Source organism: Danio rerio, chromosome 16 (assembly GCF_049306965.1).
Source record: "Danio rerio strain Tuebingen ecotype United States chromosome 16, GRCz12tu, whole genome shotgun sequence".
Classification (NCBI taxonomy): Eukaryota; Metazoa; Chordata; class Actinopteri; order Cypriniformes; family Danionidae; genus Danio; species Danio rerio.
In genome coordinates this window covers 46,732,501-46,995,000 of record NC_133191.1, presented here as the reverse complement: position 1 = coordinate 46,995,000, position 262,500 = coordinate 46,732,501, and the positions used below count along the sequence as shown (strand labels likewise).

The window sequence follows — 262,500 nt, the reverse complement described above, 5'->3', positions numbered from 1 at the left end:
GCAGAAAGTGTGTTCATAAGTGTACCGAAGCGGATAACGACTACAGAAATGTGGATCCAAGTGCAGTTTATTGAAGACATGTTGTATAGGCAATGCTCAGTGCAGGAACAAAACAGGAGGGATAAACCGAAAACGTAGTCAAAATACAGGCGAGAGGTTTTTTGAACAAAGTTACTGAGAAATGAAGAAATGAGCAAACATGCAAACAAATCCTGCTTGTGGCAGCTTTTGGTTCAATAAATGCTTATAGCAAACACATTCATCAACCCAAACATAAATCTGCTTAATTACTAAATATTACATTGGCTGCTACTGTAATTTAATTCTCACTAGATTCTCCTGTTTGGTGGCATCTCAATGACAACAACGGCTTTTCAATAAAACCATACAGACTCCACATGATTGGAAAAGTGTGCATATTATTAAACGCACACTCAAAAAAATGATATGTTGGCGTTAATTAACTTTTTTTTGTCCACTGGTTCCACGTAACCGAGTTAAGTTACCTTTAAGAAAGAATATTAATTTTAGTGAACTTAAGTTAGTTACATAAAGGTAATGTAATGTTGTTTATTTCAATCAACGTAACATTTATAATTTAGCTTTAATCAATGTAGTTATTTAAGTTCAATTATTGTAAAATTGATATTGTTATGTTTAACCAAACAAAAAAAACAGTTTCCGTTTCATTGAGTTTATTCAATAGCATTTTTACAGTTTTACACATTTTCCAGCAATAAAATGATTATCAAAATCCAAATACTGTCTTTATCTGTATCTTCACTTATTACAATAAGTTAAAATATTAATACTATTAAAATAATAGTAATACAAGTATGAAGCAAATTGAAAACAATAAATGATTTTAAAAATATGCTTAGAAAAACATCATAAAATACACTTTTTAAAATAATACTTTTCATATATTACAAAAAACATTCAAAAACAATATTCTGCCTTCAAATGATTTATCAAAAATATACTTAGAAAAATTAAGTCTTCTTTTGTAAACTATACTGTACCTTCTTTACACTGAATAAGCAGATAACACTTCAGTTGTTCAAAGAAAGATTAACATTTTAAAGCAAAGTAACACGATCAGCACTAAACCATAAATTAGACCAACCATGACAGAACATGCAATAGCTACACACATTCATCTCTCTGACACTTGCACCATTTATGCACATTTGCACCAGACACTTTCTTACAACCACTCCCTATATCTAAAAAACAAAAAAACAAAACATTGTGCATGAAGTCTGCTTTACACAGGTGTGTGGGCTTGACAAACCACATGTAGAAGCATTCTTAATTCTTAAATTTTTTTGTATAATTAGCACATCTTGGGTGTATCGCCTCTTCTTGTTGATTTGCTGAATGTGTCCTCAATTGTAAGTCACTTTAGACAAAAGAGTCTGCTAAATGTTAATGTAACTACTGTAGATTCATAAGGTGGTGTTGCACATCAAGGTTTGCGCTTCATCATGCCCAGCATCCTAAAAAAGTCAGGTAAAAAAATAAAACATTTACTAACAGATCAAAGGTGAAAGGAGAAATTGGTTTAAGAGGAAAATACAAAATGTTTAAAAAAATAAAATAAAATAGCTTACTTTGTACTCCCTCACTTAGGGGCTTTGAGGATGCATTCACACCTTTTTTCCACTGGTGATGTTCTAAATGACATGAAGTGACAATTAGTAATTTACTTAATAATTAGTAGGTAAAATTACTAGTAATTTTTACTGTACATCATTTTAATGTGTGTATAGGCATCTAAAGGCATAGTACCTGGATGATCCACAGTCCTCAGCCAGATATGGGACTTTAGAGGTTGAGCTGTAAACCTGTGAGGGAGAAAATAGATGTGAGTGAGCAAAGATTTGTTATAATAAAATATAATAATATAAATAGCAAACTACTAAACTTAAAAATTTAAACGTGTTAGATGACCAAACAAATAAGCTTACATTAAATATGTCACCATGCTAGATGTCATGCTATTTAAGTGTCACATATGCTTTTTTGCTGATTTTTTTTAAGTTAACAGGCTTGAATAATACAATTAGATAATAAATAACAATGTGCCAACACCACATTTTAATAAACTTTATGTAAGTTATCAAAACTGGCATTCAAACTCGACAAACTGCTTGACACTCATTTAAAATAAAGACTATCAAATCAAATAAAAAATCAAATCACTTTTATTGTCACATTATCAGCAGAACGTGTGCTATGATGAGTGAAAAGCTTAGACTATTCTAACTGACTAATTATTCCTTACTACAAACGTTTGCAACTTTATTTTGGGGGAGTTAATATATACCAAGTATAAAATATTACAGGAATGCAAAACAAACTATACATTTATCTGTCTATAATATGGAAAAGACACAGGAAACATGGCAATTTCATAGCAATACTATACACAAACACAACAGAGTATTCCAAGAGAGTACATTTATGATTCAAATGTTGTCACAGCCTCAGTATAAATACATAAAAAGTAAAAAAAAATCTCACCTGTGTGTCCACATTGGGCAAAGCTTTGTGCACGTTCTCAATGTGTACTGTAATCTTCATCTTTTGATTCCCATAATATGGCGCCGAGCTGAGAGTGATCGTTGTGGTTTGAATCTTCTTACTTCCTGTGTTGTTTTGAAACTGCGCATGTGCAGATATTACTCCACCTATTGACCAAAATGCAGTACTGCAGAAGCAACACAACTCCCTTTCATTCATGTTAATTAAGCGAGCTGTTTAAATGTAAAAACTGACTTTTTCTAATTTTTTCCAACACAACACTTTTATTTTTAATACACAAACATAAGCAAATTGTTTAATTTAAACATAGTTACATTCTTTGGACCAACTAAAGCCATAATTCATTTTTTTGAGTGCACAGTCCATCTTGTTCCACAAATCCATCTGTATAAAAACAGAATACATATTACTGTAAAAATATCCATAAACTAGCAGTGTTTCCCGTTTCCCGTATTTTGTTATTCATGTTTTTTTCTTTTTTTATTTATTTTTACTTTTGAAATGCATTATGGGGTCTTGATTTTTTTCCATCAATATATGATTGTGAAAAGATTAAAAAAGTGACATTTATTAACATTTTGAATGGTTAAAGTGATATATTGGTTGGATTGGTGCTGTAAATAGGGTATATGCCGAGCTAGTGTTTCTTCCCATACTGATAAACTCCTTATAATAATAATAATAATAATAATAATAATTCTTTACATTTATATAGCGCTTTTCTGGGCACTCAAAGTGCTTAACACATAGGGGGGAATCTCCTTATTCACCACCAGTGTGCAAATCCACGTGGATGACGCGACGGCAACCATTTTGTGCCAGACCACACACCACACACCAGCTGATTGGTGGAGTTGAGGCAGAGTGATGAAGCTACTTATGATATGCCGAGTGTTCGGAAGCCATGATAGACAAAGGCCAGCGGGCAGATCTGGCCAGGATGCCGGTGTTAAACCTTTACTCTTTTCGAAGGACATCCTGGGATCTTTAATAACCACAGAGAGTCGGGACCTCGGTTTAACGTTTCATCCGAAAGACTGCGCTCACTGAGCAGTATAGAGTCCCCATCACTATACTGGGGCATTAGGACCCACACAGACCGCAGGTTGGGCGCCCCCTGCTGGCCTCACTAACACCACTTCCGGCAGCAACCTAGCTTTCCCATGTGGTCTCCCATCCAGGTATACCGGGCGCAGCCTTGCTTAGCTTCAGGAGGCGACCATGTAAGAGTTGCAGAGAGCTAGCTGCCGGCCGTGAACGGTTAATGAACGGACTTTTTGAACGGACTTAATGAACAGACTTTTTCCATTTTATACAGTTGCTTTAACAGCATCGATGTTGTGATGTAATTAAAATATAATCTGTTAAATAGACTTTGGCATTCATTTGGTTGTTGAAGCGTAAAACGAGACAAAAAGCAGTTTACATGCACACGCCCGTCAGAATCAGCAGAGTAGCGAAGAAGCTCCATTGAATTTACTGTGGTAAAATCAATGTTCATATTTTAAAGACATGATGGGGGAAATGTAATTTAATGCAGCGCTTTTTGTACAAACCTATTTTATATCAGATATCATTCAGCCAGTGGAGATCGCTGACATTTAAAGAAAACAGACCTTAAACACGCCAAATTTGTAATGGCATACAGTTCACTGGAAGTGCTTAACCCAGGTTACTGACAAATTAAAAGTCCTTTAGCTTACTTCTCCATATACCCTATTGTGGTGCAATAACTGGCAATACTGGAAATACTGGAAATACAGTGCATCTGGAAAGTATTCATAGCGTTTCACTTTTTCCACGTTTGTTACAGCCTTATTCCAAAATGGATTAAATTAATTTATTTCCTCAAAATTCTACATACAATACCCCATAATGACAATATGAAAAAAAAGAGTTTTTGAAATTGTTGCAAACTTATTAAAAATAAAAAACCTGAAAAATCACATGTACAGAAGTATTCACAGCTTTTGCTCAATACTTTGTTGATGCACCTTTGGCAACCTCAAGTCTTTTTGAATATGATGCCACAAGCTTGACACACCTGTCTTTGTGAATTTTTGCCTATTCCTCTTTGCAGTACCTCTCAAGCTCTATCAGGTTGGATGGAAAGTGACTGTGTACAGCCATTTTCAGATCTCTCCAGAGATGTTCCAACAGGATTTAAGTCTGGGCTCTGGCTGGGCCAGTCATTGTCCTGCTGGAAGATGAACCGTCGCCCCAGTCTGAGGTCAAGAGCACTCTGAAGCAGGTTTTTATTCAGGATGTCTCTGTACATTGCTGCATTCATCTTTCCCTCTATCCTGACTAGTATTTCAGTTCCTGCTGCTGAAAAACATCCCCACAGCATAATACTGCCATCACCATGCTTCAATGTAGGGATGGCATTAGCCTGGTGATGAGCGGTGCCTGGTTTTCTCCCTATATACTGTTGCGTGGATCTGTAGTCCAAGCCTTTGTCACTACCCGCCTGGATTATTGTAACTCACTTTATATATGGATAAGTGGGTCTTCTGTTGCCCGTCGAAGCGTTTGCAGCTGGTGCAAATTGCTGCAGCACGTCTTTTACAGGGAGTCGTAGGTCTGATCACATCACTCTAATTTGATCCACAATATAGAATTTATTTTTACATTATTTTGTTTGTCTTTAGAACCATAAATGGTTCTTCCCCACATTACATATCTGAACTGCTACACCCCTATATGCCGTTGCATGCTCTTAGATCAGCAGATCAGCTGCTTTTTAGTCCCAAAAAACCAGACGCAAGCTGAGAGGTGACCGTGCATTTGGGGTGGCTACCCCCAAGTTATGGAATGCCCTACCTATTTACATCAGACAGGCCTTATCGCAGTCTCTGTTCAAATCCAATCTCAAAATCTACCTTTTCTCCTTGGTCTTTGTTACCTGATCTGATATCTAATGGACATTATATATGGAGGCCTTATGAGTGCAGTAGTTTTACTACTTGAGATGTGTACTATGTGATATGTGGGGTTAGTGTTTTAATTTTTACTTTACTTTTCAGCACTTTGGTCTGCTGCTCAATGGTTGTAAAGTGCTTTATAAATAAAGTTGAATGAATAAATAAATTTTTAAAATGACAATTATGTTGTGTTATTTTACGAATGATTATTCAATTTCTGTACCTGGATATTTTTATTTAATTTGTGTCGTTGCTGTTATATTTGTCAATGCTTGCTCATTTGATTATTATGTGTCAGATATCTTGCCAACAAAATCAACCCAGTCATTATAAAATAACAAACAATTAGATTTACATCAGTTCTCTTCTTCTGAAAAACTCCTATCCTCCTTCCATAAATTATTGATTGTCATAAACTCCTGTGTAAAATCTATGGGGGCAAAGCTTTTTCAGTTCTCTGTCCTACGCTCATGACCTTGCTGCTTTTATCCATTAGAACATCTCCTATGTTATCGTCGTTTAAATCATGCCTTAAAGGGGACCTATTATGCCCCTTTTTACAGATGTAAAATAAGTCTCTGAAGTCCTTAGAGTGTGTTCAGCTAAAAATACCACACAAATAATAACTCTTTGAAACTGCCTTTGTTTAATTTTGCCGTTTTGGTGACTGTCACTTTAAATTTGAATCAGATTGTGCTGCCACCCATTTTTTTTTTTTTTGAAAGAAAATGAATCTATAAACGTTTATGCTTTATGGTGCATTCACAGCAGACCTGGATGAAGCGTCAAGTGTGAGTAATTTATATTTTAAGTCAATGCAAAGACGCGAATAGACATCCTGCAGTGCTATTCGCACAAATGACATGGCCAAATGACACGATTCACGCAACTGAAGAGGCCCTTATGGGATATTTGCACATGAACTTTTAATTTCAGCCAGCCAGCTTCAGTGCTTCCGGTGAACTGTAAAATTAAAATGTTTTTTTTTTTTTTTTTTTGGATGTCAGTAAAGTATTGTTTGTTTTAAGGATATCTATAACCTAGTGTGCTGCAAAAACATCCAAAGCTTGCATTTTGTCACTTCCACCTAAATAAATCAATGATTTTTTTTTCATACTTCAGTTTCTCATCAAATCTTCTGACCAATTAAATGCTCTCTAGTATGTGGCATGTTCCACCTCCTTTAAGATGCTTCACATTTGCTTTTGGGTTGATGCACTTGAGCTCAGCCGCTCTCACTGGCAGAACTGTTATAAAGCAATCAGGGCCGGAGTGGGACTCCTTTTCAGCCCTGGAGTTTCAAGCCTCAGACTGGCCCACCTCAGTTCACGACTGACTATATTAAAATAAGGTCTTTTCTAATTCAGTTTCTAATTACACTATCACGTCTTTTTTTGAGAAAACAGCTGCTTTAGAACTTCAAATGTTCAACAACACTAACAGTATTATATGTCTTAAAAAAAAAAAAAAAAAGTTTAGACGAGGATCAAACCCGGGTCGGAGGCGTCGTAATCTAATGTGCTAACCACTGGAACACAACAGCTGTACAATGAAATGTGACTCATCTGAGTTATATCATCATTAACTTGCAGGGTGCATCCTGCTCACGAGGCTGCGAGAAAATAGATAAAAAGAGCAGAGCTGCGGTAAAATAATGAATAAGAAGGCTGTGGTCAAGTAAATAAATAAATTAATTTAAAAAGTGTGACTGCTGAGAGCAACAGATTCTGGAGCTAGGGACACCGGCCCTCGCGGCCAAAAAAATGGACCGGCCCACCGGGAATTCTCCCGGTCCTCCTGATTAGCCAATCCGGGCCTGAAAGCAATTCACTATTGGCTATTGTTTAAAGGGGAAGGGGCTACAATATGTCCCACCCTCTTTTCATGTTTCAGATTACATCAAACATCCACTTGTCTGGTGAAATTGCATTCATATTGCAATATAAATCACTGAAAAACAAAACATTGCAATGTCAGTTCTTTTTTTTTTGAAATATCTGGCAACCCATCTCAAACTAGTTTTAACCAATTAATAGTTCTTCGAATCTATAGCATTGCAGTGAAAACCCTCTTTTTTTAAATGTGTTGGTAATTGAGGCGCACAAACGCTCACACACAAGTATACACACATCATATTTCTTATCTGTGGCTGCAGACTAATTTGGTGAATGGGAGCACTTAAAACCCTTTCACTATGAGATAAAGAGAAATTTGACTGATTTGACAGAAGACAGAGGATGATGAATGAGAGACACTGAGGCTGAACGACCTTCACACGGCCTCATCAAATCCAGCTCGCTCAAACTGACGTGACCATACAGTGTGCGTGCTGTGTACTATTCTGTGTGCTGTGTGCGCTACTTGAAAAAGCCTCATATTTTTTTTCACACCGAAATGCAGTAACTTTGGAAGTAATGAAGTGAGAAAATGTCGGTTTATCAAAGCATAGTGAAGCTAAATATGTTGATTATTTAACTGATCACAGATAAGACAGGTTTTAAAAACTCTTTATACAACAAATGCACAATTGTGATGGTAATATCATAAACCAAATACACTATACTGTTTGCTAAATATGTCAAGTATTAAACTGATCACAGATAAGACAGGTTTTAAAAACTTTGTTTACAAAAATTATGGTAATATCATGAAAAAATAAATAAATAAATAAATGTGATTATTCTTTTTTTTTGTCAAATAAATACATCAAAAATCCTTTATATAATGGTAAACTATTAATACTCTGAAATAATGAATTATACAATACATCAAAAATATATAAACAATTTTGCTAAATTACTTAAATAAATGAATTAAATTCATTATCAATTAAAATAAACATTATTTATTTTTTTAAATATTATAAAATGCAACAATAAAAACCTATAAATGCATAAAAACCCAGAGCTGAATTACTCCTGATGTCACATTAATTATTAATAACCCACCATTTATTATTAATAACAATTGTATTTCCACAACTGTGGAAATTGAGAATTTTTTAAGTACCATCAAAAAAGTCAAATGTTCTTGTGAAATAAAAAACAGATGACTATTTGTTTTAACAGGCAGTTATATTAAACACACAAATGCCTCTAGATTAGAAGATAATGCAAAAAATAATAATAATAACCTAGTGACAACAAACACCTTTAAATTAAATGAATGAAATATAATAATATTATTAATCTGTCACATGCACTCACACATAGATTTATTTGAACTTTCGGCTTGAAATTCCATGACCAGTTCAAAAAAGATGTGGGTTGAGTAAAATGTTAGAATTAATTGTAATCTATATATGTCTGATAACATTTCTTCTCCATTTTAAATACAAATATTGCCATTTAATAGTAACGATGTAATAAAACAAATCTGTAATTTTACCCAAACACATATTAATACACCACACTAAGTTATACAGTGCTCAGCATGTGTGAATACACCCCTCAAAACCTCTCTTTTAAACTCATATTTTTAATAGGAAGCTTTACAATATTATATTTGTGCATGTTCATTAGATTAGTCAGTACTGAAGCCCAATCTGGAGCTTATCTAACAAAATAACTTGCCATAACGGTCCAAAAACTAGTACATCTAAATTCATATGTAATAGAAAAATATTAAATACACATTTTAAAAAGTGAAAAATCACAAGAAACAAAAAAACAAAAAAAATTGGGTTGTTTTTTAGTTGCTTACAATTTAGTTATTTATAAGTTGTAATTTTTTTTGCAATATTTTGCTTGAATTTAATTATATTATCTTTCTATATCTGTTTTGTGACTAAAATATTATTTTATTAAAAAATATCTGTTTAATAAATCTGTTTTGCTTAAATGCACCAAAATGCATTGCCTATATTCACTGAGAAATAGATACAAATATATATATATATATATATATATATATATATATATATATATATATATATATATATATATATATATATATATATATATATATATATTTTTTTTTTTTTTTTTTTTTTTTTTTTTTAAATGGGATGTACTCAATTATGCTGAGCACTGTAAGTTCAAAGAAATTGAGAATTTTCAAGTGGTTTTATATTTTTCTAGTTTGATATTTACATGAAGTATATCAAAAAGCCAAAGATAACTAGAATTCTTTTTAAAGATCGAATTGCAACCGGTTCATTGAATCCTCCAAATTTAACAACCAATCAAGTCATTAAACGTGTTTATCCGCCAGCACCAATCTGATGCCAACCAACTCAAACATTCATACACTGTTAACAATTTCCTCTGAAATATAGTTACTTACTGGCAGCAGTTCCCCAGTTACTTATGTCCAAAAATACTGTATTTACATTTACAGCACCATTTATCTTGCTGTATATGTATTTACAGAATTTTATGTATATCTTTACTGTAAAATATACAGTAATTTTCGCAATGCAATGTTAAAACATACTGCATAACTGTACTACAGTAAGATACAGTTCATGTTAGATAAATATATGTCATTTACAAAAATCGTTAACAGTGATCCAAAGCTACAGCAGTTTGTCCCATTTTTCCTCCAATAAATCTCTTTCTGAATGAGAACTAGTGTGTGTGTGTGTGTGAGATGAAGGAAAGTTTTCTTCTCTGTCCAGTCAGCCTGTCTCCCTCTTATCAGAGCAGACTCTCCCCCTGCCGGCTCCTATCAGCCCCTGCTCAGCCACTCGCTGACCGTCTACACTGCACATTCCCTCTCTCTCTCTCTCTGTTTCTCTCAGACTCTCCTGGGATCAGCCTGGTGTTGTTGCTGTGCTATCAGAGTGTGAGGGAGAGCTGAGGTTCTGCACAGTGTCTCACATACACACACTTTTACACTAATGTGCTTAAAAAGTCAGATTTTTAAAATTATTATTACAATTCTTGGACATGGAGTTAAATTTATAAATATATGATCCGTTCTTTAAATGTATTAAACAATTTTTAGAATATTTTATAATACCACATATATAGATTTTAGAATGTTGCAGTTGAAGTCAGAATTATTAGCCCGCCTGCTTATTTTTTCCCTCAATTTCTATTTGAGGGAGCGAAGATTTTTTTTCAACACATTTCTAAACATAATAGTTTTAATAACTAATTTCTTATAACTGATTTTTGTCTTTGCCATGATGACAGTAAATAATATTTTACAAGATATTTTTTAAGACACTTCTAAACAGCTTAAAGTGACATTTGAAGGCTTAATTAGGTAATTAGGCAAGTTTTTGTTTAATGATGGTTTGTCTGTAGACCATCGAAAAAATGTATAGCTTAAAGGGGCTAATAACTTTGACCTTAAAATGGTTCTTACAAAATCAAAATCTGCTTTTAGTCTAGCAGAAATAAAACAAATAAGACTTTCTCCAGAAGAAAAAATATTATCAGACATACTGTGAACATTTCCTTGCTCTGTTAAACATCGTTTAAAATTAATAATAGCTTTAAAAATTAATACATTAACATCATATTTAAAATAAATAAATAAATAAATAAATCAAAAGGGGGCTAATAATTTTGACTTTAACGGTCTATAGCCCCCCCCCCCGTATATTTTTTCCCCAATTTCTGTTTTAACAGAAGTATTTTTTTTTTCAACACATTTCTAAACATTACAGTTTTAATAACTAGTTTTTAATAACTGATTTTTTAATCTTTGTTATGATGACAGTACATAATATATTACTAGATATATATACACAAATATAAACAGGTGATTAACTCAAAAAATTGTTTTACTGCTTGTTCAAAGTAGACAACTAAAATTAGTTGAAACAACATAAATCTTTGAGATTTTTGGGGGGCAACTTAATTGTTTTATGGTCAATCCACTTAAATCTGTAGCATTAACTTAATTGATTTGTGCTGTAACTACAATTGAAACGTGGAAACCCTGCTTTTTTTTACTGTGTAATAAAGGTATTTCAATAGCAAGTTATACAAAATGTATAGAAAAAAAATTTGCCCAATTACCACTAATTTTATATAACAATTTATACTCACCGGCCACTTTATTAGGTACACCTGTCCAACTGCTCGTTAATGCAAATTTCTAATCAGCCGATCAAATGGCAGCAACTCAATGCATATAGGCATTAAATCAAGGTCAAGACGATGTTTTGCAGTTCAAACCGAGCATCAGAATGGGCAAGAAAGGTGATTTAAGTGACTAAACGTGGTATGGTTGTTGGTGCCAGACGGGCTGGTCTAAGTATTTCACAAACTGCTGATCTACTGGGATTTTTTCACACAACCAACTCAAGAGTTTACAGAGAATGGTGCGAAAAAAAGAAAATATTCAGAAAGGCTGATAGAAAGGCAACCTATCCATTCGTGACAACGGAGGTCTGCAGGAGAGCATCATGTTAAACCTTGAGGTGGATGGGCTACAGCACCAGAAGACCATATCGGCTGCTACTCCTGTCAGCTAAGAACAGGAAACTGAGGCTACAATTCACACAGGCTCAACAAAATTGGACAATAGAAGATTGGACAAACGTTGCCTGGTCTGATGAGTCTCGTTTTCTGCTGCAACGTTCAGATGGTAGGATCAGAATTTGGCATCAACAATATGAAAGCATGGATCCATCCTGCCTTGTATCAGCTGTTCTTGGCACAATCTAGGCTCATTAGTATCAATTGAGCATTGTGTCAATGTCACAGCCTACCCGAGTATAGTTGCTGACCGTGTCCATCCCTTTATGACCACAGTGTACCCATCTTCTGATGGCTACTTCCAGCAGGATAATGCACCATTTCATTAAGCACGAATTATGTCAGACTGGTTTCTTGAACGTGAGTTCAGGGTTCTCAAATGGCCTCTACAGTCACAGCTCAGTATAATAGAGCACATTTGGGATGTGGTGAAATGCGAGATTCGCATCCTGGATGTGCATGGGTGTGGGCTCCAACTCATTACTAGTAAGGTGTACGTGATAAAGAGGCAGGGGAGTGTATATTTGGTCTTAGTTTAGTTAAATATAATAATGTTATTCAAGATAATAGAAGATAATTTCAAAATAGTAACAAAAACATAAACAATTTTATTAACAAAGTTATTATGAGTTACTGTAAATTAAACAAAAGTGCTAGCTTTCATAAAATAACAATAAACAATGATTTTGTAATTTACAACTATTTTGTAAATCCAAATAAATATAATATAATATAATATATATATATATGTATGTATGTATATTATTAATATTATTATTATTATTATTATTATTATTATTTCATTATTTCTTCAAAGTATACTGTTTTCAAATCATTTTATTATTGGTATTATGAATAAATGTTAAAATTACCATATAAATATATTATTTTTTTATATTAATTAACACTTATAAATGTAATGATCAGTATTAGTTCACCTTAAATAATCTTACTAACAAATGTTGAAACTGCAATTTTCCTGTTTATCACTACTTTGGTGATGTGTATTGTATAAAGTGCTATATATAAAATGTTGACAAGTGTTATCAGCTAACCTTACTCATAACATATATAAACCAAAAGAAACAGTTTTCCACATCCACAAATAAACGCAGTAGCAATATTTAACATCCAACATTAGCGGAGCCTTTATCTTTATCAGTCTTCCGTAACAAAACTCAAACAATCTCACTTCTCGTCACTGAGTAGACAAAACAGTTCTGCTGGCTCTGACAGAATTGTGTGGTCCTCCGTGAATACCTTCAGAGTGACGAGACCCTTCTGAATTTCACCCAGTCTGCTTACACACACACACACACACACACACACACACACACACACACACACACACACACACACACACACACACACACACATACACACATACACACACATACACACACACACACACACACACACAGAAGGACACACAAACGTCCCCCCTGACCACCCACAATCCCTCCAGAAACGTGTTCGTCCAGCAGACAGAGCTGCTATGCTTGGTCTCAGTCAGCGCTGAGCTGTCATCTCCAGCTCGGTTCTGCTCTGCACTTCAAATGTGTGAGAAACAAACTGATGTACATGTCCGAGACCACCCTGCTTCTGTCTAGATACTGCAGCCCACACTAATCTGCTGGACATTTGTAGCTCTGATAGAGATACCACTTTTAGATGCGTAATATACAGTTGAAGCCCCCTTAAGTGATTTTTTGTTGATTGTCTACAGAACAAACCATCATTACACAATGATTTGCCTTATTACCCAAACTTGGCTAATTAAACTAGCTAATGATTCAGGAGGGCTAATAATTATGACTTCAGCTGTATTCCAGTCGTAATAGATGTTTGGTTTATCAAAAATGTATCATTGCGTCCATAAAATGTTACACTCAAAAAAAATGACATGCTGTTTGTTTAAACTACTTATGTAGTGGTATTAGTAGTAGTAGTAGTAAACTTTTATTAATCCATGTGAGGGTAAACTCATTTGCCACCATTGTCATCACAATACACCCAAACAAAATGTTGTTTGCTGTTTGTTCAAACTACTTATTTTAGATGAGTTGAAACAGCACAATTCTTAAGGTTTATTTGGGACAACTTAAATGTTTCAAGTTCAATCCACTTAAATTTGTAAAGAATTTATAAGATAACTTAATTCCTTCAAGTTTTTCCTTCAGCATTTTTAAAGTGTACTATAAATCAGGGATTCTCCACCGGTGGGCCACTAGTGGGCCTCAGCAATCCTAGGTAAGCGAGCTTAAAATTAACTTAAATATTATATTAGAATTATTTGATTTCATTATTAAATATGTCATATTAAAATTAGTAATGGCATTAGCCGTTTTCTGTAACTGAACAGGCTAATTCGGACTCTGTGAAAATACAGCCTCACTGTTAATTACAGACATAACTGTGTCTTAAATTTCCAACCGCTGCACATCAACTGGTACTACATTCTCAATTGTATAACGAAACAGTCACGTAAATGTAAAGGTAACAATGATTAGAGTTATAATAACCAGCTTGTGCGCGCCTCATGTCTGCGACACATACTGTATAAAGAGTTGCAAAAGTCCGTTAATTCAAAAACTATGCGTCTCTTTATGTACACACTCAAAAAAAACGCATAGTTGTATAAATACATTTGAAGTAAGAATTATTAACCCCTATTGAATTTTTTTTCTTTTTTAAATAATATTTGACTAGGGTCGTTTGACTCTGAAGACTAGAGTGAAATTCAGCTTTGCAATTAAGAAAAACTTACATTTTACAAAAATAACAAAATAGGAAACAGCCGTTTTACCTTGTAAACATGGTTCACTGTTTTCACCATATTTTTGGTGTAATAAACCCAGACATTGTGAGAATCACAGACTCCTTTGTTCTATGTTCTGAAAACTGTATTTTAGTTTAAATCTTGATTTAGTTTAACAAAATTACAATTCTTGATATTAGATTGAAATTATATATTGTATGCGGTTGTCGTGTACGTTACAGTACAAAAAACAGGACTTGAATTGCCTATTTTTTTAATTATGTTTACATGTTTATTATTTATTCATTGTACCATTTCCATACCATTTTTTGATTGTTTACATTTTTAAATAGCATTATGTGATGCTGAAAACTTTACTTCAGAGATTAACAAAATGATATTATTGACATTATTAACATTTTTTAACAAATTTATATTAAGAATAAGAATATAGTAAAATATCTCTGTACAGTAACAGAAAAAGCAGTGACACAATTTACATAAACAACCCAGATAAAAATTATAATTTAACAAATCGAAAAAAAAATACTAAAACTGCCATTCCAAAGAAGACTATATTTGACATCTTTAGCACCAAAGATTTTTTGGAATATAGCTACAGTATATAATATCAATACAATGGGCCAATTTACAAAGTTTAAACACTACTTTAAATTGTGTTTTGGTTGCACAAGTTCTTTTAACGGAGTGTTTGGTTTGAACAAACTGCTGTAAACAAAAAAATGTACTGAGACCTCTGAAAACATGAGCCTCTGCATTTCCAAATGACCCCGATGTGATTTTACAGAAATACGAATGCAACATGGACCAAACACACAACACAATGGCCCAAAATACATCCATCTGAATACCCAAACATGCCTGTTTTTACTCCTAGATGTCCGAAGTACACTGTAAATATATCTGTTAATAACAAGTTTACATATTTTGTGATTCACAAGTGTTTTCCATTTATTTACTGTTGTGAATTGCATTATGGGATGTTGATATCTGCTTTGTCTACTTTTGAAAACTCTAGAGTTTAACAAAGTGACTTTTATTGACATTTTAGTAGTTTGAAATAGCATAATGTATAAGAAAGAGTATATAGAGATAGAAATAAGTCAGTAAAAAAACAGACAATGTACAGGCAGCTTATTACAAAGTTATTGTACCATAATATACAACCACAACCCAGACAAAATATCACTTTAAACTAATAAAAATGTTAACAAAAGTTGCTTTTTTGAAATTTTCAAGGTTAAAAGTTGTTGGAAAAAAGATCAAGGTCCCATAATGAAATTCAAAAGCATAAAAAAATACATATGATGTAAATACAAAATGAACTTTCTTCACATCCTTCAAAAGAACATCTGTTTTGTTGCAAAAATGGTAGAAAGTAATACAGGTTTGGATTGAAGTAAGGGTGGATACAAGATGACTCAATTTTGGCTGAATCTTCCCTTAAATCATCAATACATTTGCCATCCTACATGCCTAATCAAATCCAGAGGTTTTCAGAGTTTGGGAAAACTGCTGATTGCATCCTTATCCCATCCTTCCTCTTCCTCACTGTGCCGTATAGCTGTGCCCTGTCTATCAGTTCGGGCCATGGAAGAGCGTGTCACCCAGTCACTCAGGGGCTCAGATAGGCCTGGCTCCCTGCTAGTCCTGGGACGTGGCTTATCAGGCAGGCCTGGCTCCATTTGAGGGGGAGTGGGCCGACAGCGGCTCCACAGCAGGCCTGAGCGCCACCACCCACCATCCCAAAAAAATACTGATAACACAAATCAGCGAGTGTGTGAGACACAGGAGTTCCCATTTCGCTTATAGTTTCCACAACAATGTTAAGCAGCAAACCGAAAAGCTGACATATTGGGGTGATTTCTGAAGGATCATGTGGCACTGAAGACTAGAGTAATGGTGCTAAAAATGCAGATTTGCCTGAATAGCTTAAAAACTGGCAATAGTTTAAGGACAAATCCTCACTTTTACCAGCCTATTATTAAGATATTGGCTGATTATTGGTAGTTATGAAGCACATATTCTGCAAGATCTTACTCTACATCCATAATCCTCTTCAATACCGAAACTTAACCTACGTATTTAACATTTACATTCTCACTCTGAGCCAAATAATGAGAAAGAACTACATTTTCTACCACAGCTATGCTGATGACACTCTACTTAGCCTAATGATATCAGCCCCAATGACACCCTCTGCCAATGCATGGATGAAATTAACAGTTGGATGTGCCAAAACTTTCTTTAGTTAAACAAAGAGAAAACTGTAGTCATTGCATTTGGGAGCAGAGATGAGGTTCTCAAGGAGAATGTGTACCTTGGCTTTAGAGGTCAAACAAAAAAAAAAGGTCAAGACTGCATACTATCATCTTAAAAACATTGCAAGAATTAGATTCAAGACTCAAGAATTAGTTTTGTTTCAAGACTTAGAGAAACTTGTTCATGCTTTTATCAGCAGCAGGGTGGATTACTGTAATGTACTCCACATTGGCCTTCCCAAAAATACAGTCAGACAGTTGCAGCTCATCCAAAATGCTGCAGCCAGGATTCTGGTTCCCAGTTACATTCAGCATAGATTTTAAAGTGTATTACTTGTCTATAAATCACTAAATGGCTTAGGACATATACAATATGGATATTGGATATATACAATGAGTTCATTCAAAGGAGGGTGAATCCACCTTCAGCTACATGTATCATAATAGAAAGAGTGTGAATATAGGTGGCACGGTGGCTCAGTGGTTAGCACTGTCACCTCACAGAAGGTCGCTACTTCGAGTCCCAGCTGGGCTAGTTGGTATTTCTGTGTAGAGTTTGCATGTTCTCCCCGTGTTGGTGTGGGTTTCCTGCGGGTGCTTTGGTTTCCCGCACAGTCCAAAGATATGCACCATAGGTGAATTGGATAATCTAAATTGGCCGTAGTGCATGAAAGTATGTGTGAATGCGTGAGGGTATGGGTGTTTCCCAGTACTGGGTTGGGGTGGAAGGGCATGCGCTGCATAAAACATATGCCAGGACAGTTGTCGGTTGATTCCGCTGTGGTAACCTCTGAAACAGAGACTAAGACTAAGGAAAACAAATGAATCTAGTGCATCTATGCATTGAAATTTTAGCGTTGAGTCAAACAATTAATATCTTATTGAGTAACTAAGTTACTTTTCAAACATAGTCATTGAAAATATAATTAAATACAATTTTAATGGTGTAATTAGTAAGTTTTTACTTTTTTGACGTAACTTACCCAACACTGTATACCGCAGAATATTGCAATAGAATTGTATTGTGACAGAAGTGTCATGATATTATCATATTGTGGTGTTTCCCAAACCTAGTAAAGAACATCAGAAGAATGTTTCAGAAATCAGCGCACAGATTTGAGCAATATAGGGTCGATTCACGATAAGGGCCGTATCCTTCTCCCGTGACAGAGCTTTAGAAAAACGAAAAAGTTAAACGAAAATGGGTCACTGTGTGTAAATATGTTTACCAACCATCACAGAGTATTCCCGTACTCGGCTATTAATGTGCTTGCGAAGCCATTTCAGTGTTGTCATTTCCCTGTTATACCCTACGGGCAGTTCAGCCAACATTATAGCAGTGCTTTTCATAAAATTAGCATGGCGTAATGTATTTCCTGTCTGACTCATGACTAGAGAGAAAAGAGGGAGTTTATTAACCAATAATGCAGTGGCGCTGCAGAATATCACAGTGTGCTGTCAGGCCTGATTTCATTACCTTTCAGGATAAGAAATGCACCGTGATATTGAGGAGAAAGTCCATCATTGGCGGAGGGCATTGACAGGCAGGGAGGAGAGCTGGGGAGCCGTTTCCTCCTGCAATCTATAAAAACAGGCCGTTAGCGCATCCTTCCACTAGAGGACCGTCTGTGATCCTGTGCCGCTATCATCTGCTGGGGCGTCTGTGGGCTTCATGCGACCCCATGTATCTCGCACACATACAGAACTCATCTCTTATCGCCTTGGCCTGACGGCATCTCGAGACGCTAACTGTCTACAAATATAGTGATTGCAGGAATTGTCAGCACCAGCCCTGTGGCCTGATATCACACGGACACTGGCTTGGGAAGCACAGCTACAGCACTTTATCTGTCAAGTCAGTGTAATGGGACAAAATGCGACAGGTTAGGATATACAGGTTGGTCCAAATTTTATGTAAATTTTGATTAAAGTAGGCATTTATATCAGAATTTTATGATTTCTGTCAACAAAGGTTAAGATTTATCTCCTTCTTTCTTGTGTTTGTGCAGTGGGGAAAATAAGTATTAAACACGTCACCATTTTTCTCAGAAAACATATTTCTAAAGTTATTGTTGACTTTTTTTTATGTTAGCCGGGTGTTGGTAAGAACCAAAGAAATCCATATATGCAAAGACAACAAAACTAATTAGTTTATAAATTAAAGTTATGTGTGATGACATGAAATGAAACGGGAAAAAAGTTTTGAACACATGAAGAAGAGAGGGAGGTGTAGAAAGGCAGTGAAAGCCCAGACAGCAGCTGAAATCTCTTAGTAGCAACCCTCTACGCTTTGTCATGTAAATTATTATTCACTGCTTCAGTCCAACATCTACATTATCAGGATGACGAGGATGAATCCAGGGTGGACATTTCAGCAAGACAATAATACAAAACTCAGCCAAGGAAACTCTCAAATGATTTCAGAGAAAGAAAAATCAAGCTGTAGAATGGCCCAGCCAATCACCTGACTCTAATCCAATAGAAAATACAAAATAAAGGTCAGATTTGATAGACGAGACCCACAGAACCATCAAGATTTTTACACTCCATTGAAGTCTGTGAAAAACTCACACCTGAGCAATGCATGTGACTTCATTCTGTATTTTAATATTACATTCTGTACATCACCAAAAAAGCCTTTTATATATAGTATTAAATCAGTTCACTATTTTCTCCTTGCGTCATTCTTTTACACATAACTCATTTTTCAGGTGTTTTAGATTTGTTTTATTTTTAGGTTTGTATTGCTTAGATTTTTACCATAATCAGTTTCAATTCCAAGTAAACAGCTCCCTTAGAAATATTATTCCCGGGAAAAAAACATGCTCAATACTTATTTTACACTGTGTGACAGTGTATTTAGTGCTTTTCATGCTTTGTTTCTATTTTTAGATGTCCTTTTTTAACATTCTGTCAAGGGTCTGCAAGTAATAAATAGCGATTCTTGGCTAATTCAGGCACATTGTACAATATTGTAATGATATAGAAAAAAGTTGTTTATCACCTACAGTGCTTTTAATCAAATATACAGTAAAAAAATAACACTATGACATATTTAATTGAGATTTTTTTTTTCTGTTTGAAGCTATTCTAAATTACTTGATTGAAAACGTGAATATTCAGCACCCTTACATTAGTCCTGAGCATCACATATTTTAAATATCTTTATTTAAATATCGCACCTCATTTCTATACAAAATTATAAAAATGCTCAAAAATGCATTTAATTTAAAGACCATATAAATATATGAAGAGTTTAGATGCAAAATCCTCTAAATCCATCAGACCTCTTTTTTTTTGTAAATGAGCATTTTCTATCAGGCTCCTCTGATTAGGTTCAGAAGTTGATGAAAAGGTTATTAGCTAGTAAAATAAAATAGCTTTTTCCCCATAAATGTCATTTTAGGCAATTCTTTGTTTTTTTATCAAGGTAGATTTTCTTTTGCGTTAAAACCAGCTAAATCCACTTTTGCTTTTTATTTTATTTATTTTTATTATTATTATTTTATTTTATTTTATTTTTGCAAAAACCTCCAAATCCACCTATCAGGACAAGACAAATAATTGTCATTAATAATTGTCAACTAATAAACTGTAATTAGTTGAAAAACTACTAAAGATGCAATTAGAAATTATTTTACCAAACAGATAGCACCTAAAATTAAAAATATAAAAATCTGTCAAGTAAGTGGCGGTTCATTCCGCTGTGGTAACCCCTGATAAACCAGGGACTAAGCAGAAGGAAAATTAACGAATAAAATCTGTCAAGTAAGTGCATTAATCAATAACATTAAAATTGACATTAATTAAATCTTAACAATCTGTTGTCATTTCTGATATCTGGGATTTAGATTTAATGCAAGTAGAGCAATGTAAACACTGGAAACATTGTAAACTAAGCTTGTTAGATTCAAATAATGTAGTGTAAAAAGGAAACATCAATATTTGTGCATTGTCCATTACTATAAAAAGCTTATCAGACATATAGGTATTATGAAGTTTTATAAATAATGTATAGTTTTATACATTATATGCATCTTTATATTTATCATTATATTTATTAGCGCCTTTTGCATCTACTCTCTATATATATTTTTTTCTTTTTTTTATGGGCTTTTAAATTTAAATACTCTGTTTATTAAAAATAGATCTAAATTGCAATAGAGAATAGTATATATATATATATATATATATATATATATATATATATATATAAACAATCGTTATACAATAACTTGCCAATTACCCTAACCTGCCTAGTTCACCTTATTAACCTAGTTAAGTCTTTAAATGTCACTTTGAGCTGTATTGAAGCGTCTTGAAAAATATCAAGTAAAATATTATTTACTGTCATCATGTCAAAGATAAAATAAATCAGTTATTAGAAATAGATTTTTAAAACTATTATTCTAAGAAATGTGCTGAAACAATCTTCCGTCCATTAAACAGAAATTGGTTAAAAAAATAAACAGGGGCGGTAATAATTCAGGGGGGCTATATATATATATATATATATATATATATATATATATATATATATATATATATATATATATATATATATATATATATATATATGTATATATATATATATTCTGTGCTGATTACATAATAAAATTTGACCATATTTAAAGTAAACATGGTAAAATGTGTGAAGCTTCACAGATGGAAAGGATTAACCAAAACATTTACTAGCAAACTCGAGAGAGGTTTTGTATATAGAGTCTTGTGTAGGTGGATGTTTTAAAGTACGAAAGAATTTAAATGCTGTAATTTATTTTTCATGGCCAATGTGTTAAGAGCTGTGAAAAATCATGGAACAAAAAAATAACAGTTCAGGCAAGAAATCAGGAATATTTTTTTTATAGTTTTATGTTCAAACCACTAAAATTTTGCAAAACCAAATAACTTAAATGATTTGTTTTTGCGACAACATGAATTGTGTTGAACCCTGCATTTTTTCCAGTGTATCTGAAGTTCCCACAGTGGAATGAACTGCCAATTTTATGCGACGGATGCCTTTCCAGCCTCAACCCAGAAACTTGAGCAAACTGAGGAAACCAACACAAACATTGGGGAAATGCTTCCTGCTGCAGCTGGGGTTCAAATCACTGACCTTCTTGCTGTGACAGTTACTGAGCCACCATGTCACATTGCTAATAGCAACATTTTCGAATTCAACAATTTTGTGAGAGTGATTTCATTTCATTTTTTATGAGGTCATGGAAACCAGGATTAACCCTATGACCTACTGGGTTCAACTGCAAACGTCCAGTCCTCCTCCTGTCTGACCCCAACATATGAACACCGGGTCTAAAGTTCAATGTTCAGAGAAAAGAGTTCAAATGCACAGTCTGATAACACCACCAGTTCAGAGACTCCAATGCTGTGGTTAAGAAGAACCCAAAGGTCAAGTTTTCAGAGACATCTATCTGTACATACATCAGCAGACCTGCATGGCAGATAAGGAGATCCCTCACAAGATGACTATGTGGAGTTTACAGATAAAGGACAATATAACCATCAAGCAATATCCAAAAGAATACATATTAAAAAAGACAATTATTGATCATACTAATGACATTAATGACACTGTTTTTGAACTGCAGACAGCAACTTAAAGGGAAAGTTCACCCCAAAAAAAACAAAAAAACATTTACTAACCATTTATGAGTTTGTTTTTTGCTGTTGAACACAAATGAAGATATTTTGAAGAATGTTGAAACCCCATTAACATCCATAGTAGGAAAAAATCCTATAGAAATCTCTGGTAACTAGTTTTCAGTATTCTTCAAAATATGAAAGAATATTCCTTTTTTGGAGATTTATCCCTTTCACACAAGTACAACATACAAGAGACAGAACATGATCTATTTGCACAAACTCTGAAATTAAAATTTGGTGAACAAACACTAATATAGTTTGATTCAAAAGTACATACAGTGAGGGAAATAAGTATTCGACACGTCACCATTTTTGGTGATGGCAGCCTCTCATATGGAGAATGAAGTCACATGAATTGCTCTGGTGCGAGTTTTTCATAGACTTCAACAAATTGTAAAAACCTTGATGGTTCTGTGGGTCTCGTCTACCAAATCTGACCTTTATTTTGTAGTTTTCATTTGATTCGAGTCAGGTGATTGGCTGGGCCATTCTACAGCTTGATTTTCTTCTCTGAAAGCATTTGAGAGTTTCCTTGTCTGTGTTTTGGATCATTGTCTTGCTGGATTCATCTATATCATTCTGCTAATGTAGATGCTGGACTGAAGCAGCGAATATTAATTTACAATGACAAAGGGGCTGAGGGTTGCTGAAGAACCACTGAAAGATTTCAGCTGCTGTCTGAGCTTTCATTGCCTTTCTACACCCCCCTTTCTTCATGTATTCAATACTTTTTTCAAGTGCTATTTCATTATAATAAATATAACTTCATTCAAAAAGAATTTGATTTGTTTTCTTTTCATATATGGATTTCTTTCATTGTTATCAACACCTGGTGAAAATTTCAAGTCAAAAGCACCTTTAGAAATGTGTTCTCTGAAAAAAAAATGGTGACGTGTTGCATACTTAATTTCTCCTACTGTATGAGGCTAGATATTATAAAAACCAGTCTACGCAAGATTATAGTTTGAATTAATAATTTTCTTTGCAAAACACATTTACATTACAAAACACCTCTTTCAGCATTATGTTAGCCTTTATAGAGCCTTAAATAGGTGTTTGGTCTGTTAACACCCTAAACGTTTTTTAAAAAATGAGACTTTTCCCCAGCTTCTTATGATGTCTTTGAAATCTTGACTGATCTTTAACGTTAAAACATTAAAGATCAGTCAAGATTTCATAGACATCCTAAGCTGGGGAAAAGTTTCATCTTTTAAATTTTCATTACAAACTGCTCAAACATTGGTAATAAATCTGAGATTAATACATTGCATAAATTACACCATACAATAGTATGTATATAGTATATAATAGTATTTAAATTCTAAAATGAATTAGTAAAAAGTTTCTCTGTTCATACACACACACACACACTCATAAAAACACCAATTAAAAGCAAAAACATCTCAGTTGAACTAATATTTTCAATTGACATCTTAGTTGAACTAATATTGTCAAAAATGAATGCTTTAAAACGGTCTATGGTTACTATCAAATTCAGTCAACATTCAGAATGGCTTATGTGACTGGACTAAAAAACACAAATATTTTTATACTCACATCCTCTCTCAAATGATTTGAATTATTACTTTTAGTCGGCCCACAACTAACTTCCACCTTAAAACGATAATAATATTGGCTGTATTTGTTTTTTTATTTCAGTCAAAAGTTATCATTCTGAACATTCAGCATTCAAACTTAATATAAAAAGTCTCCTTAATGTTTGTGTGAACTGGAAGTTTACTTTTATTTCAGTATGTTGATGTATTTCTTATATTATCTAGTAGCAAACGAACGTTAAGCAGAGCGTGGTTAAAAATATCGGGGCAGAAGTCAAACTGACGCCAACAGAAGGACCACCAGTCCGAACACAGAAGCAAATGGTCTAAAGATTAAAGTCTTTATTCTTTACCCTTAACAATAAAGGTTAATATGCTAATGTGCGTTTATGTGCCCTAGCAAACAAACATTGTACATTTTGATTTCACACAGACTTTAACTTATGCCTGTCAACACTGTGAAGCAAAAATACGGGATGTAATACTAATTTTGATCCACTTTTTTGTTTGATAACAGAGGTGTGACTTTAAGAATCCACAGATCTTTAGTGAAAGCATTGGATTACTTTTGTGTTTATGCTTATTTAAGACAAAATTATTTGTGTTTAAAATAAAACATGCCAGGACAGACGTGTTTACATATTATTAAGTGTTTTTAGATTTAAGTTTAAAAACACACCCAAACCCAAAAGTCCACATTCGCTCCTTACAAATCGCGCATACAGAAGAATGGACTGATTCAGCAGTTGCATATAAGGGCGAAGTTCGATAAATAACTTTAATGGAAAAGAAGTGAATGCAGCAATTTCAATATTCATCTCAATGTGCTTTCAAGCCAGAATAAAGCCAAAGCAAAATTCTCTTGAACAGCTCTTGCACTTATATCACATTTGAGATCGCCTCTTTGATGCTACTTTTACTTCTTATAGAAAACAAACTAAAATACGAAAGTAATACGGGAACATATTTAAATGGGAAGATAGCGGGATGGAATGGTAAAATAAGGGAGAATCCCGAAAAAATGGGATGGTTGATAGGTATGCTTTAACTACCCCATGCAAGAATATTCAATCAGGATTTTTTTCTTTTACATATTAAGTACTGTTTTAGGGTGCACTCACACTAAACCATGCCCACACTGTAAAAAATGGCCGTGGTTTCAACGGTAAAAAACTGTAAAAATGCTACAGTACAAATCCGTAACCTGGAAACAGTATGTTTCCTTAATATATAAGGCAAATAACCGTGAATTGACTTTCCCAGAATTCCCTGCATGGCACATAACTTTTTATGCATTTTGTTTGACATTAATATGGATCTTTTTAGTTGTTTCCCCATCAGTTATGTACTTTAGAGATTTATGTTACATCTAATGTTGATTAACAATGTTTATTTCATGACTTTAATTTTATGCGTGTTACCATACTGGTGTTTAGTAGCTGAGTACTGGCAACCACAGCTGCCGTTTTTTTACTGTACATTTTACGGATTTATTTTTTACAGTGCGTGGGGCGTTTCCTTGTTCGTCTGACCAATGTGAGTGCTCTGAATTAGGCCCACACGTGGTTCAGTTGGGCGGCCTGGCCCTGTTGAACAAGGTGTGCCAGAGCGTGGCTCGGTTGGGCTTTGGTGCGGTATGCTTGTAGAGTGAGTGCAAAGCATGCCTGAGCCCGAAACTGTGCGACGTCACTTTTAAGGGACTGATACATAGGGATTTATTAACCCTTTAACATGTCTTACAGTAAATTTCAATGCAAATTACAGTTAAATACTGTGTAATTTACAAAACTTGTTAACAGTGGTGTATGGTTCATTATTTATCCTCACGTGAGATGCATCCAAACACTCAAAAAAAAAAAAACGTTTGCTGTTTGTTCAAACTACTTAAGAATTGTGTTATTTCAGCTAATATTAATTGAGTTTCTTTTGGGGAGAACTTAATTGTTTTATGTTTAATTCAATTGAATTTACAAAACCAAACAGGATTAATTCCTTCAGGTTGTCCCAACACAAATGTTCTTACTGTTTTTACAGTGAAAAGCTACAACTTAAATAAACTGTAACTACTTCTCTCATTCAAGAGTAAGAGAAGAAGCAAAGGAGACATCTAGCAGTTTGTAATGGTGTGAATGTCCCTGTCTGTGTTTACTTCACGCCTTTCATGGAGTGCTAATGCAACCCGAGGATTTGACAGCTAAATGAGCCTCACTCGGGACGTCCGGCCAGCAGCGACACTCCCAGCCCCATGTGCCTGACAAACAGCGGTGGTAATGGACGCTGTCCAGGGAGGCGGAGGGGCACGTAAAGGAGATTTCACCATGACCCCCTGCCACGACGGATGAAGGGAATAACCAATTTCAGAGAGATTTTCTGCTCCACTGGAGGCACGAGGAAGCCCTCCCGTACCCCGGCCTCACCCTCCCCTCCTTCCCTGTCTTCACGTCCCCCTTGGCACCACTTGTCTTATCCTCTACATTTTTGTTTCTGTCCTTCCTCCGAAAATCTCAATCATTGACTAATCAGCAAGATTTCCTCTCCTGAGAAAGAGCCCAGCAGGGGGGTATCAGGAGGGGGAAACGGGCTCCTCCAGTTCTCTCTGGCAGGATTTTAATTGAGCGAATATTTAAACTAGAGAGAACATTTCATGGTGGTAACACAGGCTTGACCTCAGATCAGTCATGGGGTGATGAAGACCAGGGCATTGTCTGTTTCACACCTTCACTCTCGCTCTCACTCAAACACTTGACAGACTACAATGAAACCAAAGTTATGCTGACTAAAATTGTACCAACGTGTAAAAATGCACACCAAAAATTCAATGTTTAAAAACTAATTTAAAACACTTTCTGTCATCTTAACATACTACAAAAACAATGGAATTTAGGCTAACTGACACTTTTTGCATAACTTTAAAAATAAAAATGGGCCTATATATAAATTATCGCATTCAGTTTCAAATTAAAATGCTTAACTTTAAAAACGTTATGACTTTTATCATCTTTTTTTTTATTAATTTTATCATTTTACAATCAGCACAATTAACACAATAGATATTCAGCCTTAATCAGCATCATACAAATATAAAAACATATACATCATCAAATCCAATTTATGTTACTAGATTAAAACAGAAATCAAATAACAGCATATGAATGGTCAGTGTGATAAATGGGTAATATTATGGGTATCACAGGTAAAAGGGTTCATAAAGGGTTCAATTAAAATTACAAGTCTCTAAAAAATGTTTTTTATTTTAAATTACATGTTTAATATTCCAAATGCAGTGTGTCATGATTTTTTATCATCTTGACAGATAAAAAAAATATGTCTATCTACATTCTCTACTTTAGAAAAATTACCACATGATGTCAAAAGAATTTTACAAGTATAAAACTATAAATAGCGCCACACTGAGATATCTGAGATTTTAGGTTGCACAGTAATATATCAATATGGAAATAACATATTCACAAACAATTTCTCTTTATATTCCAAGCAAAAAAAAAAAGAAGAATTAAACTAACAGTTTTAAAAAGATCATATGCAAGATCACAATGAGCGTCTTTTTTCTTACAAAAACTAAGAGATGAAAATAAAAGCAAACTTAAAGGGGTAGTTCACCCAAAAATGACAATTTACTCACTATTTACTCTCCCTCAAGAGGTTCGAAACCTTTAAAAGTTGCTTTCTTCTGTTGAACACTAAAGAAGATATTTTAAGGAAAGATGAAAACCTGCAACCATTGACTTCCAAAGAAGTTGAAAGCAAATGGAAGTCAATAGTTACAGGGTTTTATCTTACTTTAAAATATAACACTATATTTAAAATATTTCACTATAACAATACATGAATAATGATGTATTAATATGTAAACTAAACATTACTTTATCATGAACTAATGATAAGTTAAGACATCGCCTAATCATGAACAAACTTTAACTACAACATGAGCAACATGAGTTCAATAACGGCTACCTTAATAACTTGTTAGTTCATAGGCAAGGCAAGCATATTTATATAGCACAATTCATATGCAGTGGCAATTCAAAGTGCTTTACATAAACAAGAATAAAAGAGACAAGTATAAGAAAAATAAAAACAAATAATAAAAATTATTAAAAATTGATTAAATGTGTTAAAACAAGTTATAAAATAATGAAAAAGAAGAGAAAAACTTGTCCGATCTGTCGGACGTAGCTCAGTGCTCATTCAGTAAAAGCACCGCTAAACAGATGTGTTTTCAGTTAATTAATGTATTAATTAAAGAGAATACTTCATAGTGGTAACACAAACTTAAATGTTAATTATTATATAAAGCCTAAGATAAATGTAACCAGCATGAACCCATGAGCTGTTGATGTATAGCTATGTCATGACTTTACTTGGAGGGGCACATCATCATTAACTACACATGAACTTGACAGAACACTTTTCGGTAACGCTTTAGTTTAGGTCACAATTCACTCTGTTAAGAACTGACTTCTTACCTGCTTATTATTAAGTTATTAACTGTTCATTAGTAGTTATAAAGCATAATCTATATTCTTTTTCCTTAATCCTACCCAAAACCTAAACGTCCACCTTACTAACTATTAATAAGCAGCTAATTAGTCATTTATTAAGCTAGTAGTGTTAGTTAATCCTTTGTTAATACCCTTAATTGTGACCTAAACAAAAGTGTTACCCACTGTTCTATTGGTATTCAGTGTATGGGTGTGCATAAGGAGTTCATGAGTAGTTAAGTATGGATTAATTATGATGTGTCCCTTCAAGTAAAGTCATGATATAATAAAACACTGACATATAATGAGCTCATAATGGTTAAATTAAGCATAAACTAATGGGGTAACTAATCCATTAATTACCAAACAAGCATGTACTAACAAGTAATTAAGGTAGCTGTTATTCACATGAACTCATGTGACTTGTAGTTAAAGTTAGCTTATGATTAGCACATGCCTCATCACTCGTTCTAAAGTAATGATCATTATTCATGTACTGTTCATTGTAAAGTGTTACTAATATATCTTCCTTTGTGTTCAACAGAAGAAAGAACCTCATACCGGTTTGTAAATAATGTGTACATGATCGCAAAATTTTCAGTTTTTGGTGAACTATCCAGTTCTTGAGGTGTTAAACGTTACATAACTATTTATTTTAATGTTGTAATAGTTTACTGATGTATGAAACTGAAACATCAAGAGAACAATTATTATGAGCACAAGATCTGCCACTAAAACACTGCACAATAGCAGCAGTTCACAAGCTGTTCTAATACCTTCAAAAGCTTTAAAACGTTTTGTTCCATCAACACTCACAATGTGCTGTATTTGACCCTTTAAAGTGTATTAGAGCAACAGCAAATCTCGAAGAAAACCTAAGCTAAACATTTAAGAAAGGGCTTCTGAATGGGACTGACGTTGTTTAAATCCAAAAGGACGCAGGAAAACAATGGGCCTTTATTTTCATTCCCCTGAAATCCAGTTTCTTTAAATGTTATGTTAGTGTCATGGCTAATTCCATTCATGTTATCCGTATGCTGGCTACTCTGTGTAGCAACTCCGACAGCCTGAAAAGCCTACATAATTCCAGACTGAGCTCGATTAAACCTCACAGCTCTTAAATTAATACAGTTCATGTGTGAGAAAGCGTGTGAAATCAACAAACATAAACAGAGCATAAAAGATGTTTCACTTTTGTACACGTTGTTTACTCATGTTGAATAAAAGCTCATTAAAATCACTTGGGATTTAAAATTAAATTTAAAAAAGCCATTGCAAGATTTTATCTGACAGTTTTTAGTCGCTGTTCTTTTAAATATGGTGCTAAATTCAGAATTATGAGAAGTAAACTCAGAATTGCAGGATGTAAACTAAGAATAACAAGATAAATACTCAGAATTGTAAGATGTAACCCCAGATTTTCAGGCAGCACTTACACTAGTAAGTTGATTTTTAAGGATTTGTTGCAGTTCTGCCAAGTATCCACACTACTCCGTCATCTTCAACCCACAAAAATGATGCATTTTGAAAACACTGACGATGCGGATTTAGTTTGGAAACACCAGTGACTGGTCTTCTGGACTATTGTATGTGCATGCCTATTGAGAGTGAATGATCACATAACATGCATTTTGGGCTGTAGAGTGTGCACAAAGACTGTAAAAACGCTGTTATGGATGAGAAGTTTTCATACAAGATTTTAATTCAAAATGCACCCGTGTAAAAAAGTAGAGATTATGAGATGTAAACTTAAATTTTAGATTTAAACTTGGACCTATGAGATTTAAATTCAGAATTATGAGAGTTGTAAACTGAGATGTAAACTCAGATTTGAGATGCAAACATGTCATTTAGAATTGTGAGATATATACTCAGAACTATGAGATTTAAACCTAGAATTGTGAAATCTATACTCAAAATGTAGAATTCTGGGATGTAAACTCGAACATTGAGATGTGATCTCCGAATTCTGACATGTACATTTGAAAGTTGAAATGTGAGACGTAAACTGCAAGATGCATATTTGAAACTGTAAGATCTACACACAGAACTTACGACATAAATTTAAAAAAGCAAATCGCTGCAAAGATGTAAAAGCAGTACTGTGAGATGTGAATTTGGAATCACAAGATGTAAACTTCGAACTGCAAGATTCAAATGCAGAATTGTGAGATGTAAACCCACAATTGGTTGATTTTAGGGCAGCATTTAAGCTATACACTTACACATTACACTGGAATTGTGAAATCTGCATGCTGCAAGAAATATCTGTTAAATAATTCCGTATTTTGTGATTCACATGCGTTTTCTGGTCATTTGTGGTTGTGAATTGCATTATAGGAGTTTTCACTGCTCTGTCGACTTTTGATGTTGAAAATACAACTCTGCAGTACTAACAGTGTGACTTTTTTTGACATTAGTAGTCTGAGAGAAGATTTTGTGTAAGTTATAATATATAGACAACTAAGTTGGTAAAATGTACTGGCAGCTCATTAGTTTTGTACCATAATTTACAACACCAACCCAGACAGTATGTCAGTTTAAACTATTAAAAATGTCAATAAAAGTCACTTTTTTGAACTTTTCAACACCAAAACCTTTTGGAGGAAAGATAAGGTCCCATTGGAAGATCCCATAATACATTTTAAAAGCCTAAATAAAAGCCAATAAAACACGCAAACTTGCATGTTTAGATATAAACTTGGAACTATGAGATTTAAATTCATAATTGTGAGATTTAAACTTGGTACTCTTGTATTTCAGTTGTAAACTGAGATTTCAGATGCAAACTTACAACTCAGAATTGTGAGGTATAAACTCGGAATTGCAGAAATAAAAAGTTATCACAGAATTCTGAGATGTACTGTTAAGTCAACTACATGAACAAGATAGAACTTTGAGTTTACATCTTCCAATAATTACAACTTTATTTATTGCAAGTGCAAGTTTATAGGCTCTCACAAGTCTTACCTTTATTTTTAAGATACAAACTGAGAAATTATGAGATGTTAAGTGATAACTGTGAGTTTGTCCCTTAAAACCTTAAGATATAAACTCCCAGTGCTGAGAAAAAAATCCTAAACGAAATAAACTGATGATTCACCACAAAAAGAAAGTTTTTTTGTATATAATTCATGCTTATTTCTGTGAAACAAAAATGTGTTTTGGGGAGGTAAATACATTTTAGCCTGTGCGAAACAAAAGAATACAGTACGCATTATGTTTAATCCTTACTTAAGGTTTCACAGAACAAAAACAGATGGATTTGAAATGACCTTGCAATATGCTTGATTCCAAAATGAAACCATTCTTTCCCCCAGTTAAAAACTAAGAGATCCAACATTAGACTGCTGTAGAACACTGTAAAGAAAAATTCACAGACCTTTACATCCAAAGTGCACGTGAAGAATCTGCATCACTGAAGCAGTGCAGTCTAGGCAGCAGAAAGCCGTGAGGGTCAGAAGGGAAGAGGAAGGCCCAGGAGAGACACAGCAGGAGCACTTAAACAGAGCAAAGGTTAAAGTCAGGAATACTAACAGAAGCTCTTTGCACATGCAGCACCACGGCCTGATCTTGCATATTAGTCAGTGCCTTTTCACATGCACCTCACAAATACTTCTTGCTCTCCATCTTCAGAATAAGTTATCACCACTTTTATAGAGCAGGGCAGGTTTGAAAAAAAAAAAAAAATCAAGATTCATAGTAAATCTGCCTCTAATGTGTTCTGTATTTTAATGAATGTCCTTCTAGAAGTTGAACTAAGCATGTTCCTTCCATTTCAACACATCAAGACATCAGCCTTTATTGTTTTGAGCATTCAAATTGTGATTGTACTGAAAATGAAAATACTATGAATGTTTACTGAAGCGATGCGGTGGCGCAGTGGGTAGCAAATTCTCCACACAGCAAGAAGGTCGCTGGTTCAAGCCTCGGCTAGGTCAGTTAGAGTTTCTATGTGGAGTTTGCATGTTCTCCCCGTGTTCGTGTGGGTTTCCTCCGGGTTCTCCGGTTTCAAAACTGTCAATTCTGAAGTATAAAATTGGGTAAGCTAAATTGTCCATATTTTATGAGTGTGTATGGATATTTCCCAGTGATGGGTTGCGGCTGGAAGGGCATCCGCTGCGTACAAAAAAAGTGTGCTGGATAAGTTGGGGGTTCATTCCACTGTGGCAACACCAGATTAATATAGGGACTAAGCCAAAAAGAAAATGAATGTTTACTGAAGCTCATTTCACAACTGTATGACAGACTGATTTCTATGAACACAGCAAGCTATTTAACTGTTCTGAAGCCATACTATACAAACAAGGAAATCCTAATTAAAGCTATTACTCACTGAGGAATTTAAACCATGCGTGACTATACCTATAACTATAACTGTAAAATAGTTCTAACGATCATCTGCAAATTCAAACATAATATGAAGAAATTTGTCAGGGTTATTTTAATTTACTAAAGGTTGGTTGGTTGGTTGGTTGGTTGGTTGGTTGGTTGGTTGGGCGGGCGGGCGGCCGGGCGGTTGGGCGGCGGGTGGGTAGGTGGGTGGGATGGTTGGTCGGTTGATTAAATAGTTGGTTGGCTGGTTGGTTGGTCAGATCGTTGGTTGGCTGGCTGGCTGGTCGGGCGGCCGTGCAGTCGGCCAGTCGAATGGATGGTAGGTTGGTTCGTCGGTTGGTTGGGTGGGTTTTTGAATTGTTGGTTGGCTGGTTGGTTCGTTGGTTGGTCAGTCGGTCGGATCGTTGGTTGGCTGGTTGCCTGGTTGGTTGCCTGATTGGGCAGTTGGTTGGGCAGGCGGGACGGCGTTTGGTCCGTTGGACGGGCGGTTGGTTGGTTGGGCAGGTGGTTGGTTGGTTGGTTGGTTGGTCGGTCGGTCGGTTGGTTGGTTGGGCGGTTGGTTGGGTGGGTGGGCGTTTGGTTGGTTGGTAGGGCGGGTGGTTAGGTTAATAGCTGACTGATTGATTAAATTCATGTTAATAAAAAATAAACTAAAATTATGTTGAAATACATTTTTAAAAGAAAAGGATTACACAAACTTTCTATAAAAGCAAAAACTTATAATAAAATGGAAAAAAAACCACAATTAAATTATTAATATAATCTATATGAGAATATAAGTACTACAACAACAATTCAGTTGATATGCAAGAATGGACTAGTTTATAGCTTTATTACCAATATACAGTGTATTAAACATTTATATTAGATTATGCAAGAAAGATTTGCAAGTTGGGAAAGATTTCTATTTATTTAAATTATTAAATAAAAATATTAATTAAATTATTTATTTTTATTTAGGAACTAAGATTAAGTTGTTTATAAGTACTTTGAATGGATTTTTTAAAAACAAATTTAAGGCAATGTTATAATTTTTTTTTCTTGACATCTGACCCAAATGTAGGTTTAAACATTGTTTAGTAGTATAAACCACACCAACCCTCAAACACACACAGAGAAAGAACTGAAAACTGCACAATTATATTATTTTTAGGCAATGTTTGTATTATTTTCAACAGAATAAAAGAATTAAAATTAAATAAATTATTGCAAAATATGAATTATTTAGGTAAACGAACATATAGTTTGCACTACTTATCCAGCACATACTGGCTAAAGGCGCTTCAGTGTGTGCAATAGTGAAAATCTGTGGAAGTTTAGAGAGAAGATCAGCAGCAGAGGTCAAAGTAAAGGACAGACACTAAAGTCAACGCCCACAGTTTAGAGAGTCAAGTCCGATTACCACTTCAGCCCTGTTTGGAAATGTGATCACCGCAGGAGAGCCACAAGGGGGATGAGGGACAGGAGAAACACAATTAAAGTGCTCCTTAAAGACATGTTTGTGGCCTTGGGTCCCAATGCAGCTTGCAGCGTTGTATTACCTGCGACTCTGGTTAGCTTTTATCACCGCTAACAACATCGGTGTGATGCTGCAAAAAGGCTTTCAGCATCACAGACATCCTCCTTTTCCTATATCCTCCATCACACCTCTTTCTCCCACAGGATATTCATCCTTCGCAAGTGTGTTAAATCACATTAATACCATTTTTTAACCAGCGGGCTTCTCTATTATTCATGGCGGTGGCAAAGTCAAACATTCCCATTTAAAGATTTTACACTTGTTTGACCAGGAGAATGTCCGATAGTCATGTACAGCATCTCAGAGAAAATGAGCGGAGGGGAGGGGAAGGACAGATGCCGTCTGCTGCTTTTTTCCTGCAGCTTCCTATGCGAGAGAGGGAGGAAAAAAGATAAAGACAGCTGAAAGAAAAAGAGATCCAATCACTCCTCTGATGGGGACCTTTGAAGGTTGCCAGTCAGTGCGGGTCGCACTTGCTGACCGGTGTGACCATGGAGAGACTAAGCTGGCCATGCCAACGCTTTTATCACACACTCACCCCGTCTCACATCAAACAAACACTCTCTGGAAGGACACTGACGCGGACAGATAGAAGATAGACTGCTCAAACCAGATTAAAGGGATAGTTCGCTCAGAAAATTCTTATTTGTTGGTACATTTTGTAGGTATAATTTGTTGTTTGCGGCACTTTTAGAGTCAAAAATGCATACAGTTGAAGTCAGAATTATTAGCCCTCCTGAATTATTAGCCCCCTTCTATATTTTTTCCCCATTCCTGTTTAACGGAAAGAAGATTTTTTTCTAAGGCTTAACTGAGTTAATTACAGTAGGTAAATTAAGTGAGTTAGGGTAAATATGCAAGTCATTGTATAATGATAGTTTGTTCTGTAGACAATGCAAAAAAATATTGCTTAAGGGGGCTAAAAATATTGACCTTAAAATAATTTTAAAAAAATAAAAACTGCTTTCATACTGGCCAAAATAAAACAAATAAGACTTTCTCCAGAAGAAAAAATACTATCAGAAATACTGTGAAAAATTCCTTGCTCAGTTAAACATCATTTGGGAAATATTTAAAAAAGAAAAATATATTCTAAGAGGGGCTAATAATTTTGACTTTAACAGTAGTGAAATGAAACAAGAAATGAAACAAGAAACTGTGCAAGACACTGAAAATTATTTATGTAATTAATATATTTACACAGGTAATAAATTGGTTTTGTATATACAGTGCTCAGCGTAATTGAGTACATCCCATTATGAAAATGTATATTTTTATCCATTTCCCAGTGAAAATGGATAATATATATTGGTGCATTTAACCAAAACAGATTTATTCATTCATTAATTGATTTTCTTTTCGGCTTAGTCCCTTTATTAATCTGGGGTCGCCACAGCGGAATGAACTGCCAACTTATTTAGCACGTTTTTACGCAGCGGATGCCCTTTCAGCCACAACCCATCTCTGGGAAACATACAGACACACATACACTATAGACAATTTAGCCTACCCAATTCACATGTAAAGCATGACTTTAGACTGTGGGGGAAACCGGAGCCCCCGGAGAAAACCCACGCAAACACAGGGAGAGCATGCAAACTCCACACAGAAACGCCAACTGACCCAGCCGAGGCTCAAACCAGCAACCTTATTGCTGTGAGGTGACAGCACTACCTACTGCGCCACTGCGTCGCCAAAACAGATTTATTAAACAGATATATTTATTAAAATTATATTTTAGTCACAAAACATCTTTAGAAATGGAAAGATAATACAATTAAATTCATATGAAATTTTTTTTAAAATTCAATATTTTTGTTTCTCTTGATTTTTAGTCTTTTTATTTATTAAATTTATATTTTTATAATACTAGATTAGCTCTGTTTTTATTATTAGTTTTTCTTTTCTTATACTTCTCTCTTTTATTCCTGTTTATGTAAAGCACTTTGATTTTTCATGAAATGTGCTATATAAGTTCAGCTGAAATCATTTAGGCACAAGAAGTTATAAAGTTTGTAGCTTTAACGAAGATGAGCTCTAATCTTTTGACAATAAAAACTTACTCACACTGTAAAACATGCTGGTTTCCGCACAATTGATTTTTGTTATGACGACACGGAAGAAATGAAGCTAACTCGTTCATTTTTAAACAATTTTAAGTTGTTTGAACATAAACAATTAAGTTACCCTGCCAAACAGCTCAAGAGTTGTGTTGTTTTAGCTCATTTTAATTAGGTTATTTAAACAAACAGCAAACTTTATTTTTTTCACTCAATATTTTCAGCTTAGATACTGATCTATCAGGGGTTGCCATAGCAGAATGAACCACGAATTACTCTGGCATATGTTTTATGTGGTAGATGCCCTTCCAGCTGCAACAATAAAGACTATAGGGTGTTATTTTACTTTTTAATGGTTGAATTTCTGTACCTAAATCCTTTTAGACTTCCCAGAAAACTATAAAAAGTTTATTTTATTTTTATCTTAGCTTCATTGTTTTCATCTTAAATTATAATAAGTTTCATTTAATGTATGCATATGCACTGTAGTAAAAAATCACCGCAATCAATGTAAAATTACGCATCATTAACAAATATAAATGTCACCTGGTGAAGTTATTTATATTGCAATACATATCGTAGAACAATAAAGTATTGTAATGTCACTTTTTTCCAAATATCATGCAGCGCTCAACTGAAAACGAATGAGGTGTCTGTTTAAGCAGGGCTAAATCAAGCCAGGAAGTCTGAGCCTGACCTCTTGCCTTTCTCATCACCTCAAAACCCTCAGTTCCTCCAGCTTGTGTCATTAAATTTTTACAGGGGAAAGGGGGAAGGCGGCCCAGAGTACGAGTGAAAGTAGCTTAAAGTCATTAGTCTTGTGTGAGTGAGTGAGAACTTGTCGGAGTGATGCTCATAGTTTGGTTAACACTGGATGTGATGTCACAAGTAAACAAGGTGCCGATAATACTGATGGATGTGGTTGTGACCTTTAACACTGATTTGTCTTCACTGGTAGCTTCTGCTGTGGCCATTGTTGTAGTTTTAAGGTCAATTAGTTGAAGTCAATATTTAATGATTTATTAGGGGTTAATTCACTTTTTTAAATTAGAATATTTATTTTATTTATTTTTATGTGTTTAATTTTCTGAATGAAATTAGTGCTTGGTATTTTGATTTATCGTGCAAATGCATCTTAAGACTCAATCCAAAACAGATTACAAATATAAATATATATTACACACTACCTGACAAAAGTCTTTGTCGATCCCAGTTGAAAGAGCAAAACAAATAATAATTTGACCACAAATACTGCAGAAGACCTATTGGAACCTGCATGGACTCTCACAGGTTCTCATAGAAAACAGTCAAGTTTAATAAAGGAAAAATCATGGTTTGGGGTAAGATTCATTGTGGGGGGCATGCGAGAGACCTGCAGAGTGAATGGCAACATCAACAGCCTGAGGTATCAAGACAGTAGTGCTGCTCATTACATTACAAACCACAGGAGAGGGCAAATTCTCCAGCAGGATAGCGCTCCTTCTCATACTTCAGCCTCCACATCAAAGTTCCTGAAAGCAAAGAAGGTCAATGTGCTCCAGGATTGGCCAGCCCAGTCACCAGACATGAACATTATTGAGCATGTCTGGGGTAGGATGAAGGAGGAGGCATTAAAGATGAATTCAAAGAATCTTGAGCTCTGGGAGCCCTGCAAGAAGGCTTTATTTGCCATTCCAGATGACTTTATTAATAAGTTATGTGAGTCATTGCAGAGATGTATGGATGCAGATGGGAGTCGTACACAATATTAATTCTTTTTCCACTGCACCATGACTTTACATTCTATATTGTACATTATTTCTGTTAAGTGACAAGACTTTTGTCTTAGCAAAGTCAGACCTTACTCTCCTAATTAAATAATTAAAAATCAAGACATGATCATATTTTATTTTGATAAAATAAGTGTAATCAAGAGGCCTTTGCCTTTCATAAAAGCCACTTTTGATACCAAATGATCAGCTAGAAGTCAAAGTATCATTTGTGGATTCTAAAACTTGAATAGGCGACAAGACTTTTGCCAGGTAGAGTAAATGTAAATCTTTCACTCTGTCAAACTTTGCAATGTCTCCACAAACCACGTTTTCTAAAAAAGCAGTCTAAAAAAGATGAGTTTGTGACATCTTCTTAAAACTAGCTAGCATTTCTTACAGTATGAGCATTCCATAACCGGTGCAGCGAGAGAGAAGGCTCTCTCTCCCATTGATTTTTATCTACAGGGTGGCTGTTGAAGAGTAAGAGAATCGCCAGACCGCAGGGCACAAGAAGGTGTGTACTACTCAGAGACAATGTCACAGATATAGGAAGAAACGTTTAAATTGTTTAGTATATTTTACACAAGATTCACACCCAGAATAATTCAAATCAGTTTAAATGAATTAAATTCTTTCCAAATAGAGATATTCAAGCTATCTGGTGAAATTATATTCCTTTATTGCAGAAAAACTAAATATAGCAAAGTCATATTTTTCCAATATCATGCAGCCCTACTAGTTACAATATAATTATTATACTGTGCAGCACTAATGAGCCTAATCTGAAATATGCCTGACACCCTCTTCTCTGAACCCTTATCCTCTACAGTCTGTCCTCCCTGCGCACACACCGCCTGATCCCAAGCCTGTCCCCAGGTCAGGGCAAAAAAAGGGTAAAGGGAAGGGATGGTGGGATGGAGGAGTGCAGCGAGCCGGAGCTGCATTTGAACTTAGCCTTCATGTGCCCCAAGACGGACGTGGCAATTAGCACCAGGGCTCAGCATCAAAAAGAACAGCGCAGCGTGAAGCTTGTCTAATTAGTCATATGAACGGAGGCTCTGGCTTGGCCACTGCATGCCTGTCAGGCCGGGATTGCTTGCTTTCGGAGGGGGAGATATGGGGGCACTTCTCACGGGTGAAAACTGGAAAAAGCTTCTCTGCTTTTCTTTGAACCGGCCTGATGCAACAGGACTGATTTCACTGGCCTAGAATTTTAAGGTCATTACTAACCATGGCAACTTAGTGCAGCTGACTGGATGTTTTACTTCTCCCGTCGAGGCCTCTGAATGGAGGATGATTGTTGTATTTCACGCCTCTGGATTAATGCTGAATATTATTAATCCACTTAATGTAGGCCTGACTGGAATTTTTTAATTCTGACAATATGATTCATACTTGATATGGATTGATTTTTAATTGGGATAATGTGCATCTGAGTGGCTGCTGGAAACAAAATGTTTTGATGACGCCTGTTTCTTTTTGAATCTATTCACTTATTTTAGACATCTGATTTTTGGAAAATTGCAGGATTTTAACTCTTTAACTGCCAAATTCATTAATTATATCACTGATTTGGTGAACAAAAAAACCCCACAAAATTACATATTTGCAATAAAAAAAGCAATTGTGGGCTGGATTTTTTTTCACATTTTATCACAGTCTTGGACATGTGAACGATAAGTAACAACACTGGCTTTGATGCATTGTTAGATTTTCATATTTTTTTCTCACTAATATACTGTTGGTGGCTGTTTTTGCCCCATTGACTTCCATTATAACCACATTTGACGGCGCATAAATACAGTCTTTGTTTTTATTTACTCCATGTGGTTCTGAGAGCTGAGATGCATATTTTGATTTTCTCAGACACATCAAAGTAAGTGCGTAAAGGTCACTCTCACATTCTCACACACGCATACACACATTTTAATTTGCTGTTATACTCCATATAAAATCCAGAAACTGAGCTTTGTTTTGCATAGGCTTATCTAAAATGTTTTTGGTGCCAACTGATGATCAACAGTTAAAATAACAAATTTTGCCTCTTCCCAGCAGGGAAAACCACCAATAATCAAAAATGCATGATTATATGGTGTCGTGGTTTTGTAATAAAAAAATGTGGTCATAATGAAAGTTAATGGAGCAAAAACATCCACCAACAGTAAATTAGGGACAGAAATGAAAATAAACAAAAAACAATGTATTAAAGGCAATGTTGTTTCACATGTTGAAGACTTTGATAAAAGGTAAAAAAAAAAACATTCCACAATTACATTTTATATTGAAAATACGTCATTTTGTGTTTTTTTCACCAAATAAGTGACATTATTAACTAATTGAATTTGGCAATTAAAGAGTTAAAATTCTGTGGTTTTCTGATCAGGGCTGAGGTTGATTAATAGATTTATGCAAAAAAATGTGAAAAAAAAAATTTATCTGATTCATTTTTACAGCAGTTTAATTTGGTGGATGTTTTCATCTTGAACATAATAAAAGAGCAGTAAATTTACTCAGAGTGTATGGTTGAGTTTAAAAAAAAGTAGCATTTTCTCAAAATAAGTGTAAAAGTAAGATTTGTCATCAAAAATCATTTTGCTAGCTAAAACAGAAAAAAAAATCATGGCCAAATTAAGACTCAAAATTACCCCAGAGTGGACACAAACATCCCCAAAAATAATTAAAAGTAAATATTTTATTATTGGGTGCAGCTTTAACTTAACAGTATTATTTTTATTAATAATCCACATATTTTTATTTAATATTCTGATGTGAATCAAATATTTATGTTTTAACGCTACTCACATTCACACTGCCCATAAGAAAATTAGCATGGTTTTAATAGCAAAATCACAGTACTCAAGTTTTAGTGTAAACACCCTGTTACAATATATTTATTGCAAAAACATTTTTTGGTTCGTTTGTTAGTCGAAAGACCAACCACTCACAAACAAAGGTCCAGAATTATCGCCTACATAAGCTCATTTGTCATTTTTTGACTGATATGCCATCATAAATTGTGAAAATAATAAATGGAAGAAGGCTTTAACAACAAGGGAAAACTTAAATGTGCTGGCCAGTTTGCCATTTAAATGAATGACATTTAAATGTAAATAGTTTTTAATTTATAACTTAAACAGATTCCTATTTATTTTGTAATGGTAATTGGTGTATATGTGATGTAGCCTATATGCTGTAAATGATAATGGATATAAATCTTTAGGAAATGTTTTTGGTACATCAAAGAAATGTGGTGATAATGACATCCGACAAGCAAATCCAGCAAAACAATAGTGCTTAAAATGTTACTAAAATGCAATATTTAAACCGCATAATACAATAGAAAATGAGATGAATAATTGCAAAAAGGTCCACCAAAGTGCATTAAACCACCCTTTTTACCAAACTGGCTATACGGACCTGTAATAAAACCATAGTTCGTGTTTGTATGGGTTGCAGTTTTTAAGAATAATATAATTTGGCCAATAAGAGATGTAGCCAAAATGGGTTATAAATAATGTAGGGTAGCTCCAGAACTGCATAGATATTATAATAACATCATTTACACAAAGGCCTTGGTATAAATAATCACGAGCAATTGCTAGCTATTCCAAAGTGATTGTGTTTGTTGGCTTACCATCGTCCATGTTATTCGCTTCTCCGATGTAAACAATGATTAAACAGTCGTTTGTTGATTTCCTTTTGAAAGGTAATACAGGAATCGAAATGTCCGTCCGGTTAATTTCCTGTTTGTTAGGATGCCATTTTGCCTGTATAAAAACAGTGTTGCCAGATGTCGCAATAAATCAACTAAGGAAAATGTTATGCATCGTCCAAAAAAGCAACAAAGAAAAGAAAAAAAATTACATTGTTTACTTCTAATCACACACCAAAAATTATGATGGGCTACAGTAAGTGTGTAGCCAATCATGAATCAATTAATAAATAGTCTAGTATTCAATGCAACAAAGAAATATAAGCTAATTTATTTAAATGTGTGACACTTCCAAATCCAGGTCTCCTTATATGCTAATAAAACAAAATAAATTACAAAGTGCAGTAAATGTTAATCAAATTATAATAAATAATATTATATGAACAAACAGCACTATTTCTAAATATAAAATAGCATTAAAGAGGTAAGTCAAAATTCACTTTGCCTGATGTAAGCCTACATAAAAAAGGACGTGGAAATAACTGAAGGCTATCATATCATCATATTTTTGTTTAATTTTAAGGGGACACTTGTTATTAATAAGGGGACAATATTTCAGTTTAAACAGCAGGTGGACTGACTGCAGCAGGGAAAAGGTCGTTCAAGCACTAAATAACAAGCCGCAAAAGTAAAAGTCGTTTATAATATGAAGACATGGCAACACTTCACCTGACGGGCACGTTTCGGGGTATGCTGCATCTTTAAAAGTCGCCTTTGGCCGGCTGGCACATCGGCCCCGAAAGTGTGAATAATATTCAGTAAGGAGTTACGCTAAGTGGGAAAGCTTTTAGCACATTATCCGCTGGCAATTGCACACTAATCTAATTTTTTTTCCAGCCAAGGTCCCTTATAATATATCTGCAGCATTGGATTTGCATTTGAGTGTCGCCTTAATGGGTTTAAACGCTGTAGATCTGGGGCTCGTGCGTCTCTCCGGAGAGAGTGACATTGAGGATCAGCTGATTCTTCAAGCGGAAAAAACACAGGAGTCAGCGCTTTTGGGAGATACATTTATGTACACAGACGCGAGCGCGCGCAGAAAGTAATAGCTATCAAAAAAGCATGTACCAGTGATGGTGAAAACATTTTAACAGTGTAGGCTACATTCATATATGTAGATGTCAATCAAATGTTACATAAATGTGTTCTATGAAACATGCATTTAAAAGTTGTGCTAAGTCTCATCACGTTAACAGCTGACCACAGTTGAACCCATGGTTTATCCACAACCCGACAAGTGCTTTATTTGTGGGAAACGTGTTGGTTTAAATCTGCAGTAATGATTTCAGCAAGCTTGATCGCCATAAGCTTGCTAAAGTGTTTGACTCAACAAAGGGCCTGTGTCTCGGCTTAGGCATCAAGGGAGAACGGGGTGGCTTGAGGTGGCGTCTAGACAGGATTTGTTCTTATCGAAAGTTCAGAAGGATAACGCAGAATAAATAAAAAACATCAGTAGAGAGTTTCTAATTCTAGATAAGGAATATTGCTGAGTTGGTGAAAATTACAGCAAACATAGGACTAGCCTACTAATAAAGATAATAAAAATATATGAATAATAATATTTTTATTGTTGTTGTTGTTATTTGTTTGTATTATTTCATTATTTATTTGGATTATATAATATTTTATCCTTATTGTTTAGTTATTTTACTGGTCGATAATTATTAGTTACTAATTAGCCAAATTAGTAGGTTTATTCGTGTTTTTATAGAAATAAATGTTTTGAAAACAATTTTTTAGCATAGATGTTTTAGCATACAAAATATACTCACTAAAATATATAGCCTAACAAAAATAACAAATAATATATAAAAGAAATATAATTATTGAAATTGGTGCAGACATTTGTCTTTTTAAGGCCAGCAGTATTCCCTTTAGGTGTTGGCATTTAAATTGTCATGTATGATGGAAGCTAATGCAAAACCAGCTTTTTTCTGTCTATACAAATAGTGACGTGTGAAATGAAGTAGCCTAACTGTGATGTGATGTAACTGTTTTTTTTTTTTTTTGTTTGTTTTGCATTTTAATTCCATGCATATTAAAAAAGTAATTCTGACGTTGTACGTTGTATAGCAACCTTAAATCGCATAAATTATTAAATATTCATATATCACGCCTCCATCTTACAAGTATTCATACAAGTTTTCGCCAGCTCACCGACGCCCACTCACCGGCGGCCAATCAGGAAGACATGCATCACTCACATAAGTTAATATTAATAAACCAATCCTTCACCGTAGTAGGAATAAACTCAGCACAGACAGTGGAGGGTGTTGAAGAGCCAATGATCTAAAAGCAACACAACGATTGGTCGTATCTGCGCACGGCGGAGGAGCTTGCGAAATTAAGGGGACTGCAAGTGTCCAACACTTACAATGAAACCCTGCTTGCTCAAGAAGGAGACTGGCGCACGACACACAATGTCCCAATCCATTTGGAAGTAACTCACGCGACAGCCTATAGCCTGCTATCTTCATAATCTAAAATATCGTCTTGCTATTTAAAGTCGTTTCGGAGTTTTCATCTGGAGGTTCCTGCTGTTGAGAATAGTTTTGAACGCTCGCGTCATGGAGTACACCTCTTCCCCAAAACCTCAGCTCTCTTCCAGAGCGAACGCTTTCTCCATAGCCGCACTCATGTCAAGTGGGAAAACCAAGGACAAGGAGTCCGAGGAAAACACCATAAAGCCGCTGGGTAAGAGAAGATCCGACCCTTGTTCAGTGAAATTTTGATGCAGTGTGTTTTGTGCTTTGCAACAATGGCATGAGACAAATTTGTACTTCAGACTTACGGTGACATGACCATAAAATAGAGTTTTTATTTTTATAAAGGAACATAAAATACCTTATGAACGAATAATGTCGAACGAGTCTTTAAGTAACTAAGTTACACTGGATTTAAATTATCCACCAGTCTTAAATGTTATATTATGAGTAAATTGTCAACATGACAGGCACATTTTAATGCCTTTTTATAGACTTACATAAAATAACCTAACTGTTTATAAAAAAAAAAACTAAGCATGAGATATAAAAGTCCTATTTGTATTTGACCATTTTGTGATGTTTTGCAAAGATTTTGTGCGCTATAGCAAATTAAAATTAGCCTAATAGATTCAAACATAAAGCGACAAATAATCACGCATGCCTATCGGTTTAATCTATAATAAAAGATTACATTACATCTAAGAATGAACATTTAAATTCGCCAATCATTAACTAAAAGATTTAAAACCATAATAAGTGGTGGGTTTAGTAGAATATATGCTATTTATTTGGATGCGTTTGTACTCTTTGTAACATTATAATTCGGGCAAAATCATTAAAATGGAAATGCAAACTAAAAATACTAATAAACCACATTAGTAAATATATAGGCCTACTTTTTCCACATTTTAAAAAACAAAGTTTATTTTAGCCTTCATTTTTTGCTGTTGTTTGTGTTTTGTTTTATCTAAATAGAATAATAACGTTGATAGACTTTAAATTTCAGTTAATTTTACAATAAATTACTGAGAAACTGAAATAGACTGAGCGCTTTGAATTAAGCATGATATTTTAAGAAAAAGAATAAAGGTTTTAAGCTGATATTCGTTGTTTATTTGAGTTGTCGTTTTGGTAATGTTAATATAAATGCACTGAAATTACAAGTAAATATGTAAATCTATATTTAAAGGCTATATATGATAAAGAAACGGCAATTAAATATGACATTTTGATGTAAAGACTGATGTAGTATGTAGTTTGTTTTTTTGTTTTTTTGGTTAATCTTTTCAGTGTGATTTTGTTTTATGCAGTAGCCTAATATTTCAACGTTTCATTCGTTTTAATTTCATATATTTTAATTATGTAAATGTTTTTATGTTGTTTCTATGGCCTATGTTATTGTGATATTTTGGCAATAATGACATTTGCATGCTATGGCCCCACAGGTTTTTTTTTTCTAAAACAAACTGCATCACATTTATGCGCACATAATCATGGTTATTGCTTTTTAATTCAAGAACAATTCGTGGAAAAGTCGTCATGCCATCCAAACCTCGGCGACCTTCCTCCGCTGGAGACCCACAGCGACTTCAGCAGCGGCGGCGGCACCGGCAGCGGCGCTCCATTATGCACGGAGCCGCTCATCCCGACGACTCCCGGTGTGCCGAGCGAGGAGATGGCCAAGATTTCCTGCAGCCTCGAGACCAAAGAGCTGTGGGACAAGTTTCACGAACTCGGCACTGAAATGATTATTACAAAGTCTGGAAGGTAAACAAAAAAGTTAAATTAGCTTTAAAACAATGTATATTTATGAGATAAACTGTAGCCTAATGTATGAACATTTAAGTTAGGCCTAAAAATTAAATGCTGGGTTGTTGTCACCCAACGTTAATATGGACAAATATGGATAAACCCGAAAGTTGGGTTGAAAAGTGTAATTTAAATTTGATTGACAAAATTAACCCAATGTTATGTTTGTCCAACACAATCTCACAAGCTTACAACAACCCAGTATTTTAGAGTGTAACCTATTTCTGTCAACACATTTGTTCTAAATATACAACATTTCTTTAATTTCTGATTCTCCAACTGAAAAGTAGGCAAATTTAAATTTAATTGGAAAAATGATGGGTTTGTCCTTGACTCAACTTTGAGTTACAATCCAGCTTTTTTTTAAATAGTAACCTATTATTTTACAGGGCTATTTCTGTCAACGTTTATGCGACATTTCTTAAATTTCTAATTTTCAAACTGAAAAGTAAGCTAATTCAAACATAATTGGAAAAATGGTGGGGTTGTCCTTAACTTAGGTTTACAACAACCTAGCATTTTTAGAGTGTATCCTAATATTCTACAGGTCTATTTCTGTCAAAATTTAAATAGGCCTATATTTACTACTAAAATATGCGACATTTCTTAAATTTCTGATTTTCAAACTGAAAAGTGTAGTCTAATTTAAATTTAATTGGGAAAATAATGGCTTTGTCCTTGACTCAAGTACAACCCAGCATTTTAGAGTGTAACCTTATTTTTTAAAGACGAAACTATTACAAAAAATTGCGACTTTATAATTTCTGAATACATCGTTGAACTATAGTCTATAAACCATGCAGTCACCTTTTAATGCGTATTATTTTGTTTCAACAGACGAATGTTTCCGACAATTCGTGTGTCATTTTCCGGAGTGGACCCAGACGCCAAATACATTGTGCTAATGGACATAGTTCCGGTGGACAATAAGAGATATCGATACGCCTACCATAGATCTTCATGGCTGGTGGCGGGAAAGGCAGATCCACCTTTACCTGCTAGGTAGGAATTTGTTTCTTTTATAATGTTAATAATTGCTACATCTTTGTTAAAGAATAGTGCTAAAACTAAAAACGAAATTAATTAGCCTATTTTGAAACAACTGATGCTGTCTTTCAATTTGAATATATACAAATAATTGTATATAATTGTATTTAAATTTCACACTTTCCATTACTTTCTATTTTGGATAACGAAACATTTTTTTAAAGATTTAAATCCAAGTTAAAGTTTATGAAATGGAGGCTTAAATAGGTATAATGCTAAAAAGAAAAAAATAATTTAACAAATTATTTTACAGGTTATATGTTCATCCAGATTCGCCATTCACAGGAGAACAGCTGTTGAAACAAATGGTTTCTTTCGAAAAAGTGAAGCTTACAAATAACGAACTGGACCAGCACGGACATGTAAGTCAAAATTGTAGGCTTTTTAAAGCTCTTTATATTTGATTCTCTGTATGTCAATATATGCCTTGGACGCCAGTGATTTAAAAAAAAAGGGTCACTATATCTGAAAGAACAAGGCACATTACACAAAATATTGTCTGTGAAGTCTATTTTTTTCATTTGCGTTTGTAAATTTAAACTGAATGCACATATTTATTAACTAAACCTTATGAAACACAATATTAGATTTTCCATAAGCATATTTAGACAGCATGTTTGAAAGAATTAATTACAAAATTATGCAATATGTTTGAAGTAAATGTATCTAAATTAAAATGTTTATCTTATAAATGATGCAGTGTATCAAGAAAATTCAATTGCATATTTAACTATTCTTGGCCTTTAGTTGAAATAAATCCTGTTGTATAAATTAGCAAATAAGCCTATGCATACACATATACATAATAATATTCATCATATAATAAAAAATATATAATACAAAAGCAGAATAATACACTTGCTCATCATAATGGAGAACATCCCATTTTAAAAAATTAATATTTTTATCTATTTCTCAGTGAATATAGGCAATGTATTTTGGTGCCTTTGAACAAAACAGATTTATTAAACAGATATATTTATTAAAATAATATCTTAGTCACCAAACAGATTTAGAAAATGAAAGATAAAACAATTAAATTTAAGCTAAATATTGCCAAAAAATCACAAACTACAAAATTTCAACTAAATATTTAGATTTTTTTTGCTTCTCTTGATTTTTCTTCTTTTTAAAATTTGTATTAATAAAGTTATTTTGTTAGATAAGCTCCAGATTTGGCTTCAGTACTGACTAATCTAATGTATATGCACAAATATAATATTGTATAGCTTCCTATTAAAAGTATTAATTATGCTGATTAAAATATGCTGAGCTCTGTAAACTACAAAATTTTCATCACATTATCATCATCATGCAATATATCATCAATTTAAATTCATATCTTTGTCCAACAGATCATCCTCAACTCCATGCACAAGTACCAACCCCGAGTTCATATCATCAAGAAGAAAGATCACACCGCGTCTCTGCTAAATCTGAAGTCTGAAGAGTTTCGCACTTTTGTCTTCACCGAGACGGTTTTCACTGCAGTAACTGCTTACCAGAACCAGCTGGTGAGTACAAAATACACCCTATTAATAGAGCTTATATATAGCCTATATACAGTCGTTGAAGTCAGAATTATTAGCCCTTCTGAATTATTAGCCCTCCTCTATATTATTTTTCCCAATTTCTGTTTAACGGATTTTTTAAGTACATTTCATGATAGTTTTAATAACTCATTTCCAATAACTGATTTCATTCATCTTTGCCATGATGACAGTAAATAATATTTTACTAGATATTTTTCAAGATTAGTATTCAGCTTAAAGTGCGGTTTAAAGGTGTAAATAGGTTAATTAGGCAAGTTAGGATAATTAGGCAAGTCTTTGTATAACGATGTAAACCTGTAGGTTGTAGGTCTGTAAACCTTTGAAAAAAATATAGCTTGAAGAAGCTAATAATAGTGACCTTAAAATGGGTTTAAAAAAATTAAAAACTGCTCTTATTCTAGCCGAAATAAAACAAGTAAGACTTTATCCAGAAGAAAAAATATTATAGAAAATACTGTGAAAAATTCCCTGCTCTGTTAAACATCATTTGGCAAATATTTAAAAAAGAAAAATCACAGGAATTACGAATAATTTTGAATTCAACTGTATATATAGGCTATATTTCCCCCATTGTTTCTTATAATGCTGTTCTGTAAGCCATAATAGTATTTTGAATACAGAATCAACTGAGTGTATTTTGACAGCAGTTAAAAATGGATTCACTTTTAGCACAACGATTTACTGGAAGACATCAGTCATAGCATCCGGACTTATGCTTAATTTACTGCCCATGGCTTGATGTGGGAGAGGAAAGGATCTTGCTTTAATTTAGTTCTTTCCTCTTTGGGCTGCAGATAACCAGACTCAAGATTGACAGCAACCCGTTTGCCAAAGGCTTCAGAGACTCCTCCAGACTCACGGATATTGAGAGGTATGAGGAATTCTGCTGTTTGCGCTCGGATAATTTCTGACCGCCAGGAGTGTGTGTGTCGGTGTGTGTGGAAGCGCTCAGACGAACATTCAGCCAAAGTCATTAACAACTGCACAAGAGGCTTTTCATTATAGTCTCATTAGAGATGAGAGTGGCAGGGTTGGTTCAATGAAAAGAGGAGAAAACAAGCTGAAAACAAGCGGAAAAAAACTGTGCTGAAATTCAAAACAATGTATGCCAACAAATCTTAATTGATAGAAAATGCAAAATCTGGAATAAATATTTAGCATAAATTGATGTGTAAGTGTAACCGTGGATGAAAAACACGTGGATAGTGTAGTTGTTTGGGTATGTTTTGGGCAGTAGACAATTATTTATTTCATTCATTTTCCTTCGGCTTAGTCCCCTTATTCAATAGGGGTCGCCACAGCGGAATGAACCGCCAACTTATCGAGCATGTTTTACATAGCGGATTCCCTTCCAGCTGAAACCTAATACTGGGAAACATCAACTCATTCAAACACATACACTACGGACAATTTCATTCATTCATTCATTCATTTTCTTTTCGGCTTATTCCCTTTATTAATCTGGGGTACCCACAAGGGATTGAACCGCCAATTTAACAGTACTGGGAAACATCCATACACACTCATTCACGCTCATACACTATGGCCAATTTAGTTTATTCAACTCACCTATAGTGCATGTCTTTGGACTGTGGAGGAAAACGGAGCACCCAGAGGATATTTATTTATTAAAATATTTTTTATAATTAACATATTGTTTATTAATTCATTATTTTTTCATTTCCCAAAATCAAAAAATGGAATTTTAAGATAATTTTCCATGCAAATGTTTAGGAAATTTACTAAAGCATTGTACATACTGAAAATATATCCAAACTCAATCAAATTTTTTAAACAAATTTTGACAACTTTAAGGCAATTTTTCTCAATATTAAGATTTTTTTAGGCGAGGCAGTGCATGGCGCAGTAGGTAGTGCTGTCGCCTTACAGCAAGAAGGTCACAGGGTCGCTGGGTTCGAATCTCGGCTCAGTTGGCGTTTCTGTGTGGAGTTTGCATGTTCTCCCTGTCTTCGCGTGGGTTTCCTCCGGGTGCTCCGGTTTCCCCCACAGTCCAAAGACATGCGGTACAGGTGAATTGCAAACAGGGATGGGTTGCGGCTGGAAGGGCATCTGCTGCGGAAAAACTTGCTGGATAAGTTGGCGGTTCATTCCGCTGTGGCGACCCCGGAATAATAAAGGGACTAAGCCGACAAGAAAATGAATGAAAGATTTTTTAACCCTCAGATGCCAGATATATAGATTTATCTTGGTCAAAAATTATTCTATCATAACAAACCATCTATCAATTATAAGCTAATTTAACCACTGTTTTTAGTTTAAAAAAATAAATTTAGCTTTTAAATCTTGCAAAATGCAAAAGTTGCAAAAATCAAAACGTGGAAGAAGATTGTATAACCTGAAGTGTTTGTGCTCTCATTAACCTGGATGTATTTTTTGTAGTTCCCAAACTTTGTTCGCTGTAGGCTTTGATATGCTGACTCTGTAAAAGATAACGTCTCCAATTGCACTGAATTCTGAGCGTATTACATTCAGAGATGTTGTTTTTGTTCACACAACAACATTACACTACATTAGTCTCACACACACATTTAGCATCACTTTCAGTACATAAATACAGCATAAAAACAAAACAGAAATAAAGCTAGTAATGCTTTAAAAGACCAAATTATGCCTTCAAATTACACAATAAAAAACAATTCCCACTAATTTAGGTTGTGTTTAACACATTTTTAATTAGCCAATAAAACCATATTTAGTTATTAATTTATTCATGAATTTATTCATTTATTTTTTTTTTGTTTTATATGATCTCTAAATAGCACATACACTTAAATTTGTATATTTTAAAATTTGTATCCATTTCTCAGAGAATATAGCCAATAGTATTTGGTGCACTTAAAACTTTTATCAAACGATTATTTCCTTTAAAATAAGAGTTTGGTCACTGAACATCTTTTGGAATAAAACGAAAATACATTTAATTTCAAATTCATTAGGAAAAAATACAAACTACAAAAAATTATATTAAATTGTATATTTTTTGTTTCCCTTGATTTTTGCTGTTTATTAAAATTTTATTTAATATTTTTTCACAACAAATTAATTTAGGTGTTTTTGGATGAGATCTTAAGTTGTTTTGTTTCTGTAGATTCGTTCCAGATTTGGCTTTTAAATAATCTCATGCATATGCACAAATATATTACTGTAAAGCCTCCTATAGAAAACATTCATTTAAAAGACCAACCTGTGAGAATTGTACTCATTTATGTTTTATCATATTGACTCATTATGGCTCAATTTTGTGAACTAGAAATTCTGGCAATGATTTTGGTAATGTGCTCTCAATTAACACCACCAAAAACAAATATAGGGTTTAAATCCAACAAAAAATAGCTTTCAAAACTGATTGTTTATCATTATTCATACTTTTTCATAATTTTTTTTATATTCTTGAATAATTTGCTTCTTTTCCCTAGTAATAGTGCTATTTAATCTCTAAGCATTACATATTTCAAATCAATATTAATATACAGCTGAAGTCAGAACTAATAGCCCCCCTGCTTATTTTTTTCCTCAATTTCTGTTTAACGGAGAAAAGATTTCTTCAACACATTTCTAAACATAATAGTTTTAATAACTCATTTCTAATAACTGATTTATTTTATCTTTGCCATAATGACAGTATGTAATATTTTACTAGATATTTTTCAAGACACTTCTATACAGCTCAAAGTGACATTTAAAGGCTTAACTAGGTTAATTAGGTTAACTAGGCAGGTTAGGGTAATTAGGCAAGTTATTGTATAACGATTGTTTGTTTTGTAGACCAGCAAAAAATATATAGCTTAAAGGGGCTAATAATATTATATATTATTATTATAATATAATATTATTATAATTTTTTTAAAAAATAAGTTTTTATTTTTTTAAAAGCCATTTTAAGGTTAATATTATAATATAATATTATTATAATATTATATATTATTATTATTATATTATTATTATTATAATATTATAATAATAATATTAACCTTAAAATGGCTTTAAAAAACTTATTTTATTCTAGCCAAAATAAAGCAAATAAGACTTTCTCCACAAGAAAAAATATTATAAGACATACTGTGAAAAATTCCTTGCTCTTTTACACATCATTTGGGAAATATTTAAAAAAGAAATAAAAGATCAGAGGGGGGCTAATTATTCTGACTTCAACTGTGTGTGTATGTGTTTGTGTGTATTTGTGTGTGTGTGTGTGTGTGTGTGTGTGTGTGTGTGTGTGTGTGTGTGTGTGTATAACAAATAAATGTATAAACACAAGAAAATGTACAGATCACTGACTTTTCTAACCTAAGATTTACGAGCAAAACAATTGCATGACTCAAAAATAATTGGATAAAGCTAGAAATGCTGGAAATGGCAGATTTTTGCCAGTGTGCACTCAAATTAGCATTCCAGTTAAACATTTACAAGCAAGTTCCATTTCAGACCTCAACGAAGAGAACAACGACTGCCAAAAATACCACACAAAAATGCATCCTGCTCTCTCTCTTTCTCTGTCTCTCTTTTTCTTTTTCTCTTTGGAAGGGCTGTGAATTAGATCTGATCAATTGATCTTCAGGGAGCTGCAGAAATCGCATTAGTCTGGAGTCGGGCACTGCACTAAAACACAGCGTAATTCAATTGGGCCCCGTGACTGATTGAAAACAGCCACCCAAGTTGTAGGGCTCGGAGGCCCCTCTCCTCGGGAGCGCATCGCAGATAAAAACACACATATTTGTATTGCGCTGCTGACAGATATTGCACTTTCCTAACCTAATTGGGAGGCTAATGTGGACGCATGGCTCTTGTGATGCAGACCATCTCGGGCTGTCTGAAGAGTCTAATCTAACAGCAGCTAATGCACTTACTGCAAGCCCAGCAGACACACTTCTCTCTGCACAACCGCCGTGTGTTAACATATTTTTATGCGCAAGCCGATTCGGGGAACATCAAATCTATAGAGAGGAAAATTGGACGTGCGTTTTGGACAGTATCACTTCATAACGAGTGGTGTAAAACAAGTTTAGTTTATGAAAGATTAGAAGTTCTTTACTGTGTTTGTGGTCACCACTGTGAATTTGCTTTTATGGGTCAAGGACGAGATGTCACATTTTGGTGTCGGCATCAAATTAAAGTCATTTTATATATTTATATAAATATAGAAACCATATTTAATGCAATAAAGTGTCTACTTTAATTAGTCAAACTATTGGACTGTCAAAATATGAGTAACATAGATTTATACGTAATATACACTCACCGGCCACTTTATTAGGTACACCTTACTAGTACCAGGTTGGCCCCCCTTGCCTTCAGAACTGCTTTAATCCTTCGCCGCTTAGATGCAGCAAAGTTCTGTAAATATTCTTGAGATTTTGGTCCATATTGACATGATAGCATCACACAGTTGCTTCAGATTTGTCGGCTACCCATCCATGATGCGATCTCCCATTCCACCACATCCTAAAGGTGCTCTATTGGATTGAGATCTGGTGACTGTGGAGGCCATTTGAGTACATTAAATTCATTGTCGTGTCCAAGAAACCAGTCTGAGATGATTCACGCTTTATGACATGGCGTATTATCCTGCTGGAAGTAGCCATGAGAAAATGGGTTCACTGTGGTCATAAGGGGATGGACATGGTCAGTAACAATACTCAGGTCGGCTGTGGCCTCGACACGATGCTCATTTGGTACAAAGTGTGCCAAGAAAATATTCCCCACACCACTACACCACCACCACCACCACCCTGAACCGTTGACAAAAGGCATGATGGATCCATGCTTTCGTGTTGTTGAAGTCAAATTCTGACCCTACCATCCGAATGTTGCAGCAGAAATCGAAACTCATCAGACCAGGCAACATTTTTTCAATCTTCTATTGTCCAATTTTGGTGAGCCTGTGCGAATTGTAGCCTCAGTTTCCTGTTCTTAGCTGACAGGAGTGGTTACCCGGTGTGGTCTTCTATTGCTTTAGCCCATCTGCCTCAAGGTTGGACATGTTGTGCGTTCAGGGATGCTTTTCTGCAGACCTCGGTTGTAACGAGTGGATATTTGAGTTACTGTTGCCTTCCTATCAGCTCAAACCAGTCTGGCCATTCTCATTTGACCTCTGGCATCAACAAGGCATTTGCACCCACAGAACTGCAGCTCACTGGATATTTTCATTTTTGGACCATTCTCTGTTAACCCTAGAGATGGTTGTACATGAACATCCCAGTAGATCAGCAGTCTCTGAAATACTCCAGCCCATATGGGTCTGAATGCCACGTTCAAAGTCACTTAAATCATCTTTCTTGCCGATTTGATGCTCGATTTGAACTGCAGCAAATTGTCCTCACCATGTCTACATGCCTAAATGCATTAATTTGCTGCCATGTGATTGGCTGATTAGAAATTTGCGTTAACGAGCAGTTGGACAGTTGTACCTAATAAAGTGGCTGGTGAGTGTATATTATTATTTATATATTAAATATTTATATTTATCCTCCCTCTTCAGTTGTTTCAAACCTTTTTTGTGTGTTTTTGAGTATTTTTTTTTTGTTTGTTTTGTTGAACACAAAAAAATATATATGTTGTATGTATGTTGGAAACCTGTAAGCAGTGTACGAATTATAGGGGGGTTTGGGGGGATTGACCTCCCTATCTAACAGTTGATGCCCCTAAAGGACGTCAAAAACAATATGTATGAGAGGTCAGCTTTTTGATAGTGAGAAGTAATTTTCTCAGATCTGTATCCTATTATTGAATAAAATTTTAGATAATATAAATTTACATTTGACCACCCCTATCACAGTCCATACCATTTGTTAACGCATAATTCCACCAATCGTATGCGAAAAAATCTGATCTGAAGCACCAATAGACACTGGAAGTGTTCATAAGACACTTTTCTTGTAAAATAGGTTTTTGTGTTTATATAGACTAGAAGTAAAGTGACGTTAGATGCATAGTAAAACTCTGAAATAGCTAATCAGGGGTTACTTTAGGTTAAAATACACTAAACATCCCTTAAAATACTTTTATAGATAAATTAGATGTAATTTAAACAAATACATAAATTTGATTTACAAAAGAAAGTATTACACAAACTAACATTACCGAAAAACTTTACTTCCTTAAACGTCTTTGTATAATTCGTACCCTGCCTGTAACCATGTACTTCCTTAGCATTCGTTTTTCCTACTATGAATGTTAATGGGTACAGGTTTCCAATTTTCTTTAAAATATCTTTGTTTGCGTTCAACAAAACAAAATTAAAAACTCAAACTGGTATTGGAACAAATCTAGAGTGAATAAAAGATGGCAGCATTTGCATTTTTGGGTTAACTGTCCCTTTAAAATGTATGAAAGGATAAGTGATTGTGCTTGATCTTATTATATTATAAAGATTAAAAGCTTTTGGTGACAAATGGGTAAACCCAGCTGTTTAAAGGATATAGTGGAAAAATATAAAAATGAAAGATTTACATTTTGATGTTGTACTTTAAACTGAGTCTTTTAACATGTCGTCAAATGATTCTCAATTGTAACATGGGTGACAAGAGTTTTAAGTAAATAAGCTATAGTTACGCTGAAATTTTAGTGAGTGGGTCTGTTGTAAATCATAGTAAAAACGAAAAATAGTCGTTATGACACCTTATGGAAAATCATTTAATTTAATGCTTGAATATAGATCACCTCCCTAAAATAATTTGATATTTACTTAACATGTTATTTTTTTATCCCACTGGCCTTTATTGTACTAACAACAGTTTCTTTTTCAAATATCTTGAATCGTTATTCACAAGATATGCTTTAGTTTATTAAAATGCAACATATTTAGCCTGTTTAACCAGCTCAAGTGATGTTGTGTAAGGAATTATGGAGATATATTTTGGGCTCTTGTCTTTTGATTTTTGCTGTAGGGAAAGTGTTGAGAGTTTGATCCACAAGCACTCTTACGCCCGGTCACCCATCCGGACTTATGCTGGAGATGAAGAGACTCTGGGAGAAGAAGGACATTCAGCACACAGTAGAGGTATGAAAATCCTACAGTAACAGTAAACTGCACAATCTCTCTCTCTCTCTCTCTCTCTCTCTCTCTCTCTCTCTCTCTCTCTCTATATATATATATATATATATATATATATATATATATATATATATATATATATATATACATATTTATTTTTATTTTTTTAAGCTGTAGAAACCAGAAATTCAGTGTGGGTATTCAAGACGGCATACCAGTATCATTATAACTGTACACCAACTGTATACCGAATAACTGTATACTGTAACCAATTTATTTAATAACTAAAACCGAGATGTTTTGTAGCTCCAAATGCACCGATAAACAAAAAACGGTAAAACAGAAAGCCATGAGATGAATAATAGTTTATTTTTTAGAAGGTACATGGGATCATCACACACATTGGATGGTCAAGGTATAACACATGACAATATAATAATGCAAAAACATGAACTAAATATAATGTATTCAGGTTGTGTTTTGGAATATTTGTAAATTCATAGGTTTTGCTTTTATTTAACATGAAAATAAACTCACTTTGATTTTGATATTAAATTGTACAAATGATAATAAAAACTAGTATTTTAATAAACATGAAATTTCTAAAGTAGAAAAACAGACAACAAACTTTTTCATCGTTTTTTTTGTATCTTTAGTTCTTTAAAATAGTAAATGTTGAAGTTTTTATTTATAGTTTCAATCGTTTTAGTTTATTTTAGAGTTTTTTTTGTCATTTGATTGTCTTCAGTTTAATTTTTACATTTGTAAAATTTACAATTAAAATCTGAGTGAAAATCATTCATGGTAAATAAAAAAATAAAAAAACTATGAATTTACAAATATTTTAAGACACAACTTGAATACATTATATTTAGTTCATGTTTTTGCATTATTTTATTGTTGTGTTACCATGACCATCCTGTTTGTGTGACGATCCCATGTACCTTTTAAAAAAAATTATTTAATTGTTTTCATTTTATTATTATTATTTATTTAAATAATTTTATTACATTTTTATTTTAGTCAGTTAATTAAAATGAAAATAACAAATATTTCTAAGTCAAGCTGATATTTGTTTATTGCAGCAACAATTTTAGTTTTAGTAAAATAACCTATTCATTACTAAAATGAAATCATTTTTTACAGTGCATGTTATTAAACTTTTTTTTTTATGTACCTTCTTCTGTTTCTATACTAACATTGTTTATATTATGGTGCAACTATGCTAATTTTATAATACCAATAATTCATTATTTTCCTGTACAGGTTCAGCGTTCACTGCATCTGACAACCTCTCCCTCAGCTCTTGGGTGACCACCACATCTGGTTTCTCTGGCTTTCAGCACCCTCAGTCTCTGTCTGCCATCGGCACCAGCACGGCGTCCCTGGCCAGTCCTCTCCCGCACCCCATCCAGGGCTCCCTCCCCCCCTACAGTCGTCTGGGAATGCCCCTTACTCCATCCGCCCTCGCCAGCTCCATGCAGGCCACCGGACCCACCTTCCCCTCCTTCCACATGCCGCGCTACCACCACTACTTCCAGCAAGGGCCCTACGCCGCCATCCAGGGACTGCGGCACTCTTCAACAGTCATGACCCCGTTTGTATGATTCCTGACACTGCAGAGTGATACCATTTACCTTTCGCTGGCATGCGAATTCACACACGCAAAAAAAACACACGCTTACGAAATGTAAATAACAGTACCGGACGACCTGGACGTGCTGCGTCGCGCAGTTGTGCTGGAGAATAGAAAAAGGTGAAGGGACTTCGAGCATGAGTTTTAGCGATGATAAGAGAACTGCAGATGTTTTTGTGCTACCTTTAAAGATTCATCTCACAGCAAATGATGGAGATCGCTGAACGCAACACTGGACAACTGCAGATTTTTATTTTCCATGATGCATCACGTCTAAAGGGGACAGTTCACCTCAAAAATGAAAACCTATCCAATTAGGTCATTTCTTTCTTCTGTAGAACAAAAAAGAGGCCTTTTCGGTGGTTAACAAAATCAGTCCATGGCTACAGGCACTTTGAGAATTCAAAAAATACAGTGAGTAAAAACAAAATGAATACCTATAGTACCTGACAACACACTGAGGTCTTATCAAATGCACAGCCTACTTCTTTTTGTCATGTGCATGTACATGGGTGTTTGACATATACAGATTGTGACAACATAAAATACCACTATTGACTTGCAGGCATTTGTTCATGTGCATAATCTTGCCAACGAATAAGCGTCTTTATTCTTTTAAGCATAGGTCTCAAACTCAATTCCTGGAGTGCCGCAGCTCTGCACAGTTTTGCTCCAACCCTATTTAAACATAGCTGATTAGATTAGATGGATCAGCTGTATTTAGGGTTGGAGCAAAACTGTGCAGAGCTGCAGCCCTCCAGAAATTGAGCTTGAGACTTATGATTTAAAGCAAACGTTTTAAAGTGACGGTATTTTCCAAACTCTTCACACAATCTCTTGTCTATGTATGTGGCATCCATTGCTGAAGTTCCAATATAATAATCGTGAACCATTACAGGAAACATGCGGCAAATTTTGAATGTCAAAAAACATGATTTTCCAACTCCAGTTGTCACTTCACATTATATTCACATTTATTATTTGGCCATACATCTATCACCTTCTAGTAGCTACATAAAGAAAAACAGGAGTGTAAAACTGGGCCATAGATCTGCCTGGTTTTAGATTTGTAGGGATGGCCTACTTGAAACTGACGTGTCGACACATTGTCGCGATATTGAAGCGGAAGTGTTTCAAAACACTGCACCGAAGCATGGTCACATGACTGAGGTGATTCAAAACACCCAGATCACGTGACTAAAGTGTTTTGAAACACTAGGTCACATGACTAAAGTGTTTTGAAACACCAGGTTACGTGACAAAAGTGTATTGAAACACCAGGTCACGTGAATAAAGTGTTTTGAAACACCAGGTCATGTGACAAAGGTGATTCTAAACTCCTATGTCATGTGACTAGTGTTTCGAAACACCAGGTCACATGACTAAAGTGTTTTGAAACACCAGGTCATGTGACTAAGGTGATTCTAAACACCTATGTAACGTGACTAAAGTGTTTCGACACACCAGGCTATGTGACTAAAGCGATTCAAAGCATCAGTCATTTCAGAAGTGTTTTGAAACCTGGCAAATCTGCGTTTAATTGACAGGGTCGGACCAATCATTTCATGTAGCATAGTAAATAGTGCGTTTGCACATAGTACCTGTGCTTCAAAAGTCCTGAGTTCGAATATCGCAAATACTCTGAAATAATGACTTTGTGTGTTTTAATAATGTTAATTTTTTGACTATTTTCATTTGTATATCAGACCAATGTTAAAGCAAACGCATTACAAGAACAGAGCATTTAAAAACAAAAGTCTATATAGCTGCTGCACCCTGGATTCAAATTATCTCTGCATGCTAGTCTGGAACTCTCACCGCTCCACTAAATCCCTTGAAACATCAATGCTGAGGTACAATTCCTCAGTTTCTTTGCTGAAGCTGTTTTAGAGCAATACATAAATATGATTACTAGGTGTCACTGTAGAGATGGGTTTCGAAACGTTTTGAAGCTTCAACACATTTGCTTCGACTGTTTCAGTGTCTCATGAAGCCTCACTTCACTACAGGTCTATAGACGCTCCCTATAGCAGGGTCACCAATCTCGTTCCTGGAGGTCCGGTGCCCTGCAGGGTTTAGCTCCAACTTGGCTTGTTTGATTGGGGTTGGAGCTAAAATCTGCAGGACACTGGACCTCCAGGAACAGGTTTGGTGTTCCCTGCCCAATAGCAAAGGAAACAGTAGCTAGCCACCTAGTGGAACAATTTATTACTGCGAAAATCTAAATGCGGATTTGCATACACATTGTTACATTGTTTTAGCAGTGTGCGTACAACGCATGTACTATTCTAATACAAAAGTAGGTCACACACATTGACCTTCTCGTAAGCATAAAAAGTACTCTTAAAGTTTAACAATAAATATGTGGACACAAATTCACAAACAAATTTAGTTTGTTTATAATGAAATCAGAGGATGCGCATAAAAAATGTTCATAAAAATGCTTCTTGCCCTTATCCTGTATGCTGCAGCCTATATAAAAAGCTATAGCCCTTAGCTTACATGTAAGAGGCTGTTCACATAATGCATCCAAAACCATGTCGAAAATGTAAGGTGTGCTATTTCCGTCACCGATTTCAACGTGCTTTTAAACTCATGCTCCAGTCATTGCTAAGCAATCATCAGCTGCACACTCCAAGCGAGCACCACTGACAAACCTTGCAGCAGCTATGATACAAGTTTTATTTATGCAGAAAATTAAAAACCACTCCAGTGTTTGCATGTTCTTCGTTAAGTTAATTTGGCTAATTTAGTTAAATGTTCTACAGTTATTACTGAAATCTGTACAATCCATACAATGCTGGAAGCTGATTGGTTGGTTCTAGTCACACGACGAGCAGTGCGCTTAGAGAAATGTTTGAATATTTGAGATATTTTCACAATCACATCGCTCCCTATTTGTGCACACATGACATGTTTCACCAATAAAAAATAAAGCACCAATGTGTAAACGACACCTAGGTTTACGCATGTGTATATTTAACTTTAAATAGGGATTGTTTTTTGCACATGATGATCATTTCACTTCAGAAGACCTCAATGTATTGTCTAGAGCCTAGGGTATTAATTTTATTTTGTCTGTATGTGTGGGGTTTTATTTTGGCCTCTCAAAGTGCAAGTAGTCATTGAATTGCATTTTATGTCATAACCAAGGATCACTGTTTCAGCCAAAAAAAAAAAAAACTTTCTGATTTAAAAAAAAGAAAAATTATAATAATAAATAATTCACCTACATTTTGGACCTTGAAATCAAGAAACAGCAACATTTCTTTTGTGGGTGAACTGCCCCTTTAAGGATATCCTTTCATTCCCTATCTGTGGAGCTGCCAACCACTCGAACTGTCGACACTAGAGGGCGCTGTGCTTTCTGAAAACTGCAATACTGGATGGGAACACATTTGTGGACTGAAAAATGTTGACTTTTATCATTTGTGTTTGATATTTAAGTTAACTGTGTTCTTGATGAAAAACAATGAACATAAATTTATCAAAACAAGCGTAAATAGCAGCTGATATAAACCAGCGGACACTGAAGCATTTGTGTACATCACAACCAAGAAATCCACCGATTTGTGTTTGTCACGTTTTTCCATTTCTTTCTCAAGGCTCCCAGCAAGCATTTTTAGTTTCTAAAATAAGTCTAATAGATGTCTAATAGATGTCTAAACATAGGTGGCTTTGTTAAAACACGGCTAAATTTGAGCTGTCAGTGAACATCTAATACACATCAAAGAAAAGCCCAAAACTAGACTAATCATCAAACACAAAAAAAATGATCGACTAGAGATGTGAAGTCTGTCTAATCTGTATTTGATGACTAGTCTAGTTTTGGTCTATGCTTAGATGTCTATTAGATTTTCGCTGACAGCCCAAATTTAGTCTTGCTTTAGCCAAGCCAATCTACGTTTAAATGCCAGTTAGAGGTCTTAACAGAAAATTGCTCGGTGGGCTGTTTTGTAGAAGTCTACACCTGTAAATAATGGGTTACATTTAAAATAATCGGCTCATCTTCCCCAGAGGAATGAGGAAAGTTGTCTGATTTGTGGCTGAAAGTATTTCTATTTGTACAGTCACATCGGCAACAGTTCATCGACATCCTGCAACCAAATCACAGAGAAAGAGAGCTATAGCTGTAATAAATGGATGAAGAGGAAATCAGGACGAACAAACAGAAATACACAACTATTTAAACAGAGCCAGTCAATGCAAATAACCAGTCTTTGTGCATTTTGGGATGTTTTGTTCAGATTCAGTGTGATAATCCACCATTTCAAGCCAATGATTTGTTATGAAAAGACTGTACAAACGGTTTATGTAGTTGCAATATATTAGCAGATGTTATCTTTTATTTTTGTTTGTTTGTTTGTGTGTATTTCTGAGTCAGATGTGTCCTACTCATAAGGAGATATCTGATAGTTTTTGTTTCGATGCCTTTTTTTTAAGTGCAATATATTTATTTCAGCTATGAAAAAGATATGGCTAATGTAATATTTGAAGCAATGATAGATGTTATTTGTAAACAAAAAGAAATATATATCACTGCAAAATAATGCTGGCTTGAGTGTGACTTTTTTTTACGTTGTCAAATGTCGTGGAGCGACAAGGTGGTTCAGTGGTTAGCACTGTCGCCTCACAGCAAGAAGGTCGCTGGTTCAAGTCCCAGCTGGGTCAGTTGGCGTTTCTGTGTGGAGTTTGCATGTTCTTCCCGTGTTTGTGTGGGTTGCCTCCGGGTGCTCCGGTTTCCCCAACAGTCCAAAGACATGTGCTATAGGTGAATTGAACAAATGAAATTGGTCGTAGTGTATTAGTGTATGTGAATGCATGTATGGGTGTAATAATTGGTGGTCCGTTCCGCTGTGGCGACCCCTTATAAATAAGGGTCTAAACCGAAGGAAAATGAATGAATGTTGTATTAAATTGCACTCTATAGAATCCTGTAATTAAATTAATCTCAATTTTACATTTTGTTTTAATATAATTTACAAAGTTAAGCTGATATTAGCTCAAAACAAAACAGATAATAACTATTTGGCCTGAGCATAATCAATATCAGAATATACCGTTGAAGGCAAAATTATTAGCCCTCCTATGATGATTTAATTTTTATTATTTTATTTTTAGTATTTATTAATAAATTAAGCAAGACTGGTTAATTAGAACATTTAACATTAAACATTTAAATCTATGATTAATCATCTTTATCAAAAACAAAACAGGCTTTAAACTAGGGCTGCATGATATTGAAAAAAACTGACATTGCAATTTTTTCAACATTGGCTCATTCGGAAAACATACCCCTATATACACTTCTAGAGTTTGCGAATTATGTAGCTAGAGGTAGGTATGGCTATGGGGCGGTATGACGCCGTTCCTTTTCACAATTACCAGCTGACCGCTTACCTCTGCATGGACAGCTTTCCTGCTGTTCCCAGTTTGTCCAGTAGCTTGCCATGCACATCGGCGGACTTGACACGCAGAGATGAGTTGACAGTGAAGAACAGTTCCATAAAGCGGGTAAGACAAATACAAAAAAATAAAAAAATAAAATCAACATGGTGAAAATGGTGTAAAATCTGAAAACGTGGTAAAAAATCAGGCAAGTGATTTTCTTTTTCTAGATTTCTTTTTAAAACTGTCTGTTGCATTTAAAGGGTCACGAAACACCAAAACACATTTTTTGAGCTATTGACAGTCGTATATGTGTCCCACACTGCTAAAAACACTATTAGGACACTTATATTTCACTAAAAAGTGTAAATTGGTTGTTTTTGCGTTATTTCAAGCAAATTTGTACTTCCTGTTTGAAACGAATTTTTGAAGCTGCGTCACGGCCATGACATAATAGCGTGTATTCCAGCGTGCAGACTGGGCGTCTGTGCCTGAGTGAGTCTTATTACGTCTTACAGTGTGATACATTAATGCATGAGTAAGGCTTGGTTCAAACCAATCAGCGCGCTCTATTGTGGAACTTCATTAATATTCATTAGTGTCACCGTGTTTACGCCACAAAGACGCCACGTTGTGTTGGCAAAACAAGCGTGAAGTGTTGCTTTTATAGTTTGCTGCCGTTAAGTTTCGTTTTCATTTTCTCTCTGTGAGAGCTCAGTCTCACGTGTGGATTAACAGTGTACGCGACGCTCGACAACAATAACTTACGTGTCTGAGGATTATTGTTTACCTGAGAGCTGTTCTCATCTGCAAACGCTGAAATCTGAATTCGCTTGTAGTATTCTCTCCATAAAGACGCGGCTCTAGTTGCTGGTGATTGTCCTGTCTCTACAGATTTGGTAAGTGAGCGACCAGTGCTCTTTGTTTATTCAGTTTGTTCGTATCGAATTAAGTTACTATTGCACTGAGTGCAGAAATGTTAGCACCGCATTTAGTGACCGGAATAACACACGCGGCTTTCTGATGCTACCTGCCGTGTGCATCTAAGTTTCCGGGAAATGCAGAGTTTTTTTCTCTCTCATTCGCCGTGCGGTATCAAACATTGCATGAAAAATACACGCTTGCAGCAGTTCCTTGAATCAAATATCTCGTTTGTCGCGAGAGGCATGAATGAATTCCCTGTAGAAAGAGCCAAACTGCAGTTAAAGTCCAACTTTTAATAATTTGGCAAATAATTCGACTACAGATGTCCATGTAAACACAGTCACATTGTCCGCTGTGGGTGTGTATTTTGACTCTGAAACTCGCGCGTGCACAAATAGACACTCCCACACCATCCCACTTTAGTTCCTCCGACACTCCCCCCTAAACAGAGCTGGACACGCCCACTTTTCTGACTTTTTCCAAAGCAGAGGTGTGAAAACACCCTGCTGAAACGAGGGGGTTTCATGGCCCTTTAAGGAAGTGGGTGTTTGAGGAAGCTATTGTTTGAGTTTAGGGAAAGAGGAGGGTGCCGCCTCTGGTGGATTTACAAGAGAACAGCAGGCACGAAAGGCACTCATGAGAGAAATTTGAGATCTGAAAAAGCATAAACAGCGGCCTCTGGTGGTTTCGCAAAAACAAAAACTGCAAAAAAGCGTAGCTCCTGGGGCATATTTGGTGCTCTCCAGAAATGTGTATAGCTGTACGTTTTCAGAATGAGCCTGAATATTTTGCTTTTCAGCAATATTCATTGCGATATGAAATATATTTTACCAGATGGATTAAATAACTCTTTTTGTGAAGAATTCAGCATTTTAGAATGTTTGGGATGATTTTATAGTGGAGTGCACGTGCATACATTATTAATATTCACTTTAAACTGGATATTTAAGGGAGAAAGTATACAAATGAGAGATTTTTTATGTCTGTCTGGTAAGCTATAGACACAAATATAAAAAATCGAAAGTAAAACGACACGTGTCAGTCTTCACTTTGAAAATGTCATTCAATTAGTCTTTGTTAAAGCAAAATTGTTTCATTTGCCAGGATGCTTTAAACTCACTTGACATTAATTCATTTGTTTTCCCTCGGTTTACTCCATTTATTCATCAGAGGTTGCCACAGCAGGATGAACCGCCTACCTATCCAACATATGTTTCACACAGCGGATGCCCTTCCAGCTGCAACCCAGTACTGGGAAACACCCATACACACCCATTCACACACATACACTATGGACAATTTAGTTTATTCAATTCACCTATAGCGCAAGTCTTTAGATTGCATGGGGAAACAAGAGCACCCAGAGGACAACCACTCCAACACAAGGAAAACATGCAAATTCCACAGATTAATGCTCACTCACCCCAGCTGGGACTCGAACCAGCAACCTTCTTCCAGTAAGGCGACAGTGCTAACTACTAAGCCACTGTGTTACCTTAACTTGACATGTTTAACAGAGAAAAAAAAAATAATGCAATTAATAAACTTTAATTCTGCAATAGTTAAACTATGCCATTAATCTACAAGATCCTGACCAACAATAAGCATTCTTGGCATTGCAGATACAAGAATGTGACTGTTGTGGATGCGAACATTGCTATATTGATGCACAAACCATATATTATGCAGCCCTACTTTATACCAACCAAAAAACAACCGCCTGGTCAATGTTTAGTTTTTTCTAACAGCATATATTGATTCGTTCAGATAAATGGATTTGCTTGCTAAATCCCCAGCAATTATCTGCCTGTTTCTGACTAATCATACACAGAGGTGACACCAATTATCATTTATTATTCGGCCTGCATTATTCGCATGGGAGGAAACGTCTGAGGTATCAGTAGCATAACTCTAAAGGCACACAGCTACCGCTATCATGCACACAAACCAACAAATCGATAGCAGGTCGTTAGTCACCGTTTCACCAGGAAGGAAAGCCACTTCTACCATCTGATAAAAATCAGTCGCATCCTTTGAAAATAAATAAATAAGCAAATAAATAACATCCAGTGAGAGGGGGATTTGATTAAAGCGATATAGGAGGAGGCCGTGAGGTATGGACAAAGAAATTGAAAGGAACAGTTCACCAGGGAAGTCCATTTTAAGGAATAAGAGTGTCATTTACACAGCAGGGACTGCCAGCTCCATCTAATGTCATTTCATTCAATTCATGTTTTTTTCCCCTCCATCCCGTCGTTTTTTTAATTTGTAAGACAAAAGAAGCATGTTTTTATAGTGATGTAGAAGCGTCTGCTGTCTGTGCTGCTGAATTAAGGTGAAGCCACATCCCTGTCAATGAAGGCCATGTTGTTTTATCGCTTCTATTAGACATTGGTTGACCGTAAGAGTTTCATAGATGCTTCACTTGCTTTATTTGAAAAATGCATAAATAATTAGGCAGTTGATTCAATTTCTGAGCCAACTGAAACACTTTTTGGTTTCTTAAATACTTGGGATGGTTCCAATATATAGACGTATCTTTGAAATGCTTGGACCTCCTATTTCTTCTTTAATAGAATTTACATAGGCCTAAATTTAATAAGGTTAAGCTAGTTTAAAATAGTGCTGATATAGAGAAGAATGGGAAAATTTGTCACACTTTTTCAATACAGTAAATATTTCTCAGCATGAGTTTGATTATAAGACAATTTTTGTAAGTGATAACTAGGGTCAGACAGAATCTGCGGACATTTTTTGCTCTTTCTGAGCAGAATTTTGTTAAAAATCTGCGTATTTGTGTGGAAGGATTTTGGGAATATCATAACTAAAATCTCGATATGTGAACTAAAGAGAGGGGTCTGGCTGCAGACCTGGTGCAGTGCAATCTGGGCTGCATCCAATGCTTTTTAATGCGCTTACCTAACCCACTCCTAACCCTACCCGTCACAGTGACGTTACTAACTCCATTGCATTGTGCATTGTGACATTGCATCGCTGAGTGATGCAGTCTCAGCTTGCATCATAAAGGCTGCATCCAGATACTATTGGAACTAAAAAGTAATACCCTTTTAACTTGTATTTAATGTTGACAATGCAAATCTAATTAGATCCACTTTATTTGGTAAACAAAGCAAGTGTTATATATAATATATCTACTAAATAACAGAAAATATTACCTTAGCAAGTTTTTATAAATATAAATAAATTATATGAACATTTTATAATAGTCAATAATTATATTGAAATTCATTTAAAAACTGAATAAATATAAATGTACACACATTTACACAATTAAATAAATAGAATCAATGATGGGCTAAAAATGTAATAACTCATTTAATAATGCAAACATTTGAGAAATTCTGCGTGCGCAGATTCCGTGTGGGCCTAGCAATAACTAAATAATAATAAAGAATTATTATTAAATATAATTTAAAAAATCACATTTATTGCCAATTGTTTTTCTTTTTATAATTAAAGAATGAATATATATATATATATATATATATATATATATATATATATATATATATATATATATATATATATATATATATATATATATATATATATATATATATTAAGAGATAGATAGGAATGTCATGAGGTGTAAGAAGACTGCACTGTAATTCATATAGCTCTGCATGTACAATTTTCCCTAAGGAGTTTGTTCTATGTTCACATTTATTTTTATTTCAAACAGCCAAAAATACATATTTGTAATCAAACACGTAGCCATATTTAACATCAGAAGCACCCTCCAGAGTACACTTTCATCTTGACAACATGACTAAGCAATTTGACTGTCTCAGCCATACACAATGACACAATGACTTGTCATTCTGATGCCACTGACACATTCATTGACACAGAAATTTAGTTTTGAGTGATGAACTAAGGATTTTGAGCAAGAGACTGACTTTGACTGGTAATCCATGGTGTTTTGCAATTTATATGCAGTATTTTAAAAAATGCATTTACTGTTTTGCAAATTTCAATTCTGAACTGAGAAATGTACCAAATCGACTGAGAAAAACTGTAAAACAACATTTCCAGCTAAGTGGTTAAATGAACGTTAATTATTAACATTTATTAAATAATAAATTAAATTGTAATGTAAAATATTATAATGTGTAAACATGATCAATTATTTACTACTTACTACAATATTACAGTTTTTCTCAGTCGCTTTGGTGCGTTTCTCACAACACTAGTGCATTTTTGCACAACAGTTAATGCATTTCTCAAAACAATTAGTGCAAACTGCAAAACCTATTGTAACGGAGGCCAGCTAGTGAAGTGCTGTGCAGGTAAACCTCACTCCTCTGACCTCTAAAGGTGCTCTAGCGACGGACGCTAGAGGCCATGGTCTTTAGCCTCCTTGTTAGAGCAACCGACTCCCATGCGGAAGGTCGCCAGTTCGATACCAGCTCGGAGCAGGTTGGGTGGTTGTAGAACTGGTGGTGTTACACTAGCTAACAACCTGCAAAAGTGCGTCACTTGCTCAAAATGGATAATTCATTCCTCAAAAGCAACTATTCATGTCAATCAAAGTGTCAGTATCATCAAAATGAAAAGTCCTGTCACCATTGTTTATGAACAGGATGGTCAAATGGCTTAGTCATGTTTTCATTATGACACTTTACTCTCTACATTTTTTCAATGCAAAAAAGTCAGATTTTGGTGACACTTCCTGAAAATACTCAAGACAGCACTGTATACTATTTGCACAGCCATTTGAAAACTACAGTAAACTTAGACATCACTGCATTTAGTGAGTTATCTAAGTACAAGACACTAAATATGTATGTTTCACAGTTTAACTGCATTTACTCTTTGCAATACTCATTTATTCCCATTATTGTGCAAAAGAATAAACACACCCTTATTTACAACAAACATAAACTCCCTTTGGGTAGAGCTGTGCACAACTGAAGACGATATTGCAGTACATATCGGAACTGAGCCTACAACATACACAGGTCTGTAAATCATTCATCAAATTGTTCAATTTTAAAGACATTTTCATGAAAATAAACATTTAAATTTGTTTTATAAAATTTCCTTGACAGATTTTGACCTCAAGTTCAACATTTTTGTATGTAATGACTCAAGTAATGAAATGAAGACTATAGTTTTATATGGAATGACTATTCAGCATTTACAAGTTTAGTTCATTTTGACTGACAAGACATAAGCAAATGATAATGTTATAAACAGCAGAGAGTTGTATGAAAGCAATTGATGCATGTCCAAAAGCATTTGCAATTTGTTGAAAAGAATGAGAAACTGCTAGGATGTGCACAAATGACTAATTGTTTTGAGAAATGCATGACCTGTTGTGCAAATGTAAATAGTGTTGTGAGAAATGCATCAAAGCGACTGAGAAAAACTGTAATAAGTCATTTATATTTCCGATACGGCGAGGCAGTGGCGCAGGACGTAGTGCTGTCGCCTCACAGCAAGAAGGTCGCTGAGTCGAACCTCGGCTCAGTTGGTATTTCTGTGTGGAGTTTGCATGTTCTCCCTGTCTTCGCGTAGGTTTCCTCCGGGTGTTCTGGTTTCCCCCACAGTCCAAAGACATGCGGTACAGGTGAATTGGGTAGGCTAAATTGTCCGTAGTGTATGAGTGTGTGTATGAATGTTTGTGTGGATGTTTCCCAGAGATGGGTTGTGGCTGGAAGGGCATCCGCTGCGTAAAAACTTGCTGGATAAGTTGGCGGTTCATTCCGCTGTGGCGACCCCGGATTAATAAAGGGACTAAGCCGACAAGAAAATGAATGATATATACTTAACATAATTATTAATGTAAATACATCCATAAGTAGGCTATTAAATTTCAAATAAAGGAATTACCGAAATGTATCGCAATAGGCCTATTTTGCATACAAACTTGTTTCTGTTGCCGTTTAACTAGGCTATATCTTCATGGTGTGTGTGTGTGTGTGTGTGTGTGTGTGTGTGTGTGTGTGTGTGTGTGTGTTTGTGTGTGTGTGTGTGTGTGTGTGTGTGTGTGTGTGTGTGATTCTTGATTCTTGACTTGATTTCTTTAATTTTTATTTCTTTGATTTTATTAGCCTACACAAATGATGAAATTTAAATATTAGACATTATGTTTTTTATCATTTATTTGAAACCCACACAGCCTACAAATATCATGCTAGCTAAAACAAAATAGTCCCTCAAAAACAATCTTCAAGACGACAGACACATGTGACAACTAGACCCAGCCTCCCCTTATTGATATAGTATCAATCACATTTTATTATTATTATAATTCCTTACTTGTATTCCGGGAAAAATCCACTTAATTGAAGCCAAATAATTTTTTCAGCAGATGCATTTGTTTGGTCTGTCAGAGAGAAAAGGCGGGAGTCGTGAATGACAGACAGACTGAGGCCGCCCGGTGATCTGCCGTCCCGATAACAGCCGTCCGACCAGCACAACAGCGACCTTAACCCGATTTGCCCAGTTACTTAGTGGAGTCCGGGTGAAATGAGCCCAATAAATGTCTCTGTCATGCATAATTAATTGTGTTGTTACGATGAACCGCACAAAATCCATCTTCATTTGATTAGAGGTTTTCTGATGCCACCGAAGTGCATGACGGTCTACTTTGTCTCCATCTCACCCTCACCTCAGTGTCTATATTGACTGGACGGAGAAATGCTTTTATTTCAAATTGTGGAGAGAAAAAAACGAACAAATTTAGAATTTAGATACTAGGATATAGATATGTGCACCAGGTCGTCGCATTAAGCCTGAAATAAATAACATCAGAACACTTTATCTGAGGAGGATAACAAAACAATTTAGTCGCGGACGTACAGTTGAGACATTTCAAGTCGGACATTTTTTTCTTTTTTAAATATTTCCTAAAATATCTTCTATTAAACCATTTTTTAGCTTAAAGTTCGGTCTTAAAAAATGACAGTCTGAACCGACTCTAAATGAACATGTACTAAATAGTTAAAAGAGGTGTTAGCCCCCCTTTTAATTTTCCCCCTCTTTTTTAAATATTTCCCAAATGATGTTTAACAGAGCAAGGAAATTTTCACAGTATGTTTGATAATATTTTTTTCTTCTGGAGAAAGTCTTATTTGTTTTATTTCTGCTAGAATAAAAGCTGTTTTTTTATTTTTTAAACCCATTTTAAGGTCAATATTATTAGCCCCTTCGATCTACAGAACAAACCATCATTATACAGTAACTTGCCTAATTAACCCTGCCTTTAAATGTCACTTTAAGCTGTATAGAAGTGTCTTGAAAAATACCTAGTAAAATGTAATTTACTGTCATCAAAGCAACTTAATGTAAAATAATTTATTAGAAATGAGTTATTAAAACTATTATGTTCAGAAATGTAAAAAAAAAAATCTTCTCTCCATTTAACAGAAATTGGGGGGTGGGGGAAGGGGGGGAAGGGGGCTAATAATTCAGGGGGGCTATGGGCTAATAATTCTGACTTCAACTGTATATTTATTCAAAATCAAAATATAGATATTTAAAGTTTTACTGTATGAATATGTCATTTTTTTTAAATGTGATAAAAAGGTTGGAAATCTTTTGATTATACTACCAAGTTTCATATCACTCTTTGTAAATTTAGCAGTCATAAACCTCTATTCTCAGTGGTACTTAAAGAGATGTTTATAAATACCATGAAGGGGAGTACAAACAAAAAAGCTGGCAAAAAAAATCTGTTAAAACTGTATTTGTTTTACACGTTTAAGTTAGTTAGCAAGACCTAGCATTTTTATTTGTTATTTGGTTTAATTTTACAAATTGAGTTTTTTAAGTTTTATAAAGGCTGTTTTTGTTTTTTTATGTAGCTCTGGCATTATTTTGTATATATCGTTCATGCATTAATATTGAAAAAAAAAAATAATTAAAGAGCGAGCAGGCATGCGTTTTTTTTTTTCATTCTGAATAATCTCAATCATGCAGTACATCTAAATTAAATAGACATTCACCTCCAATTTCTTTTACATTTACTCACTGTTTACCAACTCTTCATCTTTAATGCGTTTCTTTTTCCATGATGAACATGAAGAAAGATAATTTTTATAAATGTTGCACTCTGGCATTGACAAGAATGTTTTTAAAATATCTTTAAAAACATTCTGCAGTAAAGCTCACCATGTGTGATTCGTCATATCAATAAAGAAAAATAGCAACAATATTTGTTTGTTTTTACAGCAATTAATTGATATAGAGCACAAACATGCTGCAGCTTCGATTATAAAATAGTTTCAAATATTTCGTCTGTAAAACAAATGGCTTAATTTCGTTTACTAGTGGCTAAACTATAGCCAATTTTTTTTATTTCTGTTCAATTATTGTCATTTTTTTTAAATGCATAGTTTACTGAAGATATTAGCAAAAAATATTTTAGAGCTTTTTTCACCACTTTTGAATGCTCAATGTAAATGTAAAATGTAAAAACAATAAAAAACGTTGAAAGGTGTTAATAACAGAATTATGCAAGGTTTGGATGTATAAATGGTTTAAAAACCAAAAGCCTAAAGTACTCAATTAGTTGGATCAGATATGTTTAAATAAGGTTGGAACTGAACTGTGCAGAGCTGCAGCCCTCCAGGATGTGACCTTAACACCTGTGCATTAAAATAAATTACAAAAGAGATTATATGGATGAACGTTTAAAGTGTCTACTTTTTCTGACCTGTATTTAATAAGATAGATATAAAGGGTGTTTTTATTATGTTAATAAAACGTATTGCTCTCAGGAAAAATAGGCTGTAGGTTTATTTTAGATCTACACTGTTAACCTTACATTTGCATCATTAAACGATTGCTGTTCCAAAAACGCTTGACAAAGATGTTACCATATAAACCACTGTTAGACTGAACATTTCTTATTACAAAATGCATTGATCATGATTGTAAATGTGCTGGTTTGTATTTAAGTGGCGCCCACTAGTGGTGTATCAGTTCAATTAAAACCACGTCATTACGACAAGAAACCAAAACCTGATTTTATTCAAAAACACACCTTATTTCAATGAGATGCATATATTCATATCTGTAAATATTTACTATTTATTTACACACAAAGAAAGAGAAAAATAGTTATGCACTAAAGTAACTGCATGATGCACTTATGAGTCTTATGGTCTTATGTTTATCAACCAGTCTTGAGAAGAAAAAAAAGGTCTTTCGTAACAACATGGACAGGACATCCATGAAACCTCACCCGTCTTGTTGACAAAGGCGGGAAAAAATGCATTAGGCAATGGCATGAGGAAAAATTGAACACCACTGAAGCAGCATTACAGACTTGCCAGAACATGGCAGATCCATGTTGTATTTGTTTGTGTTTTTATTATTATTATTATTATTATGATTATTCAGTCTATCGTCAATTTTTTCCTCTCCACTGTGCACAGACATGGTAGTGTTCAGTTGGCAGCCTGTGGAGGTCCCTCTGGAATGAGGGAGGTGAAGAAAGTGCTGATGAAGGACCAGGTGGCCGATAGGAAGCCTGGCTGGTGCGGGCCTGCGTTCATGGGATCATCGGGACCTTCCTCTCCGCTATCGCCCTCATCATCCTCAATCCCCTCATCCATCATACGCTCCTACAGGAGAACAAATAAAGGCATGGCTAAGTTCACTTTCATAATGAATAAGCCAAATATATACTATTCTGTTGAAGGAATGTCTCGCACATTGTGCACAATCCCTAAAAAAACAGTTTTTAACATCAGAAATAATTTTTAAGCAACAGATTAGCATAAAAGAAAGATTTCTGCAGGATCAGGTGACAATGAAAGCGATAATAATTCTGAAAATGTAGCTCTGTCATAAAATAGTATAATTACATGGCATTTAAAATTCTACATGTTATTTAATATTTTAATAAGGGATGCACCAATCCCAATACTTGGATCGCATATCGGTTTGATACCACACAGGTATCGGCCAGCTGGTACCAATCCAAATCTAAACTTGCGCATGTGCTATATTATATTATATTATATTATATTATATTATATTATATTATATTATATTATATTATATTATATTATATTATATTATACAATCAATTTTGTACCATTGTTCATATGTTAACCTATTTTGAGAGTCTGAGCTTGTAGTGGTGGCCTGCCTATTTATTTGATTACTTTTGACTATGTTTATGTTTAGGGAGAATGTTTGTTTCCTGTATTTTTGTTTAAATATTTATAGGTAGTTTAGTGTCTTTACTTTATAGATTCTTCTGTTTGTTATTTTGGCCTGTGGCCACCCTGAAGTGATGCTCATTTATATTTACTACTTTTTTCTATAATAAATTTATTCAATTACTCTCAACTGAGTGTCTGAGTTTGGTTGTCGACCGAAGGGGATCTTTTGCATTAAGTTTTTGTTTTGTTTGGGAAATCTACAACCCCACCACATTTGTTTTCTTCGTTTATTATGCCCATGTTGCTTTCCCCTAGACTTGGGGTGTAATAATAAATAATCAGTGGAGAAATGCGTTTAGTTTTGCATTAAATAAGTTCACTTTGACCTGCAACAAGGAGTTCATTGCTGTTTCTAAATCATGTTGCGCTGTGTCTGTTAGATCAGCAGATTGCATTCGCAACACTGGAGTAGCGCTCCATTATTTTATTATTTTTATCCTCCATTATTTTTATTATTGTGTGAAGAGCAGGTTATTACCTGCTCTTTACACACAAAGTACTCCTACCTGAATTTTTAAATTAGAAAAGGCTCAATATTACATTGGACAGAACCTAAACACACTGATTTCTTCCCTTTGTGCTGCTAAGTTTTGGAAATGTCCACAGACAGCTGAGGGATGTCCGCTGTGTCTTAGTGATGCATCAAGCACAGACATGATGTGTGTCGCTCCGTAAAATTATTCTCACTCAATTATTCTACTCAATTAAATGCTCAAATTGTGATATATAGTCCAAAACGTATCGACATAAAATCCATTATCTGCACTATTTTCCACATTTCAGAATAAACTCTTAGAAATCTTGGAATTAAATAGTGAAAAGCATGTATTTATATATACAGTTGAAGTCAGAATAATTAGCCCCCTTTGAATGCTCTTTTATTTTTTTAATATTTCCTAAATTATGTTTTACAGAGCAAGGAAATTTTCACAGTATGTCTAATAATATTTTTTTCTTCTGGAGAAAGTCTGATTAGTTTTATTTTGGCTAGAATGAAAGCAGTTTTAACATTTTTAAAAAACACCATTTTAAGGTCAACATTATTAGACTACTTTTTTCCGATAGTCTAAAGAACAAACCATCGTTGTACAATAACTTGCCTAATTACCCTAACTTGCCTAGTTAACCTAATTAACCTAGTTAAGCTTTTAAATGTCACTTTAAGCTGTATAGAAGTGTCTTAAAAAATATCTAGTCAAATATTATGTGCTGTCATCATATCAAAGATAAAATAAATCAGCTATTAGAAATGAGTGATTAAAACTTATGTTTAGAAATGTGTTGAAAAAAATCTTCTCCCCATTAAACAAAAACTGGGAAAAAATATATATTTATACACATACATATATATAAAATTGTTTCAAAAGAATGATAACTGCAAGGGGAGGAATATTAAATCAAATTAGGACAGATGTGTCCAAACTAGGGATGTAACGGTATTGTAAATACCGTCATACCGCAATATTAATTTTTTTCGATATTACCGAAGTCGTATGACTCGGTAAAACTATAGGTCTTCTGAGAAAATTTGCTCAGGCGAATGAAGCGAATGGGAGGTAGCGAAAACTACAATTCCCATCAGCCCATGCTTGACCATCATCCCTTGCGGTCTGTTGTCGCTACAGATCCAGTAATGCGGAAATGGAGTGTGCTGCTAGAAGCGGGGATGAAAAAGAGCTGGAAAACTCTAAAGCGGGTGTTGTCGCCGCGCGCGTACTGAATAGTGGTGTTGTCGCGCGAGTTCTTATCAGCTGTGTTGTCGCGCGCGTACTGAATAGCGGTGTTGTCGCGTGAGTTCTTATCAGCTGTGTTGTCGCGCGAGTTCTTATCAGCTGTGTTGTCGCGCGCGTACTGAATAGCGGTGTTGTCAGCACACTGTTCAGATTGATGCAGACATGAGACCTCTATCTTACTCATGGTTTGTCCTCTCAAGTGGGGGAAAGACAATGCACAACGTTATCCACTGCTGTCAACCTGGGCCAAGTCATATCTCTCTTGTCCCAGAAACCTCAGTCCCAAATGAGAGGGTTTTTTTTCTGTTGCAGGGGACATTGTAAATGCCCAGAGATACCAGCTTTTACCAGATTATATTTATATGATAATTTTCCTTTAAACCCATCTCTATCTAAGTGAGTGAGTGATTAAATGTTGAATGTGATGAGTTTTCAACAATACTAAATTGAAACTTTATTTTTTTTACATGGTTTAATAATTTTTTGTTATTAAAATTGAAGTTCCTGTTTCAAAGCTTACAGATAGATGGCTAATTTGTATGTCATTGACACTTTTGGCACTTTTTTGGAGTATTTTCATAAGTTTTGTTTTTTCCTGTAAATGATTTAATAAATACCGTACCGTGACATTCATACCGAGGTATTACCGTACCGTGAAATTCTGATACCGTTACATCCCTAGTCCAAACAGTAGCTTGTTTTAGCAATTTGCTCTAATTGCAATTGAAATATGCGGATAAGGTGGATCTCTAGAACAAACCATCTCTTGCATATCCTGATTCTGATCAGCCTCGTCTTGTGCACCTTCTTCAGCCCTTGGATTTTGCAATTCGGCTCTAAAGGGAAACCAGCCAGCCTGATGCCTGGAGTACATAAACATAGACAAACTTTAAGAAAACTCAGTGAAAATAACATGTTTAATATTCCTAAATGTCAGCTTCTGCTCATGTGTGTGTGTGACCTACAGATAAACTAGCAGCATGGCACCGATGACCATGACGAAGCGGCCAAAGGAGGAATAGAAATAGACAATGCTGAGCAAGATGGCGGCACGTGACACGGTGTACATCCAGTCCAGCCAGTCTCGGTTGAGCTCATCGTCATTTAGCATGGCTCCACCCTGAGCGTTCATCTGGATGTTGGGGTTGGCAGGTCGGTCCTCAGGGGCGGGATTGGGCCCCATAGGGGCTGCAGGTTCATTGGGTTGAACTGGCTGTGTGGCAGGGCCAGCACTAAGTGAGGGAGACGGGGCCACGCTGGAGGCCCGGGACGCTGCAATTGCAGCTTGACTAAATGACAGAAGATTGAAAATGAAAATTAAATCATGAACAATAAAATATATTAAGAATGTAAAAAGGGTCTTTTTGTTCTCTATAGAAAAAAACTTTGACTATGTTAATTTACTCAACTCTTGATATTTACACATAAGACTTTACTCTGCAATAAAAATGTTCAGTCTCTTAAACTCTGTCTATGGTATACTGACATTTAGACATGTTTAAATTGGTTTTCCAATTGATTACATTTGATCAATTTTGCCCAATGTGTTTCTAGGGGAAATTCTTCTCACTGCTACCATTGTAACGTTCGCTTGCAGAACGTATTTTGGATAAGTGTGTGCGTTCGTTTGTATGTGGGTGTGTCGTTTCATGCATGTGTTACAGGTACGAACGGCATTGGAGGATCCGCATTTTGTGCTGATGACGTTGGCCGCTGACGCTGGGTTTGCGCCACCAATCGCTGGTTGGCGTAGCGTTTAAAAGCCGAGCCCAAACTGCAATGGCGATCTCTCTCTCTCTCTCTCTTTCCTTCTCGCCACTTCTCGCTCTTATTCTTTCTGTGGGTCTCTGTGAGGACAGTCTCTCTTGCGAGGGCTAGTCTGAGAGAATGTGTTTTGCTTGTTTAATGCTCTTGTCTAAAGTTTGCGATTTAATAATGCTTGTGAAATTGTCCAGTTAACTGACATGTTTGAGTGATGCCTCGGAGAGGTGTAGGAGTGAGTAAGTCGCGCGATATACATATACAACACTCAGATTGATATTTTGTATTAGTTCACTAGGTTTAGGAGAATGTGCTGTTTTCTGTATGTTTTGTTTTTAGTTAGAGCAAACTATACCTTTTTTTTCCGAGTATATCATGTTGTTCAGTGTGTGATAAAACCTGCTAATGATAGCAGTGAGCATTTTCATCTGTTTCAGTCAGAGGTAATGGGCATTCAAATATGTTTTTCAGGGAGAGTAAAACTGAACAAGCAAATGTATTGCTTTTCATTAATACTGGACCTTTTTTGGCACAAAGAAGTGGTAATAACCTTCAGAAACAAAAATTTGAAACTTTTTTAAAAACTAATTACCACAAACTATACACTACCTGACAAAAGTCTTGTCTATGATCCTAGTTGAAAAAGCAACAAATAACTTGACTTGTAGTTGATCATTTGGAAAAGTGTCAGAATGAAAATTTTTCAAATGAATCATCTGTTGAACTGCATCCCATTTATCACAAATACAGCAGAAGACCTATTGGAACCCACATGGACCCAAGATTATAACAGAAATCAGTCAAGTTTGGCGAAGGAAAAATCCTAGTTTGGAGTTACGTTCAGTATGGGGGCGTGCAAGAGATCTGCAGAGTGGATGGCAACATCAACAGCCTGAGACATCAAGACATGTGTGCTGCTCATTACATTACAAAGCACAGGAGAGGGCAAATTCTCCAGCAGGATAGCGCTCCTTCTCATACTTCAGCCTCCACATCAAAGTTCTTGAAAGCAAAAAGGGTCAAGGTGCTCCAGGATTGGCCAGCCCAGTCACCAAACATGAACTTATTGATGATTATTGAGAATGTCTGGGGTAAGATGAAGAAGGAGGCATTGAAGATGAATCCAAAGAATCTTGATGAACTCTAGGAGTCCTTTAAGAACGCTTTCTTTGCCTCCAGAAGACTTTAATAAGTTATTTGAGTCATTGCAGAGATGTATGAATGCAGTCCTCCAAACTCATGGGAGTCTTACACAATATTAATTCTTTTTCCACTGCAGCATGAATTTATATTTTTACTGTACATTATTTCTGTTAAGTGATAAGACTTTTGTCTAAGCAAAGTCAGACCTTACTGTCCTAATTATATCATTAAAAGTCAAGACATGATCATATTTTATTATGGTAAAATAAGCGTAATCTAGACGCCTTTGCCTTTCATGTAAGCCACTTCTGATACCAAATGATCAACTAGAAGTCAAGTTAATATTTGTTGTTCCTAAAACTTGAAAAGGCGACAAGACTTTTGTCAGGTAGTGTAGTATATGTTTCTAAAGTTTCACCTTGAAACAGCTTAACACAGCTTTGCAGAAGTTACTTACTATTGGACATAATAATGGCGAGCATACATCTGCTGCCACCAAAACATTTGCATCGGCATGTACATAGGGTGGGTAGGGAAGCCAGCAGCAGGACCACCTTGCATGGGAAGAGGCATTCCTTCAGGTCTGAGTAAATCAAAGCAAAAAATAACTCTTGATGACAAAGATGGCTCAACATTGTTTTCTTTGAAGGGGTGAGTGGAATTAGTCTTTTTACCTCTGCATCACACCAGTAGGGGCAGGATTGAGGCCGTGAGTTGCTGCTGGATTCCCTCTGTGCCGTAGACCATCAGAATTGGCCTGGGCTTCCTGACTGGGGGTAGATGACAAGGATGGACCAGCACTGTCTGACGTCTTAAAAAGAAGAAAACAGCATGAAAAAAAAACCTGCTAATGGAATGACACTACTCTTTTATTAATCAATGCCTGGGCTTTTATTTAAAGTACTCACTGAAGAACTGGAATCAGTGGTGCTAAAGTGGCTGTCTGTAGTTGGGGATGATGGAGGGCTTCGTGAAGCACACACCAGGTGGACCATGTGGTATTCATCCTGCTGTTGGATTTGAAGAAATCCAGTCATTAGAAGTGGCCAGAAACACTACAACAACCTGAATTCTGGTCAAATAGACCAGATTCACACAATTGCAGAATATAGTCTGTTATTCAATTCTTCTGTTTGTCAGGGTTCATAAACATTTTACTACTAAAATTCCATGACTTTTCCATGATTTTTCCAAATTTTTCGAGATAATGCTTACACCGCACTAATAATGTGAGAGTAAGTGATTGGCCAAGGACAGAACAGAAGTTAAGACAACTAACCCAAGGTTTCCGCTACATTCATTCTTCCATGGCGGAGCACCACAACGAATTCATTCCACCACTGCTACATTACAGCTTCTCATTCAAAACTTTCAGTAGCTTTTTTTTTTTAATAACGTGTTATATTCGCACCAAAACGTATTAAAGGATACATATAAAAGAGCAAACTTTTCTGCAACCGTAGTAGAGCTTCACGTTATTTGTTTAACCCTTTAAGGTGACACGCTGATTGACTGACTGGCCTCACGAATATATTCTGCATACAATGATTTTATCTTGCTGGGGTTAAAGCTGTTTACTTCAGGACGTATTAATGCCGCTCTGTAGGTCTACTTGACCCATTCATAAATATTCCTAGTTATTCTAATAAATGTTGGAGACAAACTCACTACATAAATGCACTAAATTGCACTTCAGCAGCGTTTATTGGAGAGTGCACAAGAAAATCTGCACTTGAGCAGCATATATTTCAGGCTGTGCAAGAAGTTTTGTGCACGAACAGAGCAAATTAGCATGCAAGCAAAGAGATTCACATGTTCATATTACATAAATGCTATCTTGACTTGTAATACTGCGCTCACGACATTTGTCACTAAAATAACGCCATAGGTAGTTGGTAGATCTGCATAAAAGGCCTGCCATCACAGCTGGAAAAAAATCCTAGAGGAAACACTGTAACCTATAAACAAGAATACAGATATTTGTTTTCCATGACTTTTCCAAAACTTTGTGGGTTTTTCTGTTTTTCCAAAACTTTTCAGTCCTGGAAAATGCCATGTCAAAACTCAATGACTTTTCCAGGTTTTTCATGACCGTATGAACCCTGGTTTGTGTTTAAGTGTCTATACAATCTGGTGCCGAAATATCTATCAGATCCCCTGCATACATATAACCCTCCAAGAATCTTTTAAATTCTTGAAAATCCCTACTTAAATGCTGGAACACAGGGGTGGTGGTTTTTTGTTTATGGAATAGAATTGCCTATACAACTCAGTATGTCCATCTCATCTTAAAACTCATTTGTTCTTTTTAGCTTTTAACAAGTATTTATCTGCTGTTAATGTTACTTAACTTGTCCACATTTGCTTCATTAAGCAATTATTGCTATTTGTACTTTCTTCACCTTTTGTTGTTATTTGCATTTTAGGTACAGCGCTTTGGTCAGTGTAAATAAACTAAAATAAAATAAAATAAACTATTCAGGCATCTGTTTTTACCTGTTTGTCATGGTAGAAACGCATCAAATGAATGCCTTCGGACACTACACTAGGTTAAGTTTTAAAATCAGTATGTAACCAAAGTATCGATAGATAATCATTCCATATTGAGACACACTTTTTGAGGGATGGATAATTAAAAAAGAAAGACAGGCACAATCTTCAGACAGTTTGCCGGTGACTGTAATTCTGTGTTCAGTCTAGACAAAATCTGTTAAATTTTGGCACAATAGATTTGGTGTAGAGTGTTGTGGTTAGGGCTGGGCGATTAATCCAAATCGGCATTTAGAACCTTTAATCGATCAAATTTTTCCAGGTAAATTTTTTTTAATTACTTTCCCTACCGTCTGTAGAGTCACGTGACAATGCTCTGTTAAGGTTGATTTATACTTCTGTGTCAAGCACATGCGCAAGCGTATGGTCCGGTACAGCCTTTGCGCGTTTGCATACCCCTCACCGTGGCTCACTCCGACACGCACCTCTCAAAAAATATAATAATACTGTGCAATGACAAGTAGCACAAGCTCTGTGATTGGCCGGTTTGTTAGCATTGACAAGTGTGGGTGGGGCCAAGAGGCATAGGAGAGCAGCAAGCCCGTTGGTGTGAGTGTTTTTAAGTGACGAGTTATTTTATTTAGAAGAGATACTGCTTATTTTCTACTTTTAATATGAAAAACATTGAAAATATATATTTTTTTCAAAAGTGCAAGTTATTTATTTTCACTTTTTTAGGCAATTTGTGTTTTAATTTCAGATGTTCAACATTGATGTTCAATGAATAATTATAGACAGTAGATTTATTTTAAAAGCAAGTAATGCACTATTCATTCAGAAATCTCTCGCTTGTAACATTCAGTGAACTATGAGGGCAATAAAATAAAATAAATAATCGTTGATTAATCATAAGAGTTAAAATGTTCAAATATTAGATTTTAATTTTAATGCCAAATCACCCAGCCCTAGTTGTGGTGCTTCATAAATGACAGTTGTCATTGAACTGCTAAAATCAATCACTTTATCTTCATCATGGACAACAACTGAAGCCTCGTCTGGAGCACTTCAAAACTTCCCAATAGATAGACTAGTCAAGCATGCTTATTTATTTTCAGGAAAGTCTATCAATTTTAAAGATGAATTTAAAATCAACCCAATGATTGCTTGCGTGGGTGAGAGATGGCCAAGTTACTGTCCCATCAATAGTGATAGAAAAATCATGACAGTGTGATTCAAAGGATTTAGAATATATTGAACAAAATGTTTCAACAAAACAATTTCAGCATGTTCATAATCATTAACTGTCTGAAGCAACATCACACTTTCTTTTTCTCAAGAAACTTGTCCGGTTTTGTATGTTAGGTCAGATATACAAAGTGTACCTTTCTTAGCACATCCCTCAACTGCAAGTGATCCTGCAGAAGTCGTCCAGAATAGACAAGTCTCTGGTCCTTGGATAACTAAAAAGTGGAACATAAACATTATAATTAGACAAGTATGTTGCTGAATAGTATGTTTCATTATAAAGACAGTTATTGAAAACGTAAATAATCATGTGCAAAAAAAGTAAGCCATTTACACTATTCACAGTATGTATAATGAAGTTGAATGTGAACCACACAGGTCTGCTTTCAGATAGAGCTTTCAGGCTAAATACCAGTGATGCCAAACATTCCTGTTGAGCAGGTGGCATCTGGATGCCATCTCCTGTAGTCAAACAATTTCATAGCCGTCTCTTGAAAACACTTTTAGAATAACACCAAACCTAAAATGTTTATTTAGGAATTTAAAATAAGAAATTATTTAACAGCCATGATTAACTTTTTTGAGTATGAAAATAAGCATTAATCCTACACATATCTATAAAAATTCCTAAAATACTGCCGTAATGATTAGTAAAAAAAAATACATATATATTTAGTACATGTTCATTTAGAGTTGGTTCAGACTCATTTTTTAAAACCGAACTTTAAGCTACAAAATAAAAAATGGTTTAATGGAAGATATTTTGCAACAGAAAAACAATGGCTTAATGTGTGCACATAATGGAATTCGTATAAGCTGAAAACTGGTGAATAGCTTATAAAATGTGAAAACGAGCCAAAATAGCACCGGAATATTATAAGTCGCACAAAAACAAAGATTTGTTTTAACAATATATGATTTTGAGGCCAGTATCGATATAGAATTAGGCATGCGACGATAACCAGTTTCAAGGTTTACCACGGTTTTAAAAAGTCAAGGTTTTAAAACTGCCAAAGTTTTCTGTTATTCCCTAAGTATATGTAAGGTTTTTATTTTATGTTTTTATTTTTTTACATGTTTTACACAACAATTTTTTTTTTTTTAGGGCCATAGTACCTCTAGCAGAAAAGAAACCTCCACATCAAAAGCAACTTGTCAAAAATATTATAAATGTGAATAATATGAAACATAAAATATATTGTGTTTAATATAAATAGTTTAATGTGAATAATATAAAATATATTTTGTTTAACAGGGGGGAAAAGATAATGTTTTTTACCCAGACATTTAAAAAGAACTTATTTTGGAGCAGTAATCACAATACCGTGATACAGTGAAATCAGGATATTTTTTATCCGAGACTAGACTATCATACCGTCAGAATCTTTTACCAGCCCGTGCCTAGTTGCAATGTTGACTAGGATGATAAAAACAACAGGTATGCTTGATTGTTTTGTCCTTTTGATACTCATATTAGGCATTCACAGATATGGGTTTTTTGGCCGATATCGAGAACTGATTGATGGCCGATAACCGATAAGCCGATAAATATAAATATTTTAAAAATGTTCTATTTTTATAAAGTAAAAAACAGATTTTACATTATTTTAAAACTTCATAAAAATTTGAACTGATCTTAGAATAGCCTACTCAAAGCAAAAAAAAAGCAATAATTTAAAAAATGAAAGGTTATTATATTGATATATTCATGATTTCATAAATCACCATACCAAAAACAAATTTCGAAGCACATCCTGGGATTTTTCACGACCACATATAGTCGGGACCTGGGTTTAACATCTTATCCAAAAGACGGAGCTGACTGAGCAGTATGGAGTCCCCTTCATTATACTAGGGCGTTAGGACCTAGACAGACCACAGGTTGAGTGCCCTCTGCTGGTCTCATTAACACCACTTCTGGCAGCAACCTAGCTTTCCTATGTGGTCTCCTATGCAGGTACCAAGAAAGCGCAGCCCTGCTTAGCTTCAGTGGGCGACCATGTGAGAGTTGCAGGGCTAGCTGCCAGCTGATACTGTACACATCTTGTAGGACAACTGGCAACTAGCAGACTTATTTTATTGAAGAATAATAATTTATGTAATCATATAAACTCACCGGTTTGCTAGGATACACATTGGAGATGTGTTTTTTCAATTTCTCTACTGTCCAGTTCAAAAAACAATTGATGGTCTGGTCGTCATATTTCTGGTTGGGTGCCTTGATGACAAGAGTAACGGGGCTGTCAACTGTACCCTGGTCCATGTTTCATAATAAAGCAGCTCTTGAGCTTTGAAACGGAGGAGATCGCAGTTCAAGGGAAGGGTTATTTTTCTTCCTCAGTCTTGATTCATGGCTGATAAATAATAAAAGTATCCTTCATGTTGCACTCCAGACAGTCTCATCAATCAACACTTGATGTACAACAGCATGTCTATCAGTGAGAGGAATGTGGTGTGGATGCACTCTACCAGCCTAGGAAGAAAAAGACTGAAGTTAGATACGAGTAAATGAAATGTGACACCTTATAAAATACCAGTTTACATGTAGACAGGCCAGTAAAACCATACACCGCACACCGGAATGAAGGCACTTGGGTAGATGAATGAAGACATAAGCTTATTACACCTCTTAACAGCTGACACAAAGCATGGCAGCTACTTGGCACCTAAAATGTTCAATTTGTGTGTAAGTTGGGTTTTAAAGTAAATAAATAAATAATAATAATCTGCCTAAATAAATAAGAAGTGTAATTGATACATGTAACTTCTGATTAAATGTTTTAGACATAATGTTGGCAGCTTTTCAACAGAAGTAAAATTATCGAATGACACAACATATTACATTGAAAAACATATAAGGAAATATTCGTGACAGCTACCAAGCAGCTACAGATTCGAGACTAGTATCTAAACAAAACATTACATCACATATAATTACTTCCGATTAACTGTTAGCCTTCTTGAGCAGGAAATCTACACGAACTGCTTAGGTTTTCTCATAACGTTGATTGCTTATGGGACAACGAACTGTAAATACACAGAAAACAAACATCAGACGACTGTGACAAGCTAGCTAGCTAGTGAGCTACTGACTCGAAATGAATCTCTCATACAGTAAATAAAAGACACAAATGTTTTAATACTAAGAATACAAAAGTATTTTGAAAGCATTTGAAGAGAACATTGAAATTATACGCACCCGAGTGAAAATATTTCCTCCAAAGATTGTTTTCGTGTAAAATGGAGTCGGGCGTAACTCCGGAAGTGTCGTCAGCACACCAGAACAGAGCGAACAGTTCCGTACATTTGGAGATGTTTCCACATACAAGCATGAAGCACGTATGTGCTGACCTGAGATCAGCTATCTAATGATATTTTTGTGTTGCTTGAAGTTTTATTGTTATTGTACGCTGTTCCTGGTTCAGCCTTCTTCTCAAAAGACAGATGCCGCTCCATGGAAACAATATTTATGGACAATACAACTTTTTAAAGTAAGGGAAACAGAAGACACATTAAAATCTCATTCAGTGCAACAATTATTTACATAACAAATAAATTAAGACGTATTTAAGAATGATTTTATGACATAACAAATAGCTAAATAAACACAATTTATTGTCATTTTAAATCTTTATACTCTTTATAAAGTCATACTCGTGTTCCTTTATGAAGACAAAATAGTAGAATTTTAAAATGTTTCCAGGCCCCTAGCCAACCTTTTTTTTTTTTTTTTTTTTTTTTTGAGGTTCAAATATTGCATTTTAGTACATTTAAGCAGTAATTTGTGCTGGCTTAGCTTGTCGGATGGTTATCATTACCACACTTTTTGATGCAACAAAAATCCTTCTTACATTTTTGTCAAAGTGATTATCATACTAGATTATCATACTATTTCTTTTGTTTTGTTTACAAAAAGTATGTTTATTTACAAATGTGCATTTAAACTGTAAGTTATTAGTTTTATGCAAAAAGCATAGAATGCAGGCCTGTAGCCAGCCCAGTGAAAGGGTGGTTCTTTATTTCTCAAAAAGTGGCACTTTTTGCAATTCTACGCCTCATTTTCTATTTACTTATGAGATTTCAATACATTTTAAGCACTATTTTTAGCTGAATTAGCTGGTCGGATGGTCATCATAACCACACCTTTTGATGTACCAAAAATATTTACTAAAGATTTACAATAAATAAATATGAAAAAAACACAATCAGACATAAATTACATTTTTAGAAAACATATATATGAATCAGTTTCAAACAAAAAAAAACAGCCTGTTGTTGTCACCGACTCAGTCCCAGTCATTCTCCTCGCTGGCCAGCAGAGGTCATCATCATCGGACTACTGACATTATGTCATCCACTCATACACTGATTGCCACACACCTGCTTCACATCACACTGATCACCCACACACACATATAAGCAGCTCACACACATTCCAGTGCGAAATCTTGTTATGCCCTGATGACATTTCTGAGTGTACCTTATCCTTGCCACCAGAACTCGTTGCAAACCTGGGCCTTGCCTTGCCTTGCCTTGCCTTGCCTTGCCTTGCCTTGCCTGCTGCCTGCTGCCTGCCGTCTGCCGTGAACCCTGCATTGTATATCGACCTTGATCCACGCTGCCTGGCTCTGACCCATACCTGCTATAACGACCCTTGTATGCCAGCCACCTGCCTATCGACCTTATACAACTGTGTTTGATGTGAGTTTGCACACCAGTGCATACTGTGTGCTCTTTATTAAACTTTTTTAATAAATATACTGCAAATGGATCCCTCTGTGTCAGACCCTTCGTTACAATAGTCATTTAGGCAAATTATAAATTACAATCTGGCTAGCACATTCAACTTTCCTTCCTTAAGAATTTGACCATTTAAATAAAAAATTATACTAATAATGAAGAGCTTTACAATTTATTTAGCCTCTCTTGAAAAAAAAAGTGCATTTGAAAACTTATGAATTACAACAATCGCTAAATTAGTATTTAAAGTTATTTTAATATGGGCCACTTTTGGTGCTTTACATCCTTTTATTGCTCATTCGTTTGTTTCAAGAGTAAGACCCAAGATTTAGAATAAACCTGTAAACTGTTTTCTCTATTTAAAAACAATACAGCAGCAAAAGATGACTTCTCTTTTGTCAAATTGTGCATTTTCGAGCAGCTGGATGTTACTCATGAAAAATAATTGATTGCATTGGACAAAACTATTGAGAATTACGCTCGGTCCTATTTTCACTTATGATGGCATAAGTCAAAATAGGACAAATGGACTCATGTTTGGGACAAATTTTGGACCTTTGTCAGTGAGGGGTGGGTCATTCGAACCACCCAAACCCTCCTGGCTACTGGCCTGTTTTATATATTCAACATTTGAACAAACATGATTTATTTATTGCAAAGGTTTTATTGAAAAATGGCATCTCTTTATGTCTGTTGTGAGTCACTTCGGATCCCAAGCTGTTTTAGAAACCCAGAGAAGACAAAAGAGACTACATTAACTGCTCACTATCCTAAACTTACACATAAATAGATGTATTTTGCTACCTTTGGACAAATAAAGGTAGTTCAATTTATTTGATTTGGATTTATTTTGATCGACTGTCTGTTTAACAGGCTGACATTTTGCAAGTGGTTAGAACTTTATATTTATGTATAATACATGTGAATACACTAATTTTCAAATCATTGGCTTTTAAATAGTGAAAAAAGAAAATTTGAAGCTAAATTCATAATCAAGCATCATAGATAAAATGTTATTAATTTATTAATCCATGCAAGGTGATGGACCCACAAAAATCTGACTTTCCTTAATGCTCAAATAACTGATTAATACACGAATAAGCATAAAAAAAGAACAACACACAAAGTTTGACAACATTTATTGGCACACAAAAAACAAGAATAGTCCTAAAAATAGGTTGCAGAGTGGAATCTTGAAAGCAGAGAAGGGCTTCTTGTTATTGAGCGAGTCCTCTTCATCTTGACATCATTATCAAGTGGGAAAAACATGAAGTTTGAAGGAAGAGCAGGTCGCAGAGCAACATGAGCTGGTTTCAGAACAGGCAAATTTGTAAACACAGGAACCGGCAGAGGCACATGTTCGTCCATCTTCACTCCACTTGTAAGACGTGGCAGGCTGGGTAAGGAAAGGTGAGACTTAACTTTACAATCAGACCCACATGACAGGTCAGTGCTGTTCCTCTTTGCCTTATTCACTAGTGGAGGAAACCTGGACGCTTGACGTTCTGGAGCTTCGTCAATGAACTCTTGTCCAGCCAAAAGCTTCACAGGAGCACAGCGTCGCCTCAAAATAGGCATTTGTGTTGAAACAGCAGCAGGATGCTGGGATTTGCCTACTCTCACTGCCAGAAGAGATAAGGAACACTCAACACTGACATTCAGCTCAGACTCACATGGAGGATCTTTCAGTGAAACTTTCACCTGATGCTCACAAGACCCCACACCCAGCCATTCTGAGGGTTCATCTGTGAAGCACTGCTGGTTGACAGGCTTCACAGGAACATGGTTGGGCTCAAGAATGGGCGGTTCTGAGTGTGGAGCATTAGCATGCTGGTGGAAAAGCCTACGTTTATCCATCCTCACTGGTCTGCTCCCAGAATGAGGCAGGGGAGATGAGGAAAAGTCAACGCTGGCATTCAGATCAGACTCACATGGAGGATAGCTGAAGTCTTTCAGTGAAACTTTCATCTGATGCTCTGGAGGTCCATCAGTGAATTTCTGTCCACTGACAGGCTTCACAGGAACACACTTTGACTCCAGAACAGGCAGTTTTGAGCGTCCAGCAACAGGATGTTTGGGGAGAGGCCTACGCTTGTCCATCCTCACAGGTTGGCACCCTGAAAGGGCAACAAAAAATGAGCAAGGGGCAACACTGAGGTCAGACTCACATAAAGGGTTGATGTTTTCCACTGTACCTTTCATCATATGATTCGACCCCACGTCCAGCCATTCTGCGGGTTCATCTGTGAAACTCTGCTGGTTGACAGGCTTCACAGGAACATGCTTTGACTTCAGAACTGGCAGTTTTGAGCGTGGAGCAGGATGATGACGGAGAAACCTACGCTTGTCCCTTCTCACTGATTGGGTCCCTGAAAGAGGCACAAAAAATGAGCAAGGGGCAACACTGAGGTCAGACTCACATGAAGGGTTGATGTTTTCCACTGTACCTTCAATCATATGATTTGAGTCCACACCCAGCCATTCTGAAGGTTCATCTGTGAAACTCTGCTGGTTGACAGGCTTCACAGGAACATGCTTTGATTTCAGAACTGGCAGTTTTGAGCGTGGAGCAGGATGATGACGGAGAGGCCTACGTTTATCCATTCTCACTTCTGGACTCTCATAATGGGGCAGAAAAGATGGGGAATGGTCAACGCTGGCACTCAGGTCAGGCTCACATGAAAGATAGCTGATGTCTTCCAGTGAAACCTCCATCATATGCTTAAGAGACCTCACTCCGCAACGTTTTGGCAGTCCATGACCATCAGTGAACTTCTGCTTCTCAGCAGGTTTCACAGGAACATGGCGCAGCTTCAGAACAGTCAGGTTTGAGCATACAACCTCAGGATGCTGATGGAGAGGCGTACTTGTGTCCATCCTCACTAAACTGCTCCAGGAATGGGGCAGATCAGACGAGGGACGGTCAGCATTGGCGTTCAGATCAGACACAGGTAAAAAGTAACTGACACTTTTCACTGAAACTTTCATCTGACGCTTAGGAGAGCTCACGTCTCGGTGTTCTGGAGATCGTGGCACGGACTGACTGTTAGACCACATGTTGAAAAAGTGAAGTTAGATTATATCACAACAACAACGACAAACTGGATTCACCAAGCGATAATGGTGACTGTCAAATGTAAATGTTCACCGTGGAATGGCCGCTATGATGTCAACATTCTTTAGAACGTCCGCGTGCCTTCAAACCTGTGACGTTCTATCAGGCATTATTTAAATCAGTGGAATAGCCCATATTCACGTATACAGGCCTTTTATTTACATAATACATTTGTTTATTTTATTTATAAATTCATCAAATCGGTTCTCAATTTCCTCTCAGCGTATATTCTAAACGGCGGGTTTAACGCAATCCGATTTGGGGCAGATTTTAATATAGCAGGTTTCCCGCATAAGTGAAAGTGTGGCTCCCTCTAGAGGCGAAAATCTTATATTAGGCCAATATTGAATAAATATCAGTTGTTCAGCTCCCTCCGAGTATATGAGGACTAAACCTATAAAAACATAAATAATAAATACGCAACTATAGAGAAATAAATGACTAAATAAATCCATAAAATGCTGGTAGAGATAGGTGGTGTACACTTATGTAATTATTTACCTGCTTGCACTATTAATTATTTATATATTTATTTATGCATTATGAATTTGTGAATTTTTATTTGTTTATTTGCATATTTATTTATTATTTTGTTTATGTAGTTATATATGAATTAATTTACTTATTTATTTATATATTTGTATATTTTTAAATAGTTTTTGCAGGTTCGTGCTCCATAAGTATATAGTTCTGTTTGAAAATATAAAGTGGATTTTTTTAATTTCTGACCGTGTTTTTATATTCAATTCAATCCAATAATTGCTTTATTGGAATGACAAATGTCAAGTTTACATTAAAAAGCAGGCCCTTAGCCAGGGGGGGTTCAGGTGGTTCGAAAGACCCTCCACTGACAGTCCAGAATTTGGTCCCTACATGAGCTGATTTGTCCCATTTTTGACTACTAAGCCCTCATAAATTTTGGACATAACCACAAAAAAGGCTTTAAGACATTTAATTTTTAATTATTCAAATGGCCAAATACTGACTGAGGAAAACTGAATGAGCTGGCCAGTTTGTTATTTGTCTACAGGCTACAGCCTTTAATTTAAACCGATTCCCAATTGTTTTTTTTGTTTTTGTTTTTTTTTTTGATTGATTGATTGATTGATGATAAACTGATAATAATAAATGTTCATATTTTTCTATAAACAATAAATGCTAATCTCATACCTTTATTTATAAAACTATTAGTTATACTACAGTTATACATTTTCTATTTAATTATGAGATTTCAATACATTTTAAGCACTATTTTTAGCTGAATTAGCAGGTCGGATGGTCATCACAACAACACCTTTTGATGAACCAAAAATATTTACTAAAGATTTACAATGAATAAATATGAAAAAACACAATCAGACATAAATTACATCATTTATCATTAGAAAACATATATATGAATCAGTTTCAAACTAAAAACCAGCCTATTGTCATACAGGCAAATTATAAATAAACTGGCCTGCACATTCAACTTTCCTCAGTCAGAATTTGATCATTTGAATAAAAATAACAATAATAATGTAGAGCTTTACAAGTTATCTAGTCTCTCTTGTAAAAAAAAAAAAAAAAGTGCATTTGAAAATTCATGAATAACAACAATCGTTAAATTAGTATTTAAATTCATTTTAATATGGGCCACTTTTGGTGCTTCACACTTTTTTATTGGTCATTTTTTGTTTCAAAAGTAAGACCCAAGATTTAGAATAAAACCTGTAAACTGTTTTCTCTTTTTAACAATATAGCGAAAGATGACTTCTCTTATGTAAGACTGTATGTTTTCTAGCAGCTGGATATGGACTCATGAAAAATAACTGTTTGCATTGGCTAAAACTATTGAGAATTACCCTCAGTCTTATTTTCACTTATTATGATCAATTCCATTTCACAACAGAATGAACCGCCAACTTATACAACATATGTTTTACACAGCGGATGCAACCCAACACTGGTAACTGGCAACCCATACACTCTTGCATTCACGCACATACACTATGGCCAATTTACTTTATTCAATTCAGCTAAAGAGCATGTCTTTGGACTGTGGGGAAAACCGGAGCACCCGGAGGAAAGCCATGCGAACATGGGGAGAGCATGCAAACTCCACACAGAAATGCCAACTGACTTAGTCAGCTGGGGCTCAAACCAGCGACCTTCTTGCTTTGAGGTGATTGTGTTACACACTGCGCCACCAGAAGCCTAATTTATTATCATCCATCATAAAAAACAAACAACAACAAAAAAATTGGTATCTGTTAAAACTTGTTTTAAATTAAAAACTGTACAGGCAAATAACAAACTGGCCAGCTCATTTCCTCAGTCAGAATTTGTCCATTTAAATAATAAAAGCTTTCTTTTATTGGTTATTTTATTGATTCTCCTTCATAAAGCCTTCTTCTATTGGTTATTTCACAACTTATGATGGCATACTGTCAAAAATGGGACAAATGAGCTCATATAGGAGACAAAATTCTGGACTTTGTCAGAAGGGGAGTGGGTCTTTTGAACCACCTGAACCCCCCCCCCCCCCCCCTCCCCCCCCTGGCTATGGACCTGGATTCTGTAAAGTCTGCATTAATATATCTTTAATTAACTAAGCAATCGTAAAATATGTTAAATTAATACACTATAGCATTTAAGTTCAATTTATTTGAATACAATATGCAAAATACAAAAAAACAAAACAACCATATTTTTAGCTCAAAAGCAGTGTTCTCCTATATACAGAATAAAACCAGTTATGAAATGATCAGGATCTTGTGACTAGATATTAATTGCACACATTTTAGAATTCCTAATAACTTTATAAGCACAATGATAGGAGTTTCTGTCAATCTACATGAGTTATCAGGCCCGTATCCAGCCTGGTGAAAGGGTGGATCTTTTTGCAGTTATACGTCTCGTTTTCTATTCAATTATATATGCTGCATTTTAGTAACATTTTAAGTACTATTTTTAACTGGATTAGCTTATGGGATGGTCATCATAACCACACGTTTTAATATACCGAAATATTTCCTAAAGATTTAAAATAGAGAAATATGAAAAAATACTTATTTTAAAATACAAATTTATTACATCATATATCATTCTAAAATAAAATCTGTTAAAGTTTTAAATTAAAAACTGTGGCCTATTAAAAAAATTTAAACCTATTGTCATTTATTGGGCAAATAACAAACTGGCAAACACATTCAACTCTTCTGTCAGAATTTTTTAATTTAAATGAAAATTCAAACAACAACAACAACATAATAATAATAATAATAATAATAATAATAATAATAACAATAAAAATAATGTAGAGCTTCACGATTTTTCTAGCCTCTCTTGTAAAAAAAATAATTAAAAAATTTATGTAAAACAATAGCCAAATTAGTATTCAAATTAATTTTAATATGGTCTGCTTTTGGTGCTTCACATATTTTATTAGTCTTTTTATCAAGAACAAGGTCCAATATTTAGTTACTTGTAAAAGTTTTCTCTGTTTAAAAACAATACAGTAGCGAAAGATGTCTTCACTTACATCAGATTGTATGCTGTCCTGCACAGCTGGATGTTGGACTGAATTCCGCTTGTTCTTAAAGCCTTTATCGATGGATTATTTTTTACTATTTATGATGGCATAGCAGTCAAAATATCACAAATGAGCTTATGAATAGGACAAATTCTGGACCTTTGTCAGTTGAGGGATGGGTCTTTCGAACCACCCAAACCCCCCTTAGCTATGAGTTTGGTTATAAAAATGACCACTTTACTCAATTATAGTGCATTTCTAATGAAGAACATAGCTAATTATGCCTTTACAATTTGAATCTAATAATAAAATGTTTCTATACAAGAAATATGTGTGTTTGTGTTGGGTTTGGTTTGATATAAAAAACCAACACAGACTACAAAATGAATAAATAAGATTACAATTTTAATCTCACGAAAAGTTGTTCACATCCACAAATACATCAATTCTGAAATAAAATAAACACCATCTTATTTGGTACAGTCTCAATGTTCAATTACACTTTCACTTACAAGTTTAAATTTTATTGTAAATCCCACACCATATTTTCCCCACACATTCAAAGAGATTGCTTTAATTTCTTTAAAACTTCTTGTGTAAGTCTTTTGCTATACTTATTAATCTTGTGATGTCCTGGCATCCACCCAAGAAGAAAGCGGTGAAAGTCAGTCCAAGCGAAAGCGAACATGTTTCGCCATTCTTTCTCCAGCTCTGCAAAATCAACCTTCTTCTCCAGAGATTTCCGCAACTCTGAAAAATAGTAATCCAAAAGGCCAGGCGCTTTCTTTTCACACTCTCGTTCATCCATACAGCTGCCCAAAAAGTAAATCACATCCTTCATCCCACACCCTCCACCTACATACTGAAAATCAACAGATGCAACCTGTAAACCGTCCTTGGAGAAGCAGAAATTAGCTAGCTTTGCATCACCATGCACAATTGTCTTAAAGCGGCAGTTGTTGAGGATGCTGTCGATCTCTCCAGCGGCTGCTTTGAGTTTTTGGTCTGACATGGCTTCTAGTTCTTCAGGCCTTGTTTCTAAATGCCAGTATGTGCCTATAGGCCAAAGTCCTTCCGGGGTGACATCAAGAAAAAGGGCATGAAAGTTGGCAATCCAACTCAGGCAGGCTTTGATTTCGGCATCATTAACATAGGTTTTTCTCACTGGGAATCCTGCAACATCGAGATCCTCCAAAACAATCAACTGCTCTTCACCAAATGACTTGGCAGCGAGACAAAGAGGAACTCGGCAGTTTTCATTGGTAGTGTAGTTTTGGTACCAATAGGTTTCTACCTGATAAGATCGCACTTTGCGCTGGTGAGAAATGTCTGTGTTCCAGCCTCCTGGATGCTTCTGGTTTTGAGGAAACATCACATGTTTGACAACCACAGAGGGACGGTCACATCCCTCCAGATGGACTCTTATTATTTCACCATAACCGCTCCACAGAGTCTGAATCTTTGCACCAATCTGCAGAGACTTTGCTCCACATTCCTTCAAAACAAGATCCTGGTGTTCCTTCTTCATTCTAGAGACACAGAATAACAACTGGACTGTATTTTTAACAGTTTATGATAATGAGTACTAGTAGTAGTGCAGAGAAATTAACATTTAACCAAATAAAAACACATATTATACATCAGAAATCAATCACATAACTTAGGCTGTTTGAGCTTGAATTATTAATTTAATTAATTTAAATAAACAACGACAGTTCACAACAAAGATCACGATAAAACAAACATAATTCCAATCATTCAGTTTTGTCGAGTCTAAATTCGCAAAAAGGAATCATATAATTAATGTGTTGTTTGACTTAACAGTTCATCTTTGTTTAGATTTACCTTCAAAATCTTGAAGCGAAACGTGGACGATATGAGTACAGGTTGAACTTCCGGGATGCATCCAGTGCATTCTGGGTAATGTAGTCTTTGGATGAATGGCACGAACCACGGTATTATTTTGACCATTTTGTCATTATTATTTCTCAGAAAGGGTAATTAGATATCCTGATGGTTTCTGCTAAATGCAGTGGTGCAAAATAGATTGTGGTCCCCACAAAGAGTGTTGTAGTTATTGAAGAGAGAGAAACAAAATATGTCTAAGGATAATTTTATTAAGTGGCATTGACGAGTGGCAAAACGTCTCTAGTGCGTCTGATTAAGTTCTGCTACGCGACATTTTACGATCCGCGATGACCTGGAATGCTGGGAATCCTTTAAAAGCCGAATAAGAAAAAAACAGCAATGTTTTGAGAAATTCCTATTATTAATGAAGCTAAAATAACATAATAATGTAATGGCTTTGCGGAGTCAATAAGATTAGCTCAAGAATAACCGAATTCTTTGTCATATCTTAAACACTCGTTTGAGAGATGGAGAGTCTGGCGAAATGTAATGCCGTCAGCCGATTAAAACACTTATTAATATACTAGCTAAGTAGACAGCAAAAGTTTTTCCTTAATAATAAGGTAAAGGAAATATCTTTTAAATTGTTACATAACATTAAAAAAGATTAAAAAAGATTTAGATTGGATTTACAAATTGCTCCTTTAGTCAGAATAACACTGCAACTCCTCAAAAGCAAGAAAGAGATTATAAATTATTTACTTACAATTCCAGATTCACTTAACAAGAAAGCACTTAAAACAAATACAGTTTGCACAACCTTTAATATGTATAATCTGTTAAATCTCTAAATTGCTGCTATCATATTATTTTGCCCTCTTCACTCTCAGATTCTTTTTTATTTTATTTTTCTCCTCAGATCATTTCCTATTGTTTATCTTGTTTTTCATTCTTTATTGACACTATTTTTTTAAACAACTCAAGTACAGGTAAAAGTACCCCAATTTAATTATAATCAAAAAACGTATAAAACAAAATAAATACAAAAATTTACTCAGCTAGTAACTAAAAGAAAATGCTGGGTTCCAAACAACTGATTTGTGTTGGAGTAATATGAAGAAATTAAGTTAGCTAATTAGTTTTTACAAATTTAAATTGATTGAACATAAATCAATTAAGCTATCTCCCCCCTAAATCAAGAGTTACATTGTTTTTAGCTTATTTTAAATAGGTAACAAACAGCAAACATCTTTTTTGAGTGTACTGTAGTTACTTTCCACTATTTAATATAATAAAGCAGTATTAATTATTACATTTTCATCAATTTATTTTTTTAAGTCATCCTTTGCAATAAAGAGCAAAAACAGAGGCAGGCGTTTCCATCAATGGCAAAAAGAACCTTTATTTTAAAAAGTGCAGATAATATTCAACAAATGTCTCTATGTTTCTATTTTTTTATCTTTTATTTTTTTTTTAATTTAAGTTTTTATTTTTATTTTAAATGTTCTTCACAGACATATAAAGTACAAATTAGTTTTCCTTTATTTCTTTTTGACTCTTAAGGTTTTATTTTGGCAAACTGTTTTAATTAATAAATCTAACACTTTAGATTGTGAAAAGCATACAGGTTAATCATTTTGTCAGTCCAGTGGCGATCCGTAAACTTCAACCTCACACAGTGTTAGATATTCTTCTCGTCCTGGAATAACAACATTAACGTAACGTCCTTCCATCCCATCACAGTCAAAAGAGCTGGAGAAACCAGCAGGAATGGAAGCGATTGTAGCACATCTGAAGGAAGAGTAAAAATAAGAAGCTTATTGAGCTAAATGCAGTTAATTAAATGCAATTAAATGTAATTAATAGCTAGCAATACGTTTTTTAAACAAACATAATGTACACACAGACACACACAGGTAAAGTAAGCTAAGCATGTTTTTCTATAATGTTCAATAAATACATTTAAATACATCATCAGGACTGGACATTGTACAAGCTTTACATGTTCATATCAGTTTTATATCTTCTAAACGCAAATTCTGTCACTGTTTTGGAGCCCACTAGAAATCCTAAAAACTAACAATACTCATACTAGCATCTAAAAAACTGTATTTTATTTCATAAGACCTTTAAAAGTTAGTTCACTGCAAAAAATTATGAAAAAAAATCATGGCAACAAATAAGTGAACACTTTAATAAGTAAATCAGGTTTAATATAATATTTTTCATCAGTTTGACTAAAGTAAGTTGAGATTACTAGAGAAGCTCATTTAATTCAACTAAAAACATTTAGGCAGCAATAATTTTTTAAAGTGTTGTAATACAGGAAAACGCACTGTACATATGTGTACATTATGTATTTCTCCTCAGACACACAACTTACTATGTTTCATAAAATATTCGATAATATGTGAACATAGCGCTATTTGGGAATGTGCACCCTATACTGACACTGAGAAGAAGAAACTGTTGAATAAAGTTGCTATTTTTATTTTATGCGTGCACAAAAGTATTCTCATAACTTCATAATATTCTGATTGAACCACAGAAGGCATATCCTAACCTGATTTTACCAAATAGGACATGTTCCTGGATTAACATGTTGATCCTGGAACAACATTACAATCGCCAATCAGAATTTAAATATGTGTTAACCGTTTATGTTAAGTTTAAGCTTATGGTTGCTTATATGCACTACTACATGATTGTTATTCAACTATTATTCCCCTCTGGTTTTGGGAATAATTTACAGTTATGGTTGGGTTTAGGGAATAGGTATGAATTACATTTTCCAACAGAAATTATATTCCAGAATCAACACAATTCAGGATCTCATCGTATTGGACGTGCGAATGGCATAAGGTCTGTTTTGAGGATCTTTGTTGGTATTTTTGTGGATTATTGAATAAGAATCTTGCTGTCTAGGGTGTATTAGGGAGAACTCAGATTTGTGTTCTGAAATGAACGAGGGTGTCGGGGTTTGGATCAACATGAAGGAAAGAAATTAATAACATAATGTTCATTTTTGGGTGAACTAACAGTTTAAGTAAATCTTTAAATTATTAGTTTACAATTATTTTAATGGTGGCTCAGTGGTTAGCACTGTCGCCTCACAGCAAGAAGGTCTCTGGTTCGAGTCTCGGCTGGACCAGTTGTCATTTCTATGTGAAGTTTGCATGTTCTCCCCGTTTTTGCATGGGTTTTCTCTGGGTGCTCCGGTTTCCCCCACAATCCAAAGGCATTCGCTATTGTGAATTGGGTAAATAAAATTTGTCTTGTGTGTGTGAATGAGTGTATATGGGTGTTTCCCAGTACTAGGTTGCAGCTGGAAGGGCATCCTCTTCATAAAACATATGCTTAAATAGTTGGCGGTTCATTCCGCTGTGGTGACCCCTGATAAATAATAATAATAATAATAATTAATTTTATTTGTAAATGGCGCCTTTCTAGACACCCAAGGTCGCCTTACAGTAAGCATCAGCAGACATGCTAAACAATTTAAACATTACTAAAAACAATCATTGACCAAACAAGTTAAAATGCATTAGCAAATATAAAAGAACATAATAAAAACATGATAAAAAAAATTAAGTAAAAGCCTGCTAAAAAAGATGGGTCTTTAGACGTGATTTAAAATTGTGAAGACTATCACTGCTCCTAAGATCTACTATATAAGGGACTAAGCCGAAGGAAAATAAATGAATTAATTATTTAAAGGATAACAAAAAAATTTGGAGCTCAGTTTTGTTACCTGGGATTATTATTGCCATTGTTGTCCAGATTGTCTCCAATTCGGATTTCTGCACCATTTAATCTTTCAGGAAGATTGTCTAATGTGTTTGTAATGACCACCGAAAACACTTTGTGCCTTTTCAGCAGGTCCAGTCTCCACCAGGGGTTGAGGGTTTTGTGAGTGTGTGTGCAGGATCCATGAGTGTAAACACCATCTTTGTTCCCATCATTTGCATTAGATGCAAAACCATTTCCATAGAGAAAACTCTGTGTAGCTTTACCTATTAAAGCTACATTTTCACCTACATCAATGGAAGAGTTTCACAGTTATTGTTGTTTAATTGTAGACTTTGTTCAATCTAAATGATCACTTTACTGAATTTATTTTCTTCTCAAATAAAGAAATACAAGGAGGACATTTCTGCTTTCTGTTTTCCCATAAAAAAAAAACATTTACACAACAAAAAAACAATTCTACAGTGTAGGAAATATCTGCTAATTAAGAGTTTACATATTTTGTGATTCAAAAGTGTTTTGCACTTAATAACGGTTGTGAATTGCATTAAGGAGTCTTGATCTATGCTCTGTTGACTTTTTTGACAAACACGTTTAACAAAGTGACTTTTATTGACATATTATGCAATTATTTTATTGATTTTAGTAGTTTGAAATAGTTTAATGTATAAGAAATAAAATATAGAGAAATAAGTCAGTAAAATAACAGAAACTGAAAGCTTATTACAAGGTTTTATACCGAAATATACAACACCAATCCCGACAATATATCCCTTTAAACTATTAAAAATGTTAATCAAAGTTCTTTTCAATGTTAAATGTTAATGGAAGAAAGATCGAGGATCAAAAATCAAAAGCATATGTATATCAAAAGCATAAATAAATGGGGAAAAAATTTAAAACATGAATCACAAAATACAGAAAACAGATACATTGATATTTTTTACAGTGTACAGTGTTTTTGTGACCATGCAAAATACCTGCATTCATCTGTTGTAATAATTCTATACAGTTGCTGTGGTAATACAACAACGAACTATAAACAAATGACTTAATACTGTACTATAAATTCATTTATTTTCTCAACATTCTACACTCAATACCCCATATTGACAATGTGAAAAAAGTTTTTGGAATTGTTGCAAATTTATTTAAAATAAATAAAATACTTGAGGCTGTAATTGCTGCCAAAGGTGAATCAACAAAGTATTGAGCAAAAGTTATGAATACTTCTGTACATTTGATTTTTCAGCTTTTTTTTTTTTTTTATAATTTTGCAACAATTCCAAAAACTCATTTTTTTTTACATTGTCATTATGGGGTATTTTGTGCAGTATTTTGAGGAAGTAAATTAATTTAATCCATTTTGGAATAAGGCTGTAACATAAAAAAATGTGGAAAAAAGTGAAGCGCTATGAATATTTTACGGATGCACTATATAAATAAATAAATACATTATTTATTAAAGTTTATCAGTTCATGATAGTTAATGCTGCAGTATGCTATAGCATTCATTACGTTTTGTAAATCAATACTATTACCAACCTTTGAAATACACATATACACATAGCATGGCTCTTAACACTATATTTACTATAAATTACCATAGTATTGTTTTCATGTGGATAAAATTCTGATCAATGCATGAATGGTTATATTCTCACCATTGGGAGCCGGATAACCGTAAACTTCAAGCTCGCAGAGGGTAAGAATTCGATTGGAGCCACGAAGGATTACATTGATGTAACGACCTGAAATGCCTTTTTTCCATTTGAAAGTGAGGGATCTTCCAGCTGGAATTGAGGAAATTTTTGCAGCCCTGCACAGAAACAACAATAGATTTGCATAATATTGCCTGATCATGTTGGTCTTTGAGAGATCTCTTTTCCTCTATGGTTTCCTTACAGTGGATTGCTGTTGCCATTGTTCAGCAGAGAGTTACCAATGTGAACCTCGGCTCCATCAAGTCTTTCAGGACAGCAGTCTTTTCGGTTTGTTATTGTTATGGATTTCACCACATATGTGTCTAGTAAATCTAACCTCCACCACGGATCATCTTGTACTTCAGTGGCAGTACAAGACCCATGGTAAAAATCTGGGTCACGATTTCCATCAATAGCATTACTGGCAAGGGCCTCTCCTGTCCATGGATTTTTCAACAGGTCTGATTGTGTGGCCCTGCCACTTAAAGCCAGATTTCTAGCTGCAATTAACAAAGGACTGTAGTCAAGAGGTAGCATTTTCTTTGTATGTAGACACATAAATATAAAATTTGAAAACTTATAAGCTGGAAAAACACTGTAACACTCTTCTCTCTTATGCACCTGACACTTTGTTTAAACTCTATCTTACAAAGACTAAGGAAATTATGTTTACTAAATGTACCACAATCATGCTGCAATGCTTGCTTCAACCTTAACTCTTTTGCACAATATTCACCTTTAAAACCTCTCTTGCACAATATCCTGCACAACATTGTTCAGCCTCATGTGAAAATACTTGTATAGCCTGTCTTGTTAAGCATCTTATAGTACATGTTAGGTATGCATAGGTTAAGTATTGTTAAGTATCTTACATGTTAGTTATGCATAGGTCTTTAAATATAGCTCTTATGTCCAGTGTTGTGTTTGTATGTAAGATTATTCATTTGGCACCGTTGTCCTGCGAGACACAACATTTTGTTTCTCTGTGTGTCCACATAAGTACACTCTCAGAAATAAAGATACACGACCTGTCACTGGGGTGGTACCTTTTCAAAAGGTACAAGTTTGTTCTTAAAAAGGTCCATATTAATACCTCAAGAATACATATTAGTACCTACAAATTTTAAGCGAGACACTTTTGTACTTTTTAGGTACTAATATTTATCCTTGAGGTATTAATATGGACCATTTAAGTACAAATTCGTACCATTTAAAAAGGTACAGTACCACCCCAGTGATATATTGTGTACCTTTGCATAGCGGAATGACAATAAAGTTCAACTTGACTTGACTTGAATGCATTTATAATGAGGTACAATTATAAAACTGTTAAATATTTTAGATAAAAAAAATATGAATGCAATAAAACACTATTGTGTGACATCTTTACCTTTAGCTGTAGTTGTGTCTGTAAAATATGGCATCACAAAAATATGAAGCAGGACAAAAACACGTATTTCCATTGCTCTGCAAGAGAGGAATAACAGGTCAAGAAAAATGACCTGTGGGGTGAATCCCCTTCAAGGTATAATGCACTTTATATCTTGATTTGATGTATCGGTATTATACTGTTTTAAGATTTAGAAAAACAGGATTGGAAGTTAAAAATGTCATGCAAAAACATTATGGAAATGTGCAATATAAGTCAGGGGTCACCAATCTTGGTCTTGGAGGGCTGGTGTCCCTGCAGGGTTTAGCTCCAACTTGCCTCAACACACATGCCTGGGTGTTTCAAGTATACATAGTAACACCTTGATTAGCTTGTTCAGGTGTGTTTGATTGGGGTTGGGGGTAAATTCTGCTGGACACCGGCCCTCCAGGAACAAGTTTGGTGATCCCTAAACTGTGATCAATTATTACTTTGATTATTCATTAGATTGTGTAACAGAATAGACCAAAAACGTAGTAACAACTCAGTATGCGACAATAGAACCCACTGCTAGAACACCACACAAACTTGTGTATATTTTTAATCAATCAATGAATAAATAAAATAATGTTAAGTTTAACTAACTCACCTTTATAAAAATGTTCTCCCAAAGAAAAGACAAGGATGACTCTGTGGGAAAAATGTGCCCATCACCTTTTATATAAGCAAAGCACAGGAGACAAGTGTAATAAACAGCATCATTTAAAGGTGTGGCTAATCTAGGACAAATAAACATTATGAGAATATGAGAGTTTAGGAAAGGGATTGTTTTTTCAGGATACTTTTATCAACATCACGTTTGACAGATCTACCTTGAAATGAACCTTCAACCTTTGTCTCACGTCATCATATCTTATCTATATCATAAAGAAATGTATTATAGATAACTGGACGGGATTTTTACAGCTTCCAAAATTTTATGAGTTTGTGTTGAATTATTTTATCTTTTGATTAGGCTACATTTTACTTTCTCATTGCATGCATCATTTGTTTTGAGTAACTGCATGCATGTTAATAAAGTTAATCGGTTTTGAGTGTTTCATCAATTTGAACTGGTTCATTCTTGGTTTGGTTTACTTTCATCTAGTCTAAAGTGAGCTTAAAAACAGAAAATCTAAAAGTACGTTATGATGCATCTCAGAAGCGTTACATGTGAAATGCAAATGAAATCTGTGGCTTTGGAATGCTTTAATTTTTTTTTTTTAAAGTTACATGATAATTTTTCCCACAGGAAAATGTTCCGTATGGTTTGATGTGTGTAATTAAGATATCTAGGCAAAGTGTAATTAGAATATCTTTGTCTAGGGCTAGGATTGTACATGGGTCTGGGTGCAGACCTGGTGCAGTGCAATCTGAACTGCATCCAATGCTTTTTAATGCGCTCACCTAACCCCACCCCTAACCCTACCCATCACAGTGACATCACTAGCACCAAAAAGACTAGAAGTTATCAAACCAGTATCTAATGAATAAGTGCTAGTATAAGAAGAATCTGATGAGTAGGCTACATAAAGTACCTAGAAAAAGCACTGGTAAGCACCATAGTCTACGAATAATGACTGTAGTTGGCTACTTAATGCAATAAGAAATGCTAAAATTGGGCTTAGCTTAGCATTAAAACTAGCTCAGTGGTTAGCACTGTTGCCTCACAGCAAGAAGGTCGCTGGTTTGAGTCCTGGCTGGGTCTATTGGCATTTCTGTGTGGAGTTCTGAGTGGCTGAAAGGGCTTGTATAAAACTGTATAAAACATATGCTGGAATAATCTGCGGTTCATTCCGCTGTGGCAACCCCTGAGAAATAAGCGACTAATGAATGAATGTTAAAACAGCTTGCCATAAATGTACACTTATAATTTTTTAAAATTGTGTATTTTGCTTTGACTTTGACTTGTTTAGTTAGTTTTATATTCTGCCATGAATGTTTCTGAATGTTTCTCTTTTCCCCAACTATCCCAATAATCAATGTTAGTACGAATTAATGGGGACAGAGGTGAAAAAAAAAACAACACTTAAAGCAAAATTTCTTTGGCCCAGCTTTGGCCCACACAATCAGCTTTTGCTTGGCCCACATGCTGCAGTAAATTACGGTGACTGGACCAAGTCTGGCTTCCAGACAAAGACCAAACACGGACCATATCTGGGCCAAATCTCAGCCAAGTCAATAGCCCATAACTGAGCTTGAACTAAGCCAGATGTGTTTTTGTGTCATGACTGCAATGAAATGGATAAATCAATGAATCGTTGCGTTTTAGGTGTGCTAAAGGCGTGCTTTTTCTCAAAGCAACCTGAATGGTAGAATTGTTTTCCTTATTTGAAATGAATAAAAATGTATTTTAAATGTGGGTCAAGATGTAGGCCAACTTTGCTGTATGCTGTGTGCCTTGCAGATTTCAACTGCAGAGTCTGCATCCAGACCATAGACCTGATCCAGACTCTCAAAGTGTAAAACCCTGTTTAAGCACTAGATGGCACAATTTTTTCTTTCTGTAAAAATATATGTTATTTTTAACTCGAAAGAATGAAAGTAAAGTAAAGTAAAGTAAAGTAAAAAAAGTAAAAAAAAAAAAAAAAAAAACTATTTAAAAAGTAATAAAAAAGTAATAAATGCGAAAATAAGAAAGAAAAAGGGAAAATAAATAAATATAGCAGTAGACCTACATAAAAGTCTTTCCCAAGGACAAATTCATTGTCTACAGCGACTTATGATGTTCAGCGGTGGAATTACACATGAAAACTTTCTCATGGCTACAAAATATGCTACATTTTGCCTTTTTTATTTGCATGATGTACAAAAATATTATATTATTATATTATACTATATATATATATATATATATATATATATATATATATATATATATATATATATATATATATATATATATATATATATATATATATATATATATATAATTTTTTTTAATTCCATAGCTTCCGAGAATTGTGTTAAATCATTTATTTAAATCATAAAAATGGATTAGTTATATGCATAAATATAATACTATATAAAATAATGTAATATAAAAATAACTCAATCAATTTTCGTTAATATCTAAAACATCTGAAATTCTTAAAAAATTCTTTAAAATAATATAAATATCTAAGTATCTCATGTATTTGTAAGATTTTGGTAAATTCGATTCCTAAGCGTACTTACAATTGCATACTGCATTAGAGTGTAAACCAGCTCTAAACTAGTAATCATCATATTATTTAAATATTTTATTATTTTGATTCTTTAGTTGGATATTTATTTTATTTTATTTTATTTTATTTTATTTTATTTTATTTTATTTTATTTTATTTTATTTTATTTTATTTTATTTTTATTTTATTTTTATTTACGTCTCGACTGGTCTCTAACGCGCAATGATGAGCTCTCGCGAGATCTCCTTCGAGCAACGACTCCTGTGTCGGCGTTGCGCAGACGCAGTGCTGTTTTAAACATTTTCCACGGACTAGCCTCTATCGCTAATAAAGAAACAATGGCGACAGCGGCGACTGCAGCGGGCGGAACGGGCTCCGGAGGACCATCTGCCGGCCAAACGGGCGCCGGTTCCTCGATCGGACGTAAAAAAGACGGAGGGCCATCTTCCAAGTATTGGGAGAGCTCGGAAACGGTGTCCCAGTTGGAGACAGTTCGCTTGTGGATCGGGAAACATTATAAGAAGGTCTGCTGCTCATGAGGCGCCCGTTGAATGGGGGCGCGCGCATCACACAATAGCTACAAGAAGCGGCACGCGCGATTTCTTGTTGTTTATTCGCAATTATTGTCGGTTGTTTGACAGGGTCGAACCAGAGCAGTCGTGCAGATTGTGTTCAGCATCCGTACTGGCGTTTTAGTCGGCAAGTTTAGCTGTTGTGTTGTTTTAAGCGGCAGTGTTGTGGGTTGTTGAGTTAGCTCGCGCGCTAACGTTGCTGACTGAGATCTGCCATGATGAGGATATGTCTTAAAATCTGCTTAACTGCCGTGTTTATGTTCGTCTTATTTGTACTTGCTTTATTAAAACTGTGTCTTCCATTCGTTCTTAATGTATTTAGCACCACAATGTATCAGTTGTTTATGCAGAAGTTTGTTTACTGAACCTTTAAAGGGATAGTTCACCCAATAATGAAAATTCTGACATCCTTTACTCACCACTTGTTTCAAACCTTTATGATTTTCTCTCTTCAGTAAACCACGTAAGAAGATATTTCGAAGAATTCTAAAAACCTGTGACAATTGACTTCCATGGTATTTGTTTTTACTACTATGAAAGTGAATGCTTACAGGTTCTTAAAAGTAATTATCATCTTTGGTGTTCAGCAGAAGAAACTTACAAAGGTTTGGAACCAATTGAGCGTGAGTGAATATAAATTTTGGGCGAACTATCTAATATTGTTTTAACAGAAGTGCCATGGAACAGTGATTATGTAAATCTCATAAATATATAGCTGTGTATTTACCTGTGAAAGTATTTCATCTTGGTATTTACAAGGTGATTCAAGTTGTCACAAATGACACAGTGTTCACTTAGATTCAAGATTACTTGTATAGCGCTTACAATTATCTTCCCAAAGTAGCTTCACAAAAGGCATTACAGTTAAAATCAGAATAGTTAATGAGTTGTGTAAACAGTTGGCAGTGTATAAACATGGTTAACATGCAGTTATATGGTGATTTATTTTTTACAAAATAATCAATATTTACATTAATAATAAGGATGATAATAATACATGTTCGATGAAGTGTACTTGTGTCTTAAGTCTTTGTTGTCGTTGAAGATCTCTGATGGTTGGCATCATCTCTTCAAGTCCTCACAGGATTGGCATCTCTTTTCATGTCTTTGATCTGATCGAGTGGCACTCCACAATCTAGAAATAGAGAACAAAGAAAATAATTTGCATAGATGCTATTTATAATTTATTTGCTCAAGATATTACTGTAATGTGAAAGAACGCATTTGAAGAGTTCAATTTAACTGTCCTACAGTTATGTGATGCACTGTTTAAATGCTTTACTAAAAAAGATTTACAATGGCATTATGTTTAGTTGAATTATTTAGTTTTGATGTGTACCTAAAGCTAAAACATGCTTGTTTATTTAAGTCATAATTGTTCATTAGATCATTTAATTACTTCACTGTGTTATCCAAGAATTGCAGAAGCATGTATTGACTGGAGATAGTATGTTTTACATGTATTGTTACTTCCAGGTGTAATGATTTCACTGGAAAAGTCAAATGCTTTGTTTCTTAGTTGAATTGCTTGTGTTTAATAGGACTTGTTTTTTTCTGCAGCATGTCCAGACTGACTCTCCTACAAGCAAAACATTGGCTGCACTGGTGGTGCAATTGCTGCAGTTTCAAGAGGATGCATTTGGACGTAGAGTCAGCAATCCTGCCCTCACCAAACTACCTGTAAGTCTGGATTTGCAGTATTGTTTTAGCTTTCAGTAAGTGTTGTCATCTGTAGTATAATAATATTAGCTCCTTATCTTATAAAGCTTTTGCATTACAACCACTTCAAAACAAAGCAAAAGATGAACACAGACACAAATGCACAGTAATATCAATACCAGATTTCTCTTAAAGTTTAATTTTTAATTCATTCAGTAACTGTAGGTAACAAAAGATGACTAGCTGTGTTTGCCTGAAACAACAAAGAGTTAGATCACAGCACCCAAATGTTTGATGACTTGTTATTAAAGAATAACACAACTTGAAATGTCACAACTAGGACTGTACAATTAATCGCAATCACAAAAAAATCGTGATTTAAGCGCATGCAATTTTTAATCTATTAATTTATTTAGATTTTTATACAGAATACGTTCTTGTGTGCATGATTTTAATGTTAACCAATCAGCTGACATTGTGCACCACGCAAATACAGCTAAGCTGAGCTGGAGAAAGATGTTAACCAGCTCACTCCGCACACAACGAAGTTGAGCGTGAGGAAAGAACATAAAATACGGGTGCAGGTCAGAATAAAAGTTATTTGGTGCCAAAGAGAAATTCAACATCAGTTGTTTGGGAGAATTTAAGATTCAGGAGAGACAATGTGTCACAGAGCAAGGTCATTTGTAAGACTTGTGAAACGTTTTTTACGGCAAAACTGAGCAATCCTACAAATCTGTTCCAACACTTAAAACAGCGTCATAAAAAACTGTATGATCAATGCATGTCGACAAACTCTATCGTAACAAATAAATGCACACATCAAAACCAGCCCAAACAGACTGAACAAGTATTCATTGGTTAAGCATTTGCAAGCGTTGTGCCTTATGAGAAAGGATCAAAACGGCACAAAGAAATGACAGAAGCAATCACCTATCATGTATGCAAAGATATGATGCCTGTGCACATCGTCAGTAAAGACCAATTCCGAAGACTAATACAAACACTTGACAAAAAATACTGCTGCCATCTCGCACACATGATCAGTTGACACGATATGTGGTCCAGCAGAACGATGGAGTCGTAAATGAGTTTAACAGTCAACTATATTAATGACAACTTTGAAATGAAAAGTCGATGTTTACAAACAGCATTCTTCCCAGAATATCACACTGAAGAAAATATTTCTGAAGGTTTAAAAAAAGCTTTAGCATTATGGGGACTTTGTGAAGAGCAACACTTGACTATCACCTCATTTATTATATGTTGTCTGTTTTAAAGACAATTTTACTACAGTTTTGTTTATTTAACCTAATACTATATTATTTCATTGTGAAATGTTTTGTTATGCACTTATTGTGCAATGAATACATTTAGAATGTGTGTATGTAGCTTGTTTGAAAACTCAAAAACAGTTGCCGCAATCGCAATAATCGTTGAAAAAATATCGCAGTTTTATTGTTTTGTCTATATTGCACAACCTTAGTCACAACTGACCAATCAGAATCAAGTGTTTCAGAGTGTTGTGTGATTAAACAAGACATCAGATATGGCACATTGAAAGTCAAACATTTTTGCTCAACAAATAAGTAATGAGGTTTATTTTTGCAAAAAAACATTTGAACTTTTAATCGATCTGGCTATTTTTCTTATTTATTGTCTCACAAATAGATTGGTGGAATGGATCATCAAAATGGATATGCTATATTTATTGTGGTATCTTCACATAAATATTGATCATCATTTATAGTATAATTTTATATGACATGAGGGCAAGTATCTGGCAGTATTTTCATTTTTACCCTTTAATGTGTTCTTGGTCACACATTAAACAGCAGAACTTATTGGATGGCTGTTATAGAGCTATAATGCATACAAATGGTGCAATTTCTTTAATAAATGTATATAGTTATTGATTATGTATTTGTTGCTATCATTCAAGGCAAAGAGCTTTCTGGACTTCAAACCTGGAGGAGCCCTTTGCCACATTTTGGGATCTGCATACAAATTCAAAAGCGAGCAGGGCTGGTGAGTTGAACCTCAGGAAGGGTTGACTTGATTGTTGTCATGTTCACAAACCTAGTATGCTTAAAATTGCTTTGTCTGTATTTTCTCAGGAGGAGGTTTGATCTTCAGAACCCATCCAGAATGGATAGAAATGTGGAGATGTTCATGACTATTGAAAAGACTCTTGTTCAGGTAGAGATTCTTGTGCATGCGTCAAGTGGTGTGTTGATGCCTGTCAGGTTTGGTTCTCGGCTCTGCTTGCCCTGGTATTGGCATTTATTTTATGACTGTAAACAGTGCTATTCAAACCCTGGCTTGCAGACCAAGACCCCTGGAAATCTGGGGCTTATTTCTAAAACTGAGATCAGTTGTATATCTTATTTTTGAATTGGACCAAAAGATTTAAAAGAGCCAAACTAACACCTTAATATATATAAAAACAAAAAAAAAGTTCTTTCATTTTTTTTTTTTTATACAAATGGTCTACATAATTCTGAATATATTACATTCATGGTTTTCTACATGTTGTATTTTTCTTTTGTCCTGCAGAACAACTCTTTGACCAGACCTATTGTGTACATTGTGTCTGACGTTGAGCAGAAGCAAGCCAACAAGCTTAAAGACATCATTAAGAGACATCAGGTAAAAAAATAAATAAATGGTAATGATTGAAAAGGCTTTTTTGAATTCGTATGGTGTTTCTGATGTTTTACCTGTCTCATCTAGGGAACCATCACTGAAGACAAGTCAAAGGCCACTCATATTATTTATCCCTCCCCAACCCAGATGGAGGAAGGTTGGTTTTGGTTGTTATAGTATCTGAACTTGGTCATTTTTCTTCAGTCATTTATAATTGATGTTTTTCGTAAACTGAATTTGTGAATCCTGCTTTTCAGAGGAATGGCTGCGTCCTGTTATGCGCAAAGACAAGCAAGTGCTTGTTCACTGGGGATATTACCCTGACAGGTTTGTAGTACTGCAAAGCATAATGATGCTTTAGGTTTAAAAGAATAATTCACCCCAAAATAAAGTATTTCGCACATTTCTGTGGTTAGTTTTATCCATGTTTTTGAAATGCATAAATAATGCTTAATGAAAATTGCATGAGCTCAATTTTGTGCCTAAAACATATATTCTCAAATGCAATAAGAAACTCAGAAGGAAGCTTTACAAACAGTGCGCCAGTTTTAATGCACACAAATGTAAATGTTGTTTTAAATATCAAAGTCTTGCATCAAAATGAATCTGTTAAATTACCGTCTCACAACATTGTCCAAACATCAGACATCCTGCTATCATGCCACCTTTCTCATAAAAGAAACAGTTTTGGGATGAAAATTGTGCTTGTGAGTTGTTGCAAATGCAAAATTCCAATTTGTTAGTTTGTATAAAAACAAAGCTTTTGCCCGTACTGTTGACCATGATAAAGAAAAATTGTTTATTGACATTAAAGTTGACTTTTCTTCTTCTTGTAGTTACGATATATGGGTGTCAACAAGTGATGTGGATGCAGATGTTGAGGATCCTCCAAGTTCTGAGAAGCCATGGCGGGTAAGAGAACCTATACATGCTTTGTTAGTCTATAAAGTAGTTTAAACTCTCTTCAGATGCCTTACATCAGTGGTTCTCAAACCTTTTTCATCAAGTACCACCTCAGAAAAAATATTCTCTCCAAGTACCACCATAATGAATAGTATTGAAATACAGTAGCGAAGTGGGCCCAATAAAGCAGCTACAGCTCATCACAGTTAAAAAATGTGGCACATTTATTCCTATTATTAAGAATATTTATTATTATCAGCCACTTTAAACATTATAAAGAGTCTGAACATTAACACTGCACTGTGCTTATATGTAAAAAACAAATAAATAAATAAATAAATAAACTAAAAACGTCAACATTTAAATTTAATTGTGCTTTTAGAGGTTACAAATGGTAGGTTCTGTACTTAAACACCTGGAAACATTGCCTGGACCTAAGAAATATACGCTATATGTCATCCATTCATATATAAATTATTTTTGATAAATTTTGAAATATATGTAACATGTACATGTATGACATAATTGATTCCTATGCGTACCACTAGAAGGATATCCGCGTACCACTAGTGGTACACGTACCACAGTTTGAGAACCACTGCCTTACATTATGAAACGTATTTGCATTGTAAGTGATGCCACAAGGCTGATTTATACTCGATGCATCCGCTAGTTCATTTTAGTGTGTGCACGGTTGTGATGTCATCACGGTATTTGCAGAGGATGCCTGTGGGTGCGTGCTTCATGCTTTTGCTGGCGGAGCGCATGCAACTTTTTGAGACACAGAGCGTGTTTCATTTGAGTTGAATATGAATCACTTTAAAGGGATTTTGGTTTGCCTGTACAGACATCGTTATGATCATCCATGCATGATCATAGGGATAACCAAATGGGCAATAGTTCCTGGCTAGAAATTGCAAGTTTTTGTAAAAAAGTTTAGAAAAACTTGTGGGATGAGTTCGTTGAAGCCAAGGGGCTGTGACAAAAGTGGGGACCCAGGTTGTTTTAATACACAATTACAGATGTTTTTTTTTTTTCCACCATTCATAGTATTTACTCTGATGTATATATTACAATTTTGAGTTTAAAACTATTTGATAGTTACAAAACTAAAATGAAGCAACAAATTATTTATTTGATAGCTGGAGAAGAATATTTGAACCTATCAGTTTACAATATACTGATGCCCTGTTTTTCTAGGTTTTATTGGTGATAATGGTCAGAAATGTTGGAGCATTATTGCCTTTTTAGCATATAATTTGAGGAGAGATGGGAAGGAACGAAGTACAAATACTTTGTTACTGTACTTAAGTAGATTTTTCTGGTATCAGTGCTTTATTCTCTACTTATTTTTTGACAACTTTTTACTTTAATTTCTGACATGTTTACACAAAGATCTGTGATTTCTACTCCTTACATTTTTAAAACCACGGTCAATACTTTTGTTTTCATGCGTTTGGTGGCTTGATCTATTTTATTTCTTATCATTGCGTGATAATACGAGCGCCTTTTTGATGCAAGCAGTCTATTTTTCCTCTTTGCGCGCCTATGTGCTACTGTGCACGGCTATCGTTCACCGTACGTGGGCTAGTTTATTAAGATTACTATAAGAAAGACAAGTTTCATGAGGTGCATGCCCAGTCAGCAGAAGTCTATTACGCAGCACCAGGCGAAAGTATAAATCAGCCTTCAGATAAAATTTTCCAGCGTTTTCTCAGTACATTCTGTGATCCCCTCAGGTGCATGCTAAATGGGTCATTGACACCGATGCTTTCAACGAGTGGATGAATGAGGAAGATTATGAAGTAGATGAGAACAAGAAGCCTGTGAGTTTCCGCCAGCGGATCTTCCCAGGGGAAGATGTGGTAAGAGACTCAAATACATGAGTGCTAAAAAAAAAATAGATATAGTAGATTTTTGTTGTGTTGTCAGGCCAGATGTGTGAGGTCCTGGCAGGGTTTGTTCTGTCATTGTCTGTGTGTGTCTGTCAATCATCCTCTACAGCTCTTCCTTGCTACCTCACCCTCACCCGCCCACCCACCCAAAAATCCCCTCAGCACCCCTCCCCCCTTGTGTGTAAAACCGTTCCATTCTCTCATTCTCTCGCTCTTTCTCTCATCCTTCACCCCGCCGTGGTTCTGATCAGTCTTCCCGTACACCCGATCGTAAGGAACGCAAGTCCCTGGTTGCTGGCAAGAAGAGGAGACGCTCTCCATCTCCACCTAGCACCCCTGTGGAGTCGCGCAAGAAGGGCAAGAAAGGGTAATGATCATGCTGGAGTCACCTAAATGTGCAAATATGAAATTGCTATAACTTAAAAATGAGTGAAAATATACAGTACTGTGCAAAAGTCTTAGGCCCCCAGGTAAATTAGATATTTTAGTGAGGGTATGATGGCATTATATATTGCTTCTCATTCTTTTTATTAAAATACACCCATATAGACAAATAGGGGAAAGAAGTTAGAGAAAGATGGAAGACTGAATGAAAAATAGCATTCTGTAGAGTTTCTGTCTTGGTTGGATCTGCATTTCTGCCAGAGCTGTTGTCAATAATGCCTGAATTGGCATTGTGAATGCTGAAAAGTGCAGACAGGTTTTAATTTCAGGTTGTCATGTAATTCCTAAATAGAAAGCACATCATTTGTTATAGTTTTATTTTTCAGCATGATAACGATCCCAAGTTAAATCATATTTGGAGAGAAAGATAGCTGATAAACAAAGACAGTTATGAAATGGCACTCTAGACCCGAATGTTATATACAGTATGTGTAGGCAGTGTGAGATTCAGATAGGACATTCTAAATCTAAAGAAGAACTCTTAAAACACTGAGAGATGCTTTATTAAATAGCACATCATTTTAGAAGACACAGCAAACAAGTTAAAAGAGCTAAAGAGGTCACATTAAACTGACTTTTTATGCTAGTCTTGATTCCAAAAGTAATTTTGTTTTGAATATATTGTCTATATACATAAACGTATATAAAAAAAATTGTATTTCTGCTTAAAACTGTAATTTATTCATTTTGAACAACATATTTAATATTGTAACAATATGAAAATCTTTTCTGAAACATTTAACTATTGCATCCCTGCTTAATAAAAGCAATTTCATAAACAAAAAGTTTAGTTCACAATTTAGGCTGCAGCGTGGTCTAATTTGTGAATTTTTGTCTAAAAGGAATCCTGGAAGTCAGTGGAGGCGGCGTGGACAACCAATTGATGACGAACAGGATGAAGATTCAACAAAGGACCTTGAAGATCCCTCTCCTGTGCCGGGAATGGAGGAAGTTACATTGCCAAAAAATGGTCAGAGCTCTTGATTTGTAACTTCACAACACTTAAGACAGTTTTACACTCTGTGGAACAGTCTCTTTGGTTCACTTTCCGTTTGCTCGGTTTGCTTTTTCACTGCGGTTTAGCACAAAGTGCATGGGGTTATAGACATGCTTGTAGTTGTGCCATGACTTGTCGTCATTCCTACTTTGCTACTTGGTTAATAACAGTGAATTAAGCATTTTCATTTGCATGCAACTCTCATTTAAAATGATGGCTATTTATTTAATTCTAGTAGGTTTGTGTCACAATGTTTTGATAATGTTTGATAATTATTTACTATTGTCTAGGAGCTAGTGACTTCTCTCTAACCAATCACTGATCTGCAGTGTTTACACATTATGTTTTAGAATAGGTAATAGTCAATTGCAACCTTAACTAGTGTGTTACCAAAAAGAGACACAACCCTAAAGTTATCCATACCATGCAGTGCAAAAGCACTATTTACCTTGGATTACCTAAAATGCCATTTAAACTAGTGTATTCTCATTTTAAAACACGTTTTATGCTCCAGCCCACAAAAGTGTTTTGAAAATGCAGAAGACCCCGTTTTAGTTCTGGCTTTCAGTGTTGGAAAACTGATGTGGACTTTTGAAAATGGAGGCACAGCTATCCACAGTTTCTGTCTGACTCGTCTCAACGTATCCAGTGTTTTCCAACCAGGTTCCTGGAGGCACACCAACAGTACATAATTTAGATGTCTCTCTCATCTGACAATTCATTTCAGGTTTTGGTGGCTCTTTTAATGATGTGATGAATTGATTTAGATGTGTTTGGTTGGGAAAAGTTTGAAAATGTGGACTGCTGGTGTGCCTTTAAGAACAGGGTTGGGAAACACCGTTCTAGACTATTAGCTGTCATTCCCTGATTTGACCATTACATGAATGATATATTACCTATATATGTCAGCAAGATGTGTGTATGGCTAGTTAGAAAACAATATTGGAAGAAAATGACTTTTTTTAATAAATAATTTTATTTTGTGATTAATAATTAAAATTTCACAAGATGACTTAAGTAACTATTTGAAAATAATGCATCATTTATTGATTGATTGGGATGAGTTTGTAGGGAAGTGCATCTGCATGAAATTTACAAAACTATCCAGAAATATACGAAATAAAAATCTAATTAAAGCACATTTGTATTAATTAGTTAGTCAATGAATTAATTAAGACTATTGCAGGTTTGCACATTGCATCATCGATGCTGGAATGATTAGGGATACACTGATACCATTTTTTGGAACCGATCCAGATACCAAAATTCTGAGTATCTAATGATAAAGATCTGATCCCGATACTGTCATTTTTAAATGGATTTTTTAAAGCATAATACAGTTTCTATAGTTCTGGTTATAAACTCAAGTAATGTATCTTCTTTAGTAAAAATGACAGACCCATCTAATTAAAAACATGTTGCTTGCTGTAAACTAGGCTACATTATTTGAGCATTCGTTATGACAGATTTTTCTTTGAAACCTGTAATGGGCTACCACTATTGACTAGTTATTCGTTTGTAAAATAACCAGCCTTTCAGCAAGCCTGATATTTTCCTGCAGCTTTGACACAGACTAAACTAAACTGTCTGAGGCCAGTTTTACTTAATAAACATTGCCTTTTCAGTTAATGACAATCCATATTGTGCCAGTCAGTTTCACTTTTATTGATTGAATCAACTACTTTGACCACATTGAGCCAGGCTTGACAAACTATTCGCAGCACTGAAAGTAAAACTTAGTAAGAAGGATGAGAGAACAAATACTCATTGTGAGAATTTTACAGAAGTCACACGTTACGTCTGCCTACTTTGTGTGAGAAAAGCAGGTAATAACCCGCTTTACTCCAGTGTTGCGAATGCGATCTGCTGATCTAAAAGACACAGTGCAACATGATTTAGAAACCGCAATGAACTCCTTGTTGCAGGTCAAAGTGAACTTATTTAATCCAAAACTAAATGCATTTCTCCACTGGATATTTCGATTAATAGGTACAAATAGTCTTAGAGTTTTTCGTGCTGTCATGAACAAATGTAACACCAGTTTGAATTGTGAATGAAGGAAGAATAATTGACAGGTGCTGCGGCGACAAACGCTGAACTGAATGTAATTTAACCACTTGAATATTCATCTGTACTTCACGTTTAACTATAGAATGGCTTCAGAACATTTGGGACATTATAGTACCTTCATGGCTTTTGTTGGTTCATAGATTAGACAGAATTTAGCGTACGCACAAGATTGGATGTGGATTTGTACCAGCTGGCTGATACCCGATCCTACAAAAATATGCGGTATCAAAGCAATATCCGATCCAAATATCTGGATTGGTGCATCCCCAGAAACAATATATTGTGCAGCCAGTGTGAATGGTCATGTATCATGTTTAAGATTGTATAGTATGGACAGATCAGATCAGTAAAAATGCCAGTATGGATAAGAATCGTTTTCATTTCGTCCTGTTTGCTCTAGCACTAGTGTAAACGCATCATCCCTGTTCAGTATCATACTTGGTAAATCACTTTGGTTAAAATAAACCTTAAGACCTAAACTATCATTTTGTTTCCCTTATTTTAAAGCACCTGTTTTAAAACTCCTGTTTGCTTGGAAATTCAGTGCATGGCTAAAATAGGCTCTTTGCTATTACAGGCTGCAGCCCTACTTTCATTGTCCTACTTTACACTGAAAGCTTTTACATTTTTATTGCATTGGACTCGTGTCTGTCTGATACATCATCTCCTCTGCTTGACATCGTCTGTCTTTCTGCCTGCAGTCAATCAGAAAAAGGACAGCGAGAACACACCAGTGAAGGGTGGAATTCACAATGATTTAGGTGAGTGTTCAGTCTTTATTTATTTTTTTCGGATATTAATACAATATACATTTTCAATGGCATGTTAATGATATATTAATTTTTTTTGCTGGTTTAGATGACCAGGAAGATGACTCTGTGACATCTGGTGGCAAGGTAGTCTTTTTTTATCTTTAGTAAATTTGAGAAGTCCTACCATTTCTATATTTATTGCACAGCATTTTGTCTTAAGTTGGCTTAAATACTAGGCACTTGCATCTAAAAATAAGTATTTATTGTGTTCATATTGAATTACACAACCTTTATGGTGTTATTGAGATTTGAAACAAAGTCAGGAACAGGTTTGGTGATATTGGTAAGACAAGGGGAGGGTTATGGTGTAAGGGATGGATCAACAGTTTAGTTCTAGATATAATAATTATAGAAATTTGCAGTGAAGTGCAAATACTTCATTAAACATGTACATAATGACATCACTGATATACTATATAAGTGCAGGTTAACTATGCTTATAGGTTGTTTGCAGTCACGTGGTTCTGGTGATGTGCGAAATTCAGATGGAGGGTAGGAAGTAAAAAAACTGAACAGTAGACATAGAGGAAAGTCCAAATTTGTGCCATTTTATACCACATTTATAGGAGATATAAATAGAAAATAACCACATATGTTGGGCATGATCCTTATGTCATAAAGAGGGCAGAGTTTTCTTCTGAACTTAAAAATATTTGGCTGTCATCAAGGTGGTAGCTACTGAAAGCTTTTACATGAAAAAATACTATAGTCTTTTGAAGCATACTATAGACTATTACTTGAGTTGTTGTTATATTGTTGCTGTGGTCAATAGTATTAAAAATTATCTAGTAGGCTTCAGCTTTCTATGCAATAATAATCACAATGCACCACAGTTTAAACTAACGTTACAGTATTTATTACAGTCTAGCAGTTTACTATACTACATTCTGTTGTATTCCTTAACAAATATTTGTATACATTTTAAGCTTTACTGTGTGGTTCAAAATGTTTTTATAAATTACTATAGTTTTTCCCCCTTATCTAGATAAGATTATATCATCCAGACTTCACGAAATAACAGATAAAACCACACAAAACTGTGGACGCATAGTCTACATTAGTATTTATTTATATTTATAAGGGGAAAAGTGCTTTACAATAATAACCGTCTAGTTTTACTCACAGGGGTTGCATTTCTTTTTTGTTTGGTCGATAAACTTACTGTTAACAAACATTTACTGCTGCTGCGCATCTCTGTTCACGTTACGGTTGTTTATTCTGTCAAACCGCCGATTTCATTGCAGCGATCACATGGCAGGGTGCGTTATTTATTTTCTTCTGGATTTTGTATACGTGTGGTGGTGTTTGTATCTGATTTTTATATAAAACATCAACATATTTATACACATAGCTATGCCTGTATATAATCTTAATTGGTGCTGTCAAATGAATTATCCCTTTCAAAAAAATTTGTACATAACGATGTACTGAAAAAATCTTTCATATTACATGCCGTCTTTTCTTCTGTTTCTCCCCAAAGTTTTTGCTCATAAAGTGAAGTCTGTAAAAGCTGTTTGGCATTTCTCATTTTAGCTGATTTAAACAATTATAAACCACATGAAACAGAAACATTTTGATGTTCTGATAGCAATTCCTATGTGGAAGAATCACTTCCTGGCCTCCATCTGAATTCCGTGAGTTATCAATGATGTCATGTGTAAACAACCTATACTCTCAAAAAGGGCTTTTGCCGCATGTTTAAACTACTTGTTTAAAAAAAGTTGAAATGACAATTCTTATGTTTTCTTATACAATAATGTGCACCTTTTGTAAAGCTATTTTGAAACAATAGTTATTGTGAAAAGCGCTATGCAAATAAACTCAAATTGAAATCACTTCTAGAAGCAGTTACATACAGATCATTTTTAAAATATTTGTACAATGTGAAAACGTGTATTTTATATAAGTGTATTACACCAAATGGTTAATTTAAATGAAAATACATAGTAATTAATTCTACTTTATATAAAGTGGGTAAAATGTAAACTATAAAATTTATATTTTCAATAAAAAATGTCTTTAGTGCCCAACTATTCACAGCGAGTCAAACTGTTGTGAAAGGATGTTTATAAACTGTAATTGATAGGAGGATGATGAACAGAGCAAAGCAGAGGTCAATCGTCTGATCGACTCTGAGGACAACGTGACTGAGCAAACCCATCACATCATCATCCCCAGCTATGCTGCCTGGTTTGACTATAACAGGTATTAAATCTGTCCTTACATGTGCTGTAATGATATTATTATAAATTGTATACAAGTCTAATATCTTGGGGGTGTATTTTGCAGCGTTTTCGATTTGAGCACATTTTTGATCGCTTGAAATGTAGACTGATTTTGTGTGTGACTAGCTGGCAGAAATTGGGGTTAGACCTGGCAGAAATTCATACTAGGCTAAATATACAATCACTTGCAATCCATAAAAGAATCTCTGGATTACTACATGCCACCTTACAGTATGAACTGTTGCATGCTGTGGTGAAGCAGCTTCTCATAGGATAAGGACATACAGTCTCATGAATAACTTTGAGACAGAAACCAAATTAGCAATAAACATTAATGAATTCCAGCTTTTTTTGTCTGTGATGTGTAATCTGGTTTAGTCTCATGCAGGCACGTGCACACATAGGGCTCAACCTGTGCAGTGCACATGCCCTTTTTAGTCTTGGATAGAAAGTGCCCTTCCAAAATGATCAAAAGTGCCCTCGCGACGCAACACACCCTCGGTCCCGCCCTTCAGTAGGCGCGCAACAACACAGTTGATCAGAACGCGCGCGACAACACAGCTGTTTAGTACCCGCTCTTCAAAAAATTTATCCTGCACATGCCCTTTGGACGGTTTCTGCACGGGCCTGGTCTCATGACACTTTAATGACCTTTCGTAAACATATTTTTTACCTTTTAAAATAAGAATAATTAGACCTCATAAAATAAAAACCAATCCTATTCGTTTGCAGTGAGATTTAGAGAGCTTTGAACAATTAGCAATGTTGTTCCATAACCAAAAAACCGAATTTAAAAATTTGTAAAATTAGCCTTATTTCTCAATTTATTGGACTCCAGAGAAACTCCAGGGATTGTATGAGTGCTTAAAAATGTAGTTGTGTTGCTTTCTTAATTTATCGTATTAAATAAATAATCAAAATTCACTATTCGAAAAAAATAGTGCCTGTAACATGTGCCACCCTTTTATTTTACTCTGCCCTAAGCAGTGGGAGAAGACAAAATGAATGGAGATTACCGCTTCATAAGTAAACAATGACTTAAATTAAACAAAATATACATTTGAGAAGAAAGATAGATGACATTTATGATTTAACTGACTTTATGATGTAATTCACTATAGTTTAAAATAGTTATTTAAATGGTAAATTACAGTTGGCATTTGAGAAAATGCCATTAAATTTTTTTCTTGGAATTCTATACAACAGAATACTGTAACAAATGGCATCTGATATAATGTGACAAAGTATGTATATTTATATAAATATATAATTTGTACATCTTGGAAAGTGCTTAAAGTGTTTAAATTTAACTCTGGAAAATGTGTAAGAATTCTGAAACTCCCACATGCATTATCTATTAGTTTTATGCATTGTGCAATTGAATTGAGTCATAAAGTTTAATGCATATTAAATGTCCTTTTTTCCAGTATACATGAAATTGAGAGACGTGCCCTGCCAGAGTTCTTCAATGGCAAAAACAAATCGAAGACTCCGGAGATGTACGTTCAACCTTGTACTTCTGTCATGTAGACTAGACTTTTATATAAGATCAACATGCATCATCCTGTTGTGTTTCTTTGTGGTTCTTTAGTTCATGTTTGTTTTGCTGTCTAAATTGCCTTTTCTCTTATTTGTAGTTATCTTGCCTATCGTAACTTCATGATTGACACTTACCGGCTGAATCCTCAGGAGTACCTGACCTCAACCTCCTGCAGGAGGAACCTCACTGGAGATGTCTGTGCGGTCATGAGGTCAGAATTCTCATTTAAATATCTGACTTCATTATAATAATATACAGAGAGTGGGTTCAGTTGGACTTTCAATTTTAGTTGGTGTGGCTATTTCAAGTATGAAAAGACATCAGTAATTTAATGTTGCATTTCCGTCAAGCCATTTAAAGTCCATAGCAAATCAAAAGTTGCTGATGTGGCAATGTGCAAACCATATTTAGCTCAGTGTTGGATATATTAAATAACAAAATCTAAAAATCTGTTTTAATGTTATTTTTTTTACCCTCTCATTGAATTATTAAGTTGTCTATATTAGCACATTCATTGTTGCATATATGTATATCTACATTTGTTTAATAGTTTTAGATTTTTCATTAGTTTTAGCTTTTTTTTTTCAAATTAATTTAGCTTTAATTTCTTTTAGAGATAGATTTACTAGTTTTTATTAGTTTTTATATTTTGAAATTGCTTAGTTTTAGTTTAGTATTTATTAGTTTCACTGTTCTATTTATTAAGTTATTTTTTTATTTTTTTGTAAATTAGGATAATTGTTAGGTGCAAGATTCAAAATCATGAGAGCATAATTGAAAACTCAAACAAGAATAGGCTACATTTTGACACAAGAACCCTACCATCTACCCATTCTCAATAGCCCACAAGATAGCAGCTTGAAGTAAAATATGTGTGCAATGCTGCTTCTGAGGGTAAATGCACAGTAGTGATGGGTGGTCAGTCTTCCCAGACACAGCAGGCTGTCATGTACTGTTTGTGTTCGATTCACCATCTGATGAATCACCCATGCGAGTTATAATTGGTTCAGCTTCTCAAATATAATCTGTGTACTGTTCTAATAACTGAATAACTCTATGTAATGGTTTATTTAAAGTTAGAAAGGGGTATCAGGCATGTTGAAACGCAAGTTGTTTGTGGGTAAGTGCTTAACGTTACTGAAGACTCAAATCATTTCAAATTTCACATTTTACTTAGAAGATCCGGTTAAAAAAAATTTAGCAGATAGATTTACTTCTAAAAGGCTTACAGTATTTATTAAATACATTTACAAAGACGAAATTGAAGAACTTTTCTGCTATAATTTTAGTTAGTTTGATTATACACAATGCAGTTTCAGTTATCGAAAATGTTTCTCAATTCTAGTTTTTGTTTTTTTCATTTGTTTTGGTTAACTATAATAACCTTGCATTGATCTTGCCATGAAATAGCCATAAGTTGCTGTGACAATAAACAAACAAATAGCTAAAAAAAAATACTAAACATTTCCATTATATGTTCATATTCATAGTTACTTGACTCATTAGTATTTAATGTATAATTGAACAAATTTGTCATAAAAAATAATTGTACTTTTGAACAAACTGGAATTTAGTGTGAATATAAAAAGGTAAACTTTGAATTAAATGTTTGTTTACAAGTTTATTTAAACTTGGAATTTGAACAAATAATTGAAATTTACCAAAAATGGTAATGTTTGACAAACTTTTAAAACTGTGCCTGATCTATACCTTAATGAAATAGAGATGAGATAGGATTTTATCTGAATCTTGAGCTTAAAAATCAAATTGTAAATTGTCAATACGGAGCCCTATTGTGCATTTTCATTGTGTTTTTTTTCCTCCCAGAGTGCATGCCTTCTTGGAGCAGTGGGGACTGGTGAACTACCAGGTGGACGCGGAGAGCAGACCTCTCCCTATGGGCCCTCCACCAACCTCACATTTCAATGTTCTGGCTGATACTCCCTCTGGCCTGGTGCCGCTGCACCACCGTCCCCCACAGGTGAGACTGGGGTCACTTCCTTTTTAATTCCCAGAAGGCACGAGGCTTTCTTTTGAATCTGCTACAACAAATTCTCTGCTGTTCCTGCCAGGTTCCCCCTGCTCAGCAGATGCTGAACTTCCCAGAAAAGGGCAAAGACAAGCCAACCGACCTGCAGAACTTTGGCCTCCGTACAGATATTTACTCCAAGAAGAATCTCAAGGCAAGTCGCAATCCCTGTGCCTTCTGCCAAACCCAATACTGCTCGCTCTTCTGTCTTTTATAGTTCCTTGATGTGATTATGTGGAACATTTGTTTCAGGACTCTCTGCTGTTTCTTCCTTTAGTTCGGTTTGTTTAGGCATATAGATGTAGTTTTAATGTTCTATTGCACAGCAGTTGGTTCGAGATGAAAAATTGTTAGATTCAATTAACTAAATTGTAATTCCTGAACCGAAACAAATGTTGCGCAACAAGCAGCAGTGTCTAATACCGCTTTTCCAACAGCATGAACCGGGTGCTAGTTCAGAGCTAGAGCTAGAGGCTCTTGCAGTTTCCGGACTAGTTCATCTGGCGAGCCTTCTATGAACTACTTCGCTTTTCGATAGGCTAGAGTGCCACCTTAAAGCATTGGTTTAAAGTCAGTGAAATACAATTGCAGAAGTGGCAGATATATACATACCATCAATGTTGCATTACCATTTATTTCAATGGATTTGCAGATTCATGTCAACATGTAAACACAGCGAATCCGACGTGTTCGAGGAGTGTGCTGTATTTTGTAGAGAGAGTGATAGTGCGTTTCATCAAGAAATAATAAATGTTCATGCATGTTTTATTTGAGTAGACTGAGATAACAAGTGATAATAACGTTTGGTATCGTGTTCTGCTGCGGTTTAAAAAATGGTGGTTATTGTTTGTCCTGTCGATCACCGTAGCTCTGCCCTCATCCTCTGAACAAGCAATATTTGTTTCTAGCCAAACGATGGTTTGATGCCACTTTAGAATCACTTTGCCTGGTTCGGAGCTTTGGCTGTTGCAACAAAGAACCGATTTTGGACTTGCAGTATGATTCTCAGAGTAAGCACAATAGTTATTGCAAACAGAGTCTCCTCTTATGGGAAGTGCTTTGTATGGGAAGTGCCATGTATGCCTAGATAAAGCCATAAATAAGCCCATGGAGTCATTTTATCAATCCATCTAGACCAGGCGTGGGCAAACTCGGTCTTGGAGGGTATGTGTCCTGCACAGTTTAGCTCCAACCCTAATCAAACACACCTGCTTATAGATTTCTTGTGATCTTAAAGACACTGATTAGCATGTTCAGGTGTGTTTGACTAGTGTTGGAACAAAACTCTGCAGGGACACCGGCCCTCGAGAATCAAGTTTGCCCGTCCCTGATCTAGACGGATAATGCAGAGGCATGTGCAATCTGACCAATATCAGGACCATTGTGGGGGGAGAGTTACTTTTAAAAGTAATGCATTAAAATAACGAGTTACTCCCCAAAAAAGTAACTAGTTGCTTTACTTAATTTATATGGAAAGTACTGTTACATTACATGGAGTTACTTTTGCATTACTTTTTTTTTTTTTTACCTCTCTAAGGCTTTATCTCTTTTAAAACTTTAGTTTTTTTTCTTTTTTGATAGAGAAGCTCTGCAAATAACACACTTTATAACCTTCATTTACCTTAAAGAAACTACCTTAAAAATAATAATAATAATAATTTAGGATAAAGTTATCTTCTGAGAACTTACTGATTTTTAATATTGTCATGAATTCCAAATATTGACATTTAAAGTTTATTTTAAAGCACAATCTAAAAACCCCTTACTCTTTTGCTTTACAGGGTAAAGGAGCTGCAGGTGGCAGAGACTGGACAGAACAAGAAACATTGCTTCTGTTAGAGGTAAGATCAGACTCAACACTTCTTTCACACACCTTTTCATTTTCTTGATATTAATATATATTTTTAAACTGCTTGGTACAGGCTTTGGAAATGTACAAGGATGACTGGAATAAAGTTTCTGAGCATGTGGGCAGTCGTACACAAGATGAGTGCATCTTGCACTTCCTGCGGTTGCCCATAGAGGATCAGTACCTGGAGAGCTCTGACGCTTCGCTAGGCCCTCTTGCCTACCAGCCGATCCCATTCAGTCAATCAGGGAATCCAGTTATGAGCACGGTTGCGTTCCTCGCCTCTGTTGTGGATCCGCGTGTGGCCGCGGCTGCTGCCAAAGCTGCTCTGGGTATGTCCAGTTTGTCCAATATACATCTTTTAAAGTACACATGAAGTCAAAGCAAACCATATTGATTTTGTTAGCTCACATTGCTGGTTTTGTTGTGAGTAATTCATCTGCACATTTCATTATGATAAAAAAGGTTTGTCTGTGTAATCTAAAATTTAAATCTGAGAATGCACTTACTGTTTGATTTTAGTTAAATTGTCAGATTACATCTGTGTGAGGTATTGGGAGTGGCTAGCATACCTAACCACACCCCTCCAACTGTCAGTTTTAACAACCAACATAAATTGTGAGGAGGAGGTGATGTCTGTTGGGTTGTAATGACTCTCCCGAGACCCTTTTACTGATCTTTCTGAATGAAATACCTGCTTTACTACATCCAATCAGCTTGCAGTACAAAAAACTAGTCACACCTACTGTTGGCACATTTATTTAGTTTGTCTGGAAACTGCATCGCAATACAAAAATAAATGGTTGCAACTACAGGTTCATGTGGACTTTAATGATGTGTCTCTACCTGTATTTTAAGAATATATTTCTCTTTATGGATTATAGATGAGTTCTCCCGTGTGCGTGAGGAGGTTCCTGCAGAGCTAGTGGAGGCTCATGTGAAGAAGGTGCAGGAAGCCGCACGCAGCACAGGGAAAGTGGACCCTGCATTTGGCCTGGAGAGCAGTGGCATTGCTGGCACAGCTCCTGAAGAACCCGAGAAGACGGGTAAGAACTTTTATACCAATTCATTAACTGCTCTGATTGGATTAGAGATTTCCATCTTGCCTACACAACGGACTTTACTTCAGCTTTGATGTAAATGCTTGGTGTATGCATACTGACAAATACAGTCGTCAGTGCATGAAATTTGCACTACGCTCTCTGTACTCATGGCCTAGCACAGTGGTTCCCAAATCGTTTTAGTCAAGGATGCATTGGGTTCTGCTAGTGCAGGTCTTGAGATCAGATGAACAATCAAAATATTGAGGTATTCAGCAAAAAATAAATAAAGTTAAGTAAGAATAGTGACTAAGAGGTGCAATGTATAATTATTTCTTGTCAATTAAACATCATGAAAGTACAGTGGCCCAAAGAGCTTAACATGCTGCAATTTAAGAAAACACATGCATTTATGAAAAACATTAGCAAATTGAGAAAGGATCTCCATCCGATAACACACGTGCTGCAAATCCTTACAAAGCAAACTAGTTGTTTTTAAAAACAGACCGGGGGGTTTTAACTTTTTAGGACACATGACACCAATTTCACTTGTGCCTAGCCAAGTTTGCAGAGCCTTGATGGTGTGGTTGAGTCGAACATAGAGTATGTATACGTAGAACACCAATACTTTAATAGATTTTAATACAATTAAGACAATAAGAGTCTAGCGTGTAAACAGCGATTTTTGATGACCTTAATCAGACTTCAAAATTAAACTAAACAGAAATAGAATTAACGTGGAGTATGCATATATTAGTGGCATTATGGAAGTAAACATTGCAGTCAAACTATTACTGTCATGTAGGACTTTTTGCGCATTTTGCGTCAAGATCCTCATACACAGATGTCAGTAAAGTACTGCAGACACGCACATCGCAAAATGCAGAAGTTTTCTTTTCTGTCCATTTGGCGTGCGGTTTTAAATTCCATTGAAACAACACTTCTCCATCAGTCCTTACTCCTTATTTGCATCTAGTACCCCAGTTTGTCACGGGGGCATAAATGAAATGTTCATGAGTGAAACTGGAACTGGCGAACTGAAGTCACCCAAAATTACTGAAATCTCGGCAGGAAACGTGGATACCCTGGTGATGCAACATTTAAAAAGCACTTCACGTAAACACCTTGATTATATTATTGTCTATTAAGACAAATAACTAGATTACTGATGTCCATGTAAACATAGTCAGTAATGTCTTCGAAGTAAGTGAAAGATCCAGAAGGGCATCCTGCTGATTTGATTCTAAAGGGCACTTTTTTTGTCAGAAGGCTCCCTGGCTTTACTTTTATTCACCGTCCTTCATTTTAAAAAGACAAAATGGTCCATTTTAATTTGTATATATTTCACTCAAACAAATTAACTCTACAGGTGCCTGAAAGTCAGCTGTGGAACTAACGTTAATCAGATTCACTCTAGTGAACGCATAAAAATCATCATCATAAATTATTCTAGTGCACGTCTCAACGTCTCCCCACAGGTTGAAAACCCCTCATTTAGACTACATAAATACAAAAGACAAGAGAATTCAGATGTTAAAATAAACAAATAACTTGCCTTTCAAAGATCACCTACAACTTCACTGAGCAATGGTCACGGCACAGCAGTATTCGTCATGTTCTTGGGTCCCCTTAAAAACATTTCCATTGTGTTTCTTTGTTTTTACGAATGTTGTGCGAAAATGCAGCACATTTTCGTTAATTTTTTGCGTTGTAAGAAAATGCAGCACATTTTATTAATTTGTTTGTCATGAGAAAATGTAGTGTCTTTTTTTTATTTTTTTTTTATTTTTTTTTTTATGCATGCATTGTGAGAATTTGCAGCATGTGTGCTGTCAAACGGATGAAGATCTTTTCTTAATTTACTGGTGTTTTTCTTTTTTATTGCATTTGTTTTCTTTAATTGCAGCATGTTACACATTCTCTGCCACCACATGAAAACCATAATGCATTAAATCATGATGTTTTTTTTCCCGTATATTAACAAAGTCATTTCCAAAAAAACAAAAAAGAAAACATTGCGCATTTATGCAGTATGCTTCACAGGTGAGTGGGCTTGACAAACCACCTGTTGAAGCTCAGTCTCTTAAAAAATAAATATATAAATATATACTGACCTATGTAAGCATACTGTAGACTTTGGCCAGAGATGCGTTTAGTCAATAAATATGCTTTTTTTTTGTAGTTTCCATGTTATTTTTGTCCCTTGGTCCCAAGTGGACAATGCTAAATACCGGTGTAAATGAGATCTGAAATCTGAAAGCTTATCTACTTTTGACAGTTCCAAAGGTAGTTGAAAGCACATTCCCTGTCTCCTTTTACACAATTTTACATTAAATGAGAAAAGCCTCATACATCTATAAACTTATCTAAAAAAAAAAAAACTGAGTTAGCCACATATTTAGGGTTAACTGTAATTTCCTCTTATCTCAGCTGACTGAAACTAATAATTATTAATGGATGCAAACAATGCCTTGATTGTGCCTGTGTCTTTCTAGTTCCTTCCACCAGGTGGCATCAAATTCGTAGTTTTTGATAAACCAGGGCTTGGCAAACCCAGTGACCCTGATCAGCTGTGCGTGGGTTCGTCTTCCTTAATCATATAGAGAAGACTCGAGTTTAATACAAAAATATAACGCGTCTGCTGTATATTTAATTTGTAAAGACATTATATAAAAACTATTTATAACGTGTAGCCAGTGGTGTAGGTATCGTGTGCCACTGCATACAATGGCTTTGTGCAGCGCTGGCAGATGGGGCACAGACATGGGAGGGGTTGAATCTGGGTCAGTGGAGTGACCTAGTGTGACATGATGCCAGTGCAGGCTTCGCCACGCATACCTTATTAAAGGCTCCAGCATCACATGTGCCACAACTCTTTGTTCAGTTGTGTGATGCTCTAATGCCAGTTTATAAGGTCATATAATCATTCTTTCCACTTTGTCACCCTTTTTTAGGGACCGAGCACCGAAACGGTGCGTAGGCCCTATTGGAATTGCTCCGTTTATTCTTCTTCTTCTTCTTCTTCTTCTTCTTCTTCTTCTTCTTCTTCTTCTTCTTCTTCTTCTTCTTCCGCGGAATGAATCGCGGTTTTGAGGGGCTAAACATGCCCGAAAACTCACGCAACTTTGCACACGCCTCAGAAGTGGCGAAAATTTACGTTTGTTATGGGCTTCGGAAGTGGGCGTGGCAAAATGACTCGACAGCGCCACCTAGAAAAATTAAACGGACGAGCCCCCGATCCACGAATCACGCACATGCACGAAAATTAGCACACACCTCAAACATGCCAAAACATACGAAAAAGTCTCTTGGAGCCATATCTCAAACCCAACAGGAAGTCGGATATTTTTAACTTCCTGCGGCGAAAAAGTGGCGTTTCCAGGCGTTGTATTTTAACGAACTCCTCCTAGGGATTTTATCCGATCGACACCAAAATTGGGTTTTGTCATCTAAAGGCCTTGGCGATGTTAAATTGCGAAGCTTTAGAGTTTTCATCGATGGGCGTGTCCGTGGCGGCCTCGCAAACTTTGACGATTCGCCACAAAAGAGGAAGTCGTTATAACTCAGGCATGCATTATCCGATCTGCCTCAAAATTCACACGCTTGATAAGCGTCCTGACCTGAATACGTTTACATGCCAATATCCAGATATAGTTATAGCGCCACCTGCTGGCAACAGGAAATGACATGATTTACGGAGTTACAAACTCCTCCCACAAATTTTATCGTATCAACACCAAAATTGAGTGGTGTTATCTGAAAGCTCTAGCGATGATATATTGTGAAGATTTAGAGTTTTCGCAGAGGGGCGTGTCCATGGCGGTATGACAAACCTCAACGCTTCGCCATGGAACAGGAAGTCCTTATAACACAACCACACAATGTCCGATCAGCCTGAAACTTCACATGGTTGATAAACGTCATCTCTTGAACACATCCACATAACAATATTGAAGTGGGCGTGGCAAAATGACTTGACAGCGCCACCTAGAAAAATTAAACGGACGAGCCCCCGATCTACGAATCACGCACATGCACAAAAATTGGCACACACCTCAAACATGGCAAAAAATATGAAAAAGTCTCTTGGAGCCATATCTCAAACCCAACAGGAAGTCGGATATTTTTAACTTCCTGTGGCGAAAAAGTGGCGCTTTTGCCATTTTCAGACGTTGTATTTTAACGAACTCCTCCTAGGGATTTTATCTGATAAACACCAAAATTGGGTTTTGTCATCTTAAAGCCTTGGTGATGTTAAATTGCGAAGCTTTAGAGTTTTCATCGATGGGCGTGTCCGTGGCGGCCTCGCAAACTTTAATGATTCGCCACAAAACAGGAAGTCTTTATAACTCTGGCATGCAATATTCGATCTGCCTCAAAATTCACACATTTAATAACAGTCCTGACCTGATCAGGTTTACGTGCCGATATCCAGATATAGTTATAGCTCCACCTGCTGGCCACAGGAAATAACATGTTTGACACTGTAACAAACTCCTCCCACAAACTTTCCCGTATCAGCATCAAAATAGAGTGGTGTCATCTGAAAGCTCTAGCGATGATATATTGTAAAGATCTAGAGTTTTTGCAGAGGGGCGTGTCTGTGGTGGCATGACAAACCTCAACGCTTCGCCATGGAACAGGAATTTCTTATAACTCAACCACACAATGTCTGATCTGCCTGAAACTTCACATGATTGATAAAAGTCCTCTCCTGAACACATCTACATAACAATACTGAGTCAGTCATAGCGCCACCTGCTGGCAGAATGTAGTTTGTCTTAAAACACAATCTCCACACAATCTCAGATCTGCCTGAAACTTCACATGGTTGATAAAAGTCCGCTCCTGAACACATCCACATAACAATATTGAGTCAGTCATAACGCCACCTGCTGGCAGAAGGTAGTTTGGCTTATAACTCAGCCACACAATGTCCCATGTGCCTGAAACTTCACATGGTTGATAATATTCCTCTCCGGAAGACATCTACATGCCAATCTTAAGTCACAGTTATAGCGCCACCTGCTGACAGGAGGAAGTTTGGCATAAATCTGTGATTTTCTTAGATTTTTTTTTATATATCGGCTTAAATTATTATTGTTCGCTGTTCTCTGTCATCGTAAGGTCACCGGGCGGCGGTGAGCCCGGGTGCGAGGTCCCTTTCATCGCTGCTTGCAGCTTTAATTTTTTCTTGCTTTCCCTTATGCTTGGTTGTTTTCTGCACATGCTTTATGGGTGTGTCAGGCTATTTTTTTTTTTGATTCTGCATTTCATTTGTTCAACAGTTCGAGGTGTTATTCATAGACATATCTGTAAAGCCCTTAAAGCCGCATAATCTTTTTCTTAACATAAACATTTTTATTATAGCATGTACTAAAATTAGAAGTAATATAGTTATATATCTATACTTGTATACGGATTGCATGATATTAAAGGCTGTAGTAATGGCCGCTAAAATGTCACTATTTGCCAGTATTAATGCTTTACTGTATTTTTGTTTGTATACATGGAAAAACATCTCAGTTTCTCTCAATTTATTTTAGATTGATAATTAAATAAGGTGTGAATTTTTTTTATTTTACAACCAGTAAGCTTTCTCACAGACTCCTCTTCAGACCAAGAACAAAGATTTAAAATTATTTAATACAGAGTTTAACGATTAGGTGTAAATTTGCCCCTCCCTGAATTGTTTAAAATTTGTAATTAGTATTGTTTACATTTTTAGCGTTAATGTTATTTACTTTATTAAATTTTTACATTGTGTTTTGTTACTTTCTGTATTGTATAAAAAAGTGAAATAATTAGCAGTGAAAAATGTATCCCCTTTTATGCTGAAATACTGTATTTTGTCTGTTCGTTTATCGTTCTGTTTGTCCGTCTATGGTTTTGTCTGTTTGTCTATTGTTCTGTTTTTCGTTCTGTATGTCAGTCTTTTGTTTCGTCTGTCTTTCTATCGCTTTGTCTGTCTGTCCCTCTGTCCATCCTTCTTTCTGCAAGTCCCTCTATTGTTCTGTCTGTCCGTCTATCGTTTTGTCTGTTCCTCTATTGTTTTGTCTATCGTTTTGGTTGTCCGTCTATTATTTGGTCTGTCCGTCTATCGTTTTGTTTGTCCTTCACTCATTTTGTCTGTCCATCTATCATTTTGTCCATTCGTCTGTTGTTTTCTGTCCATCTGTCCGTTCGTCTATCCTTCTGGCCATCCGTCTGTCGTTCGTCTGTCCTTCTTTACATCCGTTTATCCTTCTGTCTGTCCGCCTGTTGTTGTCTATCTTGTCATCCGCCTATCGTTTTGTCTGTCCGTCTATTGTTTTCTGTCTGTCTATCGATCTCTCTGTTATTGTTCTTACTGTCCTTCTGTCCGTTTGTCTATCCTTCTGTCCGTCCGTCTATCCTTCTGTCTATCTTTCTGTCTGTCTGTCTATCTGTCCGTCTGTCTATCCTTCTGTCTGTCTATCCTTCTGTCTGTCCGTCTATCGTTCAATTTATTTTTCTATCCGTTTATCTGTAGTTCTATTAATTTTTTTTTTCAGAAAATGTCATTTGGTTAATTTTCATGCATGTAATCAGTAAAAAATGTACTGAAAAAAAAAAAAAAAAAACTAAATTATCACTATAATACAGAAACTTACCTTTAAAAAAACATTAAATGCTTTAATAGCTAATTTTATGTAAATATAAAAAAGTAAATTTAAGAAAAAATTGTTGTTTTACTGCCACTGAGGTGCTAAGGTATATTTCTGGTTTCATGTTTGTTTCAGTACACTCTGCCTAATATTTGATGTTTTAATCATTGTTTGTTTCTTGCAGAACCTACAGAGACTGAGAAAATGGACACAGACTCCGACTCCCAGCAGCCTGATAAGGTCAGATTCAGCTTTGCTGCCAGTAGCCAGATATGTCATGTGTTACGCTGTCCTGTTTACGGGTTGATTGCTATCAGATTTGTGCTTATCCTTTCCCAACTATCATTTTTGGGATTTATTGCAATGCACCTTCTGTACTTGTGCCCATGCTTCATTTGCATTTCCCCAGTCTCATGCTGTCTGACTGTCTTCTCGACATTCCCTGTCTCATCTGTTGCAGGCGGAGTCAAAGGATGAAGCAGAGAAACCCAGCGAGTCTGCAGAAAAGCCAGCCGAGACAGAGAAGGAAAAAATTGAGACTACAGAGAAATCTGAGCCACAGGAAGAGGAAGAAAGTGAGGCAGGAGAGACCAAGACAGCAGGTATAGATACTGACAGCGCCACTGAATGCTCACGGGATTGTCTGAAATCTGACACAAGCTGGCTGTAATCTACTTTACCATGATGCCTATTAACATAGTTGCTGTCATACGAAAAACGTCCAAACTTGCAGCCTAACTCTTAATTTAATGTCCGCATTGAATCAAAATGCACAATGTTTATTTTACAAACACGTTGTTAGTGTTAACGGGATAGTTTACCCAAAAATTAAAATGTACTTACTATTTACTTACCCTCGGTTTCAAACAACTTATAAAAAATGAATCACTTTCTGGCCATCGGATATTGGGCATGGATATATATATATATATATATATATATATATATATATATATATATATATATATATATTGCTATTGGGATTGTCGTAAATATTACATCATTTTGTAAACGTTTATTATTACCGTTTGATGAGTCTCCCTATACAGTTTGATATGGCGCTTGGAACTGGAAGCTGCTTCGCGTTATGTCACACTTAACAAGCGAACCGACACTACAAAGTCAGCATTACCCTTCCTCCTTTTTTGTCATGCCCTACATTAATTTTGCTGGAGCACTTTCATGTAATGCACAAGCACTATTTAATGAACCAGCTATTGTTTAGTGGATTGATTATAAGGATGTGGATGCTAGCTACAATTTAAAGGTGCGGTAGTTTATTGTCTTTAGAAACTATTTTTGTTATTTTGCTTGAAAGTCTCTTTACAACCTGATAGCAGTCAAAAATCAAATGGTCCAGATGTATTTAAATTTAATATTCTGTGGAAGGTGTAATGCTGCGTTCACACCAGACAGGTATGAAGCATCACACACGAGTGATTTACATGTTAAGTTAATGCAAAGACGTTAATAGACATTATGTGGTGTGATTTGTGCGATGGAAGAGACACGAGTTCAGCATTTTTTGTGTTTGATGTGCAAATCGTTCAAGTTGGAAAATCTAAACTTCAGCGGACATTGTTCCGCGTTAACCAATCAGTAGTTTGCTCTTGTAGGGGCGCGATTATGAGGTAGTGCCGGCTGTTGGTGAAATCTTCTTACAGACAACAGTTCATCAAACTGGGCTTGGCTCAGTCTGAAGCATCATTCAGGAGCATTTTTTTGGAGGAGTGGATGAACTCACAGAGCTGTATGCACCTCTGAAAGGATCTAGTGGACTCTGTGCTGAACAAATCTACGCTGTGTTTCAGCCTTCCTAAAGCACATAAATCACAGCTACTATCTCCAAAAAATCAATTTAGCAATGAAGCTAAAGTCACCGGGCAGACAGAAGCCCTGCACATGGGGAGAATCCGTGTCTGTTGTAAAGTGAATTTGAAGCGTAAATAAATTGCTTTGGATAGCAATTTATAAGATTGGTTATAGACTTTTTAGGTTGGGGTGTCAAAGCTAATTCTTTTTTCGGTGCACCGCGATGCAGACATGGGACAATTTGTATCGGTTTAGTAATAATCATAACCGGTTATTATGTACTGACGTCATTATCTCATATACGTCATGTCGCTGTAGCTTACTATGGCGAGGGAGGGGAGCGCCAGTATTTACAACGCTCCAAATACTTAACTCCGAAACTGCACAATTTCACTGTGTGTGTGTTTGCTGGACAGTCTGCCACTGACACATGCAGAAGCTCCTATTTCACTGCTATTGAAAGAATGAAAGTAAACTCCGTCTCTCACTCACTCACTGTGGCCCATTTGACCTGCTGGTGGACTTTACCTCTCCTCTCGGCTGTTACAGCGATACTTCTGGATAGAGGTTTACCCGACCAGTCTCTAATAAATTTCCGAGTTAAGCGTGGGAGCGGTCGGTAACTCTGGTGTAATTTGAACGGAAGTGTTTGTGTGTGAATGAGAGCATGATGCTTTGTGTGTGTGTGTGTGTTTATACAAGCAGCTTGTTAAAGCCCCCCCCCCAATATAAAACTGTGTATGGAAAGCAATGTCAATACACCAAGATATCGAATTGAACCGAATCGATGGCATGATAATTGTAACCGAACTGAAGCGTGAGATCAGTGTAGGTTTACACCTCTACTTTTAGGGCTATCAGGCTAATATTAGCATTTTCCAAGATCTCCTATTGCTGCTTTAACTAGAGTTGTGCTTTGGATTGACAGAAATGCATCTTAAAACTAGCAAACTCTGATATTTTTGAAGGACAAGGCTATGAGTTGTATCAGAGTTTGAGGACCCAAGTGTATTTATTCACAGCATTTAGTCCCGTTCTCTTTTTAGTCCTTCAGGTGGTTATATATTGAAACGATAGTGTATTGGAAAGATGATTGTGTATTGGAAAAATGATAGTGTACTGGTAAAAAAAAATACATATTTTAAGTCCTTAAGTTTATTCTAAAATGTTTCTAACAAACCCATATGGTCATTTACTTTCAGAGAAAGAAAAAGAGGAGGCCATGGAGACCACAGAGGAAGGGAAGGAGGATGAGGAGGAGCAGGAGGAAGGAAAGAAAAAGCTGGAGTTGGATATTGGAGAGGGCAACATCGCCACCGCTGCAGCCGCCGCTCTGGCCTCTGCCGCCACCAAGGCAAAGGTAAAGCATTCAGACTGCAATGTTTAGCAGTTCTTGAACTTCCTCTGGTGACACCGACTGCTTTGTGCAGCTGTCTCCAGTTTTTAATCACTCTGGCGGCTAAGTTGATTTCATGTACTGTCTTTTCTTCTTTTCTTTCTCAGCACCTGGCTGCAGTGGAAGAGAGGAAGATCAAATCTCTTGTTGCTCTGCTAGTGGAGACTCAGATGAAGAAGCTGGAGCTCAAACTCAGACACTTTGAAGAGCTGGAGACCATTATGGACCGTGAAAAGGAAGCTGTGAGAATTTTTTTTTCTTTTACGTTTTTTATAGATAAATTCACCCCTCTTTCCAATTCTGCTTCAAAAAAACACTTGTGTCATAACTACACATTATGGTTGAATCACTATTAGTCTCTTTAATTCATTATTTGTACAGCTAGCATCTTTCAATAGTGTGCTTTCCAAAATAAGCAGAGCAAGAGAAAATATACATTTAAAGGCCTTTCTTTTAGTGATGATCGACGTCACTTAAAGTTCAAATTCCTGTTTTGTTGTATCCTGTAGTCTTGTTTCTACACACCAGAGGAGCTCTTCTCAAGAGTCTTGACCAGCTCTGCATATTCTTCAGCAAATGTAGCTGAAAATAGTAACCCATTTTAGCTGATGTAAATAGTGCATGAAGGATGTGTCTTTATATAGACCTGCCCAGTGGTAATTTATTTCCTGAGTTCATAAATTCATCCTGAGTATTACAAAGGCTGTTTCTACTCGCAGTTTAGTAAGGAAGCACTAAATAGATTTGAATTTAGTGGCATTTAGAAAAATGAGTTATTTGCATTCTTTTATAGTTTAAAAAGGAACATTTGTTGTTGACCTTCACACTGTAAACAATGCTGGGTTCCTGTTTCTTCATGTTGTTCCAACACAAATCGATTAATGCTAACTTAATTATCTTTTACAAATTTAAGTGGATTAAACAACAACAATAACAATAATAATAATAATAATAATAATGTAATAGTGCCCTTAAATCTTTAATTCTCAAAGCACTTTATACTTAGACTTATGCTGAAGATAAAAATTAAATGTATAAAAAAATAAAACTAGTCAAAAATAATGTTGATATAAAACTGGTCAAAAACTGGTCACATCTACACCTCACAAATAGGCAAGTCTAAAAAAGTGAAACAATTAAGTTGTCTTAACTCGATTGTGTTGTTTAAGCTCATTTTACATAAGTAGTTTGAACAAGCAAAACAAATTATTTTTGAGTGCTGGTCATCCAAAATGTAGTCTTTTTCTTCATCAGAACATTAAATTAGATTTTTTTTTAGCTGAAATTGTGCTAATCTGATTTTATGAATTGCAAGTCGACTTCTATCAACAATTAGACATTAAATATTAGGGAGGCTCATCAAAAGGTAATAATAAACATATTACTTTTGAAAATCATGATCGCAATATATATATATATATATATATATATATATATATATATATATATATATATATATATATATATATATATATATATATATATATATAAAATCGCTGTCTATCCATTTATCTGTCCGTCCATCAATCTATCCGTCCGTCTATCCATCCATCTGTCTATCCATCTCCATGCCTATTATCAAATGGCTAGAAAGTTTTTTTTTTATGGTATCAGTTAATTTACTTTAAAAAAGTCAACATATGAGTCCTAAGGTTCACACACACTGCGCGCACACATGACCTGGGAGTGAGACGGAGGAAATAAGTCATTATGACATAATCTTTAAACTAATGACTTCTATTAAAAATGTTGACACTGGGTTTGTGCTATAAGAATAACAGTGGAGCATTAACTAAATGCATATTTTCTGGGGCGCATATAGCCTAATACAGGTGTGGCCAACCCTGTTCCTGGAGAGCCACCTTGCTGCAGATTTCAGTTGCAAACCATATTAAACACACCTGCCTGTAATTATCATGTGGTGTTCAGGTCCTAATTAATTGGTTCAGGTGTGTTTGATATGGGTTACAACTGAAATCTGCAGGAAGGTGGCTCTCCAGGAACAGTGTTGGCCACCCCTGGCCTAATATTTGTGTTTGACTGAAGAAAAAAACATGGACAAACAGCATATGCTAGTTCTTAAAAAGGATTCAGTCAGTGTTTTCGTTTTGTAATCTAAATTTGTCATTTAAGTGCAAAAATATCTAGGACAGGACTATTTATTTTATTCTTTTTATCTAGTATATTCTGTTTTTTGTGTTGGAAACGCTGCATAAAGATGTTCTGTTGTTCTCTTGTTAATATGTTCGCATGTTAAAATAAATCAGTATTTTAAAAATGCCATATTTGATGTCTCACAAACTAGACACTGTAGATATAGCAGATGTTGACAACACTGTCCTAGCAAACAGATCAGATTGGAGTGATTGCAAGATAAGTTCAGCCATTCCAATCTAATGATTGAATTGAAAAACAAAATAAAATGTTGTGCTTGTGTGGATTGTGTGAATTTAAACTTCCCCTCGTGTGCTATTTAATTTATGCTTTGATTTATCAGTTGTATTTTTTTTATTTTTTTTGTCCCTCTCTTTAGCTGGAGCTCCAGAGGCAGCAGCTTTTGACCGAGCGACAGGCGTTCCACATGGAGCAGCTGAAGTATGCTGAGATGAAGGCCCGTCAGCAGATGGAGCAGCAGGCAGCGGTGCAGCAAAACGCTGGAGGACATCATGGTCCTCCTCCACATGGACCACCTCCAGGCATGCACCCTGGACATCCAGGACATCCTGGACACCCCGGCCCTGGATTTCCACCAATGCACCACCCCATGGGTCCACATCACACCCCTCAGACAGGTCAGCCGTCACTGTGAGCTTCGGGTTGATGTGTTTGAGGTTTATTGGGTTCTAGGGATGCTCAAAATAATCGATTAACCGTTAACCGAAAGGGTGCGTTTGTGACCGATTAATGCTATCAGTTAAACGATTAAAATTATTATTTTATATATTTTTAGTTTGGCTGCATTAGGGGCTGATTGAATACGCCTTTGCGTTAAGAGGGGCATTTCTTGCACGCGGCTCATCCCAGAGCAGCTTTTTGTGTTGTCTAAACAACTACAGAGAACTTTTAAAGAGCTTGGTTTCCGCTACATTCATTCTTCCATGGCGGGGCATCCCGCCACGGCTACATTACGCATTCAGAACATTTAGTTATTGTTGTTGTTGTTTTTAATAGCGGATTATAATCGCATCAAAACGTACTAAAAGGTAAGTAAATCATAACAGTGCAAACTTTTTCTGTAACCGTATAGTGCTGTGCGCTATTGTTTAATCCTTTGGGGTTACGTGCTGACTGACTGACTGACAGGTGTGCGATGCGTGAGGTTAACAAACACGCAGAAGCTTTCAGTTAAGATGAACACAGTTTCTATAGTTATACTTTATTTATAGATACTATATAATCACTCTATCATGCTGGAGTTTATAGCCGTTTCGCTTTACTTCAGGACGCATTAATGCCGCTCTGAAGGTCTAATCGCTGTTTTAAGTTATCCAGAGCTGTATGAATGTAAAAATCTTAAATATCATAATATTATTAAATATTACAATTTTATCAACATATACAGCAACACTTTTGCACAATCGATACCCAGCTGATTCAGACGTTTCATAAGAGGACCGCGCTTCTTCTCTTCTTTTTTCCTTGTCAACATATAAAGGCAGGTGCGCCTCGCGTTTTTGGAATAAAAAAAGCACGTTAGCTGTGGTCGGCCACTTGTTCAACTGCAAGACATACTTAACTTGCGGGACGATAACGTATAACCCGTGCCTACAGACACATTTGCCAAAGAAGCAAAATGGAAGAAGAATATTGCTTGAAACAGACGTGTTGATGCCAAAAAAAGCGCTGATGTTGACCTGGATCTGTATCATAAATGCAACAAATAGGCTTTACCTTTTATTTTACAGCATATAAAGCATGTATGCACATTAATGCAATATCATATTTAAACAACAAAACTGTTTACAAAAAGTCTACATATGCGCGCGTGTTGTTGTCTTTTCCTCACGCAGCGCGCGCACTTGAGCCGCGATGGAGAGAAGGGAAACCATAGCAAGACATAATCTTTAAAATAATGATTTCTATTAAAAATGTAAAAGGTTTTGTGATTATAATAATATAAGCGTGGCATTAAATAAATGCATATTTTCCGTGGAGCGAGCGATTTGAGGAAGTCTGCTATTTTATTTGACGGAAGACAAAAATATGATTGGAAAAAACAGCCTATGCTGGTTATTAAAAATGATCAGTCAGTGTTTTCGATTTGTAATATAAATTAATTATTTAAGTGGAAATAATTTAGGGCAGTCCTATTTATTTTATTCATTTTATTTAGTTTATTCTGTTCTTCTGTGCTAAACACTGCAGGTGCGTGAAGATGCTCTGTTGTATTGTTCTATTATTAATATGCTAGCATATAAAAATAAATCAGTATTTTAAAATGCAATATTTAATGTGTCAGACACAAAATAGACACGTCAATTTGTTTACTATAAAATTAATAGTAATCTGACCAGTTAACCGTTAATAACAGATTAATGAGTGGCGGTTGTCGGTTAGCAAAATTAACCGAAATGAGCATCCCTATTGGGTTCCATCATGAACAAAACGTCTCATTTGTAGCGAAATTCCTAATCAGGTCAGGATTGCTCTGCAAATTATTTGACACTATTTGAAATGAATGACTTTTCATTTTACAAGATCGCTATATGTTTAGTAATTACTTATATTGGAACTTGGGCATGGGAATTTGACATTTTTCTTAAGACCAGTTCTGTCACATGAGCATGTGGACACTTATTTAAAAAATATAAAGGGATAGTTCACCCAAACATGAAAATTCTGTCATAGTTTACTTACCCTGTTTCAAATCTGTTCGAGATTCTTATTCGGTTGAACATCAAAAAGATATTTTGAAGAATGTTGGAAACCTGTAGTCACTTCCGTAGTATTTTCCCCCAGCTATGGCTGTTAATGGTTACTTGTTTCCAGTATTTTTTAGAATAGCATCACTTGTGTTAAATAGAAAAAAGATGATGTTGGTAAAGGTTTTGTATCGTTTGAGGGCAAGGTTAAGTTCTTTGGTTGAACTGTCCCTTTAAAAATGCAGCATCAGCTAAATTGCAGGATCATTTTGAGGTCTAATGTCCCGTGTATAAATCAACTGCTTTCCCAGAAGTCACTTTAAAACTAGGCAATGTGGCAAATTGACAATCAACTAGAAAATTTGCGGAACCTGTGCCAAATGAGTAATGGTGCTTTCACACCTGTGAATCCATTCATTTGTTCCGAAACAGGGATTAAAATTGTTGCTAAAACAAGTAATGTGTGAGTAAACTCTCCTCACATTGGTCAGAGTTTCACGGTTTATTTTGCATAGTCCCGCTCAGCTGTCACGGGGGGTGGTGGTTTGGTGGTGCTTGACAGGGTGCACGTGTTGTGTCTGAAGAGCGAGGAGGGATGCGGTGGGGAGGGGTGAGAAGGGTACGCAACGTATTTGAGAACCAGGAGGGAGACGCAAAATTTCTGGGAGATAATCACTTGTTTGTGGGCATCCAGGAGTCCCTGCACAATTGCAGGAGACTCCCGGAACTTCCGGGAGACTTGGGATGTCTGGACCTCCCGCCTACTCATAATTCTCTCTTCATATAGCCGTATGTCTATTGCATATCCATAAAACACTGTGATATAACTGTGCTTGGATCGTATTGCTTTTTGACTACAATCAATCCGCTTCAGAGTTTGTTTCAATCGAGCCGAGACCACCTCATTCAGATGATCTCGGGTCGATTGTTTTGGCGCGCACGGATCTACGTTTTCATTTGAAGTCTATTTGCCAGATGTTATAGTCCTAAAACCCAACAAAAATATAACCCGAAATTATAAACAAGACTCAAACATATAAACAACTGATTATACAGAGTTTGATATACATCTCTCATCAAGCATCTTGTGTTTCTTCAAACAGGACCAATGGTTGGACCAGGTCAGCCTATGCCAGGCCGAATGATGTCTGGACCTCCCCCACAGGGTGGAATAGCACCAATGATGGGACCTCGACACCCTGGGCCACCAAACGGCATGTGTAAGTACACGTTAGCCTCTTGTTCTGCAGCACTTCACATTTTATTTAATGTTTAATGTTATTGTTTTTTTTTTAATGCTGTCATTTTGTCCTTGTAGACCCAGGTCCTCCTCCTCCAACCGCACAGCCTGATGGGATGCCTCCCGGCCCAGTGGGACCCCCTCCATCTGTGCCCGCTACTCGTGCTGCTGAAAACTAAACTATTGCCCCCCTCCCCACCATCCCCACACACGCGTTCACATCCACTCGCAGATACACACGCACACTGAAATCCAGATTAATCCGGGATCCCCGCAGACCTGCTGTCGTCGCCTTCTGTAGATTTGCCTTGCTGATGGGTGGGTCATCTCTAAAGCCTCTCTCTCATTCTCATTCTTTCTGTCCGACTGAGCTGAGCATTCTCCGTAAACATTCACACGCTCAGGGCACAAAGTCAAGAGTCAGTCCTCCGTCTCTTGTCTAGTAATAGCACTGGCCTCTCTTCCTTCTCTGTCCCCAGTGTTTGTTTGAAAAGCGTGTCGCAGGCTCCAGCGTCCTCCCTGTAATGTGACCGATGGAATCATATATGTATATTGTGTGCTAATCCGCGTAAAAGCTAAACGCTCCCAGATTGAACCCGCACTGTAGCTGCGAGACGTTTTCTGCGCTGACCTGGAGTCCTGCGGCATCCGCTATCGTACGTGTTCATGGTGCGGTATCCATTTCAGCCGGTGGCTTCATTGAGCTTCCTCTAACTATTTACATCCTCATCTAGCTGATAATCTACCTCACCGGTGCAATCCTATTCAATCAGTGCACGGTGTGTGAAGCAGACTCGCTTTAAAGTGGAGATCGCAACTCACACACGCCCCTACAACTGCTGTGTTCTGTTATTTAGAGATGTACCCACACATGCATTAACCCTTGTTTGCTTCAGATGCTGTGCAGATGTTGGAACACGTACACAAACACGCCTCTGTGTAGTTCTGCTGACGGAGGTCTATATGGTATCACGCTGAAGTGATGGAGGAACCTTGCTTGTTTTAGGTGTAGCTGGCCTTCCCCTTAGGTGCTGACAGAGTAGCTGCCCCGCCTCGCTCTACCTCTCTCACTTTACTACCTCTCTTCTCTCCTTCTCTCTTCCCGTTTTTGGCTGTTCTCTCTCTCTGTTTCCTTTTTGTGTGTGCGCCCATGTGACTGCTGCATTACTGCTGTGTGGAGGCTTTTGTCCTCCTCCTCCTCAGGTGAACCAAGCCCTCGCTTCAACACGGCCCGCCCTGCTACACTACTACAAACACACACACACACACACACACACACACACACACACACACACACACACACACACACACACACACACACATATATATATATTTCCTCTTCCAAAACTTTCCAGGCTGTACATCACAGGAAAATTGGGTTAAACCCTGATCCCCTGACCCCCCCCATATATAACTTTTATTGCTTTTTATTTTATGGTAATGTATTTTTAAGAAAATAAAGTTTGTGTAGACTCAGCTATCGCTGTTCTTGGACGTTTGTAGCTTTCTCTTTTCATTTTAAAAATCCGGCACATTGATACTGAGACCTAAACACTGTCTTAATAAAGTGGGTTCTTGTTTTTTTTTGTATATAAAGACTGCTTTCTGTTTCGGTTTTAAAGAGTCTGGAGTGTTCGACCTGTTTTAATGCATGTAAACTTTAAAAGTTAATTTAAAGACTACTATAATGATGTACACTCACTGGCCACTTTATTAGGTACACTTACTAGTACTGTGTTGGACCCCCTTTGGCCTTCAGAACTGCCTTAATTCTTCATGGGATAGATTCAACAAGGTACTGGAAATATTCCTCAGAGATTTTGGTGCATATTGATATGATAGCATCAAGCAGTTGCTGCTGATTCGTCGGCTGCACATCCATGATGTGAATCCTCCCGTTCCACCACATCCCAAAGGTGCTCTATTGAATTGAGGTTTGGTGACTGTGGAGGCCATTTGAGTACAGTGAACTCATTGTCATGTTCAAGAAACCAGTCTGTGAATATTGGCGCTTTATGACATGGCCTATTATCCTGCTAGAAGTAGCCATCAGAAGATGGGTACACTGTGGTCAGTGTTTGACATGATCAACAACAATGCTCAGGTAGGCTGTAGTGTTGACACGATGCTCGATTGGTACTAACGGGGCTAAAGTGTGCCAAGAAAACATCCCCCACACCATTACACCACCACTAGCCAGAACCGTTGATGCAAGGCAGGATGGACCCATGCTTTCATGTTGTTGAAGCCTAATTCTGACCCTACCATCTGATTGTCGCAGCAGAAATCGAGACTCCTCAGATCAGAGCCTGTGCGAATTGTAGTTTCCTGTTCTTAGCCAACAGGAGTGGCACCCAGTGTGCTGTTGTAGCCCATCTGCCTCAAGGTTCGATGTGTTTTGCCTTCAAAGATGCTCTTCTGCATACCTTGGTTGTAATAAGAGTTTCTGTTGTCTTTATCAGCTGGAACCAGTCTGGCCATTCTCTACTGACGGATCATAAACTAAACTCTAGAGATGGTTGTGCATGAAAATAGATCAGCAGTTTCTCAAGTACTCAAAGCAGCCTGTCTGTCACCAACAACCATGCTACGTTCATAGTCTCTTAAATCACCTTTGTTCCCTATTCTGATGCTCTGCTTGAACTGCTGCAGATCGTCTTGACCATGTCTACATGCCTAAATGCATTGAGTTGCTGCTATGTTAACGCAAATTTTTTTAATCTGCCAATCACAAGCAGTTGGACAGGTGTACCTAATAAAGTGGCCGGTGAGTGTATTTAATTCTATTGAAGTCACTTTCAGAGCTTAAAATATTGATGACGGAAGATCGTGTTGATGTGCAGTTTCTTTAGCGTTTTTAGTGTGAATGGAATGCCTTAAGAGTGTAACTCCAACATGCTAAGACCATGAAGTCGTCTTAAGAGTTCATATAACTGATGGTTATTGTGTGCAGCTATTTTCAGAAGCTTTTCAGTCCTCGAGTGGTTCATTAGGTGATTTTTTTTTTGTTTACAGTTCAATTCAAATGCACTTTATCAAATAATGTGGTGGGTATATCATACTGGAGTTATAACTCTTGTAATCTGATCTCTAATCCAGACAATCCAGTATGTGGAGGGCTAGAAAGTGGTAGACTGTTCGTAAGAAGATTGCTGTGGGGTACCCTCACTCGCCACTCCCTACACTAGTAGTCCACTAATACAGTTTACTTGAAGGAGCAAAAAAAAAAAACAAGTGAATTTAAGCACAGTTTACCTGAAGGGATGCCGTTTGTTATTTTCGGTTTCATGAACCCCTTAAACAGATTAGACTTTAAACGTCTTGGTCAGACCCTCTGGTGGGTATTAAAAATAAGTAATCAAATACTAATGAAACAAAGTATTTCGATTTCTTTCATGTGTGCAAACATTAATTTAGAAACTTTGGTAGGATTTTGCTTTGAACCCCATCCTGTGGATTTAATTTCATACAGAGCATTATGGGTATTCTTTCAAAAGCTCGCACTTAGATATTGCTTGATATTTATAGCAGGTTTGGCACGCTGTCCCGGGAGAGAACCTTAAGCTCGGAGATAATTGAGCCCAGGGCTCCCGCGGTCTGAGCATTTAAGGGGAGGTAAGAGTTCAGGTAGTTCGAGAGAGCTCCCCCTGGTAAAGGAGAAAAAGGGTGGATGGGGGTTTCTTCAGAAAACGAAGATAAGAGCAGTTTAAAGCTGCGGTGACACTGGGCTTTTCCTCCCAGACTTCCATTCATACGCACAAAAATGCATCAGACTGGAAACGCAATGTCATGCGTTAAGTTTCGCAGGTTGCTGCAGTGCAAAGTTTAAGCCTGGTGACCTGCGAAATCACATCACTTGACTGTGGAGACCAATCGGGGATCAAAACATGACCTTTCTGGACAGAAATTTTAAACATGGAGCAATCGCTCGCTTTTTTAATGCCTAATAATCTTGTTTATTCCCGCCCCTTTTCGCAGTGCCGCACGACAAAATTTCGCACACACAAACTCTAGTGTGAGCGCAGCTTCAGACAGGCTACTTATAGTGAGTTTGGATTAATGATTGGCTAACTAATGATTATAGATGAGAGACCAGCTGCGATCAATCATATCACATCCTCTTGAAATTAAGCTGCGGCCACACTGGACTTTTCCTCCTATAGACTTCCATTCATACGCACGCAAAGGTCATGCGTCAAGTTTCGCAGGTTGCTTCGGTGCAAAGTTCAAGCTTGGTGAACTCTGACTTGAGAAATCGCATCACTTTAATGCGTGAGACAATCGAGGATCAAAACATGACCTCTCTTGACAGAAATTTAAAACAGAGCAATCGCTCACTTTTTAAATGTCTAATCATCTTGTTGAATCCTGCCCCTTTTCACAGAGCCGTACGACAGAATTTCGCAAACTCAAACTCTGGTGTGACCGCAGCTTCAGTTTGAGAAACTTCGCTTAGCTGTTGGGTGTATGGTTGTACCCTTATTGCAGAGCTTTGTGGGATTAAAGCTGCGGTCACACTAGAGTTTGTGTGTGAGAAATTCTGTCAGAGCACACTGCTGACCCTACAAATGGCTGGCCACTCTAATATTGCTGTATTTATAGGCAAGGTATAGGGGCTATTTTAGATCCAGCCCTGGTCTGCAACAATGTGTAGTCAGTGCATATCAAATTGATGTCCATGTAAATAACCGAACCAGGAGTTTCTCAGTTCGCCCAACTTTTCACACTCTCTTGACAGACTTTTGTCCCACAGTGACATCAGTTCCACCCATAAACGGCGTTCGCACACACAGGGACGTCCATGTAGACTCATCGCATCAGGTAACTTTGATCCAGTTGTTCAAAGCTGACGGTGAACAGGGTTTATTAGGCATATTTGATGGGTCTATGGTTATGCAGCAACAAAAAAAGATTTTCAAAAAATATTCTGCTTGCTGGCAGGTGGCTCTGTGTTTTGCACTGTCACCTTACAGCAAGAAGGTTGCTGGTTCGAATCCTGGCTGGGCCAGTTGCCATTTCTGTGTGGGGTTTGCATGTTCGTGTGGGTTTCCCCTAAATTGTCAGTAGTGAATGTGTATCCCAGTACTGGGTTGTGGCTGGAAGAGCATCCACTGCATAAAACATGCCAGAATAGTTGTTGGCTAAGGAGGCTAAGCCAAAGGAAAATGAGAAATGTATGGTTACTGGCACCCATTGACTTCCATAGTCATTTTTTTTTTTCAGACTATCGAGTTTGATGGGTGTTTTAGTATGCCCCAAATTTTAGGATCTAAAATGTTTCAGCATACCAAAAAGGTTTTAGTATGGTATGTGTTTATGTAAGTGAGACAAGTGTGGTGCTAATCGACAAGAGAAGGCACCAATAATGGTCCATACACCATACTAATCAAGCAATACAACTGTTTATTGCTGGTACACACAGCTGATATGTCCGAGAATGCCGGGCGATGCTCGCTTATCCCACGGCTGAGCTTCCAATGTTTCAGCAAGAAACCCTTACCTTTATAGTCAAAATTTGGGTGCTGGCCAAAGGTCGGCCTAATAGGTAAAAGAGAAGTGTGAGTTGATCAGGCCCACCTCCTCTCTCAGCTAGTTGCACATTATTTCTGATTGCAAAGCACTAATTTGAGGTTTGTATTATCAGCATGATTATCTAGAGTCAATATTTTACCTCCTGAAATTTGGAGAAAGGTGTGAAGTTAACCCTAAGGTCATGAGACCCTTTTCTGTTCATTTGGTTGTTTGTTGAGCGCAACAGAAGAAAAACAAAAAAAAAAATCTCATTTGTTACAATGGGTGCTAGCGTTTCTGAACTCATTTTGAATGAGATTCTTGAATCTTTAGAGGGAGGCTCAAAATCGATCATGCCTCAAACGCCACTAATATTGTTTGGAATGAGAATGTGGTGGCGATATAAACCATCTTCTCATTAATTCATTCATTTTCCTTTGGCTTTGTCTCTATTTCAGAGGTCACCTCAGCTGAATGAACCGTCAACTATTATGGCATATGTTTTACACAGCTGATGCCCTTATTGCCACGACCCAGTACTTGGAAACACACACACTCATTCACATACGACCAATTTAGTTCATCCAATTCACTTCTAGCGCATGTCTTTGGACTGTGAGGGAAACCGGAGCACCCGGAGGAATCCCAAGCGAACACGGGGAGAACATGCAAACTCCACACAGAAATGCCAATGTGCGAATCAGCGAGCTTCTTGCTGTGAGGTGTCATTGCTAACCTCTGTGCTGCCCCCATCCTCTCATATATTGATTGGATTTAGTCACTTTTGTGTTTGAATGCTCCACGTGGAGTATTTACAGCTGTTATTTATGTATGCTGTAATGATACCAGATGAGGCCCGGGTCATAAAATCATGCTTGTGGTGTAGCTCAACGCCCAGTGACTTCAGGAGACATTAAACACCTTCTCCACTCTAATATAGGCTGGTTTTGCAGCCTCCTTTTATGATTTTATTAAGATGAGCACAAGGGATGGATTCTCCTGTTTGTTTTGATATGGTCTGCCGGCTTTATTTTGTGCTGCTTTTGGGTGTATGAATTACAATAAATGGTAAAAGAATGTTGGAGCTAATTAAAAGTTTTTCCATTAGTGATGGCACAATTAATTAGTCAATATTTGGCCACAGTGAAATTTTTATCAGCAAGGCCCGTTGGTTTGTCATCAAAAGAGGTTTTTCTGTTTACTCTTTCTTAAAACAGCAATAAACTTTGATGTAAATATTTTTAACTTTTATTGGATATTTTCTTTTTTGTTATATATACCCATCAAAATTTTGTGCTTGGTTAGATAATTTATAAAAGTGGTTATTGAAAGTCTCTGCGAGATTGTCGCTAATTCGAGTCTCAGCTTGGTCTGTTGGCATTTCTGTGTGGAGTTTGCATGTTCTCCCCATGTTTGCATGGGTTTCCTCCGGGTGCTTCAATTCATAAATTCTCTCGCAATTAATCTGGACCTGAACCGCACTTGATCATTACTGGCAGGTGTGTTTGATATGTGCTGCAACTGAAATCTGCAGGAAGTTAGATCTCCAGGAACAGATTGGTCACCCCTGCTCTAGAGACATCAAATACTTATTACATCTTTAACAAGAAAATTACTTTTAAAAACCCTTAAAAATATATAACTATGTAAACTGGGTGTTCCATATTGTAATATTAAATCAGGGTTGCCCAAATTCGGTCCTGGAGAGCTTGTGTTTTGCAGATTTTAGCTCCAACTTGCCTCAACACACCACACAGATGTGTCTAGAAAGCCTTTACTAGCTAGCCCAGGTATGTCTGATTGGAATTAAAACTAAACTTTGCAGGACAGCGGTTTTTGACGTGTACAGTAAATGCAAAGCATTTCAGTATAATTTTTTTTGTTTGTTGTTCAATTACAGTGGTTTTATAATTATGTACACCGAGACCAGAAACATAATCAAAAGTGCTTATTTAAAAAAAAAAAAAAAAAAATCTGTTCTTTTTTTTGCTGGTGGCATGGTGGCTCAGTGGTTAGCACTGTCACCTCACAGCAAAAAGGTCACTGGTTCTAGTCCTGCCTGGGACAGTTGGCATTTCTGTGTGGAGTTTGCATGTTCTCCCCGTGTTGGCATGGGTTTCCTCTGAGTGCTCCGGTTTCCCCCACAGTCCAAAGACAGGCACTATAGGTGAATTGAATTAACTAAATTGACCAAAGTGTATGAGTGTTTCCCAGTATTGGGTGGCAGCTGGAAGGGCATTCAATGTGTAAAAGATATGCTGGAATAGTTGGAGGTTCATTCCGCTGTGGCGACCTTTGATAAATAAAGGACTAAGCCGAAGTAGAATGAATGAATGTTCTTTATTTGCATCAGTCATTATATGAATAACATCTACAGAAGCTTTTCATTCTACAAAATGGTTCATTATATGATTAATTTGCTCTTCACACTATGGGTCGATATAAGATTCTGACGGTATAATAACCTTGGATATAAATATCAATGTTTCACCATATTGTTATTACTGCTCTAAAATATTTTCTTTTTAAATGTCTGGGTAAAAAACAAAACCCTTTTCCTCATTAAAAACAATATATTTTATTTTGGGAAATATTTAATTAAAGTATTTTGGAGCAGTAAACCTGTCAGGCTAGAATTCAAATTAATTATTGACTTTTTTATTTGTTTCAAAAACACAGAATTTTTGTTTATTTATTTATTTTTTACAATTTAAAAGGGCATCTTTGGAGATCGTTTCTGCTGGAGGTACTGATGTCCTAAAAAATGTCAGTAAGAAAACCTTAGGAACTGTACAGCAGAAAATTTTGACTGTTTTTAAACCTTGACTTTTTCACACCGCGGTACACCTTGAACACGATTATCGTCTATTCTTCTTTTAAGAACTTTTCAATAAGGTACTTTTTGGGAACAAGAATTTTTATTTTATTTTATTTTTTGTAGCTTTTAATTTTTTTTAGGAGTATTATCAAATCATATCAAACCCATATTGGTTGACCAGTGGCTCATACGTTTGATAATGAACATTAAATTCCTTGATCTGCAGCGGCTCTTCAATCGCCCATGAGACAATGAGGTCACTCTGCAGCCGCCCGGGCAAATCTGTCACTTCATTTCTCACTCATCGTCTCCCTCTTTTCAACCCATTTTCCCCTCCCATTTTTTTTATCAGGTTTCCTCTTCCTTCGAGACTTCATTTTCCCACCCTGGTTCTTTTCTTCTCTCTCCATCGATGTCCGTCGTTTTGCTTGTGTGTTCCTCCATCAGTCTTCATCCTTCACCTCCGTAACCATGGTGGCGGATGCAGAGATGTGTGAATAAAAAAAAGAGGGTCTCCGCTCATCGACTGAGCCACTGCACACGAGGAATAAGAGTACTGGCAAAGCCCACACATATTGCGGTGCTTATGTGATGATAATGATTCATTCCTTGAAGGTTGTGGGGTTGATTCCCTGAAAATTTGCATAGATTGAATGCATTTGACACACGGAGCATCTCCAGTTTCTGATCAACCCTACAAGCCGTTGACTAAATGTGCAGCTTGTTCTTGAATGTCTTCTGTGTTTCTAAGCGATCGACTCCCCGTGGAAGTTCCAAATGTAAAGACTTTGAATTAAAACAGCAAACACTGACAGGCTGTGTGTGATGTGCAGATGGCTGGTGCTCCTGGGCTGCCAGAAACAGTTGGCGCTTTTTTCGCGTTCTTGATGGAACATAAAGGATACTTGCCTTGTATACCAAGCACCATCGTTTCAGTTGGAAACGTGCTTGACGGAGGCATTTGAGCATTTCATGTTTGTGCCGCCGCACTATCTCTGAGGACGTTTCCATGGTAACAGGTCTCATGGTTCTGCATGAAGAGTAGCTGGAGAGGAGGGGCTGTTTTGTGCTTTAAAGATTGAATGTTAAAGGAAGGGCTCCGGCGAATCTGACGACCGAGACTCCATTACCGGGAGAACTACTGTCTGAGACTGTGGCCCCCTTCTCCGGTTTGTGGCTCAAAATTAATTACCCCCCTAATCAGCATTCATTGTGTTGCATGAGTTCCATGAGCGTGACCTAAAATGCAAAACTTGCGGGTCATCGAGTTCATATGCAATGTCGACGAGACTCCAGCAAGATTATTTGCTGAATCAGAGAAGCAAGACCTTTTATCCTTTTTTCAGATTGAATGTAAAACTGGGACAGCGCCACCAGCCTATCAACAAGCTCTCAATTAGGGCCCTCTGTGTTCGCACCATGGGCATTTGGCATCTCGCTTGAGCAAAAAGTCTGCCACCGACAGAGAACATGGAGTGTTAGGATTTAGATATGGTTTTCACTTAGGGCTGTCATGACAGCTCGTATGAATGTTTTAGGGAAATTTATCATGATGGGAATCTGCAGACTTGCATATATGAATCTTGCATTTTTAATCTGATTTTAGAGAAAACCGTAGAAAACGACCAGATTTAAATGTCAAAAGGAAGCTCTAGATTACTTTTATTAATGGATGAAAGCATTATAGGCCTAAACAAGGGATCATATACACAGATGCAATCAGAATTATGAGCCCCCTGTTTATTTTCTACCCAATTTCTGTTTCCCGGAAAGAATTTCTCAACACATTTCTAATCATAATAGTTTTAATAACTCCTCTTTAATAACTGATTTATTTTATCTTTGCCATGATGACAGTATATAATATTACTAGATATTTTTCAAGACACTTCTATACAGCTTATAGTGGCTTTTAAAGGCTTAACTAGGTTAACTAGGCAGGTTAGGGAAATTAGGCAAGTCATTGTATATCGATGGTTCAAAAAAAAATATATAGCTTAAAGGGGCTAATAATATTGACCCTTAAATGTTTTTATTTTTTTAAATAAAAAAAAAGATTTTATTCTAGCCTAAATAAAACAAGTAAGACTTTCTCCAGAAGAAAAAATATGATCAGACATACTGTGAAAATGACCTTGCTCTGTTAAACATCATTTGGGAAATATTTAAAAAAAGAGGGAAAAATCAAAGGGCGTTTAATAATTCTGCAACTGTAATTTCTTATGGATCTGATACTCTAAGTCTGTTATTAGGGTTGCACAATACTGGAAGAATCATGATATTTAGTTTTAATGCAATATATGTTTAACCAGATTCATTTAGAAAGAATTCTTTGCGTTGGGTTTATTGGATGATTCTGTAGGAGATTGAATCATTTGCATAAAAAAATACAATGTACATTTCAAACATTGATAATTACATCAGGGCAAATATGAAATAGACAGTGCTTTACACTTCTCAAAGTATTCAGGTACAGAAATTGAATACATGTAAAATAACACTATAGTCTTCATCATATTAAGAAATCTATCAAATGAATCTTTATTAAAGTTAAATTACAAATTAAAGTTAAAAGTACAAATTATTCAGTTTATTGTGCCTTAATTCTTTAAAGGGCACCTTATGACGAACGTTGTCTTTTGTAAGCTGTTTGGACGGAACTGTGTGTAGGTATAATGTGTCTACGGTCATATTGAGGTGATATAAACACAAAAAGTATCTTTTTTGAAATTTCCTGACACTAATATATAATCCAAATCCCTCCCATTTTGAGGCCAACTGCAACGTGACGTAGGAGTGCTGTTTCCCCGCCCACCCAATTGATTGACAGCCGCATTTTAACATGTGTCTGTAGTAACGTGTATAATCAACAAGACGTGCGCAAAGCAACCGTGATTAAAAGATCTGTTCAGCGCTCTGTGATCATCAATCATCATCAAATTTGATCAAGAATGAGTTTTACAAGTTTCAAAACATTTATAAAAAGTGCATGTTTAACTCTACAACAAATACATCAAATAAGGGTAAGTTCTTACCGTAGTATTTCGCACAAAGATTCCTTGAGATCTGCTTCCTTCATGTCTGTCATTGTTTATCTGATGCAGCCGAGGCAGATATTGAGGCACACTCTGACAGGCATGTGGGAACGGTGGGCGGAGAGAACTAGCATTAAAGGCACAGGCAACTAAAACAGCTACAAAGTGTTCAGAGCAGAACATTACAATGATCTGAAAGGTGTAATAAAGAAACAGATGGATGTTTTGAGCTGAAACTTTACAGACACATTCTGGAGACACAAAAGACTTATACATTTTTACACCATTATGGTTACAACTTCTCCACTATAATCCCAACTCAACAGATCCTGCGAAGTGACTATTGCGAATGCACACATTCGATATCAATGCTAAATCTATATATTGTGCAGCCCTAGCTGTTATACACACAAGGGCGACATCAAACAAAATATTGGTGACAGAATCTGATCATTGTCATCATCTCATGAAGGCTGAGTCCAAGTTCAAAAATTGCACTTAAAAAATGTTTACATAACTGAACATTCAGCCATAGCAATTTCTTTCAATGAGAACCCCAATGGCGTAGTTCCTTATTTATCAGGATTCACCACAGTAGAATAACCCACCAACTATTCTAGCATATGTTTTACGCAGCGGATGCCCACCAGCCACAACGTAGTACACCCATACACACTTACTTTTACATTATGGTTGACCTAATTTATTCTACTCGCTATAAATGTCATTGGACTAGGAGTGGAAAATAGAGCACCTGGAGGAAACTCACACGAACAGAACATGCAAACTCCACACAGAAAAGCTAACTGGCCCTGCTGGGACTCGAACCAGCAACCTTCTTACTGTGAGGCGACAGCACCAACCACTGCGCCACCGTGGTACCCTGGAACAACTTGTGGTAGGACAAAAAGTAAGTAGATATTTGGGTAAACTAATCTTTTGACTACTTTTAAGTATTTAAGTTGAAGTTTAAGATGCTATCTTGTTAGTTGTTGCTCACTCACAGACTAATTTCTGAACAATTTGCTTCTTTCGCTTGAGTTAAAAATATTGGTTGGATATCGTACCCTTTTCAAGAGTTTCCACTTAGCTAAAGATTGATTATGAAGCGTGTTTAGCATGCTGTCCCAACAGAGAGCTCTGAGCTCATAAAATCCTCGAGTACGGGGCTCTCTCCCTTTTGCAGGGTTAGAGGAGAGTTTGAACTTTGGCCAGTTGGTAGGGTTAGAGAATTCTGCTTATTTATGGCTAATAAAAAACTAGGAATTGTTATGGAGAGATATAATGTTGATTAAGAGCTCATCTATAAATTCGGTCTATATTCGGTCATCTATAAATATCTATCTATATATGCCAATTTGGTTTGATCGATTTAGCTATGTTGCATGTTTTTGGACTGTGAGAAGAAACCCACGCGAGTTCGGGGAGAAGATGTAAACTCTGCACAGAAATATTGACTGGCCTGTTAGAGACTTGAACCAGTGACATTCTTGCTGTGAGGCAACAGTTCTAACCACTGGGTCACAGTGTCGCCCTATCAAGGAAAAGGGAGGAGGAATAGGGGTGGAAGGGGGATTCTTCAAGATTATGACAACTGAGGTAAGAAGCTGTGGTCAATCATGAGCTTGTGATCTTCTTGAAATTATAAATAAACTTCACATAGTTTTACAAATAATTCTGATTTTCAATTCACCAGATGCTGATAAGCTTCTGATGGTCTTTTTTTTTGTTTATGACTCAGTTTAGTTCCCCAACTCACCGCCTGAGTCATGTTATGTGAACAAATCAAGCTCCTCCTAGAAAAATGAAGAGTAGGAACATAACACCTTCAGAGCGAAAGAAGATTCTGGGTCTTTGTAATGTGTTCCTGGAGAGGTTCCTACACCCTGAAGTTCTTCACTGGATGCGTGAGAAGCACAGGTGTGACCTCCAGCCTGCCTGCTGAAAGAAAATTAGATCCAATGCCACGTTTCCCAGTGGGAGACTGAGCCCGTGCCAGAGTGTTTATGTGTAAAGGTGAGTGTGATCCCTTTTTTTTTTTTTTAGCTCAGCCCGTTAGTTCCCCATGATTCTTATGGCCTCATTTTTCTTGAAATACCCTGTTGCTATTGGTTTCATGTTGGTGTAAGTGTGTTTTTGGTCATTTCTAAAGACTCATGCATGTTGGAAAACAAAGTGATGGACTGACTTTAATTATTCCAGACATCTGGAACACTAAAGGTCAAACTTTTTCTTTACCAAAATGCATTGTATTCTCATCCAGATAACAGACTGTTCTTTGACAACATTTCTAAAGTCAGCCACTATAAATATTGTTGGGACAGAGAGTCGAGAACCAGCTGTTGGCATGTCTGGAAACCACAAAAACCAGTAGGCTTTGAATATTTATTACAATTACTCTGCGTTCCTTTCACGTGGGTTTCTTGTGGATGTGACAGGTTGTTGACTGGTGAGCTCCGGTGTGAGTGTTGCTGGAACTCATTAAAAATGGAAGTTGTGAAAGTAGGCCAGCAATTCACTGATGTGAAGGGAATGGGAAAACAGTAAGGGAAGCAGTTCCCAGTTCACCATCGCCAATTCCATGTCGGTGCTTTCTCTCAGTACATTGTCTGCATGAAGAGGTTTGTGTCTCCATTTTTCCTAATTACAACTAATCTAGGAAGACGGCATCTTAAGCAAGTCCATGTCTCTTACACAAAGATTTTGTGAGAGATATATAGAATAATACTTTACCGTGTGTTTTGAGACAACATGAGTAACTATGCTACTAAATTATTTATCACTGCTTCAAGTTATCCAAATATTGAAGCCAGTTTCTTCTGTTTTTGAACTTGAAATCTTAAGTTTGGTATATATGTGTGTGCGTATATATATATATATATATATATATATATATATATATATATATATATATATATATATATATATATATATATATATGTATATATGTATATATGTATATATATATATATATATATATATATATATATATATATATATATATATATATATATATATGGGGTGTGACGAGACGCTTACTCCACGAGATGAAATGAGACACGAGATTGGGTTCATGAGAACAAGACAAGTCAAGATTATTACACTCTTTTTAAAAAATAGTATTTTATTCAACAAAAAAAAATCAACATAAATTCAATTCTATGAAGGGCACGCAAACACTGCAGCATATTTTGCTAATAGCTGTGTAAATATATTTTTATTCAACTGAAAAAAAAATCACAAACTGCAAAACAATTTAAGTGCTTTAAAAAAAAAGTAATGAATGGCATTAACGTGTGTATCGTGATGACGGCGGGTGTCTCGAGTCTTCAGGAGTTCAGTGTGTGTGTCCCTATGGTCCTTTACTTACTAAGTAGGTGCAGAGGAATAGTGTCAAACAGCCGTGTGTGTATGGCTTATCCTGTTGCAAAATGCGGCTAAACATCCTACACGACAGTAAAAGTGTGATTACTGTATTTACATGTCTGTACACTTCAATAATGCGACTAAAATAGGAATACTCCACATGTCTTAATTTCATTTGTGTTTCTGATTATTATGACTTTCATCATATCTGAAGTGCTATTTCATCGCATGGATATGAACCATAATGTGTGTGGCTGCAGTTGTATGTTCGACGCGGTAGCTGCTGAAAAAAGAAAAAAAAAGAAAAAAAGTGGTTACATCACACCCGTTTAAGTGACACTTGCAACTCGAGCCGGGTTGCCAGGTATGTGCCAAGCACTTGATGTGCAGTTCAAATCCAACCTTGCCTCCAATCTTCAATGCTAATTTCACCCTCACGCTCCATCATAACATCACAACCCACGAGACAACTTTTCACCTCGACGAGAAATCTTGCCACGATTTTAAGGTGCAGTTTCCACACAATGCATGTTAGCATTTTAAATGAGGATCATTTATATGCATTATATGAAGATCAAAGTAGTGGAATTGAAAAGAAAACTGGGTCTTAAGGTGCATTTTTAAATTTTAACTCGAAAACAATTTAACCTTTAGTTTGAAATAGTGGGCCAGAAACAAGGCACTGTGAAAAAGATGCAAACTGAAAACCCAATGAATCGAAAATAAAAGATTTGAGTATGATTTGAGCATGTAAAAAAAAAATAATAATTTGTGAATGGCCTGTAACAGCTGCTATGTCCTCACTAAAATATCCAGAGAGAACATCTATGCGTTGAGTTTTATGCAAGAAACATTCCAGCAGATTCTGTGTGATTAAGACATGGCAGGAAAGCAGTGGATTAGAACGAAAGTACACTTAATGCCCTGTCCCTGATGGAGGGTCTCATAGATTTGTCCCAGTAAAAAGAAATATGAATAAACCAGAGTATGACGTGTGTGCTTTTCTGTGGACTTGTCTTAATCATGCTGTTCTGGGGTGCGTTTCGAAAACCATAGTTTGCTAACTAAGTTGTCAAGTTTTGTCATTACAAACATTCTTCATTGATTTGGATATATATAGGCTGTATATTTATATATATTTATAAATGAGAATAGAATACATGTCAGATTTTTGTTAGTGATTTTAAGTTTTGGAATAGAATATGGAATATTTTCATTAATAATTGCAAAGTAGGTTCATTATGAAAACGTAGCCCTATATACACTTCTAGAGATCACAAATTATTTAGCCAGAAGTTCATTCGTCTGTAAACTGAATGCTATGGGGCGGTCATGACGTTGGTTCTTTTTGCGGTTACCAGCTGACCGCTTACCTCCGTATGGATGGCTTTCCTGCTGTTACCAGTTTGTCCAGTAGCTTGCCATGTATGTTGGGCGACGTGAGATGCAGAGAGAAGCTGTCCACAACGACGGGGTTTGAGTTCGGAGTAGTACGTTTCCAGAAAGCAGGTAAAACAAAAAATTAAATAAACAAGTAATTAACAGGGTGAGAATGTAGTCAAATCTGAAAACATAGTAAAAATACGATGTGGGCTTTTCTTTTTCTGGGGTGCTTTTGAAAATTGTCGATTGGGTTTAGGAAAGTGGACGAGTGGGTCAATCAGTGCTTTTGAAAACACTATTGGTTGGGTTTACGGAAGGAGGAGGGTGGGTCAGTCGATAGCAGCCTCTGATGGATTTACGCCAGAACAACAGGCATGAAATGCAATTGCGAGAGAAATTTGAGATCTGAAAAAGCATACACAGCGGCCTCTGGTGAATTCAGGAAAACTAAAACTGTAAAAAAAAAAAAAAGCATAGCTCCTGGGAAGTATTTCACGCTCGCCAGAAATGTATATAGTAGTATGTGTTTAGAATGATCCTCGGTTGAATAATTGTAAGGGAAATATAGGCCTATAGTTTTTTGTGCCATTTACATATATTTCAAATAATATGGAAAACGCACACATGTTTTTACCAAAGCTAATATTGGATTTTTTTTTAACAATGCGTGTGCATGTAGAACAATTTAATTTGCACACATAAAAAGTTTTAGGGATTTTCTCTAAAGAAGTTGTTGTTCCACCCCATTTGTCATTACGGATGTTTTACATTACTAACGTGGCTCAAACAATGGATCTTCAATAGAGAAACACTCATCACTACATAATTCATTTCCTAAACCACACGTGTCAAACACACAACTCTGCACAGTTTAGTTCTAACCCTAATTAAACACATCTGATCAAAGTAATTCCTTCAGTTCTGTTTGAAACCTTCAGGTAAGTGTGTTGAAGCAGGGTTGGAACTAAACTGTGCAGAGCTGCGGCTCTCTCGGAACTGGATTTGACACCTGTGTCCTAATAGATGCATCATATTATGGTAGTTCAGCCGCAAGTTAAGTCGTTATTTGAGAAACGCACCCCTGACTAATACAATTTTATAATTAATCTCAATAGCTCAACACTGAACACTGGAAAACATGTGTAAAGCTGCTATTTTAATTTACACTTGCTTCCTAATGGAGTAAAGTATTGAGGATGTACAGGTTATGGTAAGTAGGCATGGGCCGGTATTGGATTCTGACGATATGATAAACTTGGATAAAAATATCACGGTATTGTGATTAATGCTCTAAAATATATTGTTTTTAAATGTCTGGGTAAAAAACAACAACTTTTTCCCCCTTTAAACACATTATATTTTATTTTGAGATAAACAAGTCAGGGGCGAAGCAGTGGCGCAGTAGGTAGTGTTGTCGCCTCACAGCAAGAAGGACGCTGGTTCGAGCCTCGGCTCAGTTGGCGTTTCTGTGTGGAGTTTGCATGTTCTCCCTGCTTTTACGTGGGTTTCCTCCGGGTTCTCCGGTTTCCCCCACAGTCCAAAGACATGTGGTACAGGTGAATTGGGTAGGCAAAATTGTCTGTAGTGTATGAGTGTGTGTGTGTGTGTGTGTGTGTGTGTGTGAATGTGTGTGTGGATACTTCCCAGAGATGGTTTGCGGCTGGAAGGGCATCCGCTGTGTAAAAACTTGCTGGATGAGTTGGCGGTTCATTCCGCTGTGGCGAGCCCAGATTAATAAAGGGACTAAGCCGACAAGAAAATGAATGACTGACTGAATGAATAAACAAGTCAGGCTAAATAATTCAAATAGATCATTGACAAAGATTTATTTACAATTTAAAACAGCATCTTTGGATATATTTTCTGGATATATTTTCCGAGATACTGTTGTCCTAAAAAATCAAAATCAAAAATGCAAATAAAATTTTTACAAATGCCTTAGGAATGGTATAGCAGAAATAGATCCCGGTTTTCAAAAATTGACTCTTCCAAACCATGGTATACCTTGAATACGGTTATCGTCCCATGCCTAATGGGAAGTGGCAAAAAAAAAACTGGACGCTATTTCCAGAGCAGACCAAAACATTAATGAACACATGTGAAGTGAACCTATTCAACCAAACTCGCTTTCTGATCATTATAGCCTTCATATTGCAGGCCTGAATGCCCTTCAGCCGAACAAAAAGTGACAAACATGCTTTTATGCTTTTGATTGCCTTTGTTTCCCATTATCAGAACTCGTCATTAGCAGCTTTAGTGCGTTACATAACAACAGACTTCATTGTTCTCCTAGTTGTTTTGTGACTTGGTGAGAGTTAATATAGACGTCTATTTAGCTGCGTGGGCCACTGCTGGCAACTGGACTGCACCACACAGGATGGAAAGATCAGTTTAATTCGTATCGTGGTATTTGTATATGGAGAAACCCCTGTGTATTTTTGGTTTAATGTACATACAGTCTGCGCTGCTTGGATTTTGGAGCAATTAAACCTCATTTTGCTTTTCCCGTATTTCTGCTCAGCATTCTGCCAACTCGAACGCAGCGTTGTTGAAAATGGGCTGCAATATTAATTCGGTTCAATATTGAGATTCCACTCTTCAGTGTTCTGCCAAGTGTCTATTCAGTAAATGGTCTGTGTACCATGTGCTACGATTAGCAAGCGCTGTGTACCATGTCCTATTTCTACTCTAGTGTCTTTATTTGTTCTAAAGTCTGCGGGTGGAGGGTCACAAATGTGTCTTTCTGTTTCTGTCTCCTCTCATATTTGAAATGCGTTCAGGTTGTCACCTCTCCTGCCAGCATCTTTGGTTTGATGCCACAGCTAAAGCTCCCTTGGCCTGCATGTATCAGCACAGTCCTATTGCCTTTGAGTCTGACATCTGGATCCGACAGGTTTCTGATTGGCTGTTGTGATTCATACGAACCATATGTTGTCCTTGCTGGTCTGTCATCTTTAGTTCTCTTGAAACCATTTCCCAGAAGGAATTTGTTTCTTGACTGAAGTATTATACCTTCAAAAAGTAGCCAATTTTTGTCATGTTTGTTACTTATACACTCACCGGCCACTTTATTAGGGACACCTGTCTGACTGCTCGTTAATGCAAGTTTCTAATCAGCCAATCACATGGCAGCACCTCAGTGCATTTAGGCATGTAGACATGGTCAAGACGATCTGCTGCAGTTCAAACTGAGCATAGTTGTTGGTGCCAGACAGGCTGGTCTGAGTATTTTAGAAACTGCTGATCTACTGGGACTTTCACGCACATATAACTCTAGGGTTTACAGACAATGGTCCAAAAAAGAGAAAATGTTCTGGGGGCACAAATGCCTTGTTGATGCCAGAGGTCAGAGGATGGTCAGACTTGTTCAAGCTGACAGAAAGGCAACAGTAACTCAGAATTCAGGGTCAGAATTTGGCGTCAACAACATGAAAGCATAAATCCATCCTGCCTTGTATCAATGTTTCAGGCTGGTGGTGGTGGTGTAATGGTGTGGCGGATATTTTCTTGGCACACTTTAGGCCCATTAGTACCAATTGAGCATTGTGTCAACACTACAGCCTACCTGAGTATTGTTGCTGAACGTGTCCATCCCTTTATGACCACAGTGTGCTCATCTTCTGATAGCTACTTGCAGCAGGATAACACGCCATGTCACAAATGGCGAATCATCTCAGACTTGAACATGACAATGAGTTCACTGTACTCAAATGTTCTCCACAGTCAGCACATCTCAATCCAATAGAGCACCTTTAGGATGTGGTGGAACGTGAGATTCGCATTATGGATGTGCAGTTCACAAATCTGCAGCAACTGCGTGATGCTATCATGTCAATATGGACCAAAATCTCTGAGGAATATTTCCAGTAACTTGTTGAAAATGTGCTACGTATGATTAAGGCAGTCCTGAAGGCAAAAGAGTACAAGTTAGGTGTACCTAATAAAGTGGCCGGTGAGTCTACACCTAAAGTTGACACTTTATTCAAACAGATTGAGCCCAAGTCAAATTAGATTTTCGGGTTGGACTGTATTTGCATGTCATTTTGCAGTCAACGAAGAGTGAATACATTTGTTCAGTGTAGTTAATATCAGATAAATCTACATTGGTTGCCATGGTAATGAGTAAAATGTCAGCATGACTCCAAGAAGCTTTTTTTTTCGACGTCGGTATGAAAATGTGAAGCTCTTTACAAGTCTGTATTACATTGTGATGCTCACATAGACAACAGAATTCTCAGTAACGTAATAGCACTTTTACACACTAATGCATGTTCTTGGTTGTACAAAGTTCACAGTTTTACTGTTGAAGACATGCTGTAGTAAACTTTGTATAGTTTTATAAACCAAAAAGGTGCATGTATAGGTAGTAATTTCAAAATGATTAGTCAGAATAAAACAGTAGGGCTGGTCTTGGGTATTAATTATTAATATTAGCATGTTAGGGAATGCACTGTGATCAATGTGTCTGGCATTATGTCTATATTACGTTATTAGGTACACGTTCAACTGCTTGTTAACACTAATATCTAATCAGCCATTCACATGATAGCAACTCAATGTTTATAGGCATGTAGACGTGGTCTAGATATTCTGTTAAAATTCAAACCGAGAGAGGGAAATAAAGGTGATTTAAGTTACTTTGAAGGTGGTTTGGTTGTTGGTGTCTGATTTATTGTGTTTCTGAATTAGTGTCATCATCTACACACAAACAACTATCTCTAAGATTTACCTTGAGATATGCTTTATTGATCAGAAATCAGAATCAAAATAAAATGGCCAGACTTTGAACACATAACGTATTTAACCCTGAGGCAGGTGAGCTACAGCAGCAGAAGACCACAATGGGAAGCTAAGAACAGGACCTTCTGTACTTTTTTCCAGTTTTCTTTAAAAATTCTAACAAGCATTTGCTACACTTTTTCTGTACTTTCTATTATACTTATGATGCTTCTTTCTGCTCTTTCTAAATTCATTAGCTGTTAACAAGATATTACTACAAGTTCCACTATCTCAGGCTCATGACCCTGAGAGCACAGTCCTGATGGGTGTTTTCCCATAATAAAAAGAGTCTCATTTTCATTCTGCTTATAAAAACTTGCTCTTTCCTACTCAAACTATTATTTCTTACTGAAAAGCAAACTTTTAAAAACAGAGGTGTGACTACCCACAAACTCTGTCTGATTGGTCTTCTGGACGGTTGAAAATTGTTTCCTAATTCACCAAGTCCCAATCATAGGACCATTACACTAGCGAGAGACTGTGCGCTGGTATGAATTCTGGCCAAAAAATAAGCATACTCTATGGTCACGAATCATATGTTTTAGGCTGTAGTGTGGACAAAGATAATTTTTCTAGTACACAACAAAAAGCCGGGATGAGGAACATTTTCATTTGCAAATACTGTTTTAAAACAAAAACACACTAGTGAAAATTGCACCTAAGTACAATTTGCAACATGGACTCATTCTAAAAACGTCTCTTATGTGTTTTTCTGGAGATTGCGAATTAAGTAGTCAGAGTTATGTACGGCTGCATTTCATCTTTAAAACAAACTCTATGGGGCAAAATCACACCGTTCCTTTTTGCGGTTACCAGTTGACCGCTTACCCTACATATGGACGGCTTTCCCGCTATTACCAGTTTGTCCAGTAGCTCGCCATGTATGTTGGCGGACTTGAGACGCAGAGAGGAGTTGACCACAATGGTTTAAGTCCGGCGAGGAAAGGTTTCAGAAAGTGGGTAAAACAAAAACAGAAGCAAAAAATATATATTTTTTTCAGTTGGGTTTGGGGAAGTGTGTGGGCGGGTCAATCTGTGAAAGGAGTAGGGTGGGTCGATCAGTTGGTCAGTCAGTTGACAGCAGCCTCTGGATGATTTATGCGAGAACAGCAGGCATGATTGGTATTCGCGAAAGAAGTTTGAAATCTCAAAAAGCGTACACAGCGGCCTCTGGTGGATTCACGAAAACCAAAAAAATCTGCAAAAAAACAAAAACAAAACATACCTGCTGGGAGGTATTTGTCGCTTTCCAGAATTGTATACAGCAGTACGTTTTCAGAATAAAGCTGCGGTCACATTTGTGTTTGTGTGTGCGAAATTCTGTCGTGCGGAGCTGATGATTAGATGACAAGATGATTAGACATTTAAAATTTACATTTCTGTCCAGAGAGGTCATGTTTTGATCCTAGATTGGTCTCACACAGTCAAGTGATGCGACGTTGCAGGTCAGAGTTCACCAAGCTTGAACTCTGCACTGCAGCAACCTGCAAAACTGAACGCATGACCCTGCGTTTCCGGTCTGACGCATTCGCGTGCGTATGAATGGATGTCTATGAGGAGAAAAGTCAAGTGTGACCGCAGCTTGAGCCTGGGTTGACAATTTGCATGGCCTTAGAAAAACTGGCCAATAGAATATTTTGCTCCATCCTGCATGGCATTAGCAGTTCAGGCAGGTACTGGTGGTGGAATATTTGTGTAATATGACCCAAAATCTCAAAGGAATATTTAATGAATTACAAAATTATTAATATTATTCACTAAAGAACACTTTAAATTAGTTAAACTGCCATAAAGTGTTAAAGTAAAGAAATTAAGGCCCTACTTAATTTTAAGTTGCTTTAACTACTAGAAGCGTCAAAAATAAGTACAATGTACTTATTGTGTTCAAATTGTGCACAATCCTTATGGCACTATTTAGGTGGGATTAAAACAGGTTTGGTGATATGGTTTAAGGGTGGGTTAAGATGTAAGGAATGATGCAACACTGTAATTTTAAATGTGATTACAGAAATTAATTACAGATGTATTTACATGCAGATAATAAAAATAAATAAAAACACATGTACATACAAAGTTCAATATACCAAATTAGTATTTTAAATGTAAATACACAGTATTTAGGGCCAGTTAATATATAGTGTGACCTAAATTGACAGAAAGACATAAAAGAAATTGAAATTAATCCTGTCCTTTTGTTGATCTTTATACACATGTATGTAAATGTCTGATGTGTCCATTGAAAACAACAGCAGCACCCTATTGTTGATATTGTGCCATTTTTCCACTCAGCGTATTGGTAGATAAATGGAGCAAAGCGTTATCATTGATCACCATGCTAATCCACACTGCTGTGATTCATACACATCAATAGATCCATGGAACTAGCAGCGATCATGTTCCTGTAATCTGTTAATATGGCATTAATGTGTCACCACTCGTCCGAGTCAACACGAGAGTGTAAGAGATAAAAACATGGCATGTCCGCTGTATGGCAATGGTGCACAGCTGAGAGAGAGAGACTTTCAGGGAGCACAGACGGGGGGATGGGCCACTGCTAATGGTAGGGAGGGGGGCTGCACAAACAGTTTAGTTCTGCTCTGGTTGGCAGCACATAAGCCTGTATGATCCAAGCTCCAGCCTGTCCAGAGCCAGGAATAGCAGCAGTGCACTAATGGCACTTGAATAAAGGGAAATGAAAGTGCTGAAGTAGGTGTGTAGGAGGAAAAGGAGGAGGGGCTTAACTCTGGCCACATGAGCAGAGGAACTGAATTATCATATGTTTTGCATATATATTGCAATTTAGTAGTGTGAGTTCATGTGAGTGTGCAAATCAGAATGAAGATACAGTGTTCCCTTTAGTATATTTTCCTGCTGTGGCGGCAGGCCTTTTTTACACAGATCTACCAACTACCTGTGGCGTTATGTCAATGACAAATGTCGTGAGCGCAGTATTACAATTCGAGATCGCATTTATGTAAGAGCATGCGAATCCCTTTGCTTGCACGTTGATTTCCTCTGTATGTGCACAAAACTTCTTGCACACCCCCTCAAATATATGCTGCTCAAGCGCAGATCTTCTTGTGCGCTCTCAAATTAACACTGCTAAAGTGCGATTTAGTGCATTTATGTAACACCTATGTCTCCAACATTTATTAGATTTGCTAGGAATATTCATGAATGTCTCCAATAGACCTACAGGGTGGTATTAATGTGTCCTGAATTAAAGTTAAATGGCTATACGTCGTGTTTGCTGGCCTCACGCATCACGCACCTGTCTGTCAGCCAGTCTATCAGCAAGTAACCTTAAAGGGATAAACAAATAACGTACAGCACTGCTACGGTTACAGAAAAGTTTGCGCTGTTATAATTCACTCACCTTTAATATATTTTGGTGCAATTGTCACCCGCTAATAATTAAAAAATACACGACTGAATGTTTTTATTGAAAAGCTGTAATGTAGCCGTGGCGGGAATGAATGTCACGAAAACCATGGGATATCAGGAGTAAGTCTGGGCGATATGGCATGAATGCAGTCTCGATAATTATTTTCCATATTGAACGATACAAAAGTTGTTAATGCCTTGAGATTTAAAGGACCACCCCAACAATGACTAAAGCCACAAAAATTGGAGGGTCCATTAAATAGAATAAAATTTTCGGCTGAAAAATATTCGGTGGCTGAAAATTTGGTACATTTTTAATATCATCAAATTTTTTGATTCTCATTGTTGCACATTTCTGCTGTGTGATTGGCTCTTAGATCATTCATTCATTCATTTTCTTTTTGGCTCAGTCCATTTATTAATCTGGGGTCGCCACAGCGGAATGCCAACTTATCCAGCATGTGTTTTACGCAGCGGATGCACTTCCAGCTGCAATCCATCACTAGGAAACATCCATACACACTCATTCACACTCATACATGGACAATTTAGCCTATACCCAATTCACCTGTACCACGTCCTTGGAATTGGGGGTGAAACTGGAGCACCGGGAGGAAATCTATGCAAACCTGGGCAGAACATGTAAACTCCACAAAGATGTGCCAACTGACCCAGCCGAGGCTTGAACCAGCAACCTTCTTAATGTGAGACGACAGTACAACCTACTGTGCCACCTCAGCGAGCTGTCTGACAAAAAAAAGTGCACTTCTGGATCAAATCAGCAGGATGCCCTTCTGGATCTTTCACATACTTTGAAGACACTACTGATTACGTTTATGTTACATGGACATTAGTAATCTAGTTATTTGCCTTAATCTGAATAAGACAATAATAAAATCAAGGTGTTTACGTGAAGTGCTTAACGAATGTTGCGTCACCAGGCTATCTACGTTTCCTGCAGAGCTTCATGTAATTTTGGCTGTTTCATCTTTAATTTTTCGACTTTAACTCAGTTCGGCAGTTTCACTTTCACCCATGAACATTTCATTCATGGCCCCTATGACAAACTGGGGTATTGGACGCGAGTATGGTAAGGACTGGTGGAAGAGTGTTGTTTCAATTGAATTTAATACCACAAACGTAATGGAAAGAAAAAAACTTCCGCATTTTACGATGTGAGTGTCTGCGGTCCTTTACTGACAGCCGTGTGTTGTGATCTTGTCACAAAATACGGCGAAAAAGTTCTACATGACGGTGTTTACTTTAATAATGCCACTAGTATATGCATACTCCACATCTTAATATACTTTCTGTTTAGTCCAATTATGACTTGAGGGGGCGTGTGTCCTAAAAGATTGAAAACCCCTGATCTACATGGTTTCCAGAGGCTGTGGCTGCTAAGGTGATAAGAGTAGCAAAACACCCATTAATATTTTGGTTTTGCCAAAACAAGGCTGTTTTTGTCTTGGATAAAAGAAGTGAAACCAAACAAGATGGAGTTATTTTCAGTTTATCTATTCAGTATTTTAGATCTTTCGTTCGTGTACTTGGGACGGCTATGTTTGTTGTTTTTCTCTATATCTCTTGTTCTTTAGGAATTAAACCGATTGGATCTACAGCTATCAAAACAACACTATCATGCTACAGAGATGAGAGGATTATGACAGATATTTAATCCAAATATTGTTTTGTTTACTACCCATGTTGTTATTGTATGGTTCAAGTATTCAGAGTAACTCAAAATCAGGGCTTCATTATACAGAGTTACAATTGGCCCTAAAATGTGGTTTTAAAATATGTAAAGGGTTAAGTGTAGATTAACAAATTCTGCTTGCTATTTTTTTGAGGACATCTGTTTGAGTGCGTAGTTGTTACAGCTTTCAACAAATCCAAGGACAAAGTGAACCACCTGATATATTTGTGCCTTGTTGTGAGGTTGTGCGTTTTCCCAGCGGGGTGTTTTAGCTTTGAAAGAAGAAAAGGGATTGAAGGCATAGAGCCAGCGGTGCTCATCAAGGGGCCTTGTTCTTTACTGCTTTTACACCACGGCCAATCAATAACGAATCATCAATTACAAATAGGCTGTTTGCAGCATTCAGAATGTAGTTATAAATAAACATGTGCACCAATATATTAAAAAATTAACACCATCCCTCAAATGTTTCATTTAGCAGAGAGGAAGGCTTAACAGGACCATCTCACAAGTGCACTGCCCTTAACCTTTCACACAGACGGATTATCAGTATTATTCATTTTTAATAGGCATTCCCATTGTGACTCTATTTTTAAACCTAACCTTATTAATAACAGTCATTTCTCATGAGCGCTGTAAAAGAAGCCTACCTACGTAAGGGATTCATTCATAACCTGATAAACTGTGTGGGAAAACAGGCAGTTTCATGAGCTTACTCGGCTATTATATTCAATACTGCTGTTTTTAAAATGAAAATAGACGTTTTAAATACATTTTAAATAGACTGATACATTTATGAAGTACAAATATTGAACAGACATATTGTTGTTGACTGACAAACTATAATTTATACAGAATACATTTTTTGGCAAGTATTTAATAATTTTAATTTCTTATTTCAGTTGACACGGTAGCTCAGTGGTTAGCACTGTTGCGTCACAGCAAGAAGGGCGCTGGTTTGAGTCCCGGCTGGTCAGTTGGCATTTCTGTGTGGAGTTTGCACGTTCTCTCCATGGGTTTCTTCTGGGTGCTCTGGTTTCCCCCACAGTCCAAAGACATGTGGTATAGGTGAATCAAATGAACTAATTTGTCAGTAGTGTATGAGTGTAAATAAGTGTGTATAGGTGTTTCCCAGTTCTGGGTTGCAGCTGGCATCTGCTGTGTAAAACATATGTTGGATAAAATTCCGCTGTGGTGACCCCTGATGAATAAAGGGACTAAGCCCATAGACTGTAGTATTTGTGATTTCACCCATAGGTTTCTAAAGAGCGCGAATGAAGCTACAAGTAGGCATGGCCAAACGTTGCCATTTTATTCACGGGTCTTCACACTTACCTGGGTTTACAAAAAAGGGCAAAGAGGCAGAGCATTCCAGCTAGCATTTTGCTTAGACAGGCTTTTCTTTGGGAGAAACGCTTAATACTTCATAACCTGCAACTCGTTTGTGTTCTGACCACATGTGCTTGGTTGTACACTATATCAATAAAGGGTTTAGCCTTTTTAAAACACTGTTGTAATACACTAAGCAAATTACTTCCAAATACTTTAAATATTGTCTTTGTCAGTAAATGCAAGGTTATTTATGAAATCCACGCATAACACTGTATGACAACGTTTCAGAATGTTCTATAGCCTGCAGCTAATCAATCTGTCAGATTCTGGAGTGCATTACAGTTCTAACGAAAATTATAAATGATAAATGATCTTAAGTAAAACAAATACATTTATAGAGATGGTATTTAAGTATATAATTTCACTCACCTGGGAAATGGAGGCAACTTGAATGGTTTGTGAGCACATTTAAGTGCACACAGCATGCAACATTGATAATTGTAGGAAATAATTCTAAAAGGCAATTGTCTGTGTAAAGCCACATAAAAACAAAACAAAATATGATGTATATGTCGAGCTCAGCAGCTAATCAGCCGGAATCAGCTGAGGTGACGTGACGGCAACCAGCAACACCTAGCTGTCACTCAAGTGGCCACGCTCTTAATTATGCAGACTTAATAAAACTGTACCTGGATGTAATCTTGTTTTTATCAGCTGAAAAATTGGCCAACTTAGCATTGCAGTCAGTGAACATCTGGAGTTCCAAGACCCAGCCCCCAAAGGCAAGTGGATGAATTGCAGATTGCAGTTTCAGTTACTCTCGTTTTGGCTTCACGAGGGAGAGCTAGATGTTGCCGCTTGACTATACCCAAGAAAAATGAATGAATTTCTTATTTCTCTCTTTCTCTTTATGAAGACTTTTTTTTTCTTCTGCTCCATACAATAAAGTCATGTAAGCTCGAAATGGCAAATTTTTATTTGGAGTGATCTGTTGCTTTAAGCATAACCTTTAGTTTAGAGATCAAAGAGATTATTAAGACATCAAGCAGTGCATCCAAATCTTTGACAAACTGCTTTTCTACTACCATCTATAAGGGAAATATATGTGAATGTATATTTGTATTAATATTAGAGGTTGGAGGCCACAGTACACCAGCTCTTCACTTCCACAGTCCCTTTGAAGCTGAGCCTGTTGGCACTTTACCCAAATCTTGCACTCAGAGAGTAGTGTGGGAACCAGTAGGGGGGAAGAAGGAGGCGTAAAGACTGGGTTAATGAGTCAGTGGCGGGACAATATCAAGTCTTTAGGACTTTTTCACAGGCTGCTTTCAGTTAAGATTTCATTATGAATCATTTTGCATTATGTTTATTTCAATTCAATTCATCTTTATTTGTACAGTGCTTTTACAATGTAGATTGTGTCAAAGCAGCTTCACATAGAAGATTATAGTGAACTGAATCAGTGTAGTTCAGTTTTCAAAGTTTAAATGTTATTTTATATATTTTTATTTTACATAGAAATGTCCTAAACTGGTCTCAAACAAAGGGTACTGAGGCAGATCATGGTATGATTTTACTGATCTGTATTGTCTGAATTAAGCCAACTGATAAGTACTTGATGTCTGTGTTTACATCTAGAAGCAACCAAGGCTTATTCTGATAAAATATCCCTATATATATTTCTGCAGACAGCAAAATACGTCCAAGAAGCTACGATATTTTTGCAGTTTTTGTTTTCTCGTATCTACCATAGGCACACTCAGCGTCAACTCTGAAAACTGGACTGACACAATTAACTATCTTCTATGTTATGCTGCTGTGACACAATCTACATTATAAAAGCACTTTAGAAATAAAGATAAATTTAATTGAATTATTTGGTGTGTTTACATGCAGCTCTTTGTTCCAGACGTGAACCAACGCAAGACGACAACACAATTGGGTTTCATCAAAGCTAGTTGTTTGGTGTCAGCTTGTGCACCATCCTTTAGAGCTTGAGCTAATCTGTTATATGTAATTTCTCCAGTCAGATATTAGATGTTTATAATAACCTGCCACTGCCCAATTGAAAGATTTTTTTAGTGATAAAAAACATTGTTTCCCAGTGATGGGTTGCGGCTGAAAGGGCATCCGCTGCGTAAAACATGTGCTGGATAAGTTGGTGGTTGATTCCACTGTGGAGACTCTAGATTAATAAAGGGACTAAGCCGAAAAAAATGAAAGAATAAAAATACATTGTCATCTAAACCTTGTTGAATAAAACTTATATTATAGGCATTTATCATATATAATTTTAAGATTGAACTTGAAAAGTTGGCTGACAGTTAAGGGTTAATATGTTTGATTCATGATGTAAGTCAAAAAATAATCACACAGTAAATGTTTTTCAGAATGGAAACGTCACTAAAATAAGTTTTGCTGCTGACGTACCTGGGCCGATCCTTTAGTGTACGTCAGTTGTCACGCAGGTGTCTTAAGTGAAGAGTATAGAAGAGTGGCGCGCGTTTTGTGACACGAATTCGCGGCTAAACTGTGTCTAAATTTTTGCTGTGTGGGAAATATGAAAGCTGCCCGACAACAGCGCGTTTTGTGTGTATTTACAGCATATCTCGAGGTAATGCCAACGTTTATTCTTGGCCTACAGACAATTTACCTCAACACTCAACGGAATACAGCGCATTCTTAGAGGTAGGTTAAAACTCCGAGCAAAGGCGGCAAAGTAATTGTTTACCTTTGTTGTATCGCTTCATCTCCTGATGATCATTTGGAGCAGAGAGTGTGCGGTTGTGTTGACAATGTTTATCGATCCGTAGTATAAGAAAACAAGCTGTCATGAAGTCGTTTGATGTAAGACGACCTAGCGCATGCGCACTGCTCATAGTGTAAAAATGTTATAGAGATTATTACATATTTTAATAGGCTACTGTTATGGTTTTTATGGTTGTTAGGTTGATTTTAATAGTTTGTTCAACGTATTTTAATAAAACATATGGTCTAAATCCTAAAAGGAAAAGATATTTATAGCGTAGACCAGCTTTATTGCACTACTAAACTGTTAAATAAAAAATATACAGTTTTGTAAAATAATAATACAATTGTTCAGAAGGGGCTGAGCTTTTCATTAATACAGTACAGTTAGAGGATTATTTTAAAAACCATAATGTGGCTACCACTAAAATAATACAGATTGGGACTCTATTGACAGTTTCTCAATATTAAATGGATGGGGAAACCCCAATTTTCTTTGCATTTAGTTTATTCTATATTAGTATTACAAAAGCTCATTATATTTATGCCACACGCAATGACTGTTTAGCAGTGGTGTGAAGTAACAAAAATTACAAATACTCAAATAACTGTAATTAAGCAGTTTTTCTTAGAAATTGTAATTTACTTAGTAGTTTTTAAAATGTGTGCATTTACGTTCCCTTGAGTTCATTTTTAGTGCAGTATTGGTACTTTTACTACACTACTTTCATTCAACCTGCAGTCACTACTTATTAGAAAAATCAGTCCTGTGATTCCTGTCAAATCAAATCACACATAGAAAGTAAATCGCCTCATAATGAACAGCCTCAAGACACGGGTGATTTATAATTGCTGCAAACTGTTTGGAAGCATAAAAAGTGTCCAAGAAGATGTCCAAAATCTTTACACACACTGACCCTGAGACTGTTGAGTTGACTGTTGACCCTGAGACCCTGAGACTGCATGTCCCTGATGAGAAGATCTAGATGTTTACTGTATGATGACCGAAATAGTCTTAAACGCCCAACATGCACAACACGTCAGCATTATGCCAGATTAACATTGTACCCCTTAGTCATGGGGAAGTAGCATTTTGTTTGGAAATGAAAATCGGGTTCACATCAGAACTCAATGTCAGGCCTACGTCAATGTCCAACGTCCAACCTAAAATCAACCAAATTTCAACATCTAATGATGTTACAGCTTGGCGTTGTGTGGATGTTACCACTAGGACGTTATGTTGAATTTTGGTTGCCTTACCTGACGAATAAATGTCAGTATTTGACGTCAATGAGTCATTGGTTTAAGATATTGGCTCGACGTTGAATGTAGGTCACTTTCTAACACAACCTCAAAACAACCAAATATCAACGTCGTTTGACGTTGTTATTGGACATCAAAGTAACTCTGTCCTTAGATGCTGGCTAGAGATTGATTTTTGGTCATCTGCCATCACAACCTAAATCTAACCTAATATAAACATCTTATGACGTTTTGTGCCTCCTGGGCAATAACTAAACGCACTACAGAATGTTACGATTACACACGTCCACAACTTAGATGCAAATGCATCAGCTCTTTACAGTGTAATCACTACTTACTAGTCTTGATTACTTTTGAAAGGGCTACTTTTTACTCATGCTGTGAGTAATATTTACAACAGATACTTTTACTCTACTTGCACTACACATTTAGGCAAGTAATGGCACATTTACTTGAGTATTCTTGAGTACATTTAATTAAGTACTGTCTCTACTTCTGCTGTTTCCATTGGGAAACAATACTGTTTGAAATGTTTATAGTAATGCAGTATTACCTCTATCAGTTTGGGAAGTCCAAAAAAAAAAATAAGAAATGGAAGCCACCCTAGAAACATTTTTGCTTATTTTTAAAGCACATTCCTCCATACCAAAATTTATTTTATTTTAAAGCATTGAACAGAACACTTTTCCCTACACATGAAATTAAGTTTGCATGAACACATGAATTACTTTTCTATAAGTGTTATTTATCTTTGAATGAAAATCTTTATTGTGAAGCAAAGGACGTTATGGTTCATTGGTCTCATTATATGCTCCTGAGGGACAGTCAATCAAGTTATCACTTCCTGGTCATGCATTTAATTTACTGTTGCTTTTCTTTTTTTATAATAGCATTATTAGTTATTTTGCCAACCAATTCAAACTTGTACATAATGAGCACTATTAACACACACACATCGTCCAAAACCCAAGGCACTGGTGAATCGCCTGTTGCTGGTCCGTTGTGTTTGTCAATGGAGCTGTGTGGAAGAATGCTGTCGACCCCCACCGTGGGCCACCTCCAGCCCTCATGCATTCATCACCACCGCCGGAGGAGTGTATCTCATGCCTCCCGCCCCTCCTCTGCTTTATTGTCCCATTCTCCTCGCCTTAAACCATCAACCCGTAAACAATCTGGACCATATCACAGCCCTAGATCACATGTGCATGTCCTCTGCCCTTGCATCCACTTTTAATAGATTTGAATTCATTATTAAAACCGGAAGGTTCCTGTGTGTAAAAAGGCACCTTTATTCTGAAACTGCTTCATTGGGCGTACATGTAGGAACTGTTTAGATGTGCTCGTTTTAGATAAGAGATAGGGAAGATATACCCCCTTAAAATGTATTAAAAGCATGAAAATCAGTTTTTCTTTGAATACATTTACATTCATTATTGCTATTGGTTTTCTAATAAAATTAGATTACATTTTTTTTTTGTTTGTCCATATTTGATCCAAAGTTGGGTTATTAGAGAACTTTTAGAGTGCAGCTTGCCTAAGTACACAACGATTTTCTTTTATATTTAACATATAGACAAATATTTAAGCATGAAAGCCTAAGCAACAAGCACCAAACATGCACTTGTTTTCCATATTTATTGAAATGTATGTTAACGACACATATACTACCTACATATGTTACCTTTAAAAATATTATTGAGAATAATCAATATAAAATAACTAAGCTAACATGTATTCTAACATCATATATAGTTTCTTAAAAATTGTTAATGGTTGTAGGCCTAATTTACAGTAGGCTATTAAGAAATTAAAAAAAAAACTAATTATTATAATAATTATTGTTATTATTATATTGTTAATTTAATTATCTTTTTTTTTTTTGGAAAAGTCTACTTTTACAATTTGACACATTCAAACCACTGCAGAAATCTTCTAACCAACAGGCCCATGTCATATACAGACATATTTCTTAATAAATAACCTATAAATTAAAAGCATTGACGTATGCTATTTAGTTTTGTTTTCTCAAGCTTTAGAGACAACGTAAATTCCGCTTAATATAATAGGTCACTTATAGCTTTCGTCATGAGCCCTGGCTGTGTTCAAAATGGCATAAATGTTTTCAAAGTGCACTGCTAAGGGAGCGCAGTTGTCAATATAAAGATTGCAAAAATTGAACTGTAAAAATAATTTGAAAACAAATTACACCCAAGAGAGACGACTTTAATGTTTTTTTTTATTTATTGCAAGTTTAAATGTTAGAATGTTCTACAAATAAGGCATATAGGGGGAATTAGTGGGAATAGAATACAGTCAGGAACTATGTTTCTAAATACGGCTCTAGAGGTGTAGTTGCAAAGCATACAAGTTTGCGATGTAGTTTGCAAATGTTTGTTGGCACAATGCATTTGGGAAACGCCAAATCAATGGACTATATTTATAACAATGGAACTTGCAACCTTAATTGACTAACTATGGTTTTTGGCTTAATGAATCATGTTCAAAACAAAATATAATGTTATATAATTCATTCATTATTATTATCGCTATTGTTATTATTATTATTCTTGTTTATTATTATTATTTATTTGACTATATTATTTTCCCAGAGATGGGTTGCAGCTGGTGGGGCATCCGCTGCGTAAAAACTTGCTGGATAAGTTGGCGGTGGCGACCGCCAGACCCCAGATTAATAAAGGGACTAAGCCGACAAGAAAATAAATGAATGAATGACTATTATTAGATAAAACAACTATTTTTATCAATATTTTGAATTGTATTATATTTAATTTTATTTTTATTTTGGGGAGAATTATACTATATTCACAAAAAAGTAAATGAGTGTTACAGTTATTGTTGTTATTATTATTATTATTATTATTATTATACAAACTATAGAGTTGTGTTGTTATTTTATTATCTAATTAAAATAAATTTTATTGTAAAATGTGTTAGTGGTTACTCTGTTTTAATAAGAGAAGTATAGTACATTTTAAATATTCTTTATTCTTATATGTATGTTTGATATTTAGCCTAATTGGTATTAATAAATGTTACATTTAAATATACTCTTTTTTATTTAGATGTTTCTAAAAAATACACATTTATATTTAGAATATTGCTTATTCAACGCATGTGTTAATATTTGAACGTGGAGCCCTATGTTTGCACATGAAAAAGACCAGCAAAAATCCACATCCCTTCCAAATATCCAAGACAAAACCCGTTAGATGAGCGAAGCAAAAGCGAGCTTGTACAATGGAGGGTTGTTTTTGTGTCTGTTAGTAGTTGAACATTATTGAAAGGAGTAAGAACTTGGGGAGGGGTTGGGGAGAAGAGGGGGTGGGGAGACAGTGGGAGCCGAAATCATTTTCCCTCTCATACTGTGAGAACGCGTACAATCGCATCTCTCCAAGTGAACGCGCGTCGGTGTGGTTCCACAACCCGATTGATTCGGCTGCGACCGCAAGATCACCGAGTGGCATTGTGGCAATGGGACCATAAAAGAAGAAATTCCATCGCATAACATCAACAACAAAAAATACAATAAATACAACCAGAGAAGACACCTCACAAAAGAAGTGGACATGGAGAAGCGTAGAGGAGATGCGATATAACAGAGAAAACACATCAAGGATTTACTTCTCGAGTTGAACATTTCTGTGCTTTTCAGTGGAGTTTGAGTATTTTTATCCTGTTAGATTTCTTAGTCAAACGCAAGCATGAACCGAAAGGAGATGAGGTTGTGTTCGAGATGCTGGAGCATGCCGATGCTCTCTGTCCTTCTGCTCGTCTGCTTGACACCGCTGTTTGCACATGGTAAGATTGTTTTTTTTAACATGCATATTAAAAGTGCTGATTGTTAAGACTCGATAGGCTTCAAACACGAGGTGACATGACAAGAACAGCATCACGGAATGAGAATGTCGGTCAGTAGTGCAGCCGCTGCTGGGTTTTGCTGCGCGTAAATCATGACTGCGCGCCGGCAGCTGCTGATGTGCCTGGACCAGCGCCGTGCAAATGTAGGTTAAATGTCGAACTGGGAAATTTGGGGATCCATCCAATATGTGCATCATTAATTAACCCACATCAAACGGAAAGCACACCGCAGGACGATCTGCAAGCAATTTGCGAACATTTTTGATGTGTGTGCGACCTTAAAGAATTGCCCTTAATGCGCAAATGTCTCTTTTCCCCTGGCCATATTATAGCCTACAGTAGTAGTCGTAGTAGTGGTAGTAGTGTAGAGTTACTGCGCTGTGATTACTCCACAGAGCAGCTGCTGTCACTATGGCAATGATGGAGGCGCACAAAGGCAGGATTAGAGCGCTAAATAATTTATTCTCGGACATTCACGCTTGTAGTTTGATTTTACGGTCTGAACAAGAATGCATATAATGGTTAAATTGCATAAAGGTTGGTTTGTAAAATCGTGTCATTCCCCTCTTCTAAAGATAGCGGTTGAGAATGATGGAGACCAACCCATTGACCAGCGGTGTTAAAATTCCGATAGATCACCAAGCATTAGTATTGATCTCATTGACGCGCTTTGTATCTGTACTCTTTCGTTTAATCACATCAAATCTATTTTTTCTAATTCTGCATTAGTGCTTTAGAAGGTTGATTGTCCATTTAGTTGGATGCTCGTTTTCTGCATTGGTCGCCCAGCAACAGGATAAGGACAACATGGTGTCTTTGTGTTCTTGAAAATATGAATATTGATGGTAGTTATGAATTGATGATGCCTCAAACTGCACTAGATCAGCTGAGCACCTTTGTTAAAGCTGATGTGATGGCGGCTGGTGTGGTTTTGGTCTCAGTCAGGTAAAAATGATGTCACTGGTGGCCATGCCCTTTGTTCGCTTCATGCATGTGTCTGCTTTTGATTTTTGTTGTTCGATTCACTTCTCTCATCTCATGTTGTGGCATTTTAAGATATTTTAAAGCGATGTTTGTGTTGTTTGTTCACTAAATTGGCCATTTGACTAGAAAGTGTGCTACTTTCCATCATAGCTCTTTCCAATCCATTAGGTCATTACGGGTGCAATGTAACATGCAGGAAAATTTGATTTGTTTCAATTTCTGATTTAATAATGTAGTCACTGTCACAATGCTCTGATCAGATTTTGCTGAATTGCATATTTATTGTCAAAAGAGCCCAATGGACACATTTGCCATTTTCTCCATGCTGCCGGTCGGTGAAAAAAGGTGTTGCCCACCACATCTTATACTGATTAGTTCCTCATGTTTCAGCTTTCAGAATAATTTTTTCTTTAATATAAACAATAGTACAATATTATTGCTCAAATGTTAACGAAATCAAAACCTTTAGGATTTTTTTTTTGCATGATTTTACTTATAATTTTTTTTATTTAGACCCCTCCATGTTTGCTGCCAGTTTTATCCTATGCCACTTGTTAGTGCGGAAGGATCCAAAGCAGTGGACACTTAAAGTAAGATTCTGATCTTAAAACACTATCAAATAATGGTCTGGTGGCTCTGTGGGTAGCACTGTCGCCTCAAAGCAAGAAGGTCACTGGTTTGAGCCTCGGCTGGGTAAGTTGGCATTTTAGTGTGGAGTTTGCATGTTCTCTGTGTTGACGTGAGTTTCCTCTGGGTTCTCTGGTTTCCCCTACAAGTCTAAAGACATGTGGTAGGTGAATTGGGTAAGCTAAAGTGTCCGTAGTGTATGTGTGTAAATGAGAGTGTCTGGGTGTTTCCTAGTGATGGGTTGCAGCTGGAAGGGCATCTGCTGTGTAAAACGTATGCTGGATAAGTTGGTGGTTCATTCCTTTATGGCGACTCCTGATTAATAAAGGGACTAAGCTGAAAAGAAAATGAATGAATGAATGAGGTATAATCTTTGCTCTATGCTCTCTTATATATCTATAATTCTCCACAAATGGAATCCATAATTCAGAATCTAGACTACTATAGTCTCAAATGAGCAAGACATGCAGTTTTAATCAAAACTTCAGTGCAATCCTGAATATTAGCAATTAAACGCTGCTGTTTTTTGTTCAAGGCATATGATATCTGTACACTCCTAAAAACACTCCAAAAGAGCAGCAGTTCCACTGAGGAACCATCTTTGGTTCCCCAAAGAATCTTCCATTGCAGTGGTAATGTTCAATGAGGTCTTTCATTGAATGTTAAATGCATAGATGTCGATAACCAACCATTATTTTTAAAGGATGCTGTTTAGAATTAAGTCTTGTTGAAAAATATATGGAGATTTTTGATTGTGTGTGTGCTTGTGTGGTGAAATTATGGTTGTTTTGTGAAGGCATTCATGATTTATGATATGGATGGATTTGTGTGGTTTTCTGCTAGCACTGCTGCAGTGCACTCAAAACCATTTTAGTCGAGGTTAATCAGATTTGCATTCATTCACAATTGTTTGCTTCCAAAGAAAGTCATTCCAGTGTGGTTTCAGATTAAGAATTAGGGGGAAAGCTGCAATATTGGTGACTGGGTTAATTAGTTAGAGAAGTGTCCCCATCCTCTTCGTATAAATGCAGGATGAAATCCAACACCTTTTTTTTCCTTTTAATTAATTTATACATTCAATTAAGCAACAAGAAGAAAGGGAGTGAACTGTAAATGTTTTTTTTTTTTTAATGTGGGCTGCTGCCATTTTGTGTTTTATCAGAAACTGAAGTCAGCCCACCCCTAATATATTTACCTCTAATATATGTGAATTCATACATGTAATGAAAAAATAAATCTTAATCAGCTTATTAAAACAGAAAAATGCCTGAAGATATACGGATAAAAACCAAGTTGTGCTGATGCTAGAACATCGAGCAGCAGTGCCTAAAATACATTTATTTTTGGCAAAAGCTTTGTGGGATTTGAATTTGTGTGATGTGGATGTATAGATTTGTGATGGTTTTTTCGCACAGCACATTCGAGCTCCACCATTGCATTCGCTCTGCACAGTGAGGGCAAACTGGTTCCCATGGCAACACATCCCTCCTCCATCCAACCACCTGTTGAGTAGAGAAATGAAAAGATTTATGCAACGGGCGGCGGAGAGACGTCCAGTGGCAGCTGTCTGATTATGGCTCAAGGTCAAAAGATCTGACTGTTAATACCTGTATAATTAGTCAAGGTAAAATATTACAGGGAGGGATGGGATCAAAACTTGCCCACTGCTTCTACAGTGCGACAAAGCCGTTTCTTAAAAAGCTGGGTGAATGGAGGTATTTTTTAAGTGACAAAAAAAAAAAAAAAAACATTACGTTTCTTAAATTCTAAAAGTGGTATATTACTGGGTGTCTGCGGGGTCTGAAAAAGTCTTAAAATTCAAGTCTTAATTGACTGAAATATTGTGTTGTGTGTCTTAAATCATTTTAAACATGTCTCAATTTTCCTCTGTCCAAGTAAAGCTACCCTATCAGGACAACATCCATCTAATCACCTACAATCCAACTTAGTAAAACCAGGGAAAGAAAACTAAAAACAATAACACAGTTCCTAATGATAATAAGAGCAATCTATCCCTTTACGTTAACTTTCAACAACAGAAATGCAGTAGGTTGAATAGAAGTTATACCAAAATCCAACAAATATATATTTTTGATTATTTAAGTAATTGCCACCACAATAAATATTTATTAATTTATTTTCTTTTCGGCTTAGTCGACTCATTAATCTGGGGTTGCCACAGCGGAATGAACCGCCAACTTATGCCCTTCCAGTTGCAGCCCATCTCCAGCAAACATCCATACACACTCATTCACACACATTCCTACAGACAATTTAGCCTACACAATTCACCTAAGCACATGTCTCTGTAGGGGGAAAACTAACCCAGCCGAGGCTCGAACCAGCGACCTTCTTGCTGTGAGGCGACAGCACTACCTACTGCACCACCATGTCACCTCACAATAAATATACTTTTACCAAATTTAATCTTGTCATTTAATAAAAATAAGAAAAAATATTTTAAAAATAGTTTATTCAACTAGAGTTTTCTTGTTTTGACATTAAAGTATGTCTCTAAGAAGTTATTGCATTTTTTGTGGCAAGCATAAAGCATTAGAGGGCGACGCAGTGGCGCAGTAGGTAGCGCTGTCGCCTCACAGCAAGAAGGTCCCTGGTTCGAGCCTAGCCTGGGTCAGTTGGCATTTCTGTGTGAAGTTTGCATTTCCCCCCTGCGTTCGCGTGGGCTTCCTCTGGGTGCTCTGGTTTCCCCTTACAAGTCCAAAGACATGTGGTACAGGTGAATTGGGTAAGCTTAAATTGTCCGTAGTGTGACTGAGTGTGAAGGGATGTTTCCCAGTGATGGGTTGTGGCTGGAAGGGCATCCTCTGTGTAAAAAACATGCTAAATAAGTTGATGTTTTTTTCCGCTGTGGCGACCCGAGATTTATTAAGAGACTAAACTGAAAAGAAAAGGAATGAATGAATAAAGCATTAGAAATAATCATTAGTGTTTAGCCTCATATAAGTTCAAAGTTTCATTCATAATAGTCTTAAAAGGGTCTTAAAAAGTTCTAGATTTGACATGATAAACCTGCAGACACCCTGTGGAGTATGCAATCAGGCAATTTTTGTATGAACATATCCCTCTGTAAAAAAACCCCTGCAGAATATGGATTAGTTTAGTCTGTTGTTTGATCTGCCTAAGAGTTGAGCAAGTGGAGATTTAAGACTTTTTACAGGAGAAAAAAATATCTGGAAAAAGTATGTAAGTTTGACACTCAGTGGTCAACATTTTGCACACCTTTAACAGTTGCACACCATTAACATGTGTTACACACCTTTAACAGTTGCACACCTTTAACAGTTGCACACCTTCAACAGTTGCACACCCATAACAGTTGCACACCTTTAACAGTTGCACACCTTTAACAGTTGCACACCCATAACAGTTGCACACATTTAACAGTTGCACACCATTAACATGTGTTACACACCTTTAACAGTTGCACACCCATAACAGTTGCACACCCATAACAGTTGCACACATTTAACAGTTGCACACCATTAACATGTTACACACCTTCAACAGTTGCACACCCATAACAGTTGCACACATTTAACAGTTGCACACTTATAAGTTGCACACCATTAACATTTGCACACCATTAACATTTGCACACCTTTAACAGTTGCACACCTTTAACAGTTGCACACCTTTAACAGTTGCACACCTTTAACAGTTGCACACCTTTAACAGTTGCACACCTTTAACAGTTTCACACCTTTAACAGTTGCACACATTTAACAGTTGCACACCTTTAATAGTTGCACACCTTTAATAGTTGCACACATTTAACAGTTGCACACCTTTAATAGTTGCACACATTTAACAGTTGCACACATTTAACAGTTGCATACCGTTAACAGGTGTCACACACCTTTAACAGTTGCACACCTTTAACATTAAGCACATTATAATATATGAATTGCTTAATATTTTCTTCTGCATTCATCCACCCCCCTTCACCACCAGTGTTTTTGACAGTTCATACTGCTTGTCAATTGGAAACAAAAGTCAGCATCTCAAGCTGACTTAAAAGCAATCTCGATGTTACGCTAGCCCTCTTACGATGATGGAAGATGACAGAAAGCTCTTAAATGAAGCTGTTGGGTTCATGGCTTCTGCGTTGTATACCTCCCACAGTTCTTACTCCGGCAGTCTGCCATCAGAAAGCCATCTGAGCTTCAGACTCTTCGCTGTCCTCCCTTCACTGTCTGCAAAACTGCACAAACAAAGAGTCTGGCGTCTCCCCAAAGTCATGCAACTGAGACCCGTGGCCACCACATAACCAGCGCCAAACCCCAAATTACCTCCTCCCCTCTGCACTGCATTGGGGTGCATGAGAGAAAAATGGGTAACTGGGTATTATGTAACAAGATTTGACCATCTGAGAGAAAAGGGGGAAACACAAGGACCCTTTTGTGTCCTTTTATTTTTGCCTGGGGCCCCCAATTCCTCGCTTCTGTAGTGCGTCCCGTCTGGGAGACGCATTAAATAGTATGGCAGGAGATCTTTGATAATGCCGTGGCTGTAAGATCTGACCCAAATCTGGCTATTTAACCCACACAATCTGCAAAACCAGCGTTCCAGCTGGTGTCGAATGCTTTTACAGAGCCAATACTCTCAACTGACTGACCGACTTGGCGTATATTCTGTTTAACGAAAGAAGATACATGAAAATCCTAGACTTAATTAGGTTACCGGCAAGTATCCATGACACACGTTTGCTAATGGTTGAAGGACGCTCTGCATTAACTGTTTGCGCTTATCAGATTCAGAGCACCACACACACACACACCACAGATTGGTTTTCTAGCCATGGTTTAATCACGGGATGCTCTATGCATGAGTCACCGTTTTATAATTCAGCAGATAGACTAAACTGCAAACATGATTATGCTACTCAAATGAGAGGTTTATTACTTAGCATTGGATTTGCTAATGGTGCAGAACACTTTCTGTGTATGGAAAGATCATGCATTTTAATTAAGCATCTGGTTTGTATCAAGGCAGCTTGATGATGCCGTCCTGTATTAGTCATCACATGCACGTTTTGTTAAATTGCATCACAATACTTGACGATAAGGATTCATTTGTCAACATTCTCAAGCACTCAGACAGATAGAAATGGCATCAATTGACATTAATGTATGTTAATTTGAACAAAAGTTAATAAACTAATTTTTTTGTTTTTTTCTAATATCTATTTAATGTGTAATCTAATGACAGACAAGAATTTATATACCCTTTTCACATTTCCGGGTTTCTCAGTAGCGGAAGTCGTCATGGTTGGGAAAACTTACAACAATTTTTTTTTTACAATCTTATTTGCTCAAATAATAACCACATGTTGATGTTATAAATATGTTCAGAAAAAGAAAAAAATTGTGTGAGACTGACGATGGAGAAAATAACGAGGAGAAAATAATGTCAAATTTACTGTGCTGTTCCATAGACGCTGCATTAAAAATGCCTCGCACAAGCGGTAATTATTGTTTTTTATCATTTGATGCCAAGATATCATGCATACATAAACAAATAAATATTTATTTCTATTTTTTAAATTATATTAAAAACTTTCAAGGATTGAGGATTCTGATGACTGTTAAACGCATCATAACAGGCTTGTGAAAAGGGTCCATTGTAAAGTGTTACCAGAGTGTCTTTAGGTAATTTTGCACAAACAAATCAGTTGCATTTGACAGAAGTAAGATTATCTGTTTAAGTTTAAGGTATTTTTTGTTTTAAGATTAAGTTTATTTTATATATATATATATATATATATATATATATATATATATATATATATATATATATATATATATATTTATATATATTTATATATATTTATATATATCATATTTTTAAAAAATCATTTATTTAATTTAAAATACATTTTGTTTAACTGATAAAAAGTGACATTAAAGACATTTATAATATATCACAGTTGAATTGTATAAAAACGGCATGTAAAAATATTAAATATTAATATTATATTAAGGAATATATGAAATACCATTATAATGTTTTCAACATTGATATTAAAAATGAATTCATCAAATCCATCTAGTGTAATAATGCTGATTTTTTAAAAATATATACGAATTCATTCATTTATTCATTTTCCTTCAGCTTAGTCCCTTTATTAGTCAGAGGTCGCCACAGCGGAATAAACGTATCCAGCATATGTTTTACGCAGTGGATGCCCCTTCAGCTGCAACCCAGCACTGGGAAACACCCACAGACTCTCATTCACACTCATACACTCTGTACAATTTAGCTTACACAATTTATCTATAGCTAGGCCCACAAGGCGCATGCGGAAATCCACAGATTTTTAGCCTATCATTGAGTCTATGTATCTACTTGTGTAAATTTGTGTAAATTTATATTTATTCAGTTTTTAAATTAATTTCACTAAAATTACTGTGAAATAATCATATTAGTAATATGAAAATGTCCATATGATTTATTTACAATATAGTTTGTAAAGTAATATTTTCTGTCTTTTAGTAGATATATTATATGAGAGACTTGCTTTGTTTACCAAATAAGTGGGTCTAATTGGATTTGCATTTTAAACATTAAATAAAAGTTAAAATGTATTATTTGTTAATTACATATGTTATGTTTTTAGTTCTGATAAACCCAAAATCATTCCGCATAAATCCGCAGATTTTTTACAAAATTCTCAGCGCAAATAGCAAAAAATGTCCGATTCTGTCTGGCCCTACCTATAGTGCATGTCTTTGGGCTCCGGAGCTCCCGGAGGAAGCCCACGCCAACACAGACCATGCAAACTTCACACAAAAATGCCAACTGACCTAGTGTAATGATGCGTTTTTAATATATATATATATATATATATATATATATATATATATATATATATATATATACACACACACACACACACACACACACACACACACACACACATATTCATTCATTTATTCATTTTCCTTCAGCTTAGTCCCTTTATTAATCAGATGTTGCCACAGTGGAATGAACCAGCAACTTATCCACCATGTGTTTTACACAGCGGATGCCCTTCCAGCTGATTTTATTTTATTTTTTTTATTTTATATTTTCAAAAAATATATATTCAAAATATAAAATATATTTTATTTGACTGATCAAAAGTGACATTAAATATATTTATAATGTTGTGTTACTGTTTGAAAAAGCAAAAAAAAAGGATGATGAGCATTATATTAAAGCATTACTGAGCATTATATTATATCATATCATAACTGTTTTCAACATTTATATTAAAAAGAAATTTGCTAAGTTTACATATTAGAAAGATTTCTGAAAGGTCATGTGACACTGAAGCCTAGTGTAATCATGCTGATTTAAAAAAAATACATGCAAATTTAACACTTATTTTAAATAGTTATTATTACAGTTTTATTGCATTTTAGATAAAATAAATACGGCTTTTGATAACCTAAGAGATTTTGAATATCCACGCATTTACTCTTTAGTTCAGACTACAAAAGCTACAATGCTCAGCAAATGAGTACACTCCATTTTGAAAATGAATATTTTTATCTATTTCTCAATGAATATGGGTAATATATTTAAGTGCATTTGAACAAAACAGATATATTAAACAGATATATATTTTTTAAAAATAATATATTAGTCACAGAACATCTTTAGAAATCGAAAGATAATACGTTTAAATTCAAGCAAAATATCACAAAAAAAGACAAACTACAACACTTCAACAAAATTGTATATATTTTTGTTTCTCTTGATGTTTGCTATTTTTGGAAATTGTATTTAATATTTTTGCCTAACATATCAATTTGGTCTACCAACTTTTGAACCATTATTGTAAATTATTTTGTTAGATTTGGCTTCAGTATTGACTAATCTAATGTATATGCACAAATATAATATTGTAAATCATCCTATAGAAAATATTAATTTAAATGAGAGATTTGTGAAGGTGTACTTATATATGCTGAGCACTGTGTATAGACAAAGCTTGAATATATCTTCTTCTTCATTTTCTTTTGTGATGTTTATGCCTCAGTTCTGATCTGACATCTGTGTTTGAAAGGCATGCACAAAACGCAGCGTATAATGTTACCACAAGGAAGCTGTATCAGATTCATCTCTGTCAGATATGTCACATAAATACTACATTAGTGATTCGCACTCACTAATAAAGTCCAGACCAAGCACATCTGGCCATTTTTGGGAATTGTCTTCTGGAGGAGCATTTTCGTGCCAAAGATTTTTGTCTCCACTGTCACATGTTATGTCTCAGACTATACAAAGAGTCTTACATTTCTATATTAATCATAGCTGTAAATGAAAAAAGGGACAAAAAAGCTTAAATGGCTCAAAAGATTCAATACAAAATAGTATAATATTTGGAGAAAACATGGCTTAAGAAACAGACTGAATTTGCCTCTGTGCAACAGAAAAGCAGGATCACAGTCCACTGTTTTAAAGCACACTGTTGGCTAAGCCCAAATCCTTGTTCACTAAATGAGCTTTGCTATTCCAGAAATACGCATGACTTCCTGTGTAACTGAAGCCACATCACATATTTTTGAGCTCTGAGCAATGCTCCGATCATATTTTTCCTGTGGTTAAATCTCATGTTTTGGATTCATGAAAAGGATCACATTGATAATGAATGAAAGTAAAATCATCTTGAGGTCTATGGGACTTTGGCCAAACTTTTTTGTAAACATTCATCACTGAAACAATACTTAATAGATGCAGTACTGTATATTTGAAGTTTACTTTGTTTTCCACTTGTTTTAAACTAAAGCTTAAATGTAAAGTTAAAACGGATATTATATTTATCATTGACTTGAATTCAATGAAGGAATATTAAAATATATTAACAGAAAATTTTGACAAAAATAATAAATAAATAAAATAATATGCCCAGTTTACACCTGGCATTAAAGGAGCACTCCACTTATTTTGGAAATAGGCTCACTTTTCATTTGCCCTAGAGTTAAACAGTTGAGTTTTTGAATCCATTCAACTGATCTCTGGGTGTTTATCGATATCAAAATAATTTTTGATGCAAAATTAATTTTAACAGACAGATATTTCTTACGGCGATTGAGAAACTTGAATAGGCGACTATAATAAACAAAATCCGCTCTAAATGTAAAACTAAATAAATTGCTAAATACTCTCGACACATGGAAGTGGAAAGTCTAAAGGTGGAAAGTTATTGCGTATCATATTTAACAAACCGTTTACTACGAATGTTATGTAATTTTGCTCACATGGATAATTGAATGTCAATCAGATGATGTTCTTACGTTGCTGTGCCGTCAGCCAATCGTTGCATTGCTGATCATGATTTCGATGATCGATAGATCTGTCCTTCATAAAACATGCAGCGATCTCAGATCAGTTCATCCAGACATTTTAATCTGATTTGCAAACTTGTTTGAAGAACCAAATTAGCCAGAGATCAGTTATCAAGATTAAAAGATCCAGAATCTGTCACATCATCTTAGATCATTTAAGCGAGGTACGACGAACGAACCCCTGGTCTTATTGAATAATTAATTTGTTTAATATTTTTGTAAACATTCAAACATTCGCCACTGAAACAATAGATATTGTATGTTTGAAATTTGCTTTGTTTTCCACTTGAATGTAAAAGTAAAACTGATATTATATTTAGCCTTATCTTGAATTCAATAAAGGATATTAAGATATATTGACAGAAAAATTAGACCATAATACAAAAAAATAAAATTATATGCCCAGTTTACAGCTGCCATTAAAGGAAAACTCTGCATATTTTGCAAATAGGTGAAACAGTTGAGGTTTACCATTTTTGAATCCATTCAGCTGATTTCTGGGTCTGCCGAGAGCACATTTAGCTTAGCATATATCATTAAATCAGATTAGACCATTAGCATCTCGCTTAACAAAAAAACAAAAACAAAAAACAAAAAAACAAAAAAAAGTTGCGATATGGCTAGGAACTATACACATGGCGCCCTATGTGAAGGAAGCCACATCACATATTTTAAACTCTGAGCAATGCTCAGATGATATTTTTCCTATGGTTAAATCTCATGTTTTGGATTCATTAAAAGGAACACATTGATAATGAATGAAAGTAAAATCATCTTGAGGTCTATGGGACTTTGGCCAAACTTTTTTTCTCAAATACTAAACAAAGAAAGCCATGTTTTACCTGATCATTGCTTTAGTATATTAAGTCTTCATTTTTATGTTCCTGATCTTATTGAATGATTCATTTGTTAAATATATTTGTAAACATTCAAACATTCATCACTGAAACAATACTTAATAAATACTGTGTTGAAGTTTGCTTTGTTTTCCACTTGTTTTTAACTAAAGCTTAAATGTAAATGTAAAACTGATATTATATTTTGCATTATCTTGAATTCAGTGAAGGATATTAAGATATATTGACAAAAAAATTAGACTATAATACCAATTAATAAAATATTTGGCCCAGTGTACAACTAGCATTAAAGGAACAATTCAGTTATTTAGAAAGTAGGCTCATTTTCTTGAGTTTCATCATTTTTAAATCCATTCAGCTGATCTCCCGGTCTGCCGAGCGCACTTTTAGCTTAGCTTAGCATAGATCATTGTATCAGATTAGACCATTAGCCTCTTGCTGAACAAAAAAAAGTTTTGATCGTTTTCCTATTTAAAGCTCAACTCATCTGTGGTTACATTGTCTACTAAGATGAAAAATGAAAAGTTGCAATATGGCTTGGAACTTTACGCTCATTCTGGTAATAATCAAGAATATTTGATGATGTACCATGGCTGAAGCAGGCACAATGATATAATAGTACATATACACCAGTGGTAAACATAAATGTGTTTTCCTTGTCTATTTCTGACTTGATCTGTCCAAAATGTATCTTAATATCAGATATGAACAGGGCCATATGTTTACAAATATTTCTTACACTGTAATTTCTATTAAAACTCTTATTTTAATGTCACGAATCCCTGTTAATTATTTTACCACATGTCATCTAGTAACATTTGTACAACTCAGTCTTGTCTATAAAAAAAATGAATATCCTTTCACATAACAGGTGCAAAACGCAGTCTTAGTTTTAATGAAATTACGGTGTTGCTGGATTAGACCTGATAAGACAGAAGATAACAAAAGTATTTGCAGGCTTTCCTGATGGTCAGGGATGCCGTGTGTCTTTTCAGCTAATCATTGCTCCATTTTGAGCCCCTGTGTTTAAGTCTCGACTCCTAATCCGTAATCCTGCCTTAGAGAACCATGTACATTGGCCTAATAATTGCACCTAATCTGAAGGTTTGCTAAAAAAGCTCTTTAAACATATTAGAAGACCGACCACTGAGAAGAAAATGAGTAAGGGGTTGAACACAATGAATTCTTTTTACAAAAGAGTGATAATGGGTTTAATGGTCATCAGGATCTTATACATTCAAAAGTTTTTTTTTATTATTTTGTATGTACATTTATAAATCTGTACTTTTATTATATCATCTTTTTATGAAATAAAAAAGATGTTTCTAATAGTGTTGTCACGATGTATTGTTTATTTATAAAATAATTTTGAGAGGATGGCGTGCTTATGATTAAACACAGCTGGTACCGCAACAGCTCCGTATATTGCACCAATCAGATGAATACTGACACACTGTAAATAACCATAATAGCACTGTTGCCTCACAGCAATTACGCTGCTGGTTCGGCCACTCACCGGGCCTGTCACCGTTTCTGTGCGGATTTTGCATGTTCCCACTATGTTCGCATGGGTTTCCCCCGGGTTTCCCGGTTTCCTCTCACCATCCAAAGACATACACCATAAGTAAATTGACTACTCCAATAAAGCATCTTAAGATAACTCTTATACTGTGTTCATACCAGACGTGGATAAATCGCGATATTCGCGCGTGAATAGACGCGTGAACATTTTGAGTTTACTCACTTCGTTTGCGTGTCAAATCTGCTTCATTCCTTCGTCAAATTCACTGAGCAATAGACATGGATTCCCATCATGGGCAGGGCTTCTGTCTGCTCGGTGACTGTAGCTTTGTTGCTAAATGGCTAACATGGATTTTATTGAGAAAATATCTGTTTATGTGCTTTATGACGGCTGAAATACAGCGTTGATTCGTTTGGAGCAGTGTCTGAGTTCACTAGATTCTTTCAGAGGTGCACCCAGCTCTGTGAGCTCATAAACTCCTTCAGAAACTCAACCTGGATGATGGAAGCATTCAACGGTGCTTCTGACTGAGTAGAGCCCAGTTTGATGAACTGTTGTCGTGTAGGCAGGAGGATTTCCCCCAGGCACACCAACAACAGGCGCTATGTCATAACCACTCCCCCACAAGAGCAAGCTCCTGATTGGTTAATATGGCTCAAATGTCCACTGAAGTTCATATTTTCAAGCTACGTGCGTGAATTGCACAAAACGTGTAACTCGTTGCGCTTCATTCACACAAATCAGGCGTATCATGCGTATCATGATGTCTATTTGCGTCTTTGCATTGACTTAACATGTAACCACAGATACAGGGACACAGGAGCGTTTTAACAACGTGATTCAACAATGGATCGCTTATATGTCAGCTAATACAGACATCCCAAGTCTCACGGATACCCCCGACCCGATGGTATGCATTAAACATGCATCTAAAAATACAAAACAAAAAAGTAAGAATTCACCGTTGCTCGTTTTAATGTCCTCATTCTAGCTACACATATGATGAGCAAATTAAGTCACACAAAGTTGGTCACACACGGCTGTCATTTGATACATTTGTTGCCAAACATCACTTAATGTTCATGTTAGGGTTGCATGCGATATTAACATGTGTTACAATATAGAATTTAGCACAATTTGCTGAAGCACATTTAGGCCCAATCCCAATTTTATTTTTGTACCCTTACCCCTTCCCCTTGGCGCTTGAAATAGAGTGTGAAGGGGAAGGGCTTCAAAATTTACCCCTAAGAAATGGGACAGCACTACAGCATCTGCACATGTCATCATATATCATCACGATCTCTTGCTTCATATGAGATCAGACGATCGCAACTGCTGTAGTTACTCTAGTAGCATTAATTTTTGGTATTTATTTTCAGGAAATCACTGAAGGCATACAGTATATTATGTTATTATAACGATATAATGTGGCAATAAGATCTTAACTATTGTGGCCACACTTATCTAATTAAACACACAAAAAACAAAATTAACATTATAGCAGACACTGTGTTCAAGTGTCATCGAGTTTCAGAATGTTGTGGGACTGGTATACAGGAGTTATTATTAGGGATTATTGATTTTAGCGTTTTGTTTTTTTAAAGCACATTTTATGCACAACTTTTTTATCAAATATAAAAAGGTTATCCTACTCAGTTGTGTGCATACGTTTTTTATGCACATTTTGAAAATATATATGCATTTGGACGTTGCCATCCACCAATTTTTATGCACAAATCCAAATTGCGCATTAAAGTAGGTGGATGGAAACATAGCTGTTGACTTGTTTGTTGAGTTTGCCTAACTGTTATCTGTTTTCTTCAACAGGTAATTCTGTGGTGGCAAATGAAACTGAGGCTGATAGTGCTGTTAACGTGACCTCCTTGTCTACTGAAGGCGAAGAGGAGAAAATTGAGGATGTGTCACAATTCACCAGTTTGTCCAGCTCCTCAGACCTGACCCACACCGGACGAAAGCTCAGAGATGAAGACGTTGGCAGTGGCATGCTTGAAGAGGTCATCACTCCAACTCCAGGAACGCCAACTCCCAGTGAGGCTGCCACAACCACTTTGGCAGGTCCAGAGATCAGCCTCAACTCTGCTGAAAATGACCACTTGATTCCCTTTATGGAAGAAGAGGAACAGAATGTTGAGGAGAATGTAAAGGAAGTAGTGCCGACGCAACCGCCCTGGCAGGATGCTAAAGGAGACATGGAGACCACTGTGTTTGACCTCGACCATGAGACATCTCCAGCGACCCCGTCTCCAACCCATCCACCTTCCACACCTGACGTCACCGTAGATTTCTTCGACATTGATTCCCACCGTAAGAACCTAGACCCACCGTCCCAGTCTCCGCACGAGCTTCAGGGTCGAGACTCCACCTCTTGGGCCATGCCTGATAACTACGACTACATGACTCCCTACGATGATAGTGTGTCTCCCACTACTGAAGATTACCCAAGCAGCACTACTAGTGAATTTGAAACTTACGACGACGAGATCTCCACTACCCCTCCTCCCAAACGCGACCCTCCTCGATTGCCCTCCAAGCCTAGTTTCACGTTCCCCAAAGGAGCCACTGGGGAAGAAGACCGCCGTGCTCCACCCGGCCCAGTGGACACGGTTAATGGTTCGGATTGTCGACTGGGTTCTGTTCGCATCAACGGGACCTGCAAATCCCAGTGTGACCTGAAGCCCAACTACTGCTTCAATGGGGGCCAGTGCTACGTTATGGAAGGAACTCAAATGTTCTGCAGGTAAGCGTCTAGAGAATACAAATTATTCAGTAAAGCAAGGATCACTACTAAAGAGAGATTTTACTCAAAACTGAAAATTCGGCCATCATTTACTAACCCTTCACTTGTTTCAAACCTTTATAAGATTCTTTCTTCTGTCGAACACACACAAAAAAAGATATTTATTACCCGTCTCCACTGAGTGGTACGGTACGGTACAGTTTGGTATGCTTTTATGGCCATTTCCATTGTCAAACGGTACATAAAAGTGAACCGTACCGTACCACTTTTTGGGTACCCTTTCAAAAGAGTACTTTTATTTTTTTATTGTTTTATTAATTTATTTCAAAGTTATAAGTTTGGCTTGACAATTTTTTTGTTTAAGAACATTGAAAAGACTTTGAGTATTTGCAGAGAGAATTATTGATGGATAGGTAGTTTATTTGATGGATGGAAATATATCGATAAAAGGGGTTTTCTGGATGATAGTTGAATTGATGCGTATATGGATGAATGAATATGTATGCATGGATGGATGGATGGATGGATGGAGAGTTTTATGAATGATATATGAATACTAGTTGGATTGACACAAATTGATGAATGAATATAGATAGTTTTATGGATGATGGATGAGTAGTTTGCTTGATAAGTAAATGGATGGATGGATGGACGTATGGATGGATGGATGCATGCATGGATGGAGAGTTTTCTGGATGATAGCTAGATAGTTGGTTTGATTCATACATGGATGGATAAATATAAATTGAAGAATGAAGAGTTTTATGGATGATAGATGGATGTATTGTTGGATTGATAAGTAAATGGATGGATGGATAGATGGATGCACAGATGGAGAGTTTTCTGGATGATAAATGGATAGTTGAAATGATTCATACATGGATAGATGAATATAAGTGGAAGAATGAAGAGTTTTATGGATGATAGATGGATGGATGGATAGTTAGATTGATAAGTAAATGGATGTATGAACAGATGGATGGATGCGTGGATGGAGAGTTTTCTGGATAATAGATGGATAGTTGGATTGATTCATACAAAGATAGATGAATTCAAATTGAAGAATGAAGAGTTTATAGATGATGGATGGATAGTTGGATTGATAAGTAGATGGATGGATGGATGGATGGATGGGGAGTTTTCTGGATGATAAATTGATAGTTGGGTTGATTTATAAATGGATAGTTAAATATAGATGGAAGTAAAAAAGGTTTTATGTATGATAGATGGATGATTAGTTAGACTGATAATAAATGGATGGATGGATGAATGGATGGCTTGATGGATAAATGAATGGATGGAGAGTTTTCTGCATGATAAATGGATAGTTGGATTGATTCATACATGGGTGAATGAATATAGATGGAAGGATGGAGAGTTTAATGGATAATAAATGAATGGATAGCTGGATTGATACATTAATGGATGAATAAATATAGATAGATTGACAGTTTTATGGATGATAGATTGATAGTTGGATTGATACCTAAATGGTGAATGAATATATATGGATAGATGAATGGAGAGTTGGAGATAGATAGATAGACAGACAGACAGACAGACAGACCGACCGACCGACCGACCGACCGACCGACCGACCGACCGACCGACCGACCGACCGACCGACCGACCGACCGACCGACCGACCGACCGACCGACCGACCGACCGACCGACCGACCGACCGACCGACCGACCGACCGACCGACCGACCGACCGACCGACCGACCGACCGACCGACCGACCGACCGACCGACCGACCGACCGACCGACCGACCGACCGACCGACCGACCGACCGACCGACCGACCGACCGACCGACCGACCGACCGACCGACCGACCGACCGACCGACCGACCGACCGACAGACAGACAGACAGACAGACAGACAGACAGACAGACAGACAGACAGACAGACAGACAGACAGACAGACAGACAGATAGATAGATAGATAGATAGATAGATAGATAGATAGATAGATAGATATGCATTTGCGGAACTCATAAGAAAGCCCTGAAAATCCCTACAAAACCTCAACAAGATGATGGCAGCTTTAGCATGAGATAATAGCAAAAAAAAAACTTTCTATGGAAATGAAAGCTTGCTCAGAATTGGGATGAAACAGAGGGAACCTCTGGAGAAGATCAATTCTCCCTCATTGCACATCTGGACTTGCACAAGGACAGGCCGAGAGCTGCGTAGGAGAAACTACCACATGTTGTCTCAGATTCTTTATGAGCAAAGTTTATTAGGAAACTTCCCTCTTACTGCCAGATTATTTTGAGCCCAACTGTTTTTGCCCAAACATGTGACCCACATGCACACAAGTCTATGTTATGAAAGCTGGTTTGTTTTCATGTGGGTTGTATAACATCTAATGCAATCCTTTCTTTTTTACTAGCAAAATATTATTAAGAAGTTCAATTTGGAAGAATGACAATAACACCAGATTCACTATCACTGCAAATGAAATGACCATGAAAGTTAATGCAGGGCCTGCTGTAACTGCTGCTATAAAGAGGTCATCGTAAGGATTATATTTAAGCTGAAAATTCAGCTTGTTCAAGGGTAGATTAGGTCAAAAAAGGGGAGTGGGGGAGAGATGAGAGCTGACCTTTGCTTCCTAAAAAGCATCAAACAGATTTTTGTATTGCATTAAAATCACACATTAATGGTATTTTGGTGGGGTCAACCTAGATTAAGCTCTCATGGTTTCAGGTGCTGCGCTAATATGAAATTGAGTGTAATTCTCCCTCCACAACTCTTCCTAACACATAAAGATCGTTAATCATGTCATGATTAAGATCTGCAACCATCGCCTTCCAGTCTGTGTCCATTAACAACTTCTACATGGTCATAAATCTCTCTCCCTTCCCTCTTTTTAGATTTGTGCAATGACCCTCACTGTAACCCCAGCCTTTATGTCAGTCTAGAGGTCATGGTCAGCAGTTTAATCTCAGATTTACTCACATTCGTTCTGATAGCTAGAATAACGTTTTATTGCTGGCTCTTAGAGCTTGTGCATTAGCTCTTGAGATTTCTCAGGTATGCTTTATATAAAGATTTTATCTCTGTAATTTGTTTGGAAAGGCAGCATTTTCAGTGGAACATTTGAGTTTGCATGCTCACTTTTACTGAGTTCACATACAGCATTGAGGAAAGTGTGATGTTAAGAAAAAATATATAAGAAAATATAAGAACAAATGTATAATGTGGAGCGCTCATATTATTATATAATCTTAGAAATATTTTGCTGTGTGTAGACTGTCAAGCTGTATTTACATTTTTCAAATTGAGTTTTATAATATCAGTTCGCACAATAAAAAATATGATATTACAATATATGATAAATTTAGCAGTATAACTCCCATACCTACAAAGTGGGTCTGGTTTAATCCAACCAGATATTAAATACTTACAAAATAGGCTTAATGTTTATATTTTTACAGCATCAAACAGTAAATATGTAGTTTCATCTTACAGACTTACACATATAGGGCCCTATCATACACCCGGCGAAGTGGGGCGCAAAACGCAGCGCAATAGTCTTTTGCTAGTTTCAGCTTGGCGCAAGAGTCGTTTTGAAGCATTGCGCTACGCTGTTTAAATAGCAAATGCATTAGCGCTCATTTGTGCGCCCATAGGCATTCTGGTCTAAAAAGGAAGGCGTTCTAACGCAGGCGCGTTGCTATTTTGAGAAACTATAATAGATTTTTCATTAGACCAAATCAAACCCGGTCTAAACTCCGGCGCAGAGTTGCGCCTCGCTTACACACTGCTTAATACGCACAAGAGAGCAATAGGCAAATATCTTTACATATGAAAAAATTTAAATATTAAGGATATATATAGGATATAATAAGAATTGATAAAGGATATAAATATAAAGGATTAAAATATTACAAAACATTATTTTCTAGCCTATATAAATATGAAGAACCACTGCTTTTATGTCTTCTTCATCTCGGGAGGCTTTTTCAGTTCATTCATAACAATTTGCTTTTGTATAATGTTATTATTATTAGCAGTATTATTTATTATATCCATATTTATATTTGTTTTATTAAAAACAAGCTTAGATATGCCCACCTGTCACGTTTAAGACCATATGGGGCATGGCAGGTGTATTTGGAAATAACTCAGTATTTTGACCACACTTGGTAATTATTGTTCATTTATTCGTTTGCTAGAAATTAGAACTGAATTTAGAAATAGTTTTGAAACAAATATTTGCGCTTAACATACGAAATTAATTATTTATAGGCTAATTGATGTCTGTGCGTAAAGGTTTCCCTATCCAAGAGCGAAAGTGAAAGTTGATCATTTATCTCTCATTCTCACGCAGTAGATGCTCTGTTTAACAGTTTTCTGTTAAAAAACTGTCAACTGTTAACTGTTTGCTTGTGAAATGCTCATTTTTTCCACTTAGACTTACTTTGCGTCCTGTAAATAGCGAATGCGCTCTTGGCGCGACGCAGCTGACTCTTAAAGGGAATGGGAGATGAGACTCTAATTGGTTTATTCTCAAAATACACCTATAACTCATTTAGAAAATAAACTCAACCCTTTTAGACCATGCGCATTGGCGTAAGGCAGATTTCCCGTCCTTAAATTAGCAAAAACGCGTCCTGACACGCCCTGAAAGCTTTTGCGCCCTGCGTTTTGCGCTCTGCGCATGGACCGTCAAAATAGAGCCCATAGTATCAGATGTTTCTTCTTAGACATTGAGGGCCCTATGAGACCCCCGGCGCAATAAAGAGCAAGACGTGTTTGACCCAATGTGTTGCTTTTTGCAGACCGGCACAACCCTAATTTTCCCGCTTTGCGCCACGTTGCTTAAATAGCAAGTCCATTTGCGCATCTTGGTGGGCGCATTGTTGGTCCACTGCTATTTTGTAGAACTGAAATAGACTGCGCAATTGACCAGCTGAAAGCAGGTCTAATGTCCAGCGCAGAGCACGTTAGATGTGCAATCTAATACACTTACACATTGCTTAATAGACACAGAATATACAGCAATTTACAAATATCTTTACAGATGAAAAAAAAATGTAAAGATTAAAATATTACAAATATATAAAAACTACTACCTGCATGACTTCATCTCGGGTACTTTTTTGTTTGTTTATTTATGACAGTTTGATTTGTATAATGTTATTATTATTATTAGCAGTATTATTGATTATGTGCATGTTTATATTTGTTTAATAAAAACAAGTTTAGATTTGTCTGTCTGTCTGTCAGGTTTTAGACCGTAAGGATAGGACGAAGTTTTGAGGCATAAGTATGTTTGTTTGGATATAAAGTTTTTTTGACAACACTTCGTTATTATTGTTATTTTATTTGTTTGCTGGGATTTAGATCTGAATTTAGAAATAGTTTTGAAACAAATCTTCGCTCTTAACAAGCTAAATTCAATAAGTAGGTTAATGGATGTCTTCATTGGAGTACGTACAACACCGCTTCCTTATCCATGTAAGTAAAGGAGTAAAGTTAAGAGTACAAGTAATGAGAAAGTAAAGAGGCCGAATGGAGAAGACTTATTCATTATCCTCGAGCTACAGATGGTCAGTTTAACTGTTTTCAAACGCATCATGGTGCGACGCAACTGACTCTTAAAGGGAATGGGGAATGAGACCCTGATTGGTTTAATGCACGTTAAGTTCAAAACACACCCATAACTCAATAAGAGAATAAGCACAACCCTGTTAGACAATGCGCTGCTGCGCAGAGCGTATTTTCCCATCCTTGAAATAGTAAATGTGGATTCGGACACGACCTTAATGCTTTTACACCCTGCACTTTTGACTTTGTGCTGAGACCATTGAAATAGAGCCCTGAATTTAAGATTTACTGTACATTGCAGTATTTACATGCAATTTACATGCATATATATATATATATATATATATATATATATATATATATATATATATATATATATATATATATATATATATATATATATATATATATATATATATATACAGTGCTAAGCATACTGTATGTGAGTACATCCCTTAAAAATCTCTCATTTAAATTAATATTTTCTAAAGGAAGCCTGTCAGTACTGAAGCCAAATTAGGAATTAATCTAACAAAATAACGTATGATAACAGTCCAAAATGAGTACACCCAAATTCATGTTAGGGAAAATATACAATGAAAAATGTAAAAAGAGCAAAATTCAAGAGAAACTAAAAATATATAAAGTTTTATTGAAATTTGGTTGTTTTTTTTCCCAGTATTTTGAATGAATTTAAATGTATTATCTTTCTATTTCTAAAGATGTTTTCATTTATGTCAAGTATTCATTTATGTTGAGCACTGTATATAAGTATAGCACACGTAAAAATTCATATGGATAGAATAAATATAGTAATTTGGTTTTCAAAGATTTTGATAATTGTTTGTGAATATTGACATCTCTATTTTTTGATGACTTTTATGTAAATGTCTTCATTTAATGAGTTAATGTTTGCTTTGTGAAAGGATTATAAGATTACTGTTTTTTAAATCAGAGATCTCATTTCTCTTTAAAGGAATCTCTCATTTCATATCCCAAACCAAAGATCTCATTTCTCTTTAAAATTGTGTTTCCGGCAGCTCTTCTAGATTAAACATCTTTTTTTTTCTCTTCTAGAATAATACCACAGTAACAAATGAGCAATCCATGCTCATTGTAAATGATTTCGCTGAACTTACTCCCAGATACTCCCTTTGCCCACTCATCATAATTACCACTGTAATGTATTACATAAGAGCGTCTGCTAAATGCCATCAAGTGTGATTTGTCCTGGTGTTTTTTGAGCTTCTCTCCTGAGTTCCTCATCATGCATCTTGTACCGGCATTACACATAAACTCTTGCCCTACTAGTAACCCCCATTTGGGACCGGTGGCTTCCCAAAACAGGCCGAGTCAAAGTGGGTCAGTGGAACTGTGGTTAGCTGTGGCCCATGGTGTCTTTGTTTATGTGAGGCTCATCTGAACACTGGTTTATTTAATTGTAAATTCCTAAAAGAGGATGAAAGATAAAAGCTCTGTGCAGCAAATTGATGGTAATAATAAATAAAAAACTATAATGTCCAGAAATAATGCACGAATAAATTACATTTAAAAATGTGCTAAGACATTGAATTAAAACAATAACTTAAAATAAGAGAAAGCAACAACAACAACAAAGACAATTATTAAATGCTAACAGAGGTAATGTGTCAAGAAAAAGGCCTCAAATATTATCAAAGTCTGTGAGCTTTCGTCTGACAGAATACAATATTTACTCTCATTGATCCAGTATTTTCTCCCTAGGTAGTTATGACATTTCCATTTTTAAGTATACATTTTTTAGTTGCAGTGCTTGTGCGCAAATTAATCTAATTTAAATAGTAAAAAGGGTAAAAAGGCTACAGTAAAAATCTTTAACCTGGTTAACACTATAAATGACTATAAATTTTATCATTCAAAAATGTAAAGTTCATTTCTGATTTTACACATACTTTTAATGGTTTTTAATGGTGGTATTAAATTTTTTTAATAGGAGCCACAGTTGCTGTTTTTTACTGTAAATTTTACATATTTTATTTTAAGTCTATATTAGACTAAAATCCATTATATTTTACTAATAAATTATTAATGTTTTGAAGTACAGTATGTTTGAATCAATTTGTCATAAAACAAGGTAAAGATTTAAGATAAAAACATTTAGAATTTACTCATGAAATTGTTTATTTTTAATTTTTAAAGGGCATCTATGATGAAAATCAACTTTTATAAGCTGTTTGTACAGAACTATGTGTATAAGTGTAGTGTGTCCACAGTCATATTGGATTAATATAACACAAGTCACTTTTTAAAAATTTCCTGACATTAGAAAAAGAGTGAAAATAATTCCAGAGATCTTGAGGCCCACCGCAAAATGACCGTGTACTGCAAATGGCATTTGTGTGTGACTCATCATTTCAGAAAGGCTTGAATAGACTCCACCATAAATACATGAAGTAAATTTACTTGGTATTTATGACCAATGAGCTGTATCTCAGCTTCATCCGAGTCTGTCTCCGTGACTGACTGCTGTTTATCTGACATAAAGCATGAGCGGCAACCACGCACATGGGAATGGTGGGCGGGGAGAAGCAGCTCATTTGCATTTAGAGCTACAGCCTACGAAAACTGCTACAATGTATTCAGACACCAAAATGAGATTCTGGAGGCTATAATAAATTATCTGATTGGTATTTTGAGCTGAAACTTTACAAACACATTCTGGAGACATCAAAGGCTTATCTTACCTCTTGTAAAAGGGATAAAACAGGTGGCTTTTAAGAAAACTGTAATTATAATCAGATTTATGTAAAGACAGAGCCCCAGTTTGTGCATTAAAATGATGTTTAATAAAAACTAAACGTGAATAAAAATCAAAAAGAGGTATATTTGTAGTGATCCTGTTATTTTGGTTATTTTCCTAGTCCAGTTTTTAGGAGGATTACAGTGAGTCAGTGAAGCTGCAAGACGAGGCAGTGTCAAAAAACTGCAGCCCACGTCTCTTCAGCTGTCTCATTCATGTTTTTCAGCATTTTCTGCTGTCTAGAAGGAGCATCTGAGATGTGAAAGATTTCGTATGTGATTTTTTTTTACGGTGTTAGTCATCCACAGGAGGACATGGAAAACAACTTCAGAGAGTTCAGAGAAGTGAGATATGTGGAGTTTAGTAAAGGGAAAAAAAACAGCAAATGTGAGACAGACTTTTACTTTTTCCTGCCAGCATGGAAATGGATTCAGCTTAGGCTTCACAACAAGTGTGTGTGTTTTCAGATAATGTGATATTCAAAATCTGTTTACTGTATGCATTTGTTTTTTTCCATGAATGTTTGTGTCTCTGGGCAACACTGTGGCTCAGTGGTTAGCACTGTCGCCTCACAGCAAGAAGGTCGCTGGTTCAAGTCCTGGCTGGTTCAGTTGGCATTTCTGTGTGGAGTTTGCATGTTCTCTCTCCGTGTTCGAGTGGGTTTCCTCCAGGTGCTCCGGTTTTCCCAGTCCAAAAGACATATGCTATAGTTGAATTGGATAAGCTAAATTGGCTGTTTGTGTGAATGAGTGTGTATGGATGTTTTCCAGAGATGGGTTGCAGCTGGAAAGGCATCAGCTGCGTAAAATTTATGCTGGATAAGTTGTCGGTTCATTCCGCTGTGGCGACCCCGGATTAATAAAGGGACTAAGCCGAAAAGAAAATGAATGAATTGATGAATGAATGTTGACATCTAGTTATCATAGTAGTATTGGATCAGATTCATATTTGTTCTTCACTTCCATTCAGTAAAACTGATCAGGTTCATACAGTTTGTCCATTTGGATTAGTGTCTTACCAATTCATTTTGCTGTCTATATATTAGATTTTAACATTGACAATATGCCTAAATTGAATTTATTAAAATGAATGCATTTCTTTATTGTTTGTTAGTTAGTTTGTTTAAATTCAAATGCATTTAGATTAATTCTGCGTATACATTTTAAGTAATATTTTTTTATATACATTTTTGTATTGACAATTATTTAGACTTTCTACAAAATGTGTAACTATCTGTGAAATAAACAGCTGTATTTGTCTGCATTTTAATTTCAGTAAAGTGTATCTATCTGTGATAGGAAAAATGTTCTTTCACAGATTGATGCACTGTAAAAAATGCTGGGTTCCAGACCTTTGTTTTCTGTTGGGACAAAATGAAGGAAGTAAGTTTATAAAGTTAAGTGGATTGAACATAAAACAATTAAGTTGCCCCCCACACCCCCCACACCCCAAGAACAAGAACCAAACATCATTTTTTTGAGTGTAGATAGGATAAGATGGATGCACGGACGGACAGACAGACAGACAGACAGACAGACAGACAGACAGACAGACAGACAGACAGACAGACAGACAGACAGATAGATAGATAGATAGATAGATAGATAGATAGATAGATAGATAGATAGATAGATAGATAGATAGATAGATAGATAGATAGATAGATAGATAGATAGATGGATAGATAAACAGATGGAAGGAAGGATGCATGGATAGAAAGACAGACAGCTAAAATTTTGTTTATTTGCAAAAAACATGCATACTTTTACAAAAATGTATTCATTTTAATTAAATGTATACAATTTTGTCGTTTATTTAACATTTATTTATTGTTTGAACTAATATGAGTATTTGTCTAAATATTTTTTAACAGTTTAAATACTGTATTTTATCTTATGCTGTTATTTTTCTGCTGCCAAAATATTGCTCTTCCTTTTTTTAGTTAGATCTGTATAAAATACTAATTCACATTTTGAAACTCAGCGAATGCCCTTATTTCTTTTTTTTTTTTTTTCAAGAACGCTATTGTGACAGACACAGCAGGAGCTGATTAATGATTGGTCCTAATCCAGTTCTGATCCCTCTCGGTCTCTCGGTTATTGCCAATGGTGGTCTCCAAAAAGAGTGTTCTCCATCTGGGAATCACCCTTATTTCACCCCAGGGATCCAGCAGGGGATCAAGCGGGCTGCGCAGCCTCTTTAAAGACAGTCAGCTGAATATTGCAAACATTTGTCAGAGCAGAGTAACAGAATTAGGGTTTTCTTCAGGAAATGCTGAGTGACGATTATGGCAGAAGTGGTGAACCACATGTTTAGAGGTAATGAAGGCTTGCTGTTCATGATGGGACTGTGTTTAGGATCACAAGCTCTACTTATGCTTCATTAAGACAGCATGGAGCGCCAAGTATTAGCAGATACTACCATAAGGCCCTTTGACATGGTCACCATGAGTTTCCAGTTGATTTTTAATAGAGGTGTCACTGTTTTAGTATACATATAATCTTCAAATCCAAACTTATTGTTGCTAGTCGCTTTAGTGAGAATGCATTTGCTAAAAATAGCAGTGTAAATAATGTTAGCCCTGCCACTGAGCATGTACTGTAAATTGCACACAATCTCTCTCAACATTGCATTGTTTTTGCATATTTAAGGCAGTTATACTTCTGGGTAAAGCTCAGATAGAGCATCGAATAAATATTTAAGATGTGTTTTGAGGCTGTGTCAAGTCAAGTTAACTTTATTTTTATGGTGCACATGGTTTCAAACTGAGTTTATCTAAGGGAGCAAGTTTTCAACTAAAAATGTACTCATTATGCATTTTGACTTCACGACAACTTGAAATCTTTTAAAAACTGGTTTCATAGTGCAAATTTATCAATAACAAAAATATGCAAAAGAAGTGATGTCGTTCAAGTCCTTGAGAATCAAAACAAGTGTAGGTTAGGAATGCACCAATATGGATTTTCTGGCCAATATCGATAACCGTTTTTGAAGATTTAGAAGCCGATAACCGATATACTACAGCTGATGAATATAAATATTTAGAAATGTTATGTTTTTATACAGTAAACAACTGATTTTGTTTTAAAAACTTAGTAAACGTTTGAGCTGATCTTAGATTAGACTACTCAAAGCAAAAAAAGCTATAATTTCAAAATTGCAAGGTAATTGTATAGACCCATGCTCACAAATTTACATAAATCATTATGCCAGAAATAAAAAAAAATTTCGCATAGCAAATTAACATGCAATCTGACTGCTGCATAAAAAATAATAGGTTAAATAACAAAACGGGATTTAATTAACAAACAAGTTAAATAATTATATTTTAAATAAAATTAAAGAAGAACTAAGAACCAGGGATTCTCATTTCGGATAATTTTACCATTATCCAAATATTAAGGGTTAACTGGTCAGCTAAATATTAAATTATTATTTAATTTAAAAAATAATTGACGTGTCTATTTTGTGTCTGACACATTAAATATTGCACTTTAAAATACTAATTTTAACATACGAACATATGAACAACAGAACAACAACAGAACATCTTCACACAACTGCAGTGTTTCCAACAGCAAAGAGATAAAGGTTAAACTAAATAAAAAGAATAAAATAAAAAGTCCTGCCTTAGATAATTTTTTCACTAAAATTACAAGTTTAGATTACAAAACGAAAACACTGACTGCATCCTTTTTAGGAACCAGCATAGGCCGTTTTTGTTTCTTTCATTTTATTGAAGAATGAAAAAGACGTGACTGACGAAACACTTTTTCCGTTCATGGTTGACTTTTATTTCAACTGCGAACACGCAGGGCGCCGAAGCAGTGTGCAAAACACTTGCAAACGTTAGTGAACCATTTAAAAGATGCGCCTCTCAACCCACTTTAGCAGCCAAACTTAAAAAATACATAAAATAATATTTTTTAATCATTTAACTGATACCATTCATTTGATATTTATTTATTTATTTAACAGGGACAATGCTCATTAATCAACAGTAAATCTGTAAATAAGCCAGATTTAGCCACAAGGGCTAATTTTCATCTGTTCATCTGCCAGATTTTAACAGGGAACCTAAAGTCAAAAAACACATTATCACATATACAATAACAGTAAAGTTACATACGACAAAAGGATAAAACATATAAGAATTCCTTAAAATGTTAGACAGAAGAATTCCACATGATTACAAACTTTATTTGCTTTTAGCCATTTCTTTAACTTGTGTTTAAATGTTGAATAGTTTGTAGCACCCCTTAAATCCATAGGAAGTGTGTTCCAGAAATGACTGACTCTAACTGAGAAGACTGATCGTGCAAAAGTTTTACAGCACAGCACAGTCTCCTCTGGTAACAGATTGTGTTTCTTGACCATTATTATTCTTGTGTGTCATAAACTCACATAATGGAGGTGGAGCATATCCATTTAAAATTTAAAAAATCATTCAAGCATCAGCCAAATATTTCGTATTATCAAAGCTCAATAAATAATGCTTTTGTATTATATTTCAATGATGATGCCTAATAGACTTCTGATCAAAAACTTTAAGTGCCTTTTATAAAGTGATTCAACTGATTTTGAAACTGTTTTACTGGTGTGTGACCAACTAGTGAGACAATATGTAATATAAGAAAAAATCGTAGAGTGCATAATACATTTTGCTGCTTCATTAGACCAGATTAAATTTAACAATTTTAGTGACCTTCTTGGCATGCTTTTGGAATGTCAATTGTGAATCTGAAATTAGACCTAAATATTTCAAATTAGAGACAACCCTGAGCTTTTCTCCTTTAACAAATACATCAGGATGATGATTAATCGGTTACAAACCCACCCTTTCGGTTAACGGTAAATCGATTATTTTGAGCATTCCTACTAAGAACTGAAGCCAGCTCAAATGTTCTTGAATAAAACGTGTTACAGTAATGTACATATATATGTCATCTCCGAAAAAGCATTTTGAAAGGTGCTTTGACAGAGCCGCAGTACAAATGAAGAGATAAATATAGATAGTATTACTTTAGAAAATGCAGCATAAATTCATCTGAATTGATGTTTTAGATTTTTTTTGAACACATGTAGGTGCTGCTTGTCAAAAAGAAAACACTTCTATGTTCATTTTTGCTGTTACCTGCGGGAAAAATGATCAATGAAAAGTTTATGCTAAACCCCTTCGAAACTTACCTGCAGGCACTGTATGATACCCACGTCGACCCACGCAGGCAGGCAGGCAGCTCTGTACAATTGCATAATCTATCGGCTTAAAGATATCGGCCCTATTTTGACATCAGACCGATAACGATAATATTAAAAATAGCATTTATTGGCCGCAAATTTTTTTTTTAAGTGACATCACTTGGCATGGCATTTTTTACCATGCATGCACCCCCCTCCCCCCTCCTTTGATAACAGTAATATTAAAAATAGCATTTACTGGCTGATAAAAAAAAACTTTTAAATGACATCACTTGGCATGGCATGTTTTACCATGCATGTGCCCCCCTCCCCCAATCAACTATGACGACTGATATTAATTTTCTTGGTCATGGTAAGGGCGACGCGGTGGGCCAGTGGGTATTGCTGTTGCCTCACAGCAAGAAGGTCGCTGGTTCGAGCCTCGGCTAGGTCAGTTGGCATTTCTGTGTGGAAAACAGTCTAAAAACATGCGCTATACTGTTGGTAAATTGGGTAAGCAAAATTGTCTGTAGCGTATGCATGTGGATGGGAGTGTATGGGGGTTTACCAGTGATGGGTTGCAGCTGGAAGGGCATCCGCTGTGTAAAACATATGCTTAATAAATTGGCAGTTCATTCCGCTGTGGCGACCCCAAATTAGTAAAGGCACTAAGCTAAAAAGAAAATGAATGGTCATGGTAAAATTGTTTGGATTTTTATGATAAGTGAAGTGAAATATGAAGTGTAACCACTTCTCATTTTTGAGGACTTAAAACCTTTCTTCACATTGGCAAAAGTATATTTATGGTGTTAAAAAAAGGAAAATAAATCAGTCAGAGCAAAGATGATGAAATGGAGATGAACAGAGGGGAGATTTGGTCTTAAGAGAGGTATTAGTGATGGAGTGACATGTCATCACTACATCTGTTTCAACTACTGCTGCTACTGCTCAGCTGCGGCTGTTTGGCATCAGTCCATCTCAACACACACACAGACAGTCTCAGCCGGACCATCTGTCCACACGGCAGCTTTATAAACTGCCCATATTTACACACTGAGATTAACGGGCACTAATTTAACCCAGCACATCTAATTCAGACCAGCGTTTCCTTGTGCACCAGACTGGCCGTGGCAATACTCTTTCAGAATGATATTCTATGACCAGCAGATGGTTTACCTGAAAATAAAAATTCAGTCTTTATCGCTCTACAAACAGCATGGATATGACTGTAAGTGTATGGATGAATCATAAGATATTGTAGTTATTTAAGAAAAAAGAAGAAATATATATATATGAATATAATTCAAAATTGTCATGCGTGTTAACACTATAATAAAAAAGCTAACTGGCTGTTTCTTAGGCCCTAGTCAGATCACATGATTTTGGCTCGATATCCTTGACGTAGGGTGTCGTAGGGGTTTGTAGACAACAAATAGGCGTCGTGGCACAAGATTCAATTGTTTCTTCTTGTGTAATGTGTCATAGTTCACGACAACCGATACTATGTCTGCGACGGCTCACGACACCATTGCAGAAAGTCTAGCATGTTTAACTTTTTTCTTTCTTTCATGCCTTCTTCATCTCGGGAGGCTTTTTCAGTTTATTCGTGACAATTTGCTTTTGTATAATGTTATCACCATTAGCTGTATTATTTATTATATCCATATTTATATTTGTTTTACTAAAAACAAGCTTAGATTTGCCCACCTGTCAGGTTTAAGACCATATGGGGCACAGCATGTGTATTTGGATATACCTCAGTTTTTTAACCACACTTCGTTATTATTGTTCATTTATTCATTTCCTGGAAATAACAACTGAATTTAGAAATAGTTTTGAAACAAATATTTACGCTTAATAAAACTAAATGAATTATTTATAGGCTAATTGATGTCTGTGCATACAAGGTTTCCCTATCCACAAGAGCCAAAGTGAAAGTAGATAATGAGATATCTCTGATTCTCGCGCTGCAGATGCTCTGTGTAACTGTTTTCTTGCTAGTGAAGCGTTCAGTTTTTCCACTCACAAAATTGTCATGTAAATAGCAAATGCGCTATGACGCGACACAACTGACTCTTAAAGGGAAAGGGAGATGAGACTCTGAATGGTTTATTCTCAAAACACACCTATAACGGCGCAAAGCCGATTTTTCCGTCCTTATGTTAGCAAAAGTGGATTCTGACACGCCCTGAATGCGTTTGCGCCCTGCGCTTTGCACTTTGCGCATGGATGGTCAAAATAGAGCCCAATATGTATTTATGCATTTAATCCCTATTTTCCTGGTTTTCAATACACTCTTGGATTAGTCTGTTTCGGAGTTTAAACACACACACTTGCCGAGTCTGTCAGATGCAGTTGTTTTTTGTCCTAGAATGTATCTACTTTCTACTTTCATTTCACGTAATAAAATTTATATTTAGTAAACACATTCAATTCTGTAGGCTTTGTTCAAAACATCTTTTCTTTAAGCATGAATATAGCTGATTGCATTACAGTTTTGACTAGTGATGCCATGAGAGGGTTCTGCAGCTATAAACACAAGTGGAACAGAAGAATGCAAAAGAGAAAGATCTCGACTGAAAGCCCTGGAAAGAGGGTTGGGTTGGAAGAAAGAGAATGGGTGTAGAGTGTGATTCAGACAGCATACAAACTTCTGCCGAAATAACAAACAGAATTAGGCGAGTGCGGATGAGAAACAGCAGGGCTGAATAGACAGACCACTGTAAAGATCATTTAAATGCACGCTCACATCAGCACGGCCATCACCTCTGCCTCCTGCGACTGAATGCCCTCGGCGGCGCAGTGCCAATTCTGTTCTCCTTGGTCTCGCTGTGGGTTGGCGCAGGCACAAAGGCGCATACAGGATGCTGTCGTGAAAAGGAGTGAAACCTCAGAGCCCCTCCTGTGAATGAAGACGACTTCCTTTCATTAAGAGACTTTTTCCATCTGAGTGTGTGCATATGTGGATGTGGCTGAGAGTAGAGCTGCATGATTAATCGTTAAAGGGTTAGTTCACCCAAAAATGACAATTCTGTTGTGCCAAACCCTCTTGGAATACAACTTTAGAAATTTTGGATGAAGTCTGAGAGCTCTCTCATCCTTCATAGGCAGCAATGACCTTGAGACATTGGAAGTCCAGAAGAGTAGCCAAGAATATTATCAGAACATTTCTTGCCGCTTCAATGCTTCAACTGTAATCATACAAAAAAACATTTTGTGTGTCAAAAAACTGCTTTATTTGACTCTGTATTCCACATCAGGTCAGGGTAAACATTTTATTACATGGAATATGATGCTTGCATGTTGTTTTTCTAATTGCAGAAAGATTAACAAAGTCATTTTAGTGAAGTTTAATTTTAAACTAATTTCGGGAGGAGCATGTGCTCATGATTGACCCAGCTGGTCCACATTAGCTAATTATGATCCTCCAATCAAAGGATCCCAAATCACTATATATATCCTCATTTCCTTTCTACAACTATCTTCGCCTGGAAGAAACCCCCCTCCTCCCCTTCTTCCTCCTTTATCCAGAATGGGCGGCACGGTGGCCCAGTGACTAGCACTGTTGCCTCACAGCAAGAATACCAATGGTGTTGGGTCCTCGCTGAGCCATCTGGTATTTCTGTGTGGAGTTTGCATGTTCTCCCCGTGTCCGCGTGGGTTTCCCCCGGGTTCCCCGGTTTCCTCCCACCATCCAAATGTGCTCTATATTATAGATAAAACAAGCCTAAACCTTTTTTATAATGTCTTACTCTCAGGAAGTTCGCCTTGGCCTCGGCATGCTGGGGAGTTTGAGATAGACCTGAGCTCAATCTCCATTCGCCCTGCAAAAGGGGGGGAGCCCTGGGCTCGAGGATCCCTTGAGCTCAGGGCTCTCTCCCGGGACAGCATGCCAAACAAGCTATGTATAAATCATGAGCTAAGTGTGAACTCTTGAAACATTTTTTGGTGCACAAAAGTGTTCTTGGAGCTTCATATGATTACAGTTGAACAACTGAAGTCATATAAAATGTTTTGACAATATTTTTATGTCCTTTTGTGGATCAGATAAGTGTTTAACTGTTCAAAGAGAGCACTCGGATGTCATCTAAAATATCTTGTGTCCTAAAAACAGGTCATGAGGGTGAATAATTATTTCCTTATATCTAAATAGTTTTGGGTTCACTATTAAAATGTTGTGGTAGTCTATAGTAACAATTCCACAGTCACTTCCGGAGCCAAAGATGGGCTTTTTAGGTTCCTCCGGAGCATTTTGCTGAATGTTTGACGTCGTTTACTGAAACAAGGATGTTATATGTTTTATACTAAGTTAATCCCGGAGAAATTCCGTGGTTTTATATTATGCATAGTGTGCTGGGTCATCCCTCCGTTAGTGGCGAGACCACTTGATGCACGATGCCAGCAGTCGGCTGCAAGTAAACGATTATAAAAAATGAAAATGCATTGGCCTATGCGTATAGTCATATCATTTAATCCTGTACAGTAACGTGATTTGTTTGCTTCAGTTGTCTCAATTTTAATTGTTTCATGATGACACAACTGTTTGCTTTATCTGCCTGATTCTGATTTGACTTTCTTATTACCACTGAACTAGTCAGGTTGTGTGATGTTTGATTTGGGGAGCATTTTGGAGGTGGGGTTTGGGTGCTGCGCTACAAGCTATTGGCTTGACAGTGTAAATGTGACATGATTTTAGCCTCATTTCTCAAGCTCCTGGGCTATTGTCCCGGCCCTGCCCTATGGAAGCCCTGGCTCACACTGGCCCCACAGTTTAAATGCGGCTTATAATTCTGAACAGTAGCAAAATTTGCATTCAGAAGATATAAGTATTAAAAACATGCAGTTTTTCGCTTCCACTTCCACAGATGGATCAGCAATATTTTTAAACAACACTTCATACTTCAGCATCTCATGAGATTATCTGACCAATCAAATGCTCTCTAGTATGTGAAGCACATCACTGCCTTCAAGCCCTAATGCTGAAATATGTTGTGGCCATGTACATTTACTTTTTTACAGCACGCTCGGAGGTGGAAAATGCATTACACGCACACACACGTAAATCAGCATACAGGCAACTAGGGCATTCAAAAATAAGTCTGTTACTCACAGTTACAGTTCACTATATGGTGGATGTACTCTATAGGGGATAAATGATTCAGACAGTGTAAATATGCTTTATATTGGGATGAATGAAATCTATTTTCACACAAACTGCCACAGTGGGAAACACACCATCTATTCTGTGTACAGATTCTGTAGACAGCACAGAGCGGATCATATGTGCAGATCATAAAACTTATAGAACCACATGAATTACGCTGAATGCTGTGTTTAAAGTGAACAGTGTGTTGGCTGTCATGAGTTAGATAAGCTTTAGTTTTACAGCTCTCAATGGCAGAGCTGTATGGAGACAGATTAGACTCAATAATAATTCACGCAAAAGACACGATGTACACATGCGTAGCCAAATTATGCATGAAATCAAATTCACGTGCGTAAAATATTTATTTATATTCACAAAAAATTTAAACTGATTATTTATATAATTATTACGGAATGATAGGGTATATTCTACATATTATATTACTAAAGCACAACTCGCAAGTTTTAAACATTTAAAACTTTTTGTACACTCTTATAAATTTGCAAATCGTGTTTTGCATTTGTGAAACGTATTTTATGAAAATGTATTTTTATTTTGTGCACGTGAAAATTTTTTGTGAATATAAATAAATATTTTACGCACATAAATTTGATTTTATGCACGTGAATTTGGCTACGTATGTGTACATCGTGTCTTTTGCGTGAATTTCTTTTGAGACTAATCTGATTCCATAGAGCTGCACTATAAATAGAAACCTACTGGCTATTTAATAAAAGAGGAGGAGCTACTCAGTATGCCCCGCCCAGTCGTAATATTTAGTTTAAATTACGTCACACATCAAACGAAGCCGCACATTTTAAGGCACTTTAGTGGAACTTTGAAAGTTGCAATCTTGATTTAAATGCCCCCATGATGTTAATTAAAAATGATGCCAATTGTATGTGTTTATCAAATGTTTGATGATAAAAAGTGGCTTTGACTTGAGTGGCTTCATTTAGTAGAGATTTTTTTTTAATTAGCAGACATTGTGCATCATTAAATTAAAATGAGATCTAAAAAAATAATAAAATTGTGTGATATTTTATTATTAATACACATTATAAACAAATACAATAGATTGCAGCAAGTGAAATTTAGTCAACCTTTAGTAAATTATATAAAGTTCTATTGTTAGGCTTGTGGAAGAAATGTGATGTCTATTTTAAACAAAACAATCTTGATTCTCAGTTTCTCCAGAACTGTGCAGCTCTTGTTGACAGAGAGAGAGAGAGAGAGAGAGAGAGCGTGCGGGAGAGAGAGAGAGAGAGAGAGAGATAGAGAGTAGCCCAGGCCTGCAGTCTTTAAGTTGTGTTTGATTGCTTCCAAATGTCTCAGTTATCATCACTTTTTTTAATGCAGCTGTTTTTCTTCAATTAACCTCTTCTCCTTCTCCAGATATTTGCAACTCTTGTTCCAATGATTACGTGCATGATGGGCTCACGCTGAAGTTTTTTACCACTAAACACAAGGTGCATTTCACGGTTAATGTGATTTGCAAGTAGGACATGTTTCTGGAGCATCAACAATGGCATGAATCAATCCGATAAGATGTGTCCATGTGTAGGGATAAGACGATAACTGTTTTCAAGGTATATGACGGTTTGGAAAAGTCAAGGTTTTAAAACTGCCAACATTTTCTTTAATACCGTTCCTAAGGTATGTGTATGATTAATATTTTTTTTTTTACATTTTTTGTTTGTTTTTGTGGACAAAAGTATCTCCAGCAGGAAAAAAAAACAAAGATGCCATTTTAATTTGTAAAGAAATCTGTGTTTTTGAAAAATGAAGAATTCAGTGGTTCACTTGAATTATATAGCCCGACATGTTTACTGCTCCAAAATATCATAAATCTTTAAAAAAAAAAATTTATATTTTGTTTTCAAAGGGGGAAAAGGTTTATTTTTTTTATGCAGACAAAAATATATTTTATAGTAGTAATCACAATACCGTGATATTGTGAAACCGTGATATTTTATCCAAGGTTATCATACCGTCAGAATCTTATACCGCCCCATACCTATTTTCCAAGCCAAATAAATTTCTGCATCTGATCACAAGGTGGCATCCACAACCAAATCCTATCAGATCCTATCCTATGTGGATTACATTTTTGGGGAAAACAGTAATATAATAAACTACATTTTAAATTTGTGTATTTGATTACAGTTACTAAAATCAATGTAACTGCATTACTTGTGTGTGTTACAAATGTAGTTTTTACAAGAAAAAAAAGCTTCTTTTAAATTACATTTTCTGCTGCAACTTCATAATACGCATGTGCTTTTTAAATTGCTTTTAAACTTTTTTTATTTTAAACACCAGCTGAAATGGCTGCTGTCAAGAGAGGTTGCTTCTTCAAGGGGAAATACAGACATTACTTTGATTTCTTTGAGAGTAAAAACAATAATATTGCTGTGAAATGTCTCTTTCGACTGCTTTTAGCTCGACCAGCAACTTGTTCAAGTACTTAAATAGAAAGCATTCTATGACAAAACTCATCTCCAAGGAGGACACCGGTGCCTTAAACTGAATTGTTTTCTGCAGGATCAGTGCAGAAAGTTAAGGATTGTGAAGAGAAGCATGGCTGCTTATACTATAGATGTCAATGGTTGCAAGTGTCCAGTTTCCTTCTTTTGTGTTAAAAAACAAAACAAAAAAAAAACTGGTTTGGAACAATTGAATGATGAGAGACTTTAAAGTTTGGGCGAACTCTTTACGTCTTCTGTCAAGCTGCTGCGTTCAACCCATTGTCATGTTTTTTTAAGTAAATATTAAATCACCGAAAGAGCTGCAGTTTATTTTGTATTTTTATTTGTATTTTACGTTTTAAAAGTAAATTTAAAGTAAAGTCATTAGTAATCTGATTACTTTTTACATTAAGCAATTAGTAATGTAATCAGATTACAAGTTTCCAGTAGTATTCAGTAATTTGTAATCTATTAATTTTTAAAGTGACTTACCCAACACTGTTACTAACAAACAGCTCGCAAAGTGTTTAAAATAATAACTGGTTCTGACCAGGAAGTTAAAAATCTAATCTTTCTGAGGGATTTATCCACCATCAAAGCTCAAACAAAATAACATCCAATCCAGTGCTTGAATTAACTCACTCATTTTTATTCTCTTCTTCAGGTGGACTATATTAGTGGAGTGAGTAAAGCTGCGGTCGGTTTGAGCTTGCACAATTCTGTAGTGCAGCTCTGTGAAAAGGGGCGGGATTAAACAAGATAATTAGACATTTAAAAAAGTAAACGATTCGTCTATAGTTTTGATTTCTATCCAGAGAAGTCATGTTTTGATCTTCCATTGGTCTCACGCATTCAAGTGATGCGATTTAGCAGGTCAGAGTTCACCAAGCTTGAACTTTGCAACGCAGCGAACTGCGGAACTTGTCGCACAAACTTGCGTCTCCGGTCTGATGCATTCGCATGCGTATGAATGGAAGTCTATGGAGTAAAAAGTGCAATGTAAACGCAGCTTAATGTCGCATGAGTATGAATAGAGGTCTATAGGGCAAAAAGTGCAGTGTGACCATGGATAAACGCAAGTGTCTTATTTATCACACCTGATTTGGATTGTCTGTCATTAGCAGAGCTCCATGACAGAAAATCAAAGCCTGCAACCTTTAGCCAAAAAAGCGTCATGTCTAAAAAGCTAATATAACGGAATGCAGTTGTGGAGAGGCTATTTATAAATAGATGTCAGTGGAGAAGAGGTTTCACTATATGCTTTAGAAACCACTTTCATACGAAAAAAAAGCTATCATTTTAGAGAAGCTCAGAGCTGTGGCTCCCTTGAACTGGACGGATGCAGATGCCTATGGGCTTTTATTCTTGACAAAACCCCAATGCAAACCCCAGCATTATGAAACCTTTTTGGTAGCAACATTTTCATTTATCCTCAAACATAATATTGTGACACAATGGATTGCCCTTTTAGATTTTCAATGGAAATATCGCTGAGTTTTAAAATGACTTTCAGATAGTGTTTAAACTTGGTTCGTAAAGATTTCTCCTGGAACAGTTTCAAAACTGGTTAAATCCAGTCTAATGCAGCGCGGATTAAACTTAAGGTAAGACAAAGGCAGTGAACTTGTCATCCACCCAGGTGTCTGCAAAAATGAATGGTAAAAATGCTGAAGGCGGTGAATTTTAACTTGCCCTAGGTGTAGAAGATGCTCTGAGCCCCCATGAATAATTCAAAACCAACCAGAGTGGAGAATCAAGGCACGTTTTTGGGAAGCCAATGAGCTTTAAAATAGTGTCTCTCTTGTGTGTCCTAATAGGGTGTGTTTTCTTAAAGTGAGTGTGTAAAACAAATACTAGCAAATAATGTTTTTGCACCACATTATAGTAAAGTGTATTATACTTTATATTATAGTATTTACAACTCAAACTATTAAATAGTGTAGTTCTGTAAACTTACATTTTTACTACACTAAACAATGGTGCATTGTAGTATAATATACCAGTTGTATGATAAATGACTATTAAGGGGCTGAAAACACAGAATGTGCTTTTTGCATTGTGAGGTGCCGTTTTTTGAATGATACTTTGAATGATTACTAATGACCACAAGCGTTTTGCATGCTGCTTATGAGCCCTGTGTTTTTGCCATTGTGCGCTGTGTGCTTGCTTTGAAAAGAGTCAACTCTGAGCGAAAAAAGTGTGTTATGTCAGTCAGTTATGTCATTCTCCAATCAAATGAAAGCAGAGGCAGGGTTTCCGTTGAGGCGACAGCAGTGTTTGTGTTGTCAAGATGACTAAAGAGACTTTTAAAGATGGAGGAAAGTTATTCAGAGCTGTATGACTACAAATTTTGAATATCACAATATTAATAAATATTACAAATATATCAATATCAACAGCAACACTCTCGCACAAAACACAGCTGATTCAGTCGTTGACTAGTGACGTAAAAAGCACACAGTGCAGTCAACATAAAGGGCAGTGTGGTGCTCTTTGCTTTTGTGAAACTTAAAAACGCGTTTGGTGTGATCTGCCCCTTATGGTACTCACCAAATCACTTTCCAGAACCTTTGATTCATTGTTCTTTGCTGGTGGAATGATCTTCACAACTTTACCCGAAATGCAGAATGTCCTTAAACAATAATTAAGCGCACTATAGAATGTTACGTTTTCAAACACATGCACAAATTGCATGTATTTTTTAGTGCTAAGCCGGCTTGCTTTGTGGCAACACTCATCACTTGTTATACAAGGTTCAAAGTGTATAACTTGGGGTAAATCTTTATGGACTATAAATTGCAGCATGTTTAAGATCATAAAATCTAGACTAAGGGAAATATTTTAATAATGCACCACTATTTTGCTGTAAGCGTTCACATTTTTGGGTGCTAATGATAAGAAAAGCCCCACTGGTCACAGGATCAGTGAGATGGTAGGCTTTTGTGACATGTTGCGATTTTAGGGAGGATTCTTAGCAATAGTGTTGACAGATGAATTTGCAAATGCTTTGTCTCTGAAGTATTTTAAAAACAACAGACAGGCTTATTTATTTAATATTATTATTCAAGCATATTTACATTTTTGTTTTCAGCACCATCAGTTTTTTTTCACAATGGTTTGGTCTGTAGACAATCAAAAAAAAAAAAGAATAATAATAAAGACCTTAAAATGGTTTATATATATATATATATATATATATATATATATATATATATATATATATATATATATATATATATATATATATATATATATATATATATATTTATATATATATATTTATTTATATATATATATTTATATATATATATATATATATATATAGATATATATATATATATATATTTATATATATATATTTATTTATATATATATATTTATATATATATATATATATATATATATATATATATATATATATATATATATATTTATATATATATATATATATATATATATATATATATATATATTTATATATTTATATATCAAATAAAACAATAAAATAAAACAACGACCGAAATATAACAAATAAGACTTTCTCTAAAAGAAACAAATATTTTAGAAAATACTGTAAAAAAATTCCTTGCTCTGTTACACATCGTTGGGAAATATTTGATAAAGGAAAAAGAAATCACAGCAGGGCGAATAATTTTGACTCTAACTTATTATTATATGTTTCCCTCTTTTTGTTTTGCAGGTGCAACATCCAGGACTACATGTGGCACAAGGGTGCCCGCTGCGAGTCGGTCATCACAGAGTTCCAGGTTATGGTCATCGCCATCGGGGCGTCCTCTCTCATGGTGCTCCTGCTCTTCATGATCATCGTTTGCTTCGCCAAGAAGCTTCACGTGCTCAAGACCGAGAATAACAAGTTGCGCAAGCGCAGGTGAGACTCTGGCCTGCAGTAAAGGGGATAAGAACAAAATTCATGAAAATATGGTGTGGTCTTTAGAGAGAGTAGGGCAAAGTAGAAGGGTTTATGGATTAAACGGCTTATAACCTCATGTTTTGTGACCGAATTGGGAACAAATAAGTTGCACAGAGTGGATATTGCCAGATTTTTGTCTTGTTATGTAAATAACAAGCAAAGCGTTCTCGTGACCTCCCTCAAGCATATGCCACCATTTAAAATTGAGAGAATGTTTTTGATAGAAGTCTTATGTTTACTGAGGTTTCATTTTTGTGATCAAAATTAGAGCAAAACATCATATTAATTTTACAGTTTAATAACCGTTTCTGTTTGAATACACAGTACTGTGCAAAAGTTTTAAGCTACTAGTTTTTTTTACCAAAAAAAAGGTTTAATGTAGGTTATTTCTATATTTTTCTATTGTAATTATACCGTGAGATTATTGTTTACACAAGGAATCTGACAACAGCCAGTTCTGAACACAGAGATTCAATTTATCTTTATTTCGATAGTGCTTTTACAATGTAGATCGTGTCAAAGCAGCTTAACATAGAAGTTCTAGTAAATTGAAAGTGTGTCAGTCCAGTTTTCAGAGTTGAAATTCAGTTTAATTAATTTCAGTGTGGTTTAATTTTCACTGCTGAAAGTTCAAAGACTGAAAAGCAAATCCATTGATGCGCAGTTCCACAAGTCCCAAACCAAACAAGCCAGTGGAGATCAAGATCGGATCTGATCATCATCCACTCTGAATGACAAAAATAATGCTTGGAAATAATAATTGATATTTCAAACTGACATGCTACAGAAAAATATAGAAATAACCGACTTTAAACCTTTTTTTTGGGTGAAAATACTAGTGACCTAAGACTTTTGCACAGCACTATATAGTAAGATGTCATTTATTCCTGTGGTGGCAAAGCTGGATTTTAAGCATCATTACTCCAGTCTCCAGCGTCACATGATCCTTCATAAATCATTCCAAAAGAAATATTTCTTATTACTGTATTATTATGTAATATAATTGTGCTCTTTAATACTTTGTGGAAACCCTGATAGATTTTCTTCACAATTCTTTAACAATTCTTGATGAATGTCTTCACTATCACTTTTAATTTTGTCTTTACTGAGTATTAATATTACTTTATTTGCTTAATTTTTTGGGTGACACTATGGCTCAGTGATTAGCACTTTCGCCTTACAGCAAGGTCGCTGGTTCGAGTCCCGACTTGACCAGTTGGCATTTCTGTGTGGAGTTTGCATGTTCTCCCCATGTTGGGTTTCCTCTAGGTGCTCAGATTTCCCCCACAGTCCAAAGACATACGCTTTGAGTGAAATGGGCAAACAAAATTATCTGTAGTGTGTGAGTGCTAGTGTGTATGGGTGATTCCCAGTACTGGGTTGCAGCTGCAAGGGCATCCGCGGTGTTAAACAAATGCTGGATAAATTGCCGGTTCATTCCGCTGTGGCTCCCCTTGATGAAAAAGGGACTAAGCCAAAGGAAACTTAATGAATGAATGTTTCATTTTCTTTTTTGATTGTACTGATTCCAAACTTTTTTTAGTAGTGTGTTAGTAGTTTGTATCACAGTTTTTACAAAAATAATTTTATTAAAATAAAGCAACTTATTATTTTCAACAACGATAACAATAAAAAATGTGTCCTTGTCACTAAGGAAGAATAAATTAAACTAAATAATTTATTTTTGAAGGAACGTGTGACTCTAATGGCCCATTTACATGTGGCATCAGCTTCAACGTTTCCCATTCAATTTTAATGGGTGATGTCACGTCAGTCCCACATTCAGACACGCCATCTGTCAAGCGTTGATGCTGAAGCTCCGTGTGAATGTGACTTAAAGTTACTGAATCAGCTTTGCCAACAGAGATATAGAATATTTTTAAAAGATTAAAGTAGAAAACTGTTATTTTGAATGAAAATAATATTACACACTATTACAATTTTCAACACAGACTCATTTTGAAAACGTCCTCCTATATACATTTCTGGAGATCCTGAATTATGTAGCCAGAAGTACGTATGGCTGCATTTCGTCTTTAAAACCAACGCTATGGGGAGGTATGACACCTTTCCTTTTTGCGCTTACCAGCTGAGCACTTACCTCCATACAGACGGCTTTCCCACTGTTACCAGTTTGCCCAGTAGCTCGCCATGTACGTCAGCAGACTTGAGATGCAGAGAGGAGTTGACCACGACAACGGAGTTCGAGTCCGGCGAAGATTGGTTTAAGAAAAGGGGGTAAAACAAAAACAGAAGCCAAAAAATAAAATAAACAAGTAAATAACAAGTGGGTGGGCGGGTCAATCGGCGCTTTTGAAAACACTATTTGTTTGGTTTAAGGGGTGGAGGATGGTGTGTCCGTCGACTGGTCAGTCAGTCAACAGCGGCCTCTGGTGGATTTACCGAAGAAGAGCAGGTGCGAATGCTCTTGCGAGAGAAATTTTAGATCTGAAAAAGCATACACAGCAGCCTTTGGGGGTTTTCCGAAAACAAAAACTGCAAAAAAATGTACCTCCTGGGACGTATTTTGCGCTCTTCAGAAATGTTTATAGAGATACGTTTTTAGAATGAGCCTGTGTTGACGATTGTTATTGTATTTTAAATAAGTGAACTCACACACACACACATACAGCCATTATGGGAGACTATAAACCTAACCAAAAAACAGCAAAGCAACTTTAAACTCTAAAAGAATAAGGGTTTACTTAAGTGAAACAACACAATAGAACAGAAAATGCTTTTGTAATATCTGCAGTGATTTTATTACACAGAGAAGTGTTAGTGTCAGGAATGCGCAGCTGCAGTGAGCGAGTGAAGCAGTGAGTGGATGTGTGTGTGTTAATGCTGACAGACTGCATGACGTCACTGAAGCTCCAGCTGAAAGTAGGGCAGAGCGAAGGGGGTGGAGGAGCAGATGACCTACATACAGCTGTGAGACCCTGGGGGTGGAAACTACGGCCAACTATTAAACAGCACTCACACACACACGCTCCTCCTTAGACAACAGTGATGAGGAGAGTTTAGAATAGCGGCAGTGAATACATCAGATACACCCACCTCTCCATCTGCAGCAGTGTGGAGATGTGCTTCAATTCACTCGCCGCGCTGAACAAGAGCGAATCGCCAAGTAGTGTAGGAGAAGATGGGATTTATTATAGCAACAACAAAAAGGGGAAGTTCTCTGTCAGGTCACATCATGTGGAGACTCAACACAGCGGAAAAATTTGTTTATCCAAATTAAACAAAAATGTCATTGAAAACAAACACTGAAATGCATATTTAGAAATGTCTGTGTTTATAATATATCATAAGTAAAATGTTTAAAATCATGTTAGTATGAATCGATTGTGTGTGTTGATATGTAGATATATAGAGATATATATTCACAATTGAAGGCAAAATTGTTATCCCTTTTGTGAAATTTTAATTCCTTAAAAAAATTTTCCAAGTGATGTTTAACGGAGAGACTACGCCTAGGCGACAATGCAAAAAAATGATCGAGATGTCATGTTTCATATCATTTAATGATACATTTAGGAAAATTAGGATTCTCTCATCATAACAAAATAAACACAAGTGTTAAAGAGACTCTTAAACTTGATAAATAAAATGTTACAAATTGTGTGCAATGGTAAAGGTAGATCAGCATCTGTAAGGTGTCAATAATAATGATACAGTAAACCTCAAACTATGTAAACAAAATAAGTTATGTAAATCAAATCTGAGCTTTCAAGTAAAGGAACCAACCATCATTTTTCAAATGCATACTGCAACATTACAAATTGTGAAATTAAATGACTATATTACACACTATGCTAAAAACTCTTTTAGATTGGGAGCTAGAGGCTGGGATGCACAAGAAAAGAAGCCAAAAAACCACTCTGGCGACATCCTTACATTCTTTTTTTATTGACAATCTCCTCACTGCTGGTATACTGCGCTCATTTTCAAGCGTGTAGTTATTCTGACCTGAAGTAACAAACAAACCATTGCTGCAGCTTCAATACAAGTTTATGGAGAACAATAAAACATGCTGCAGTGTTTAAATGCACCTGTGTTTGTCTGAGGTAATTAGTCTGCTGTTATTACTGAAATGTGTATATTCCACACAAAGTGTGAAGCAGATTGGTTAGTTCTACTTACATAAAGTGCGGTGCCCTCGCGGCATTCAGAAAAGTTCAGATGTTTTTTAACTAGGTGTACCTGGAAAATTCACGTGCATCACCTCCATGTGCAAGTCGTGCGCCTTTACTGGAAATGACAAACTCACACGCTAAGCTTATTGGCATTCCTTCCACACGCTCAGCAGGCACATTTTAATAAAACTATAGCCTTCATACCGAAACTTCATACCAAACTTTTTTATCGTTATTGACGATCGTGTTCTGTCAATAAATATCGAGACTGATGTTATCGCCCAGCCCTAGGGGAGACGATTTATGTCAACCCATTTTTTTACCATAACAATTTTAATAAATACTTTCTAATAACTAATATCTTTTTTCTTCGCTGTCTTTGATGACAGCACATTATATTCAGCTTAATCTGCAATTTAAAGGCTTAACTCTTAATTAGGTTAATTAGGCAAGTCATTGAATATCAGTGATTTATTCTGTAGCCAACTGAAAAAAAATAATTATTTGAGGCTAATGATATTGACCTTATTTTATTTTATTATTTTTTAAAAGCTGCTCTTATTCTATCCAAACTAAAAGAAGTAATATGTTCTACAAAGCAAAAATGTAATAAAAATACTGTGAAAAATGTCCTTGCTCAGTTAAACATCACTAAATTTCACAAGATGGCTTATAATTACACACATATATTATATATAAATATATAGCCTTCAGTTGTTTATCAATTTAAATTTATTTTATTTATCTTAATGCACAGTGTTTGGTACATTATAAATCTGGGTAGCACTTTATAACAACAGCTAGAGCACCTTGTGTCCGAACTTGACCTGGTCAGACACATTAACTAATTATGAGCCCGAGCCCGATTTAAACCTGACTATTTTTTAATATGTTGGCTGTTATATTTAGCAATCTCAACTACAATTCTCAGTAATTTTAACTACAGAAATTAGTTTAGATTTATCTTAATGAGTAGATTATAGGCTGACTATCATCCTTTCTGCTCGAAAAAAAAAAACAAAAAACATACAAATGCTTGATCACGGCCCAGCCCGGCCTGGCTCAAAGATAGGGGCAGAGAATCTAAACTCTAATAACAGTACATAACCAATGATGTACTAATATTTAAACTAAACATTACTCCATTATGAATGTAAGTTATTCACGTCTGTGCAAGTTTAGATGGAAAAACAATAGAAATGTGTTCTGTCTATATCAAAATTAACAGTTTAAAAAAAGGAGTTCATGAGTAGTTAAGAGTGAGTTTATGATATCGTGCCCCTCCAAGTAAAGTCATGACATAAAGATTATAATAACAGGCCATGAGTTCATACTTTTAGTAACTAAAAGTAAATTGTTAATTAATAAATTAATTAACAAACATTAACTTACAAGTGATTAAAAAGCCATGGTAACTCATGTTAGTTAAAGTTAGTTCTTGATTAGTGCATGCCTTAACTCAGTGGTGCCCAAACTTGGTCCTGAAAAGCTGGTGTCCTGCATAGTTTCCAACTTGGCAACTTCCTTCAACACACCTGCCTGGAAGTTTCTAGTAAACCTAGAAAGAGCTTGATTAGCTGGCTCAATCATGTCTAATTTTAGGTTGGAACTAAAATATGCAGGACACTGGCCCTCCAGGACAGAGTTTGCCGTAACACACCATTAGTTCATAACAAAGTATTGTTTAGTTGACATATTAGTATGTCATTATTCCTGCACTGTTATTGCAAAGTGTTACCAATATCTGTTTACATTGTGAAAAATGTTGGGTTCCACACAATTCCTTCATGTTGTCCCTAACACAAATCGATTAAGTTAACTTAACTGATGTACAAATGTAATTAGATTCAACATAAAACAATTAGGTTGTCCTACAATTCAACATAAAGCAACTTAAGAGCTGTGTTGTTTCAACTCATTTTAAATAAGTAGCTTGAACAAGAAGCTAAAGTAGGTGTATTTTGATGAAGAAAATGGTATGTTGCATCACAGGTTGTGTTTTCAGTGCATCTAGTGCATGTTTACATCGAAAAACAATAGAAAGGGGGTCTGTCTAAAATCAAATATCCAAATGAACAGTTTAAATAAAGGAGTTCATGTGTAGTCAAGAGTGAGTTAATGATAAAGTAAAGTCATGACATAAAGATTACAATAACATGTCATATGTTCATGTTAGTTACATTTAGCTAAAACTAAAGTGTTAATTAATGCAATAATTAACAATCATGAACTTACATGTACTTAAAGTAGCCAAGGTAACTCATGTTCCTGATTAGCACATGCTTTAATTCAGTGGTGCCCAAACTTCGTCCCTGAGGGCCGGTGTCCTAAATAGTTGTGCTCTGACTTCCTTTAACACACCTACCTTGTCCCAACACAAATCGATCAAGTTAACTTAATTGATTTACAAATGTAAGTAGATTTTTTGCTTATCCTAAAATTCAACATAAAACAACTTAAGAGCTGTGTTGTTTCAACTCATTTTAAATAAGTAGCTTGAACAAGAAGCTACAGTAGGTGTATTTTGATGAAGAAAATGGTATGTTGCATCACAGGTTGTGTTTTTCAGTGTGTTTAAACTTCAGCTTAGAATTGCACTAATGCTCTTTTCTCTCTCTCTCTCTTCTCTCTCTTTCTCTCTCTCTCATAACCTCTCAATTCTACTATTTTCCTCCACATTTCCGTCATGTCCTCATCTGTGTACTTCTCATCCTCCCACAAATCGCTCCTCCTCCTCGCAGCAGTAAGTACCGTCCTTCCTCGGAGCACCACAATGATAATTTCTCGTTGTCCACCATCGCTGAGGGCTCCCATCCAAATGTAAGGAAACTTTGCGACACCCCTCCTAACCTCCCTCATGCCCGTGCTTTGGCTTACTATGATAACATTATCTGTCAGGTAACGTGTTTCTGGTCTTTCTCTCTGCTGCCCCCTCCCCTCGTCCTCCTCTCTCTGCATGGACCCCCGAGTCTAACCTTTCGCAGCGCCGCGTTTTCTTCTCCGCGGAAAAGGTCTGCTCTCAGATATGACTGTGGTTACCGAGCAACAGGGTATCCAGGAAACGAGGGGAAAAAAGTTGGCGTTTTTTTTTTTTCTTTTTTCGTGAGCGCCGCTTTTGATGCTCCATTAAGGCGAGACACTGCAGGCAAAAGCTTTATCTTACACCTGTTAGATTTGAGATTTTTGAGCTTTTTAGCTTTTTGGGTCTAATATAAATAAATAAAACACAAAATACACCTTTTTGTCACACTTTATCAATTTGTTTCTGTAGATTTAAATTGCAACGCAAATGTTTAAAGGCTGTTTTTTTTTTTTTTCAAAATGAGCCATAAATCTCCACTTACAACAGACTTCCATTTTAAAATACAGTTTTATTTTATTTATTTATTTATTTTTGTTTGTTTATTGCGGCTGATTTCAATGTATTTTAATGTATTTTTCCATTTTAATTTTATTGAATAGTCAAAAAATCATACAGGTACATTCATTAATCAACAAAACTAACAACACAACATATAAACAGTTGAAGTCAGAATTTTTAGCCCCCCTGTTTATTTTTTTTCCCAATTTCAGCTTAATGGAGAAAAGATTTTTTTTCAACACATTTCTAAACATAATAGTTTGAATAACTCATCTCTAATAACTGAATTATTTTATCTTTTCCATGATGACAGTAAATAATATTTTACTAGATATTTTTTAAGACACTTCTTTACAGCTTAAAGTGACATTTGAATATCTAACTAGGTTAATTAGGTAAACTAGGCAGGTTAGGGTAATTAGGAAAGTTATTGTATAACAATGGTTTTTTCTGTAGACTATAGAAAAAAGATTTTGCTTCAAGGGGCTAATAATTTTGACTCTAGAATGGCTTTTAAAAAATTAAAAACTGCTTTTGTTCTAGTCGAGATAAAACAAATAACCTGACAGCTTCTGCATTATTTTGTCCATTTACAATTATATTTGGCCGTGGAAGTAATTTATTAATGGACGGCACATGGTAGTGAGCTTGGACCCAGAACAATTTATATTAAGACCTATTTTTTCCAGACTATGGAAATGTAACGCATCATTGGCTCAGTGTTTAAGAGAAGGGGGAAATCATTTTCCAGTTGATTAAAATCAAGCATCTTGCCAAAACAGAAGTAAAGGCAATGCAGTCCAACATATTTTTATTTTCATATACAATATCAAATGCAGCAGTTATGGGGTTTTCACAAACATCTTTACAAAATAATCTCGAGTAAGATAAAAAATATATATAAAGAATAAAATATATAAATATATATATATATGACTAGTAGGAGAAATTAATATTTGACCAAACATTGTTAAAATTTGTATAGTTTAAAAAATACAGTTAAAACTTTGTCAAGTTATTAAAATAAGTTAAAGTGATATAAAAACTTATATCTTATATTTTTTACAGTGTATATTGTGAGTGTTTTTCCAGAGAGATACAGTATGTTTATAAATAATTTGTACATTGGTACATTTTTTATTATACAAAAAAAAAACTTTAAAAGTATTTTAATGTAAGTATGGCACATAAAGAATAAAAATTTTAACTCATATAAAAATCTAATGATTTATTTAATTATTTAATTATATATTATCCGATAATCAGGTTTCTATAATAAAAAAAATGTATCCAAAAAGGTGATTTTTAATTTAATGATGACACATTTTCATGTAATGTAACATGTTTTTATATAGCACATTTTTTGTGTATGGCCATACACCCAAAGTGCCTCAGGGAGGGCAGTAACTTTCACAAGAAGTGCCACGGGATTTTTAATGACCACAGAGAGTCAGGACCTCCGTTTAACTTCTGATCTAAAAGATGGTGCTCACTGACAATAGAGTGTCCCCTTCACTATACTGGGGCATTAGGACTCACACAGACCACAGCACCTTCTGCTGGCTGCAATTCTTAATGATATCAATTCAGCTGTATGAATTAAGTATGGCGAAAACTACACTGTCAAAAATGCTGGGTTGATTAATTTAGCTTAACAAATTGAAGTGGATTGAACTTAAAACAATGAAGTTGTCCCAAAGAAATCTCAATAATTGTGTTGTTTCAGCTCAGTTTAAATAAGCAGTGTGAACAAGCAGCAAATTCATTTTCTTTGAGTATATGAGTGAGTCAGTCGACCTGCAGTGTCTTGCATTAATAGTGGTGATGTGAGTGTGTCAGTGTCATCCAGATGAGCCTGTAGACACACTCTTTACCAGCGCTTTTAGATACTCGCAGGAAAGCAGTGCTATTGATTCCATTGCACAAATCAATAGAGAGGCAGACCCGGAAGATACACATATACATTCAGGTTATTTGTATTACACATAAACACTTGCAAAAGCTGATCAGTCATTTGCAGCTATTGTTTTCTGGCTAGAGGTGAGTGTGTAGTTTCAGGGTTTTTCTCCTAACATGGTGTCTTACAGTCTCAGACAAAATATTGGTAGCTCTGTGTGATTTGATTATTTTTTTATATACTTTTTGATTGATCAAATGATATAGAGTTGATTTTTTATCTGTGTATATAGTGGTGAAGGTGGTAATTGAAATTTTTATGTAATATGTTATGGATCAAAAAAACATTTCTCACTTTTTGGCTGATCAATGATTTTTATTAATTTATTAACATTAATTTAATGAATTGTAATTCAATATATAATTTCAATATTTAAATTTAATGTTGGTATATTTTTTCATAATTATTAAAAAATAAATGTTTAGTCAGTATAGCTGTATCTATAATAATGGCATATCTGATTAATTTTGTAATATTTGATGTAAGATGTTATAGTTCTGAGGAGTTTTTAATACTTTGAACTTTAAAAATGCTTTGGAATATATTGAAATAAGTGCATACATTTTATATTTTTCTTATGTTATTTTTTATTATATTATCATTTTTTATTATTTACATTTAAATAAATTATTTTAGGAAATTCTAATTTAATGATTTCAATATTTAAATTTAATTTTTTGTTATATTTTTTTCATTACATTTAAAAATTTATATCAGAGTTCTTTTTTAGTATCTATAACAATGGCATATCTGATTTATTTTATTTTATTTTATGTGAAATAGGTTTTGAGGACTTTAATACTTTAGGAATGCTTTAACATTGAAAAAGGACATTAATTTTAATAAATGTCTTGTGTTTTTTTAGGTTTTCTATATATATTGTGATAATAGTTTTAATTTAAACAAACACACACACACACACATACATACACACACACACACACACACACACACACACACACACACACACACACACACATATATATATATATATATATATATATATATATATATATATATATATATATATATATATATATATATATATATATATATATATATATGTATATATAACCTAAATTAACAGTAATAAGTGATTAATGTTTATTATTTACTGTAAAATGTTACAGTTCTAAGGAATATTAATATTTGAACTTCGAGAATGCTTTGAAATTGATTTAAAAAGTACCTTAAGTTATTTATTTTCTTATATTTTCATTATATTATAATGTAATATAATACATTATATTATTGTTAAAAATATAAATATTTTTTTCATTTTAAATTGATCCATCTCCGGGCGAAAAAGCTGTCATTTTGTTATTACATGTAAAAATAATGGTGACACAAATGGATGCTGTGTATTTTGTGATTTTGTTTACTGCAATAGAGAGTGATGACTTGTTAGAGGATAGACAACACATAACCTAAAAACACATTTTAACCTCTAGAAAGGTGAAGGAAATATCCTTGCGTGTATAAGAGACCACACAGTCCCACTCTGGTCCTGATGGCAGACCTTGTACTGAGAGAATGGACCACAGGCGCTCGTCCCCTTCACCCTTTCTCTCTGTTTCTCCTCTGCATCGCTGCATGTCTGCTTGTCCACTGCATCGCATTAATATAGCTGTGTGTCGTTTCACTGGTTTATCCTGGGTCAGAAAGAGGAGACGGTGAGCGGTTCGTCAACAGTGCAGGATAAACATCTGAGATGCAACGTCTGGCTGCTGCCTGTAGGTGGCATAACACCGGCTAACATGAGCGAAGCATGGGTAGATGTAGATCTAACACGGGGTCCTTCTCTTCTGTGGGATAACCATAAAATAACACATTCTCTCCTCTCGGTTATTCTGATGGCAGCTCAGCAGAGGAATATATTTATTTATTATTTATTTTATATATTCATTTATTTTTACATATTTATTCATGTTTATTTTAGACCTTCAGGCTTATTTGGGTCAGTACAGGTGAGCTGGTGAATAGTTTCAGTCACAAAAACTCACAATAATTTTGATTTGTATACTGTATGTATTAATACATACATATATATATATATATATAGTTGGATTAATTACAGCTTGAATGCTTCAGTTAGATGAAACTGACTGAAGATATCACGTTGCTACTCTTTTAATGGTTTTATTGTTTGTTTATTAACAATTATTTTTGACAAAGTAAGTTTTAGAATGTGAGTTTTGGAGATTTATTTTGCAAGATTCTATTTTTTAAAAGATATTACACCACAAAAAATAATTTATTCATTTGTATTAGTAATTATTTACTTACTCTGATGTCTTTTCAAAATTGTATGCTATTATTATTTGTGTGTATATATATATATATATATATATATATATATATATATATATATATATATATATATATATATATATATATATATATATATATTTACTATTTAGAAATACTTGTGCTTTTTGATTTCATTTTATTTAAACATGATTTTTTAAAATATTCCAGTATAATTCACAGAATTTGTATAATTATTATGAAAGTTTATATAATAATTTATTTAAAATAAATTGCATTTACTTAAAAATTTGTTGGTTTATATTAATGTAAACAACAAACAATGTCAATAAATATTCCCTTTGCCTTAAAAGAATAATGTTTTTAAGTTTTATGTAAATATTTTTATAATAAAAATATTGAATTGTTTACCTTAGAGTTTCATTCTAACTCATGATAGAAATTTCATGACACACTAGTATTTTTATTTGCTTTTAGAAGTAAACAAATTACCTTAGCATATTTTATTGTAAATGGAAAATGTATATACTGTACACTACCGGTCAAATGTTTGCGGTCAGTTTTTTTTTCATGTTTTTTATTTATTTATTATTATTCTGTTCATCAAGGCGGCATTTATTAAATGTAAAAAAATATTTAATAGTTAAATATTTATTTAAAAATTGAAATAACTGCTTTCTTATTGTATGTAGTTTCAAATTAAATTATTAATCGTCATTGTTGCTTTTATTACTATTACCAATAACAATATTATTAATGATAATTAATGTTAGAGTGATTTCTAAAGAATCATGTGACTGAAGACTGGAGTAATGATTCTGAAAATTCGTCTTTATAAATCACTGGAATAAATTATTCATTATTATATTTATTTTATAGTGCAATAGCATTTTACAATTTGTACAGCATTTTTGATGAAGTAAATGCAGCCTTGGTGAGCAGGAGAAGCTTATTTTAAAACATTTAAAAATCCTACAGACCCCAAACTTTTGACTGATAGTGCACATTTTATGCACAATTTGTTTTCATATATGTGTGCTATATTTACATTTTCTTAAGAGTCCTATAATGGTAATGAAGTTGAACTTGGTAAAGTTAAACGGATAAAACAGCATACAGCTTTGAAACAACATGAGGCTTAGTAAATAATGTTACATTTTCCACCTCACAAGTTAAAAGCTAAACATTTTAAAGAAAAAACTCTTCCATTACTGAAAAATAAATGAATAAAATAAATCAAACTAAAGAAACTCTAGATAAGTTGCCCCTAGCTGGAAAGTCTTCTCACCGATGAAGGGCTCTTTTCCTTTCCTCTGTCTGTCTTTCCTTCTCTCTGTCTCTGTCTCTGTCACTCACTCTCTGTCTTCTTCTAAATGTAAATGATTTTGATGAGGTATATAATGGTCTCCCACCCTCAGAAAACCATGAGCAGATACACCTGGGAGTGTAAGACCAAAGAGGAACCCGACTGTGAGGTAAGACTGATAGCCCCTCAGCTCCGCCCACAGGACAGCAGCTGTCCGTCACTGTGCTGTCATCCTGTCAATCAAACTCTAATGACCAATCCTGGCCCTCCCTGGCATCCTCATCATCAGGGAAACCAATCCTACGTTATGTAGCAGTATGGTCCATTTGCAGTCTTAGGTGGCTTTTAAACTAGTGTGTTTTTGTTTTAAATTGAGACTGAAACACAAACTTTTGAAAACGTAGATGGAGATATCCACAAAAGCTCTCAGATTGGCTTTCTGAATAATTGTGTAATGTTCCCTGATTCATCAAGCTACATTTATATGACCAAGACAGTAGCACAGTGTTTCTCAACCCCGGTCCTCGTTTCCCACTGCTCTGCACATTTCATACAATATGTTTCTCTTTTCATGTCAGACTTTTATTCTAGTTCAACAAGTTGACTTTACAGCAGAGATAGCCAAACAACGCTGGTCAAAGTTGGCCTATGGTAACCTTTGAATTGGTCCGCCATTAAGGTTAATACCTTAAATACACATTATCATTTCTAATTTTATGTCAGCTTTAATTTGCTGTTTTTTTTAGCTACAAAAAACTAACGTTGATTAAATGTTTCAATTATATGTTGCAAATTATTTATTTTTTTTTTCAATGAACATCCTGTTGCTCAACGCATACACCACAACTTAGAAATCCTCAGTGAGCAAATCAGGGCAAAGGTAGGTGCAGCTTGACTAGTATATTCAGCATTAAACTTATAAATGGAATTTCTATGTTTTCATTATATTAGGGTCATTATAAAGTGTAAAATATATCTAAAATGCATTACTTAATCTGATTAAAGTCATATTTTTTAATTAGTTTTGAAAAATAAAATAGACATTATCCATTGCAACTTTGTTAAACAGCTTGATACATTTAGCTTTGGCCCACCGCTTTCAATCAAGTTTGGTATTTGGCCCTTTACAACTAAAAGTTTGGGCACCGCTGCTTTACAGGATGCAGTTTGAAAGGAGCATATACTAAATGTTTCATTTAAATGGCATTTTAGTGTGTGAATTTATTTATTCACGGAGGTAAATTATGTCACACTTCGTGCTTCTCTAGTAAGAGGGTGCTGGCAGTGCTGTTGTGTAAATGCGTGAACAAATACCGTATATTTCAAATGAGCAATATCACATGAGAAGCAGTGTGAGATGGCTGTACTGTGTATCGGCCAATATACAGCCAATATACAGCCATATCTCACTGCTACGAGTGTGATATTGCATTTATACAACAGTTTGACGGCATAGTCGTGTATAAAAAAAAAAGTCTGACACGGAAAGTCTAAAAACCCTTTTGAAATAGGTTATTCTTTCTTCCACCGTTCATTCACATCTGCAGCTGATGTCAGAACAGCAGAAACCCTTGCTACTTCACAAACGTCACTTTAAAGCTAGTATTTGATTCTCTAGCGTAATGTCTAAAGTGATGACAAAACAGGTGATTTTGCTCACATTTTAAGATTATAAGGCTGAACAGTATGAAATGCCATTAGTCTACAGAGATTTCCCAGTATTTCTCTGTTACAATCGGGAGATCACAATAATTAACTCTAAAAAAGCCAAAGCAAACACTACTATTTTTTATGGTATAAATACAGCACCAAATACAAAAGACATCGACTTAGAATATCACTTACCTGTTTTATTATGATTTGATCAGCTGTAGTTTGACATTTACGCTGAGTTTTTCTCCTCTAAGTGCTTATTATGCAGTCTCTGTCGCCCTCTTGAGGCGGAACATTAACCGGTGTGATGCGCGCGAACGCAGTGAATATACAAAATTATAAATATTAAAATAAAAATAGGCACTATCCCTATAAATAAACTGCATAGATGCAATCTAAACAACTACATTCTCGCCTGAAAAGCCTCAAAAGTACATTACGTTGTCCAGCAGCTGCAATATTTGTCAAACTGTAGTGAGGTTAATCTGATGAGGTTAATCAATGTGAGCGGAGTAATACAGAAGGGTGTGGAGGCTGTTGTGAGTGCTGTTATTACGGGAATATTACCAATCAGATTTGAGAACCAGACCAGAACTGTTGTATAAACTGAAATAAAAGATCCTCCTGCTCCATTAGAGTGCAATAAAGGAGAAGGGTATAGGGAAGGATACACACTTCATAGTGAACGTGTCATTTAGAATACATGCCATGCACAGAGCTCTTCTTACAATCTGGTTATCTTAATCAGCTGGGATAAATAACAATAAAGACATGCAAAATATGCAGATCAGTGGGTTGTGAGGACCGGGATTCAGAAATGCTGCATTAGCAGGAGTCTGTATGGATGACGCCAAATTAAGCACATGCCCAGTAAGTGTGAATGGTCACATATCATGTGTTTTAGGCTGTATAGCGTGGATGGAGATTGTTTTACTGAAATGCAATAAAAAATGGCAGTCTAAATGAGGAGCGTGTTCATTCTAAAATGTATTTTTAAACAAAACTGCACTAGTGTAAATAGCGCCTTTTAAGGACATTTCACAGAAAATTAGCCTTCTGTCATCTTTTAATTGCCCCTATGTTATTTCACACTTGTGTAAGTTTCTGTCTACTGTCTAAAATGTTCTGCTAGACTCCACAAATGTAAAAAAAAAAAAAACACTCAAAAGTAGTCCATGAAAGTCTTTTTATCATTAAGTTTTCTGTATAAATTGATTTTAATGACTAGAAAGCACAATCAGGGAAGGGCTGTTAAGTTATAATAAAAATATTGCAGATTAAATAAAATATGACCAATGACTACGGAACAAAATGCTAGGTTCTACACACTTCTTTCGTTATCCCATCAAATATAAATCAGTTAACTTTTACAAATGTAAGGAAATTGAACATAAAACAATTAAGTTGTACCAAAAAACATAACAATGTTGTTTTTTTTAAACTCGTTTAAATAAGTAGCATGAACAGGCAGCAAAAGTCATTGTTTTGAGCAAGAGAAGCACCACTTTTTTGGCAACACTTTTTGTATAAAACTAAAATTTGCTGTTCTGAGAGAAACATTTTGTTGGCTAAAGCTAAGACTATCTTTAGCCTTGTTATAAATGTAGTTGTTACTTGCACTTTCAAATGCTCATAGAATCAGAATATTATTATGATATTTTTTTCTTTATACTAATCTTTAATTATCTTTAATTCTTTATACACATTTGAAAAAATATGTTGACTAGATTCTTTTTTTTTTTTGACGAATTGTCCTATTGAATAAAATATTTAATACACATTCACAAAACAAATCTGTAATAACAGTCTATTAGTGGAATTCACTTGCACAAGTGTATTGTATTTCAGCCAGAGTCGTCTGTAGACACATAATATGAGATCAAGAATGGCATAAATTCTCCAAAATCCTTTCAAAACACTCCATGACCTTCAGACAATATAGGACACCATAAATTGATTGCCTCCTCTGGCTGCATAGAGGCTCGGAGCTCATCATTGCAGAGAAAACACTCCTGTAAATGAAATGTATGCCATGAAAAGAGGAAACTCTGAAGATGAGGAGAAAAGAAGGAGGGGGGTTAGAAATATGGACAGTCGTGCCTCTTTATTACCATCCGCTCTCAGATCGATATCCGCTTGAGTAAAAGAGCCCGAGTCTGGCCGACAGCCAAATCGGCCTCAGTCCCTCTCTCTCTCTCTCTCTCTCTCTCTCCGTCTGTCCTGAACCCTCGGGGAGGCTCTGTGACTTGACAGATGTTTTGGAGTGAAATAGACCATATATAAACTAGAGCGGAAAGGTCAGATAAGTGAAGTGGTAGCTTGAATATTCTTCTGTCTGAGATTGAGACTCCACTTAAACGAACAGTCCATACAAAATAAAAGAGAGGATTTTCACAGAAGAATTAAAAAACATTTTAAGGTCAATATTATTAACCCTTTTAAGCTTTTTTTCCGATAATATATTGCTTAAATGGGCTAATAATATTGACCTTAAAATGGCTTTTAATTATATATATATATTTTTTTTGTTTGTTTGTTTAAAGGCGTTTTCAGTACCTTCATTCTTTTAAATTGCAACATTTATTTGAGTTTTTCATTTAGCTGGATACACAGTTGAAATCAGACTTATTAGCCCCTCTGAATAATTAGCCCCCCTGTTTATTTTTTCCCCCAATTTCTGTTTAAAAGAGAGCAGATTTTTTTCAACACATTTGTAAACATAATAGTTTTCATAACTTATTTCTAATAACTGATTTATTTTATCTTTGCCATGATGACAGAAAATCATATTTGACTAGAAATWTATATATATATATATATATATATATATATATATATATATATATATATATATATATATATATATATATATATATATATATATATATTTTATATATATATTTAATATATATATATTTAAAATAAATAAATAAGTAATGACTTGCATAATTACCTTAGCCTTACACTGTAAGCGAGGTACTACTATCTTACAAAATAAGTAATAAAATATTATGTGCTGTCATCATGGCAAAGGCAGAGGAAATCAGTTATTAGAAATTAGTTATTAAAACTATTATGATTAAAAAGCAGTTAAAAACTGCTTTTAATTTAGTCAAATTAAAACAAATAAGACTTTCTCCAGAAAAAAAAAAATAATATAAAAAAAAAAAAAAAATATATATATATATATATATATATATATATATATATATATATATATATATATATATATATATATATATATATATATATATATATATATATTATTGAAAATACTGTGAAAATCCATTGCTTTGTTTAACATCCTTTGTGAAATATTTAAAAAAGAAAAAGAAAAAAACAAACAGCACGGCAAAAAAAATTGACATTAATTTTGATATTGTCTGTTGGTCATGTAATGTACAGTATAATGGTAGAAAACACTGAGTTATTAGCTGCCAAATTTGTTCCCCATATTTTATAAATGACTAGTGTTTTTCTGTTGTTTTATTCTTTCAAATTGCATTATGGGACTTTGATCGACTTTTTGATTAGTTGAAAAGTTTAATTAAGGGACTTTTATTGACATTTTTAGATGTTTGAAATGAATATTGTCTGGTTGGTCATGTGAATCATGCTAAAAAATGAAGTAATGAACCATTTTGTGAAGATTTAATTATTTTTAATTATTTCCCACGTACTGTGTAATGGAGAGAATAGTTTTTCCAACACATTTTTAATCATAGTTTAATAACTATTTTCTAATAATAACTGATTTCTTCTGTATTTGCCAGGATGACAGTATATAATATTTTACTACTCATTTTGTAAGATAGTAGTACTCAGTATAATATATATATATATATATAGATAGATAGATAGATAGATAGATAGATAGATAGATAGATAGATAGATAGATAGATAGATAGATAGATAGATAGACAGATATATATATATATATATATATATATATATATATATATATATATATATATATATATATATCAAAAAATACTTCCTTCAGAATAAAAGTATAATGGGAAAAACTAAAAAAATATATATTATAATGTATAATTTATATTATACAATGATAAATTGAAGGAGGTGATGAATGGCAAAAAAAGATGACAAAAGTTTAATTTCTGAGGTAACTGTCCCTTTAAAACAGCAAATGGACCATGCTAGTGCACCTACAGTATATAGAAGTTAGATCTGTTCAACCTGTTACTGCAGTTTTGATCTCTATCCTCAGCACTTTCCAGATTCAAGATGTGTGCAGTGAAATATCTGACTTCATTAACACAAGATGAGTGTGGACCCACTGCCCTGTTCCCTTCTGTTCCTCTGTCCTCTCCAGATTTGTGTTTTAGACCAGTAAAGCCTCTGATTCTGCAGCAGCGCCCCCTTAAACTGTATGTTCCCGTCTCATGGTCTTCGTGTCCTTCCTCAACGCTTTGCAGTTTAAATAATTCAGGGGATCCACAATTGAATGCATATATGCTTAAGCGCCAGTTTGTTTCATTAGAAATGTTCTCTGTTCCAAAACCTAGAACAATCTGTGCTGTTATTTGTGCTTATTAAAGTGGAGTTCACAGACTTTATGGAGCCAGTTATCCTGTTTAAGACCAAAACTATTCATGCAAAAATCAGAAAAGTCACATTAGCATGAACACGGAAGTCATTGCCAGTGGATGCCCATTTGCATCTAGTGTTTTTATGCGGTTTCAATCGTCTATCTTCGTGTTTTTGATTAATAATATAATTCATATTTACAAACAAAGTCTTATGGAAATTTGTATCACGTATTTATATTGATCTGGTTCATTTTTATTAAGGGGGGCATGGTGGCTCTGTGGTTTAGCAATGTCGCCTCACACCAAGAAAGTCACTGGTCTGAGTCCCAGCTAAGCCAGTTGGCATTTCTATGTGGAGTTTGCATGTTCTCTCCATGTTGGTGTGGGTTACCTCTGGATGCTCCGGTTTCCCCCAAAGACATGCGCTATAGCTGAGTTGGGTTAAGTAAATTGGCCGTAGTGTACAAGTTTGTGTGTGAATGCGAGTGTATAGGTGTTTCCCAGTACTGGGTTGTGGCTGGAAGGGCATCCACTGCTTAAAACATAAGCTGCAATAGTTAGTGGTTCATTCCACTGTGGCAATCTTTGATAAATCAAAGACTAAGCCAAAGAAAAAATTTATGAAAGAATGAATTTAATTAAATTGTACCTTTATTGTTATTTTATTATATATTGTTTTAGTTTATAAATTATTATTTTATTTATTTTTGCATCGCACATTATTCGGTTAAATTTAGAAAGTAACTTACGTATTGACGTCATTTTTATTTTATTTAAATTTGCAATTTATTTTATTTAAATTTTATTTTATTATTATTTGCACTATATTGGTGTTTTGTGACATCTAGTTTTTATGAGAAAAGTTGTTAGCTCAACGCGCAACCCCCAATCTGGAGCACCAGGATATTCAAACATACACTATGGACAATTTAGCTTATCCAATTCACCTACAGCACATGTCTTTGGACTGATGGGGAAACCAGAGCACCTGGTGGAAACCCACGCTACCCACTGCATCACGGTGTTAGCACTCAGTTAATCTACTTTATTTAGTTTCATTTATAATAATCTTGCTTTTATTCTTTAAAATTTTACTTTTTTTAACACAGGGTGATGGAAACCCAGCTGATGTGATGGAAACAATGCTTTTTTTATTTATTTATTTAGTGTAGCCAAACTTTCTTGCAATGAGTTTTGAGGTGCTCAAATTGTGAAGTTTATTTTAGACCAGTCACTTATCAGGTTGCATTTCTGTGAAGGGACTAAGCAATGAAGGAATTGACTATGTTTTGGAACAGAGACATAATGTGTAAAACATCTAAAATGATGTTGAGTGAGGCGTAAATAACCATGCTATACACGTTGCACAAATAATTGTAATCTAGTCAACCCAAAGCAAAAGTAGACATTCAGAATAGCAGAGTAGCAACAACGTGGCCACCACTTATCGTCAAGATCATGGCTATGTTGACAGGAAGGATGCAAAGAAATCACCAGTCATCTCCATCATCCAAAAACAAATCCCAACTCCCATTCAGCCACAAATAAAAAAGCACATTTTCTAGTTTCATGCCGACGGAAGAAAGGACGCCCCATATCCAGTAACCATGGAGGTGGCGTATCCCCATGTCCTGCCCGAAGTTACAATCTAAGTCATCGCTGAACGGGTAAATAATCTTGGTTGTAAACGTAACACACTCGTGCCTTTTGCCCAGTTTACACCTGGTGTTAGGATACACCATCACAAGTGGGCGATGCTATACATACTGGTTCAAATGAGCTCTGAATTGTTTGATTTTGTCCTCTTTTAACGACCGTTCTGGATATTTTTGTGACCATAACTATTGGATGTGTCTCAGTCTCAAGCTACCTTGATCAGTAGTTAGTGCAATGATCAAGGAATAAGCCTTTTTTAAGGGTTTTTTCACCTTTATTAGTGTAGGACAGTGAAGGTTACAGACAGGAAAGCAGTGGGAGCAGGAAAAAGGGATTGATCAGCAAAGGACCTAGAACCAGGAATCGAATTTGGATCACCACGAGCGTCGATATACTCTCTACGCTATGTGTCGATACTTAACCACTAGGCTTTTAGCTCCTCTGGAATCAGTTTCAATTCCAAACCTCCTTCCAGTGCACTGAAATGTTCGCTCCCTAAACACGTCTCATAATGCAGTGTGAAAATCACAGCACATCGATGCTCACTATGCTTTCTTAACAGAGGGTTAGAAACGCGAAACATGAATCAAGTCATCAAACATAGCGACATTTATATTAATCATGAACAAACATAGCTAGTCAGGTTAAGAACAATCAAGCAAACATTTATAATTGTTTAATGATTGAAATGTAGAAATCATTTTAGTTATAATGTGCTTTTAAAAACTTTTACATTAATGTATGAAAAATATTAGTTTTGCTCATGTTCATTATCCGTACTTTGTTTACAATTCAATTAATTTTAAACATTTGTTTACTCTGAACGTGTATTTATAATAAAATAACTAATTCTAACTAAGCATTTTTGGTTATTATCTTTTCTTTTTCAGATTCAGTCAATATCATGATAATACAGTACAGTTGAAGTCAGAATTATTAGCCTCCCTTTGAATTTTTGTCTCTTTTTAAAATATTTTCCAAATTATGTTTAACAGAGCAAGGGAATTTTCACAGTATGTCTGAAAATATTTTTTTCTTCAGGAGAAAGTCTTATTTTGTTTATTTCGGTTAGAATAAAAGCTGTTTTTAATTTTTTAAACACCATTTTAAGGACAAAATTATTAGCCCCTTTATGCTATACAGTAGGTGAGAGTTCAAAGTGGCTATTACCGCTGGAGGATATACCGCCGCCATTTGAAATAGCTGCCGCTCTGTTTTTAGTGTATGACCGCAGTTTTTGAATAAGCCGCCAGGGGGCGCAAAGGGACGGGATGCGAACGGACAGAAATAGCCTATACAGCAGCTTTAAATATGCCTCTGTGCTTGTAAATGAGATAAAAAAAAATAAGTGAAAGCATTATAATTATAAAGCATTATATTATAATTATAAAGCATTATAATTCCTGTCGCCGCGGTATGAATGGCGGCAAAAGGAACACATTGAAGTAGTAACATCTGTATATATTTTTTTCGATTGTCTACAAAACAAACCAACGTTATACAATAACTTGCCTAATGATCCTAACCTGCCTAGCTAACCTCATTAACCTAGTTAAGCCTTTAAATGGCACTTTAGGCTGTATAGAAGTGTCTTGAAAAATATCTAGTCAAATATATATAGTCAAAAAATATGCTCTCTGTTAAACAGAAAACGGGGGGAAAAAATAAACAGGGGGGCTAATAATTCTGACTTCACCATATCCGGCCTGATCTCACGAGGAAACATGACTATTTTATATTTTGTCAGTTTAGAGGCTAATTTCTAAATATTTGTTCAAGTTTAGTAGAACGAAAAGTATTTACATTTTTTTTTAAAGGAGGCGTGACACCAAATCCCACCCCTAAACCTAACTGTACATTGGGGGATAAACAAATCACAATAAAATTGAACAAATTAGATTGTACAAACTCATATGAATAAGCAAATAAATCAAAAAGTTACAAATTGCATTGAGATTTTGTCGTTATATTGGAATAAAATTTGATACATGTAGAAGCCTTGTCTAGACAAGTTATAGCCCTTTTTGTACAGTAGTTTTAGCCAATATCAAAATAAAATGATAAAAGCTTCAGCAGTTAGTTGCAACAAGACATTATTTAATACCGGCAGAAGCCAAATCAACACATTTACAGTAATAAACACCGCCAACCTCATTTCACATGTTCCTGGATTAACATCTACAGTATGTTGATCCTGAAACAGCATTCCAGCCAATCAGAATTAAGGGATACATTTAAAGTTTATGTTAAATTTAGGCTTACAGTTATCCAATTAATTATTCCTTTCTGATTTTGGTAATAATTTACCGTTATGGTTGGGTTTAGGAGTGTAGGAATCGGTATGGATTACATTTTCAAACAACAATGATGCTCCAGGATGAACATATATGTTAATCCAGGATCGCATTGTACTTGGCAAAATCATGACCTGCGTATTAACACTTCATTTAGAGGCGTTTTCCGGGGACCCTTTGAGATGATGCAAACCAGCTTTAATTTCCTAACTTTTGACTTTTGCTATGCAAGTCATGTGTTTTGTTTACTGCTCTAATGAAAGGCCACTGAATGGTTATTCCACAGAGAGAGAGTGCTATAGGCTTCATTGCTACAGGTGAGCTCCTCTTGCCAGAGCTCTTGCTTCAGACCATGGCTTCTCCTGTTCACTGGCTGGACAGGAGTGTGGGACGGGGCTGTATGAGCTGTTTGCATGTGTGCATGTGTGTCAGGATGGGTGGATCATACAGCCTCTGCTCTGACCAGAGGAGAAATCAGCCTCAGCCACTCATCAGCTGAATCAATACTCACACTCCAGCTGTATTGGGATGTGATGCTGAAGTGTTGTGGACCTACTAATTTATATCACCGTTTACATGCATTTTAATTGTGTGGATAAATGCGTAGATTTATTCACTCTTTTAGACCTGGATGGAGAGTGTTAAATGCGTTTTGTATTCAGTTTGGGATTTTTTTTAGTTTGTACTTATAAAAACTATTTCCACTGCATAGAAAACAATTACACTTTAATTATCCCATTCTTAAATACAATTTGACGAAGTTGTAGACGAAGATGCAGTAAACCATTTGGTTTGTTTGTTTTGCATTTGCACATTATCCCAAAATTATATATTAAGGTAGTAATAAACGCAATGAGCAGTTTTATTTGTTTGCTTTGTTTGTTTTGTTTTACCTAATAACTTTAAGCTTAATAAAGTGTATTACTTAGACTTGTCTACTTAGAATTGCACATTTGCCAGTTATATATGCAAATAATATATGTATATGCATTTTTATTTAAGTATTTTATGGTATAATGAGCTATTTTATTTATTTATTTATTTATTTATTTACAATTACAATCTAACTTATCTAAGCTATTTCTATGTAGTGTGTCTTATAAATAATATTTATTAACATTAATATTTAATTATACTATTTAGCAACAGATATTTTCATTATTATAATTTTCTTTACTTATTATTATTAATTTCTATGTAATGTGTGGTATGAATGATAGTTAATAACATTAATATTTAAAATATTTAATAATACTATTTAGTAATCAATAATAACTAATAATCATACTTATTTTTTATTTATTATTACTTATTTTCTATACAATTTCATAGATAATATTAATAATAATCATCATATTTATCATGATAATATCATTTATTTAATTATATGTATTATGTTGTATACATAATATTTAATAACATTCAAATTTATTTATCATTATTTATTATTTTATAATACTATTTTAAAAATAGATTATATTAATAATCAACATACTTATTTTTATTATTAATTTATATGTATTATTCTGCAAAAATGATATTTAATAACATTAATATTTATAATATTTAACAATACTATTCTGTAATAGGTAATGTTAATAATAATCATTCTTATTTTTTTAGTTATTATTAAATTATATGTATTATGGGGTATAAATATTATTAAATAACATTAATATTTATAATATTTAATAATACTATTTAGAAATAGATAATGTTAATAATAATCATACTTTACTTATTATTGAATTATATGTATTATGGAGTATGAAAAATATTTAATAACATTAACATTTATAATATTCAGTAATACTATTTAGTAATAGATAATGTTAATTATACTTTTTTTTATTAAATTATATATTATATTGTATAAATAATATTTAATAACATTAATATTTATAATATTTAGTAATACTATTTAGTAATATATTGTATTAATAATAATCATCATATTTATATTTTAGTTATTATTAAATGATATGTATTATGGGGTATGAATAATATTTATTAACAATAATATTTATAATATTCAATAATAATATTTAGTAATAGATAATAATAAAAGTAATATTAATATTTTACTTATTATTAATTATTATCCTTACTATATGTTGTATAAATAATATTTAATAACATTAGTATTTATAATATTTAATAATACTATTCAGTAATAGCTAAAATTAATAACAAGTATACCTATGTTTTACTTATTATTAAATTATATGTAGTATGTTGTATAAATAATATTTATTAACATTAATATTTATAATATTTAATTATCTATTACTAAATAGTATAATGTTAACAATAATTATACTTATTTTACATATTATTTAATTATATTTATTATGTTGTATAATATTATTTAATAGCAATAATATTTATAATATGCAATAATACTCTTTAGTAATAGATTATATTAATTGTAATCATACTTAATTTTAGTTATTAATAAATTATATGTATTATATGGCATAAATAATATTTAATGGCATTAATATTTATAATATTTAACAATACTATTTAGTAAAATATATTAATAATAAGCATACTTATTTTTACTTATTATTACTTATTATCTGTACTATTTATTAATAGATACTGTTAATAATAATTATACTTATTTTGTTAATATTTAATTATACATATTATGTTGTATAGATAATATTTAATAACATTAATATTTATAATATTTAATAATACTATTTATTAATAGATAATAATAATTATAATGATTCTTATTTTACTTATTACTTATTATCTGTACTATTTATTAATAATGTTAATAATATTAATCATACTTATTTAACTTATTAAAAAACTATGTATTATGTTGAATAAATAATATTTAATAGCATTAATATTTATAATATTTCATAATAATATTAAGTAATGTATAATATTCATATTTTTATTATACTTCATTTTACTCAACATAATTATTATTAAAATCGGATTTTGTACAATAAATGAATTAAAATCCTAAAGCTCATAAAACACTATGCAATTTTAACTGTATATTTTTTTACAACTCTTCAGGATGATCCTAATGCCCAGAACAAGCTGGAGGACCCCGTGAAGGCCCCCCCACCCAAAGAGGACGAGTCGCTGAACATCCAGAACTCGCTCACCCCCAAGCACGAGAACCACAAGGTGCTGGGCGAGGAGAACTCTTCGGAGGTAAACTCGCTGCAGAACAACATGATGTAGAGCAGAAAACAAGCACCCACCGGCACCACGTCCACCATCACTTAAAGCATCGAGTGGCACCACACATCACCACGCGACAGAGAAAAAAAACGTTCAAACCCCGCCCCTCGTACTCACTCAGACTCCGCCTCCTGCCCCGCCCCCTTGTTGCAGTCTTTTTGCCCTGTAGTCGACCCACCCCTGACCCAGTCCTTAGATATATATAAATATATATACACACACACACACAAACACACCTACCCCTGCCTAACTAAATTACGGCATGCGTTGGTGTATATTGTAAAAAAGAAAAGAAGAAAAAAAAAAGTCGTATTCGGGGTTTAAAATATAAAACGTTGTCATAAAAGAAAAAAAGCTACTGAGAGGTTTTGATGTTTGTCTGACTAATTCAGTGAGTATGTATAAATATATGGAAAAAATGCTTGGATTGATATAAAGAAAAAAACACAATGTGTCTTTGTTCTGATGTGATTTCTAATCCTTTGATGTACTTGTTTTATTTTGTACTTTTTTGGGAATATAAACTACGAGCAGAAAACGAAATCTGACAGTTGTTGAAATAAACCTTTTTAACACTAAATCCTTGTCCCTGCGTGGTCCTAGCCTGTGTTTTTTTCCCCCCGGCTGGATGCTTTCAGGCACTTCTTGTCTCTCGCTTTGCTTGGTATTATTGCGCATGGCTTTGATACCTGTTCAATACCCTGAAGTCTGCATCAGTTTAGACCTTCACACTGATAACACTGTGCTGAAGACTGTCATGAGGTGGGTGACACAAAATCATGTACACATTTAGTTTTACTGGTAAGTGCGGTGGCCGAGAGAGCTTAACATGAAACATGCAATTCGTAAAAACACCAGCAAATTAAGCAAAGATGATTCAACCGTGTTGCAAATCCTCACAATGCAAACAAATCAAAGGTCCAGTGAAGTGCTTTGAAATGGGCATTTTTATTCTATGTTTGACATAATCTCAACCAAAACACAAAGAGAGAATGGGACATAGAGTAGCTCCTCCCCTTTAAAAAAAACAGCCAATAAGGTTTTGTTTTATCACAGCTCTGCCAGTGAGAGTGGTTGAGCTCAAGAGCATCAAATGTGAAGCTTCTTGATAGGGGTGGGGCATGTCAGATACTAGAGAGCGTTTGATTGGTCGTGATGTGATGAGAAACTGTAGTATGGGTTGACGTGAATAAAACCGTTGATCCATTTAAGCAGAAGTGACAAACTACAAGCTTTACATGTTTATATCAGTTTTATATCTTCTAAACGTGAATTTTGTCTCTGTTCTGGAGCACACTAGCTATCAGACTAACAGTACTGACGCTAACATCTAAAAAACTATTTTAATTTCATGGGACCTTTACGAAAACCTGCTGCAAATTCTTACAATGCAAAGAAATTTTAAAAACACACTGCATTTTCTTATAACACACACAAATAGAATGAAACACCCTGGATATGTTTCAATGGAATGGACCCGGCTATTAAGGTTGTGTTTATTTAGGCTAATAATATACAAAAGACAAGGGTTATTATGTAATCAGGATGGTAAAATAAACAAAAATAAAAAAAAAACATACATTTTAAAGATCACCTACAACTTCCAACCCAGGCTCATTACGGATATGTACCCAGGTCTACATTTCTGTGGACAGAAGAATACGTAACTGGGGGTTTGTCTTCTTGCGGTTTTTGTTTTTGCAAATCCGATCGGTGCTGCTGTGTACGAAGATTAAATTTTTCTTGTGTGTTCTCTTTCTGCACTCCACGACCCACCCACCCCCGACCCTAAACCCAACCAATAATGTTGGGCAATCTAGAAAAAGCAAAAGCAGTCGGCGCTGTGTGATTTTTACCACTTCGTTGTTGCAACCACCCCGTTGTTGCAGTCAACTCCACTCCGCGTCCAAAGTCCATCAGTGTACGCGGCGAGCTACTGGGCAAACTGGTAGACCCAGGAAAGCCGTCCATACGGAGGTAAGACGTCAGCTGATAACGCTAAAAGAAACAGAAATGTCATGTGTTCATTCCCGTAGTGTTCAGTTTAAAGACTAAATGCAGCCATACGTGCCTCTGGGTACATAATTTGCACTCTCCAGAAATATAGACAGGAGTATGTATCCACAATGAGCCTGTGTTGACAACTTCACGGAGCAATAGTCACAGCACAATGAGCAAATTCCAGCCAGGTTCGCCCCATTTTTGGGTCCCCCAGAACCTTTTTGGTTGTTCCATGGTATTTGGGTTTTCATGCCACACTTGGGGGATTTAAACATGGTGCAAGGAGTTCTTGCATTAGTGTGAAGTGTTACCTTATACCAGACATATAACATGCATCATTGTCTTGTGGAAATATTATTTTTATAGCACTTTCTGTATAGTGGTTTAGATTATTTCAATAGATTATTTCAAAACAGCTTCATTTCTATAGATCATTTCAAAGCACCTCTGCATTATTCAATAGTAAAACAACAAAAGTAACGCAAACTTCAAATATGAGACAAAAAATTGTGTAAACCTGCTCTAAAACAATAATAATGTCATTACTCAGCTTAAATCAGTTTGAGATCAATGAAAAAGTGCCCAGTGAGATTAAAAGATTTTCATTTATTATATTAATATGAAACGCTATTTTTGTTTATTTAATTTTTTTTAAATTGTGTTTTAACAAAGCAATCATATTAACCATACCACTGAATGACATCAATATTTACACAGTCCTTTTAAAATTCACAGTTTTTACACTTTTTTTTGTTTGTTTTTTTGCCGGGAACATAGTAATTAAAGAATTAAAGCTATTTTTGTTTAACATTCATTATTCTACTGTATAGTTACACTGAATAGGAACCTTATCCCTCATAAGAGTTTCTGTGTAGTCGTCAAACTGACACTCCAAGATTCCTTTCTCTATTAAATGATCACAGGTTCTTTATTGTGGTTTCCTCTTATGAGTTTTTGACGAGGAGGTTTATTTCAGCCCCAGAGCAAAGACTCAATCCACTAACCACACTATAGACCGCCAGAAATATAAAGCAGAAACACATGTGAGATAACCTGTTATTTATATATATATATATATATATATATATATATATATATATATATATATATATATATATATATATAGCACTGAAAAGATTATTAATTGGATTTAAAATTTATTTTAAGGTAATTGGTTGCAACCTATTTAGGCCTATATATTTAAACAATTAAATTTGTTTGAATTCAGCAAATATAAATTGTTTGAAACCAGTTTACTTAAAAAAAATGTTTACAAATGCAATCAATCAGTTGTTTTCAGTGTATAGTATGGTATATTATACTGTTTTCCCACAATCTTTGGGTTTTATTTTATTATGTCATATTTCATTTTATTTACTTGTCGTTCATTCATTCATTTTCTTTTCAGCTTAGTCCCTTTATTAATCAGGGGTCGCCACAGCAGATCGAACCGCCAACTTATTCAGCATATGTTTTATGCAGTGGATGCCCTTCCACCGCTGCCTTACCGTTCATATTTTAACATTTCCCATCCTCTGCTTTCACTACCGAATGGCCTCCAGTTAGTGTCTTTGTGTGAATCTGTATTATAATGAATAATAGGAGCACTTCATCCTCTCATACGCCGAGCTTCATAAGTACCTTTTCAGTGCACACACAGATGCCTGTGAAATCAGATCAGGGACACACACATACACACACACCAACACAATCACATGAGTGTGTGGCTGTATTGTCTGTGTGGCTCAGTATGTGAAACTTGTTCCTCCTTCAATGTTCAAGAGCTCTGGCCAAATCTGAGCTTGTGGCGGCGGCTGCACTTATTACAGCCTTTTTCCTAATCTGATTCCTGCCTGCTGCCATGACAACAGCATATACACAAATCTCAAAAACAAGGGAGAGTTAAAGGGAAAGTTCACCAAAATGTTAAAATTCCCTCATTGTTTACTCACTCTACACTTGTTCCAAACCAAGATATTTGACTTTTTTGAGATTTTTAATATTGTTTTTGCAGTTCAAATAAAAAGACTTCCTTTGCAGTACTAGTTTTAAAGGGCAACTATGATGAAAATCAACTTTGTAAGCTGTTTGGACGGAACTGTATGTACAGTTGAAACCAGAAGTTTACATACACTGTATAAAAAGGCACATGACCATTTAAAAAAAAAAGTCAGATGTTAATGAGACTAAACGTTTTCTCTTTTAGGTAAGTTAGGATTATCAAATTTGTTTCTGTTATGCTTAATAGCAGAATAATTAGAGAGATATTTTTTTGAGAAATTGTTATAACTTTCCTAGAAAGTCAAGTTTACACACAATAAGAGTATTATGCATCTGAAAATGCTCAGATGATGGTGTCAAGGTTTTGGAAGTTTCTGATTGGCTAATTAAAAACATTTGGGTTAATTGAAGGCACAGCTGTAGAATAGTATTTAAGGAAAACCTCAAACACACTGCTTCCTTGTGTGACAACATGGGAAAATCAACAAGCCAGAATCAAGGAAAGAGCCAGATTACAATTTTCTAATTTACACATGGGAAAAAGAATTATTTCTTTAGACATGTCCTGTGATCTGGTGGAACTAAGATTGAACTGTTTGGCCATAATGACCAGTGTTACATTTGGAGGACAAAGGGGAAAGCTTACAAGCCTAGGAACACCATGCCAACTGTGAAGTATGGGGGCGGCAGCATCATGTTGTGTGGCTGTTTTGCTGCAGGAGGGACTGGTCCACTTCACAGCATAGATGGCATCATGAAGAAAGAACATTATGTAGAAATACTGAAGCAACATCTCAAGACATCAGCCAGGAAATTAAAACATGGCCACAAATGGGTCTTCCAAACAGACCATAACCCTAAGCATACTGCCAGATTTGTTAAAATGTGCTTTAAGGACAACAGAGTGAATGTTTTGGAGTGGCCATCACAAAGCCCTGGTCTCAATCCTATAGAAAATTTGTGGGCAGAGTTGAAAAAGTGCGAGCAAGACAGCCTTAGACTTTGACACCAATTCTGTCAAGAGGAATGGGCCAAAATTCCTTCAAACTATTGTGAGAAGCTTGTGGAAGGATTCCTAAAACATTTGACCAAAGAAAACTAAGTAAACCTTTGACTCTAGAAATTACTTTTAAAAAAATTCTCTCGTTATTCTGGCATTAAGCAAATGTAAATCATTTAGGTAATCTTAACAGACCTAAAACAGTAAACATTTAGTATGATTTACCATGGAGTGATATACACCCAGCAAGTCTTGTTTTTAAAAATTCCTGACTTTAGGAATCCAAATACCAGTGATTTTGAGATTTTGGAAATAAATTGGATTTAAAATATCTGTTACAACTCTCTTTGATTTTAAAATTTTATAAGTTTAAAACATTTTTAAAATAGAGCATGTTTGTAATAAAGTAAAATCACTATGTAAAATCACTATGTAATTCTTAACTGCTAGAATCACCACGGCTCCATGGTGTCAGTAATCTCGCACATTTGTATAAACATTCAATATATTCATACATAATTTGCCTGATTATATGCATTATATATTTTATTCTACAAAAAAAAGATTATTTGCAGTTTGAATTATGACTGGAAAAAAAAATCTCAAAATTCCTCCTCAAAATATCTTCGACTCATATTATGTTTCAACTAGTATGTTTTAATGAGGTGGCATGGTAGCTCAGTGGTTAGCACTGTCGCCTCACAGCAAGAGGGTTGCTGGCTCAAATGCCAGCCGGGCCAGTTGGCATTTCTGTATTGAGTTTGCACGTTCTGCGTGTGTTTGCGAGGGTTTCATCAGGGTGCTCTGATTTCCACTACAGTTCAAAGTTGTGTGATATAAGTAAATTGGGTAAACAAAATTGTCTGTAGTGTGTGAATGTGAGAATGTATGAGTGTTTCCCAGTACTAGGTTGCAGCTGGAAGGATGTCATCTGCTGCGTAAAACAGATGCCGGAATAGTTGGTTGTTCATTCCGCTGTGGCGACCCCTGGTAAATAAGGGACTACGCCGAAGGAAAATGAGGATGAGGAATGTTTTAATGCAAGAAAAAAATTATTTGGAACCTGACATCATCTAATGTTATTTTGTGTGCTATAAATGTATCAGTGCCTATTTAATTTTAACATAAGATGTTAGAAAAGGTACTGTAGCATCTAAGTATCTTTTTTTAAATCATGAAGGACACTGAAGTTAAAATGGTGACAGAATGTTAATTTTGTTTGGGTGAACTACCTCTATAAAAGCAGTGCTACATCAACATTCATCAAAATATCTTCTTTTGAGATGGAAAAAAGAAAAGGAATGTTCAACTTTGGGTGAACTATCCATTTAAAAGCGTGTGCCACACCAACATCTCTCAAGATATCTTCTTTTGAGATGAAAAAATATAAACTTATGTTTACATGATGACAAAACGTTCATATTTGGGTAAATTGTCCCTTTAAATGTGTGTGCTACATCAACATTCATCAAAATATCCTCTTTTGAGATGAAAAAGGAAACTTAAGTTTAAATGGTGACAGAATGTTCATTTTTTTGGGTGAACTACTTATTTAAAAGTGTGTGCTACATCAACATTCCTCAAAATATCTTTTTTTGGAATGAAAAAGAAAAGAAACAAGTTTAAATTATGACAAAGTTTATTTTTGGTAAATTATCCCTTTAAAAGTGTGTGCTACATCAACATTCCTCAAAATATCTTCTTTTGGAATGAAAAAGAAAAGAAACAAATTTAAATGATGACAAAGTTTATTTTTTGGTAAATTATCCCTTTAAAAGTGTGTGCTACATCAACATTCCTCAAAATATCTTCTTTTAAGATCAAAAAAGAAAAGAAACATGTTTAAATGATAAATGTTCTACTTTGAGTGAACTATCCATTTAAATGCATGTGCTACATCAACATTCCTCAAAATATCTTCTTTTGAGATGAAAATAGAAAAACTTGTGTTTAAATGATGACAAAATGTTCATTTTTGGGCGAATTATCCCTTTAACTGTGCGTGCTACATCAACATTCATCAAAATGTCTTCTTTTGAGATAAAAATGAAAAGAAACTTAATTTTAAATGATGAAGAAACGTTCATTTTGGGTAAACTATCCCTTTAAAAGCGCATGCTCCACACTGAAAATATATCCTGAGGTGACTCTTTCTCTTCGACACTGAGACAAATGACACAGTCCGAATGACCACAGGCGCTCAGGTTTTTGTTGAACCAGAACCAGCATTCTTTCTTTTCTCTCGCTCTCATTTTTCATCGCTCCCCACCCCTTCTCTTGCTCTTTAAGCCGTGTTGATCCTCATGCAAATGTCAAATGGAACAACATATACGAATAAACACAAGCCTCATTTACATAAAAATTAGCTCAAAATCTGGACACTTAAAGGGTTAGTTCACCACAAAATAATAAAAAAACATTATTCATTACTTACTCTCATGTTGTTTCAATCCTGAGACCTTTATTCATTTTCAAAACACAAATTAAGATATTTTAGATGCAATCTGAGAGCTAAAAACATTCTGTGTGACTTCAAAGTGGTTCAACTGTAATCATACAAAGCTCCAAGAACACGTCTGAGAGGCAAAAATATTAAAAACAACTCATTCGCCAATGTCAGGTAAAGTGTGCATTTACTCGAAGCTCCTTTTAGGCAAGTCATTTCACTCAGTGGCCATCTTTGAAACGCCTCTCAGGCAGTATGCTCAGGCATTTTGTTTCAATGGGAAAACATCAAATTCTCCAAAATTGCTAACCAACCTTACGATTACATTTTATATTAGGAATCACCAATACAACTGAACATAAACTCTCTTAAGTTTCATTTCTAAACATTCAAGTCACACAAAATCTGCAGAAACTCACATCTGGTTCAAGCCTCTTCACCGGAGAATCCTCAGTCTATATCGATCGCTGATTGGCTCCTGTACTTGATGGCGAGGCTTCATTCGCCATATTGACTAAAGTTATATTCATCCTGAAATCAGATTAAGACATGTGGAGTATCCTGATTTTAGTCGCATTACTGAAGTGCAGTACAGACATTTAAATGCCTAAATCAAACTATTACCGTTGTGTACATTGCAAAAAATGCTTTTCTTGCTTAGATTTTTTGTCTTGTTTCTAGTCTAAATATCTAAAGTTTCTTATATCAAGAAGCATTTTTTAGACAAGCAAAACATATTGTCTTGTTTTGAGAAATATTATGCCAATATTAAGTTAGTTTTTCCTTAAAACAAGCAAAATAATCTGCCAATGGGGTAAGCAAATTAATCTTGTTTTTTCTTTTGACATAAGATTATTTTGCCTACCCCATTGGCAGATTATTTTGCTTGTTTTAAGGAAAAACTCACTTAATATTGGCATAATATTTCTCAAAACAAGACAATATGTTTTGCTTGTTTAGAAAATTCTTCTTGATTTAGGAACTTTTAGATATTTGGACTAGAAACAAGACAAAAAATCTAAGTAAGAAAAGCATTTTTTGCAGTGAAGGATTTTCACCACATTTGGCAACAGGAAATTTTATACACAAACTCAATTAGCCCACATGAATATTTTTTTCCTAATTTCTTTTTAATGGAAAGAATATTTTTTTCAACACATTTCTAAACATACTGTAATTAATTTTTAATAACTGATTTCTTTAATTTTTGCCATGATGACAACACAACACATAAAATTTTACTAGATATTTTTTAAGATACCAGTATTCAGCTTAAACTTATTATCATCTAGGTTAACTAGGCAAGTTAAAGTGATTAGGCAAGTTCTTGAATAACAGTGGCTTGTTCTGTAAACCAGGGGTTGTCAACTTTCTTTACTTCGGGGCCCAATTTTTTCTCCGATCAATATTTGAAGGCCTATCTGCCCGACATTTTCTCTAAAACGTTTGTATAAAATGTTCATTTAAACTTTCATTAATTTTTATAATATTTGTATTATACATCTGTTGCAGCTCATGTGCAAGTTTATTTAGCATTCTATGGCAGAAACACCATTGAGCCACGCTAGATGTGTGCATCCATCATAAATCACTCACAGGACATTAGTTTGGACAACTATGCGGATATATTAAATAGTTCACACAAAAATACACAAAGAGAGACTTTCACTTTCACTTCACGCATAGTTTGTGAATGAACAGACTTATGTGTACAAGATGCAGACAAAGTCATGAGGGTGTTTTTGTGCCGAGTTGGAAGTAATAAACCAGAAAACAGGAGAAAGTGTATTAGTTCACTCATTTTTATGATAGCATATTAATAATGAAATCCAAAAATTATAGTATTATATTAAGAGTTCATTTTAAGCTCATTTTATTTTAAGCAGCCTACCTGTAGGATCGCTGAGGCCCATTACTGCAGGTTGAGGATCCCTGCTGTTGACAATGGAAAAAAATATTGCTTAAAGAGGCTAATAATATTGTTTTAAAATTTTATTTTTAATTGTTTTTTAAAAATTAAAAACTGCTTTTATTCTAGCTGAAATAAAACAAATAAAACTTTCTCTGGAAGAAAAAAATATTATCGGAAACACTGTGAAATTTTTTTTGCTCTGTTAAACATCATTTGGGAAATATCTAAAAAAAGAAAAAAAAAACTCACTAATTTTGACTTCAGCTAAGCTTACAGTAGCATAAGTCTCCAAATGCATATACTGTAAAGAATCAAAAGTCTGATTCATCATATGCAGCATATGCTTTGGAAATGCTCATTTTCCTTTTCTCTAATGCCTAGAAAGCTCGACCCAAATGAGACGAAAGCAGATTTCCAGCTGGCACATAATGAGGTTGTATGAGAGAGAGGTGTGTGAGAAATCACCTCCGCCAACATTAGCAAACACATGCAGAATCACAGCTTTTTCATCAGTCAAACGATGACATACAGCTCTCAGACCGAGCTCAGCCACACACACACACACACACACACACACACACACACACACACACACACACACACACACACACACACACACACACACACACACACACACACACACACACACACACACACACACACACACACACACACACACACACACACACTGGTTTAGGGGATTTAGATTGTGTGGGTTCATCAGAACATGCTGAACTAATAAGGACTGCTTAAGATTATTAATGAGGCCTTTGGAATGTGGGCTGAGAAGCCTTTATAATGGAAATGGGCTCATAGATTATGGTCCAAACACTAAAAATACTCCCACACACCGCTTTTCCTCCGAGTGTGTTTGTCCTGCTGAGTTTGGCACGTCCTTTTGATGCTGAACACACGTGAGGTCTGAAGGAGCAGGTGCAGCTGAAGACACCGGTGAGAACTGGAAACAACATGAAAGAGGGACTTTTCTTGGTCGCATTTCAACTTTAAAATACAAATTGATATAAAAAAAATAACTAATTAATCACTAATTTATTTTAATTATTATTATTCACTAATAAATACACACGTTACATTACATATTGCATTACATTACATTACTAATGTAATATATAATCCATCTAGACATCATTATTTAAAGTGGGTACGGAAAGCATTCAGATCCCCTTATCTTTTCACTCTTTGTTACAGTATATTGCGGCCATGTGCTAACATCGTTAAGTTCATTTTTCCCCATTAATGTACACACAGCACCTCATATTGACAAAAAAACACAGAACTGTTGACATTTTTGTAGATTTATTAAAAAAGAAAAACTGAAATATCACATGGTCCTAAATACCCATACAATGTCCTAAAAGTGGGCTAATGTACTAAAATGCAAAGTAAATTATCCATTTAACTTAAGTATTATGTAGTATCACCAATTAAAACATGAAATCCAGATCAATACTAAATAAATAAACATTACTAATGATAACGAGACAATAAATAGAAAAAACAATTATTTCTGCTAAATTGTTGCAAACAATTTATATGGGTTAAAATTTAACTAACAAATTAAATTTAGTAATGTTCAACTTTGTTTGTACGGGTACTGTGAACTTACTCTATTTAAGTTGAAGTAATGAGGTATTTAATTAACTCATTAGCTTCAACACTGAGTTTAAAACTCTATTCAAATGAGTAGAGTTAACTTTTAGTAAATTTTGAGTTGACTGCACTCATTTCATCAAGTTGACTGTTGGTTTTTACAGTGTACGGGTTGAATTTAAACAAGCTAATTAAATGTAGTAATGTTCAACCTAATTTGTTTGTTTAAATTCAGCCCAAATAAATTGTTTACAACTACTTAACTTTAGAAAAGTATATCCAATGAAACGTTTAATTTTTTTTTAGGGTATAGCACTTCAGTTGGTAATCCTACACCGTAAATCCCAAGAAGTTAAGGTAACTCAAACCATTTGAGAAAACCGATTACAACAAACCATTTAAGTTCAAAAACTAATCCAAATGAGTACTGTGAACTTAATCCATTTGAGTAAACGAAGCAATTTGAGCTCAGTAAAACCCGATAAATGAAGAGAATTCAATTTTGAGACCCACCACAATTTGACGTATAGGAGTGGGGTTTTTACCGCCCACCGAAGTGATTGACAGTCGTGTATTAGCATGTCTGTAGTAACGTGTATAATCATATCCACAAGACAGGACGTGCAAAAGCAACTGGGATTAAAAGATCTGTTCAACTCTCTGTGATCATCAATCATCATCAAATGTGATTAAGAATGAGTTTAACAAGTTTAAAACGTTTTTAAAACAGTGCATGTTTGTAATGAATTACAGCGATTTTACCGTCTTTATCACCACAGCCGCATATCAGTATAATTATAAACGAAGACGCTTCAATCCCAGTTTGTGGACGATAAATCAGGTTTATTTTGTACATGAACATAACGGATATCCATACAGCAGAAGAGCTTGTATCCTGACATTTGCCATGCAGTGTGTGTCCGTGAACTTGTGTGTTACACATCGTTGCAACTTCACAATCAAAATATCATTGGGGAAGTTCTTACTGTAGTGTTTCTCACAAACGTTATGTGAGATATGCATCCTTCATGTCTGTCACTGTGCTGTTTATCTGACGCAGCCTGAGATTGAGACACACTCTGACATTACTCAATTGCCAATTAAAATGTGCCTTGTGCACCTGTATGTGCATCTCTTCTCTTAACAGGGACGAATGACAATCGATGTGGAGCTTCACCTCCCCAAAAGCGCCAAAGTCTTGCCCAAGAACAGCCCTCCAGTGCACTATGACGTGTTCCTCTATAAAGTGGCTAAATCTCCAATGGTGGACAGCAGGGTGAAGCACAGGGTGAGATGGGAGGACTGTAAACACTGTATCTGTGATCCTCCGTTCAGCAGCTCCATAAGCACTCGATCTCTGCCCGCCATCATACACACGAGGAGCCCGCCAACACACGCCATGCAGCCCGTGTTCGCCCTCTGAGCACGGACAGACAGACACACACACCACAGGCTATATTTATCAGCATTTATCAGCAGTCAGAAATGGAGACTTTGGGGTTTCATGGCTTCATAAAATGGTGCTCTGAATGTATACGTTTCAATATGACATTTTTATCAGCTGATGTGATGTTTCTATACGTCTTACCTGGAGTCAACATGGACTGATGTTCTCTAATTATAATTAAATGCACTTTACAATAAAGCATAGCCTTTTTAATAACATTTTGCATTAATGTTCCATTTTATAACAATTAAAAAGAGTGTCTTCCTGACCTTGAGCGCTGAAAAGAGAATTACATTTACTCGTTTAGCAGACACTTTTATCCAAAGTGACTTACAAATAAAGATAAATGAAAGCATATCAAATCAAAAGAGAGCCGCAATATATAGATGTCTTGACAAGTGAATGTTTCTAATTATTATGTATTTGTAGGAGGAATATAGAGATAAAGAGGAAAGAGTGTGTCTCACTTACATCTAGTTTGTCAAGCCTGAACTGTGTGAAGCACACTTAGGATTGCACAATGTTATCCCAGTAACATGGAGTTATAATTAAGTGTCTGGTGCATATGGAGAGGAAAAGAGTGTTTCCAACAGGTAACTACATTCATTCATTTTCTTGTCGGCTTAGTCCCTTTATTAATTTGGGGTCACCACAGCGGAATGAACCGCCAACTTATCCAGCACATTTTTACACAGCGGATGCCCTTCCAGCCGCAACCCATCTCTGGTAAACATCCACAAAACTCATACACACACACTCATACACTATGGACAATTTACCCTACCCAATTCACCTGTACCGCATGTCTCTGAACCAGAGCACCCAGAGGAAACCCACTTGAATGCAGTGAGAACATGCAAACTCCACACAGAGACGCCAACTGAGCCGAGGATCGACCCAGTGACCTTGCTTTGAGGCAACAGCACTACCTAATATTATCATTTATATTTTTATAAAGATATATTAACGCTTTAAATAATATACATGTTTAATATATACATACCATTAAAATTATGCAAGGCTGCACTTATCTATAACATATACAGTAATACAGTACACATGAACCTTCAAAGAGAGCCTAAACTATTGTATAATTATTAAAACAAAAATTGAAATTACACCTTTTTTAGGACTACACTTTTAATGTTAGCTATTTAAATATTGGAATTTAAAAGAAAATAAACCAATTGAAATAAACTTGACTTCTGAAATAGCAATAATGAGATTATTTTATTGCTAAACCATGTGCCACTGAAGACTGTAACAAGTACAGCACCATACTGAAGACAGCTGAAGACAACCCATGACAGAATTGTTTATGACTCTTAAAAGAACTTAACATGATTGCATTCAAATCCAATGTAGCTCCACTGCATGAGGATTTCATTTCCCGAGCGCCTTTCTACATGCTAATAAAATGTTATCATCAGTCTACCAAACCTGATCTCCATTTAGGATGACCTGATGTGTTTTGGGGAAACAGGGTCTGAGAAGTTCTTATAGTCTTAAGTACCCCGAAAGCCCATGGCTGAGGTATGTGCGAAAGTGAGCTACGACGTGTGGTCGAAGGGGCCCCGCAATACCAAAAGCAACAGGGCCTTCTCTTGAACCGCAGGGAGCTCCAGGGCCTCTTTGTGTCACATGGGATTAAATTAGCACGCTCCATTAGCTTCTCAGTGACACAAAGACACAATGGCCTGCTAGTGAAACCTAAGACACGCTCAGTCTTAGAGCTTTATTTCTCACACATTTTCATAATTTTGCATATATTTATAAATTAATTAAATAAAAACGCTTTGTATTTTGTGATTTGTTAGTGTTTACTGTTTGTTTACTCTTTTGAATTACATTATGGGACCTCAATGTCTGCTCCGTCAACTTTTAATGTTAAAAGCATATCTTTACAGGTGACGTGATGGCAGTGGTTAGCACTGTTGCATCACAGCAAGAAGATCGCTGATTTGAGTTCTGGCTGGGTCAGTTGCCATTTTTGTGTGGAGTTTGCTTGTTCTTTGCGTGTTTGCATGTGTGCTCCAGTTTCCCCCAAAGACATGCGCTATAGGTGAATTGAATAAACTAAATTGGCCATAGTGTGTGTGTGTGTGTGTGTGTGTGTGTGTGTGTGTGTGTGTGTGTGTGTGTGTGTGTGTGTGTGTGTGTGTGTATGTGTGTGTGTGTGTGTGTGTGTGTGTGTGTGTGTGTGTGTGTGTGTATGGGTGTTTCCCAGTGATGGGTAGCAGCTGGAAGGGCATCCGCTGTATAAAACTTATGCTGGATAAGCTGGCGGTTCATTCCGCTGTGGCGACCTCTGATGAATAAAGTTAGTAAGCTGAAGGAAAATGAAAATAAAGTATATCTTTACACTTTAACATTTAACTTTTTAAGGTAAACATTATTTTTTATTTTTTTTATTTTGTTTTTGTCAGAACACTACCAACTTTAATATGGTAAAATATTTGAATAAGTAAGTGAACATATTTAAATGTAATTTATTCCTGTGATTCAGTTCAAAGCTGTCCTTCAACTCAAAGCTGTAAATATGTCAAAATTAAACAGCACAGAATTATTAGGTATTTCTTAAAATAGGTCTACATATGATCATATTAAATTTTTACTATATTTTAAATAATTAAAAACATCTTGCTGACATGTAAAACATTGTGGTTTGCTCTAGATCAGTGGTTCTCAAACTGTGGTAGGTGTACCACTAGTGGTACGCAGGCTTCCTTCTAGTGGTACGCGGAGGAATGAAATATGTCATGTACATGCTACATACATTTCAAAATTGATCAAAAATTATGTATATAATATGCCATATATGCCATATAGCCTATATTTCTGATGTAATCTGCCACATTTTTTAACTGTGTAGAGTTGTAGCTGCTTAACTGGGCCGACTGCGCTACTGTATTTTAATACTGCTCAGTTTGGTGGTACTTGGAGAGACAATTTTTTTCTGAGGTGGTACTTGATGAAACGTTTGAGAACCACTGCTCTAGATGACAATAAAGCCATTTTCTTGTTTGCTTGCATTCTATTGTACAGATGGGTTGGCTCTTCGTCATTCATAAAAATGTTTGGGGTACTTAGGTTACATAGCATACACTAGTTTAACAACAGTATACACCAAACAATTTTGGCATATTCTTTTTCTAAATAGGTCAGGATTATGATAACAATATGCCACGCTGATTTGGACTAGCTAAATTATTGTTAGTACAGTCAGTTTGTGCTGTGTAATGTATGCTAGTAATTTTTATCTATGACAAAGATGCAACACATCTGTCCAAAAAGATGCAGGTAAACAAGAAAATGGCGTGGTCTTTTCTGTCATCTAGTGGTTGAGAAATCGAGTTACTAGAGCGTGTGGTAACACTAGACTAGAGTGTGTGGGACTTTTATTTTGAAACCAGTCTCGCTGTTTTTCTGTTCCGTTGCCGCTTGCTTATCACTTCAATACTACTGAGGACCCTTATGTCACTGAGTAGCACCTGAAATCGCGCTGTCCAAATTACATTATTATATGCAGGTAACAGTTGATTTTAACTATTTTTATGAATGTAGTTTATGTTTATGAAGGCTGTTATTTTATGTTTTATTATTTGTTTTAGTTTTTTATCCGTTTATGACGTTTTTATCTGTTTTATCATATCAGCCAAGGCAAGTAACTTGTTATGTGTGTTAGAAACTCTTGTCATTCAAATTTAATGTAACTTTTTACCAATTTCCTTTAAAGAATATTTAATATTTTAGGGATAGTTAAAGTGTTTCTGTTTCATATTGATGCTCGTGGTACGTTACGATGTTTTTCTGTCCAATATATAAATATGCAGACTCAATCCTGCTTGACTTTGCATATATTTTCAGTCAGTCAGCTTATTAAATATACATTACAGCTACTGAAAACAATTGAGATAATACTTGACAACATGGATTTCATTAAAATGTTCTCTTATTTGTTTTGTTTATTAATGGTCTGGCACCATTTCTTCC

The 262,500-nt window shown here is 35.6% G+C and overlaps 9 protein-coding genes across 37 annotated transcripts in view; 4 read left to right on the top strand and 5 right to left on the bottom strand.

The window, feature by feature from the left end:
• Positions 1 to 42,105, bottom strand: part of LOC137487862 (uncharacterized) — a 142,810-nt gene extending 100,705 nt beyond the window's left edge. The window contains exons 1-2 of the mRNA XM_073926585.1: positions 41,967 to 42,105; positions 32,050 to 32,167 (exon numbers count right to left, since the gene is read on the bottom strand). The gene's annotated coding sequence lies outside the window, so the exon portion shown is untranslated. The remainder of the gene's footprint in view (positions 1 to 32,049; positions 32,168 to 41,966) is intronic.
• A 2,311-nt stretch (positions 42,106 to 44,416) lies between these two features.
• On the top strand, positions 44,417 to 61,653 carry tbx20 (T-box transcription factor 20). Of its 2 annotated transcripts, none has more exons than XM_021466746.3 (8): positions 44,417 to 44,738; positions 46,048 to 46,297; positions 47,177 to 47,341; positions 47,640 to 47,748; positions 48,742 to 48,900; positions 49,734 to 49,810; positions 56,844 to 56,959; positions 58,220 to 61,653. In XM_021466746.3, the coding sequence occupies exons 1-8, from the start codon at positions 44,612 to 44,614 to the stop codon at positions 58,558 to 58,560; spliced, it is 1,344 nt and encodes a 447-aa protein (XP_021322421.1). In that variant the 5' UTR covers positions 44,417 to 44,611; the 3' UTR covers positions 58,561 to 61,653.
• A 12,219-nt stretch (positions 61,654 to 73,872) lies between these two features.
• On the bottom strand, positions 73,873 to 86,743 carry herpud2 (HERPUD family member 2). Of its 4 annotated transcripts, none has more exon segments than NM_200188.1 (9): positions 73,873 to 74,497; positions 77,597 to 77,699; positions 77,802 to 78,125; positions 80,198 to 80,323; positions 80,415 to 80,551; positions 80,649 to 80,750; positions 83,613 to 83,690; positions 85,592 to 85,948; positions 86,675 to 86,743. In NM_200188.1, coding segments are annotated over 8 exon segments (1,194 nt in total). In that variant the 5' UTR covers positions 85,739 to 85,948; positions 86,675 to 86,743; the 3' UTR covers positions 73,873 to 74,320.
• A 480-nt stretch (positions 86,744 to 87,223) lies between these two features.
• Positions 87,224 to 91,701, bottom strand: LOC137487963 (uncharacterized). Of its 2 annotated transcripts, XM_073926582.1 has the most exons (4): positions 90,663 to 91,415; positions 90,411 to 90,584; positions 89,705 to 90,332; positions 87,224 to 89,611 (listed from the first exon to the last, which is right to left on the bottom strand). In XM_073926582.1, the coding sequence occupies exons 1-4, from the start codon at positions 91,270 to 91,272 to the stop codon at positions 89,383 to 89,385; spliced, it is 1,641 nt and encodes a 546-aa protein (XP_073782683.1). In that variant the 5' UTR covers positions 91,273 to 91,415; the 3' UTR covers positions 87,224 to 89,382. The 2 variants fall into 2 exon arrangements, with proteins under 2 accessions (XP_073782683.1, XP_068070323.1); XM_068214222.2 differs by having other exon boundaries at positions 87,224 to 90,332; positions 90,663 to 91,701.
• A 3,527-nt stretch (positions 91,702 to 95,228) lies between these two features.
• Positions 95,229 to 96,741, bottom strand: pkdc (protein kinase-like domain containing). The gene is made up of 2 exons (XM_001335250.8): positions 96,690 to 96,741; positions 95,229 to 96,373 (listed from the first exon to the last, which is right to left on the bottom strand). The coding sequence occupies exon 2, from the start codon at positions 96,370 to 96,372 to the stop codon at positions 95,404 to 95,406; it is 969 nt and encodes a 322-aa protein (XP_001335286.1). The 5' UTR covers position 96,373; positions 96,690 to 96,741; the 3' UTR covers positions 95,229 to 95,403.
• A 1,330-nt stretch (positions 96,742 to 98,071) lies between these two features.
• On the bottom strand, positions 98,072 to 104,203 carry si:ch211-215k15.4. The gene is made up of 6 exons (XM_021466995.3): positions 104,161 to 104,203; positions 103,533 to 103,609; positions 102,345 to 102,642; positions 102,104 to 102,258; positions 100,444 to 100,726; positions 98,072 to 98,483 (listed from the first exon to the last, which is right to left on the bottom strand). Exons 2-6 carry the CDS (start codon positions 103,603 to 103,605, stop codon positions 98,333 to 98,335), a joined length of 960 nt encoding a protein of 319 aa, XP_021322670.1. The 5' UTR covers positions 103,606 to 103,609; positions 104,161 to 104,203; the 3' UTR covers positions 98,072 to 98,332.
• A 2,834-nt stretch (positions 104,204 to 107,037) lies between these two features.
• smarcc1a (SWI/SNF related BAF chromatin remodeling complex subunit C1a) lies at positions 107,038 to 144,810 on the top strand. 4 transcript variants are annotated; one of them, XM_005158282.6, is made up of 28 exons: positions 107,038 to 107,241; positions 108,850 to 108,969; positions 110,891 to 110,976; positions 111,066 to 111,147; positions 111,505 to 111,597; positions 111,682 to 111,751; positions 111,852 to 111,921; positions 112,431 to 112,506; positions 114,237 to 114,362; positions 114,668 to 114,759; positions 115,679 to 115,806; positions 118,605 to 118,664; positions 118,762 to 118,799; positions 120,802 to 120,920; positions 122,368 to 122,439; positions 122,578 to 122,691; positions 124,308 to 124,461; positions 124,553 to 124,663; positions 126,291 to 126,350; positions 126,432 to 126,690; positions 127,243 to 127,404; positions 134,209 to 134,264; positions 134,485 to 134,626; positions 137,039 to 137,196; positions 137,340 to 137,474; positions 139,766 to 140,024; positions 143,198 to 143,314; positions 143,413 to 144,810. In XM_005158282.6, exons 1-28 carry the CDS (start codon positions 107,056 to 107,058, stop codon positions 143,511 to 143,513), a joined length of 3,246 nt encoding a protein of 1,081 aa, XP_005158339.1. In that variant the 5' UTR covers positions 107,038 to 107,055; the 3' UTR covers positions 143,514 to 144,810. The 4 variants fall into 4 exon arrangements, 3 of the variants coding, with proteins under 3 accessions (XP_005158339.1, XP_003200294.1, XP_073782682.1); XM_003200246.7 differs by having other exon boundaries at positions 114,644 to 114,759; XM_073926581.1 differs by having other exon boundaries at positions 114,644 to 114,759; positions 115,679 to 115,886; positions 118,053 to 118,664.
• A 33,231-nt stretch (positions 144,811 to 178,041) lies between these two features.
• Positions 178,042 to 246,669, top strand: cspg5a (chondroitin sulfate proteoglycan 5a). Of its 21 annotated transcripts, none has more exons than XM_073926570.1 (7): positions 178,042 to 178,465; positions 193,696 to 194,626; positions 219,461 to 219,649; positions 226,572 to 226,647; positions 232,832 to 232,888; positions 240,492 to 240,593; positions 245,919 to 246,669. In XM_073926570.1, the coding sequence occupies exons 1-6, from the start codon at positions 178,369 to 178,371 to the stop codon at positions 240,576 to 240,578; spliced, it is 1,437 nt and encodes a 478-aa protein (XP_073782671.1). In that variant the 5' UTR covers positions 178,042 to 178,368; the 3' UTR covers positions 240,579 to 240,593; positions 245,919 to 246,669. The 21 variants fall into 21 exon arrangements, with proteins under 21 accessions (XP_073782671.1, XP_073782669.1, XP_068070322.1 ...); XM_073926568.1 differs by having other exon boundaries at positions 226,572 to 226,725; XM_068214221.2 differs by having other exon boundaries at positions 226,569 to 226,647.
• A 15,298-nt stretch (positions 246,670 to 261,967) lies between these two features.
• The window catches only part of ppox (protoporphyrinogen oxidase), a 20,818-nt gene continuing 20,285 nt past the window's right edge, over positions 261,968 to 262,500 (top strand). The window contains exon 1 of the mRNA NM_001039979.2: positions 261,968 to 262,036. The gene's annotated coding sequence lies outside the window, so the exon portion shown is untranslated. The remainder of the gene's footprint in view (positions 262,037 to 262,500) is intronic.

Coding starts and splice junctions, on each gene's coding strand:
- si:ch211-215k15.4 (XM_021466995.3), bottom strand. CDS start 103,605: ATGGAAATACGTGTTTTTGTCCTGCTTCATATTTTTGTGATGCCATAT. Junction 100,727..102,103: donor CGGTTATCCGGCTCCCAATG/GTGAGAATATAA, acceptor CCATTGATGTAG/GTGAAAATGTAGCTTTAATA. Junction 98,484..100,443: donor AATGGCAATAATAATCCCAG/GTAACAAAACTG, acceptor CTCTTCCTTCAG/ATGTGCTACAATCGCTTCCA.
- herpud2 (XM_021466640.2), bottom strand. CDS start 85,738: ATGGACCAGGGTACAGTTGACAGCCCCGTTACTCTTGTCATCAAGGCA. Junction 80,324..80,414: donor CCTACTGGTGTGATGCAGAG/GTAAAAAGACTA, acceptor TGATTTACTCAG/ACCTGAAGGAATGCCTCTTC. Junction 78,126..80,197: donor CGCCATTATTATGTCCAATA/GTAAGTAACTTC, acceptor TCTGTCATTTAG/TCAAGCTGCAATTGCAGCGT.
- pkdc (XM_001335250.8), bottom strand. CDS start 96,372: ATGAAGAAGGAACACCAGGATCTTGTTTTGAAGGAATGTGGAGCAAAG.
- LOC137487963 (XM_068214222.2), bottom strand. CDS start 91,272: ATGTGGTCTAACAGTCAGTCCGTGCCACGATCTCCAGAACACCGAGAC. Junction 90,585..90,662: donor CTCAAATCATATGATTGAAG/GTACAGTGGAAA, acceptor TGCCTCTTTCAG/GGACCCAATCAGTGAGAAGG. Junction 90,333..90,410: donor GTCGAATCATATGATGAAAG/GTACAGTGGAAA, acceptor TTGCCCTTTCAG/GGTGCCAACCTGTGAGGATG.
- cspg5a (XM_009292599.4), top strand. CDS start 178,369: ATGAACCGAAAGGAGATGAGGTTGTGTTCGAGATGCTGGAGCATGCCG. Junction 226,726..232,831: donor ATGATAACATTATCTGTCAG/GTAACGTGTTTC, acceptor TCCCACCCTCAG/AAAACCATGAGCAGATACAC. Junction 232,889..245,918: donor AAGAGGAACCCGACTGTGAG/GTAAGACTGATA, acceptor ACAACTCTTCAG/GATGATCCTAATGCCCAGAA.
- smarcc1a (XM_003200246.7), top strand. CDS start 107,056: ATGGCGACAGCGGCGACTGCAGCGGGCGGAACGGGCTCCGGAGGACCA. Junction 122,692..124,307: donor GATGTCTGTGCGGTCATGAG/GTCAGAATTCTC, acceptor TTTTCCTCCCAG/AGTGCATGCCTTCTTGGAGC. Junction 140,025..143,197: donor ACATCACACCCCTCAGACAG/GTCAGCCGTCAC, acceptor TTCTTCAAACAG/GACCAATGGTTGGACCAGGT.
- tbx20 (XM_021466746.3), top strand. CDS start 44,612: ATGGAGTACACCTCTTCCCCAAAACCTCAGCTCTCTTCCAGAGCGAAC. Junction 47,342..47,639: donor GATCCACCTTTACCTGCTAG/GTAGGAATTTGT, acceptor ATTATTTTACAG/GTTATATGTTCATCCAGATT. Junction 48,901..49,733: donor CTGCTTACCAGAACCAGCTG/GTGAGTACAAAA, acceptor TTTGGGCTGCAG/ATAACCAGACTCAAGATTGA.